The sequence below is a fragment of the Strongylocentrotus purpuratus genome, unplaced genomic scaffold (assembly GCF_000002235.5).
Source record: "Strongylocentrotus purpuratus isolate Spur 01 unplaced genomic scaffold, Spur_5.0 spur5_scaffold_6, whole genome shotgun sequence".
Taxonomy (NCBI): domain Eukaryota; kingdom Metazoa; phylum Echinodermata; class Echinoidea; order Camarodonta; family Strongylocentrotidae; genus Strongylocentrotus; species Strongylocentrotus purpuratus.
Genome location: NW_022145612.1, coordinates 43,160,719 through 43,449,076, shown reverse-complemented (window position 1 = coordinate 43,449,076; position 288,358 = coordinate 43,160,719). Strand labels below are relative to the sequence as shown.

Below are 288,358 nucleotides of genomic sequence, written 5' to 3'. Positions count from 1 at the left end.
ATCATGTTGTAAAATAAATCATGCGATAGCCAATAAAGCAATATAGCAGAAAGCAGTAGATTATATCAAATCGAAGAACTGCTCATTTGAAATAGCAAAACAATTATTAATAACTTAATGTTATTCGAAATGTAAGTACGATCTTCAAAATGTTGATGTTGTCAAGATTACATAATGAATCGTCAAATGTTACCGTTTCAGAATACACTCAAAAACTTTTGGTCAAGAAAAAGAAATCTCACGTACAGTACATGCAAAATATATGGCAACGATTAGCTATTCTGCCATTTATTCCCCGTGTATGCTCTCTTTCTCTTTCTCTCCCCATCTCTCTTTCTTCCTCTCGTTCCCTGAAAAACGTAGCTGAAGAAATGTCGCCATCCGAAAAGATTGGCAGTATCAGTGGTGTCTTTTATCAGCAGTCTGTATCAGGGTATTGGCACGTGATAATAACATATTGAACGTGGAAGAATAGGCAATAGTCGCAGGTGTTACACTAAGCTCACTGAGCGCTACAATGAACATTTTTCAAGCTAGGCCTATGTGATTACTGATCTACAAAGAAAAACAAAAACAATCTCATTCCCGCTCACAAATACACACTTACCAATATGCACGCACGTCTTGCCATTAAATGATGTAGACTTTAATTTGTTTATGAAAAGACCATTATAACATCTGTAATATAAACCACAACTCTTATTTAAAGAGTTATTCAAAAAAATGAAATGTGATAAAACCAAAGCGGATTACGAAAGTCCCTTTTTTAACCACACATTAAAATATGTATGATATAAAAATGATGCCATCTTTCCGTTATCTTAAATAATACATAGATATAAAAAGACTACTTTAAAAAACGGACGTTGAAAAAGAAACATCCAGCTCGTTGGGTTTCCATACAGGTTAACTTCTACATTCTTAGAATATATGCACTTTAATCTTAATGAGCTGAAATTATTGTTGTGAAATAGTAGAGACTGCTGTATGAAAACAGTTATTCTCTGTAAGTGTTTATACTTCAATGCAGGATGGATGCTCATATTATTCACGACTGGGAGTGAGTGCACTTATCTGTGGCAAATCTACATGTAACTTGTTCACTAGCTGTATATTAAAGTACAGTGCATATATCGCACGAAAAGTCACACCACTTTTGATATGGTGGTCGTTACTTTCACAACACGAATAATTATAGGAACCGCATGTTGGATTTTGTTCGTATCCCTTTTTTTGTTAATCCCAAACCTGGAACTTTTAAAAACATTTCCATACTGTAAGAAAAAAAAGCTTTGCTTCATGAAAAAAAATGTTAATTTGAGATAATGATACGTCAAATGAGATACTATCCTCAAAGAAGGAAATATAAGTCTGTCTATTTCCTTCTCAAACTACCAATCATAAAAGAGAAAGAAATGGATATAGCCCGAAGAAATATGACAATGTTGTAAAGCGAATATAAAGAATATAATGGGACGAGGGGTTAATCCCTGCCTTACCGGAAATTAATACAGAAACACTGATGGATACAAATTTTATGCCGGGAAGTTATTTCCGTCTCCTTTACATTTTGTCGTGCTTCTTGTTGTTTATCCCTAGGATTTTTGAAAATCTGTATTATCAGATAGTTTTTAAACAAAAGTATACTGATGCGAGTGTTAACAGAGTCGCACCGAAATACCACATCGCCATGTAATCTAGTATTTGTGCGCTGAAATTTGAAAACAATCATGTTTACGTTCTAACTGGTACACATTTTCAAGCTAGATGGCGTTTAAAGTAGTTACCTGAAGGAAATTCACGGTAACTGATAACTATGAACAAATTATATATGGATGGACAGATTTTCTTTTGAAAAACACGCATAAAAGGCATATAGATATCATGGAACGGCGTATAATGCTTTGTGGCTCGCTGTGTCTCGCATGTGACGTCACGAATCTTGACGCTCTACGGAGGACCGCTGAAGGCAGAAAAAATCTGGATCTCAAAAATAACATTTTGAGAGATGATTACTGCGGACCCCAAACATATTTTGAAGAGGGAAGTTGTTATATTTGATCAGTAAGGCTTCCCCTTCGCAATGATATCAATGTTGCATCAACTGCAAACACTTTTGATTCTTCGGGTGACTACTTTAAGTAATATCTTTTCGATGTATGGTGAATAATATCATAATAATTGGGCTTGATAATGATCTGCTTGATTATTTACTACCGGGGTTTAATATCATGTAGGTCCCTTATAATAATAATAATATTTCGCTATTATATAGCACTTAATACATCAACGATGTCTTTAAGCGCTTTACAAATATATTACTAGGTATAGCACACCAAAAATTAAGTACAACAAACTCATGTTATTTGATGATTGCAAATGATCAAGCTTTATGAAAGCTTCAAAAAACAAAAAAAGAAAGAATTGAAATCGGTCAATGCGTTATGATTTTATACCATTTTTTGGATATCGCAAAATTACCGAAAAACCTGCCAGAAATGGTCAAATTGGCAAAAATAGCAAAATTCGACAAAGTGGACAACTTAATTCATCACTTTCTTGGACACAAATAATAAATTAATTTATCAGACACTAAAATATCATCTTTGTGGTAAAAAATACAAAAAAGAAAATTCATATATCTATTACCGTTTTGAAAAAAGAAGCAAACAAAATAAGTCTTTTTGCCCTTTTTTACGAATCTGCAGAAGATATGAAAAAGTTGTGAAAATAACTAAGTCCGTCTAATTAATATGCGCATATGTAATCAAATCAAAACCGAACATGATACATCAATGAAACCTATGTATATCAGACAGGTATGGAAATATATTTTTTCTTAAGAAAAAAAAAGTTATGAATATTCATCAAATATGCAAATTAGGTCATTTCAGCTAATTTTATATATATGGGAAAGTCAAACTGTTCATTTTGTTGGCATTTTTTAAAAATCATATATTTATAGATCATATTTACACCAAACATTAACATTAAATTCCAAATACTTTTGCAATGCCAATAAAATATGGCGATGGAAATTACTTGGATCACCGTTACAGCTATTTCCTCATATGTTTCACAAATTATTCAGAAAAACCGAACAAATGATAAGAATTTGCAGACTTTCAGGTACATCACAGTATAGTTTTTTTTTAAATGTCAGATTTGAGGATTTATGACGATTTTCCGATTAACCATTCAATTCAACTGGCCATAACATTCTACAGGGACTGAATTTCAGAGAAAAAGAAAGTTTGGTGACCCCAGTACACTTGTGGCTACCTTGAGTGTAAATAATAAATTGATTTAATCAGTGAAACACATGAGGATATTGCATTTTTGTAGGGGAGTTTTATACATTGAGGTGCATTTGCACCACGCAGAATAACAGTCAATGGGCGATCAGCGGACCATGTCACACATGGCTGAAAAGACTATATTCTAATTAATAATTTAACATATTTTCCACATGCCTATAACAATGAAACTACACAGAAGTGTAGTTAAATGTATGCCTGAAAGATATGTGAAATAAAAAATTAAAAATATTGTTCATTTAAAAAAAAAAAAATGTACGAAAATTGCTATTTCTACCAACTGACTGCTGTTGTGTGGGTGTATGTGCATGGGGCAGACTGTGTGCACAGGCAGTGTGATCACCCTAATATTACTACCCCGGTCATCGGATCCAGACTTGCCCGCACACAATTCATGCACGTTCTCCACTCCCTGGGGAGCATTCCAGCCAGGCGTCATAGAACAGTCGCTCACAATGCTGAGCAAACTACATTTACTTCCGCATCCTATACCGGGTACCCATTTAACACCTGGGTGGAGAGTGGAAAATGTAGATTAACGTCTTGCCAAAAGACGTTAGTGTCGGCCTGGGATTTGAAACACGTACCTTGTGATCTGCAGTCGGGTGACCTATCAACTAGACCACAATACATTTGCTCTGAGATGGCACATTTTTGAACGTACCAAACGTAAGGGAAACCACTTTCACCCCCTGAATTCGATGGGTGGTGACACTGACAACGCGGTGGTCTTGATGTTGATAATTATTTTTCTACGACGTGCGAGTTGACCCCAATCCCGCTGCAGATGAGCAGCAGTAAAACAGGATTTATCTTTATTACCGACAGTAAGTTTTGCCATGCAGCTGAGTCATAGGACCGCAATAATCCACATTCCCTGCACATTATTGGCGTCGCTTATAGCAATCAATTAGCCTTTTTATTGCCTTTATATTGCAGTCGGTTCTATATAGTATTTGCGATTCCTTCCCCGGCGTCTGTACCTCGGAGAGCCCCAATGATGGTTTGGCGGTATAAGGGTGGTGCACTTTTAGGATAAATCACCGAGACCACAGTGGCATAGCAGGTACCAGTTGCAAGTTTCAATCAATCATTCATAATAGGATGGGTCCTTTATGCCACCAATGCTTCCTGCTCTGGCTGCACCCCATTTTCAACACCTGGGGGGCGTTTCATGAAACAATTAGTCGGTGATTTACACCGACTAATATCATTTTCACCGACAATTTAGTCTGCACTGGCTAAACTTGACCAATCAGAGGCCTGGAAAATAGTCGGTGACAATAGAATTGTCGGTGAAAATGATATTAGTCGGTGAAAACAACCGACTAATTGTTTCATGAAACGCCCCCTGGTGCGTTATGATATCTAACCATGTTTCTTAATGTGGGGATGTTTGTTATAGCGACACGTGGTTTGTCTCTGTGTTCACTCTACCATCGATGAGCGCCCCACGTACCCCCTTTCGCGTCTCTCTTTTACCAAATAGCTCTTAGTTGGATGAATGATCGAGGGAATTATGATTCCTATATCTCAGCGAGATCCCCTTGAGTTCGCTGCACTATTCCTAATTAACGGTTAGGAAAGAGGAATGCTACTCTCTTTCAACATCGTGAACAGGAACAAATGTTTTTTTTTTGTATTCAAATAAGGAGAACTCAAGGGGTAGCTTACATAATTTGATAAAGAATGTGAATATATGAACTGCTGGAACAAGCGATAAGTTATTTCACTGCACGAAATGTAGCCAACCCGCGAACCGTAATAGGTATCAACAAGAATTATGAATTTACGCGTTTACGATTGAAATGTAAAAGAATAAAATACAATCTTATCGCACTACTAAAACTCATGAAACATTGTAATGACAACAATGCAATCTTTATTCTACGACTACTATTAAAAAGAATACGCACACACACTCGCAACGCACACGCACGCACACAGACGCCCAACTATACATTCTCACTTATCGCGCCCACCAAACATACAATAGGGTTTGGGCTTTAATGTTCCCTTGGACATTCTTTTTTTTTTAAATTTTGAAACCAGGAATAGGATTTTTGGTTCGAGGTCTTATTAAGTGTCATCTTCAAGGAATTAAGTGATCAATTGAACTTTTAACAGTGACTTATCGACTGGGTCATATGCGTTCGAGTCATTACCACTGATGTATCGAAGTCACTTTTTTCATTACATCCATGCATTGGACATCAAGCCTTCGCACCTTATTTTTTAGAGGAAACTCAAAATGCCTACTCCTGAGGAATTTCCCTGCAGAGCTATCATATTACCATCCCATACAATAAATCTGTGCATGTACTCTTCCCCAGACGACTCCATTCGATCGCGTAATTCGGCGCAGAGATTTGGTCACGTGATTTCGCGATGTCGAAAAACTCCCTCAGCGCCAAAATGAAGACTTGAAATCTCACATATTACAATAGCGAATGTGGATATCCTCACACCAAACTAATCAAAGAGTTAACTTGGGTAAAGATTTAAAGGGGAAAAGGTCGGGGGGGGGGTGGTTTGAGAGAAATATCATGGATTTGGAAGAAACCAGAGCTGGTATGACTTGTAATGAATGTGAGCAATCTACATCATGAGAAACGGTTTGGAAGAAATGAGTGACAGGGTCTGTGAACTCGTCTTCGAAACCCACACAACATCACGGAGCAGACGTTACGTGACATTCATAAAGAATGTGAAATTGTCGGAATGAGACGTATTTTCGCAAAAAGTGCCCAATCTGTGACGGTATTTCTCATCATTCCATTTCTTACTTGATATCTCATCAAAAAGCATGATGGAAAGTTACTTCCACACTATTTTTTTAAATCGTTTTTGATCAAGTTCGTTGTCGCCTTTGCTTCATCGATTGCTAAATTGTCAAAAAGAAATCGGAATGTTTATAACTGTTTGTGAATTGACTTGTGTGATTTTTCATTGAAAATATCGCACATTCATCTGCAAATGAGTACTTCTCGACAAAGAAAAAAAAAATCTGTCCCGGCTCTCGAATGAAGGGTAGGACAGGTACATCGATTTTTGTGATGTCATAATGCATCTTGGTGAAGGATGACATAGATCCTCTTTCATTAATATCTTACGAGCAACTCAATTTAGACCAGACTGTGTAGCCTTGTCCCACTTTTCATTCTCTATCATGACTGATGACATGCTGCATTTACTCACTAAGAACATTATTCGAACAGTTTTCACCTAGCATCTTCAGAAGAAAGACACCTAGGTGAGGTAAACTAGTCATGCCGATTTCGCTTAGAATAAATTTTCGCTTAGAATATAAAAGCATCTAGGGAAGGAAGTAATTATTCTAACAAAATGCAATTTAATTCTAGTATATGTGAACATGATGTTGCTACATGTATAACAGAGAGAGAAAGAGAGAGAGAGAGAGAGAGAGAGTAAAAAATAAAAGTCTTTGAATACCAAACAGATGAATTATGATGTAATGTATTCATAAATTACAACTTTATCTCAGGAGATGTAATTGTAGTATAGGAACGTTAATGTGTTACGTAATTGTGGATTAAACAAATGATGACAGACAATGGTAAAAAAGAAAAAAGGAGATATTAGTCGTTAAAGTAGAATATTCACCTATAGCAATACAAGTATGTAATCATAGTAGCAACAACATTAGTAGCAGTATTAGTATTAGTAGTAGCGGTACTTGAAGTGGTAGTAATAGTAGAAGAAGCAGTAGTCATTGTCATTATTGTCGTCGGCGTCGTAGTATTTGTAGTCATCTTCGCTTGGCTCTAAGCTGAAAAAGTGAGAAGAGAAACACGAAGCAGTGGCTTAAATAAAAAAAAACCTAGTTTAATTTGAAGAAAATCCTTTTGATTTGTTTTTGGTATATTATGTGACCCTGTCTTCCTAACCATTACAAGTGTGAACAAAAAACATATTCCTGCCAAAGAAAATTTCCCAAATCTTCACGGTCTTCATCCATGGTTTACTGATCCTTTCAGATACGATTACGCAAATCTCCCATAGCTATTTCCGTAGTCTGGTCTCAATCTTTGGAAAGACAAGAAGCCACAATGACCTTTCACTTCTTATAATTTGTAAGTTTAGGTTATGAGTATTAATACCCCCGACGCCCCTTGAGAATCCTCTCATTCACCGATAGTGAACTTAATCTTTTTTTCACTGTGCCGCCAATTTGTGAGCTAATTCGTCGAAGCTCGCGACTAATTTTTACCACGACTCCTTCAGAATGTTGATTCTTTCAGATTACGCTCGACCATTTATTTGCGAGTTTGTTCAATAAGTCAGTAAGTGGATTTAGAGGCTGCCTCGGATAATTAAGTATCCTATGGAATTTCATACGATTGTATTTAATGAAATTCATACAAAAAACCTTGAGTAAGTGTCAAACCTATCTGTGCCTGAATTAATTGATGTAGATAAAAAAATTTATAATCAACTAAATAATCAGATGAAATTCTCTGATAATTCGCTAAATTATTCAAAGTACAAATTGGGGATTACCCATTTATTGCGCAATTTTAGTTGAGAATTGAAAATTTATAAAGACCAAACCTTTCTCAGTAAAATAAATGAAATTCCACGTCAATATCCTTCATGTTTTAACAACTTCATAACATGGCCTGGGGAAACGGCTGCAAAGCTCACGTAAAGCTCAAATACCGTGGTGTATATAAACGATGAGCGTTTCAGTCGAAGCGTTTTTATTAGAATATAGACAATGTTAAAATGTGTTCAAAAAGTTATATTGTGCACACGCACGTACATACTCTCTGAGACTCTTTGAACCCCTTTGAAAATCACACTCTGTTGAAAGGGCTCATCCACCAATGTGTTGGAAAGAATAGATGCATAAATATATAAATAAACTCTCATAGTATTATGATCTTTCTGTTAATTCTATTTATTTATACGACTTACACATTAGCAACACGACTGTACATAACACATAATGTCTCATAGTTTCGACATATTTGTCATTAATGTGTCCCGCTTCAAAGAATTACATCAATCCAAAGAATTACAAAAACATAACATAACGCACCGGTAAAGTCCCATTAAAGAATACAACAAAAAACCACAAGGACATCCCTCCTCAACTCTTCGCCTAAAAAAATGGTTGCTCTTCTACCCCTCTGCAATTATGGCTACGTCATCTGTGTTATAATGGATGTTGCAGTTCCAGCAGATTGCACGCGTTATTTCAGGCTGTCATCACCCGTGTAATGGTGATCATCAACCTTCTTGCTGTAGCAGTGCTCCGATCTGTTGATACAAACCTGCGAGCTGATTGATGATAATTCGAGTTATTAGAATGATGACTGAAATTAAAGATACAGGCAATCACCACTAAAATATATCCAGGGCAATGCATTCGTTGTTATCCTTTGCTGCATGGTCCCATAATCAAAATGAGGCAGAACTATAAGAGAAGACGACATATACTACCCTTCTTAAAATCTATGACGATCTGACTAATCAATATTTAAGAGAGAACATAAAGTTAACAGAGCCCAATTAATAGGAAGTTTCAGATTGATCTCGTTTTTTTTCTGATTTACTTTAATTAGTGTTTGGTATTATGACGTAAGATGTTTGATCGTATTACGAATAAATGGAATGTTGCTGCATGGATTCTTTTTTTGATGAATGTTGTAAATCTATTTTTGTAACATAGCTATAGAAATCACATCTTTAAATATGCTGAGGCCGCATCTTCTATCATCAAGTGGTGATAACCTTGTTTGCTTGAGTTATCTGAGAGATGAGGACTAGAAATCCTTTACGCATCATTACACTTTACAAGGGTTTCCTCAAATTCTCAATACTTCTGGCTTGAAGGGGGAAAGGAAAAAAAGAAAAGCGACGTACAACATAGTGGTGGAAATAGATAGATACATGTAGATAAATAGAGAGAGAGAGATAGAGAGAAAGAGAGAAAGGGAGAGATAGAGAGAGAAAGATAGGAAGAGAGAGAGAGTGTGGGTGTGTGTGTGTGCAATTTTTATAGGGGAGAAGGAATTTTGTTCTCGATCATTTTTTTTCTCGATCGTAATTTATGAATAATTGTGTATGAATTAAATCATTTGATTTATGATGTATTATTATGATGAAAAAAAATTGTATTTTGAAGAATAATTTGAACTGTTTTGATATGGCATGAAATCGTTGTTCAAATTCCGGAGAAATAAAGAGGAAAAAAGAAGGGCAATCGTCTTAAGTAAGGTCATACATAATCTGAGTGCTGGGCTTTCCATACAGTTAATAACAATTAGGTGAAAAGCAAAAGGATAAGCAAAAAGGAAATACAGGAAATCGATAGGAACAAATTTTGAAGGGAAAAAGAAAATGTCCAAAAACACGAGAGCAAAATTAAAAGCATAGAAGGCGTTTTTGCCAAAGAGCTGCGAAACCCGATAGTTTGTCTTGACGAGCACTCAGAGGCCCTACCAAGAAATAGAATATCAAAACCAAGGACAAAAACTCTACTGAGCATCTTGGTTTTATTGTCTTTGTAGCCATATTTAAAAAAGCATCCTGGTTTAAATGAAAGTTCGTATTTGAGTCGGGTCCTCCCAGCGGTATTTGATGGTATGGTGTGCGTGAAATCATCATGAATTTTTAGAAAACACCCAGTGACTCTTTTTCCTTGTGTGTCTCAGGATGATGTGTTCACATCTTGCTTAGATTAGGAATACGAGAAGACGAGTTATTGTACTAGCGCTATGCAAAATTTGTGTAATATTTTATAAAAACATGGTAATATATCCACCAACACATCCTATGTCACCATCTTTTATAAATCATATCATACCAGTTGTGGCCCTTTAAGAAATTCACAATTTAAAGAGAAGATTGAGTTCTGGGAAGAGGTGAACAATAATTTGTAAGCGTTATCATTTTATTATGCAAGCGTGGAAGAACATCAGACAAAAAACGTTCCCTGAAAAGCATGGATTTTCAAATGCCTTAACATTCTGAATATGGCATGTAACATGATACAAATCGGGACGTAGTTCCATATACATCTTTCTGTGTACAGTGCTTGTAACTTTACCAAGACTGGGTCAAATTCTTATAATTTTGATGATTCTAGAACCTTGCAGTACACACCAATAATTATGTGCTAGATGATCAACCTTTTCTGATCGATTCCACAACGTTTCTTTCACAATGCAATCGCATGATCAGAACTCAACTTTATATTGAATTATACATTTCGTCATTCACCATGTTCAAACAATAGGCAATTTTGTTTTGATGCGATTGATTTAAAACTGGGAAATGAAACAACAATATTCACATGATTGGAAATACATTGCGTTATGAGTTTGTACTCCCGCATTGAGAAAGCCAGAATGTTTCGTCATTGGATGAAATATTGTTGGAGCTGAATGCACTGTAAAACAAATACCATGGCAACGTTACATTTAGGATTTAACTGTCCTTGAACATGAAGAATGATAATTATGAGGATCTTTGGTATTTAATATGAGCTCATGTTGACTTTGCTGTGAATCAAGGGAGCCAGGTGATTGAGTAGCTATGAGTACCTGGCATGCAGTAGATGACAGGTTCGAATTCCACTAGTTCCAACTTTTTTTCTGACTTGTGATTTTCGTTACGGATCGGTCATACGATCTTAAACATAGGGAGAAAAAAACCCCTACCTTTTTTGTTATTGGTTACCAATGATATATGATACGATTATACAAAAATGTACGGGGCAGGAAAGAGCAAACAAAGGTAAATAAAAGACTTAGAATTACGTCGGGGTTTATGACAGTTTTCAAAGTGACTTTGTGAAGGCTTATCGTGCAGTCTTCCACCTCGTTAAGAAAACATGAGCAACCTCTCCCACATACTTTTCTGCATGGTTCGTGAGCTCATGTTCCTAGACGGTGGAAGTGGATGTTGTCTGTCTTTGGGGGAATAAACAACAAGAGGGAATTGTATCTAAAACAGGAACATCATGGCTCGATGACATTTACTCTTAAAAAGCTACCGGAGTGAAAAAAAGTGATGCGTGCAAATGTTGGGCAGCAACATAGCGACCACGACGCCGGACCACGAAAACCTATCTCTTCTAAACCTAATTTATGCCGGTTGCGCTCTAGTTCATCCATGACTTACTCAACCGTTATCGATGCTTTGCTGCCAGTTTTGAGTCTCAGTCGAAAGTCTTGTGTCCAACCATCCGCACTTCTCAACATCAGGCGCCATCATTGTACCAACTTTTTAGGCGCCATCAAACGGAGACAAAATACAAAATACCGAAAACCAGCCATAAAGAATAAAAGGATTTATCCGTTGTTGACTTGCTATCTATTCTAATGTGAAGAGGAATAACAATTCAATCTCCAAATTCCGATCTCCGTTTAATCTCCGATAATCTTTCGATGTGTATGTTAAATATTTCGTGAAACTTTTAAATCAATAAGCTGTGACTTTGCTACTGTTTATTTATGTATCCCGAAGTTCATCAAATACTTAAATCTTACAAAACTATTGGCGAATAAAGTCAGTTATCCCAACACAGTAACGTCATTATCGACCGTACCTTCAAGCAGAGAACTATGATTTATTTATATCGTCTTTGATTTTATATAAGGAAACCAAAGTTGCTCACAAAATGTAAATACTCGATTGAAGGAATTATACTCTTGCTAAGTTTGATAAAATGAAGATTATATTTCATCTGATAACTTCTCTTACTTAAAAAACATCAATCATTGAATATTTCAAGGAATTCATATTTCACCGATTGGGTTCCTATTCTAAAGAGAAAGGTAAAGAACAAGCCTCAGAAGTGTTATTTTATGCTCAAAATCATAGTATCCATCACGTTCATTACGTTTTTCTTTTCTCCCTGAGAAACAAAACTCTTTAGCGAGTGGGAAAGGGATGTTTGGCGTGATTTCATGTAACTGACACAAGAAGTAATCTTTTGATGAAAACTTTCGATTTCCATCCATTCTTGTGTACACCTTCAGGCGATTCTCCAATGCCTTGCACAGTTAAGTTGAATAAACGCTGATTTATCACTACTTCCTTGAACTCCTTGATAATAAAAAGGGTAGAATATATTACTTCATAGCGAGATATCATGTTCCAAAGCAAATCACATTTGCAATCGTAATCGAAACCGGTCTCATTTCCTTCGAAGAAACAAAAGCTTCCTGAAGCCTTCATTTTTTTTCTCGTAAAAGATACACGGTGAAGCGAAAGACAGATGGTGTTTTTACAAATAACAATTATCAACCTGAAGCCTGATACGTAACTTAAAATATGGATATCTTTGAGGAACATACTTAGCCAGTTCCTCCATACTTAGCCAATCCCATACTCGAATAATAGAGATGTAGAGTCTATTCTCTATTTCTATATTCATATTCTGGTTAGCGTTGAAATCATAGACGTCCGATTGTGAGTGACGGAGTGTGTAATCCATAGGTCGTCATTAAGGGAGTGTTTGGAGCTTATGTAGACAAAGTAAACATTATTCTAGACGCGAAGGCGCTTCCCAGTATTCCAGACATCGATGCCATAGGACCAGCTTCCATCCAATACACTATCCATTAAGATTATTGATCAGATGACGGATCAACTCTGAACATTGTTTGAAAGTCACGCGTGACGAATCAAGCTCTTTATGAGTATATAGGAATGAGTCCTTGATTCGGTGCTTCGGCATGCTTTGTGGTCATGATCGGAAATTAAACAATCAGTTCACAAAGCAACCAGCCGTATGAATAAAATATATATTAAAAATTCATCCCGTCGGATTTGGAGCGTAGTATTCCGATATTTAGTCTTCAGTTTATTTATATAGGTTTGGTTCATGATGCATGTTTTGATTAAGTTAATTGCATTTTTGTCCTGAATTATAACCTACTCACTGAAATTAACCACACAAATTGTAGGCCATTTCCTTTTAGCCGAAATATTCATGTATTAGTGTTAACCTTGAATAAACTTGGAATGATATTTCCTGTTAAAGTGATGTTTTAAATGTAGTTTATGTAGTGAAAATAATGTTTTAACCAAGGTGGGTGACTTAAATAAACTGGAGAAAGCAGGTAGATCGTCTGACTGATTGGTTGTTTATTGTTCATGCATGCTAAGACAGCAAGTGTATGGTTGCAAGCAAGCTCCAGGGGACCTACGGATTCAATTCCTATCCGGGAGCTACACGAGGGAAGGTGAAGGCCCTTACTGAGGGCCACGATAGCTAGCTGTCTTTTACTCAAAACCAGGTCACCCCGTTTCGACGTCATTTTTTCAGTGCTTCTTAAAGAACATATGCGTTGAAAATATGAAACCAAAATGAAGGGAGCTTGAATTATTGAAACAAATATTCTATATTCATGTCCATTAATTCAGTCATGACATTGAACCACTGCTGCTTTTTTTCTTGCCTAGTGGCAAACAATTTAAGCAAAAATTCAGAGACAAAGATTTAATAAGCACGGCACTCCGAAACAAACGAAGCATCACAAAATCGAAGCACGATCCCCGACGACGATCCGTTCGACTTGCCTCATTATACCCGAGATCTTGAACCGAACGACATCATTCGCTTAAAGGCGACACTCTGGTTCAATCATTTTTATTTTTTTAAATCTTAAAACGACGACGATAAGCCACACGGTTGCGGTTTATTCCATGAGGGAAAGTGAATAATACATATACTACAGTAACTTGGGTAATAGTTCTTCTGGAATAGCTTACAATTAATATGGAATACATTTATTCGAAGGAATGCTAAATTAGTGTATGGAATATAATTTTGTGTGTATTTCGAGGTTGATATTACTTGCAAAAGTACCAAATTTTCATAAATAGTAAGTGTAATGAAGGTGTCAGATAACGGTAATGAAAAGTAAATATCCCTTAACTACTTTTTTACACTCTATATCTAATGTAATGATGAATTTTATTAAATAAAGGAGATATCCATATGAAACGAACATGCCTCTTCAATCTAATTTCGAGGAGAATATGTATGGATTAAAAAACCGCCAGCCTTTGTAACGTAGTTACTGCTTTTTAATTTTGTCAAGATTGTCTGCGGAAAAGAGACGAACTTTAACCTTCTGAGATTGGTTTTACGCACCACTTACTCCGGCAGAAACAATGAAATTGAGCAAACCACTAACACCCACCTCTAGAATTCAGTTAACCTTTAAAAATAAGCAACAAACTGGAGTCTCATAGACCAGAAGAATCCTCATCCAAAAGCAGGGTCTTCCTTTCCCTTCTGTTATTGCAACAGAAATCTAATTTAGCTAACATTTTTGATTGAGGTTCGTAAAAATAGTTTACGCGTGGAAAATATTGGATGTGACACACGGGATTATGATATGTATCAACTGTCCCGAAGGATAAACACACTAGAGATGCAACCGGGATGCACTTATTTTCATAGGGCGAGTCGACTTCACAAACTTAGGAGAAAGAGAAATCAGTTGTTGCTTTTTCTTTCTAATCCGCTCGAACGAACAATGCTATTAGCAGTAAACGAGCCGTGAAGAGCACAGATTTTCCACTTCTCTATCGTTTTGCTTAGAGAATCTCTTGCCATTGTATTATTTGAAGTTAGATACCATAACCCATTTTTCTTCTTCATTTAGATAGAATAGATGAAATATTGAGAGTAATCGTATTCATCACAGTCCTCTTAAGTATGTCATGGATTATCTCAGTGCACATTATTGATATATCTATTAAAATCAAGAAAGTTTGAAGCCAAACAAAAAATTAGAATTAGAATTGTTAAAAATCTTGACGCGATTTTCCTTGTGATATACATTAATATTTCTATCCGTATGTTACATGCAAGAACAACATAATAAAAGCATGGCCTGAAAAATACGCCAATTTATATACAAATGTTATGTCTCTAAATTAAGTACAGCCAAAGACACATCGTAGTTAAGTACTCTCTTATAATGCAAGTGCCTAGATTTCCATGAAAGATAAATAATTTCAGCTATTGAAATGATATCATAACGTTTAGTAATTATGTATGTGACTAATGCTTTACGTTAACATACCTGACTAGAAATATATCATTAACCGAATTTCTTTTTTTTTCTTCTTTTTATTTCATGCTACTTCCCTGGACCTCCATTACCATTCCACAAACATCAGGTAAGAATTTTAAACTTTAATTCATGTTTTTGTTTGTGTTTTGCTTGCTTAGCTTATACGTTAATTCATGTAAATTCCTCTTCAGGTCTCTGATATCAATCGAATGGATATTTTCCCATTCGAAGCGGTCCTGAAACAACAACTTTTCGTATTTATACATCAACAAAATCGTTGACTAAATACAAAGAGCTCTCGATGACACCAATTTAACGGAATTTTTTGTTGGATAAGATAGGCTATCTCCAATAGGAAAGCGAAATTATTTGCTTTCATCAACCTCTTTCATTTCATGTAGTGTAAATTCTTGTCACTCAAAATACAGATGAAATAAATGAATTAATATCTTCCCGCCATCACCCATACCTGCACCTTCGCGCACATACACCATCCATTTATTTGATAGTTATACCGTCTGTACTGTAGGACGCCTTTCTAATGCTTGTATTGTTGCACACAAGACGTCACCACGCTTATGTCATCATGTTTGCGTTATTACGCTCGTGTCGTTACGCTTGTGGTATAACGCTTGTGTCATTACACCCGTGTCATTACGCGTGTATCATTACCCTGCGCTAATGAAGTCGGGGAAGGCCAGTAACTCATACGTCAGTAACGCAAAGATTGTACAGTATAAATATTCGAATAATCCTTTACGATGAAATGACCCTCACACGATGCGTCAAAGACCACACAAATCCTTGGCGCAGCCTGCATGAACAAAATAACGCCTCGTGATAAAATTTGTGAAACAAGTAACTCGGTTCTGAAAAGTGGTAAAAATAGGAAGTCTTTCGTCATATTTAGTCTTTTGTGATCTTTGTGAATTCGTCTTCTGATATCGTGTCAGATGCCATATTTTATATTTGTTTCCGTTATGTATCGTGAAGTGATGTGTTGCGTTTATTTTGTAAAACATAATCGTATCGTGTTGTGTTCGTGCATGTCATCACCTCTCTTTGTACCGAGCCCAGTCAGCTTGTTTAACTGATCATATCATCTTCTTTCATCGTACTTTGTCACCATCACATCAACTATGACACATTATGCCATGTCTCTGGAATCAACATTTACATGCTTTGGCACCTCCGCTTCACGCCTTGGTGGTCTGAACGTCGTCAGCAATGCTTGAATGTTAACGCGTAAAACCCGCTGTCGCTAAATAGCTGAATCACTGCAGCTGACAGATGAGTAAAGTGTTTCACCAGCCAGGTTTTCTATATTGATTACACGTGGAACGAGTCAGTGTACCGGAATCAAGAGCAAATCTCGGGAAACCACGTTCTAAAACCTTAAAGCTAATCTTGAGCTCTAGTATGCCGGGGATCCTATGTCGAGAGAACATGGCTATAATTCATTCTGGATTGTGTATCCTGCCTGTTGATAGATTCTGTGAACCAGTAACATAAGAACAAACCCGGAACAAACTCACAAAAACTTACTGGAAATCATCTTCATTAAAAACCACAACTCTCATTTGCACATAGTGACATGTGTTAAGCAAAGGGTGTCAGGTCTACTCGATTTTCTTATATTTCTATGCTCATTACGCTGAACTTATACATTTTCTACCAAATTCGTTCGGCACATGTCATTTATTTGTAATCTTGAACATTCAGTGTAAATTTTATTGGATTCTGTGACAATTTATTTTCTATCTTTACCCGAACTCACGCTTATCTTTAACTTCACACACATCACAATCCCCTTAGATATTTTCCCAAAACGTCAGTGCATTGACACAGGGCGTCAGCCATTTTCTGATTGAATACGTTATTACGATCACAGATGACTTCGTATATCGATGGCTGGTAAACATCAGGCCACGGCTGAGAAACGTTGAGTTTAGACAGACGAGCCTGCATGCTTGCTTTCAGAAAAGATGTTAATATTTCAGACGCATCCTGAGCCGGTCGTCTGATTCTTTTTACACATCTCATTCAATTCGTTTTTCTCCTTCACGTCAAACATATCATTTCGCTGCAGGTGATATCCATTCATTTCTGGCTTTACCTTTTCCACTGGGAAGGCTTGCCCCACGTGTATTCTAAGCGGCTTCATCTACTAGAGCAACAAGCCCGACAGCTATATTTTATGCAGCAGCTATTTTCGTTTAATCGCTCTTTTTCTGCTTCTGTGCCCTTTTTGAACACGTCGAAATTTGAACAGATGTAGGTCTGCTTGGGAATATTGTGACGTTTTACACGAAAATTTTCGAATAGCTTCAAGCTGATGACAATAAATGTCGTACTCAAGATCGAAATCCTTTTGAAAGGAGAAAATAATGATAAGGGAATAAAAGAGGTAACATGGATTTTTACAACGAAAATGACTATGATGAAAGCATTCGCAGCTATGAGGGGGAAATATAAGAACAATTTAGTTCTTATGTAGCCTCAAGTGATACCGTAAACAGATTTAATGGCATTGATAATTTTATGAATGAGCTTCTTTCAAGAAAGCTATCCAAATTTGAAGTATGAATATGCGAACATAAAGGCAAATATAGTATAAAAAGGGAAATCTAAAACTGCATGGTGTAAAAACATATTCATGTACGTTTACTGTTATCATTCGTCCAAATAAACCACCATTTGTATTAATCCATAGGCCTACCGTGTTCTCGTTAGCTGCACTTTTGAAATGGTATTAACTGCTCAGAGTAATAAATTCAGAATTATCTATTTAAATAATTTTCCATTATTCAACACCTTATGTCAATCACTTCATACTTTTTCCCTTCGTTATAATCCATGTCAAATTGGTCCTCCAATATAGGATACGTTAACAAAAAAAACTTATTAATTCCATTAATAATCACTCATTTAACATTACTGTAAACAAACACACACACAAAAAAAAAATCGATTTATCATGACATGAAGTTGAATATATGTATTATGTTGATATTCAAAGAGTCCGTGTATCTCTAAAATTAGGATGGGTAACGGGGAATACTTATTCCTCCGTCATGGCCTACTTCCAAACGTTCAATCTGGTTGTAAAACGTGCTCATACTTCGTCGTCGCATCTTTTCCACATCGAGAAGGCGGTCTGTGTGAGAGGAAATATGAACTGTTAAAGATAAATGTCACGGAATGTTCTCTAAACTTGCAATTTTTCTACTCAAATATCTCAGATCCGTGCTCATTAGAAGCACGACAAATCATAATGTCACGGTGGAGTTTTTTCTTCTTTCGGTAAACAGGAGCGGGACTGACGGTTGTTTGATGGTGATTTACCAAAGCGTTGATCGTAAGAGATGAGGAAGTAAAAGAATACGGGGTCCCAGTCGGATAGCAAAGGATACTAGTCCATCAGCAAGAACCCAAGGTGTTCTAATTGTATTTGCACGATGGCAAATATATTCGAGCAAGCTGTAACTCGAGCCCCTTGTAGACCACCGTAAATTTGCGGAGATACAGCTTGCCTCGCAGTCTATCACGATGAACTTTTGTGCAGACACGGTGGAGGAAAATACTGGCTAAATATTGGGCTAAGGGAGTGCTACCTTTGAAAGAAGACAACCTTTAGAAATACCGTATTTTTTGTCCTCCCTCCTGTCCTGTCATCTCATTTCTTCGATTATGGATCAAAATCTTATTTTGTCATCTTTACAGATGGGGGATGACATTTACTCAAACCACTGTCAATAAAGTTTTGCCTAACTGGACAGGCCGACCCCGCGGTAGAAAATGAAATAAAAAGAGAAATATATACAAACTCTTACTACAAGCAGGTATTATTCTATTGGATAGCTGTAGTGGATCAAATTTTTTGAAAACCTTAGATTTGTGTTCAAAGTGACAATAAATGTTTTATGTATGTCCCGAAATTTGTTTTATGGGAAAATACCCATATTTACATATGCTTTTGCAAGAAAATAATTCATAGGTATTTATATAGGCCTAAAAAACATAGATAATATTTACAACAATTGAAATAAAAGTCATAGAGAGTTCTCTTCTTCACTATGACCGGTTTCAATGTTTAGTTCTTCAGATAGTGAATTCAAAATTATATTTACAAACAAAATATATACAAATAATGCGTACGAGCGCATTTCGCTAAAATTGTGCGTTGCTTAGTAACATAATTATCGTATTATATTGTTATATTGTTATATCATAGATCGAGAATTTAAACTTACAAATGACAAACAAGTGCAATAAATCATACTAAATATAATATCGATGAGAATTCTTTGTTACGATTAAAGTCATATCATATATTTCGCAAACACGAGAAGAATTAAAGAAGTAAAAAAAAATTCTCTACTCAGCATGCTTTTCGATAAAATTCTTAATCTTTTAACTGCCTTGCGTATATCTATTTCGAATTTTAATATGCAATAATTATTTCAACTTCCAGGATATCTTTGAGTCAAAGTCAGCAGACTTTAGAGCTGACATACTTTGCTACGAGTATAACTTTCAGGGACTATCGAAGTTTAATTGTATTTTACGTATCTTAACAAATCTCTAAGTACTTTTAATTTCTTCTTCCTTCTTTTCTGTTGATCAAAGGTATGGGCAGTATATTTTGTTTCTTCTAACCAGGGTAGAATAATTGGTTTATGAACAATGTATACGTTTATGATTTTATAGAAAGGGGATATTTTTCACTTCGAAGTGGTCCTGAAATAATAGACTCTCTTACTTCAGGGCAATGCAAATCATTTAAGTTGGGACCTTTCTGTTTAAGAAGGCTGCAATGCTATTAAGTGGTAATCTATATCATACAATTCTCTTTTCAGGACTAGAGGGACTCTATTAGAGGGTATCAATTATTGGTGAAATGTAAGCTTTTGGGGCAATATAATTTGATTTCTCGATGCCGAATGTAACCCGATTCCCGGCCGAAAACAGGAAGAGATGAAATTCAGGTGGGCCGAAATCCAATAATTGCCGGAAAGCGACCAGCACACGTTTCATAACGATACCCTATGCGAGATCGATAGGGGTTTGCCTAGGATGGTGGGATCTCGGCAAACCTCACAGTCAGTCTCACTTTCAAGCAGAAATCAATTCATACGGCGCTTAGCAGAGATTAAAGTCGTTTCTCCGCCATAGTTCCGCACCATTTTAACCCCATGATAATGCCGACACACCAATTTGAGCTACACGGGGAAAACCTGTTCGCAGCTCTTCTTACCCTCGATAACTAGCACGCCCTCCAGCGTAATGGTGCAACCGATGCATGAAGCTCACTTTTTAAGGGCTTTTAGTTCGCACTGGAAATGGAAAATGAAATTAGAAACTGATGGATCTTTCTTCTAAACACAACTTTTGTTTTAAGCTTTTAATGTTTGTATACGCTCAAGGACTTACAAAACAATGATTGCTGCTTTTTAGTAGATGTAATGCGATATTCAATGCAAAACAGATGCCACTAAAAAGACTTTACTTGTCTGAAGTAAACAATACAAGCGAAAGAAGGTTTGCAATTAACTTGTCTTGTTATAAAGAAGATGTTGTGCTTATGTTGTGCTTTGTAGTAGATGGAGTATGATTTTCAATGCAACATTGATGACACTAAAAGGACTTTACTTGTCTGAAGTAACCAATACAAGCGAAAGAAGACTCGCAATTATCATTCTTTTTATAAAAGAAAAATGTTGTGCTTTATTGTAGATGGAATATGATTTTTAATGCAAAACAGATGGCATTAAAACGACTTTACTTGTTTGAACTCAGCAATACAAGCAAAAGAGGGCTTGCAATTAATTTGTTTGTTGTAGATGATAAAGATTACTATCGTGGTGTGGGAAAACACAGTGTAACCGTATAATCTGATTTCCTATATTTGCTATACAGCAGTATCTTTGTTGTAAGTAAGTCATTACTTTTTCGAGGACTATTTGAATAAACAAATTATGAAGAATACCACCCCAAACAGGAAATTACATTAATATCACATAAATGTAGTTATAACTGCAGCGCTAGGGCAAGATCGAGGAAATTACACGAATGTTGCCAACACGATGGGTTGCAAAAAAGAAAAATGTGCCTCGTTGCGTACTCAAAATTATTATACCATGAACAACGTCTCATGTTCTTATTATGTAAAAATATTCACTAAAAGAATACTTTAATGGTCACTTTCATCAGTAAATGTAATATTAAGATAGAAGACGTATATTATCTGAAGAAATATTGCATTTTAAAGATGCAAATCATTAATGTAAAATTATTCTAATTGATTGAAGATTATATTACAAATTTCGCTAGCTATGACATATTACGTTGGAAAAGGTTTTCTGGATCTAAGGTTTTCGGGCATTGTATCAATATCTCTATACATATTCTATCTTTTAACGTGTTTAACAACAAAACATATCAGCACAAAAATTCCGTGCCAGTTAAACTTATTTTCCTCAGTTGAGGTCTCTTGCTCATATCCTTCTACTGATTTACTCGTATAATATGATATATAATATCCACAACAGAGAGCAACATTCCCACCAAAACAGATTGGATATAAAAAGAATGTTTTCAACAAAACGACTGAGCGGGGAAAAAAATATAGGCCACCATAAATCAAAATAGACAGTTGTAAATTCATCGAAATACAAAACGAGGTACCGCTTTAAAGGGATCGTTTAACAAGGTTAAATCTGAGATACACGGCCCTACGTGTTAACAGTGTCTGTGATATGGTGTAATATTGAAGCTCTAAAAAAATTGCGCTTCAAAATGATTAAGAAGTGCCTCAAAAAAGTAAAAATCTTTGAGTGACCGGTTTTACTATACTCGTTTCCCCCAATAGACTGTAGTGTTATGAAAACCGTCAGGCGAACGGTTTTCAAAATTTGTAATTCCAATCATAAATATCAAGATAATCAGACAGGCGATCGGCTTGTAAAAGTCATGGGGTTCCTGACTGATCTAAAGGTTTATAATTATCATTGCATCATGAGCTAAATCCAGAATTTTTTGTCAGAATCTGAGACAAAGTTACCGGATCCCTTTAACATGACCTTTTGTATCGAGATCAAGATCATAAAGTTGTTACGAGATCATTTATTTAGTTTACTGTGAACATGAATTATTGAAAAGCCAGGGAATTTTTTTTTTCTTGGTATGTCAAAATACGTGGCTATTAAGGAACCGGCCCAAAATGATAAATTGTGCATTCGAACATACATGTAGGACACTTGGTTACGATTGTAGAAGTCCCTCATTTTAACGGGCCTTTAAAGAATATTCAGAGCAATAACTTTCATTCTCAAGTCATGTGAGACAGGTTAAATTTGCCACGGGAGAGCTGGTAATATTCCACGACCGATGCGATGATCCTTGACAGTTTATTTTACAGAGTAAACAAAATATAAAAAAACATCCTTTTTGCTTCATTTCTTCTGTTCACATTTCTATTTCTCTTCGGGCAATCATGAACTCAAAGTACATCCTCTCAATCTGGGATTTAAAAAAAAAAATGAAGGTTCGTTTGATTTTTTTTGTTTTTGTTTAACCAGGAAGCTGTAATGACATTCGGCTTTCTGGTTTAACCATGGAACTAAGAAAAGATTGAGTGAGTAACAAAAATGATTTTATTTTTAGACGTCCTTCATGAGGCGGCGGAAAAGGATTGAGTTCATACATCCGTGTAAAATGACTCCAATTCGTGGAGAATAGAGCGACAGAGCCAGGATGAGCCCGTCCGTCAAAATGTTGACAAGAAAGAATTCAGCCGCAATTAGCTTTCCGGATTCTTAAGAGCACTTTGTGGATTTATGGGGATATAATTGTGATGATTCGGCGGGGAATTCGGAGGGACGTGCCTAGAAAACATCGAACGTACCCATCGAATTTTAGAATGGTAAGGGCTTCCGAACTGCATGAGTATATCATCAGAAATATACATTGGGATCCCGCATAACATAACTTATGAACAAGTAAGATTCTCTATTTGTTGATGTGGGGACAGTATAGGTGTTTTTTGACAAAGCAAAGAATGGAAATTATCCTTAGATTTAAATCTCGCTACAAAGCTTTCTTCTGAGATTTACTGCGATAAACCCACTCATGAATATGAAAAGTAGCGACTTAAGAAAAGCTTTGAAACACTTTTAGGGGAGTAGAAGCCACTGACGTGATGGATTTAAGAGGATCTCCGAGTTATTGTAATGAAAATGAAAACATTATGGTTTGATATTACAAGAGTAGTTCTACTTAAGTTGTAATAGAAAATGTGAATGCTGTAGTGATTTCCTTCCTTGTCAAAAGGACCAAAATGTTGAAGAAATTAAGAAATTCTGTACTGAAGACCGCGATAGATGTCTAACTGCTTATTATCAAACAATGATTTTCTATTCAAATCATTCAATATGTTCTGATCATTATGTACATCCATTATTCATTAACATTCAATGGCAGACATTAGGAAGAAAATCTTGACATGTCAACACCCTAAATAAAAAAGACTGCTTATTATCATTCTATTGTTTTTTTAACAATAAATTCATTCAATAATTTGTTCTGATCGTTATCCATAATTCATGACTGCTCAATGACAGACATTGGGAAGAAAATTCTAGCCATGTCAACGCCCAGAATAAATGCGCAGGATTTAGTTTGGCGCCTGTACTTTTTTACCCAGGCAGATCAATAAGAACTAAACCAGATTTGCAATTATCATTCTCTCTCGGAAAAACTATCTTTAGTTGGTAATCGATTAGTCTGCTACTTAGTTACACCATTTTGTTACTTAATGCTTAAAGACAGGAATTGTTATCGATGCGCACTCGCGACGGTTTGAGGAAATTAATAACTTGCAAAAAGAGCACAAAATAACACAAGGAAAATAAAGACCAAGAAAGGGATATGAAAAAGAACAGCATGATACCATCAACAGGTTCATGAAAATACAGTAATACAAAAGGTCTGCAGTCAGGGATAGCTGTATAAATAGAACTTTAAACAAATTTTCTCAACAGCCACAAGATTTTGGTAAGATAATCAAATAATCGTCGAAAAGGGTATATCTAGGATTCTTACAAGGGGCTCCAATCTAGGAATACTCGAAGAAAGATGACAAACGTTTCGAAGAGAAAGCATAAAACCCCGTACTTTTTATCTAGATTAAAAGATTGTAATATTGGCGATATTTGGTGTTGTAAAGTGTATGTGAGTTTCCCACATTAATTTATTATGCATCCTTTTGTATAAGATCTGTCATAATTCTGACTGACCTGTAACAGTATGCAGTATACGTCATCACAGTGTAATACCTGGTGAATATGCAGAAGAAAGAGAGAGAGAGAGAGAGAGAGAGATGGAGAGAGAGAGAGAGCGAGAGAGAAGAGGAGAGAGAGAGAGAGAGAGTTACACAAATAAAACGCGTTAAGACACAGATCATCTCCAAAAATGCAATATTCTTAATGTGTTTGTTTGAATAACGATATAGAAACACGCTGAGCTCTATATCCGGAGATTGACTTCACGTTTTACACATATTATATACAGCTCGAAAACGTCACGTATTGGTGCGACTCCTGATTGAATTAATCCCTTGGATATATCTTGAAATGTAAATGAAATACAGAGCATGACGCAGGGTAAGCCAGGGACCAAGACCGTAAATCGGAGAGCAGCATTTCGTGCCAGAAGTGAATGTTTGTAGGTCACTAGAAATGAGAGGTGAAGGAAGGAAGAGAGGAACTTACTACATACACAGAATTCCTGGGATGGGTTGCAAATCCCCGATTTCGTTTATTATTTCCGAGATGATGCTTTATTGGTGCCCCCATCATACATTGCGCTATGTAAATGTTATATTAGTACATGAATGATAATACAGTGAACATCTGTCATTAACGGATTTGTTTGGGCCCAATACGATGATAACGAGAATGAAGCAGGATTTTATCATTCGAACTTGAGCGCAGCACAAAGCAAGATGCTCTATGGTGCCCTTTGCATTCGAAGGTACAGCGGGTGATAATTTTAATATGAACCGTATTTTGATGTAAAGAACGGGGTACAGTGTATCGATGTGATACATCAATATAGACTAGTATCGAAATGTAAAGAATAAGTCAAGCATAGGATCATTTTAATCAAATCGTGTTTGAATGAAGAAAGGTTGACGATATTGTTAGAAGCACAAACAGCGTAATGATGTTATTGAAAGGAGTAAATGATAGGGGCGGGAATAATTACGACGTTAATAGGCCTTCAAGAAGAAGGAGCGGTTGATAATTATTGGGATACAATGGGAAACTGGAGGAAATAGGGAATGTATGGAAGCTAAGAGAGTGAGAGAGACATAGAGAGAGAGAGAGGGAGAGGGAGAGAGAGAGAGACAGAGACAGAGAAGGGGAGACAGAGACAGAGCATGCATATTGAAACAGAAAGAGATATCGTTAGATGTATAGCATGGAATGGAGAAAGAGGGGAAGAGAAAGAGGGGAAAAAAGGGAGAGAGGGAGAGAGAGAGAGAGAGAGAGAGAGAGAGAGAGAGAAAATGGTGTGTGAGTGGGGGAGAGGAATAATGTGAGGAGGCACGTAATCCTGAGCATCAAACGAGATGTTTGAGTGATACTATCCTGTCTCTTTAAACAAAATGTTATCGTTTCTTTTATTTTTATTCTCTTCAGGATGTATAGGCAGGCGCGTACACAGGGGGGGGGGGGGGGGGGGGGGGGGGGGTTAAACCCCCCATTTGGTATTTTTATGTGTGTTACCCCCCCCCCCCTTTGGATTTTTTTTTTTTTTTAATTATTTTTTTTAAGTATTAAAAAAAAAAAAAAATTATTCCCATGGCTGACCTAAAAAGGTGACCTTACCCCCCCCCCCCCAACGGAGCCAAATGTCAAATTTTCAAATTTCGAGACCAAAAAAAAAAAAAAAGTGTCTTCTTACCCCCCCCCCCCCCCCCCCCCCCCCCCGCTTATTCAGCGGCTGGCTGAGTCGTTGCGAAATTTTCGGCCCGATTTATAAATGTTAACCCCCCCCCCCCCCCTTAAAAAAAATCCTGCGTACGCGCCTGTGTATAGGATGTTTTTTTTTCTTCTGGTCATTTTAGTACTTTTAGTCATATTTCTTTTTGTTGTCTTTTGTGTTCGAAGTGATCTTTAAATATCCTTGTTAAAAGGTTAATAAAGTCTTCATTTCTTCAGGAATCTAGATATTGTGAAAATGACTGTCGTGCCAAGCTTAGTGCACTTATTGAGGAGGCGTCTCTGCAATTATCAAAGAATCTTTTGCTTGTTTAGAAATCGGTCGATATACTTTATCGAGGGATATCGAAGGTTGGAGAGACAGGTGATAATATGTACCGATTAGAAATCATAAAATATGAAAAGGGAGAAAATTATGACCCAATGAGCTGGAAAAAAGTATGACTGGCATGTACATAATAGAGCGTACTTAAATCGAGGCTCCTCCAGGATATTGTCAGATAGAAGTAAAATAGAGAGAGAGAAAGAGATGGAGAGAGAGAAAGATGGAGATAGAGTGAGAGAGAGAGAGAGAGAGAGAGAGAAAGAGAAGAGAGAAAGAGAAAGAGAGAGAGAGAGAGAGAGAGGGGGAGATAATAAATTGAACACGGAGGAGGAGAGAGGATCGTCGACGCATCCGCAGACAGAATATGACAAACAAAAACAACTTTGAAGCAACTGTTTTCTTGGAGTCCTTTCAAACAAAGTGGTGATTGGACCGAAAGCCATGATCCCCCCCCCCCAGCTACCAACAACAAGCAATGTACCTGGCCGCAAGTTATACCCCTCCTGAATCCATGTCCGACTTTAAAGCAAATATATGGTGCATGAAGAAGAGGAAGCGATTAAAAGGTGATGAATGTTAAAAGTGGAAGAAAACGTCATGCTTGGTACGCCGCAACGCTCCCACGATGCATAATACAAAATTAAGAACACAGTAACCAAAGCATGTAATACATGCAAGTGTAACGCTGGTGGAGCATAACCACCATTTCCTACCGCGATGCAACCACTTTAAAATGGTTCAAGGCTGATCAACAAAATATAGACTTTTGTGTAAGAGAAGACTTGTAGAAACGATTCAATCATTTTGAACACAAAAGTCAAAATTAGCAGTTATTTGAAGTTTCTGAATTGTATTTCATGACAAAGAAAAAAAAGTCAGAAATAAAACTTAATTGTCCAACTTTTGACGATCTTACTGAGATATGAACTTCATGAAGGTGAAATGTATAGTATGTAAATAAACGCATAATGGGTAAAGCTTTAAAATGAAAAACCCTCTGGATAATCAGTATTAGCCGCGTCATTTTTTTTCGTACGCAAGCGAGCCCAGATTGAAACAGAAAAATGCCCTTATCTTTAAAAAAAAGATACCTTACAGTTTTGAGGCCCGGATAAGACGGTTTGGCCAGCACGCAACCTTTGATTATACAACATACCTCAAGATATTTGTGTTTATACTTGTGAACATTTTCTGACTTATCAGAAGAAGTTGTCTTGAACTTATGATTTATATGATAGTTTTTTTTACTTTCGATCCTAACATTTTTGAAGCACATTAATTAAATCTATTATGTTTTAAGTTAAATTGGCGGCATTTGGCTCGCTTAAGTTCGACCCATTTTATAGATACAAACTCTTTGTTTGAATATTGAACAATTCGTATTAATGTAACATGTTTTAGATGGCTACATTACTAAATAAATCGAGCCCCCCCCCCTCTTTATCTGTAACGCAAGGAAAGGAAAACCGACCAGAATTATATTTAAAAAAAATAACCTGCAAACTCGTAGAAAGCACTGATCTGTACGGGAACAAAAATCTCCGTACAGATCAGTGGTGGCAAGAAAACAGGATTTGTTGTAACACGAACTTGACCGACAGATGGCGCTGTGCAATTCTTATTTTCTGCCGCTTTGATGTCTTCATGGACAGCACAATTTATCATTTTTCAACCACATACATAACTGAATAACAAAACGTCATTCAAATCTTAGCACTTTATATCAAGTGTAGAAAGAAAAATGATAACAAACTTTATAAATAAAATCGTGTATTGAATCTTTGTATTAATTACGAATTTAATATGATTCGTAATCAGTTAAAAATGAGTTAGATAACGACTTACTTGCTCTCGTTCTTGTTAAGTTGTAGTTATGAATAAGAAAGTTAAGATCAAAGCTCCAAGAATAGACTGAAATTAGAAAGAGGTTGAAATGATATTCGTGTGGTTGCCTAAATAATTGTATTCTTAGAGTATTTGTTCGTCTCCTCTGTGCACGATGCGTAAGTTATGGATGTCAGCGTTATTGTATGCCGTAAACGTAAACTAGTCTGTCTTTAACATGAGATGATAAATAATTTACAGACGTTTGCCCTTTGAGATATTGAGCTATGATCATATTCGTTGAGAGATGGCGCTATAACACTTTACAGTCTGGTAAACACTGAGCTTTGCTTCCAAAAGTTAGCGTCTAGCTCCTTTAAACTGTAAACCGAAAATCCATCCTGCTTTACTCCATTTTGTTTAACTAAACTAATCAAAAAAATCTTGTCGTTATGTTTTGTTCTTATACTTGATGGCAAGCCGTGTTCTCTTTTATAATTTTGTTGTCTTTTTGTTGAGGGATTAAAAGATAAAGGTAACTATCCATTGATCCGGTCGTATTGGCCTGTTACACCGGCAGAAGGTATATAATTTCGCCTTTTTAACAGCTTTTGATGAACCCCAAAAAGTTCGCCTCATTTCCTTTTATAACATTATCTTACCTATTGCACAATATCACATGATGAAACAACATTTGTATGTAAATCCGTATTGTGATCCCACATCATGGATAGGATCAAATCCTACCTTCTTGGTAAGATTAAGCCAACCGCACCTGGAATGTAATATATTCAGGTATTTCATTTGTTTTGATTTGAAATTAATGTCAGAATGTTGCTGATTTCTTTATCGATCTCATTTTTACATAATTTTATATAAAAAACATAACATCTTCTTATGACCATTTCAAGCGTTTTTAGACTTATACTGTAGATTTCATAGGCCCGGTATGGTAACACTTTTCATTGAAGCTCATTCATCCTTTTGTATTTTGTTGTATGTCTTTACTCGGGGTGCAAATTCTCTAAACGCGAGAGTAAACGAGTTCAGAATGCTCCCTTATAAAACCATTTAAGTTACTATAAACAACGAAATTTTTCTCTGTCTAACCATTGGGTTTAAATCATTTTAAAATAGCTCAATAAGGCCTTCCACCTGCTCGAGTGCAAAAATATACAACAAAAATGTGATTTACAACATAAAATTGATATATTACATGCAAATTGAAAGATAGGAGGTTCGAATATGATATGTATACAATATAGCTGTACTAAATCCTGAAAAAATGAGAGTTGGAGAGAGAGAGAGAGAGAGAGAGAGAGAAAGCAGAAGAGGAATACTGCAAGGATAACCACAGGAAACGTGACAGATTTGTCTTTAGTTCGTCATTACAATGTCATTACGGAGGTAGAATAAATTGCAGAAAATGGCATATTTTTGTTTCGCTGTGAGCGGTTTTTACAAACTAAATCCTCTTTTTTCATTATGATAATCATGTTGCCACTGTTCCGCTAATAATTCCTTTCCTTAACAATGCAAGAAAGCTGTACCTTGTGTTTTAAATCCCCTCCCTCTTTCCATTAGGCTTTTGATGATTGAAGAAAATTTGCATTTTTATGAAAATTTGATCCGTTTAGCCTTTCTTTGCTTTCATACATGTAGCTCGAACGTCATGTCATCTTTTTGGCTCGGGTATCATCTCTACAGGTGCATTTTTTAAACTTTTGATTTTTTTCCGATCGTTTTTTTTTAAATATATAGACTACCGTAAATGTCACATTGTTTCTTCATCCTTAAAGAGGTGTACAGGGAAAGTAAATTACTGAAAGTTGCATCGACGCAAAACAATTGAATCATGAAAAGCTCGGGCTATAACCACATACTTTCAAGATTCGAATGCCTTTCTTGAAGACAATTATACAGACGGTCATCTCGAATTTGTTTATACGCAAAAAACATTCTTCTCTAAAGTTTATTATAACACCCGTTCATAGTGTTGAAATGCGTATTTTTAATTATCTGTATATATTGTTTTGTAAAAGAAGTAGTTTCATATATTAATGCTATTGTTTTAAGACAGGCCCAAAGTTTATCAATGCTTTCATCTTATTATTATTATCATTTAAAAAAATACATTATGATTATTAACTAGGAACATTATTATTATGGTATGTGATTTAACATGACACTGAATAAATGTAATACCTACCAATAAATATAATGTTATGGAGTCTGTTGAAAAATAGATCACAGATGAAAAATATGTTTATCTTTATTTTAGAAAAAATAATCACCTCATGTTTGATTTTCTTGAGCAATTTCCGTTCTGTTGTTATGAGCAACCAGTCTAGGGCTAACGACCAACACGAATCAATTATAAGATCCTTGGTAAACGCCAGGCGCTCTTTCTGACCAATCGCCTGCTTAATGATGAGAAAACATTGAAAACAGGCCAGAGGTAATGAGCAAAAACCTTCTTATAAGATGGTGCTTCCTTGGGTAGAGTACGTACCCTTGGTCAATAACATATTAATTGCGTTAAAACAACACCTGAGACGATCAACATCTTACTTTTGATAACAAGCCTTTTATTTATTATAAAAAATGCACTGTAATGAAGATAGATGCCAAAAGGGTATTGTTTTTGTAAACTGAACAATTGGATTGAAGAAAGTAAAGTAAAAGCACCAATGGACTGTTTTGAGGCTATATTGATTTTTCGAAAACAATTTGTTAATAGTTATGGCTATTTTTATAACGCGGTTACCAGAAGGGGTTAGAAAATAATTAATCTTCAAAGTTACTGTTAGCAGGCACACTTTTTTTGTAGATAATTTGATACAACCTTTTTGAAAAAGCTCTTCAGATGTTTTCCAGCAAAGTTCATCTTCATTAGTTTTTACTTGATAATGTTCAATTAGAGCTTAACCGTCCAACCGTGGACATCTCAGAGTGAATTGATGACAGGCTACGAATAATAGTGAACGGGCGCCATCTCTTGATTCAACAACGGGATTCTATATTTCTCAGAAGGGTAGAATTGAGTAGTTCATCCGCTTACATTGCATTTCGGTGTGGCAGGAGAAAGATAGTGTGAAAATCATTTAAAATGGAATTATTATACTACGTAAAATCTATGAACGAAATGATATTCCTATTTGATAGCAATATTCTTCCCTATCTACATAGCATACATGTTGTTGCTATGTCAGACAGGTTTCTTGTTATTAACATAATGTAGTAAAGTTTATGACATGATATTTGAAAACATGTTGTAAAGAGGATTGTTTAGTATATTCACCTATTTTGCAAAAAATGCAATGCCTTTCGACCTAAATTTTGCTTTTCATAGTTCAAATCTAACTTGCATTGGGATAAATCTTACAATTCTTTTAAACAAAATGAGCAACCAACTTATGCTCTAAACAAGGAGTTTTAGACAACATTTTTAACTCAGATAACAGCAGCTAAAAAAATCGATTAAAAAAATCGATACAAATGAAATACATTTAACTAGATGCAGTCAAAGAAGTGATCTAGTTTCACTCGGCTTATCATTCAAGATACCATTACTATTCAATCAGCAAACAAATGTAGATGTGATCCGTACATGTAGTCAATTACATAATTCATGTTTGCATGCCCGCGGTGGCCTGAGGGATGTTAGGCGCTTGTTTATTCGATCCACGAAGCAACAGCCGGAGGTCTGCTAATGTGACATGGAATGTTTATTAATTAAGATACAGCCATGCCTGTCAACCACGGATGCGTGTGGCCGGAATGTGCTCACAACACAGACATATCATGTTCCCTTTGCTATTTTTCTTTCATTCTCTAAATTAAAAACATGCTCATGTTTCTGAACGTCTGCGAAGAAATGTGGGCTAAATATATAGTTTGTGTTTCCTTTACTTGGCAATCTAGAATAGGGGAATGCTTCATTCCATGTACTAAATAAATTACGTTGAAACATGATGGCGGAAACTAGGAACGGGTAGGTGTTATCTAAACCGATATACACTAGCTGACAGGCAAAGAGTAATCTTGTTGTTCAAACCTTGATGGCAGAATGCATCGACTCTGACATCTTCTTGTCAAAGTACTTGCGTACATTCGATATCAAGTTTAGTTTGTCCGACCACAGATGGAGAGGGAATAACTGGTTGAGACCAGGCTGGTTATTTGTTTCATCATTTATATAAGTGATATCTATCGCGCTATTCGTCATCGTGTTGGTTTGAGGTGCCCTACTGGTCATCAATAATAGCACGCGGTTTAGCAAATCGATGACCGTATACTTGCTACCCAATCTGCAAACCAGAGGCATATCCAAACTTTTGTCCCCCCACATTTTGTCATATTAACCACTCAAGATTGAGTGTGTGTGTGTGTGTGTGTGTGTGTGTGTGGGGGGGGGGTGGTAGTAAAAACGTCACTACATCAAATACTGATATTCTTGAGTTACGGTAAACACAATAGTATTCCGATATCGTAAATACAAACAAAGCATGAAACCCAATACAAAAACGACTAACTTCTAAAAGAGCATGTACGAAGATACACAATGTGGGGGCAAACAATTCGGTGTGTATCTAGTTTGTGATTGATCATTTATCCTTCTCATTTTAATTATCTGAATAATTCACGAAATGTTACGCTCCTGTATCAGTTGACTCAATTAGCCTAACACGGTTTTCTGCAAAGTTCATTCGGCATGTAATATTTGCAACAATATCTTTGATTCCGCCAGGGATACATATTCTTCTCGTTACCCGAAGGCATGATTACTGGGGCCTCTTGTTCTCGAAATCCTATAAATACGTTTGAAAGGTTGAGGTATGAATGTTTATCCTCATATTCACTAGGGCACTTACCCCCCCCCCCTTCTTCACCCATGTAGCAACAAGTAGTGGCTACGCCATCGCCTTGCATGGTGAACGGATGCGTTATCTAGGGGAGCTTCTTTCTCCGACCATGACGGTGTCGAATATCAACTACGGATGTTCAAAGGTTACACCGGTTGAATGGAAACAGAGAGAAGAATAGAGATATAGGTTGGGAGGGAGATAGGAGAGAGAGAGGGAGAGGGATAGACAGAGAGGAAAAAGGATAGAGAGTGAGAGAGAGAGAGAGAGAGAGAGAGAGAGAGAGAGAGAGGGGGGGGGGGGGGGGTTAGGGGGAAAGAGAAGACGAAAGGAGGGGTTGGGGGCTGGAAAGAAAATATGATTTATTTTTTTTACCTTCCATTTTTTTAAAAACCATGCTTTTATTTTCATATGGTTTTTCTAAAATCTAGCACCAGCGATTACTCAACTTAAAAAGTTCGCAAAATGTTGCATCTAGGTACGAATGGGTATGCCTCTTAATTATAATTGAAAAGCAATTAATATATAAAACCTTAATCATCATTAGCGATCGTTGCTTTTAGCACTAATGACCACATGATTTCAATTAAAAACGCTGCGGTAAATCAACTACCATCATCATAATTCCTCTTGTCATTATATTAACGAAGAAGTTATATACAATAGACATCGTTAGTTGTATTCAAGTTTAAGTTCAAGTTTTATTTATAATATATAAATTTTACAATAACACACATTACGAATATGACATGAAGATAACAAGTTGACAGAATATAGCGTTACAATAGAAAGGTGAGGTGACCTTGGTTGAAAGCCAGGCTTGTGGAATTAAGGTCCGTCATGAGTAGCTATGCCCTTAATGAACAAACTCGCCGGATAAGAGTACTGCATACATTAAAATGCTTACAAACTAATAACTAAAGAACTGAGAAAAATATGGTTTATGCGTGGATTAGTACTCTCATGAATATACGCATCGAGCAAGTATAAATGGTATCATAATCATGAAAGGTTCATCCACCAATCTGTTTTCAAAGCATGTTGATGGGGGGGGGGGGGGGGGGGGCGAAGGGGTCCCTACTTGTAGACTCTGAATATAGACTGCATGTCTCATTATGAATAAATATATCATGTTTTGACTTTCCGAAGAAGTTCCTCATCACCCGCCCCTGTTGTCCGCCCCGCCTTTTGTGTTCTCTTCCTCTCTCTCTCTCTCTCTCTCTCTCTCTCTCTCTCTCTCTCTCTCTCTCTCTCTAATTCCCTACCTCCCCTTCTCTCTCCCTCTTCCCTTCCTATTTTTTCCGTGTACTCACAGTCCGGCCGTCATACCCCACCCCCTGTCGACTATAACGCCCATGATTTCCCCTCAATACTATTTTCTTGGGTGAAGATTACGTATTTCAGAGCATATCCTTGGCAGCTTAAAACCAGCAATTTTGCAAATGGATCCGGAGTTTGTTTCATGTTTGTTTATTTCCTCATCCAAGCCTCACAATACTATTTTCTGAATCAAAAGCAAAGTAATAACGTCGAAATAAGTAGGCCAAAACAAATCCCATCATTGGACTAATGGGCCAAATGTTGTTGTTTTAGTAAGAGATGGTGGGATAACTTGGTCAAATATCTCATATTTTTATGCCTTGCTTGACAGTAAAGGTCAACATGCTTAACCTAACAGTGCAATCGCTTATCAGAGGTCATGACAAGCGTCACTGGTCAGCCAGCACGGGTTTGGTTTATTCGATGTCTCTTTCTTTCTGCTCCGTTGGCAGTTTAAACATTGATGGATTTTAAAAATGAATATGAAAAAACAAACAAACACGTATTTGTATTCGAGAATATAGTCGAGGGACTGCGACTTTACTTTGAAAGAGACTGGAGAGGGACGTGGGAACAAGATAGACAGACACGTTAAAATTGACAGGCGGATATGATAGAGAAGAGGGAGAGAGAAGGGGGAGAGAGAAGAGAGAGAGATACAGAGAGAGAGGGAGAGAGAGAGAAATACAGAGAGAGAGAGAAATACAGAGAGAGAGAGAGAGAGAGAGAGAGAGATAGAGAGAGAGAGAGAGAGAGAGGGGGGGGGGAGAGAGCTACAATAGTACAGGGAGTATAAATACTGTATTTGATAGGTTACGTGTACTTCGGCAATAAATCAAACAGAACTAACAGCTTGCCTCTTTCCGTTCATCACTTATGCATTCATTGTAACATGTCTGACAATTTCAGATATATAAAGTTCATCATGTATTAACAAAAGGAATAACAAACAAAATGAAGACAGAAAATGCATATATATATATATATATATATATATATATATATATGTAGAGGGGCCCGAGAAAGAGGTATTCAACGGATATTGGTACACAATTTGGTATTCATAGGAAATGGCCTATGCAATTTCAGTGGATAAAAAAGAGCGTTATAAAAAAATAAATTGCTCCTTATAGTACTATAGCACGGATGTGACGACCATTATCTTGAGATTGGTGCATTCGAAAAGCACTTGATGTGTTGAAAACATTGCCCTTGAATAATATATGAGTTACGTCTATTTTTATGATGGATGTTTTAGAGGTTTGTGCCTCAAATTTGTTGTTATCTTTGAGATATCACCAAGACGATGTTAATTCTGCTTTAAAAGGGGGTGAAAATCATCTAACGACGATGGAAAACGCCATAAAAACCAACAAGAACATGCATGTTAAATTTAATAGTGCTGCATATATACTGAAATTCAAATACGTTATTATTGTTTTAGATATAGTATCTCAACATTCACATTATATTGCTTTATCTATTTCATGTCACCTGTGAGTGTTAAGTATATACTTTGTGGGTGACATTTAATGGAGTCATGGTTTTGCATGCCTGAACTTCAATACTTAATTGATTGTTTCTAAAAATATCTACAAAATCTTATGGCTAGGGATCTCGTAAATCTCCACGTGCAGACACGTGGAATAATCTTCCAAGGGACATTACACACTGTGGCACTTTGCCCAATCTTTTTTCTTCAACTCCTGAAGTTGAACACTTTTTTTTTCGATTACGATGTTTTATCCGGAATTCCTTTTTTTAATGATTCTTTTGAAGAAAAAAAATCTTTATTCCCTTTCTCCCATGCATTATTAGGGAAATGATGATTATTGTCATCGTTATTATCATTTTATTGAAATGTTGAATTAAACAAAAAAGGTTTATTAATATTTGTCTCGTAATTTCAACAAAGCATTAAACAACAGGGTCTGCTTGTATAACGTAGCATTATTATCTAGGACACCACCAGTTTATCTTTGATTCTCCGTTGTATAATGACAAATCATAAGTTCAAACTTTGGATACAGAGGATTGGCGTTCGGTAATGATAAAAATTAAATGAGCACATCTCAATAGTATTGTAATGTGCAGCATTTGAAGAAAACCATTGAAAAATAGCGATTCAATTACACGACTGATTACCTACTTACCTCAAGACAACTCGATCAACCTAAGTGAGATGTAATTTCAAGATTTAATTGATATACGCTTCCCCCCTCGGGTAAGTGTCACAAGTCATAATTCATTCAGGACGACCTATAGGCTATTCGGCTATAGTTAAGATAAAAAGCAGGTAAAATATGATTGTGCTCGACTTGTAAGTGCTGTAATGATTCGGCAGAAAAATGCGTCATTTTATATTAAAGACGTCAAACGTTTTTTTTAATGTAATAAGAGAGCTTTCTCGAGCAGGTGAAGTTCTATCGCCTTCATTCGGTACTTATCTCCTGATCATATCTGATATATGAGGCTTATTAACCTTATACGTTGCCCAGAATAAACCTCGTTCTCGTCTCTTGAGCTGATGAGACCGAGACTCCGGCCATGGAAGAAGAGGCTACTTGTTTACGCATCCTCTGGCAGAGGATGGGAGCAGTGTATCTTTGCCGTTCATCTCGACCTCACCCACCATACGCCGATAATTATTCCATATGATAGTCTCATAGCTGTTGTCCAAAGAGTAACATGACCACAAGCAGCAGCCAGCTCATGAGCGGCGATGAGAAGTGTGTAATGGCTTCATTTTCATCACAGCCAGAGGGTGAGGGGGAAACCCTAATTATTCATGTCTCTGCATAATCTGTGACAATACACTATCAATAACCCCTCGCGACACACGGCAAAGATCATCTCACCAAACACGGTAGTCATATCTTAAACTTAGGTTTGAATTCGTTGCTAGGTTAGTAATATGTCTTTTTAATACAGATAACTACTACAAGAACTTTCAATGTATGCGGAAAGCAGATGAAACAAAGGTTATTTCAAATCTTGACCGTGACCAGGAATAGCCTTTTTTTAAATCAAGATGAAAAAAGCCGGCAGAAATTTCCCTCTGCGTATCCTCTAGTCTCCCAAGACCTACCTAACGATGTCAACGCCTTTTACTCCACACGAATAAACCTAATATGTTATCATCTAGGAATTGGTGAGGAGGAATTGAGCGGTTATGGTGGCCGTGTCATAAGCTCACTTCTATTATGTATGCGTTCCCATGAAACGCTTGTCCTATGCTCGATAGGCTCCCCTAAGGCTTTGAGAGCTGAATCTCTGCCACGGCCATCGGACCTCTCAAACCCAAGCAACGTGCGGCCCATTTACATTTTTATTATCAATTCTGCGTGCGAACAGAAATTGTGGAGAAAAAAAAAATTTCTTTGACATTTATTGGTCCTTCCTTTAATTTCTCCGCCGCAGGTTTTTGAATTCGTTCGAACGTGACTCATTAAACGCCGACAAGATTGTTTAAGTCGTCTTTGATTGCGGGAGAGCAAATACAATTATGCATGATATATGAATATAACAACGATGTGACACAACTTTCATGTAGCTGAAAACATGGTTGTGTCAAATTGGTTGTTTTAAATTAAAAAACTAAAAGAACAGATCATTGCCCCTTTTCAGATTTTTTTTGTTGTTGAAATTTTCTTTGACACTTCGACATTCTACCCCGTGTACCCTTCAACATTTCTCTCTCTCTCTCTCTCTTTCTCTCTCTCTCCCATTTATCTCCTTCCCCTCTCTCTCCGCATTTTCTCTCTCTCTCCCTCCCTCCCGTATCTTCTCCCCTCTCTTTCATTTTTTGCACATCAAAACTAAGCTTCTGATTCTCGTTCATTGTGAAAGAAACATGCTACATAACTATTTAATATCTAAAAACCAAGGATAAAGAAACTACTCTGCGACGTAATGATGTGTCGGAGAAGCACAATATCATTGATTTAAAAGAAAGGGAAGGTGTCTTGTGGAATTAATGAGTGGTCGGAGAAGACACTACCACCTGATGCTACTTAAATAACACGCTGGATAGACAGTCATTTATCAACCACACAAGAAATGCATTCTGACAATGGGCAAAATAAATACTCTCTCAAGAGCACACCAATCTCCTATAGATGAAAGCAAACGACTGTTTTTCCCTCCTTCTATTCAGCCCATTTAGCGTTCCACGAAACCTTTATCAATTTCGACACCTTCTTCGCGATAATCCACATCATCAACAATGATTCATTACTGGATGCTGATACTCCTTTTATACTATTTCGCATTAGAGAAGCATGTGAGAAAATCAACACTATCATGGAAACGAATTGGATCCGTAGAACCGTTTCATGTACTGATTTGGCGGACTGCTTTAAACACGGTGGTCCGACCCGGATAAAATTGAACATTGATACGTCAGTCATACCCCCAAACAGACTTAAGACCGAGTCAAAACCAACTGATTTTGGGTCATAGAGGGTAATGTAAATGTTTGTTCGGTCTTTTTTTTTGGTCTCGTCGGTGTGACTGAGGTCTGAACCCCTATCATCATCTCCTGTTAATTACGTTCCTCGCTGATATTAAAGGGATAGTTGAGTTCTGTTGCAGAGGGCGCTACACAAAATAATTTTGTGTGAGATAATGAAAAACTGAGTTTCAAAATTGAAAGAACATAATATTTAAATGACAAAGTCATCTTTGTTTGATCAAAATCGGTTCAGAGGCGGCTGAAATATAACGATTTCTAATACTTGTGTACCACCACAAATATTAGATATTTTGAAAAATTTGAAAAAACCGTTGAAAAAAACGAAATTACACCTTTTACGTCGTATTTTAGCCAATGCCGATTTTTTTGATGGCATTTTCGTGTTGCTTATATTACGCACAACCAGCTGGCCTATGTATTGTTATTTTTAATTAAATAATTAATTAACGGTCACCGTGTTTTTTTGAAAGTGGAGCTGAATTGGTATGCTCGTATTGGCTAAATTTCACACAATTTGGGGTCTAAAATTACCTTCATAGCAATTTTAGGTTCTAAAAGAGCACTAGAAATGTTATAGATAAGAATAAGAGCAATAACCATGCAATTTGAAGGCATTTGCAGTCTGAAAACAGAACTCAACTTTCCCTGTAACCAATCAGTCTGGATCAAAAGCCTCCTATTCCCATAATCATGAAACATGCATTCGTGGCTAACAGATGAATACCAAAATCTGGAGAAAAACATCACAACATTTATATATGTATAGAAGGATTTGTGAGCAGTGAATTTATAAAAGAATTGACCCATATTTTAATTATCATTTATTCATATCGCAGCAGTTCGTTCAGTGAAGATTAAATAAAAAAGGAAAAAGTGAATCCTGCTGTACCTTGACATTTGTAACTGGAGATGCTCTTAAAGCTGTTTTGACTTGGAAAAAACACAAGGATGAACGGATTCCTTTCCCTGGGGCTAGTAGGACAAAAATATCATTCCGGGGTTATGAATATTAGACAAATATCATATAATCTATCATGTGCTGCAGTAAGGCTTCGTATTTCAGACGTATAATGTGATGAATATAATGAGTAGAATATTTGAAATGTAATACTGATCTACATTTTGATTGGGGATTTGACCGCACACGGTAAGTATTTTACCTGTATTTCACTTCACGACCCAGGTGTGTTAAATGGGTTCCTGTCAATGGTAAGATATTAATAATTGCAGGGCTACTTTCATTAGCAATATTATTATTGTTATTAATATTACTATTATTTTTAGTATTATTATTATTATCAACACTATTATCATTATTATTATTATAGTTGTTATTATCATCATCATCATCATCATCATCATTAATATTTTTATTATTATCATCATCATTATTCTTCAGTCTACTAATACGCGATTGTTTCAGTAGCAAGCATCCACCCAAAATAAAATCTACCATTATTAATATTTCGATGATAATGCCACTATTATGTCACGAAGTATCAGATTATGCAGTAAGAGGAATGAAAATAGGAGGATTAATGGAAAAAGTGGAAATACAACGAAAATCTCGTCTTACATTAGATTTTCTTTCCTTTCAATAAACCACAATAGGCTTATGGTGTTCTCAGATGAGGATTACCTTAAAAGCAAATTAAAGAATTCAGCTTTATAGTATCAAATGGAAGTAGAAATACAATTGAAGTGGGAAGACGCGAGTAAGTCGGTGATGCACACGTGGATAACTTGAGTCCGGAACTCTTAGCAAACTTTGGCAGATTAGTTGCCCATGAATTCTGAAAGATGTTTGTCCAAATAAAAGAAATATTATTTTGCATGGAAAGACTATTATAGAAGGCTTTATATATCAACATAATTATCCGTGGATGGATGATTAACAAAGCTGCAATAAAAATAGCTTGGTTTTACAAACGAAACCTTGCCGATGCCCATTATCAGATAAACAGATAAACAGGGCATACCTTGATAATTAAATCGTTTTCATTTACATAATATTTGTTGAAACTTTCATCAAGTCTTGCATAAAATTGGTAGATACAGTAGTACATCGTCCAGTAATAACAAGTGACCACAGATCATTTACTGCCATCGTTCAAATATTTGGAGCCATCCAATACCCATCGATATGGCTATATTCAACGACAGCAAGCATATTGTTTACGTTATCATGCTGTGTCTTAAATTGCCTCCATGCACGAATCTTGCGTTCCTTTCATCCTATCTTTAATACGAAGATCGTTCACAGTCACAAGACTCCTACAACCACTATATCTAATATACCAGTCCAAACAAAAATCTTCAAGTATCTAGATTTAATTTAGCATTCTTGCTTACTTTACTTTACTGTGATTTTTAAGCTACAAATGATTATCGAGGTAAAAAGTTCGCGGAAGATTCCTCTGGTATATTCTGCTTATGATGCTCTTTCTTATATTCAATATCTCGAGACTTGCGGGAGACAGAGCCACTTATAGTTTTGAAAGCATTCGTTTATGAAAAAATCTCATACCGATTGGTTTGTAACGGGGATGGGTGACTTTCAGCTTTCGGTAATGGAGGGGGTCACATAGTTGTCGATTCCAATGGATTTCATTTGCACATATGAAAGTCAATTCGTGGGAATTGGGGATGAGGGTCCAACTTATCTTCTACCTTAAAAAAGTGCGAAACAAATTGGTTCTTTCAAAATGAAAAAAATGAAATGAAAAAAGAAATAATATGGGTTTTGTTACTGTCTTGAAAAGGCAAGTGAGTAGGAGAAGGGAATAATTGAAAAATAAAAGCATTATATGTAGGGAGAGAAAGAATTGAAAAAGGGAGAGAAGGGAGAGAGGGCAGATGAGCTAGAAAGGGCATGAAGATGACTGGAAGATGTTGATACACTGCAACTATCCAGTGTAACTTATGCACGGTTTAAGTTATACTTATAATGATACAACAAACTTAAGCGACACAATAACCTGAACTAATTATGTTGATTATGTATGGGATATCCATTGAAAACCTGAACTTTGACGGGAGGGAATTTGAAGAAACGTCGTTTGCGTCTGATTTAATGGGATCGGAAAAACTCAAGTTGGTTACATCCTCCTCAATATTCAGGATGCATCGCACGACATGTGTGAAAGACAAAACCGCATCAAGTGGAAAATGGTTTTTAGATTGGGTTTCCTCCCTGTTACCACATTGTACTTCTAATGGCGGATGATGGAGGGTAGATGAGGTTGATGATCTTTGGTAGATATGAATGAATAGAGGATTTATTTCTCCTGCTCTGCACATGGAAAGGAGGAGATGCAGAATCGCATCTTGTCGTCTGCTATTGCTGCATGCATGCTTCAGACCGTGAATGATTGTGGCTGAATTGGCATGGCAGCTAAATAGTCAGTTTGATTATAAGGTTGTTTCTACTACGATGTTATCGAACAAGTGCTTGGCTCGTGTGACGTATTCATGGACTTAAGATCATAGGCAAAATCTGACTATCGATTCTTATATATTTATACAAACAAACCATCATCTGTAATACAAAATTCCTTTGATGTCATGAAAAAAACGTCATTATCTTGCAGAAGAAAGTTTTAAAACTTGAAAGACTTTACTTCCTTCAGCTTGTGCAGAATGGCTACTCAATATCTTCCAAAAAAGTTACTGACTTCTAATAACAATATTCTAGAACTCTCGATATACATAGAACACGTCTTAAGGTTATAATTTCTTTGTTTTTTAATCAGCAGGGTATTCTATTCCATCTCCACCACACCACACCATCACCCTTCCTCTGCACCTCCTTCCTTACAGCAGTACTTCCGATGGTGTTTGGCAGCACCTTGAAAGTAAACCGCGAATCAGCCGAATGAACGAAATTAAGCTACTACTTTTTTTTCCCTCTTCCTTTCCATGTTTGTTTTGCGAGTCCACATGCAGGAGCAGCTGGGTTGGTGAGAGAGTCTGTAAATGAAAGCTGGTGTACGGTATCGCAGAAGTGCTTTCTGGATACAATGTAAGGTGTCACGGAATCATGTTGCCGAAACGGTGTGCAGCCTAAATATAGATCCATTGATGTGCACAGTTGATAGAGTGCGTGGGATGTTTCGGTGATTGCTTAAAAATAAACATTGTAAAAATCGCAAACTACTCGATTGGTAAGCTGATACAACTCCAATATACCAATTTGACTGGTAGTCGAGTCATATTCGATATTCTCCTATTGCCTTGTGTTTATGTAAGCGCGTATACACGCCCTTGAACAAACTATTTCCCTTTCGCGACATGCCTTTGAAACGAGGATGAACGAAATGAAACTTGACTTCAAGGTTGACGTATGGCCCTACGCTGTCAAAAATAAGAATACCATTGAATCTAACTGAATATTGGTTAACGTTGTATATATTAATCATACCGTAGGCATGGTAGGGTCTGTGTTATTCATGTATTTCAACCCGCAATTTTAACGATATTGGAATCCAGGATTAATTTGTTTCAATCGTCATTTCAATGATATTAATCTAGAATGTTAGGACACGCATAGCTGCATCCGGCGAGAATCATAAAGGGGACATGTAATATTCATGTTACCGATAGGCCTCTATGGTACATCACAATGGCTGAATGGGTCAAAGGAATTCAACGAGACAAGGATTGATAACTTATCAGGTTATATAATTAACGAGAAGACACTCTGATACAGGGCCTCTAACACTTGCATAGATTGATTCGACTGGAGAAGACGGTTCAGCTGTGTGCCTTGGTATTTGATATGTCCCCTTGCCAGACAGTCACATTTCATTATACATTACAATGATTACATCATGTTTATGTCGAATGAGATAACGATAGCCGTGTTCACTTTGTTATGACGTGAATACAAAAAAATATGATTATAATGGGAAGAAAGACAAACCGGCCTGTGAGGGCGTACGCGATCTTAGTTATTGGTCATGTTTGATGCAAATCGCTGGTATTTTTTCTTTTCTTTACAGCATGTAAAAGTAAATATTGATCTGAATAATATCCTTTTAAAGGCTAAAGCCACGTGTATACTTTGACACTCCTGTCACTTTGTACCTTTAACATGCACTTAGTCCACTTGAGCGAAATGTCATGCCCATGCTTTACGCTCAGTAAGGCAGTATTAGCATGCTTGTGTAAACGCTTTATGACAGCTTTTTCTTTGTCAATTCATCTGCCTGGCCGGGCCGCGCAACGGAGTTCGAGCTAATGTTAAAATTTTAGTTTGTTGTCGTTTACTAAATCAATAAATCAATATCAATCACACATACACGCTGCACAGAGCGACGAGAGGCCCTTTTTTAATAAATCGTGATATATTCATTAAGACGGAGAAGCTGTTATTCGGGGGCCACTCTGGCACCACTTTCCATCATTCCAACGCCAGTAATGAATAAAATAATATCGGAGATGAGTATCTCGTTGTTCGCACAGCTCAGTGTGAATTACCTAGGCAAACAGTCCACACAGAGACACGGGGTAAGACACTCACCCTTTCTAATGGCATGCGAAAGCAAATGGTGCACACATGGTTAGGTTTCTACTTCCAGAACCAGGCGTGTCAACATAACGGATTAAATGTAATTACCCTGAGGGAAGATTAAAAGAAGAAGATGAAGAAATCCTGTTCCATCCAGCTAAGAGGATAAAATCAAAAGGTGTTTGGCTTTATAACATTTCTCCGGAGAAAGTACAAATAATTTGCTGATGCCGTGGGCAAAGAATCCGCACTGTAAATTTGGTTGGGCATGATACCCATCCAATCGCATCCTCGTTATCTGCTATTGCATGTTAAGTTTTACTTCATCTTTGGAATTTGAGAAGGGTTGAGAACAGATCCAGTCGAAAACGATTGCACGCAGTCTACTCATTATGATCCTTTTAAGGGGCAATTTAGTATGAACATTTAATCCAAAGGGTATATGATAACGTGATGCTTCCGTGTCAGTACTTAAATTTAATATCCAGGGAACATAATTGTGGGTTTGGAGTCATACCAATGTTTTGACATGAATGTTTTATATAGTTATCAGTGAACCTTAGACAATCAGTAGTCTACATTAATTAAGTACAAATGTACTCGATTGATTTTTTCCTTTCAGATGCAATCATATTTACCAATATTTAGCCGTAGGGCCTACTGTATAAAGAGAGAGAGAGAGAGAGAGAGAGAGAGAGAGAGAGAGAGAGAGAGGGGGGGGGGGTGCTGCCTGAAATATCACTTTCAAGTAGATTTGATTCAAAGACAAGTGAGCGACGAGCGACCGACGCCGATTTCTCCCGTAAAAATTAGGCGATGATTAATTTAGCCGATCGAGAAAAAAATCTTCTTGCCTGAGGATAAACTGTTGTGCGATGAATCTGGCTTTACAACGTGCATGTCATTCAATCGAGCAACAGATTGTAAACAAGTATGAGATAGAGGAAAAAAGGCAACAGAAAAGTATGAAATCTTCACTTCTCTTTATTCGAGCTTTCATTTTATGAAAATGCACGTAGCTAGCTATTAGCTGCATCGTGGATATAAATAATTCATGTTTCGATTGGTTATTATAATTCTTCCCTTTCACTTTTCAAAACGAATCTCTTATCAATCATAACTGGGCTTGGTTGAAACAAATGAATATTATGCCAAGTAAAACAATGCGGTTCGTTTCGTACGATTTTAACATCCATCAGACATTCACCGGACATAAATGTCTATGATCATTGATTAGGGTTCTGCTAATGGAGCGAAATAGAGAGGGTGCTTCCAACTGATTGGAAAAACAGTGTCTATGCGTTGGGGGGGGGGGGGGTTCCCCTTCAATAAAATGTCAACAGTGCTCGATATTTCGAAGATAAGAATCTTCTATAGGAATGGGCTGAATTGAGTTTGTATCAATCGATGTCATGGAGGCATTTGATACATCAATAGAGAAGGAATGCATACAATGTATGGCTTTTATGTTGCATTGCCCCGTGTGTACAAACTGCGTCGCGTGATATCCAAGGGGACACAAACCCAGGCGCCATTTACGCGGTGACTCTTACTGTGTAAATATCCTGCACCATACAAAGGCCCACTGAAGGCACAAACATTGGTTCAATACCCCAAAGCATTGTCAATACATCTTAATTAAAATGCCAATATAGAGTACGAAAGGACAGGATGATCCTAAATACATGTATTCAGGTTTCTTCCCAGCATACCTAACGGTAAATGTTTAGTTTGTAATCTCTTTCTCCGATCCAAAGTGACGATGTTTGCAAACGAGCATTGTAGCTTGATATTAATATGACTTTGTTCAAATGGCTATGCACGCGTACGAGTAATATGAATAGAACACTGCATTGCACAGGTAACAACTTTTTTGTCTTTGATGTCATTTGTATGAACGGCTTCCCACCACTTCCATCTATCTCCCCCATCCTTTCCGACACCGTCTTTCCCCTAGAGTGAAGTCAACTCAAATAGACATTTCTCTGAAAAACCCGCGGACAAATTGATGGCACACGTTACTACAAATGAAGACAAATGCCTTCAATATACGAGTGCGTGTAAAAATGTCCATTTCGTTTCCATAATTATCTCGTTATGAAAAATAGCCCCGTTAAGATCCCCTCAGCGCGAGTGTCATGGACGAGGTTTCCCCATAAAGTGACACACTACAGCCTCGATCCTTCAATATCAGCTTGTGGAAAAGAGAGAGAGAGAGAGAGAGAGAGAGAGAGAGATAACGGGAGAGATTGGACGGTGCGTTCGTGTACGTTCCATCTTGCATATCATTATTCGTGCACTTCGTTTGTTTCATATGGGGGCGCGGGGGGGGGGGGGACTTGGCAAGCGAGAACGGAGTCATGTCAAATAAGATGATCATTAGGGTAAAGTACAAGGTATAGTGACAACATTCCATCAGGGCTTTATTGCGGAGCCCATGGAGAATTTGGGGTCAAATGTCAAGTTTGTCTGCAAATATTGCTCACAGATTCAATATCAGAGAGTCAATAAAAAAAAAATAACGGATCAGATCGGCTCCAAAATTATGGTTGTCATATTTGCTTCGACGGTCACTTCTTATTGCCCTCATGGCAGTTTATGATACTTTAGACTACTTATGATTCTTTCCATAGGTCTATCGAAGGCTGGGAAAATCAAACTTAAAAAACTGTGTAATGTTTGTCACTTCCTGACACAGGTATAAATGGAAATAGTACGTAGGGCATTCGGAAACATTAATAAGCTGATATATATTCTTAGATTCATTAGCCGCTTATGTTTGATAATTTCGAAAGGATGAAAGAAAGTGTCCAGGTATTCGCATGAATTTTCATCAGTTAATAACACCTTATAACCGGAAGCAGCAAATTGAGATTGTCACTGCCACCCTTACTAGGAATAAATCCGTCTGGACATATGAGTTAGTGTAATTTCGATGCCCCCTCTAATGAATGTACGAGATAATGCATTCAATGCGTGCACGCCTCACTTGGCGAATGGTGTTTGCTATACAGATGAAGCCCTGGATTCACAGATTGGTATTAACATGGATTAAATGAGATCTGTGGAATGAAAAGTGTTCTCTTCTGTAATAAACATTTAATTTACGCATATTTAGAGTGGTAGCGCACCCGCATTGTGCAATTAGTCCAAGTTTGGCGGCCTGCTATATTGCCTTGCAATTCGTGTGCCTTGTCTATCGGTACAGTTGACGTTCGCTCAGCTCTCCCCCGATCATTTGTCATCGGGGCAACCGCTCGAACGGACGCATTTCCCGTGGTCACGCTATACCTGTGTCGCTCATCATTTTGTTTCTATCTCTGCGGACACTACTTTCGGAACTATCATGGGGCTTTTAAAAGGATTTAGCAGGCCTGGATTTAGGATGGGCAATATCCGATGTTTTGTGCACTTTTGTATCACATTTGTTTCAGTGTTTGATGTTATAAGCTGTGCAGTTCCTTCGGATCGGAAAATGACATGGGGTGTGATGTTACCTAATTATTTCTTACCGACTGTACCTGCCGGTAACACCCCTTGGCTACCTCCGGGACGCCATTACCCTTATCACCTGCAGATGATGATGCCTGCCTTGAGAATAGCCCTTGAGAAGGCTGAAGATCAGTATCTTCAGGGCTGGAATATAACTTTGCAAGTGGAAGACAGTTTGTGTGATTCTGCCAACACTCAGTTCATGGCAGCCGATATGAAGGTGGATTCTAAAGTACATGTTTACATCGGACCAGTTTGTGAGACTGCCATCATCCCGGTGCAGAGGTTTGCTAAACGGTGGAATATACCCCTTATCACAGTGGGAGCACAATCAGTCAACTTTTTTCAGAGGGAGTGCATCACAAAGTTTATGCCCCCTCATTATTATGCGGGAAGGATTGTGTTGGAGGTATGGAGTACATTCGGGTGGCAGAGAGGGGTATTCTTATATCATTTCAACGATAAGGGTTCGCAGGACCCTTTGTACATGGCTGGGGCGACTTATAGTTCCCTCAAAAATGCTGGTCTTAATATGACCCACGAACGTTTCGATGAGTTCTCTAATATGGACTATGCGGAGCTGATGGAGAGAGTGGTCATACCAGAAACATCAGGTGAGTACCCCACCGTTGAAACAGAATCTAAAAACAAGGCAATAATTCAGATAACAATCATATTTAGATATAATATATATTCTCAGGGAAGGGGTCGTCGAATTTACCGTTTGTTTTACAAGCCTGAATAAGCATACGACAGGCATCACAGAGTGACTTGTGATCGCATCACAGGTAGAGATCTTGTATACATAAGTTTAATTACCAATTATCGCGATTAACATAAGCTGCCATTATCAAACTTTGGACTAAATTACACTGTGCTATTAGATACGGCTCGTTATCTTTACCACGGCTCTGGATATTCGCCCAAATTACCGAGTAACTGCAATCATACACGGTCGGGACTTGTGACCTTCCTGTAGACTCTTATTTGATTAAACAGACTTGAAGTGATCCCCATTGAATAAATGACCGGTACTAATAGCTATACCACCATTTGTTGAAGCATACGTAATGACACGAAAGGCCAGTATCAACTTCCTAAAGCCATCCAGACAAAATGCATTGCCATGGTGAAGTGAAATTTGAAACGTTGCTATAGCAAATCAAAAGCAATATTGTGATATTTTGATCAGCACCGTTTTCTTAAAGGTTCAAATAGGCTTTATTTGCTGGCAAAATACTATTATTTGGACATTGATACCAGCACCTTCTGTTATTTTGTCTATGTAAACACGCCAGGTTTCCGATTACTGGCATTCGGACACTTCCTTGACTGTATTAAGAAACAATGAAACACGATATGGTTTTGAATTTGAGAGTAAGACAAGATATGCGTTGACGCCGATATGCTACAAGGAGAAGGACGGATATGACTGTGCATGCATGGGAAGCATCGATACAGGATCAGCGCACATAATCGGATTCGACAACCAACTACTGAAGAAGACGAAGAACTTTATTCAAAAACGCGGCTGGTATTTTGTTAAGGGGAGACAGGGACGTACAGTGATACTTTGGAAGATTTTGTTAAACCATAATTTGCTGTAAATGGAGTCTTCATTACCAAGCCGCTCTCCTGTTCTCCCCTCTCACGTTACGCATTTATGCATAATGCCGCATATGTCGAGAACCGCCCATGATATACACAGTATGTAAAGGAGATGGGAAGTATTGACTAAAACGACGAAGAAGAGTGAAAATTGGAGGAACAGAGTACGAATGATTTGAGGAAGAAAGAGAAGAAGTGAAGCGTTAACAAAGTAGGACAATGAGAAGACATACGAATGTTGATCTTAGTATCCTAACTGTGCAGGCGAATTTAGGACGTAAACACTGTCTTGTCTATGGCTTTTCAAGGAAGGTCATCACTTTACACCAATAGAACATTAAATATCGACTTATCCCTTCGACTTACCACATATAACAATACAACAATACAATTTACGACTCTCCGACCACCACTGCTTTTATATGATGAGTGGGGTGATATAATTATATGATAAGGAGTAGGATAGCTAGAGGTGTACTAATACATATTGATTGAAGGAATCTAACTTACTGAACGTTATTACTTCTTCCGAAGAACAGAAAATCATGCTTCATTGACAATTTTACGGTTAGTTGTTAGCTTTATTTTTCACAGCAGCACAATGAATCTGGTTCTTTTTTGTTATTTTTAACGCTCCGTCCTCTCTATACAACAATCGATTTCGGGATCGAGCAAGACAGACGGGACGTTTCGTAGGTAAAAGTGTACAAAAGGTCATCCTTCAGTAATAATAAAAGGCGTGAATATCAACATGCGTGTACGAACGGTGGACATAATAGACAGCAACATTCATAATATGATTTAAAACGTAAGGAAAACATGTGGACATGTTGTTAGTTAGGACATTACCCGCTGGTCTGCGATCTATGATATACCATTACAGTAAAGATATCGAGGGTGCTATCAGTTACATGCATATACTCGCTTCTTTATCAATGTGATTGAATAAACGTTTTCTCTTCTCGCACTTTCCCTCGTCCATCTTTTCTCCACAACATTTTCCTCTCATTTGCTGGGTTTGTCCACGGGTAGAAAATACCGTGGACGAGAGAGTCACTTGAGCCGGGAATTCTGTAGGGACGTGAACTGAGACACGTCATGCTCAGGTCTGCGTAACATGAGCCACAACCACACCATCTTTTGCAATTCAGAAGTGAAAATGAAACGAAAAGAGAGAGAGAGAGAGAGAGAGAGAGAGATGTGAAAAATGCTTAATACTGGTAGGTAGGTTGAGAGATAGATATATATATATATATATATATATATATATATATATATATATATATATATATATATATAATATATACAAGTCTCATAGGGATTTTAAGCCCTTTTTAATCGGAAGACACTTAGCTGTCATGAAATGGATCTTCCAGGTTAATTAAGACGTAATTAAATATATTGGTGTAAAGAAACAACGTCGTGTTGGCGATTAATTGCACGCAACAGGAACGATTGAACTATGAAATTGGAACGAAAAGCCAGGATGATGAGATATACGTGTACTCCGTGTGTCAAAGACTGAGTGTATGGTTACTACTGGGAAATCACAACGATATCTTTTCCAGTACACTGTCTATTTCAACATGTGTATTTCCGTCAACTTTGTTGTACAAGACAGGACACAGGTCATTTTGTTAAGGAAACATTAATAGCTTTGAGTGGGGATATCAAAACAAGCAATACATCCATTTCGGATGTCAACATGCGGGTTGTTGGTGGATTGTTGCGAGGACAGATGATCTAATGTACCATCGTTTTTAAAAAAAAAAGAATATGGATGACTGCGGAATATAATGTGTACATTCACATGCATGGCATAACAGATTAATACATGAACTGATATTAAACCTCGAAAGGTGTGTGTCACAAGCAATGTGAGGATGAATGCATTCGTTGTAACGTAGAGGCGTGTGGCGTACTTGGTTACAGAAAACATTTTATGCGAATGATATATCTCAATCACAATTATCCGCCTGATCCTCCTCCTCCTCCTGCTCTTCATCCTAACTGTCCTCGTCGTGATCATCATCATGATATAGGGATGATTTTCCATTACTCAAGATTGGAATACAAACCCACTTCCTGGTGCAAGAGCACAGACCTGCCAAACTAGGAAAGTAAACAACACTATTGTGATGCCTGTGTTGACAAATCAAGTCTCTTTGAAAGCAGCTCGCTGGACTGAGCAGATTCAAATTGATTTTGGTCAAAAGAGAGAGCAAACGGGTATTGGTGCTCTATACAATGTTTCGAGAACCCTTATGGGTATTACAGGCCTTCTGATCCGTGTTTAGACTGACATGGAAGGGTTCTTGAGAAGGAAATTCGTTTGGGAAAGCGAAAACAGCAAAATCGACCACGAGGAATTCACAAATGAAAATCATACGATGGACGTCGGGTTGCAATATGTCAGTTGCATTCGGTGCATTTTATTAACTTGGTTTAGGAATCTAATGGTGAAGATAAGCAAATGAGGCATCGGAAGTAAAGAGGTGATTTTGATTACTCTGTAAGGAGTCGTTGGGTAGGTTCATCGTGTAATGAAACGTAATAAGACTCTGTTCCCGCAATGAAAGGATAATGAGAAATGAAAGACGAGCTCCCACTCAATACATTACCAAACATGGACACAAAACGTCTTAGGTATACTACCATTGTACCCAACGTGCGAAAACTGGGCGATCGTCGTAAATTGCTGTGACAAATGAAATATTAATTCTAAATTCTACGGTAATATGATTCTTTCCGCGAGCTGGAAGGAAAGATAATAATACAAGAGCGATTACATGTCATGGTAGTTTGTGAAGGCTAAGATGTGTGCAATGAAGGATGATATTCAAAGGATATTAATACAATTGCGATTTGATGTCAAGGCGGTTTGTAAAGGCATGCTAGTGTACAGTAGGTGGGATTTGAAAGGTTATTGCTGTATTTTGTGAATATTGGAGAGAGGTGGGAGGAACTAGCTATGGAGAGGAGGAAATAAGGATAGTGGTAGAAAGAAAGATAGTGAGAGGTAGACAGAGATAGAGAGAGAGAGAAAGAAAATGAGAGAAAAGGAAATAGAGAGAGAGAGAGAGAGAAAGAGAAAGAAAGAGAGAGAAAGGGTAAGAATGACAGGTGGCTATGAAAACCAACTATAGTGAACTTCAAAGCTCTTCATCACTGCTTTGTCCGCGTTTTAATAAAAGCAAAATGCCGATAGCAATGTTTGAATTAGTCACGAAAAATCTGACCCGAATTCTCCGTATGTATCCTCGTTTGTCACAAGCCAATGATATGAATGCCGTGATATGAAGTCAGAAAACGGAACGAGGCTAAATTCTTCATCATTTTTAGCACGAATGAACAAACACCGTGCTTCTTCGGATTAGAATTTCATGGCCAATTTAATGACTAGAAATTGAGAAGGTATCACTTTATCTTCAATGGTTCAGTGAATATTATTGTCATGATTTCTTGGCAGTAGCATTTCCTAATTTCTCTCCGTTTCTGTAAAGGCAGTTGAAGAGCGTAGCATTGCACACAACCGCATACTCGATCACCTACCTCTGAGCTATTGCCAATCTAGTCCCATGCCTCTACACGTATCAGAACGATTTGTGAACACTCGCTCATCGGATTCAGTTACACCGAGTGTGTTTTGTCCTTTCCACTTATCAAATCAAATGTTGATTCCGATAAATTTTGATTTGATGATTTGGCAGAAATAAGAATGAACAAGTTCATGTGTAAAGAATGATAATCAGAAAATAATACGTTTATGCTATACGTTTATATTTTTTCGGATTCGGATAGATTTTTCCCCCATTACATGGGGTGGTGCGTGTGTGTGTGTACGTCTTGGCGTTGGCGTTTCGCCACTTTCATATGAGGAAGGGCGACCACTCTCGGTGGCTTTTGGTACAACCCCTTAGATGATTTGGAATATTGATGAGGTTGTTGAGAGGCTGGAGTCGACGCAAAGAAAGCAAACGAAAGTGGATATATACCCCAGGATAAAAAACATCTGCGGTATATATTACCCTACCTGTATCGCCTATATTGCAACCCCCGTGTCTCAGAATTGTCAACATTCCGCTGCCGACCCACTTGAGAATGGCTCTATATATCCCAGTTTGTTCAGGCTACTGAATATAGCCGATGGTCAGTGCATGATCCCATCGACTCTATCTCTCTTGACAACATTTCTTACGATTTCCTGAAGAAATGAAATAATTTCATTATTTCAGATATACAACATTATTACATCATTAATTACCCCCCCCCCCTCCTCTCCCCCAAAAATAAGAAGAAGAAAGAAACGGACAACGGAATACGCGATGGTGGACGGCACATCAAGAGGAAAATTGTCCACTTATCATGAAGCTTTTAAACCTCTATTCTCAGACAGGGATAAACGTTCTAAAATCGATATCTGTGCCTAAGAGAGACAAGATGGTGAGAAAAAAAGAAAACGGACAAGATAGAGAGAGAGAGAGATAGCAAGAGAAGGAGAGAGAGAGAGAGAGAGAGAGAGAAGAGAACAAAATCAAGGGGGATGAATGAATGAGTGAAACATAAGTAGCATCAATGGTATTTCACATGTAGACCATTGGGTCGATGTTAAAAGCCCATTTCTACGGCAATCTAAGAGTGTTTGCCCAACCTTGCGCGGTTGCGCCCCTCTGTTACTCCAGCAAAATTTAATCGGTGACAAATTAAGCGAATAAATAGTACGAAACCTCTGGCGTGAAGGCAAGTATTAAGGTATTGATTATCAATTAGTCATGCTAATGGCATTGGAACACCGGCCAATCTGAGTGTAATCAGTGCGTGATGCCTTCGCAATTATACATTTATACTCATGTTGTAGCCTAATCCTAATACCTAATAATTATGTCACAAAAAGTGCATTCATCGTTGTGTCGCATTCCAGGAACAGCCTCGTTCATTAATGTTCGAGATGAGTTTACATTATAAATTAATACTTAAACGTACCAGCATTTTCCCTGCACATCAAATTTTAATATGTTTACATTACAAATATAATTATAAACTCATATGTACCTGCCTTTTCCCTGCAAATAAAATGTTATTATATAATTTTAATTCAAGGATATTTCCTAGCACCATTCGTTTGATATTTTTGAATTCATCGTTGTGTCCCATTCCTGGAACAGCCTCGTTCATTTAGTGTACGAGATGAGTTAACATTAAAATGAATACTCAAATGTACCAGCATTTTCCCTGCACATGAAATTTTAATATGTTTACATTCCAAAATTACTTCATATTAAGCTAATCATCCATGCAAAAAAGTTTAACACAGCTGTGAATTTGATTATAGTATTAAAGACGGGTGGTTTAAATAATAGCCTACATATACATTTACATATTTGATGTAATTCATTTTTTGGTCTCCTTAAATCGTAGAGTTTTGCTTTCTGTTGAAAAGATACAGGGTCTCTGAACCCATGATGTCATTTGTCAACTTCTGGATTATAGACAACATTAAAAAGGTGGATTACTTACAAATTTACTCTGTAAAAAATGGCATGCAGGAACTTACCCCCCAAAACAGAAAAATATAAGTAGTTGAGACAGTGATCAGGGATCCTTTTAACATCCCGATTTGTTACTCAAAGATGGAAATAAATTTGCAGCAACTTAAAGGGCTGTGAGTCATCAAGCGTAATTTATTTTGTTTTCATTTTGTTTAAATTTGATTATTGAACTAACCCCAACGAAATATGTTTAGGACCATTGGTGTGTCTTTTTCCTTTATTAGGATGAACATTATTATGCACACATGTATAATTACCATTGTTTTCTATAGAAGTTAATTTTCGTAAGGCAAAATACATTTTTACTATGGTAGAGGAGGTGTTAAAACCCATAGACCAACGACTAATAATTACAATGCTAATTGTCTTTCCCTTAAAACAATGATGCGCCTTTAAATTCAGTATACACATTTTTGTCCTTTTTATTTGAATGAAACACAAGTAGATGAATCGATGAATATTTCGTATGGAAATTACTGAAATAGAATAATGACCAGTACTCCATCTTTGCTTATGTTTTTTGGTTTCCTTGTGAAGCATTCCAACACGACTAGCTGGCTAGGGAGGGTTATTACCTTGATCTCAGTAGACTATGCGATCAATTTGAAAGTCATTTTGACCCCAGGTATACTCAAATCCATCCCAAATTCCCTTTCTAATGACAGCATTGATCCCTTTCAAATCCCTTCTCTGACCCAACCGCCTTTCCAATGACCCCGGATGAATTTGTCTTCTTTTATTTCTCCTTCAAAATGTGACAAGAAAATACATTCCAATAGCGACGGGATGAATTCATTGACAGAAGCTCATCCTTGGCCTTTCATCTATGTTTCCCTATTTTTCAACAATATTTTTCAATTTATTTCCAAATATAGACTCAGAGTGGTTCACATCCTAGACTGACAAAAATGTTGATTATCAGGCCTTTGAACCCTGCCCCAGTCCTACTCCGCAAATCATCCTCGTGGCGAATCATAAAATGAACAGGGTATTTCTTTGATAAGCTGTTGGAGCTCCGCCATTACAGCCGTATCTTGTCATATCTCATTTTATCCCAGAGCATCACAAAATTGTGAACCGAATGCACTCCCGAAACTCAAACCATAAAGTCGGTGCTTCATCATTCAACATGCCTTCGTCACAGTGATGATAATAGTGATAATACAAAAAAATGGTAATGAAAATAATAATAATAGAAATACATACAAATAAAACTATTAATCATATTATGACACTGGTAGAAGAAAGAGGAATGCATTATTTATTTCAGTTTAAAGTCTAAATTCAACATTGACATCAAGTTGAAAGCAGCAAATCGGATTTCGGATTTGTAAAAGTTGCCTGTTTCCCACTGAATTGATGATTTTACAACAACACAACAAAGAAAATCCCTCTAAAACGGGAATCCCAAGTGACATGTTAAGATAAATAAGGCCATTGTAACCATGGTGATTTGATGTCTGAAAAATCTTTCCCTTGCCGATACACAGGGAATTATTGAAATAACGAACTTTTCTGCATTTTAGTGCTTATCATTTTGTATATTAGAAGACATAATATGCGAGTATGCTAATGGTATCCCTTATGAGCACAGCACCGAGGAAACGTGGGACTAAAAGATAAACTTGAGTACTGGTAATGCGATTGCATTGTGAAAGAAAAGGTGTGGAATGGATTAGAAAAGTTGATCATATAGCATGTAAATAATGGTGTATAATGCAAGGTTCTGGAGTCATCAAAATCATCATAAATTTGGCAGAGTCTTGGTAAAGTAACAATCACTTACACAGAAAGATGTATATGGGACAACACAAATGGTGTCGGGGCTAGTACTACCCTGATTTCCTTATCTTTCTATGCTCATTACTCAGCCAGTATACATTTTCTTCCAAAATTGTTTGGCACATGACATTTATTTGTAATCTTGAACATTCAGTGTAAGTTTCGTTAGATTCTGTGAGAATTCATTTTCTTTTTTTACCAGAACTCAAGTTTATCTTTAATAGGAGAGAAATAGACATTCATTTACAACGAATCCTAGAGTTGTTCTTACTTATGACACCACTGGTCAAAGTCGAATGGCAAGCCTGCCAATTTGAAATGTGCATATATTTAATGATCCGATCTTTTAAACACTCCATAGTATTCATCCAGATCTATCATATTTTCACCAGCCTAATTTTCTGACCTTTTAATGCTTTTGACCTCTCCATTTTGCTCAAAAAGATACATTTCCATTTGATATAATATATCAGTGTTGCATGTATCACAGAATGTTTCAGCTTTTTGAGAGAGGGACACATGTCATAAACAATCGATATTTATACTTTGATTGAAGACCCCATTTTTTAAAATCTGTATCAATATTTGTATTTTATGCTTCCTAAAAAGTATCGATGATTGAGGATTATTTTAATTTTGTATTACTTTCCTGCCATTCATGGTATGTCCCTTTAACTTCTTGTTGTCACCATTTTTTGTAATTTTCTTTCCCCTTTAGAAGCACTTCTTGTCCGGATTGCAATTTTCATATCAGCTTACAACCACAACATATTTCACATCTCTTCCTTGGTTTATGTCCCGTATGTATCGTATGTATATTGTATTTTGATGAAAATATAACGAATGTCGCATAATAATCACACCGACAAAGGTGTATTTTTATTCATATTTTATTTCGCCCCCCCCCCCCCATATCTTATTTGGAACAAAACGTTTCAAAATTGAGAAAAAGTTCAAATTTCGTCACATTCGATCTCGTTCGAAGATAGGAAGCCCTTGTATTTGTTAATGGAAAACAAGTCAATATCGTCCCATTTTCTCCGGAGGTTCTTCCATATTGATGGCTCTAAAGCTGTGTTCGATATTGGAGATTTAGAGTGAATCAGAAAAAAGAAGACTTTCCATATAGATGAAAGGATATGATATACGTGATGTACAAAAGAGAACGCCGGTAAAATGTATGCGCTCTTTATACTTCCTATATTTTGAGAAAATTCCATTATCAATCATGCATCGGATTACTGAGACAAGTCTTGGGTAATACGAGAGAGAGAGAGAGAGAGAGAGAGAGAGAGAGAAAGAGAGAGAGGGGGGTAGGGCGAGAGAAGGGGGGACAGATGGAGAGGGGAGTGAGTGAGTGACAGAGAGAGAGAAAGAGAGAGAGAGAGAGAGAGCGAGAGAGGGAGAGAAAGAGAGAGAGAGAGAGATTGGGGGGGGGGGTAGATGGTAGAGAGAAAGAGACGGGGAAATAATGAATTAATGAATACAAAAACAATACATTATTAATGTTATTGATTACCTCTTTTTATAGTTCTCGACACCTTGGTCGAATATGTGGTTATATAATTATTATTATTCATTTGTTAAATTTCCGCCGTCATTTTCCTCAATTATCACCACTACCACTCAATCACGATTCTTATTTCAGAGAACAAATTTTTACAAATACAACTATTTATTTTCTTGTCGGTCCGATGAAACTTGCCACTTATTATTCATTCTAGTGTGGTAAGTGTGGTGATGGGGAAGATCATGTATCAAATATTATGTATTAAATTTGTGAGAGAACAATGGTGATAACCAACTCCCTTTCTGGTTTCGTAATGATGAACAATGTAATACTGCAATCAAATTATTTTATCAGTGATACTTGTATATGGTTAATGATTTTTGTTCGTCGTCAAGTAATTGGTGAGGGAAAGAATAATTTTGTGATGAATTCCCTTCCACAAGGTAACAAAACCATACTAAAGATAATGGCGATTGGTTCCGCAAAGGAAAGGTTTAAGGAAAAAATTGCTGATGATGAAAGCGATGTGTCACGATTTTAATCTTACGAGATGTCATGATTTATATACCTTACGCAAATTTAAGGTCTTCTTCTTGGTAATTTTGGTCATTAAATGATGAAAGAAAATTAATGTTTGCTTTCGACTGCTTGTCCACATGTCTAACGTCATCACATGCTTGTTCCGACCCCACATCGGATAATGTGGTGTTAGTAACTGAAGATCCAAACAGATTACTGATGGCATTTATCACCTCAACCATGGACTTCATCACTGCCTCTGCTAATGGAAGTAAACCGATGAAGCTTAAAGATGTTATAATCAAATTACATTGCTTCTGAAGAGAGTGTCGTCAATCTAGTCACTCTTGAATTACGTTGAGAGAATGACAGTTCAAAGAAAGTATTCTTAAAAAGTATCTTGTAGAGTGGACATTACTTAAAACAGACGCACACACATACATTTATGTTGCTGTACTTGTCCGGTCATGCCATCAGGTACATGTAGGAAGCAAACCGCCAAACCGGCTCCACTCTTACTCCAACCGACCAATGCACGGCCTTTGATGGCAACGTAATTTCCTTGATCGGTCTGTTGTTGCCGGTTTGGTGTCGGTCTCGTCGGTGTGATTCGGGTATCAAACTGGCATTAAACCGACTGATAAAAAAGTGAAGGAAAAACATGCTCATTCGGATTATATATATATTTATTAAAGGTTTATTGATGTGACTGACGTATCTCTTATGATTTTAGTTTAATAGAATCGAAAGTACCTTCAATTCAAAGGCATTTTCAAATTGTCAAAATATATATATTATATAAATATATTTAGGAGCCCTCCGTTACCAATTTTCATTATAAATTGACATTAATGACATATGAAATGAATCAATTTTTAATAAATGAATCAATGTAGAATCTACTTTATTTCATGAGGCTGAAAGCATATCTCTCATTCTTCATCTCAGCTGTTGACAAGGTTAATTTGGTAGATACCTTGTAAACACGACACAGACATCATAAAATCATTAAGTCTAAAAATAATAAAAGAAAGAAAAAAAAGAAGAGTACATTAGTTCGATGATATCATGTTTAGACATGTTTCTCATTTTTAAAAGGTCACACGATATTACTCTCAAACAGGTATTATACACATCATAAATAACTGACATACCTTGTCTACATAAAATTGGCCCCCAGCAAAGCTACCCATTAACGTGGAGTAGTGTCTGACGTAACTGTTTTATGGGGAAGTATATATCATAGACTGTAGATCTTTAGATGTTCTTGGAGGGGGTTGGGTGGGGAGGGGGTCCTGCGTTATGTGTTGAAAGGAGGGTGTCCAGTAGTCTAGTAGTGATGATTTAGGACGAATATAGCAAACGGATAAACCAAAATAATGAGAATTTCTTGCAAACATATTGTGAAGTCCATGGCGGACCAGTTTCTTATGTCGACAGATTGACAGATTTCCCTTGGTATACCAGAATCATTGGTGATGAACTATTTCAACTGATATGTAAAACATCATCTGAATGTATTGACGCTACAGTGTAGACCCTAGTATTTGTTGTTATGTCGAGTAAACTACTGGCCAAGCTTGAACGGAAAAGACGACGAAGGCCCAAGGGCCTTTTGTGAGATGACATATAAATCCCATGTTTGTTCGAGGTGGTTCCGAAGGGAAAGTCCCAGAAACAATGAGCTTTTTATATATTTATGAGGAAATCCAGCCTCTAAATGTTTTCAGAATGTATCGTAAAGTTATATTTGGCTGTTTTATTGAGGTGAGATATCAAGGCTCAAGTACATTTTGAATAAATAAACAACAGTAGACACCCATGGGGCGAAACCTACTTGTAGAACAAAATCAGAACTTTTAGGAATATTTGAAGTGACAAATCAATCCTCTGTATGCCTCAAAATCACACCTTGCATGATTGTATCAGTCTCAGCAGGGGCCTAAAGTTCTTTTCAGAATCATGGGGAGAGTACCCAGGAACTTTTGAGATTTTATCATCTTTAGGGGTTAGAAATCAAGCTTCAAACATATTTAAACAGAAAAAAACAACGACAAATGGATGAGGGCGGGTCTGGCGATCTCTAACCTTAATAGCATTTTAGAAGACACAAGCACCGCTTTATAATTATATTGAAATTAACGGATTAGGAGTCTCCTGACACGAGAACAGAAAATAGCTGAAATCTCGTAGGATTTGATTAAAACAAACACATGTGACAGGTTCGTTTGTGCTTGCTTTCGGGCCAACAGTTATTGCGTGACAGTCAAGCATTGAGAGAACCCAGCGAAGATCTCAGAAGAGAAAAAAAGGAAAACCGCAGCAGAACCCCAAACAATTCAGGAGATGGCACGCGATTACAAACTAAATACTGCCATCTGTGGTCCGAATTTTTTACTGTGTTTTTCTTGTATCCAATGTTAAAACATTACTGAGCTACAGTAGTTGGTGATTGCTTTTTATAGATTGTGTTCTGGCGTTTGAATAAGAAGCTGTCTTCCCTCTCCCAATTTTCTCTCCTCTTTACTTTTGTAATGATAAAATTAAAAATTAATTTATTCATATTTTGTCATATTTCTTTTTTGATAGAATTAACAAAGATTTTATGTAAAATGCTATTTGAATTTTGTGCGTCAAATTGAAGATCCTATTAAAATTAACATCGTATTTTAGATCCTTCGCTGGTATTGCATTTTACTTTACTTTATATTGGTACTATTTTACTTCAATTTTCATATTAACTTCATGAGTTTTATTCCACTATTTAAAGCGAAAGTGGCGCATGCAAACACCTGAAAACGTCAACTTAATAAATGCTAGTATTTCTTCTACACTAACACAAGACTTGTATCAAACAATCGATACAGGAAAAGTGCATTTATACACCCACATCCTTCACTGCGCAAACATGCAAGTATATCGACGTTTTTATTTAACTTATAAGGAATTATTCATTTGTATATTTTATTGAGCAACTGTCACTGCAAGAACTCAAAATATTTTGTTTTGACATTTAAAAACACGTTAATCAAGCGTAGACGGTATTTTACCTTTCCCGTGATTTGCGATTAAATCTTAATGCTAGAGTTCATGTATTCAAACTGATATTTATTCACGTGAACAAAATGACAGAATATTTCTTAACGTTATCGCCTTAACCTGTGGTTTTATATTTTCCGTCATGAAAATGTCTTGAACGCCATACAGGTAGCTGCATACTGTAATGCAATTTGTCGTTTGCCTCTCTTTTACTCTTGTCTGCAATGGGTGGAAAATGTCCTCGGTTGACATGTCAAAAATCATACTGCAATCCCTTCGCCTATTTTCCGCATCCCGCCTTTAGCGAGGTAATAGTATTAGAAGTTGAAATAGACGTCTAAACTTCCTGTCATATCAACTTAAAGCTTAAAGGGATAGTTGAGTTCTGTTTTCAGACCGCAAATGCCTTCAAAGTGCATGGTTATTGTTCTTATTCTTATCTATGACATTTCTAGTGCCCTTTTAGAACCTAAAGTTGCTATGAAGGTAATTTTAGACCCCAAAATGTGTGTAATTTAGCATACCAATATTCAGCTTCACTTTAAAAAAAAACACGGTGACCGTTAATTAATTATTTAATTAAAAATAACAATACATGGGCCGGCTTGTGCGTAATATAAGCAACACGAAAATGCCAACAAAAAACCAACATCGGCATTGGATGAAATACGACGTAAAAGGCGTTATTTCGTTTTTTTTTCAACGGTTTTTTCAAATTTTTCAAAATATCTAGTACTTGTGCTGGTACACAAGTATTAAAAATCATTATATTTCAGCCGTCTCTGAACCGATTTTGATCAAAGATGATTTTGTCATTTCAATATTATGTTCTTTCAAATTTGACACTCAGTTTTTCATTATCTCACAAAAAAAAACATTTGTGTAGCGCCCTCTGCAACAGAACTCAACTATCCCTTTAATACTATTTAGTTCAAATATCGTAATAAATTGGCCAGAATTATGTTTTGTTAGAAGAGTGGTGAATATTTTGTGAGCGAAACACCAAATAATAACGATTTTGAGCATTGTTGTGTGAATTATGAATTTAAATTCTATATAATATTGTACACAATATGTTATTGTTATAATACTACTCCTGCTTGTTTTATTTTGTTGGTGTTATATTCATTAACTGTATATTGTCAAACAGGCTACATCTTCAACAAGCTCCTGCCCATAGCAATCAAAAAGGTTGTCTATTATAAAACATCAGCAATCTGGGCAATTTAAAGAGAAGGTTGAGTTCTGGGAAGAGGTAAAAAGATAAGTTGTGAGCGTTATCATTGTTATTATGCAAGGGTGGAAGAACATCACATTAAACATGTTCCCTGAAAAGCATGGCTCTAGAAATGCCTTCATATTCTAAATATGACATGAACATCGTAAAAATCGGGGGGTAGGTTTTTTTTCGCCATGTGCTCGTGTAGTCCCATATACATCATTCTGTGTACAGTGCTTGTAACTTTGCCAAGATTTGGCCACATTTCTTATCATTTTGATGATTCCAGAACCTTGCAATACACACGAATACTTTTATACTAGATGATCAACCTTTTCTGATAGATTCCACACCGTTTCTTTCACAATGCAATCACATGACCAGAACTCAACTTTATCTTTAAAGAACGGATCACGGGAGGGGCGCAATAATGATTTAAGTATAGCTATGTAATGTCAGCTTCAGGAGATTTTTACAGAAAAGAAGATTTCATTTTTGTATAATATTATACTCATTAATTTAGATGGAAAATGCGGAATCCCATTAATGCAGCCTCGAAACCACGCCGGGCCCCATTGCGCGGGGTTGATTCTAAATGTTAAAATGAATTTTTAACTCGCCATATTTAACGAGTCTCTGCCTTATTTCCCCTGTGCTCAAATTGAGTAAATAGAATCATGGTTGCATTTGACAGTAAGTGTGAGGGCTGCATCTAAGATGTCAATTTAGAAATTATTCAAGAGAAACATGAATTCGATACAAATTCATCGGAGAAGACAAAGGTAGGAGCATATCATTTCTTTTCAATATTAGGTGAGACTTCTTCTGACTCCTGTTTTTTTTCTTCGTAAAGATGAAACATAGAATGCAACGTTATGAGCGAGATTTCTTAACAAAAAGGATTTTTGAAATCATGCTGATATTTCACATTCTCCGGTGAAAACTTGCTTTGAAATATCCGTGATCCTTCTTCATCTGTCTCGACAAGTTTTAAAAGAGAAATTCTGTCGCGATTAATCAATTCATTTCGAAAACGAAATTGAGATTGAATTAAATATAAATGGAGCCAAGGGAATTTGACAGCTGGATTAAATTTGATTAGGGTTCATTCATTTATCTGAATAAACGGAATCATCTTCACTGCCAGCAACATTGACTACCATCATGTACAATGTACCCGATAACACTGCAACCCCACTAGGGTTTTACTTCGTCGCTCTATTATTCATCTCTATACCCATCTTAAGAATAACAGATTTGATATAATCCAAGCACTTTAATAGATAGTCGGTGTGTGACAACATTATAAAGAAAAGGTCGAGACAGACATTCGGGATGCAATTGTTGGATTTTATACGATTTTTATAAACAGAAAAGACAACAAAGGATAACAACATACCAACAACAAATTTAGTATGCGGAATATGCCCTTTTTTTTTATTTCAGTTTACCTGCCCAAGACCTCAAGTTATTCTGATGGGAATGAGCTATGTTTATTAAAGAGACATAGATTACATAGAAAAAAAGTCAAAGCTAGATTATCAGAAGAGCTAGGGAGAGATCAAATGAGTGAAGAAGCAATGAATGAATAATTTTCATTACTAAGGGATTACATTTTCTAAATCTGCACCTACCTGTATAGTGATTGAATACAACATGAATGATACAAAGTGAGTGGCAGCAGCTGCTTATGGTGTGGTTATCCCGGCTTATGTGGTTTTCGAATACCATACTCTCAGAAATCCCTCTCAATGTTGCAATCTTACAACATGCAAACGATGGGGTTGACACATCGGATAACGTAGAGAGAAAAAGAGGTAGAGAGAGAGAGAGAGAGAGAGGGTAGAGTAGGAAAAGAGATATATTGATGGGAGAGAAAGAGAAAGAGAGAGAGAGAGAGAGAATCATAGAGACTGGGAAAACGGAGATATTCAGAGAGACAGAGGGAGGACGGGGGAGAGATAGATAAAGAGAGAGAGAGAGAAAGAAAGAAAGAGAGAGAAAGAAAGAAATATAGATTGAGAGAGATGGGGGAAAGGAAGTTGGGAGAGGAAGTTGGGAAAAATAGAGGGAAAAGATAGAGAGGGAGAGGGAGAGGGAGAGAAGGTGGTAACGGGTAAACATAGATGAAGATAAATCTAATGCTGTTTGAGTTGTTTTTTGTTTTCACCATAAAATGACAGTTTCAATGTAAATATACATTAGGATATGCATGCGTCATATTCAACGTGTTATCTTCAGGCAATACTGGAGAAGGGGACGAGCTTGTTGAGTACCCATCTGGGGTTTATCGTTCTATCACTTTATTCCTTTCCCGGACCACGAAACAAATTATAGTAAATGTGCTAACATCGCATTATTGCCGTTCCATGCTCTATACTGTGCAGTTTTTACCCCGCTCTAAAATAATCCATTAGAAAGAAATTTCATCAGTATTGTTTTATCAAGCTCATATGTAAAAATATTAAAATTATAAAAGTAAAATCTATTTCAGACAGTTCATTGATTGTACCCGGGATGTCTTCAAAAAGCAGACGGGATGGTGACAAGAAGCTGGTCCAATAATGTTTGACAAAATGAAATCGTATCAGGACCAAGAACAAGTTGTTGCTGCTTTATTGCCTTTGACTGATAGCTATTTATAACACTTACATAAATATGCGTTCTATCCCCATTAACTGAAGACTGACATTTGTGTCACGTTATTCACCATTTCAAATTATTGAACTAGCCATACGACGTGGGCGTACATTTATTTTTCTTTTACCGTGTGTAGTGCGGTGCTAGAAGTGACTCTTCAAGTAGGAAAGCTAGAACGAATTATAACCCCAATAAACCATTGCCCTTTAGCTAGCTAATTTCAACACGTGGGTCGCCTGTTCAAGTCAATGTTACACTAGGCATCAGAGTATTCTGAGGAAATGTTTGTGTCAATTCTGTGTTTGGATGTTTTTTCTCTTGGGGTAGTCTATATTTTTCTTTAATCTATTCAGCTGCTCATTGCTTCTACATAATATATATTCTGACAACTGGACCAGTAGCTTTTTTAATCAAGGCCGACAAACAGACAAAGAAGGTAATGCGGGATTAGCTTTGGTTACGCCGTATCATAAAACACTCTCACACAACACATCCAGCCAATACAAGTTATACCAGATATAGATCACCCTAACGTAACAAAAGATTGCGAGAGCGCATTTGCCCCTCCCCGATTGTGCACCCTTTCCGGCGTATTTTCGAGTTTGTTTGTACATATTCATATACTGTACATTTATTTGTTTGTACGTATATTATATAAAATAAATACTGGTATTAAATGCGCGATTGTATCTTTTAGCGACGAGTGTTAAAACTATAAAGTATAAGACAATGGCGATGCTTCAAATCGAAAACAATAATATTAATGTATGAAGAAGGCGTGATTGATTGATGATGAGAACATTTCCGGAAGGATAAAGGTGCCAATTATGATGCAGGAAATTCAATGTCGTCTCAAATATCTATGAATACTGTATCATCTAATTAAGAACAACATAAAAATAATGAAAGGATACAAGTCATCATCTGATTTTTTCAGCCACTAAGCAATTCCATGTAGGTGGTTTTTGGTGGATTTTCATGAGTGTTTGAAATGCTCTCTTGCCCATCTTTTGCCATTGGCCAACGTATTAACCGGAACATTGTATGATTATCTTCCTTGATTGCTAAACTAATAACCTTACCGCAATCACCAACATTGGCATCATCATAATACCGTATTATTGAAGTTGCCACAGTCTACATAATGTCATCTATATACAGATATCCTCTTTTCCAATGGATCTCATCTGTCTTTTATATTTCTTCGAAGATACCAATTTACATAACCATGATAAGGCTCAATCTTACGATCCGTTAATTCCAATATCCATTAATATATATATCCATGGCCTACAGAAAATCAACGCGATATCAAAAAGAAGCGCAATTTGCCCGGAAGATAAAGACCATAAATCTTCTACATCCACCAAATAAATGACGTGAACGTAATAGGATGAAGAAGCATACGAAGATTCATACAACGATCATAACGATACAATAACAGTATCAAGGATATCACACTCCTGTTATTAAGGGAAGGGAAGTACACTCTGACATTGAGTTATTTGTCTGTTTACGGACCACTGAAAGTTTAAGAGGATCCGACAGAAAATAAGCAAGTTATGTATTCCTACTGTTGTAATCAATGCAACGTTTACTCTGGTTCTATCATTTTGTATTGATTTTTAAAAATTGAATTAAAACCAACTTTGTATCATGTTGGACTTACCTTTAAAGTAGTTCAAGTAGTGACCTTCTCAATAAATTTTAAGCATTAAGGAATATAACCTACGGGTGACAATTTATGGAGATGAGAAAAGTATAATAACGTTCACTATCACTCAAGACCATTCATTATTTACGCTTCGCTCTCTCTCCCTCTCTATCTCCCCTCTCTCTCTCTCCCTATCTCTTCCGCTCGTTCTCCCTCTTTCCTGCTCTCTCTGTTTCTGTCCCTCTCTATTTCTCATTTCCGGTAATTCTCTTCTTTCTATTTGTATCCTCCCTTCCTATCCATTTCTGCTAGTTGTATTTTCTCTCGATATCGATCAGTGTCTGATATACAAGACTTATTTCGAGCTCATCTGTTGGTTGTGCTGGGAGTTAAGTTGTTATACGCCCTCATGTGCCTGGCTTGCTACAATCCAATCTACTTTTCCACTATTAAACCTTTCTGTGAACGGGGGAGATCATTTATTTCAATGTCACACGAGACATTTCTCTGCAATACTGCTTCACATGTTTTGATTTTATCCACATTGTATTTTATCTGAAGGAAAAGGAATACACGATGATGGAATTGAAGGCTTTGATTTTTCCTTGGCTCCTTGTTGATATCAAGCTTTTCGTCTTTTTTGTTGTCCTGTTAAACGTGAATCTATCTGTTTCTAGATCTCTACCACCGGATGAGCCTATTAACATTGCTATTATGTTACCGAGGTATCCTTTACCGTCTACCCGAGGTTCGAAGCCCTGGTTGGTCGCTGGAAGACATTACCCTTATCACCTTCAGATGGTGGTGCCAGCTATGCGTATTGCTCTGGAAAAAGTCAAGAATACGACACTCGTCGTTCCTAATAACATAAGCTTGATTGTCGACGATACTGAATGCTGGTTGAACACTGCCCAATTCGCCGCTATTGATATGATGTATATCCACAAAGTGATGGCCTTCTTTGGACCGGTGTGCGAGTACGCCTTGGCCCCGGTTGGTAGATTCTCGACCAGATGGAATCTACCCCTCATCACAGCTGGAGGGCAAGCATCAGGTTATGATGACTTTGACCAGTATAAACTGATCACCAACCTAAAGCCACCACACCGTAAACTTGCCCACTTCGTGGCCGCCCTATGGAAGATCTATGAGTGGAAGAGAGGGGTAATAGTCTTCCACGACGGTGACGCCCACATCAAGGATGAAGTCTTTATGGCTGGTGGTGTGTATGACATGTTGGAGAAGGCCAGTGGGGGAGGGTACGGGTTGAACTTGACGTTTCAACCTTTTAATGAATTCGACTACAGTGATGAGAGATACGTCGAACTGTTAGAGAGGGATGTGACGCCTTATACCCGCGGTGAGTATAGTAATCGATATGTTCTGTCTGACCGGTTACTAAGTATAAAGCCGTCGTAGACCACACTTTATCAATCCTCTCTTCTTTGGCAACAGTTATGATAACATGTTGATGCGAAACATTACAAAATATGACAAATTACATTCCGTTGTTTACGTTTCTGTGTCTCGTGTTTCAATTAGCCATATTCTACCGCAATGACACCCGATATTCTTGGCGTCATGGATAATACGATATGGGATATGAGTTCTTTATTAACGCGTACTCTGGAAAATAAACAGCGCGGGAAATATACCCATACCTTCTCAATCTTGCAAAAATACATTGAGTGAAAAACGCTGTGAAACCTTTTCTTGTGTCCACAAACCCTAATATTGCGTCCGTATAGCTGGAGGAAACAATAATATAAAAAAGTCAGAGAAACTCAATCATCTCGATTACTACGAATCCTTTCGAGAAATCTAGCATCGGAGTAAAGGCTCGTTTTTAATGAATATAAATGAAGTCGTTTGGGTATTACCATGATGAATATTTCAAGTATATCCGCAATCATGGGAGACTAACGAAAAACATTATTTCCATAACCACATCCATAATATTCTTTCTTTCCATCGTCACATTAGATGATGCTCATCAATTCCAAGAAATAAAAAAATAGGCCAATATATTTTGATTCTGATCACTATCAATTCGTTTTGCTACATGAGTATTTTATCTCTACTTTGTTGTACCAAGAATGTATAATCTCCCTCTCTTTCTCTCTCGTTATTTGAGGTTCATTCCAATTCCTTTTTTCTATCTCTATCTGAAAAACGGGCACATTTTATACGGTGCGATCCTGCTGAGATTCTCTACGATGCTTTGCGATAACCTACGACGTAGCTCGTAATTAAAGTAAAATGAAATTATCTAAAATCTCCATGCCCGACACAACTTTGCTGCAAGAATTCCCGGATATTTACGAAACTCTGCAGAGAAAATAAGGCTACAAACACATGCCAGTTGGTCCCCAAGCCCAAGACGTCAAAAATCATATCTGATTAAGAAATTCCCTTCAAAAAAAAAAACCAAGCAAACAAACGAACAAATAGAAGCGCACGATCACTCACGCAAAATAAATCCACGCGCATACACACGCGCGCACACCCGCACACACACCACCACACACGCACACAAAAATACAAACAAAATCGGATGGTATGCGGAATCCCGGCCTCGCTCACATCCTACCTGACCGACATCCTTCTTTCTTTCTTCATTCTGTACCACCTGTGCTTTCTTTCTCTCATCTTTCTCTCATTATTCCTCGTTCAATTTGAGTGTTTTTTTCGTTTTCTAACCACAACCCATCTTTTCGATGAAACTTACTTGTTAACATCTCCCCTTTCCTCACCTCTGCCTCTCTTTGTCTCGTATTTTGCTTCCTCTCTAGCTCCCGCATTTTCTTCCATTCTCCATTCTTCACTGCTCTTCCCCTCTCTGTCTCCGTCTCTCTCTGTCTCTCCTTCTCTCTCTCTCTCTCTCTTTCGCTATTCCTTCCCCTGACACGTTTTGTTTTCAAACTAAGTCCCGTTCAATATTAACTCAGTCTTTAAACGTTCCTGTAATTGGCAAAGCAATAAATTTGACCATGACTTGGAGGTGAAAACAGTCATTTACAGCACTTACCAAGCAGGAGGGAAGACAAATGAAACAAAACCTTGCACCTAAAACATCGTTAGAGTATCATGATATTAAAAGGAGAGTCACGTTTGTTACTTTTAAAAGAGCAACGACAGCGTGCATTTTTTCTTGAACTGAACGTGAATGTACATTGAACAGGTATGAGAAGCGTGAAACAAAAAATACACGGAATCATGCGTTTGGGATTTAGTTCCCTCCAGGTCGTGACCGCGCATTTGTGACAGTCCTGTGCCATTTAAAAGAAATACCCCGGAGTGAGAAGAAGTTCTGCCCAGGAAAGACAGAAATCAGCAGGGAGACCCAGAAATCCACCGTGCCTCGGTACTTAACCGAGTAAATATTATATTTAGTTTAGTTAAACGTTTGCATTTCTCTTGAAGGCACTAGAAGGGAATCAAGACGAAGAGGTCAATATTATGAACAGGATATAAGCATGTTTAACCAATTTTCCTTCCTAACAGGGACGTCATCTGGAATCTCTAAGCCGATATTTTCTTCTTGGACTGGGCACAAGAGTCGGGTTAAGGGAGCTTCCATTTGTCATGAATTATGAATCATGATTTATGTGTGGTAGTTTACAGCCTTGCCAGCGGTGCTTTCTGCCATGAAAATAAATTCATAAATTCTTGGAATAATGTACTGTTAAAGGTGAACTCTTGTGGATAAATGTCATACCCGTGGAAAAAATACTTACACGTAAATCCTAAATCGCGCTCTACGGATGTGTTCTAGAGTGACCAAAAGATCAGCACCAACAATTATGTTCTCGGAAACGAACGGCTACTCGCTGACTTTAAAATGTGCTCGCCAACATCAATGTTGAAACCTCATTTTGAATGAAGAAGACATCAATGTTTTAAGCTCCCTTTCCTGTGAAATCAGATTAGAAATTATTACATTACCATAGAATGTACATTGTTATTCATTAAATGAAAACGCTAAAGCAAAATCAAAATCGATGAACGAGTTCTTCCATTTTTTTTCTCCCCGATTAATTATATAGATGAATGGCAGTACCACAAAATACTGAAATCGCATATACATGTAGGTTGTGCAGGTATAGCCTAGTACTTAACTTTAACAGTTATATATTATTTGAATTTGAAATTAAATTTATTTCCATTAGCACAATATACAGAATTTGACATAATAACATTCAAAATAAAAAGAAAATATGAAAGTGTAAATCATTGTAGAAATGGAAATGATGCATACATAAAAGCCAGTAAGGCTTGACAATTGAATACTCCAGGCACGCAAGTAATAATCACATAGGCTGCTTAAAAAATGCATTGCATTCTGATATGAGAGATTTGGTCTTAAAATAAATTGTGTATTATAAAGAGAGAGAAAACATTTCTTATAAATTGTATTAATAATATTATGATATAATACTATATGGAGTAAATCAATATTAATTCGTATGCATTGAAGAACATGGTAAACGAATGAAGGGAAGGGGGTTTATACCACTTAACAAAAGGGAGAAAAGGAAAGTATAAAGTTGAGAGGTAAGGGCAAGAAGAAGTGTTTTGTGAATAAATTAACCTCTGTGGCTCTTAATGCAGCCGTAAGTTAACAGCGGTACAAAAGCATTAACTTATCTATATCCATGATTCTAAATCACCTTGGCATTTTCGAATAAGACGCAGAACAATGAAGGCAGGATAATAAAAACGAGCGTTGTTCATTAGTTAAATTACCCATTGACGAACCCCTTAATGTATTATTCTATTCTGATCTCTGCAGTAAGATACACAATCTGTAAGGAGAGCTAAACATTGGATGCATATCCATGGGGATACGGGGACACGATTAACATAAAGGGTATTTATTTCCTCCAAAGACCTCGTACAAATAGCAGAGTTGAGTTGATTAATTTGAGGTGCAGCGAGATTTGATATGAGACATTTCTTTTCTACCCGATTTTTTTTTTTACAAAGCACGTAATATGAACTGCATATTTTGCGTATCCGTTCATGACCTTTTGAAAATATTGTAGTCTAGGTGAATAAATTTATCATAGCCTGTTTTAGTTTGATTTTGAAATCAAACGTGTCTGGAAAGGGAGAGGGCAGATAATTATTTGTTTTAATTGTATTATAGTATTCATATTCATAGGAAATATGTCAACATGTTCGCGAGGTTGATTGTTTTTTTTAATAAAGTTACGTATTTCACGTTGACACTGTTCATTGAATAAAATAAATTTGACAATGATTAATTTATTTAGATATATTAAAGAGAACTGAAAGGAGTTTTTTTAAATTAGATGAAATTATAGGCACGACCAGATATTTGATTAGATTATGATATCTACGATGTGTTTGTATCGTTAATATTGTTATTATTCGTATGTTGTTCAAAAGGTTATAATCTCTAATTTCCTGTACATTCATGATTCTAAAAAAGTCAAGTAGGACAACATTCTTACAAATTGATATTTCGGGCGTTTAACAAACCCGAGCACAAGCTTGATTTCATAAAAGGCAAAATTCCCTGTAAACATCATGTAATATGGCCCTCTACGACACATTCTCTTCCAATCCCTTAGCAGCCAACTCGCAGATGCTCTTTGTCACAAATTTGATCATCGCCTTATACTTGTCATTTCCTCCTGTCGTTATTTGGATCAGATCGCAAAGAAGACTTGATCTACATACTGGCTTGCAGTCATAAAGCAATCTTTTAGATTCTTTTCTAAAAATCAGCATTGAAGGTCAAATGAACCATGATTTTTTTTTTAAATTGGCAAGTTTGTCCCCCCCCCCTCCTTTAACCTCGACGCAGGCTTCTTATATAGATGATTATACTATCCTGTGTTTAATGATATAGTACATATTGTGCTGTGCTATTTTATTGAAGGTGTTTTTTGCTGTATGTTTTCGGAACATTTTCTATTTTATGTTTTTATTCCAGAAGAAAAGTTTCATGAGATGAGGAAGAAAGAATTGATCAGGAAAGAATGAAACCTGAAAAAGTAATTTAAGATGAGAAAAAGGAAGTCTAGATTAAAACAAAAATACAATTCATGGGGAATGCTCTACTTCTGCGTTTTATAATGTATTATTAAAATTGTGCCTGGGCTTCGTATCGCTACTTCGATTGATTATTCGTTTGTTATGCAAACATTTGATATTTGCGAGTACAAAGGAAACGGGCAAGGATAGAGCTGATATTTCATGGGATGCTCGTAATGACGCCCTGAGTTACGAGCAGCTATGTTACTATGGCAACCAAGATTTCCTGAAAAACGTGAAGTCCAATGTGGGTTCCTTGACTACCTTTATCCTTTCAATTATTCAATAAGCTGCCAAATAATGCGCTTCTCAGATTTCCTCCGTTTTGATCATCAGTGTCTGGTTTCACGGCCCATTCTCATTTTTCTTCTGCTTCATCCCACATCCAATCACATCTTTCAAATCACCGTTTTTGACAGCAGGGGAGGGATTGAAGCACAATCTACGTCCCATTACAGTCAAGCCAGATTCTTCACACAAAAAATGAGAAAAGAGTTACTCAAATTTTACTCATGAATGTTCAGAGAAAATTGGCTGCTCTTCAATCTTGTCTCGCCCAATGCGGCCAATCTTCCATGTATTAAGGAGAATAATTACCTAGCGAGAAAGTGAACGGTTTTTTTTCTCTCCATGATACGGAAATAAAAGAAAATCATGCCTCTACATGCATACATGAATGAAACTGAGTGATTATTCTTTCATTGTTAGCTTTTTACATTTTCCATGTGTAAGATTATGCATACAATCACATTCATTTCGTCTACATAATGTATGTAAATCATATCAACTCTAAATGCTTATCCGTATACAAGTAGAGGAGACATGAAATTCCTATCAATGCATTTTCCAATTTCACTTTCATCTAATAACGATATTGCTGCACTCTGTGCGAGAGAATGTCGATGCACGTTGTTGTTGTCGTTGTTGTAGTTGTTTCGCTTGATATAACGTTCAGCGTCTAATCAACATAGATTACGAATGAGATTGATATTCTGTTTTGGTAAACGGGAGAGGGGAACTCACGTGCAGGTATAGGCATTTCGTGGATGTAAAAGTAACACGGATTTCACCGTGAGTTTATAATTATCTTTTGTTTGGTGATTGGTTAAAAACCAACTGCGGATGAAAAATTATCTATGAAATGTGGCTGTATTGTGATTAATATTCACCCGATGTTCAAGCAGTTGAATTAAAGATAAATCAAGTGAATGAGAAAGTGAGATAAAATAAATCGTAACTGAGCAACAGGCAAAGAGAGAAAAAAAGGGCTAATCTAACCATCTCCTTTTAGTAATATCAGGAGGCAGTTTGAACTAGAATGCCAAGGATCACCTGTGAGATTTGGAGATTACGAAACTTCGTTAAGAATGAAGTTCCTTGCAAATAGTGTGATTCCAACTTGCATCCCTGCCAATGAAGAGAACCGAGAGCGTGCAGCGTCGGGTTCCATGACGGGTTTCATGACGGAGTTGAACCGTGCTATTTCTCTTGTCGAGTCACGTGCCGAGATCGAGTGATGGCGGTACTCATCTTACGAGGACGGGCCCGGTAACGACTACCGCGTCGTGCATGATGATGAAGGGAGAGCATTCCTAAGCGTCCCCATGATGCCTTTATCAATACGGCACCAGTGGCCACCTTGTGGGTATTGGGTCCGTGATTGTGCTTGCTAAGAACTTTGAGAGTGTCATTAATGTCACTCAAAATACTCCTGATATCAACTGTAAACAGTTCTTAATCGGGGGCAATGTTCTTTTTTCTAGAAAGAATAGGTCAACCTTTCCTCTTTTGGATCCGAGGGATGATATCCCAAGGAACAAAATGTCAGTGCTGCCAATCTCTCTGGCAAGATAAAAAAAATATGTGGGTTCTATGTTCTTTTCATGCAGAAATATATGTAGTGAAAAAAAAAAAAAAATATTTTACCTTTATATAACTCTATCTGCTACTGGTGATTTCATTCTTATTTCAGATGAATTTAGGAGAACAGTGTGGGGATTAGAAATACAGATGAAGTAACAAAATTTGCCTGTACGTTATGAATTCTTAATTTTTTTTTAACGGGCTCTTTGATTTGAAAGCGCATAATAAGCGGAACATAACGAAAACATATAATTGCATTGCACCTTATTTTATGATCATGCACAGTTAAGTTTGAAAAAGAGAAATTCAAAGATAAAACGACAAATTTCTACTACAAGGCAAATCATCTTGGGAATGAGACAGTGTTCAATTTTACCAAATGTCTCAGAATTATGGCTTATTGCGCCCTCTAGGAAGATAAGGAGTGGAGTAAAGTCCCCTGAAGAAAGGCAACAGCAAAATTGGCGCCGTAAAAATTAAACATTGTCCACATCGCTTACTGAACTTTTATATAATCTACTTAGCATTAACTGGGATAATTCTTGAGCGGAAATTACATTTGATTCCCAAATGGTCCTGCTCGGAAGTGTTGTATCATTAGCGTTGAGACTTCATGCATTAACTAACTTTTGATATTCCAGATGTGAATTAGAGCGTCCAATTTTGCTTTTATTTGGTAGGATTCTTTTTATACATACATGTAGGGTAATTAACGTATCTATCATCCCAAAAATACACAATTCACACCATCCAAAACAGCAGCAGTATTAACGAGCAAGGCACGTCTTGTTCGTAGAATCAATTTATTAATCTTTTACGCCTTCAAATGTCAACCAAAGGGCCTAAGAGACGGAATTGAAACATGAATGTAATGGCAATTCGTTTTGAAAATTCCATATTAGCTTTGTTGATATGTTAAGAACGTGTACGAGATTGCTTAGCTACCGATATAATCCACTTAGTATTAACTGGGATAATTCTTGAGAGGAAATTACATTGGTATTCCCAATGGTCCTGCTTGGAAGTGTTGTATCATTAGCGTTGAGACTTCGTGCATTAACTAACTTTATTCCAGATGTGAATTAGAACGTTCAATTCATTGTTTTTATGTGAATGGATTCCCCTTTATATACATAAGGTAATTAAAGCATCTATCATAACTTTACTTACCAAGTGAGGATATATATAGATGCAAAAATACACAATACACACCATCTACAACATCAGCAGTATTAACGAGCAAGGCACGTCTTGTTCGTAGAATTATTTAATTATTCTTTTACGCCTTTAATGTCAGCCAAAGAACCACGAGGCGTAACTGAAACATAAATGTAATATTTAAAAGGCCATTCGTTTAAAGGTACTATGTCCCATTTGCAGGCCAAAAAAAAAGTTAAATTCCAACTGCATTTGAAAGATAATACTTATTTAGAACTTCCCTAAAAAAGGTGGGGCTTGAAAATGTCTTCAAGTGGGAAAATAATGACTATTAGTTGCCAAATCGACTTTAGGGCTATAGAGCCCAAAAGTAATAGTCTTGATTTTCAGACAATAGTACCGAATGGTCATACGTTTTATGCTGCGCAAAGATCCAATCAGTTTAATCTTGGCCATCACAAGAAGTGGGTTATTGATGTAGACAAATGCTCATGTACCCTTTACAACTCTTTTCATGTATGTTATTACCAAAGAAGAAAAAAGTCAGTCAGTCACTCAATAGTGTCTGACAGTGAAGTCTAGCAAGTAAACGGGTTTCCTTGCATAATTTGAAAATGAAGACACTGCTAACGTTTAAATTTCACAGATAGGACATACATGACATATTCATAATTCCTGCAAAGTTCTACAGAATTTGAGGTTGGCTGCAAAAGGGACATAGTACCTTTAAGGCAATTCGTTTTGGGAATTTCATATAAGCTTTATTGATATGTTCAGAACGAGTACGGGATTACTTATCTACAGATTAAATGATGATACGATATCCAAAATAACCGCAATATGAATTAAATCTTTAATGATTGACTAACTAACTCGTCCCATTTCTCTCCAATTAATCTCTCCCAATTCTTTGAATCACTTCCAATTCACCTGTGAGTTTATATTTCACTGCCGATGTGATGACATGTTTATTCATTCTTTAAATAGTACGGTATAAAACAATCACCTAATCATAACGCTTCGATCGAGTCATGGCAGTTAAAAGACACTGCAGCGGCATCCATCAACCTTCTTATATTTCTGATGGCTAGGTTCATCCTTCGCTCATCCCTGGTCGACGGTGATGACAATCAAGAAGCACATTCATTATTTGTTTGTCTTTTTTTTCACCGAACGGGAACAAGCCAAACCATGTCGTTCTCAATGAAAGCTTTTCTCTGTAAATAGGTTGATATGTGTAAAAACCATCCCTAGAGTCTTCTTTGAACGCCACATTCGCTGTTGCCACGAGGCCTTGGGGAAGCAGAGACATAATACAAAATTTAGTACGTTCAATGAAAATGAATGACGAAGCATGAGAATGGATGAGACGGGGGACGAGAGGGAGAGAGAGAGAGAGAGAGAGAGAAAGAGAGAGAGTGTGTGATTCAGAGTGTGAGCGAGGATAGAGAGAGAAAGAGGAAGAGGGAGTGAGAGAAAGAGAAATAGGGTGTGTGTGTGTGTGTGTGCGAGAGAGTCAGGAAACTAAAAGAGAGGGTGTGCGTGTGTATGTGTGTGTAAGAGAGAGAGAGAGAGAGAGAGAGAGAGAGAGAGAGTAAGAGAAGGGCATGAAAGGGGGGGGGGGGGAAGGAGATGAGAATCTTTTATTACTGAAAAAACTCACAATTTTAAGATGTATATATTAATAGAATGAAATATTTTCAAAACTCTATCAATCGAAATGTATTTTCTGGAACATAAAACTAGCGTCCCCCAAAAAAAACAAATTATCAGTTAAGATACACGATTCCTTCTTATACATGTAATTCGGATGTTGGTTAATTTGTGATAATGCGTTCCTTTCACCGGTATTATGTATGAGCACGAATAATTTTATGATATAGAATATAAGCAGTATGTTTGTGTCATTCGAATCATCTCGCTAATTAAGTATTATAGTTTGGGCTGCTGATCACTTGGAGCAAATGATTAGATATTAGGAAAAATGGTTTGTATGTTAGACCAATGTTGACACCCACAGGCTTCTAAATACCACTTTATATGCACAAATAAACACCTCGTGTACTTTTAGCTTCATTTCTGAGTGACGTCACCGGGTGTACTGTACTTTGACATGAAGCATAGCTTCTCCTAGTTTATTTCCCGCCATTGTGATGTAGGTAGATGATAAAACCAGGGCTAGTGCACCAGCCTAATGAGCAAACCAGCGTTTAAGAGATTTTTTGTTAACCCTCTTTAGTGTTTATAATATCCCCGCTCTGAAAATGTGCTATCATTGGCCTTCATAACTATACCATGCATTGCAAGACATTTTACCAAGTTACCAAGATAGAACTAGAATGAAATACATAATTCTTATTTTACGACCGAAGGTCTGGGATGGCGTGAAATTTTGCGCTTGGGTCTTACGGCCTATCGGTATGCAAGTTGATGTCATGAAAACGTGTTGCGTTTAACACGTAATCAGTCAATTCTGAACTGCTGTATTCCCCACTGATTATTAGTTTATTCTGTGGACGCTCATCTTGCGATCTGTCAAGTGTCCCTGACTCCCTGTCCGTAGCTTGTGTGTACCGAGTGATATACATCCTGCACTCTTTTTGTGAACTTTCTGAAATTATTTACGATTTTTTTTCTTCTTCAAAGTAACTCGGTAACATTGCCTTAGATTCTGAAACCAATTACCTGGATTTAGCTCATGCTGCAATCATAGTTATAGACCGTTAGGTAAGTTAGGAATCCCATGACTTTTACAAGCCGATCGCCTGTCTAATTATCATGATATTAATGATCGGAAATCAAAATCAAATTTTGCGTTTTCCTAACGGTTTTTATAACACTACAGCCTATTGGGGAAAATGAGTATGGTAAAACCGGTCACTCAAAGATTTTTACTTTTTGGAGGGACTTAATGATCATTTTGAAGCGCAATTTGTTTAGGGCTTCAATATAACACCATATTCACAGACACTGATAACACGTAGGGCCATGCATCTCAGATTGAACATTGTTATACGATGCCTTTATTGAAAATACTCACTTCAAATGTTAAAGTTTAACCAAAGAGCAAGTGCTGCACGTCCTCTCTCCCTCTAATAGGGAATGTTGTTTAAAGTGATTGCAGTATATGAAATGACGGAGAACATTCATTCATTAGGAGACTTTTGCCAACCTGTTTCAAGGTGGGCACAGTATGGCGAATACTGCTTTGTTGGGCAAGCACAAAACAAAAGAATATACGCCATGTTGTGACCGACCGAAACCAAGTTGGCCAAACTCTGTGTATAGATGGCTCTGGGACTGGGAGAACTGTGAAAGAGGCACTATATAACGATATAGACATATTGGTATGATCTTGTATTTGACACAACAGGGCTTATGTAACAGCATTATGAAAATAAATGTCTACATAATCAAGGATAATAATGTATTAATAGTTTTATTGTGGAAAGGGTGACGTAACGTTCGTGTGTAAGTCATGGAAGTAGATAGATGCCTTTCTTGAGAAGGGTATCTATGCCTTACTTCAATCGTTGTGGTACTGACTAGCGGCAAGACAATCGACACGGGAATACTATCAAATGATAGATCAATAAAACTAGAGTACATTATAGAGGAAGTAAATGCAATCACGGTGTTTGAAAAGCAAGTCCCTCGCTTTAATGAATCTTCTCTTGTGAGATTCAAATTAGATTATTGCGTTCTATTTAATCCAGGGGAGGTTCCTTTAGGGAGCAATCAAGAGGACTCCTGCAAAGAAATAAAGCTTTACTTACATGATCAATCACACAACCCAAATCGTCATTGTGAACTGAATTACACTGAATGAGCACATTGGGGCAAGGGGAACACCGATGGCTACGTCACAAACCTCTCGCACGACGACTGCTTTTGTTTGTTCCCTTTTGAAATGATTAGTATCCTTCTGTTTATTAGTGCGACACCCAGCTACGTACATCAAAATACATGACACAGACATATTTTGCAACTAGGTGACATGATTAAATCGATAATTATAATCATGAAACGATGAATGCGGCTTTAAATTTTGTGAGAAACATGTCAACATCTAATGTAGATCGAAATTTGGGCGTCTTTCTAATTTTAGCGATATAATGGAACTACACTGTCCAATCTATCGAGTTTACAAGTACTTTGCGAGTTCGGTCATGCCGATACGGCCATTGATTCCGATCCATTTGATATGCAAACAAATCGTCTCTTGAAATATTTTGTGTGCTTTTGTATATTTCCTGAAAACAAACAAAGAGGGATAGGTCTTTTCAAGAGATACTTTTGCTCTCTAAACATTTTACTGTCAATCTCTTCAAACTGTGATTATGTGGTTTTATAAAGTCCTGATAATTTTAACAAAATAAACAAATTTCGTCTTTACTTACGCGCTTTTCACCGGGTTTTAAGAGAAGTCTCACCCCCATTGTACTTTCCGAGGTCAGACTTTGTCCTTTAAAGCTACAGGGTGGTTCTAAACCTAAGAGTTGATACAATGACCTTATCAAAGAAACAGCGTGTTAGAAATGTTTCTAAACGGGATCAAAGAAACAAATTTCTCTATAATCATATTAATGCCTTTTTAAGACGATGTGAATCGAAACGAGGTTGAGGAAAGGATAAAAACTGGATTTTTGAAAAGAGGAGTGAATTGAAAAGAGAGTTGTTAGAGTGATGGAATTAGAACAGTCTTAAGTCATGAAAAGTGCGCGTGTTCATGGTCTCATGTAATACGTTGAAGATGTGTAATGAATGGAAAGATTCAAATTTCACGTCAGTGACAAAATGAATGTTAAGCTACTTTGTAGTATATCGTTTATATCACATATAAAGAAGGAGAAAGAGGTTATTGAAGTTAATCGTCAACGCATGGCATTTTTCTTGGTCTCTTTTCATTATTCTTGAATAGAACTTTGCAAGTGAGTGTAAGACAGAGAATCAATCCGTCGGCTCCCAATGAATATTGACATTCCCATTGAAACCTCTCATAAAAGGAGTGGAGAGAGAGGAAGTAATATATCGCAACTTAATGGTATGAAGGCAATACGTGTTGGTCATTAAAGAAGACTTATTCTGAACATTTCGAGCGATGAAAACTCAGCTGGTCGCTCTTAAGAGCATTAAAAGTCACAATTATAGATGCTTCAACGCCTTACATTGAACGATGCAAACAAAAAACCAACACCCTTTTCCAGCTCGATTCCACCATGTATGTATTTTCTTACGTTTTCACGACCAGTGCCGTTTTCTTAGATACCTTCTTTTTTAATTGCTTGTCCCTTTCAACATTTCATTTTCTTATATCATGTACATTTGCATCTCAAAACGGGTCGATTTCATTGGAGCATGTAGTATTATTCTGATCTCTCTTTTCCTAATATTTGAAGCATTAAAGTAATTGGTATCCCCTTCATTAGATTAGGATACTTCTGAGATCCAGTTATTGTCTATATTATGAAAAGGAGGTTATTATTGGTCTATCCATACGGATACGATAATCGTAGTAGAAAATAGTTGTTTACTTGATAAAAGTGATGATACTTCTTGTGGCAACATTCGCATTTCCATGATGATTTATGCACATTTTGAAAAAGAAGGTAAATTCTTAACAGGGCTCCGTCTTACAAAGAGTTGATACTAATCACAACTTATTTGCGATTGATATCAATCGCAACTATGTACATGTGAGATGGAAGACCGTAGACTTGCGATGGATTGGAGGACTTGCGATTGAATTGGATCAATCGCAACTCTTTGTAAGACGGGGCCCAGATGTGTAAGACATATTGTGACGCTGCCTTTTCATTCGACACACATCAATCACGCGCATATTTTAAGAACCGTTTCAAAACCATCGACGTTAGTTTAAACATTCATCGATTGCTCTCTCTGAAGCAGAGTCAATTACAAAATTACATTTTCCACCCAACATACCCGCTACTTCACGTATTCGAGACGTGGGAATAATGGATTGGGCACTCACCTGGAATTGATTCTCTATTGATCATGGAGAACAGGCTACGTCCTTTAAATTTAATTAAAGTATGAAATATCCATTCAAACTTCAAACAAAAGAATCTTATATATGTATCAAGTTCAACTGAGCTAAACAGCTTCAAGACAAGGCCAGTACATGTCAAGAAACTGTTAACCTAAAACGCTTCTCTGGATTCTAGGGCGGTCGGTAATTCTCTCTTCTTCAAAACCCACCACCAATATTTTATTGTTGATAATATGATTATAACATCAATGATTCATCATAAAGTATTTAAGACAGTTTAGACTTATATTCCATTACCCGGTGCTCGATAATCGAATCATCACTCTCTGTGCTCGTTAGCAAATTGATTTGCGGCAGTAAAACCCATCTTCTGCAGAAGAAGAGCGTCAAGTACCAAGGTTGCAATAATTACATTTTTTAATCAGATAATGACCGCATTTCCTCGACAGCACTTCTATAAAACAGTCTCATGATTTATTTTGTCATGTAGCGTTAGGCTATTCCATTTCGTTGAACTTCACTAAAACAAACGGGATGCTTTCTTAAGTAACATTGTGTTTGTGTGAGAGGGGGGGGGGGTAATTATACGAGTATACGGGAACCTTCTAAATGGAAGGCTAATATTTGAAGTAAACTATATTCATGCTTGCTTAGTCTATTTTTAAACTTGAAGGATGGCGCGTATCATAGCCCGTGACATTCGTTTATAGAATTACTAGCTCCAATTAACAGCGCAAACATTTCCAACATATTTGTCTTTACGCACATCAATCAAGTGGCGACAGAACAGCAAAGCGATATACACCCTCGCTCTTCCTGGCGTCTCTAGACTAGACACACACGAGGTTGATGTATGATGTAGAATCAAATAGGGAATAACAATATGTAAGATATGTTGGGCCATGGATTAAGCATTTACTTGGCCTTCTCAAAATACCAGTCAGTGCTCATCCACTTCATGGTCCACATGGTCCATTCTACGTGAATTTAAAACCGGCGCTGGGCTTAAGCTTGGTACAAAGTCGATTTTACCAAAGGGATTTATACCGAGGTCTAAGATTTCCATTCGTCTGGCATGACTTTAGTCCTTGCGTAGAGTTTATATCTGAATTTAGAAAATACGGCGCCATTCGTTAAGCAACATCAGCAACATCGTTAAGTAGAAAGGAGTTACGGGCTTGAAATGTCAAAACGACTGTAAATTGCGACCGAGAACTCGGTAGAAAGTGAAAGGAAATGTTAACTCTTTCGTCAACATGTCTGAAGTATGGCAAATATGTATCTGTATTTTTAAGAGGTAGGCACACATTGTTGAAGTTAATGAAATAGGTGAACTCGTGTTTCCAGTCAAGTCGGGGCTGTTGATGAATCTTTGCTCTAAGACAACGATGCCGTTTACTATCCTAGTAGATCTACAGAATGAACATCATGAATCATTAAGTGGGGGCATAATGGGGCACAAAGTAACGGAGGATAATTTTTTTTTTAAAGACGAATAATAAGGGCGTGATGTTATCACCCACATGTCCTACCACATCTTACCACGTCAGAAGGTGTGAGCGTCTCCTATGTGTCCATGGGATTTCATAAGTTCATTTATTTTCCAAAACTTTAGAAATACATAATAGTTCTGCTTTTATGTCTCTAAGCGCTTTACAGATATACTATTACCCAGGTCATTGGATTCAATACTAGCCCACTCACAATGTATGCACAATCTCCACTCCCTGGGGAGCAATCCAGCCAGGCGTTACTTGACGCTCAAAAATTGTTTGACGAACAATGACGGTCGCATCCTACCGGTTACCCATTTAACACCTGGGTGGAGAGTAGCAAAGTGCAGAATAATATCTTGCCAAAGGATACTAGTGCCGTGTCGGGACTCGAACCCTCGACCTTCGCATCTCCGGTCAAGCACCTTAAACCACTCGACCATGAGTACAAATGACTTTAAAGCCTATGAGGAGTCAGAGGAATATGAAAATAATCGAGGGTAGACACCTATCTAGCAGTTGAACGAACTGAATTTTACATGCATCACTGAGAAGCAAATGAAGTCATGATTTGTTAATGATTCTCAAACGTTTTGGTAGAGGGTAGATTGGTAGAGGGGAACGAAGCGTGTATGGTGTGTTGCAAACGTGTTATACCAAGAGAATATCAGGGTCTCAGGAGAGGATAAAACGCCTACAATGTGTTTTTGAATGCATTTCGAATCTCACGCAAAATATGATTCTATCTCTTACACAAAATTAATATTAGATATTTGCTCATATTATATCTGCACGAAGAGCTCAGTTATTGAATAAAACAACGCAATGATATTTACACATGGCATTTTCAGGAAAAGGAAAGAAATAAAAAAAATATTTTCAAAGTGATTAAATATAACGCAATACTGGGAAGTCATCAATAATATTCTTGAAATACTGAAACCCTCTTTAGTGGCTATTCATAAATACTTCATTATATAAATATTTAATTATAACCAATGCTAGAGAGAAATAATTAAAATGATATACGGCTCAAATGGGATATCACACGATTAATTTTCAGCGTACTTGAACTTTAGACATGCTTCCTGTTTCGTGAAACCCTAGTTAAAAGAGCTTACATCCTGGTCCCACAACCCGATGGAGACATTTAAAATATTTGTTTATCACTGTTTATGATACCAAGTTAACCAACTGAAACCAACGCCATATTTTATATTTCTCACAAAATCACATGTTATGGATGATGTTGGCATTACTTCCTCAAACACGTTTATAACATGCACCTGGAAAACCAATTAAAAAAGGGCATATTTCTGTTTTAAGACTGGATAACAATGGTCTTATGTGTGATGTCCCTTTAAAATGCTCATTTTAAATCATTTTAATCAAGCAGGTTAACTAAATTGAGACAAGTGCAAACTCCAAACTCTTATTTTCTCAAAAGGGCTTTAGTTTAGCTATCATGAACACGTGACCGGGCTTCTATTAAAGCTATGTTCTAAAAATTGAAGTGCTTCATCAAAATGACCGAATCACGAAGCTAGGTTGTTTGGTTGGTTGGAAGTTGGTATAAATCATGAATTGATTTACCTACTTGTGAGGAAATATTATTGAAGTTGAGTTATTGTTATTCACAGTCCATAATGATCAACGTTAAGCAGTATCGGTCCATCCATCACTTTATATCACCTGCTCCGGCGTGGGGGCAACGTCCAACGAAAGACATTTCAATCAGGTTTGGTGAGTCCTTCGTCATGGTAATAAAAAAATCACAAAGTAATGCTGAATTCATAAGGACAAAAATCAAAATTGCATCATGCTGTGCTTTGACAGAAAAAAGGAAAAAAATCAGATCAGAAAAGGCTGGGTAATGATCCGGGGATTAAGAATCAGAGCGAGGGAAAAATGTCCCGAATGATAATTATGTGCAAACAATGTGGCGTTGCTTTTGGCTGAAATATGATATCCACTTAGTTTTCATTGTTTTTTCAATCGCTAAAGTCTCCCCGAAATTCAGTTTTATAACCAAAGCTGGTCTCAATTTAACACACCATAGACTTCAACATTCTGTGAAACTTTCAAACGTCTGGTATTTTGATAGTGTCCAAAAGAATGTTAATCTTCCTAGAATCCATGTGCAGTTCCGTACGGACCTATTCCGAGACGCAGGGGATGTATACCTCACATTGGCTTTAGGTTGGGATGGGATTGATGGTAACATGGGCAATTGCTGACGCCATTTTCACTTTCGCTCGACTGTTTTTGTATTTCCCAGTGGCTATGTGGCAAATTCCATCTCGATGGGACTCGATGGGATAGTATCGATTCTATATGGTAATGGGAGTCAAATGATGAATTAGTGTGATTAAAACTATCGCCTACAGCTTGCATTTTCTGTTGTGACCACGGGTTGTGGCTTGATCGTGTTTGTGTATGCATAATCCGAACTGAAAGGTGTATCATTGACATGAATGATGCATAGTCTTCTTTCTTCTCCCTCCCTTTCCTGTCAACAACACTTCCGAAACCGCTTACTGGACAGCAGTATGAATTCATCCCTATCACAACAACGGAATATAATCGCTTTGTATATTGTTTCATGTTATATTTTTATCGTTTTGTGTTTGAGGTTTTGTATATTTGCCTTCGATTGGCTTCTAAGGCATTGAGCACGTTTTCATTTAGTCATGGCCGATTACTGATGCGTATATAATTCGTTTTCCACACACAAAGTTCCCTTTCTGACCTCAGCTTAATTACCCACTTGTGTGTTTTCTCAAGGACAACATACTGTACATGTATCTGTACATCCCTCATCAATGTATTATTTGATATATTTTGAAGAACAGTTATGATTTACAAATATAAAAAAGGGGAAAATAATTTAGTTTTTTAAATAGTTTATAGGCGTAATCTCGATATGAACATAAATTGCTTGCATGATATGTTTGTTTGATATTATTCATAACAAAAGTTGACCTCTGTCGATGACAATATGAAGAAGAGTAATTAATTAAGACCTTCATCAGCTTATGTATTTAGCGAGTGAAATTAATTACCAAATTTTCCTCAGGAATATCGATTACTTGAGGACAAAACTCAATTATTTATTATAATAATGGTTACAGGCCGTTTAGCTGTTATGAAAAAGAAAGTCATATTGCATTTGAATTTGCTTGATCTATGAAGGGTAAATCATTGGCATTTCTAAATTCGATAGAATTTTCGCTCCCTTTTCTCGCTCGCATGTCGCATGTATGGTGTATTTCGATATCTAGCTATACTCTCATCATTAATGATGGCAAAAAAACCCAGATACAATCATTCTTCTTCTAGTAATCTTCAAAGGGCTGTGTAGTCTATCGCGAAGATGAAAGCCATTGTACAGTGTCGTCCTTAACATTGTCAGCTTCTAAAATGACATGCCAAGAAAGCAAGCACCGATGTTAATCAACATTACCCCAATAAAGGAGTAACGGCTATCACCCCCCCCCCTCCTCTCGACTTTCGTGAGGGTTAAAGGGCAAGTTTGCTGATAGGCGAAATTGTGGCCATGGTAGCATAATCGGTAATGGAAATATCCTTATTTTTGGAAACTAGAAAGACAGCTAAAGAGGAAGAGAAGGAGAGAGAGAGAGAGAGAGAGAGAGTGTGTGTGTGTGTGTGTGTGTGAGAGAGAGAGAGAGTGGAGATAGACAAATGCAGACAATCCCTTTCATTCACTATGGAAATTCCAACGCAACTATAAAATTGTAGGTGTATGGACGCGATCGTGTAAAAAAAGATATTGTCTATGTGGGCGTGGGACTGTGTGTGCGCGCGCGTGTGTGTGAAAGTGTGATGGAGAGCAAAAGGGGATGATGATGCAGTATAGTATGAACATATTGATGTACATAATCTAGGATGATCATAGCACTTCTCGTTCGCATTTCAAACACGCACGATCATCTAGTTCTTGAGATTATTTCAATCATGTATAGTAAAATGAAACCAAGCATACCAATAACCCAATCTAAGAGTAGTTATAGGTCAGCCAGGCCACTGTACTGACATGATGAGCCAATTTACCACTGAGAAGTCGTCTCCAAGTCTTTAACAATCAAATCCTCGTTAACTAGTTATGTGACTTGTGGGTAATTTGCTCGCACCAGGGGCCTGTTTTAACGAGTCTGTTGGTCATTCGCCTGCCTAGAACAGAAGTTGATGGTATCCAGCGAATTAACAAGTAGGCCTACTTCAAAAGGAGGTCTATATTTGAACTGCCGACCTTTCCTTGGAGGTAATATTTATTTTCCATTTCACACAGAAAGGAAAAACGCGTGATTTTGAAGTAGTAAGACACTATTGATAAATGTTTGCACTATCAACAGTATTTTGAATAATTTTTGATTGAGTAAATGATATCGAATTTAACCGAATTAAAGCTAAATCTACCAGTGGTTAACCCAATTTTTCAGAAATCATTTATATAAGATTTCTGTACAAGAAGTTATATAGGTATATTGCGGATAATTGACGTAAATCAGCACAGGAATTGATAATGAACTCAACCACCGTCAAACGACAATGAGATTTTCCTTTAACGTTGATAGTATATCCCATGGGAACATAGCGTTTATATATAGATGACTTCGTGGGTTTTGAAATACTGCAGCCTCGAATGATACACAAAAAGAGCCATTAGGGATTAAAATCATCATATTCCAAGAAAAATGCCCGCATCTTGTAAAGGATGGCAGAACAAGAACCCCCTTCCCATTATGAGATATAATGCAACAGCCTATGATACATATTTCCCTGTCTGCCTACTTATGGCAAACTTACCCTGCCCCCTCCATGATAATCCTGGATCCACTCCTAGATGTTTATGTTTACAATAGTATTTCACCATTCCTCTACACACGTTCTCACTTTTATCCTAAAGATCTTTAGGTAAGAAACTAGATTCCCGCAAATGGATGCAACCCACGACTCCGTTAGGGTAAATCAGCAAACCCTCAAGACATAAGCGATCCTTATTACTGTCAGTGCTTTATCAGCACGGACCAAACATCTACGATTTCAGTGTGTGGGTCAGACCGTCCGTGTAAATGAATATATTTCTGGCGGGGTCATATCAAAATTGCATCATGCATGCACCTTTTGAAACCCGAAACGGCATTAGCATAACAAATTGGTTGTCGAGACACCCGGATGCGAGCTTTCATCATTACGCGACCAAAATCAGCAATTCATTACCTTTATCTCCCTAGCTGCACTTTGCATGCACATGATGCATGTCGGATTGTCATGAAAATATTGACATTGGGTCTGAAATTATGAAAAAATGCTTAGTAAACGCATAAACGATGCTTTGATTGGAAAGCAGTTTTTTCCATTATTCGATCTCATGCCAATCATTCGGGAAGATACGTTTCAAAGAAACTACTCATTGGTAAATATAATGAGTCAATTTAACCACTCTGGGCAGAATAATAAAGCATATTTACATAGAGATTTTTGTATTGATCGTAACTTACTTTCATCCGTATATCCACGCTCACATTCACGTAATTCACTCTTTAATTAAATGAGATACTCGCATTTTTATCAGAACAATGAATGAGACCCAATGCCAATCAAAATGGAACCCACGGAGGAATGAGCTCGTTTAAAATAGCACTGATAATTGCTGAGTGATGGAATGTTTGATTTCGTATTATGAAATCATGAAATGGACTTTGCAACAATGATATTGCAAGATATTTTGTTAACATACCAACCACTTAGCCACTTTTTCTATTAGCAAATATCAACATCTCCGCTAAAATACACGTGGTCTCCATGCTAATGACTTCTCAAGGTTTTTATATTGTCATTGATTTGATCAACCGGAACTGATGCTTTTATTTACCTCATAAACAATGGGAATGTTTTGCTGAAAGGAATTCTATTTCGCCAAAACAATACATCACATTTATGCAACTTTCTTCCACAACAGAAAGCAAATGTTACATCAACATGCTTCTTTCAGGACGAAAGCTAGCGATGAAAAGAAAATTGGTAGAAATTAAGAACGGTGGTCTCTATCGTCAAGGTAACATAATCCTAGCGAAATTGAGGGATTTTGATGCCCTAGAACATGTGATCCGTCGTCTCATTAAAGAGCTTCATTTATCTTATGCTACTTCCAATTTCGCAGAAAATAACATATATCATGACAAACACGATAATTTTGTGTTTGATATCAAAGATAAATAAAAGTCGATATAAAATGTCATACGAAATATATTTTGCTTTTATGTTATGTCAGAAAAGAATCGGATTGTTGAGAAATAAACTCAATAAATACAAAAAAATGTAGTAAATCGTAAGTTTTAAACATTAATTGTCATCTAAACCTGGATTAAACTATTAACACGATGAGAAATGAAGTAAACAAAAATGGAAAAATTTAAACACGACATTATAGGCTTACTTTGATAGAGACGTCCGAATATTCTATATTCCCTTATCATTTGACCCACTCATATGGCCAAAGATGACAGTGGCATTGCCTCACACGTCTTCTATATATCTTCGACCATGAACAAATCAATTCCTTGTATCAATTTTCTTTCAAACCGATACAAAGTAGACCTATGTAATGCACCAGCCGTTATTCTAACCTGATTATTTTTTTCAACACCAAAGACGACCAATTCAGTTTGATAACCAGTAAAAAACACTTAATAACTCCAGTTCTGAAAACAGAAATCTTTCAACTGCTTTTAATCTATTGATCTACACATAAATCTGGGTTATGCTTCGAGAAAGGAAACCAATTTCTGCGCCAAGTGGACCATCCCTAATTAGAGGAAGACAAGACGTTATATCGATGGGGTAGTCTGATGTAGGTTCCAATTCATTAAAACACATATGAAACTTAAAAGTCAGCAACGTGAGTGATTGAAACGGATCAATATCGATTATAAGTCTATCAGCAGCTAGACGTCGTAATATAATGAAGATTGCTATTTAGATCTTGTACATGGCCCAGCTAATACCCTTTCAGCAGTTATAACGCGCTTGCGCATGGCAACAGGTAGCTAGCTGCTAGCTGCTTCCAACATCGCGCTTTTAAACTGACATTTTGGTGTATGTGCCCTCTTTTATCATTCATGTTGAATGTACAAGTTTGGTGTCGGGACGAAACTGATGAATGGGGGCTTGAGCACCAGTTCCATGTCCTCAGCTGAGCGCACCTATACAAATGGAGTTATTAATGCGTATCTAGTAGTATTCATTCAATCTTTAGTGTCTCAATGCGAGTCAGCCGTACTGACCAGGCATACTCGCCCATATACCGCTCAGCTCACACACGGAAAACTCTCGCTCACTCACACATGATAGTCCGTTCTCTTTGCGTCTCTCTCTCTCGCTCGCGCAAACTACGTTTTGGTTTACCGCTGTGTGTTCAGGCACCTGAATATTCCGCCGAGTATATTACTGACTTGTGCCATGGTATTAGCTCACCTGTAATACATTTTCATCGCTCGCTCGATTCATATCAGTTTTTTTTTGTCACGGAATACATGAGCTGTCTCGCATGCGTATGTCACTTCTAGTTAAAGTTTTCTCGCATTCAGAATCCCTTGGTTTACTTGAGGTTGAGTATCGAGGATGTCCGGTAGGTCGGTACGCCGGGTTGGTATCCACTAGCTAACTTCAGCACTTTGTTGACGCTACTTGTCTATCTCACTATTCTGTGTCAATAACGGTGCATGCACAGTGTTGTACGATCCTGTTAGCCCAGACGACCGTAGATGACCAGTGGAATCGCTACCTGTAACTTCTCTTTCTCTTCACATTAAACCTACTCTTTAAATATATCGAAAATGGCCGGAATCCACATCATGCAGTTATGGAGAATATTTCTTCGAAGTGGTTTGCTGATAATGCTACATTCTGTCAGTTTGTTGCAATGTAAGGATCTTACCCCAGGTGAGGATATTAATCTATCTGTAATGCTCCCTGCCTACCCATTACCAAGCATCAAGGGTGAATATCCTTGGCTACCAGAAGGGCGTCTCTTTCCCTATCATCTACAAATGGTCATCCCCGCCATGAGAATTGCTGTCCAAGAAGTGACGGACAGGGAGCTGCTGCCAACTCACAATATTACTCTTCATGTTAATGATACTCATTGCTCTATAAACACGGCCCAGCTTGTATCCGCTGATATTTTCATCGAGCACCGTGTTATGGGCTTCTTCGGGCCCGTTTGTGAATACCCAAACGGTCCCGTCGGCCGTTTCGCGGCCCACTGGAACGTCCCTCAATTAACGACAGGTGCCCAGGCCAGTGGGTACAGTGTCACCCCTTACGATAAAACTCTCACCAATATGATGCCCCCTCATAGTAAAATGGGCGACTTTGTGGGGCAAGTTTTTCAGAAATACGAATGGACAAGAGCGGTGTTTTTGTACCACGACGGAAACAATTACATTCGGGATATGATGTTCATGGCTGGTTCTGTCTTTGGGATCGTCAGAGGAGGATTCAATATGAACGTTACCAATGAAGATTTTGATGAATATGTTCCCAATCTGGATTATGGGGATTTACTACAGCGGACCGCTTCACCGTATGCAAGAGGTGAGTTGTCAAGGGGAATGAGGCATGTCATTATAGACATTAATTAAGTATACATTAGAGTGGTTCGCAGATAATAATTGAGTCTAGTTTTATCCCAAAAGAGAAATAACCTTGCGAAAAAAGTGCGATCAGGGCGCCATATCTACACACGTTCAGCTGTTCAATGTACGTATTGTGGATTCCTTTGTGATTAATAGTTGAATAAAATACTGATCTCCTAAAAACTCAATTGAATGTGAAATTACATAGAAAATTTAAATTTCATGCCAGCTGAACATTCAAATTTCATTAAGTGCCATCTGATGATGGAGAAAAAGTAAATTGCTACTAATTTGGCAATAGTCGTGGGAGATTGTTATCAATATTATCACTACCTTGAATATGAGTGTATTGGAACTAGTAGATTGTATGCCTTGAAGTGCAGTCGAACATACGTTAATGTACTTAATGTGTATCAGAGTATCGTGTACTTGATCGGCGCTTGTTTTGAGGGCAAACGGGAGGAAATAATTGTTTAAACACATCGAGTACGCTTCTTCGCTTGTTGCGATAATGTAAACGAACCGTCCAAGGCTGATGCATACATGTACATGCATATTTACATATTGACATATTGACTTACATGCCAGCCAAGGCTTACGCATAAAGACCGGGGCTTTGGCCATCCCTTAATCGATTTATCTGCATTTAATTATCCGACCGAGAACAAGATATTCTGTTTTTCGACCAGAAATTCGATTCGGTTCACACTCTTGGTTCCTGTGACAAAAACGAAGAAAGAAAGGAGAAAATGTAAGGGGGTAAATATTACGATACCAGACAAGTCATTACTTGCTTTTGGAAGGTTTGAATCATATCTCTTAACACAAACATGAAACTTAAGGGGATCATATTGGCAGGTGACTAACTTAGTCAAATATTAAAAGCAGGGAAACAAATACTGAATCAGATATTTATAGTTGATGCAATTTGGACTATCATGAATGATAAACGGTTGAATAGTAAGCGACTCGAACCCTCCTTGCAAATATCATGCGAGAAGCAGGATTTTCATTTTAATGCAAATTCTATTATTTTTCGAAGAAACATTTGATAAACTATCTACATGTATCTATATAATGATACCAGATATACATTACATATATACTATATTTTAGTGTGAAGCTTTATGGGTTAGCTAGATATATTGATTGCAACACTTTTTTTTACCTGTTCCAGCCTCCGAAAGAGTGTTAGCTGTCTATCGTGGGGCCTCATTCGATACAAGTGATGTAAAAAAATGGCAATCTACGAAACATCAACACGTCTTATATTTCCACTCGAACACACATTCATTCCGCTGCTTTAAACCATCTATGCATGCATCAACAAACTTTTGCCATTGTTTGCAATGTGATTTTGCTACATGATAACGGCTGTCGTCATTTTAAACAAACAATTTCACTAAATTGCATCCCGAATCTTAATAAATGGTAAACTTTATTGCCTACCCCATCGTCAATACTTGTAATTTTATTATTGACTCTGCTCTCAAGATCGCCAGCTGATGTCAATTTAAACTGCCTTGCTAATGAAGAAAACGAGAATCGCCTTCATATTAAGCATGACGTAAAAAAGGTTGACGCCGAAAAACACGACTCGAAATTCCCCTTCCTCTGCCAGCCCTCAATGGTCTGATAAACACGGGAAACCTGTTGGCGAGAATATTTATCAATTTTACTAATGAAATTTCAATATGAAACAATTTTTAAAAATTGTAATTAATTCCCCGAGGCCCACCATCTATTGTCTTGTCAGTGATAAGTACCTCATGCTTGTATTAGCTTAGACCGAGAGATATAAACAGAAAGAATGCTTATTAGGCCTGACTGCCATTACTCTCCTAGGAACAATGCCCCTTAAAATCACATCAAAGTTAATGAGTATCATCTTTTTGATTATCTTTAGAATAGAAAAATGGCTGAATTGAGATTCTGCGTTGAGCTCCATGTGATGAATTGAAGGTGAAGCCAAGTATAATTTGTCACTTCAGCATATTACATTTGTCAATCAAACATGGCTGAAGGTTTTCTTGAGGGAGCTAGCTATCCTACTCCTCATTAAGATGTGCAGTATAATTGCATATTTGGCCTAAAACACACGCGATAACGCATATAAAATGAAGACAAAGGAAAAGACACATTTGAAGGGGAAGAGTGAAGCAGGCTTATTGAGATAAGAAGTTGTCAATAGGAGACAAGATGCTTGGGAGTATCATTTGCTACATTGATGTTCGCGGCTTGGACGGATGAAGGGCACCACGTGAGTGGATAAATGTGACATAGATATCTTATTCGACACTGTTTACAGCTCGCCACATCCTCTTTATACACTTCATGTTCAAAGTGAACGTAATGGACTGGCAAAATCCGATATCCCATTTATTTATCTTGAAATCTAAGACCAACATTTGTTGTCTTCGCAAATTGATGGACGTATCAGTTGATGAAGTATTGGCAGTAGAGCTCACGCCTCACTGAGGACTTTTGATTATTGTAGGAGCTTCCATCCATCGGGATAGGTTGTGGTAAGGTCTTTGATTAGGCCGGAGACGGTGTCGTTGGATTTGAAGGCACGTTCCAGTCTCTGAGGGTAAGGAAGCAGAGAATGAGAAGAGGGATTAGGGAGGAGAGAGGGTAGAAGCGCCACGTCCATCACGATGTCGAAATCCCACGTGGGTCCATCTCGTGAGAACCAGACGATTACGACGTGTGAGAAGATGATTGTTTGGAGTCTCATTCCGACCACCTTCGAGATCACCCGTTAGCAACTTATCTGCCATTTTGAGATGAAAGATGAATCAACAGTATAGAATATTCAAAATAGAGAGAGAAATAATTTCTTCATTCTAAAGCAACAAGATATTAACAAAAAAAGATAAATCATATTCGCAGAAATTAACTTTTAGACTAACAGCATTTAGCAGACAACACAATGGAACATTTAATAAACTAGGAAAAGCAATTTCAGCTAACAATTCTTTGATCGAAATATTGTTATTTCAATAAAGATAAACTGCGTGGGAAATGGAGGATACCTTGTTAAGAAACTAGACCGTGTGGAAATGGAGAATGACATTTTGAAAGACATTAACTTATTTCGTAGGATGCATAGCAGGGGATCCTGATAATCTACTCGGTATTGACTCAGAAAATATGGCGCCTTGATTCCTTTAAAAGGTCTCTGTGTAAATTGCATATCCCTTTCTACTTTGCATATATAAATAGTTTATATCTTGTCTTCGTCTTCAAGTCAGATGGAACCACACGTGCATGCTAAATAAATTGCTGCGGGGAAGAGATGAAGCTTACCTAAGAAAGCTATTTTTTTGCAGTTTGCTCTTGATTGATTTGTACACATACTCGAACTAGTAGACTACCATTTTGTCGAAATCCGAAAAATATAATTGTATTGAAGACATGTTTTTTCTTTCTGTTATAACAAGTCTTTGGTTGTTGCAATCGCCAGACTGATGAGAAGTAATTCGGGACAGAGATTCGCTACCAGAACTAATAGCTCATTAAAAAACCTAATCGCCATTAACGTTATTGGAGACAATCTAATTATCCTTTGTATAATGTCTGGACTGGCCGTGAATACATATTCCCCGTGGATCATTATTTGCAGAGTTTATTGAAGTAATGATAATCAAATTTTAGAGAGAATAGGATGAGGTGAATCTCCATTGTGTCTGGTGTATAGTGGATTAATTGTACGTTATACTAATTTTATGGATATTTTAATGCTAACAATCATAGTAATGATGTTACCTAAATAAACATTGAGTATTCAGGCGTACATAACGCTGCTGAATATCCTTCATTTGATAATTTCTTTAATCTCTTTCGTCTGACATGGCTGTCTCCCTTAACATTCCACTGGTCGGGTCAGAATCGAAATCAATTTTTATTCAAGAACGCTGAGGTCAAGTTCGGAACTACTAATTTGATGTGTTTACGGTTGAAAAAGACACGAAACAATTATGATTTAATTCCGATCATCCATATATGCACGAACTCGTCACATTACAGGTTTAATAACGGTGTAAGTTGTCCAGAAAGAGGCATGACTTTTAGAGTGGAAAGTCGAGTTTCAGACCCGCATTTTGTACTGCATTTGTATTATGGTTACTTGACAGAACACAGTCGTTGAATATCACCCATCAATCCCGACTATGAGAGGAACGAGATGCAATAATTAATGTAATGTAGAATGCTAATTGGATGTTAGTTGCGTCGGTACATCCTAGCCTTGAATCCCAATAAAGCAATAAGTAGAAGGAAGTCCAAGTATGTAAGCTATTGGTTGGCTTGTTAGGTAGCAATAAACGTCAATCAAACGTCTTGAATGGCAACAGGTTCGTCGCAAACAAGTGCATCTTTTGTTTCCAACTCGACCATCTCGTTCCGAGAAACGTTATCCGGGAAATATGATTAGAATCGAGTTCAGCGAGTCTTAATCAACGCTTCGACACCTGCAAGAGCAAAAGATGGTGAATTATAGGAAGAGAGAAAAATAGAATAAAGAAGAAAGAGTGATTAGAAGGAGAAGAGAGAAAGAGAGAATAGAAGAGGAGGTGAGGAAGAAAGAGAGAGAGAGAGATATATATTATGTTGGAAGATGGGAGAGAATACAAGGACACGCCGTCTTATCAATACAGAGAAGGAATAGTCTGACCAGAACAACGTATGATTTCGTGCCAAAGATTCCGGGGTTTTAATTTCAAGCGAATTGCATCGGAGATGATAACGTAATCAAATCAATACCCCATTTGGTAGACATGGCATAGAGGGAATGGAATCGCGTCGTAATCGCCATGTTTCTCAAAAGCCGCTCACTGATTCAACCATACAAAATGCATTTTCATAAACATAATAAATCAGCCTTTGCCCCTCTCACATCTCTGTTTGAGTTTTGTTCTCTCTGGATCATAGGAATTAAGTTTTCAGAGATTCTTTGATACCAAACAATGTCTAACTTTGCCACCATTTAATCTAATGAAATATTTCAGAGGCTTGATTAAAACATTCAAGAAATGACGTCTGCTTTTAACTACACGTATTTGAAACTGACAAATGTGGTATCATTCATTGATACAGCATGATAAGAAATTCAGGGTCTGGACGCATATGTCTTCGCTTCATGTTGCTAAATTTAGCGGACATTTTGACACTGATTGATCAGTTTACATCTACAGTAGATGTGTGGTCCTTCCAGCTACATTCCAACCAGAATGCTTACATCCTAGTCAAATTGCCCCGCGCAACTTCTATTCCTGTATCTAATGAGAGAAATTCAATACAATCTAGTTGAACAGTCAAGTGCTACTAAATGCTGCTTCTCTAGTCTAATGTTTTCCAAGTCCACTTCCAAGTGCATTCGCCTCCCCCCTCTTGGAGGGGTTATACTAATGAGACTGTTAAGTCCCGATTCACCTATATTACATGATAAGTGGACGGTACTCGTGTTTCAATTCCTAGGCTGGAGCAACACCAACCTGAGCCCGCCGCAGCTCAAATCAAAACAAGATTATCCCCGAAGCCATTTTTGAAGTATAATGTATTTGGAACCATTCGAGCGAGCATTCACGTTGAGCTTTTACTCGTGCATGGCATACTATTAAAGAGACCTGTAGAAAATGTAGAAAGTGAAGGTATTTAAATGCAGGGTGGGAATTCTAATGTGACTGGTTAAACAACAACATGCCGGTACTAACGACTCGTTAATAGGGACTTTTAGATTTGTGTGGACTGATACGTGTGACGTCCATTCAAGGCAGTGCGTTAGAAGGACGTCGATCGTAGCAATCCACGTTGTCGTTCGGCAAATCTAAAAGTCCTTATTGCTATTAGAAGTAGGGCAATCAGTCCTCTGAAACCTACGGGTAGTTGCCTTATGATTATAGAAACCACCTTAATTTGTCATGACAAGCACTTTAAACGACAGGCGGTGCTTTTGACATTTGACAAGCTTTATATTACAAAATCCTTTTAATTTTACGACGGATGGGACTATTATTTCGATTAGATATGGTTGCTTTTATACTCCGTTCTTAGGATAGCGTGTGTATTGGTTTTCATTTTTGTTAGTCGTCTACAGGTATTTATAGAAAATGTTGATTCTTTTTTAAGCGATTTGTGCTAAAAGCCTAAAATTATGGAATTTCGGGAACTATGCCAAAATATCAGGCAAAAGCGTTTGGTTCAGCCAGATTAGATAACTCTTTAAAAACAACGGGTTAACATATTTGCCTTAAAAACAAGTTAATGGTGATTTGGGCATTTTACGATTATGGGTTTTTCGAAACGAATTCAGTGAAACAAATAATTCATGAGACACCATTTATTTTCAAAAAAGTAAATGGTAATATTATGCCTGCAATTTTCCAAAGTGCATTTCAAGCAGTTTGTATAGATTTGGACATAATGCAACCGCTTTTATTTTGTACTCAATAAAAAAGGGAATTATAACCCTAACCGATTACATTAAAGGCGATAAATTGTATATTTGTTATATTAGCATGTTATTATCACAAGAACATTATTCCTGAATTGCAGGAAGAAACACTGTAAACAAATTTTGGCCAGCAGACTTATTCTACTTGTCGTTATCTGAATCAGACGTTAGACCAGACACTTTTGAAATAACAAGATAAAGAGTTGCAAAATAGCTTTGACCCAGATATTCTATAATAATCCATAATGATCTATAGACAGTGTTTCGTATGGACATTACCCCCTATATGGCACCATGGGTAGTATTACACCCATTATTGAATGTGGACATAGTCCCCTGCTAGAGTGACATCATCATTTCATTTCTCTCATGTCATATAAAGCGTGTTGCGTTAGGAATTGAACACGTCACGTATAGGCTGTTTGAATTGGTGTGAAAACAAAGCAAGTCCATCCCTGCTATCCACCTCCTTTCGATCGATTTTCTATCCTCGTCCTTCCTTCCACGTGAGACGCCGCCTTCTTCCCATTCTATTTCTACCCGGCGATTAAGTTTACTATACAATGATAAAACGTTACACGCGCAGTAGGCATGGACAATGGAGTCCCGGCGTTATACGCAGCATTGAAAGGGAATTACTTCGAAATCGACATTAAGAGTCTTAATAAGTCTGGGCCTGATTGGTTGGAACAGGTTTATAGTGCTTCAAAACACGAAATATAAAACGGAGCTTAAAATGGATAGCCTTGTCTACAAGGTGGTACATGTATACTGAATACGGTTCTTTTTTTCTTTTTTAAGCCGCTGCGTCGTGTGGCAGCCTCGAAAAGGCACTTATTACGTAATATTTCGCCACATAATAATACAACTTGTCTTGTGTGGGCAAAGTCCTCTTTAAATAATTAAATGTTTACTGTGATACCCAGTCTGAACCCACAAACTTAGTACGCAAATAGGTTGATATGTTTTTATAGCGTTGTCATATGATGCAATTAAAATCGGAATGCCTTGGTAATATAAAGAGCTAACATTTACCCATTACCTGTTGATAACAGTTTATAAAACCCGTTTATTGTGATAATACTGTTAGGATTTAATTCCTCATGTGCTGTTTTTTAATGTCTATTTGGCAAATAGACTATGTATTGACATAAACGTATTTCTTGTTATATATTACATGCTGCATAATTACTAAGCTAATAGACCCCATATGCAGAGTGATAAATATTCCATTGTGCTATAGATATATTTCAATATATCATAAATGCCTCTTACACAAAGTTGTTTTTCACAATTTGAAGGCTTGAGAGAGGCTTAATAAATTGATGGTAGAATCTATCCTTAGAGGTGCTCTCATTTATACCAGGAGAATCAAATAATTCACCTTATCTGATGTCGCCTCGGAAAGAGAAACGCAAACAAATATTCTTCGTCGCTTTCTCTTTCGTCGCGATTGCAAATTAAAAAATGGTAGATTAAATAATACAGCAAAACTTCTTTGAAATACAGAAATCTCTTACACTGCAATAGTTTATTGCCATTATATGAAATATGATAAGTTACAGAGAGAATACAAAGAATAAGACGATGTTTAAACAAATCTCACACTTAATCTAATAACTAGGTAAACATTCGAACGCTAGCTAGGCATTGCAAGAAACATCCGTCATGTCAAATATTGTATTCCATTCTTGTATTGCTTACACAGTTTTTCCTTTCACTTTATCAATCGTAATTCGATATGGAATCTAATATTTGTGGCAATATTTTGTATGTTAGTCGTTTTTGCGCTCTTCCGGAATGAATAAGGTTAAAGGGTGACAATTTATCAGGTGAACTATAGGCGACCTGAGTTGGATTTCATATGAAAACAAAAACACACAATAACTCTCTGGGAGTTTGATTTGATGTTCCTTTGAGTGCAATAAAATGTCGAAACAAAGACAGAAATACACAGAGCAACAGAATAAGAACGATTGCAAACATTGACATGCCCTGTATATTAAATGTCTGTTTGAGTTATTATTTTATGTTTAAAACGATACAGGGTGTATTGGTGTTTTTATGTTGTTTTCGCGCTTGGCACAGTTGGTTCTTTGCACGTAGGCTTTGTGTTCGTTTCCCTTCCGTGATGGCGATTGATTTCTTTTGAATGTTATATGATTATGACTTTATTAGCCACGAAAGAATCTCACACAAGCTTATTTTAATATTTTACCTTTTTAACCACATTTAATTTTGAGTCTTGTCGGCCCCAAAGCTTGTCTGAGCCTTGTCTACCTTAGAACCAACCAATATTGGCAAATGATAGGGAAGCCATACAGAGATGATACTTGCGATGGTATCTGGGACGAAATATCTAGTATCTAAAACAAAAATCCACTTAGCGAAAATCCATATTGATTCTCTCTTACAGAATTTGTACACACATCTATAATGAACGTCTTGACGACCCATCAACTTGTAAATTGCGATATCCCTTTGAAGTATGGTTGAGGCATTATTAGCTTTCCAAAGGGCTTGTGAACAAAGGCTATTCATGAGGCAACCCCGTCACTTTGGATGCTGAGTCTATACGAACAATGTGAATGTGTATCCTCTGTGGAAATGTTTGCCTAGTAGACTTTGACACCGCAAATCAAAAGATCATCTGTTTTGTTCATTAGCGTCAAATTTGGTCAAAATCCACACTTGTTCTGTAATCTTACCTTTTGGGGTTAAGTAATGTTGTGAAGGACCCTACATGGGATTAAACGTTTGGTATTATTATTATTATTATTATTAAACCGATATCTTCGAGGACAATGACATGTTAAGAGGGGAGGAAAGCAACTACTATAACATCAGCAAAACAAATTGTGAAATATAAATTACCTGGGGGAAATAAAACCCATCAGGAATTCCTGGAAAGAGAAAAAAAAATTTGGTGTTCTAATGCACCTTTGAGATTTAACTGGATCGCTTTCTAATTTAGAACGCTGATCTTCCTCAGCCAGTGGCACGCGATTTATCATGCAGATTTCATAATCGAAGTTAAAATAAAAAAAGTTGAGTTGCAACCCGACGGACTATTCTGTAAAAGATGGATAGAGCTTCAAAACGACGCCTCGGCCTTTTCCTTCTTCCTTTTTTTCGACTTCGAGCAATTTTCTCTTTTTTCCAAGAGTCTAATGCCTAATCAATCTTTTGATCGATCGCTTTAACATTTGCCATAGATTACACAAGATTGCATACTGTCACGGAGTATTAGCAAGTGTAACCCTAGCACGTCTCAGTAATCCTTATGTGTTGGAAAAATACAAATCTTATGTTAAATGTAATAGTCTCACTTTGCTCAAGTATATCTTTAAAACAAAACAGATTCAAGATTCTGTAGCATTTTCGTGAGGCCCGATAGGCATCTTTTATAAGCATTTATATTGGATATTTCTGCGAAACATGTAAATGGCATTTCAATTAAGCAAAATATCATTGTAGCTGGGATGAAATGGGTATGCTAGACTGGATAGAAGTGTTATGGACACATAAAGTAGGAACAAGAAAGATGAAGAGGATGGGATTTATTCCACTGGCATTCCTTACAGACATCGAATGAAACGTCCCTGGAGTAGGAGATTTATGCCTTTGTGTAACCCAACCTTTTTCTCGGTTTCCACTCCCTTCGTGCCCCGTCATTCCTCCCTATCTATCACTTCTCAGCGGTGCAATTTCGAAAAACGATATCTGTCGTCAACTTACCGCGGAATCTCTCTGGAAAGCCATCTTCAGGAAAACATAAGGAAATGAATTAAAACGAGATACTCATGGTCTTCTGTATTCTGCACGGTCATCCTTAAATCCGGTCGTTGCCGATTTGTCTCCTAACCATGCTAACTTGATTTATCCCATTCCATTTGGCACCTAGGAGAGCTCCCCTCCGGAGTATCAATGTCACACTCCGTGCCTGGAGTTTATTGTCTTATTACCGGTAAGATCTCTAAAGGTTGGAACCATATGATTTGTCGTTATGACAAACAATTACGTAAAACTAATGATTGATATATGATCTCTATCTATAGTGCACTTAAGAAACAAATACCCTAACCGTGATGTGAACGTAGGAGGAAGGTTAAAGTCATAATCATAAGCATGACCTCCAGTTATGTAATACACTCAGGAGGGTGTGGATGAGACATGCTCTATCTCTTGCAGCTTCTGAAATATTAATATTTTTCTAATGACACAGACATGTTGTACATAGCCTACTGGTAGTTTGCATACCATGGTTTATTACCCCGACTCATGTGTGACTGATTAAGGCCACGGTAATAATTGGCAAATATACGATCACGAAGACTTTCAAGAAATCACCTTAAAGGCAATTGTAATAGCCTACCGTATTGTCTTCATAAATCACGTTCGGATGACGAAATATTGTCAATGTCATGATCGCACATTTGAATCGATGACGCAGAAGACTATTAAAATTTTATTTCTTAAAGTATCAACGATTGTGTAATTAATAGCACTTTTGAGGTGCAGAGATTTGAATTTCATTATGTGTTTTACATATTTTTTTACAAACATGCAATTTCTCTTTCTTTTATAACCGTGCAGTTATGAGTTATTTATTCAAATGGTTAGAGTTCAATTAATAGGTAACACATATCGACACAACCATCGCCATCGATGCCGTCTTCGTCATGATGATGGAGACGGCATCATGATCCAACATAATTATACACCCAATGTCTACTCACCTCCCATACGCACAAGTAATGAGTTAATCATTAATCAGGATCAACTCTCAGTAGTGGTACTACTGCCAATACCACTATCATTATTTTATGTTAGTTGCCTGCTCAAGTATCGGCGTTCAACGCAGAAGAGAAGAAAACAAATATAATATAGTATGGAAATTATTCTTCAGCATTAGGTTTGGTTATCATGGGAAATGTAGAAACTTCCTGTATCTACTTCATTTGAACGGCTTTGCTTATTTCATTTCATTTTTAATACAAGTAATGGTTTAGATTTGCTTTCACTCTCCCCCTGACTATTACTCTCTCTATCTCTCTCTCTCCCTCTCTTTCTTTCTTTTTCTCACCGCCTCTCTTTATCTATCTATCTATCTATACATCTCTCTTTCTTTCTCTTGTGGCTCGTTCAGTAATCCCTCGCTCTATTCATTTGTTCATATGCCGTGAGTTTTGTATTATCAAATACATATTTCCTACAAACCAAATTACGTTAATCAATAACTCATTTGCTAGAAAATCGAAACACCACTCAAGGTGGCTATCATTTTATAAAAGCCATACGTCATATTTTTTTCTTCTTCCTATTTTTGCCTCACATTCACAATAAGAAAGTGGATTATTCCACCGCGCTTTATAAGTCTTCCTTCGTATTCACATGTTTGTTATTTTTAACGAATATTGTTTTGCGTTGTTCATTTAAAATTAAATCATTTATGCCTGTATTCAAAACATTTACATGATTTACAGAATATTTATTAACCAATTCGATAAGCGTACTTTTATCATAATTGCAATGATCTTCATATTGTATATCATTTTGGTATGGTGATCTTAATGTTAATATTTTTCTATCCATCCATAAAAGACGAACTTAAAGTGATGTGCCCCCCAAAAATTTCTGGTTCTTCTTTACCGTGTTTTTGATTTATTACGCATTCTGTCTGTTTGACAAAACCTGTCCCTATAATTATTTTAAAGATATATATATTTGTCTTCTGTCTGTGCTCTTGAACTCGGAGTTTTGTGAGGAGGGACCCAGATTCTTTTGGAGAATTGGAGAATGGCAGGTGGCATCTATAGCCTCTATTCGCTTACCCAATTGGACACCCTTACGATCTAGTCGGGCAGAAAATTAAGTTTCAGCGCCACCAGACGCCAAATACAAGAGACATAATGATGAGAAACTTGATCAAAGTTGGCTCCCCCATATTGAGAATCGCTCAATAAAAGAATGATAACTGACCAAATTTATTCTGGGATTTTCAAATGACGAATGCATCATGCATGCAGGGTAATGACTCCTGTCGTCTCTGTGCCAGTGGATGGTATTAAAAAAACCACAGTACTTTTTGGTAGTTCAAAAGAATAATAACATTTATTTAGATGTAAGAGTAAAAATGGTAAAAGAAGTCTTATAGTCACGTAATTATTTGAAAACCACAGGATACAAAGTAATAATTTAGCAATTAAGCTTCCCGATGTTAAGCTATCAAACAGCTCACCCGAAATGTGCTATCCAGTTAAATTTTAAATGACATTTTATGGCAAAAACAGAATGTGGTTGTCAGATGCGTTTTAATTAATACGATGAAAGATGATAACTCGGTTGAAGAAATATTCGTACTCAGAAAGTGCTCCTGTAGGAGAAAATTTCCTTAATTTCTAAACGTCCTGCAACATAATAATCAGAAACCATTGCCCTGTGGCTGTAGCCAAGACTTTATTTGTGGCCCTCTCTTCCATCATCATCATCATCATCATCATCATCATCATCATCATCATCTTCATCATCTTCATCATCATCTTCATCATCTTCATCATCTTCATCATCTTCATCATCTTCATCATCTTCATCATCATCATCATCATCATCATCATCATCTTCATCATCTTCATCATCTTCATCATCATCATCATCATCATCATCATCATCATCATCATCATCTTCATCATCTTCATCATCTTCATCATAATTTTTAAGGTTTTCATGGAGCTGATGGGAGATGGTTTCTTAAAGTTATAGGAAGTAGAGCATGACAGTAAAGGAAAAGAAGAGACAACAAAAGAGTCGAGATACGAAATCTTTCCCCTAAAATTTTCCTCTCCATTTTCTCTTGTCCTGCGTGAAATCTCTTAATTTATTGAAGCTGTTGAAGGGCTTTGTTCGGACACGGTTCTACAAGTCATCCGCCTGTAATCATGCAAAGCCGTTTCCGATTTCACGAGCTTTAGAGCTCGATACTTCCGAACATTCAATTCTGATGTGTGGATGTGAAGCAAAAGTCGATGAGTTCGGCCAATAAATTCTCACCCTGAAAATTATTCGGCGGTTGGTTGTTTTCAAGAGATCAGTTGGTGAGGAATGGCGGTATCAGGTAGCTGGGAGTGATGTGAAGAAAAGCTGTTCCTTTTCCCACCGAGCACCGATCACTCCCGGAGGCCACCAAGTTCAAGATGTGTGTAAAGCCATGGATACTCTCAGGTGTTGATAGTCCTGCCTTTATGCTAACGACTCTGCCCTTTTTATTCCTGTATTGCGCAATCGAACTGATTAGAATACGCCTAATGTGCACATAATTGAATATTTAGTCTCATATCATCTTAATTTCATTTTCATGTTGAAAATCCCAAGATGGGAATGGTCCCTTGGTAGGACTTCTTCCTCGCGCCGGATGAAGCCAATCTGAATACAAAACTGTGTAAGTTATACAATTTCATGAAAAGGCGTCGCATTCAATCATTCATGACGTCTTGCATGTCATTCTGAGATAGACAAGGAACGTTGGATTGTTCTTTTTGGTTATCTTTTCTCGGGATGCGTAGCATGATTGCGTTTCAAATGTTATGCGTGAAGTCTTCTCAAATACTGCTTGCTAGATTTGTCATTCGAGTTTTTGATGGAAAGAGACATTTATGGGACGATTTTCCTTTCGAAAATGTTCGTATGTGCATGTTAACGATAATAGCATTGAAGGGGTGGGGTAGGGGGGAGGGGACTGCCAAGAAAGGTATCTTGTTGTAAGTAAAGTGCGTTAAGGTGAAATAAGGCCAGATGTCATGGCTAAACGAAGGTCTACCTTTCAGATTATGCTACACAGCCATGTCTTCTTTACAAATGAATAGCGTGATGAGCTAAGAGAAAATTCGATAGCTTTAAAAAACTTCCTACTTCAAACTTCAAGTTTTCGTTGGGAAATATGGGAGTGCACCTTAAAGGGTAAACATGGCCTCATGCAGACTTCCGCACATTCACTCAAATCCTTTGAACTCTCAGAGACATTCGATTGAGACATGTGACTACATGGCTTAATCATCATCCGACTTGAAAAGGGACGCGACGGCCAAGTTCTCTGGGCGATGTAAACATGATTTCGAAGTCGTGATTGACACGAGTCGCCCCGTATTGATCTGTGGAGGATGTCGAGGTTGAGACGATGTGGGTACCGAAGGTCGTTGAATGCGAACGTTTCATTAACGATCTTCACGATTCTCTGAACATGAATGTCGAGATTCCGACATTGCAGCTGTTGCACTTTACCCTTTCGTATATATAACGTCCTTTTTAGAGAATGGCGTGCCCCTTGTATTGCGCATGTAGCCTGATAAGTTTGTGGAATGAATTAGGCTAACAATGGATTTCATCTCCGTAGGAAATTTAGCCCGAGTTTGCTGGTTTTCCGCTATTAGATGGAACACAAGAAGATCGATGTGAGAGGCATGCTCATTTTATAGTACGGTTCCAAGTTCCAAGCTATTTACTTCGTGTTCTACTACCGAGGTTGCCGGAAATTGGATGTAGAGAGCGTGGCAGTTTGAAAACCGTATGATCTTCATGTATAAATGGCATAGACGATAAGAGCTGTGATTTCCAGTAAGAAATTGACAATAACTTCCCAAATTATAAAAATCAAAATTCGGTGTGATGATATGTTTACAGAAAAGTACTAAATACACATTTTTCACGTAAACTTGAGTTAAAAGAATAATCCCAAATTGTGATGTCTCTCCAGACGATAAACCCTCCATTTTAGATTGTACTCTCTCCACCGCGACTGAAAAAGTTCTTTCATCACCTCAAAATGTAGTGATGCTTTTACATAATGAACTCCAAAGATATGCATTCACATAGTCTTTTATTTATTCTCACTAGCCACAACCATTAGTTGCGTCTGACATTGAAACAAAATGTCACTCTCCGCGTTTTGTAGTCAGATCTCCCCACCGCCAGCCGTAGAGCTAGAGAGAAGGCTGTTTGAAGAAGCTATTTGATGATGAATTATGTAAATGGATGGCATTAGGGCCTAGTTGGATACGGCTATAGGATTGTATCGTGACGTCCATTATCTATCCGTTGCTATGGTTTCGGGAATACTCGATACGATATTGGATGCGTCGAATTCCGCTTATTTAAGATATGATGGGAAGGGATTGATTTCAATGTTTGGTTGAAGTATTGATTTGATGGTTTGTCGAGTGGAACAGCCTAACAAAAAAGCAAACAGTGGAAAAGATTATTTCAATTGAGATTTCACAACCTCCCTTTGTCTATTTGCTACCCATGTATATTTTGTAGAATCGGAGAGATTTCCTTCCGCATCCATCTCTTTCCAAATCATTTGCGAAAGGAAAGGAGACCTTCCATTTGGGCATGAATTTGTAAATCGACCACTGTATTTGTTTCTTACTTTGTATAATTAATGTATTATGGATTTTATTTTTCTGTCTCGCTCCCATTTAGTATGTACAGAGGTTGATACTCAAGAGTAACGAAATAAACCAAGTATTCGTGCCGCCATGTGTACATGCATATAGACATCGGGCATTCTGATTAGTGTAAAGGATTTAAAGTGATCTAGTATTGCATATATGCCCGACTATCTTAAACTTTTTCTCATAAATGCACTTTTTACAAATTAAAATGTATTTTCATTTTTCTGAATCGCAAAGGCAATCACTTTTCCCTATAAGAATTTTCCATTTAAAATTGGGGTCGATATTGCAATAGCGGGAGAGAAGACGAAGTTTCTGAAACTGCATTGGCCTTATATTCTAGAGAACTAGTAGACAACAATCGACACCCTCATGAATATTCACAATCGTCTAAACCTATGCTGAAGTCAGCTTTCTTAAGATGCACGCCTACTTGATATACAAGGAACATCCATTGCCTATTTGATATACAAGGAACATCCATTAACCCGGATCATGGAGTTGGAAAACATTTCATAATCAGCTTTGACTTTCATACCTGGAAGTGACAACTCCTCTGCATTTTGGTTGCTTTGGGCGTTGAGACACTCCATGAATAAGTTATACGTTTACATAGGGGATATTAGACACACATGGTTGCATGGTCTTACGACATGAAAGGCAAGAAACATCATCCAGTATGGAAATAAAACGCGTTTTTATAAACCATGTGCCAATAGCCAATGCCTTGGACTGATCAGACTAGTTGCTCCGAGGTCTGTGTAATCTGAAGAGACGCGTGAAGACCAGAGTAAACTCGAATGATACGACCAAGACGGGGGGATTCGAAAAGCAATGTTTGCCCAAGTCTTGAGGGTTACACATGAAGCATCCTGAGAGATGACAGGGAGGCAAACTACTCCAGGAGATAAGCGAGACCTTGGAGGCAAAAGAGGTGATCTTCAGAAAAAGAACTTTTTTAAAAAGCGCATTTACTTTGGCATGATAAGCATTTAGAGAACCGTCATCGACCTGGAGAACACTATCAATCATTAGTAACTGTCAGAATTAGATAAGAGCAATAAGGATGAGTTTTGATTGTCTAGTCTCTGTCTACTTGTTTGTTTATTGCTTAAAGCTCAGTAATATCACCATCTTCTTCGTTTTCAGAAGTATGTACTGTACGTGTACATGTATATCGAGGAAAATTTAAGGCTTTCTTTAAATACCACAGGGTGCTAGATGACAGAGGAGTATTTTTTGTCTTTGCCTAAATATTTCCAACACCATCTCAAAGACACGTGTCTGTTTTGTAAACGTAACCAAAGTCACGTAAATATCCTAATATATAGTGCTAAATTTCCAGCATTCCCGGAGCAAGTTGATATATGGTATTGATAGGAAGGATGTCTACTACTACTAGTTGCAACTAGTCAGGGTCCTCCTTGCTCATTAGACAGATTGCCTTGAATGGGGGAACATGAATCACTTCCTTTTGAGTATAAGAACATTACAACTTACATTGATCAAAATTCATCATAACAAACTGACTGCTCATTCATAAAATTGTGCAATTTAGCAAATGAATCAGCCATGAATTGAGGATTTAATATGCATCGTAAAGCTCTCCTAGTTAAAGGGAAATCAGCCCAAATACATCCTAGTTCTCCCTGTATGAATCGCTGGTTCGAACATGATTTTTTAAGATTCCATGCCGTTTTTGTTTCTTTACCATCGTTTTTCTTGTTATTATTATGCGTCCATTAATGGACTTTGACAAATGGGATATAGGAATCGAAGTTTAAATCCTTGGAAGAAGTGATGAACTTCTTGATACTCTTTTACCCCCGTACTGAATCTTCTCAATGGGTAAACGTACTCCATATTTTCATTACATTGTTACTGTTCATTAGACACCCTTTCCTTTCCAAAGGGAAGATTCGATTTCAGATTAGAGTGACTAAGATGAGTAACAAGCGCACTTTTCTGGTCTTTTCCCCCTCCCCCAAGATGCAGACTTAAGGGCAAATGTACACATGGATTCACTTTATGCCTCTTTTCGCTTCTTCGCTAATACATCTCACACTCGTCTTCCCCTCTTAGAATTGTCAGTCTCAGGGCGAATACACTTTTTTGCGATGGAAGGTTCATAGGCGAAGTGGCAACACGGTACCTTTACAAATATATAGCTGTCAACCAGGAAACGTGACCAATGATGATAAGTAGATTGACCACGCTTTTTGATTATTGAAAAAATGATGAGAGAGGATGCGAAAATGAAAGAGTCTCCAGTCCCTTGGGGCATTATAGGTGTGATAAATTTGCATTTTTCAGTATATTGCTTCATCTGATACTCAAAATATTGCAAATTCCGAGCAATGTGAAGCCCTTTTCCTTCCTCTTTCTTACTTTGATCAATCGCTTTTGAAAGTTCAGCCCATAATGTCAATGAAATAAAATATACAATTTCAGTAATGAGTTTTAGATCAGTTTAAAACTGGCCCAGATGAATTCAAATTCCAAGCTTCATGTCAAATAAAATTAACTCCAATCATGAGATTGTGTATCTCCCAAAACATTGAGATCTCTTTGGAAATGAAGTGGGAAGTAACTTAATGTAACAAAAAATATATTAAAAATAAATCTTTCAATAGAATCGTGTCGGACAAAAAATTGCTCAAACCGTTTTTGTATTGTCGCAAAGCCCGAAAATGGGAAATCAAATTTTTGATATGAATATTCAAATAATTTACATAGATTGATGCGTTGATTGCTCGTATTTTCTTTATTTTTTTCAACGTACGGAAACTCGATTCCTGAAGATATCCATTCGAAACAAAAAGCTATTACAGAGGGTTATTGAAAAGTGCTCACTGCCTTTCAACCTTACGATAATCAAACGGGGAGGGGCGTGGTAGGTGATGGTTTCTGGAATAGTGATGATAAAGACATCTTGTGTTTATTTTTACATCACTCATCTAGTCTTTTACATTCCGCCCAAATGCTGCCATGATGTAAATATTGTGGTCAGGGAAATTCCTTTCAAGGCGATTTTATTTTGGGGGTTAATATGAGCATGGAGCTACTACCATGACGAGTATGTCCATGAGATAAAGACGTATACATGTATTATATGGAGGCTTATAAAATGATGACACTCATTTTTTACCAATGATAAAGTTCACTGAAAATACTTACCATAGCATACGAATCCCATCTTTCTCTAAATCGCTTTTAACGTAAAGATCAAGCAAGATACATACAATACGATCGCCACTCATCACCGATGAAAGACAAACACATAAGGAAATTCTTTGTTCTCTATGATATTTTGGAAGATTTGAAATGATATTGACTTCAGATGCGGAATTCATCTGCTAATACATGTAGGCAACGTGCACATCCTGGAGTCTGCTTTGTTCGGCACAAACCTGAAATTGCATTTTATTTCCGCATCAGTTGTAAGGAAAGTGCACGGATTCTTAAAGGAATATATCCCACTTATGTTTCCATGTATACCATGAATCCATGGACGATTCGTTTTGACAGGCAACAGTTGGTCACTACTTCCATGACCATGTTCCCCGCAACTTGATATCTTTATCCTAGAACTGTTCCTCCAAGCGAGGGGTAATGCAGAATTGACGTTGACAGGATTGTGGGTATTCGTGGTCGATATCTGGGCTAAAAAGTAGGTTACTTTAAAGGTAGTGTATCCCTTTTGCAGCTTTGCAGGACTTATGAATATGTCACGTTTGTCCTATCTGTGAAATTTAAATATTAGCAGTGTCCTACTATTCAAATTATGCAAGGAAACCCGTTTACTTTCTAGACTTCACTGTCAGACACTATCGAGTGACTGACTGACTGACTTCTTTTTTTCTTTGGTATTAACATACATAAAATGAGCTGTAAAGGGTTCAATGAGCATTTGTCTATATCACTAACCCACTACTTGTAATGGCCAAAATTAAACTGATTTAATCTTTGCGCAGCACAAAACGTATGACCATTCGGTATAGGGTCTGAAAATCAGACTATTATATAAAAGGACTGCGATCCCCAAATTCGATTCGACAACTAATGGTCGTTATTTACAAGCCCTTTCGTTTTAAGGGAAGTTCTAAATAAGTATTATCTATCAAAAGCCGTTGGAATTTAACCTTGTCATTTTTGGGGCCTGAAAATGGGACATAGTACCTTTAAGGTGCAATGCAACACTGGGACCGCGTTGTGTGTAGTTGCCATGCGTCTTCAAATACTGAAATCTTTATTTTGAAGAGATATGCGTTCTCCCTTTATTTACGTAAGCTAACTATATTTCGATTACAGCAGCATGTAGCATATGTTGGTCGCCAACGTGCGTGTGTGGGGGTATATGTGGGTGTGTGTAGGGAGTATACATGTATGGATTTACCTGAGTATAAACTGCCCTAGCGAAGCTAGCACGTGCTATCGCTTTCAATTCTAACGGGAAATCAGGGATTGATCACACAGTGTGAAGTCCAAATTCGGAAGGAGACTTGGGCAATCACCTGCTCAACCACTTTGACGCAAAACATGCCACGTTCTCCTCGACACTCGTACTCGGGTTCCCTTTCTCAAGCGAGACACTGACAGTCAGTACCAGATACTGTCGTTCCATTCGTATCGAGGTTACGCCGGGAGGATTGCCATCCCATACAATCGAACCAACAAGGTCGGAGCCATATATACACTGCGTTATGTAGAGGGTAAACTTGATTTAGAAACACGATCACTTGTTTTCCGTCAAGCTCGCTGAGCATACTTAAGATCACTCACATTGGAAATGTTGATGCTCGAAAGGAAAATATTGAGAAGCAATTTAGATGAGTAGTTTATATTGGTAAGCATGTGAGGAAGGTGAGGGGCGGATAAAAGTAATTGGAAACGGTGTGGGAAAATCATGATAAATTGTTGTTATCGTACTGTCACATCTGTGTATATTGGATATCTTCTAAATTTCGAACCGAGCTCCGAAGCTTGATAGAGAACTCAACACGGAGGTTTTCCTTGCTCACACATCTTGCATTGTATTCTCTCTAAAAGATACAAAAACGAAACAATCTGACATAGATGTTCTGACAAAACTAATTTTTTTCTTAAGGAACACTATATTTTCTTGGAAGAATTCATTTTTCAATCTTATCTTCGAAAGTTACATACAGTATCTATCTAAAATGTCCAACCGAATTTTCAAACGGAAAATGTTAAAAACAACGTTACAGAGAAACCTGAAATGAAGTTGTTGATAAATGAATATGATATCGATTTTGTTGGTAACATATATCCTGTTATTCGCTTATATGTCCTTAAAAATGAGATGTCTGAATATGCAGAATGGTGTTTTCCAAAAATAGCTGTTTTCATAAACACCATCACATACGCAAGACACGTAGTTCAACTGTAACAAGGATAGATGGCTGCTTTGTTTCAAATAACATATATCACGGTTATCTATGATTTGTAGCCTCCAAATGGGGGCACGGGGCCACGGAGTTGAAAATGGAAAATAAGTCTTCGTTGAGTCAGGAGCAGGCAGATATATGAGATAACTTGTACACTTCTTGCGCAAGCACGTATTGGCACTTGACCCAAAGTTATGAATGATAGTGACTTCACATCCTCCAAAAAGTGGGACAACCCCATATCGAATGAATAATTTTCCGTTCAACTTTCGAGTGGCACTTTAAATTTATGGTGTTTTTACCAAATTAAATGACCGCACAATTATTTCTCAGTATTACCAATATGTCTCTGTGGAATTTTCTCAATACAAATTATTTTTTTGCAGGTATGTTATTAGCTTAACACGTCGTGTGATGACGACATATCTGCATGCAACTGGAATTAATTTGAAAATATAGATACCTTTCAACAAGCCCTTTTGTCGAGACACTTTTGAGGGACCCAGGCAGACAATATATTAAATGGAATCGCTACCCTTTTCTAATTAAAGATCATTGGTATTGTCTTTTGTTGGTGAGGCATATACATGTAGCCTTTGAAGAATGCGATAAGTCGATACCGTAAGACTAGACGGCCGATGAAAGTCTGTTACACCCTTGTCTACCTTTGAGGAATGCAGTGTGCACAATTATGTTTATTGTGCATGCCACAATACAGATTAATTATAATGGACGTTAATAGTCGACACGAATGACGGGTATGCTGTGGTTCGTTGGTCTAAAACAATAGCGTCTTGGGGTTCAGAAGAGCACCAACTTAGGATACACTTTTGTGAGAACTTGTTTTATACACCTCAACGCCGAACGTCTGGCATTACCACACCTACCAGGCTAGTATCTGGTTCAAGTACTGATCACGCACCTACCTTGAGCAGGTGATATAATGGCGTTTAAAAATGCGCTGTACTTTGGGAAGTCAGCCAACAGAAGTAATGTGATCTTTCGATTAGAAACGAGCGAAAGTTATACAGGCACGTAGGCTCCAATTGCCACTTGTTTGAAGGTTTAAAAGTAGCCTTGAATTCTAGTTACGACGAATAACTAAATTTTTATATCAACCTGCAAGTTTATATTGTCTGCAAAACGGCAAATATATGCATTACAAGGATATGGCTATAAAAACATTAATAAAACTATAGGTAAGCAGGAGGAAAATCTTAGTTCTTTTAGTGATGCAATAAAGGAATATACAGTTCCTTACATGGCAATGAGCTTTTAATGGTATGATGTTTTTATTCTTCTGCGGGTGTTTCATTGTCATTTTCTCTCCTTATGTTTATTATGCTGGTACAGGGAACCCTATTTGTTGTATTAGAATGAGATCGCCCACATTCTCTCAAAATGTAGTTCTGCTACCAGAACCCATCATGTCATTTATGACCAAGTACATCTTACCTCTATTGTTATAATGTAAAGATATCACCCCATCTGTTTATACTTTTTAAAACGCCTTTACACATTCTCTTCTATAGATACCACTGCAAGTAGCCTTTCTGTCTTCTTGCCCTTCTCCATCTCCCAGCTCACCCCCTTTCATTTGTTCATCCTCATCACTTTTACATTACTTTCTATCCTTCCTTCCCTCCTCCCACGCTCTCACATAATTACTTGGGACACAATATATTATTCATATTTATACCGATCGCTTCGACATACTCCTGACAAATTTGCAACTTTTTTCCCCGCCTTGATTTCTCAATCACGATCGATTTTCTGGTTAGACCTTTGCTTAAAAACAAAATCAAGCGCATGTTGCAGCTAGATTCATGGCGTACACATTGATTCAATTAATGCGATAATCTAATTTTGGCGCCAGTTTGTCTGTCGTATCCTTGAACTTTCCGGTCCATCTTTGGCTTATGTTTAGCTCGTTGACTCTCAGAATCGGACAAGAGACGGACTTAAAATTACAAGCCCATACAGCGATAAAGGTGTAGAAGCTGCAGTAATGGAACAATGTAGAAACTTGGAATAAATTCGAAGACATAAAATGCACATGAAAGGAGGAAAACATATCTGAAATCTTGACAAATATGGCGAATATCGCAATAATTCGTCTCTTTAATTTAAATGTAAATTGTGGTATTAATATTTCCAAACTACATCAAGGACCTGCAATATCACAGATGGAACGTCGCGAGCTTTGTTTTAATGGAATATTATAATGAAATAGCTTACCAATCTGGACAAAATACGGGACATTTTTTTTTATCCGTGTCAGTTATAATTCACGTGTAACAGTAGTCAAGGAGACATATTTTGTTTTTATAAGGTCTTCTTTAAGATCTACTTTTTCAGGAAAAAATTGCCAGTGGGACCCGGCGCTTTTTTTGCCTTCTTCAAAGTAGCACGCAGGGATTCAATTTTCCATGTGGGGCAATTTGTAGGCGAGAGGATGCGGTGTATACACCAACTTCCGTGGGTTTGCCGCTATTTCTCTTGTCAATAATACTGATACGCCAAGCACGAACCAAGGTATACGCTTACCCACCTACATGTAACATCTGTGTACTTTGCATCTCTCATAGAAGCAAATAGAAATGCAGAAGAGAGATCGAGATAGGGGAGAATAGGAGAGAATAAAAAATGGCCATGTCAATTTTACGTGAAATATGAAATTTCATGTCGGCTCCGTGCTTGGTGGTTCGGCTGATTTGTGCATTTTGGGACGTGGTATGCACTCAACTGCAGCTGGAATATATTTCGAATATTTGCGTCCATAATGTTTCCTTTTAGGCATAGCGCGGTGCCATACCGTCTTTGTAGAGACGGTGAAAGACGGTTATCGATTAACTGATCTAATTAATCTTACTGAAGAATAGATAATAGCTTCTGAAAGCGGAAAGTGGACTAGCCGCCTTTGAATAATCCTAATATTTAGGCTGCTCTCTCCCTCAAACCGTCCCGATACCCCCTTATTATAGCTCATGCCATCCTTAAATGTGGTTATGCACGAGGTGTGTACAGCTTGTACAAAACACACACACACACACACACACACACACACACAGGCGCACACACACACATACACACGCACACATACACGCACACATACACACACACACACACTCACTCACATATAGGTAAAAGCGAACGAAAACATGAAAAATACATGTTCTAGTGAGCTCAGGAGAGCAGATAGTCACGTAGTCTGAGAATTATCTCCAATTTGCTGCCAAACTACAATTCATTATTTTCATAACGTAAAGCGTTCATGGTAATAGGCTCGGGTATCCTCTATCGGGTTTTTTTCTCGGTCGTACGCCTTACACATCATCCATAAAGAACAGTGTCGCTCGGAGCACGACCCTGCTTTCTAGAAGTGGGTTATTACAACTATAATCTTCGTGGCAGTGCATGTTAAAACCCAGCTCCCATATTTGGACGATTTTTTGAATGATCCTTAACTCCTTTAGATGATGGATCATAATGTAATTTTTCAATACCTTCTTAATGTTTAATAAAGATTCATTTGTGCATTAGATATCAGGATGTTAATACTTTTCCCCATGCAGTTTATGCAGTTTTGTTTAGCAAAAAACACCCGGAATGTTTTAAAATCTACAAGTTATCAGGCTGTACGAAACCAAAAGCCTCCTTACAGTATTACACCTAACGTCATGCCTAAGTTTGATGTTATCCGTGAAAAAAACCTCACATTTGGTAAACGGTACGTTATGGTTAACGCAATTTGAATAATCTACCCTGAAACTCTTCAGATTATATTTCGAACTGGATGGCCAGTGATTTAGGAAAATTAGGCATATAATTTAGATGTTAATGGATGAAGAAAAAAAGGGCATTATTCAATTTATTTTAAGAGTGATCTAAACAATGAACATCATGCAACCTGGTAGCTGTCAGACATGTCTATATTAAACTTCGCTCTTATCAACCTGGTTGATTGCTCTTTTCGTCGGTGGCTTTGTTGAAAGTAGAATATCTCACTGGATGACTCCATCAATGCTGCGATATGACACGCGCAGGACATGCATGTATATTATTCTTGGGCTTTTTAAAGATGACAAAACAACTACAGTGATTCACCCCCGTGACCTTTGCGATTCTCGTCATCGGTGTGGAATTTACGATCCAAAAGGGAAGATTTCTCTTACTCGATTGTCGTATGTTATTGTCGACCTCGATCGCGAACAAAGTATCATCGAAGGCGGTGCGATTTATATGTCGGCAGCCTGTCTGATATCTCTTCGTTATATATTTATGGAGAATGATTTTAGCACCATGACACATGTGGTGATGTAAATGGTTCATTTTGTCTAAAATCTGTTTTCCACAGTTGACTGAATGTTAATTTGTAATAAAATTGACATTTAAAGGCAGTGCAGGATTCGAATCGGTGAAAAGTAGATTTCATACTCAATGTTAGGATATTTGTTGTCTTCACATGTTTGATTAGCATGAGGTAAGAGGCTTCGTTGATTCAAATGTTATGATAAATAGTGTTTGTATCGAGTGACGAAATGGCCATCTATATATCTGGGCTCCATTTTTACAAAACTTGTCATCAGTGTCAAATGACAGTTGTTGTTATAAGCTACTGAAATCCTAGCTTCTGATTGGTTATCAGCAGACTTGTCACTGATTTTTGTCATTGAAAAAAAAAGGCTTTGTGAAACGGGTCCCAGATGTCCATACCCTTGGGTTACAATATGATGGATCTTGAGACAACACCTTTCTTCTTCAGCTTTTCTTAGATAGCTGATTAATAGACATTCCTCACCACAAACAGCTAATATAATAAATTGCCAAATATATACAGAACTGAAAAGAGCTAGAAATTGGCGACTGTCAATTCTAAAAGCGCACCGTACGTAAACTCAACACAATAGGACTTTTGTTCCTTAATGATGTAGCATGTTGTTTTGAATGAGGACATGCTTTTATATGACTTCAATGGAAAAGATTTTGTACTTATCGTCGTAATGTTTTTCTAAAGGTAAAGAAAGAGGAAAAAACACACACAAAAGAACAAGCTCTTATCAAGGACACGAAAACACATGGGAACATGCTGCATTGGTCTTATTGGCAAGATTTCAACAAAATGCCGAGAGAAAACTAATCATCCCTTGGTGTAGAAGGGAATTCCTTTCTCAGCCTCTTCATACCATGCTTACCGCAGATCATTTTTGTTATTGTGATTCAGCCGAGAGGAGAACCCATGGGCTTCCTCGTTTCAAAACCATCGACTTTGTTCTCTTTAACTGGGGTATATATTCTAACGGCACGGAAGGATTTCAACCTCGTTTTGGCATTGGAACATTGGAGCTATATTATGGCGCTGAGATAAAAGCAATAAACATTGGCGATTTCATAAAAAAAATTGCATGTAAATACGAGGTTGATAACATAATGGTGCGCTGATTTGAAATAAAAATGCGTGGCAGGCGGACTACTTGAGTGAGACTTCATCATGAAACAACCAAATTATTTAAGGTCTCCGAGGACCTTTGAGACGAGCATACCTCACTTTCCCTCAACAACAACCCATCAAGAAAATGACTAGAAGAGATATGATGAGAATGTCTTGCATTATAAGGACGTGTCGTTTGATTGCACATATAGTACTTCCACTGTATCGGTTTATATTGAAATCCCTTGCGAACTGAAATCTTGTATGGAAACTGTAAACATTATCACTTTTTACAAGCGTACATGGACAATTCCGTCTCAGCTTTCCACCATTTTCTTGTCTTTGCACAACCCCACTTTTTCTCTTTCTCTCTCTATCTCTCTTTCCCTCTCCTGCTTAATATTCCCCTATACCTTTCGTTTGATTGTGGACATCATATTAATTTAACATTTAACATAAACTATTTTCGACAATTTGATCCTGATCACTTTTCCGGTGCATTTTTGTTTAATCCTCAATCTTATTTATTGAATAGTTAGGTACCTCACATACTCGACCAAGCTCGCAGTTTCTTATGAAACATACTTTACCTCTAGTGAGGTTCTCTAAACTAATTGCCAACATAAATGTCAAATCACACGACATAAGACCAATGTGTTTCCTACGATTGCCATGACACCATCGGTTGCCTAATGAATTGTATTTGTGTATGATGTTATTCATCCTTGTAACCTGGACAAACAAAATTGCAAAGAAAAAATTTCATTATTCATTCGGTGTTGTATTATTCACCATGACCAAACAGGCACAATATACCAGAACGATTGGAAAAGTATAGATGTGCCACGGGCCTTGGGTTTGTAGGTATAGCGCCATTCAAAGCCAACTGAAGTATTGTGTTGTTTTGTAAGAAATCAGATGGCATATTAATGTGATTGTATTCAAAACTGGTATACTATTTTCGTTTCTATTGTAAATCGTCCTTTAATCGCTGAACCTTTACAGTTTCGGGATTTTTTCCCTCCAAATTCGTGTTGCAACCCTTTGTTGGTTAGTAGACTAGAAAATCACAAGTCAAACACAAATTTATTGTTGCCCAGATATAATGAAATCATTTTGGGGGGCATGATTTTTGTATGTAATACTTCGGAACCTTGCAGGTAGCATAGGGAAGATGATGGAGTATTCTAGTCACGTCAACTCCCATATGGTGAAAGGAGAAGAACAAGGATCTCCATTCAATCACTTCCTCGCGACAAGAAACACAATGACCAAATATCGGATTTTCTTTTTTGTCACGTTTGATGTCACGGTTTTGTTCTTTATTTAGACGAAATCATTGCATTCATCAGTGCTACTTCTTTGACTCGAAGATACAAGAAAATACAAGACAAAATATCTGGATCATCTTTAGCTTCTAATAATCTCACGCATTCTCGTGCCAAGCAAGTAGGACATGATGAGATTTGGGAAAAAGCATGTTTACTTGTCGTCGGAAAGTTATGATGACGAGTCCCCTAGAATGTTAACTTCTTATACTTAACCTCCCCAAATGATTACTTGTCGAGATCAGATATCTTTTTCCATTTCTTCTTGTCCCAAGAAAGTTGGCCAAGCGAGATTCAGGATTAAATCGTTTTGCACTCCGTCCCAATCATTTCAGCATGGCTTCCCCATGGCATCAGCAAGCTTGGTACCCCAAACTCTGTTTCCAAATAACACATGTAATTCTTGTGATAAGAATGGAATGAGATAGAGGAAAACGGAGGGATGGACAAGAGAAATCGGAAGAAGAAAGAGTGGAAGAAAGACCCTCATATTTAATCTTAGTTGTCGAAAATTGCATGCATTGTAATATACCGTGTGAATTTTATTGAAAATATGTGTATCTTTGAAAAAAAAAGATTTTCGTAATATGCGCGCGATATCATGGGATTGTGTGGGTGCATGGGTGCGTGTGTAAAGAAAGAAACGGGGTGAAGCAAAGAAATACGGGAAAGCGAAAGAGAGACAGACAAAAATTGAGAGAGAGAGAGAGAGAGAGAATTTGAGAGAGACGTAGACAGTCATCATAAGCACAATTTTCTTGTCTATATCCATGGTAACAATTTCTATTAATGATATACAGATTATTTTTAAGCGTCTTTATTTCTTCCTTTCATCGACAAGGTTGCTAGCATCATCGTATAATATGTTGTGTTCTCTACATAAGATGTAAAACTGAGTCGTGCCTTATGAGATTTATGGCGGCCATGCTCTACCCGCACATTGTTTGAGAGGTTAGACTTTGACATTGAGGACAAGCGACCTCGGACAATCATGAAGTCAAATGTACTATTAATGAGATATTCTTCTTGAAATCGTTCTAATTTATGATCAGTGCATACGGGCAGGATTTTGTGTACAATGATGGCATTGTATTGTATAGGGTATCAACTTTAATTCACTTCATTCTAAAAATAAAGAGTAACGATGTACGTCAAGAGGTCCTTTTTCATGTCTATCAGAATCTTTGGAATCTTTTCCCATTTAACAGTACAGAAGATAAAAGTAAACAGGACTTGTTTGTCTCACTATAATGCATGCTTTAAAACTTGTCGATTACGTTTAATATTCAGATAAGCATGATTAGTTAAGTCGGTATTTGTTGTCCTCGAACATTAAAGGCACGATAGCAAAAACTTTTGAGAAATGAACCCAAGGACAATTGCCCTACTCTTGTCATGATTATACATTTCACAATGTTAAATGGTGTAGATTTGTAGAAACTATATATGGATTGCGTAATATGTCATTGCAATATTCTCACATTTCAGTAGGTGATATGAACAATGCTATTGCAATCGCCTTAGGGTGGTTTTTGTGTGAAGTCTTTGCAAAAGCACTGGGGCATTGATGCAACGTCAAATATGGAGAAAGAACGCAACCCTTCTATTCAGAGGAAACTGGTACGTGCAGGTTGTATGCACGTATTTACATCTTGTTGAAGGGGTCATAAGAAATCGGTAATATATCGTCGGGACATGTGTTTATATATTCTCTCGCCATTGCCATACCACAATTGCAGACGGAGTGCTATCAATAAAAGCTAAGAGTGACACGCGATAATGCTATCTCGTATTCCACGCTTCCCGGTGTAGTGTATTTTTTTCAAAATGAATACGAGTATTTAGAGATTCGGAGGTCGTTCGGCGTCACACGACTCACCTCAGATACATGGTTTATTTAGACGTCATCATGTTTTTGTTTGGAAGAATGAATGTAGGATGGTTGACGTCCATGCAATATCTGAAGCTGTCTTCGGTAGATGTGGAACTCCTCTCCACTAACTATAGGCTATTAAATAACTAGTGACGTTCACGTTTGAATTGAGCTCTGGTTAAACATTAAACGCCACTAATACTAAATTTATGAATTATGTAGGCTACACATTTAAGTTGAATTGAATTCCACGAGTTTCACAGAAAATTATCCAATCAACGGGTTTTTTCAACATTATAAAATAACATTTTGATAAGTTGCAATAAGATACAATAATATTTCATGAAGATGAAAATTAAAATGTTTGTAAAGTGAGAGAAAAATATAGGGTTGAGATGAAGTGTCAGAAAGCTGTTGTTATGGATCTCTCAGCAATGGTTCATTTTGAGTCGGGTGATGGAATTAAAGATTAAGGACCTGAGGAACGAAAGTCATATGAAATAAGTGTCAAGAGATGGAATATGAAAAATAACAAGGACGAGCTGTCAACAACATTATTCAATTTGTTCCAGTTTAACCCGAAAATGATATGTTCTGTATTTTCGGTTGGCTAGCCTCCCGCGGGCAGTCCCTGCCATATTATTTTTTTCTCGTAACAGTTTCTTACTGATTGATACAAAAATCAATTGGGTAACAATAACACAATTTTGAAGGAGCGGTTCCTTCGCCTTCACCCTTGAGTTAGAAATCGACATGAAGTTGGCCTCAGGCAAATGATTACAAATCGAAAAACCTCCGCGTGCAGATGTTTCTCAAGAGCTCCCGGGAGAAAGAGAGTCCGGGGGAAAACATGGACAAAAAAGGAGGCGGCATCGGGTCGTAATAACCTGATCATTATTTCATTAAACAGTTCTTGAATAATATATTAGTATTATTGCGATTATATTTTTTTACCAGTGTTTCACTTTCGCATTACAATCGCATTATTCTGAAAGAAAGAAAGAAAAATGGTAGTCATCGTAGACGTTGACCATAGAAAACAGTGGTTGTACTTGTTGCTTTATCCATTCTTGCTTAAAATTCCGAACCTAAAATTCATTATCATTTTAACTTATACGCAAACATTGACACCATCCATACCAACCTGTACATTAAAGGTAAAGACCAGTAGTGGAAACGCCCCAATTTCAAAAAATGAAATGGAAGCTCTCATTACCAATCATGTGAAAGAACATGTTTTGACAAATACATGATGATAAAAAATTTGCCGGGAAGCCGCCTACCAATTCAAATATTTGGTAAACTTGTTTCTCTCATGGTTTGTGAGAGATATAGGGTAGTCCCATATACATCTTTCTGTGTATAGTGCTTGTAACTTTACAAAGAATGGGCCAAATTTCTTATCATTTTGATGATTCCAGAACCTTGCAGATGCTAGATGCTAGATGATCAACCTTTTCTGATCGATTCCACAACGTTTATTTCACAATCTAATCGCATGACCATAACTGGTCTTTACCTTTAAGTGTAACAAGTTGAGAAAAATGAGGTCGAATTAATGCTAACTACATTAACATATTCTGAGAATTGGTTATCGGGTAAACAGATTTGATCTGCTCCACTACAACTGCGAGTCTTAAAGCTAAAAAGAAACACTAGATGTCTTAAACGGAATCAGTCCATGAAGATTCACTTGCTCATCCCTCGAGGAAGAAACCATTATAGTCTAACCATTGCCATTGTCATGGTTACATATTCTCTCTTTATTCAAGGACATCAAGCGTGCTTCTCAGTGCTGCTCCGGGACTCTTACCACAATTTTAGCTATAAAAATAACCTCCTTTGCTTTGATGACATTTTTTATTTTTATTTTGTTGGTTAGAGGAAGTCGCAAATGGCGCACTTAGAGCTAGATCATCACTCCTTCAGATTGCAGGAGATGGAGGCCTTATCGGATTTTGATGACGACCTAATGCTTTCAGATATATGAATATTCCACCCTTGGGCATTTTACCATTTTGCCAAAACAATTTTGAGATATTTACAGGCACAAGTAAGATTGTAAGAAATAGCTTCGTTCCTGTAAATTGGAGCGCTTGCTTTTAATATGCAAAAAGTGAATCCTTGATGCAAAATCATGTTCAATACATTTTTTTCAGAATCTTCGTAAGAATACCTGAGGCAGTAATCATCTCTATTTCTACCAGATTTCCTACTTTCATTCATTCGTGAGGCAATCTCCTACCGTCAATACACCAATGGCAGGCACTTCTCTAGAATTACAATCCCGCATATTCTCACAAGTTGTCATCAACATTAAACCAAGAAGTTAGTAAAGTGCCAAAACGAATGTGTTCCAAGGGAACAAGTGTGTTACTTGACGTTTTCAGTCACCTACCCCCTTCGGAGTTCCATGTGAGTTATTAACCGAGCCCATCGTCAAGAAAAACAAGTTGAAGAACTAAGTTTTTACAAGTCGATGCGAGGTATTTTCATATAAAGACAGGACATAGTCATGGCTGCAGGCTTGCATGGCAAATCCTCTTGATCTTTTTCAAATACTCGTCGTTGATGGCCTCAAGATTAGATATTTATTCATATCCCAAGACATTGTTTCCGTGACACGCAATAAGGAAAAACACACCTGTCGCCACATGAGGAAACAAGAGGGACAATCACAATAGCAACAATAATTATTAAAAGTGCCTTAAACACTTTTGCATAATAAGCTCGGGAATAATTTGGGTAATAGCTTGGATAGGACTACAAGCGACAAGTGAGATGATTAATCAAATTGCCTCGCGTCCTTGTCTCCATGACGAGCTTTTTATTAGGCAATGGACCCTAATGTTTTATGTTTCAACTCACGTGCCATTACTTTAGTGTCACGTTTTCGGTTTGTTAGTCCTTGTAATCATCCAATCGTCTCTTTATCGCAATATTTCAAGAACTTTTTGAGCAATTAACATTGAAATCGATACCAGTATTCATCACAACCATCGAGGAGATGAACTGATAAAACGTATTTGCTTTACAAGGTCAACCTTTAATGTTGCTTAATTCCAGATATATGAACATGCATGACAATATATGTTTCGTACAATATTGTTCTGTTTTGCTTTTTTGTTGTTTTGTTTATTTTAGTTTTGTTTTGTTTTGTTTTGCATTGTTTTGTTTTACTTCGTTTCGTTTTGTTTGATGTTAAGATTTTAATTCCATTTTCTGATTATATTCCGGAAATGATTGATCATATTAATTTAATGTCGGAATTACCAAATTCTTCACTCCTTCATAATACAGACAAGTCTTTCTGTCAGGCTTTCTGCAATGAATGCCCCACAAGATCGGCCCCTTCAGCTCGAAGATCTTTAAATTTGTCGACCCCATTATCCATCAAAAATTCTTAATTTGAACTTGACCCCCACCCCCTCTTTTCCCACTGGACCTTTTTGGTTCAGTACCGTAACCCCCGAAACGTTAAATTACACGGTTATAGAGAATTGAAAATTATTACTTTATTTTTTATGAAAACTGTACCGCCCTTAGGGGGAAATATCCCAGGACCCAAAAGTCAAGATCAAGAACTACATCTATATCTTATGCCTGGTTTGAATACCAATGTGGATTTCTCCAAGTACCATGCATGGTGCCCATCATAAATATACTTGTCTTCACCATTTGTCTGTACAGAGCGACGAGTCTAATCCTATAAGGAAGGGTTGTTATTCCAAACAAGTTTCTTGGCTTTGCGTGAAGTAAAATCAAGTCGAAGATCACAGACTGGTATCGAGACACTCCGACAGTCCTTTAATCAAGATGTCAGTCTTATTCTCGTCCCTAATGAGAATCAAACTTATTTGATATATGCTGCATGTCAACATCCTTCGCTCCCAGAGAGCATTGAAAGGCTCTTGAAACGGGAAGGGTTGGTTGTAATCTGACCTATACGCCCGGCTTGGAGAATATCGCCGTTATAATTAGATGTCTATCAGCGCCATTTTGATGGATTCTCATGTATTACATCATATTCAGTTTTAGCTATCGTCTGACATGACATTGAAATATTGGCGGTAAAAATGGCAGATTCCTTCGGGAAATGTTTGGTAGTCGTACGGCGTATCGGAGTTAATCTTGATTTATCGTCTGTTACCATGACCCTGGCGTGAGGAAAGAAGAACACATCGACAAAAAAGGAGAAGAGTTCGAACAACTGTTTTTGGCGGGACTGAGAATTTAACCATGCTACTTCTAATCCTACGGTACACGGCTGTGGCTACTAGGATGTAACATGTCACTCATGATCAGGCTAATTGGATTGTAACGTTTCGTCGCTGACAGTTGGGCTAGGTTGCGGTATGGTGGCTAGGACGTTCGCAGCTTTGTCAGCGTTAAAGCGATTGGGTATCGTTGTCTCAGATTCTAAAGAAAATCCGTGATTTAGCTCATGCTGCAATCATAATTATAAACCTTTAGGTCAGTCAGGAATCTCATGACTTTTACAAGCCGATCGCCTGGCTGATGATCAAGATATTTATGATTGGAATTTGAAATTTCAAAAAACGTTTTTCCCCTGGTTTTTATTACACCACAGTCTAATTGGGAAAATGAGTATGGTAAAACCGGTCACTCAAGATTTTTTACTTTTTTGAGGTACTTCATGATCATTTTGAAGCGCGATTTTTGTACGGCTTCAATGTTACACCATATCACAGACACTCATAACACGTAGGGCCATGCATATCATATTTGTAAAACTGGAAACGTTGTTAAACAATACCTTTAACAATACTTACCGATACGATTAAACAATTCCCCTTCACAAGTTATCAAGAAATACGCGGTATCATAAAAACAAGTTTTAAATTATTTCCCATACAAAAGTAAGAAATTTATTAAACTCAAGTAGTTGTCTGACAAGTATTAATTGATGCATAGCTCTGGTATCTGGCGATTTAAGGTCCTCGACAAACTGAACAAGTTTGTTTACTCCAACGTCATATGGGAAAAACAATTATCAAAAGCTTGGTGTCTGTGGAAGACTAAAGAAGGGTTATTTCTTAAGACATTCAAACAAATGCCCTATTAGGAATAATGCACGCTTAGGATGACCTGTTTGTAGGCCATTTTGTTTTTCTTCCGTGAGTCTACTAGAGTCGATGGATTTCACTATAACTTGTAACTGTCTGACAGAGAAGACACGCAAGATTGTAACATGGTTTTCTTCACAGAAATCGTTTTTAACGATAAATTCATTTGGTAGCGGACGATACATAGTACATTGTTCATTTACGAACGTCATTTGTCATATCGATTTAAATTAATACAGTCATGTCTATTATAATGTAGGTTGAAGGTACCAGATGGAGTAGCTTGGATTCATAATGGTATGCATGCATGTGATCGATCGAAACAGTCTGACAGTGAGGCACTAAATTATAACCACTGCATTTTACCCCTTACAGTTTACTATAAAAGTCTACCAGGACTATGTTCCCCCTCCTCTCCCCTCCCTCCTCCCTCTCTCTCTCTCTTAGTCGGACACTCTCACTCTCTCGTTTTATATCCACTTATCTGATTGTTTACTTCTACAATATACAGGTTTAATTTACTTAGATGGAGAAAGCATATGTAATTCTGGATAAGATCTAACTGACAAAACATGATCATTTGATAAGATGGTATCTCAGGAATAAAAAGAAAGAAAGAAAACGATGCCAAGCAATAGTAGCTTGATGATGAAGAACAGTTGAAATGAACTATATAATGAAGATTATATTCATATTTTGTTATACATTTACGATTCTCTGTACTTTGCACGTAGATGAATTAATATTAACGTGTTTCCAAATATTAGAAATTTAATAAAACCAATTTTTACCATATACAGTGTGTAGAATAACTGCCACATATAATCTGTAAGATATAACTACAGTAAGCATACTTTTTGACTTATCGATTTCTTAAATTTTTGCATTCAGTTTTTCATGCACTCTGCAGATGTCTGCATTCTCATCGTCCCCCTTGACACAGCAACCTTTCAAAACTATTTGATATGTGCATTATTCGATCAATTCTGGCCAGAGTGCCCTGAGAGAACCAGCTATATTCATCGATTTTTAGTTTTCCCGTGTCATTTTGATTACGTATTTGTTTGCGAGGCTTTTGTTTCTTCGTCATGGCCATCGACTAACTTTAAGAAGGTAGGACTGAGACTTATACATTTCCTGCACTAGTAGGATGTCGTAAGTTTTTGATAACTTTTATTATGGTTTTTTGTACGGATTAAAACATTTGGGTTACTTTAAAACCCCATAAAACATAAGTTGTTCTACTCATGTTTTGAATGAGTGTCCCTTGATGTTCAGTTTTTGAAGCCGTCTTCAGCAGATGTGGAGTACCTCCCTATGTAGGCTAAGTATCGCACGTTAAGAGCTCAGGGGAGTGTTTCACAAAGACTAAGATCGACTTTAAGTTGGACTTAACTATGGCAGGCAGTTCAAGCCACTGTTTGCTCTAATCATTCATTGGCATTGGTCTCACAAGGGACGTAAAAATCATGGTCACAAATCTACAGAATTTACATTTTTTGATAATTCATTATTAAAGATAAAAAAATATCCAAATGGTGAGATCAACCAGTGGCATGAATGACCTGCCATAGTTAAGTCCAACTTAAAGTCGATCTTGGCCTTTAAGAAACACCCTCAGAACGGGTTATTCTAAGTTGTAGTACTAAATATATGGTGTCGCCCATTGACTCCGCGCATAACCTAGATTCGGTTAAATCTGCTCTTAAAACGTGGCAAATAGGGAGGGTAACGGTTTACCATAAATTATGTAATCATTGTTTTCATATTATTGTCTTGTACGTAGATCATCCACTGCCCAATAACATTATGCCAAGCACTTATTTCGAGACTGGCATTCACTTCAAACTGTCATGTTTATATTTATATCTACTGACATATAGTTCTACATATTACAGGAGAACTACTTTGAAGTCAACGTGTTGTGAAAGGGCACGTATGTATAATGTTTACACACGTCTACTCCATAATGTAGCAGGACATTCCCTTTTCTGCACGTAAAGTGTCAGAGAAGAACACCTTTAATGAGTTGATTTGACTTTCAAAAAAACTAATGGATGTCCTTCCATTTTAGCTATTATACACTGCTACTCTCTATTCCACTACACTGCGAAAAATCGAGCGTTGTAGAAGAAAGTCGGGATTTGGGTGCCCCTGCACGCTTTTGGTACATGGGGCTCTTCCTTTAATCTTCATATAGATATTCGACCAAGCGACGCTCCGTGTGCTAATGGCTATATCGACCTGTTTGTGATTTCTGATCTAGGGGAGGGTGGTGAGAGATGAGAAAATGTCATTCCGATCATGATTTTTTTTTGAAGCATGGCAAAATATTATTTCCCGTTCTCCTTTTCGGTATGTGTCATTGTGCCTGGGAGTCATTCACACTAAGTCATCGATATTTCTTACTGACTACCAGCCTTCAAGTGGTCTCTCTCTCTCTCTCTCTCTCTCTCTCCTTTACTCTCTTTTTCTGTCTCTCTGTCTATCTTTCTTTATACTTTTTTGTTATCGTTCTGTGTGCGTAGATGCCTAGAAAACTGACATGCACGTTTACCATGGTGTGTACGCGCGGGGGATATTACCATAGTGATGAGGATGATTATGAAGATGACGATGATGAATAATGATGCTGATCATAAAAATAAAATACTATTAATAATAATAATAGTAGTAGTAATGATAATGAAAACAATACAAATAATAACAATATCAATCACAACTGTTATCATCTGTTCATTATTTAACCGGGAAAGCTGCATTTCGATCGAATTTTAAATGTTTTGTGCGCTTGATGAAACGTATATATAGCGCAAGGGCAATGGCTTTTGATTCGATTATCCATCTATCCTGGCATACGTGGTTAATCTTTGAAAAGAATATCCTTTTCAGATCTAGTTTGATTCTTCCGAATAATGGGAGAATCGATATCAAAATTATTCCCGTAATTTTCACAAATTCACGAAAACTATTTGTTAATTCAGGTCGAAGTCATATCAGATGCTTTAGGATGCTGTTATTGTTATATACCTACTCACCGATGTAAGGCTTTCTTTTCATCGTGGAGTATTGAGCGTTTATAATTTGTAATCGATCGAAGTAAACTACGCGGTTTTCCATTTGTAAAGAACTCTTTTCCCCATGACTCCATCCAAACTAGGATACCATTGAATGCATTATATTATCATCAAATGCACAGCGTTTTTTCAGATTTCTTTACCTGACAATAACCTGGTTTAAATTGACTCGTAATATGATATAGCGACACTCGTTTCTCAAAAGGTAAATTGCATTAGAAACATTAAGATTTGCTTTTGAGGACTATCAGAAACATGGGATAAAGGCATGAATACGAAGCCCAATGTAGTTACCTATCAAAGAGTACTAGCATGCCCGTTTAGGTATGCCCTTTCATATGCCTTTGATACAATTATGATGCTCTATGAAAAGAGTCTTGCAACACGCTCGTCTTTATATTCAATGTAACGTTCATAAATGCAATGATAAATCGCATCAGTGAAGCTTCGATTTATTGCAGTATATAATGCTGCAAAAATTTTATTAGCGAATTCTCTTGAAGTATTAAATTATTGTTTGAACAAGAAACACACTTTCCATTTTATATGATCCTTTGCAAGGAATAGACTTTTAGATTTATGAAGAAATGTAACGTGAATAAATAGTAAGAATGTTCTTCGTGTAGAAAGAGTCTAAGGGGAACCGAGCATTTTAAAACGTGGCTTGAATTGAACCCTATGCGATTCGAGAATGTCAGTACACATTAAGTGAGAATCAACCTAATGTGCAAGTCAGCTTTAGTACATAATTTGTTCATCAGTCTTCAGGTTATCTATTGTTTCAGTTTCCACCCCGTCTGATAAAATAATTTCCCTCTTTTGAAAATGGCGACGTACGACCGCTATTTTTAATCACACACTGGAGACGCCATCTTTCGTCACCGCGTTGCTGGCAATCGTTTATCAAGCCCATCTTCGCTCCAATGGCGTGAATCTTTCCCCTAGATTCATCTCCACATTCCGTCTTCTTCATCAATGAAGACACAGGAATAGACATTGCTTCCCGACCCATTCTCCTCGGGGTCCAGACGGTTTTAATTGAATCGAAACAAGATGATGGATGCTGTAATTGTTCCGCAAGTGATGTCATTTTCGGGGGTATATACCCATTGGGAATACCATTCAATTCGGTTGTGCTTTCTCATTTTAGTAGATCATGAAGCTTTTAAATGCAGAGGCTTCCGGACGTCAAGGGTACCACTTTTTTCGATTTGCCTCACTTTAAAATTTGCCATGCCTCTCTTCTGCCAATGAAAGGAAACGTAGTTTAAAATAGGACTAAATTTACAAGATAGAAAAACAAATCTATGATGCCACGTATTTCTAAAGAAAATGACTCGTTGAATTAATTTATTTGAATTGGCATGGTCTAAATATAAACGAAATGTATTGTGCCTTTCATCTTCGAACCATGTTTTAATTCCATATATTTCCATTGTGACGTAATGAAAGGGCAATAGTTTTGACATACGAAGTGTACTTTCTGCATTTAAACTTGAATGTGATTCTTTATATCTTGAACTTGATAGGTTAAAACATGAAGTCGAACGTTACTATGGTATACAATTCATACGAAAAAAGTTGGGTTTATAATCTGCCAACTAAACAACGCAGTTACGTAGGTGGCTAATGTTACAAAAGCAAAAGCTTATAACTATAAATGTTTTATTTCAGATGGAAATGCAACTTCTAGTTTGTATTTCAGGTCTTTTTTCTCCTTCAAATTATGTGCTACATTAATACTCAACTGATCGTTTAAGAGGCCATTTAGATTATAATCATAAACTTTGTAATATGACGTAACAATGTTCACTAGATTGCACGTGTCTTTTGTTTTTTTTGTACGACATCGTACATAAGGAGTTCACTAAAAGCGATAAGCCTAACAAAAACTGAGCGATTATGGTTTTACTGTACATGTTCATGCTTCTACTTTCATGTCGGGCTCCATTTACTTAGAGAACGTCGAATTTTTCCTGTGTACATAAAACAAGTAGCCGTGAGCACTTTATTGTATGCATTACCGGGGCCACGTGGTACAGGATAGGAAAATAAGGAAAAGTATAGAGACACATCTGGTTTGTCAATAATGAAATCGTATTTGTCCTTCGTTGTCACCTCCCAACATCATCCTCACCGCTCTACCTAACGCCATTATGCCATGTACCATCTATCTCTCTATCTATATCCTCTTTCCTAGACCTAAGTCACTTGTCGCCATGCAAAATCTGAAATTTAATTGTCACTATTTTTTTAAAACCTCAACTCTCACACTACTCTCTCGCTCCTACCCCCTCTCTCTTTCTCTCTCTCTCTCTCTATCTCTCTCTTTCCCTCACTCTGTCGTTTGCCGTCTTTCTCAGTCTCCCACCCTCTCTTGCTCTTTCCATCAGCCTTTTTTCTGTCTCTCTTTGTCTGTATCCTCTCCCTCTGTTTCTTTTCGTCTCCCCAAATTCCCCGCACATTGTACCAGTAAACACCTTTGCGCGCATCCCACATATCTCTACGAATTCGGTTTGTTTGCTTAACATATTTCAGCCCCCCATATTCTCAAGTTTCGTCTCCAATGTCTTTCTAAACCTTCTCTCCATCAGTCTAGCGGGAGAATGAAGAATTCTGATCATCCATCGAGTTTTTCTTAAGCCCCGAGACGTCGAACTTTGTGATCTTCAAGTCGTCTCCCTGGGAGAAAATATCAACATTCAGTGGAGCGTGAAGAGAGAAGTTGCCTCTCCCTCTAACCCTTTCTGACTCCTTCATGCTCATTAAAGCGTGAGGATGGATCATTACTGCACGCGAGATGATCAACAACTCCTCTTTGGAACAAAATGACGTGTTTACAATTTCAAACACGCAAATGCAATTATATCTGAGCTCATTTTGCCTTCTATCCAAGTGTTTAGGCCTAGGGACTTTCTTGCCTTTCTGAATTTGTTTAAAGATGTGCCCCATCTTTTTCCTTGGGGTGCGGGCGGATTAAGAGAGGCGTGTAAATGGATGGGATTCACACAAGTCAAGTCAAAATTCATCTCTCTATATTTGAAAAGGGTAGAGGGAAAGGAATCCACGTAAGACTTAGTTTGCTACTACTCCGGTTACTACACATCTTATTTAGATCAGACTGGCACCACTGAAACTAATTCCGCCCTTCCATTATCTCATCGAGCCTAGATTGTTTTCCTAAGAGTGTGCATGCGAGCCATTCCAAAAAGTGAGCCAAAGAAGAATCGATATGTAGAAAACAGCAGGACAAACAAGCCTCCATTCCCTATATTGCGAATAAAGCCTAACGTAAGGTGATATCCATTTAGGAAGTCATAAGAGTCGAGCCTACAGCAAAGCGAACCGGAGTGGTGCGGAGACACTCTAACAGGAGGCATTGATAGTTCGGACTCTATGTAACGTCATGATTCAGAAAGGTCTATTATCCGAAAATCTGAAACCTTCTTGGGTTCTGAAGGCAGACTTTGATCGTGAGCGTGCTATGATCCAATTCAACGGCCTATGGAGGTCCATTAGCTTGATGTATCGACAGGGATTAGACGTATTACAGGCGAGAGTAACAAGATTGATCCACTCAAAATCAAGCCACAGACAGTTCAGGAATACGATTATCACTCCCTACGTCTCTACTTCAAAGAGCTTACATTGGTAGAATCCATGACGGTAATCTAGATCGCAGAAGATGCAGAGGTTTGCCAACACCTGCGCTATGATACTTTTATTCAAGGACCTCTTGATATAATTCGATTAATTTCACAAAGAGCAGTATGAACTGAGACGCCACAAATGATGATTAAAGACAGAGACAACAATGGCGTTTTCATTAACTTACCGCAATAAGGTTACCTTTCGTAGTATTATTGGGGAGTACATTAGGTAGATTGGAAGTTTAAAGAACAACGAATTATTGTTACCTTTGCTTTCATAGTCTTTTTTCTGTCTCAGTTATACACATCCTTTCCCGCCCCTAAACTCCTCTAAGAAAATGCATGGTACCTCAGTTGGGAAAAAGACTGTCATCAAATCTCCTATGAATTTTACATGATATTAGCGGAATAATTTGAGAGTTAATATTCCATGCCTCGTATAATATGTCAAACGTGTACTTATAGGATGATGGCTAGTTGGAGATTTGAAATTATAAATATGCCCCACGAAAAGCGAATTCTGATGAGCCTCTTACTATGTATACGTGTAGAATGAATAAACAAATAAAACGGTATTTCCAATGTTATACTTTGCGAGAAAGACCAAATCTTGTTTTTGAACTTTTTATATACATCAACAACAAATAACAAGATAAAAAATGAATAACAAGCAGTAAACGAGGAATTGATATCCTTCGGTATTTGTTATCAAGGACTTATTATTCCTAATTATATGTCTTACCTGGAAATAAAAACAACTTATTAACAAAAACACAGACACCGCAATAAAAAAGCAAATTCGGATTCGTTTTTTTAAAGTAAATATTACATTTAGAAACAGGTTACATTTAATATCTAGAATCCTCTCCCTTTATTGGGACTGATGTAGACTAAAGGTGAATAAGTTTTCTTGGCATTTCCAAATGATCTACTAAAAGAGATTTGTTGCATCCGTCAGGGGATGTACTTGCATAAGGGGGTAGTGAATTAATTAACATGAATTCGCCATTTTAGACGTTTGAGTGATTTTAGCTGAGGGCAAAGAAGATTGATTTTTTATTGCATTTTGTATTTCCCATACTTTTATGTTAAATGGAAACTCTTAACGGAGCAGAAATTCAAAGTCGGTAAATCCCTACTTTGCATTTCAATGACTGTATAGCATTTGCATCAAAGCGGACGGCATGTCTGATATTTTTGGACAAACCTCTCGCGTTATTCACAAATCATACGATAACATTTTGTGTACATGTGTGTGCGTGAGTGCGCGTGTGCGTGTGTGTGTGCGTGTGTAAGTGCGTGTGTGTTTTGAGTGCGCGATTGCAGACAGTTTTTTTTACCCTCTCAAATTCATGATGGTCAAGGCAGGATGAAGAACTCTTACAAGGCTAGGTGGTATACACCTGTAATTGAGCACGTTGCTTTTATCGGTCATCCTCGTATATGCGCTGACAATTCCATCCTATTACCGCATCTATTTATCATACTCCGAGGAGTAATTGGGTTGCCTCGCCTTATGTTTATTTTTTATATAACCTTCGATTTATGTCAGATGAAAGTTGTCTTGCAGTTATTTTTAGACCCTTGGAAAGCATGGCAAAAAACCCAGCAGTTATGAAAGGTTATTTTAATACAATATAATGGAATTTTTAAGGGTTATGATTTCGCTGTCAAACTGAATGTTTCCATTTACAAAATAACGGACAATATCAGAATCATCTCGGTTCTTCCTTTATTCTGATTTGTTTTTCGACTAGTCTTAATCGGTTGGAAATGGATTTACTTCCCAAGGTAATTATCGTTATTGCTACTGGAATGGTGTCTCATCTTTAGTCTAATGCAGTTGCATTAGATAATTAAATATAGTGTTGCAGTTCCTTTTTTTCCATTTCTGAATCCTTCTTTTCTATTTCTAAAATTACAGCCATCAGCATGTGCTGACCTACCATAAATACACAAAAAAATTAGAGGAAAGAGAGAGAGAGAGAGAGAGAGAGAGGGGGGGGGGGGGGAGAAAGGGGGGGGGGGTGGAACAGTGATCACCACAATGTATGATTTTTTACCTTTATGTAAATTGGTCTTTTTAAGCGACTTACATAAAGTTTTATTGTAGAAATACATACCTTAAGCTACAGTCCCATATACGTCCCGGACCGTCCCGGACCATCCCGGACCCCATCCGGGGTGATCCGGGATTCGGTCCGTGTTGACACCGTGTTGGCACCGGGGTGGTCCTGGATGGTCCTGGATGGTCCTGGATGGTCCTGGATGGTCCTGGGCGGTCCGGGAGTCGACCCCGGATGTTTTTGACGGTCAAAAACTGCCGGGGTGGTCCGGGACGGTCCGGGACAAAAGTTTGATCCGGGGTGATCCGTGTAGCCACCGTGCTGGGTCCGGGGTCATCCGTAGTGGCGCCGGGGCGGTCCGTGTTGATCCGTGGCAGTCCGGGAGTGAGTTATTGACCGCCCAGGACCATCCAGGACCATCCAGGACCATCCAGGATCATCCAGGACCACCCCGGTGCCAACACGGTGTCAACACGGACCGAATCCCGGATCACCCCGGATGGGGTCCGGGATGGTCCGGGACGGTCCGGGACGTATATGGGACTGTAGCTTTTAAAGCATCACAAAACATCCCGGACCATCCCGGATCACCCCAGACCATGGTCCGGGATGGTCCGGAGTGGTCCGTGCTCGTCCGTGCTGGTCCGGCTTTATATGGGACTGGGGCTTTAAGCTTTGGGGAAACATATATTGAAAGAGGTGGTAAGCAAAAATCTCTTTATCCTTTTTTAGGCAATAATTTGTATAATACAATCCTTTGTATTAATCTAAAATCTGTTTTAATACATTTCATAGTTAGACAAAGGCTTATACAAATAAGTTTACCTTAGTTCGAATTTTCTACTTGAAAAAGAAAGATAATCGTTACACCGTGAATACCATTCCAGATTGTAATTGTACAAAGCTTTTCCAGTTTGTTTTCGCCCAAAATATGCGGTTCATATTTCGTCAGTATGCAGCTAAGAGCAGACTGGCCTGAGAAATCCTTTTTGACTTACAAATATGCATGGCATTTACAAGGATATTCACCATCTAATTCCATACATAATTTTATACGGAATAGGTATGATGACGCGAGTAAGCCGTTTTGCTTTGCTTGTCTTGTCGTTTCGATCAGTTGCTTCTTGTCACACGCTATACCTTTCTTGTCTCCTCTTCCCCCTCTACTGCCCCTCTCAACAGCTGTGTGAAAGTCAAATATGTGTTAGATCCAGATCGAAGCTTGACTGATGAGTGTCTCATACAAATCTGAATCGATTGGAATGTAGAGGGTAAAATGAAAAAAAAAAGAAGAGGAAATAGATAAAAATCCAAGCCTGCCTCATTCTAGAGTTCTATTTTTCGTGGCGTGATTAATGTGTTTGCGGCTCGTGGCGAATTTGTTCATGTTCGTTCTGCTAGAGGAGCGTGATCCACACATATTGAGCATATTTTTAGGTTCATGTTTATTGAAAATGCTTCACCGTCCCCTTATATTGTCATAGATCTGTAGATAGATCTTTGCTTCTAAACGCTGCATATATTTTCTTGCCGTCTTGTGGGCTAGCTTAACTTTCATGAATCTGCGCTCGCATTCTAAATAGCATCGTGTTGTTGTTTTATTCACAACTTATCTTTTATAAGGTATTATATTTCCGTTAAATCTGCGATTACGTGCGTAATAGCATGGTGTGGTTGTTTTAATCCAAAGTGTTATCTTTTAGAAGGTATTATATTTCATGATCATCTGGCTTGGCCGTACCTTGTTTCTCACAAGATTGAAGAGACACGCTCAATCACGACACAGTAAACGACACCTCTCCATTGTTCCCCAAGTTTCCAATTTCATGAAGTATTGATGGCAATAGATCTTAGTCGACAGCTAGAATATGGGTATTGTCTATATTAAGACTACAGATATTGCACCGAGTTCTGATGTTACAAAAGTCCTTTGTGTTTTTATAAGGAAAGCTGTCTTGTTTTATGTCATTAACAGGTTTTGGAGCGTTATGCAAGCAAGATTGATGTGCGTGGTACGTGTATTATCATAACCACCATAATGTGCCATTTGCAGAACATGTTCCTCCGTATCAAACTGAAAAAAAATCAAGCCAACACCATAACTCTTTAAAAATGTATTTACCTCTTCTACCACTTAGGGACATGAGAAATCACTTTGCTCCACCGCATATATCACGGGTATAATTACAATCCAATCATAGATCTCATAGATAATTTAAGGTGTGGTTAATGAATTGTATAAGCAGGCATGACGGCATGTGCGATAATCACACCAATGCACTTACCAACGGAATTAATGGGAAATAATCATTATCAATCACGACAAAGATGATTGCAATAATCAAACTCTGTTTTATGGAGCTCATAATCATCACTCAATGGGTTATCGTGTTAGTGTTACCCCAGCTCTAGCTCTGGGTCATGTATTCTTTGACATGATTCATTTCAAGTGAATTTAGAAGAGAGAGAGAGAGAGAGAGAGAGAGAAAACACTAGAAACAACAAATACAAAAAACTAAGCAAAGCATATATGAGCTTTTATACTTATGACATGTTGGAGTTAAATTGTTGGTATAATCCTAGACAGAAATAACCATCTAGTATGGGTCTTTCTTTGATAAAACTTGCATTTGTCAACCTTCCCCATACAATGTAATAGAGGCGGTCAGAGGAGCCAGATGTAATATCAGCGGAACAACCGTCGATATCAGAGACCGAAGCTTTCGGTCTATAGTATCATCCCTGCATTTCCCCCAAACAATGATGGCTTGAAGTAGTCTAACTTAACTGAGAATAAAGATTGTAAGTGATAGTTTTGAAATATCTTGAGATAACAACATGCAGATAGGTTGACGTTGCTGCTGGCCATCAGGGATAAACTTCTCAAATGCCTCTGAAAATAGACGGCTGTTTTGTGGAGATGTGATTATGTTATGCTTGTAACATTAATCACATGCTACAGGATATCAAGTGGGGTGTTCCGGACTTGTGATCAATTTCCTGCCTTTTCATTCGATTCTTATTCTTTCTTTCTCTGTCTTGTTTCCCTTTTCAATATTACGGAAGCATTTGTGCTGTAAAACCACAGCCTCAAATGTTCAAATTTGTATGAGAAGAATCCAACAGGCGACTACATCAATTCACGTTGCCACTTTCGCCGAGTTTCGATCTTGCTAGGGCTTTAGTCGGAGAATGAATTAATGGGATATCTACATTTCATCATTTTCCTAATTTTCTCTTGTCGCCATACCTTCAAATCTGGAGCAAAATTGATTGGATTTGAGGTATTGAAGATTCCAGTAAACGTATCTTGGGATCCCATTTGTCGATGTAAATAGAGGAAATCTGAGAGTTTTGCTGCGTATAACATGAAAATAGTGCGTAGGCCTTTGGTGGGTGGGATTATAGCGCACTAATCCGCAATCCAAGTCTAGCCTCGATCCATGCATTTTATCGCAGCCGCCATTGGAGAATTGTGAGGATTTCGTTCTTCTGAATCTTCTGAAATCGAAGTCAGCAGGGCGGCATGTCGCTAACTTGTATGACAGGTGATACATGCTAAAGCGTGCTACTAAAGTTCTCAACAGTTGGGGCTAAGACAAACTGCTGGTCGAGAGCTGGTCGTTCATGATTGCCTAAACCAAAACGAAATGAAAACAGAAGAAGAAGAAAATGTGTAAAAACGTTTCAGTATTGTATATTGGACGTGAAACCGTGAAAGGTTTAATTTATATATATATATATATATATATATATATAAGCGAGTTGAAATGGTAATACACAAGCTGGCATTATAAAATCATGGCTACAGGCACGGAAGGGCAAAGCATTTCATCCCACTCAATTATCTAGTCGTGAGTAAAGATGGAGCAAAAAGAGTTGACCATTTCGCTTGAATAAGCTAATAACATGTGACTTATCCCAGAGGCACTTACTTTATGAGATATAATAGGAGACGCCAGAGCTTATTGTGTTATTATACAAAACGTCATTAAGTAATGACGTTTTTGTTTAGCACCCCAGTGGCTTTCCCCGCTGTGTATTCCGCCTTGTTATCTTTATATTAGATTCCTTCAATTGCAATTCTCTGCTGTGTGTTCACGACCATAAAAAAAGTGTCAGCCCCTACCCCGACAACAAAAACTCTTCATTTACTTTTTGTGAGCAGGTTAAATGTATACTACTCTTGTAATGCGACTATGTAATTATCTGTATTGAACAGCGAATCTGCGATAAACTCAAAGCAACCCCTTAATATACTGGTTTGCATCTGCTGTTGTTAACGTTCGTGTATTCAGTCATGCAGGATATTGAGAGTCAGTGTATAGTTGAAAGATGTTTTAGCTTTAAATTTGTGATTCGAACTCCCTTTTAATTTTCTGATGATCCGTGATTAAAACAAATTGTATTCAAGAGACAATATTTAAGAAAAAAAATCTTTAAAATATAGTTGATAAGGATAACACAACAAAGTCACTTACAAGAACAAAACAACAGATTCACTTGAAATTTACAAGCCGATAGAAAATTCCACAGCAGTGACGCAGCGTATCAGGTGCCGTGTACACCTCCCAGATATGTTTATTAAATTAATGTTTTAATGGGAAGAAGGATGGCATAAAAACTGACCTCTTGATATATTCTGAAGATTATATTAGTACCAAGGATATCACCAAGCTGGCGCCGGTCCCACATGTTATAAAGATATCTTTTGTTCTTATACTTGTACAATACCCGTGTGATACAGCGGCGTTCTTTAATAACTGACCCTTCCGCTAATTGAACTACTGGACACGTTTGATGGAGTGGGAATGTAATAACGACATCCCTTCGTACTGTCTTCAATAAATAAGGATGACATTGATACTATCGAGTAACTCAGACTCTCGCCCTACATCGACGGAAATGAAAACAAAAATGATTTTCATAACTGATTCAATATTTATTTTTTATCAGCACCAACAAAATAATAGTTCGATTCGAAGAAAACCGGGACGGTTAAACAACAACAAAAAACGGTAATTTAATTTGACGAAGAAATCTCGTGTCGATTTCTGTAATGCCATCTCCGGAACCTCTCCAACCAATCTCGTTTCTTTACCATCCATACTCTTTCCCTGCAGTCTTTACATGTTTTCTGACGGTTGGTGAATGCTAAAATTGAAGCTTCATACCATAAGAACTTGTCCTTCTTCTTCTTTCTGCTATAGGGAAGGTGGGATGTATGCGTCCGTCTTAGAAAAATAGCAACATAAGTATGATTGATGGCAACAACAAAAAAGGGAAATGACAACATGCCTCGCGATCAATAATAACCGACATTTTAAGACATGTATGAATATTTTCAATTTCATCATTACGTCTAGTTGATATTATTTGGTAATATCATATTACCTTATAATGTCTCTTTCATCAAATTATGGTAATCCTCTCGCAGTCGAAGCCATGCACAAGGAGTGGACTGATCGGAGAGTCATTGCTCTCTGTTTGGACTATTGGTGTGTATCTCATTTTGAAAATGAGAGACGCAATAGGAAATACTCATTTTAGTTTATTGCTAGGACAGGTGGTAATATTTCTTATTTTGTATTGATCGCTCATATGATAAAGAATCTCTGCTCGGTTACATTTTCAGGCACAGTATTTCTGTGATATTTTATTTTGGTTCCCAACCCAAACAATGGCGTAGCCAGCACAACGATAGGTCCAGCATATGCCCCTTTCCCTTCCCTCTTCTGTGACAGAAAAGGAGCATCAGGATCTATGGCACGCAGGTAGACAGAGTGACTCCCTCCACCCTTGTTTGGGGAAGAATCTGCCTCCTTTTTTATCAGTTCTTTGTAACGCCACTCCAAAATCTTTTACATAAATGTCAACATAAGAATTAATTGTTCCTTTCTTTTGTCTTTTTCCCCCTTTTTACAGTCGTCATCATCTGTGCATCCGGTGACGCTGTTCGCAAGCTAATGTTGGCAGCCCACCGACTGGGTATGACCGATGGCTCCTACGCTTTCTTCAACATTGTCCTCTTCGACAGCTCATACTTTGGTAACATTGGATGGGAGCGTGGTGATGCTGACGATGAGAACGCGAAGGCGGCCTACCGTGCGCTCATGACCTTCACACTCCACAAGAAAAAGTCTCCCGTATTCGAGGAATTCGCCCTGGATGTGAAGGAGAGGGCGCTAAAAGAGTTCAACTTCAGCTACGATGCGATAGGCGAGGAGGTAAGGATCATACAAATTGAGAGGAAATATATTCTGTCACTTATTTTCGTTCTATCTTTATGTATTTACAGTGGTATTGTTGATTAATGCAGTTCTTGAGCCCCCGGCTCAGCAAAGAATTAGTGAATTCGGGATGGATTGAATCAAAAAACCACTAATAAACCATCCAACCACCCAACGAACCACACGATTGCGATACGCGCGCACACACCCTCGCAAACTATTTGGGGTAAAATGAAAACTACTAGCGATTTGCGATTTGCAGGGAATTGATACAATGATTACTACTGGATAAAAATGAACATGTACCTCTTAAACAACAAAGTGAGAAATTATAATTTTTTTTGAGACTTAGGGAATAGAAGAAGTATGCCTCAAAATTATCCCTGATATATCGGTTGATCCGCGTAAAGGAAAGTCAAAATAAATTGCTCCTCAACCCCAACCACGCCTTTGTCGATAACAGCACTACGTTTACGCTTTCCCAAGATTACACTCGTTTTTTTTTTGGAGACATTTCGCCCTTCATTTTTGTGATCAACCTCTAAATGGGTATTTCATTGAACACGAAATTGCTCGAGGATCTCATTATTTTGGCTAATCATGTCTCTAATATCTTTGTGACGTATTCCTTTCTGCGCATGCTGATTTCAGCGCCTTTGGCCTGACTTTAGCCAGTTCTTATAAATTTGACATTGTAAATAATACGTGCGCAGCATTTAAAGCCCGTCTGCAGTAGTTTAGCCAGGGGGTTAGACCTCCCTGCAAGGTCACTGACAGGTGGTTATCTCATCAAATCAGCTCTCAATTAAAATAAGAAAAAGGGGATCGTGGGGGACCAATGGTCACCGATTAGGCACTGTTTGCTGTAAAGGGGGCGCAAGTAGCTATAAGTAGTGCAGTGGGGTTTTAAAGGCAGTTGAAGGGAGAGGTATCAACTTTGATGACATAACCTTTAAAGGAGGAAGAAATACGACACGTCCACACGCAGACGCCAGGATATTTAGATCCAGCAGACCAATGGCATTATACTTCAACTCGTCGCCAAGCCATATAATCCTCCTGGGAAATACAACACGATGGATTTAGTCAAAAAGTAAATCCCTGTCACCAAAGGTGAATAATCCTCCAGAAAAGAAGGTGGATAGAAATCATCATTATAAGTCTTGTCATTTTATATAGGAAAGTGAAAGAAAATCTTACTCTTAAAAGCTTACATCAAAGTTTTTTTGTCTTTGATTTTCTTTTTCGTAAGGTAACAGTGAGCCAAGAAAGCGCCAATATGTTATACAAGGAGCTTTTCCATGATACGTAGAGAACATTATTTTGTCTTTGTACAGCAAAATAAGTTTTACTTCTTTAAAAATAAAATCTTTTGAAAACATGTAATTGCTTCCTCTCCACCGATAATTACGTCGTTACATTACAAAGTTTTGGCTTTAGCACATTGTTTTATAAGGTTGTCCACAACATGGGTCTCTCTGCACTGTAACCATTTAAGACAAAACTAACGAGACAATTTCCAAAATGTGTAGGAAGAGTTTAGTTCCAAAATTGTTTCCAATATCATGCTGACAGTAAATGAAGACCAGTCAGACTGGCAATAAACTTAAAATATATTCAAATCGATATAGATTTAAAATAGATATCAAAAATAAAATAAAAAAGTCTGAAATGGTGAGTTTTTATGCATGCAGTCATTTGAGTGCTTACTAACTTACATATGCACCTTTCATCCATATTACTAAAAATACCTTTAATTAGAGGGTTCAATTTCTCTCTTCAATTCGTCCATAAAATTTAGTTAATCAACAATATTTTTGAGAAGGTACTATTAGGATCACCAATTCCAGCTACTTGATTTGGACATTTATGTAAAATGGAAATTACCTTTATTATAGATGCCTAGCCGTGGAGTATTGTATGTAATAATCTCTTTGGTTTGTCGGAAAGGGGAGTGGTACATTCGGGGGGGGGGGAGGCCTTGTGAAATGGTATCCTGGTTGGTATACATTCATTTAACATTTTATTTTATGACAATACGAGTTATTTGTTTGGGGCTTTTTATTAATTTGTGTATTGGGCAGTGTTTGGCACGACGATACTCTTGTCGACCTATTATTACCAGGTTTAAAATTCCCTCGAGATAGCTATGGGGAGTAAGTGTAATTATTTGAAGAAAACTTTCACTCTCTCTTTTTTTTCTTCCAAAGGGCTTGTTTGCTTTTAAATGTCATTGGAATCTGAGAATAGTCACGCATCTGGCTTTACCGCAATCCAACATATAATTTTCCATGCATTATTCCGACTCGGCTTATGCCACGGTGGCGAGAAATTCGAAGATACAACATTGTTGTTGCTTTTTTCGGATTGCGCGGTCGACTGTGGTCGACTGTGCTTTCAGTGACAGAAAAGTCAATCATATTGATTTCAGGTATAATATTCTGCCTTTTTTGTATCAAAATTGAAATTGTGGCATTGGGAAATATGGCGAAGCAGGAAATAAAAGTAAACATTAAGACGGCGAATGAGAAAGAAGAGGAGTACGGATAATTCCTAAAAACCACATAAAAAAAAATCAAACATAATAAACAAATGCACTAAGGAGGAGGTGCAGACTCTCCGGGGAATTCAGATCCAATTACTGAAATAAAATGACTACATTTCAATCCCCTCCTTCTTCTGAATGCCAGCTTTTCTTACAGATTGAAGTTGGCACAACAAGTATCATTTTCTTTTGTAACGATTATAGGATTGTCCAACATGACGAACACTTCAAGACGGCTTTTTTTGGTAATCATCAACTGATATTTTTGTTAATATGAGAGGTGAGAATGCGAGATGAAAATAAATAGAAAGGGAAATAAGAGGAGGGAAGGGAAAGGGCAGAAAAAGTTGAGCGATAAAATGAAATGACGAAAAGAAGGAGTAAAGAATTGGTATAAAAAGAGAAATTTCATCAAAAAGGAAAACAGGAATAAAGTTAAAGAATGAAGGTATATAAGAAGGGGAACATAATAGTGAAGATTAGAATTTTAAAAAGATGTTTTCATTTATAAAAATCATTATACACATTCTGGAAATTATCACACAATATTGTAAAACAATGAGCATATGAATTATGTAAATAATCTAGATTAACTTTAAGGGATGGTGCAAATTGCTCGTATTTGTTGGACACTTTAAGAGTACACTTTAAACTATGATACTAAAGCGTTGCGTGATGGCCTTCACGTCGATGACAATTTTAAGGCGTTTTCCGGGAAATCAGTTAAAGGGAAAACGGAGGGGGAAAAATGAAGGTAAGATTAGGAACATAATACGCAAGATCAGAAATTTAAGAGTTTGAGAGAAGAGATGAAAAAAAAGGTCTTAAAAAAAAAAAGAAAGGAAGTGAGAAACAAGGAAAAGGAAGAGAGATAAAAAAAAATAACGTTATGCGCATTATTGTATCCAAAGGTATATAGGCAATTAACTCAGTGATGTGCGTTTGGGTGTAAGGGTGGGGAGAATGTGTTCGCACGCCAACCCGGAGTATGTTTCCATTTCTTGTCCCCTTGTTCCGATGCTCAGAATGGTCTGGCTTTAACAGATAAATAAAAAAATGTTACTAAATAAACGTCAACTCAACATGTACATTACGTTTTCCATGAATTGTCCATAAACAATAGAAAATATAAGATCATTAAGAATATGACAAAACGCTAATTGGACACAAATCTGTCCAGATAATGATCCATGTCCAACCGATAGCCCATTCTTTGCCCCGATGTGCTAGCTTAATGAAGTCCTTAATATTTATATCCTGGTTTGCAGCATAAACATGTCTAAAATGCCATGGGCAAACTTTTGGAGGAAAAGTTTTATTTTTTGTAGTCTGGAAAGTTTAACGGTTTTGGGTATCCTATCAACTTGTTTTGTCTGTCTGCCGAAGAACTGAAAGCCATTAGAAAAACTAGCCGACGGCGGTGGTGACTTTTTTCAGGACGCGCAACGCTGGATAATACACCATTAAGAGAGCATTTAACTGGTAACAGTATCCCTTTGATTTCCATACATTTTAACTAACAACCAGTATGTTCGAAAATTATATATCTTTTATTTTCAAATGGTCTTGTAGTAAACCATGTTAGTCATATGTTTGTGCTTTCTTGGTGTATCTACAATTACTAAGACAATTTATATTCTTTACAGTCGACACTGATCTTTTAATCAAAAATGTTGATTTCTACAAGCCGTAATTCGGCAGCATGAAATCAAGTGAGCGAATTTAAGTCGCTACTATTCTTTTAGACTTTATTTTGTATGCGTTTAACCTTTAGACTATAACTTTATATATTAAGAATTAGTGTCTAGAATCCAGGAGCCATTAGTTGAATTTTGATCTGTGACATGACTTTCTCGTAAACTACTACAAATCCTTCGAACCAGTACACACTTTGGAAATTATCAGACAATATTGTAAAACAATGAGCATATAAAGTATATAAATGATTTGAATTATCGTAAAGTGATTGTGCCATTTTTTTGTATTTGTTAGATAATTTAAAAGTTAACTCTGAACTATAAGAAGCGCTGCATGGTGGCCTGCACGTCGATGGCGTATTTAAGGCGCTTTCCTGGACCAACAAGACAAGATAACTGGATTTTTTTTTTGAATGCCTGACAGAAACTGTATCTTGGTGTTCCCTAATGTTGATTATACCTTCTCAATTGTACACATTAATTGTCTCCAGATAATTTATGTTAGGTGTCCGGGATCTTGGAATAATTCAAATCATTCTGATATACTCTAGTATAATATATATCTATATTACCTTTAAGGAGAAGATACACTATGCCCTTTTTGTAGTATGAGGTACCCGTTTTGGGGCTTAGCATCCACTTAACCAAATTTATAATATAGTCTAATCTTGCCCGCAAAGTCACGTTCCGGAGTTCTGGAAATGAATTGCAAATTTTGTGGGAAACCACACACGAGATGAAAAACGGAGTGGTATGGTTCTATATATGCAGACAGGGTAAATCTTTTGCAGAAGACACACTCTCGCTCATAATCCTCACTTCCATCAAATTCTACGTAGATGCAGAAGAAATGTTTGGATTTTATTTTTTTTAGTCGGAGAGAGGAGAAATGGCGCGCAAAATTTTGTGTGGACTCTGAAATCCATAGCACTTTGCATAATCCCATCACTATACCGCTTTCGGAGAGATGATTATCATTTAAATGGGTTTTTGTAAATTTTATTCCTCTCAGTTACTCCTTCTTATGGAGGAAAGATGCTTGTTCAGATAGTGTTTTATAAAATCGCAATTCGTATTTTATTTCAAGGAGTAAAAGACCCATCATTTTGCAAAAGGGACATGCATAATTTTGGTGCATACTGTAACAAATACAATCGAATTTTATGATCAGCGCAAGAATTGCGTGTATATTCGTAAAAAACAATGATAAATCGCATTTTATAATCATGGAGTCACTGAACGAACGCTCATCTACCAATAATAAAGATTGTTGAAAACTTCGAATAATTCAACAAAATAATACAGAATGTTATAAGGAATTCAATTAACGCTTTAATCGATACATCTGGCATAATCAAATGATGAAAAAAAAACTTTTACCATTGAAATAAGTTAAATAATGATTTAGAAATGTGATGTTGTTTTACTAAGAAATGAAGACAATTATGTGTTATCAGATTTTACAGACCATTTGAATCCATGTTTGTCTTTTTCATGCAATACGATTAATGACGGAAACAATAAACAAAAGTTGCATTCAGTCCATTTTCGATCGTTTTGAGGTATCTGCAATACATGCTTTTACAGGATATGCCAACATGATGACTAGAGACCAGTTCATGGTTAGTTCATGTCCCAAATGATCCCTAATGTCCGCATTATCTTCAAACACGAAGAGGTCCCAATTTGAACATATTTAAATAACCACTAGCGATGGAGGTGCTACATAAATAGCCTTTGTTTCCCCTTTTCAAAGAATACTTCCACCTGTGTGTCATGGAGTCCACTGCTTGTGCATAAATGAATAATGATTACATAATTTTCATGAGCACGTATCCAGTATTTTGTCTCTCTTGTCTCTTTTGTATTTCACAATTTGGTCTGCAATGACCTTTTATCTGCTCATGCTCGGACTGCAACTATGAACTGGCTTATGAAAGTGTGGAATAATGGTAAAATACGAAAAGCCGACCAGACAATGAAGTTTCTGATGATTAACTATAGGTGGCGCTGTGGTAGTTTAATTTGCTCGTCCGTAGAGCCGTTGACTGAGTTCTCCAGCATGCACCGACCTAGCACAGATGAGAGAAGTAGAAAGAGAGAGAGAGAGAGAGAGAGAGAGTCAGAAAACAACCCATCTCCATCTCGTATCAATAGTGCAGTATTCATTCCTCATCTCCAGCCGAGAGTTCCGGGATGTTTTCCCCTTTGTTTCCTCCAACTACATCCATCCTACGCAAAAAAAATAAAAAAGAAGGACAAAAACACTGCGGGAGAACCGCTGTGAATTTTGCCTGCCTGAGATGAAATGGCTCGTTTGGTATCGGTTACAGACTAATCGAATGGCGTCGGAAGCATGGTATTCTTTTCTTGATTGTTTTTATTCATAGCATCGGCTTTTCGTTACTATGGTAGTCTTTGGCGACAGGCTTTATGATCGCCAGAACTTGTTGGTGAGCCAAAATCGAAGCTTGATTAAGTTTCATGAAGAAAAAAAAACGAGGATTCTGTTGTTCTGCTGAAATTCATTAATTCTTATGTATTTATTGAATAGTTAATATACGGTAGTGGGGAACGTGAAGATTTTAAGTTTAGGTTATGATAGCATGTTAGGGGCGAAAAAGCGTGGATATACATAAATGAATACAACTATAGCTTACCAAATACTCTAAAATAACACCTGCACAACAGTTCGACTTAATTTCCTGTCTAATGACGTAGTAAAGGAATACAATCCATGCTTTGTAATGTAATATTATTTTGAAAGGGACAAAATCAATGCAAAAAGATAAAATTGTAAGAAAATAATGCAATTGTATTATTTAGAAGGGGAAATTACTCAATCTAATTGTATTTGTATATCATTTTGCACCTACGAAACGGATGACATGTCTGGGTACGGCTAAAAGTTCATGGAAGAAAATGCCAATATACGTTAAGGCTCTACCTTTTTTCCCTCAAGCTAATAGGTGGATGCGAAATGGATGGATTTAATCAATCCAAATGGTCGAATTGACGGGAACATCTCGGCCTGAATGTATATGACTTGGTGTCGAAGTGACTGATGGTCCAGGCAGGCAGGGAAAGACATCCATGTTAGGATGCTGACAAATTCAGAATCTAATTCACGTCACAGGATGGAGTCCCAAGGTGATGGATTGTCTCGTGTTAAATGAGAACTCCTTTTGAATAGATTGCCTATTTGTTCTTCAGTTACGCGTTTCAATTGCAATTTGTGTCCCAGGCTCGAATTCGCCTCTCGTCCGCCTGTATAGTGCAATGATCGGACTATATAGCGCGGCCTGCTATCATTTTCCCCTTTCCTTTTTGGATTTTCGCTATTTTTCTCCGCAGAAAACGCAAGAAAGTTTAACCTATATGTTAGTAGGCTGTGGTAATAAATAATACAAAATACGCAATGTTTTAACACCAGAAACTAGATATGAAGTGATAACGAGAAAGATGAAATAATTGAAATGTGTTGCCACCGGTCATAATTTTCGTGAAATATATAGAACTGTCTTAGGAAATTGGAATACAAAATGTTCGATTGTGTCTTCCAATTTTCGTATAATTGTGTCAAGCTATGTTTTTTTTGTCGAAATTGTATTCGTTAGATAGCCCTGAGGTAAGCCTTTAAGATACTTATAAGACAGACAACTTAATAGTTATAATGACTACACAATAATATATCGACAACCATGGAATGTGTGTACTATTTCACACATCGACCGCTAGGTGCACATAGACAAATTTATAAAACAATATTGAACTAGTTTTATCACAATTTCTTGTTTTTGCTACGACATCTTTTCCTTTAAGATGCTGCTGATATAATGAATAACCAGCATTGATTATCATGACTAGTTTCATTACAATTTATCATTTCTGCTACGACGTGTTTTCCTTTGAGATGCTGTTAATACAATTAGCAACCAGCATCAATTATCATGACCAGTTTCATAACGATTTATCGTTTTTAGTACGACATCTTTTCGATACTGCCAATACAATTAATAGCAAGCATTGATTATCATGACTAGTTTCATTACAATTTATCATTTTGCTACGACATCTTTTTTTTAAGATACTGCCAATACAATTAATAGCAAGCATTGATTATCATGACTAGTTTCATTACAATTTATCGTTTTGCAACGACGTACTTACCTTTAAGATACTGCTAATTCAATTATTAACCAGCATTGATTATCATGACAGTTGAGAAGCGACCTAAACGCTGTTCCGTCGTTGTTTCTCAAATGAAACCGAGCCATTGGCCAAATTGCCAACCTCTAGTCATGCCCGTTCTCCTCCACCAGAATGGGGCTTTTAAATGATCGATAAACCATTGACGGACGTGCCTCTTTTTCTTTTTTAAGGACGCGAATGCGACTATCTAGATTCAAGTGCAATTTATCTCTGTTCCATTAACGACGAGGGTTCCGCCTCCTACAGACTTTGTTTTATGGGTCAATAGACCTTAATTCTTCCCTTAAATGGGTATTCATGATAGATTTTAGGGGTACCTTTTGCCCCATTTCAGGATAGGGGAGAAACTATTCTCAGAGAGTTAAACTGCACGACTACTTGCGTTTAAACGCTGGCCGTAACATTTTACAGTCGCTCTGCCTATAGTAATTTTGATGTACCAAACAAGTTGATCCACAGGTATATCATTTCTCAGCATTATGACCGGTCATTTCTTAACGATTCGCCGTGACGTCAACATGCATTGCACCGGGGGGTCATTTCCAAAACATCAATACCCATCCTATTTTGATTTACAAGGGTTTCCAAACTAATGGATGACCACAAACAGCGGACAAATAAAATATATTTTGGGACATTTAAAAAAAAGAGAAGAATATAAATCAAATCGCATTCTTGTATGGAATGCTGGGAAAGGAATCGCAGTATATTGCCTTCCTCGATCTGCCGGACATAAATCGAGTGGTCATTCGATGGATTTCAATTGGACTTTGCTATCAAGTGATTTAAACTAGGGCGTATGGCGAGTTGGTAAATTGAAGCAAGAGAACCGTGTGTTGACTCAATTGATGTCCAATCATTTGTAAGGGAACCATCAAAAGCAGTTGATCATTGAAAATGTATAGAAAAAATAGATGGAGGGGGGTGGGGTTGGAGATATAGTTGAGGCGATCTGGTTCATGAGATCTAACAAATACGTCAAAGTGAAATCCAATCTCGATCCAAATCTGCTTTTTGAAGAAAAGCGGAAAAATCAGAGCAACTATAATTGGTCAGTTGTTGAACGTTTGAATAAAATGTGATCTAGAATTGTGTCGAAATATGAGATCGCTACGTCTTGAAAATCAAAAGTGACGAATTGGTAATGTCATGATTGCTCCTTTTAATACAGAAAATGACTACAAAATATGCTTTTATTTATTTGATTGTCTGAGCAGGATATGTTCATAATGGGGGACACTTAACAACATGATATCCATAATTCATCTTGGGTATAGCCCCGAAGAAAAAGGTTACTTAGGGGAGAAACGGAAATTCATAGTATTTAATGTACATGACATAATAAGGAGAGTCACGTGTCCCCTACGGTGTCATGGTCGAATGATGAAGCTGCCAATTTGAGATTTATTAGAATTGATCATCTTAGCTTTCAACCATTCACAGGTTTGATGTTATTTGTGCAATCTTTAACAGGATCACTTGTCTGTCTTGCCTCCTTCATCACACTCCAACCTATTACATTTACAATAATGGTAACTTGACTCTGTCAAATATTATTTAAGTCGTCCAAAATTATCCTTATAAATAACATTTTATGGGGAAAACAATGATTTATCATTTACTGTGTTGCCAGGCAATTGTGTCATGAAAATTGTATATATGGCCTACTTTGAAACAAAAATAATAATGATTGTCGTAGTACGAGTGACTGATCAATAGAAGCCTCTAATTTATGGTGCTTTTTTAATGTTATACAACAGCAGGGTGGTTAACCTCATTGACCTTTACGACCTGAATAAAACTGTTATCTTTGTACATACACACTAAGAAAAAATGGTGCAACTATGCACCTTTAGGGGTTCAAACCGATGCAACAATAGCAGCACCTTTAGGGGTTAAATCCTGCACCCTTTTTAAAGGTGCAATCCTGCACCCTTTAAAAGGGTGCCAGATTGAACCTTTTAGGGGACATGTTAGTACCCTTTATGGTTCAATCCTGCACCTTTAGGGGTGCAAACCGATGCAACAATAGCAGCACCTTTAGGCGTTAAATCCTGCACCCTTTAAGGAGGGTGCCAGATTGCACCTTTTAGGAGACATGTTAGTACCTTTAATGGTTCAATCCTGCTCCTTTAGGGGTGCATACCGATGCAAAGGCAGCACCTTTAGGGGTTCAGTCCTGCACCCTTTAAAATGTGCAATCCTTCTTCCATACTCGAGGAATACTCGTGATATTTGCTCGTACACAAATACATATTAAACATGCATGTTGTTTATTGGTTAGTAATCATATAATCAATGTATATATTGCTAAAACGTGAATGTAATTGTAACATGATCAGACAAAATAATATATTTGTTTAATGATTGCCGAAGGAAAATTCAAATCACAAAACTGATGCGCATTGTCATAATTTGTTTAACAAATCATGATTGATGTATTTTTTATGTGAACACGTGTAAAGTCATCATGAATATGCATGCAATATGCAAACTTTTATTTTGCACCCTTTTTGGTCGATAGGGTTCATTTTTGTGGGAAGGGTGCAAAATCTTATTTTGCACCCTTTTTTGAACCCCTTTTCCTTCAAAAGGGTTCATTTTAACGTAAAGGGTGCAAACTCTTATTTTGCACCCTTTTTTGCACCCTTTTTTCTTAGAGTGTAATGTATAATGTGTGGATCACTCTTTTTCGTAGACTTGTCGGAATGTAATCATAATATTGTTAAGTTTCGGAACATGGGTTAATTGGTCAAATATCTGGGTTTTTTTTCATGTACGATCTACCATTTTCGAAATGATTTATAAATGTATGTACTCGAATACATCCTAGAATTGTCTTACTCGTTGACACTTTCCCGGCATACTTTTCAATTAAGCATTCTGATTTATGTATCCATTCGTGTTGTGAGAGTTAGACAGATCTTTAAAAAAAAAAAAGAGGATAAATCATGAATTTTATTTGTAATGGCCCATAACATGATCCAACCTTAACGTATTTTAAAAATATTTTTTTTGTATAATTATTTTTAGTAGTAGCATGAGGATTACCTTCTACACGCATGCGCTTTTGGAATTAAATGCAGTGCACAAGAAGTTATACTAAAGCACAGAGAGAGAAAAACAATATCTGTAAAGTGCTTAGAGACGGTATTCTGTATCAAGCGCTATATAAATCCAGATTATTATTATAAAACGATCTTTGCAGGTATTTTAATGATCATTACGATGCCATTGCAGGGAGCATGAAAACAAAGCCGGTGATAAATAAGTGTGTACTTGATCTTTCTAATGAATTTAATGTCCTTGTAGTATTCGAAGTGACAGGCTGGACAAATTTATATGAATGTTTTGACCCGATGAATCTCGAATAATTCCTCGTGTCAGCACTCATCCTGACAAGATAAGAAAAATAAATCTCACACAGAGTCGACCGTGGACCTGCATCGTACGGTCGTATTTCCGCGTTTGATACGTCGAAAATGAAATATTCAGATCCCGGAACGTTAATGTATCTATAAATTTCCACTTTGATGACATCTTTAATGTGCCTCGCAAAAAATTCCAGTAAATAAATTGCTCATTTTGATTTTTGTTTTTTGCCTCGTGCGTCTCGCTAAGCGGAATTGATGATACATTAAACATTGATGTATCTATCTGCTTTAAAAGTCGATTCGAATTGACAAGACATCATGCTTGATAGGTCACATGTAACTATGTTGGCTTAACTAAGATCAATTATGCTTGCATGAGCAGAGAAGACATGACTAATGATACGAGAAGCACGGCATCTTATTCACAAACTAGGGTATACAGCTCTTCGCATGTGATACTGATTGTGCTATGTTTGGAAATCAGGAAGTATATTATCTCGTTATTTACAAATATATTACGTTACCTTACACGCAAGTCTCAACTAGCCAATAACACACACAGTAGCAAATAATTTGCTTTAGGTGTAATAGGAGATTCCTTATTGTTTAATTAGAGTTATCCTCGTATACAGGCCACGTAAAACAGATCACACTCTTGATACCAAGTTTCATCTATAAGTTATTATTCGTCTCCCTCTGTCCACTCTTCTTGCCTCTAAACAAAACAAAAGAAGTATGGTTACGGTATCACCATGATGATTTGCAAAAGACAATGAATTCTTGGGAAGTTCCAGGGTGATCGATTTCCATCCTTGTTTTTGTTTACTAATTAAACGTAGTGTTGGTATTTTGTCACTGTGTGTGAATATAAATAAGAGCTGTTCTAGTGCATGATGTTAATTGAATATATATAGCGACACAACGTCATCATGCAGACTACTCGACTGCACTGCGATCGAAACGCGTTCTCTTGCTTCATCTACGATGTGATATGATATGGAGCGCGATCAATACACGAAATCGCGGCTAGTTGGGGAATCAATCGATTGCTGCTTCGACTTGTGCACGTCCGACTGGTCAACTACATAAACAATCGACCATCTCGCTTTGAAATCATAGAGGCTTGCTCGATTTAACAAATGAAATGAAGAAGCGAACGTTGGTCTCTGAAAATAAAGACAGAGTGTGAAATGGATTTGTGGCGCCTGACTTGTCCTATAGATACACTCCGACAAAGTGATTATGAAGATGACCCAGTATGATTATAATGCATTGAGAAATGGAATCAGAGTGTATGCGTATACATTTTGTCTTTTTTGCCTAACATCTAGAGCCCTAGGATGTAACAGTGAGAGAAACTTCCTGCATTAAAGGAAGCTACAGCACCGGATGAGGATACCAACCTATCGCTTGCGAGCTGTGTTTAAGTAATGAACACACTCACAGCCTATATTCAAACCCACACCCACTTAATGATGATGATGATGATGATAATGATGATCTGATGATGATGATGATAATGATGATGACGACGACGATGATGATGATGATGATGATGATGACGATGATGATGATGACGACGATGATGATGATGATGATGATGATGATGACCTGATGATAATAATAATGATGATAATTATTAGTTGGTGCATGTTTTTCGTTAACCTGACTGCTAATATATATACTGAATTATGCTGGTAGATGAAATTACCTAACAAATACCAATAGCAAATCGATTTGGCTTCGGGCCCGGGGCATGTCGATTTAATACACGACCACTGTCTGCTGTACCACTGAGCCATCACTTCGCATCACCATTATCATGCCTTAAGCATCCGTGGTAAGAAATCAAAATTAAGATAGAAATACATGATATCTGAAGAAGACGACTTTGTCAAATCATATCTAAATATCGTGGCATTCATTTCAAATGAGACAAATGGCCGGCTGACAGGAAATGTGTTACAAGGGTTCTAAACGGAAAAACTGTATGAGCATTCTCTCAGCTGGAGGCTATATATTTCGTGCTTTGAAATCAGGGGAAATCTGTTACACAAGGAAACTGGAAGTAGGTCACGTTTGTCATTACGCATCCATTATTTCATTTCTCTCGAGGAATGTCTGTAAAGTTTGTGGACATCCATTTCGATCGCCTTGTTTCGTCTCTCTCCTCCATCTCCGCTCGGGCTCCCCTGCGTTGCTCCCTCATCGATGGCCCATCTGCGCCACCTAGCGTTCGAAAAAGCAGAGGGATGCTCTTTCTTGGGGTCGGTGTGCATGGACAGGAGGTTGGGGGGGGGGGGGGGTAGGTGGATTGCTTTTGCGCGTTGAGTCTGGTAGGAAGCTTGGACTGGGGTCGAAGTTGGGGGTGGGGGAGTTAGAAAAAGGCATACAGGTCAATTGTTTTCTTTGTGGTCTGAGTATGGTAGACAGGTGAAATACTGGATGATAATTGGACCTATACAACCATTTACTCCCCCTCTCTCTCTCTCTCTCTCCCTCTCTCTCTTTCTCTCTTTCTCCCTCTCTCTTTCTATTCCTCTCTTCTTCTTCCACGTCCATTCGTTTGTTGTTACATCTGTATCCCCCGTCATCGCTAATACTTTCTTATACCCACAACCCTCATCTCTCTCTCACATTATTTTTTTCTGAGACTCTCCCTCTCCTTCACCCTCTTTCTCTCTATCTCTGTATCCCTTTTTCTTCCTTTCTCCCTCCCTTTCTCACCTTCCTATTCTTATTCCATCCTCCCCTAACTCTCTACCTCTCTCCCTCTTTCTTCTCTACCTCTCTCTTCTATAGGCTACTACTTCCACTTTGTTTTAGTAGTAATCCTGGTATATTTAGCCATCATAATAATTCCTTGGAGATATGTTGCCCATTTCCCCTCGCCGTATATTCCTTGCGTGATCTGCTTGCATGTGAGCCTGTGCTATTGATTTATGGGTAGCTACTGGGACCGAAGCCTCCGCGTCTTGCTTTGTGTGCCCAATGTATGAACAGATAAGGACCACACAACACATCTTCCATAGCCTCACGTTTACACAGTACATCCACTGAATACAGCACAGCCAGACAAAAAAAAAATGTTCAGATTGGATATAGATAGAAGGGTATCTAAGGTAGTGATAACCAGACAAATCGAAAACCGGGAATAGAACATCTGCTTCTGATGGCAGCTGATATAGTTGAATCGATTTATGTTTCATATTTCGCATTAAGATTTCGTCAATACAACCCTGATAATGTAACATCATTGATATCGTTATTCAGAAGATAGATTGCAAATGGATTATTGCTACAAAATTATCTTATATCAGTAGTTTGTTGATGGTGGTTTTACAAATAGATATCAAGATATGAATGTATTGTATAATGTGATCAATTATTTTTCCTCGTCATATTTGTCACAGCACCTGTTGATGCTGAATTTATATTTGAAATATTCGATATTCATAACCAATAAGAAACAAGCAAATTCACGCTGTATCAGAACTCAAACAAACTCTTTTTCCTTGATAGTGTTCTAAATTATGACTACATTGTATTTTGTATCATTTTTCAGGTGAACAGCTTTGTAGGAGCATTCCACGACGCCGTGCTCCTGTACGCCATCGCTCTGAACGAAACCCTTGCCGATCCAGACGCTGACCCACGAGATGGCGCCCTCATCACGAGGCGTATGTGGAACAGGACGTTCGAAGGTTAGTAGGCCAGTGGGCGAGGTGATTACTAGCAAAATTTGTAATGGCGTGACGACTACGAAGTCCTTTTTGAAAATAAATTGAAACGATGCGGGACGAATTGGAATTACATTGGAGACGGACCTAGTCGCAGGTTCAGTTTTCTGTGATTCTGAATGATTTCAGCCTCTTACGACTTTCGATGATTTACGTTTACAGACTCAGTGTAAATAGTTCTAGCTGTGTAGGCCCTCTGGTATAAGCCACCGCCAGGTACCGCTACTGATATCCCAGTCCTATTAAACGAGACTTATACCAGACAGACAGACGACAGATCAAATCGCCAAGAATTACTCGGTTTGGAATCGGTTTGAAAACTGTTTGGCGGTTTGACTCACGTAAATGATTCCTATTCGGGGCCCATTGCAATATTTAATAAGCCTATAATCTCTGCATTTTCCGATAAAGGTCGTGAGATTGAACGTTGCATAGTCAAAACAGTACGAATCGCTTTTCATCAAGCAATGTTACAAGCTCCGATAAAAAGATTCGATATAGCCCAGTTTTTTTTAATGATGTCAAGGTCACCTGAAGATGTGTTTATAGTAAGGTCATGTGCTACGTAGGTCAAAGTAAATCAATACTGATGAAAACTAAACAAAATAAGGCCCGTATGTACATCATGAATTACAAATAATGTGCTATTTGATCATAGATACCTGATACGACTGCATTAGTTATCGAGGCAGGTGGCGTTTAGAGTTACATTTTATTGATTTCAGACATACGTACTGATATTTTGCGGACATTGATATGAACTCAGATTGCGTTAGCACTATGAGTGAAACCAAAAACAAATCAAGGACCCTTGATCAGAGCCATCTATACACATGTGTATAGACGGCTATGCCCTTGATTAGTGTCCCTTAAAGGGACACTACCCTTGATGAACCAATAGCGCCCTCTATTTGTAGCGCAATCTATACCAAACTGTTGCGTTTCAGAAATGGGGAAAAAAGAGATAACAACTTGGTAGTAGTAATTTCACGTGAAGTTATAGTTTCTTTGATACTTGCCAATTGACACGAATGATCCAGAAGATTTAATGCATTTCACCGTGTGTACAATCAAAGAAAGGCCTATTAATTCCTCCCTAAAGTGAAGGTGTAGGAGAACGAAACGTTTAGAGGCCGTGGTGATGTTGGGATTATTTCCCTACCGAACTGCCTCCACCCTCTTGGTCTTTTGAATTTCCCATTTTTAGGCAGTTCTCTCCTCAAATTGATAGCCTAAAGAATTCGATGGAGAGAATGAGAAGATTTTGCTGAATTAAACACTGAATAATCCCTTTCTACAGGAACTAAGAAAAGATAAAACATTATCAATCTGTATACGTATGGATACTTCAATACAACGCTTTGACCTGATACTAAATGTACGCATAATTATTTTGGCCATCCACATCACACCGAAATTTAGGCCATGACAATTATTGTAGCCTATAAATGCGAAGAAAAGAGTTAAATATACCTATGTGCTAACACATTCTAAGGTAAATAATTATCAAATTCATCAATGAAACTGTAAAGTTGATAGATAGTTCAGGACACAAACAGCCAAGGCACGACATAACGTACAAGTTTAATTTAGCTTGGAGTCGATCGAAGACTTAACCAGGTGCAGTTAGTTAGACTTTGAATATCAAGTACAAAGCTAAGCCAAAGGCTCCATATTAATGTCAAAACATTGCACAGTTCAGGCTGCGGGCTGCGATCTAATTATTTCTGAAAGAACATAGTTACCACTATTATTATCCAGATAGGCTTAGATGTGCCCGATTTAGAGATCAGAAAATCAATGTCTGTGATTTAACGTCACCTGTCTTCTACAGTATATTCAGCTCTTATTAAAATTGCATGCCTAGTGGATATAGGCTACCTTGAAGACAAGAACGCAGGTATTGGTAAACAAAATCCCAGCGCAATCATCTTGAACGAGATCTTTTCAAATGTCATTTTTATTTTTTTTAACTTAAAAAACGTTGCATTTTTCTTCTTTTTCAGGAATATCTGGTGATATATCGATTGATGAGAATGGAGATCGCGATTCCGACTACTCGCTTTTAGAAATGACCGACATCGAGAACGGGACATTTGAGGTAGGCATATTATTATTGATTTCTGTCAGTGCTCCACTGTATTAATTGCATTCCATATATTCTCAAGTGTTTTATTAGGCATGCAGCAACTAGATGTCAATTTTTAATGGTTTAGGGGTAAAGTAAAATATATTTTACCATTTTTGTAAGCGGTAGGTCAGTGCATAATATAATGATTTAGCTGGAAAATGAGAATTTGAAAACAAAAACAGATAATCGACATAAAGTTGGAAATTTCGGTGTATACATAGCTATCAAAATGAAGAGAAAGAAGGTCAGAGACGGATGAATGAAAATAGTGAAATAGAGGGAGAGAGAGGAGAGAGAGAGAGAGAGAGAGAGGGGGGGGGGGGGGGTGCCAGGGACAGCCAGCCGGCCAGATACACAGTGCAACAGATAGAGAGACAAACAAATTCCCTGACAGACAGACAGACAGACCGACAGACCGACAAATAGAGAACTAGGGCGATAGAGGAAGAGAGCAGATACGTGCAAATACACGTAATGATTAGAACAATATGAAGCAGAGACACAAAGCTGGACGAAGAAAGAACAGGAAAAATATATGCTAAGTACCATTACAATACATGTACTCTAAAAAAACCAAACCATTAATCAAATAAATCCTTTCCATCTGTATCACCTGACGGCTCATACATCATCCTCATCAACTAAATTCAGTTATAAAAGTGGCGGTCACAAATTACATGCTTGTAAAATGGACTCTGTTGCAGGTGGTTTTACCATGTTCACACTCGTTAATCATATTTGCCGGACAAGCAAGTCCGATGTTTGTCTTGTAAATTTGGTTCGAGTTGGCGAGAAAAGCCTCAGAATTCAATTTGGTTCTGTAATCGCATTCTTCCTGTCAGCATTTCATCATGTTATCGTCTTTTTCTTCCTTTTTCCCTCCTCAAACCTCTTCTTTCTATACATTATTCTCAACACGCTCCTTCCCTCTATATGTGTGTATGTGTGCATGTGCGTGTATGTTTGTCGGTCTCTCTCCTTCTCTCTTTGTGTCTGTATGGTGCCTCTCTCTCTCTCTCTCTCTCTCTCTCTCTCTCTCTCTCTTCTCTCTCTCGTTTTGCCTCCCTCTCCCCCCTCTCTCTCTCCTTCTCTCTCTCCGTACCGCCTCTGCCTGTCCATCTGTCTGGATGTCTTTCTCTCTTTCTCTCTCTCTACGGAAAGCTATACTTCCTTTCTGATTTATCATCTCCCCCTTCTCTCTCTCTCTCTCTCTCTCTCTCTCTCTCTCTCTCTCTCTCCCCTCTCTCTCTCTCTCTCTCTCTCTCTCTCTCTCCATCCATCAGTACCCCTTGGCTTTTAACTTCGGAGTAAATCAACCACCTTGCACCAAGGCGCATCATTTCATGGAACAGCTCCCTCTTGCGATTGCATGATGCTGATCTCTATCTTTGTTTTCGATCCACTCTGTTCAATCACATACCTCTACAGTACTACGAAGATAGAAAAACTAAATTTCTTAAGATTCCTCCTTGCGAGTCGATGTTTTTTGTTGTTGGTACGGGTGAAATTGAGGTGGTATAATAAATGATTGTATTGTTACAATCAGATTATTTATAATGATTAATATGATCACAGAAACTCAGGCATGCACCCCAAACCAATTCGACTTTTTTCTGTTATTGCTTCTTTTGATTCTGTATAAGGAAAATATCCTTCATGTAGCCTTCAAAATTTAATAATAATCTGTTTATTACAAAAAATTATGGATGAACAATTATAGCTTTCCAACATTTGTCAGTTTCCAGATCGAGGCTGTACTGACTATTATGACTTCAGTGCACAATGTACGTGCAAATGGCTAATTGTATTTTCCTAGTGAGACAGCCGAATGTATGTTTACATAAAAAAAACGTATTGAAATTTAATACCGTATAGTGTTTTCATATCTAGTTAAGATGACAGCGAAACATTACCTTTCTAATGCATCCATCAATACCTAACCAATATGCAAAGAAAGCCGTGCGGGTTGAATGTCGCCTCCATCTCGTGTGAAAAATGTAAACGTGTAATGACAGCTAAGTCATAACACACGTCCCATAGTGGTATAGCCAATTGGTATTTGACATGAAAGAAAAACATTTCCATATTGTGTTTTCTTTTCCCCGGCGGTCTTTCATTTCAATCATCCGCCTGACGGGGTCTGATTGGCCGTGTTAATTAATATTTAAACACTATTCATGACAAAAGAGTGTAGAGGAAGCTGGACGCGGGGACACTGATATGAGATGTTTAAGAGAGTGTGAGGAATAAATGGAGAAAGAGAGAAGAAGACAGTTTGGGGTTAACAACTCATATGGAATACTTTGATAGGGAGAAAAAAGAGAAATAAATAGAGAACGATAAACAAATAGTTTAACGGAGTTTAACGATTAAAAAAAAGAGACAAACAAATAGATATAGATAGATTGATGCAGGTCTGTAGATATTAAGGAGGGATTGAGAGAGATAATGGAAAGATAGACATAAATAAATAGGTATATCAATGTGATGGATTGATAGATGGACTGAAATATAGATAAATAAAGATATAGATATATAGAATCATAGACATGTTAATAGGTTAATAGGTAGGTAGATAGATAGATAGATTAATAGATAGATTAATAGATATATAGGTAAATAAATAGATGGGAGATAATATATATGTATTATATAAAAAGATAGATAGATCAACAGAAATTATGAGGGAGGAGAATAATCAAATTAATTTGTGTTGCCCATTTTTCACTTCAATGACTTTTTATTATACTATAAACACATTAGAAATGGGCACAATCTCCCACATTATTATATCATGGCAAAATTTAGAAATAGGCCACGCATCGCCCGGGAAAAAGAGAGGATAATTCAATTTCATCATGATAGCACACATAATTGAATTCCCGCTTGGTTCTCCAACGTTCGTGAAAGAATGAACGCGGAGCCTGGAGGAAATCATCCTAATGTTAGAATCAGACAAGCTCCCTAGAGAAAGAAAACCATACCCCTACCCCCCCCCCCTCCTCCTCCTCTCCTCCCCTTTCCGTGAAGCCTTAGGGTGGAGCCAGATTGCTATAGAAACGTTAGGTTTCCAATAATAGCAGTGGAATGTTTTCTTCCTCCCCTTATCAACACCATGATGATAATAGACGTACGAGTCTAGCCCGTTAGCAACGTGAAATGGATAGCAGTGTGATTGAAACGTAAGAGGTTATACCTTTGCAAATTGTTGTTCGATCATTCTCCTCTTTCCGAAATGATGATGGGATGCCAGGGACCGAGATGAACCTTGGGTCGATTTGTTCCCAGGGTAACGCTGTTTTACCGTGATCGGTAACAAGATGATTGAAGTGAAATAATAATTCTATAAACCACATAGAATTTAAAAACAGAATTTCGGATAGTGCAAGACACACATCACCTTTGCATTTTTAAAACCATATTGGGATTGGACGTATCACTTTTGATATCAACTATGAATTGGTCTATGATTGCAGCTTTTTCAATTTACGTAATTTGTTATCGAGTCTCTGGCTTTCATAGATCGTATAGTATATCACACAAAACCAGTAGGTTATGTTAGAGGAAACTCGTTAACATCTCGCTCGTTTGAAATGACTATTATTTTTTTCTCTAACCAGTATCGTTTGCATACGAACTAAAACATATTTTGAATTGATGATTTTAAAAGTTGTTAAGATGCACCTGGAAACATATGAGGCCTTTATCACGGGTAAACAAGAACGTGGCTATTTTTTTTTTAAGGGAATAGTTTGGCATCTAATCGCTCACACTATTCCCAGTTGTCGCGTTTCTGATCCTAATCATGATCCTGATCCTACAAAAACCACATTGTTAATCAAATTGTCAAGCCGTTAACATATGAAGTGCTTTCAACCCATTCTGAAAGGAGAAACGGCCATATCATGCATGTCTTGGCACAAAAGATCTAATCCTGACTTCAAATTACCACGGCACTAATGGGGAACACGAATGTTCCATGAACGAGACAATAAGCTGATTTATTATCATGACCGAAAGGTATAACGACTTCATACAAATCAGTCTGATTTATAACAAAACAAATAAGAAGTTGGTCGTTTTAAAGCACACCAACCCGTCAAAGTCTTAAGTGTCCCCCTTAATGATATAGATGTGGGGAGGGGGCGGGGGCTGTAAGGCCGATGTCAGAGAACTATCGCGCCGAACTAAATATTGATAACATTTGTCAATGTTCTTACGATGGCAGTCGATAATCGTTTTTATGAAGACATTAAAGTAGTCATCTGCATGCCTTGATAAGACAAGCATTTTTACGGTAAGATACCAACCCATCTCAAGACGAATACTTAAACATGAATCAGTCTTTGTTTCTTTTCGCAGGAAAGATGAGAAGACGTATATTACCTTTATCAATATTCTTAAAGCTCCATTTTCCTTTAAATAAAAAAGCAATTTCCAATTAGATATAAATGGATGCTCTTAATATCTTTTTGAGGTATTAATTGAGGTAATTCCTTTTATCTTTTCTCTAAAGCTATAATAGAATAATTATATGCAGCAAATTTGAGCGACTTTAATAATACTTACACAAATCATAGTCTTATGTCGGCATTTTAAAACATCTGGGGACCTGCTATTTTTGTATCAGCAAACATTGAATTCATATCTTATTTTATTGGGGGGGGGGGGGGCGGTTAGGAGAGTCAGCAATAATGCTCACCCTCCCCAGGAATGGTTTAGTAACGCCCCAGTACGTTTGATCTCAAACGATACATATATGTATGCACTGTTCAAAAGTAGGGTACCATACCAACACCTGTGCTATGAGTGATATGTTTACCGTATTGAATTCCTAACCATCGTTTATGGACGGGGCTGGCATGTGATTAAGTTAAGCGTGTGACATTGTTGCATTAGGAGAATACGATGGGCTAAGTCGTCTCACAGACGTGTTTCTGCAAGGCCACTGTTAGGGTAGACTGAATTGACAGACTTGCATTCAGGCCTAACAGCATGGACATGAAAGGGGGTGTGTGAATTGGATTCCTCTCCGTGATAGCAAAAACATTCCCTACGTCTCTCCTATTTCATCCACTGTCTGTGTCACAATGACTGAAGTTCATGCACTGCGTGTACTAAAACAAAAACAACCTTAGAAGATGATTTGTCAAGAAATACCTTATTGAATAAAATGACGATATTTCTAAATGACGCTCTGCACACTGCTACTTTGGCTGTTTTTATGATTAGATGCAAATCATAGATTAAGCTGTTGATACCAATGAAATGAATGAAATGTGATAACTTCGTGCCAATACATGTACATATCTTTTTACATATTTTAATGGATAGAAAGATAAGGGTTCTTATTGAGTATGCGAGTGTGTGTGTGTGTGGGGGGGAGGGGGGGAGGGGGTTGTGTAAGAGAGAGAGAGAGAGAGAGAGAGAGAGAAAGAGAAAGAGAGATAGGGAGAGAGAGAAAGAGAGAGAGAGGGGAGCAGACAGAATACTGCTTTAGGGGCAGAGAGACAAAGAGACAGATGTGCAAGAGAGAGAGAGAGAGAGAGAGAGAGAGAAGAACGAAAGAGAGAGATAGGGTCAAGATGGTAATAAGGAGGGCAAATAGACAGAAAGATCATTGGTGCCTTGTTGCCTGATGGAAATATACGACGCAGATGGCGCTACTCCTCAAAACGTTACCATCTACCGTAGATCTGTGTTTCTGAAAGTAGAAAGCAGCAATCAACATGCATCTTATGTGATGTACTGACATTCTGAGAACAAATCAAAATCATCATGGAACCTCAATTAAAGTAATCCTCCACCATCGAATACTATCTTATTACTAGTGGGCTGTAGTTTGAATTCCACATGTTACAAATATAGAGGTTATAGTAGGAGAAATTGTGCTAATATAAAATTCTCGTTGCTGTGTTTACGGGCCTAATTGTATGAAGCAGTCAGCAGTTCGATTAATCCCGATTAGGAAAGTCATTATGTGGCACAGACAAACAAATATAGACAGTGCTTGACTGCATTTTAGCAGTCAGTGTTTGCTTTTTATTTTGGTTGTTATTCACGGGTTTCTCCAACCGTGTTTCCAGATCAGACAGACCTGTATGCCGTACAAACTGTTCATCCCCAACTACAAAATGACCCGGGGGAGTTCTGGGTGGCTTCTGGCAGGCGTGCCGTTACCCCATGCATTGGCACGTACACTGCCAGTCTGCGCAGGGGTACAGGTAGAACTAACAAATCGTTAGAAATGCCTGCCTGCCCCGTCGACACGGCGGCTGAGGCTGGCTGCGAGACACTGGAGACTGGCAGCCAAGCCTTTTAAAGTTCTTGTTTACATTCATTCACATGCACCTGAGTAAGCCAAAATTGGTAGATTAGCCTCTAACCCTAACTGCCATTTTAGTTTGGTTGGAAGACACGAACCTGCCTCTTCTTCCATCTCCATCTTAATGCGATGGTGTCACCTCTGGTTTACACATTCCCTTCTCGATTCAACAGCTCATGTACTTTCGCATGCACGTCCCTTCGCGTGCGCCCTGAACCCAACATTGTAAACTGATCGGTGAGATCGGGAACGAAATACCTTTCTCCCGGGTGCGAGACGAATACGAAGTGCACTTTCAGGGAGGGTTCACTAAAGACAATGATTGAGTCGATATTGAGTGATATAGAGTATTTACCTTCCTAAATTGCACGGGATCTCTCGGTTAAATACGTGGTAGGAAAGGAGAGCGAAGGGAGCGGTGATATCAAATGGAGGGGACGGGCGGTGGGTTGCGAGCAAACATTGACTAGACCGTGGGCCTGGTTCGTCCAAGTCTTATCTTCCAAACAGCCCCGCTCATTTATTACCTCCCCTCACCAATTAAGGATTTATCCATTCAGTCAACATTTAATCGATGCCGTGTGACTAACCGGGCTTCAATGGGAAGTTTTTATTGGCCTTGTTAAATTGTCCTACATTGAGATATTTTTACCAACTTAATGATGCTAGTTGGTAATTAATTTAGGTCATAAATTACGGACGATCAATCGCCGTTTAATAGTGTGGCAGCTAATTGGCAATATAGGGGCGAATTTGGCGTCTTTTGAAACGGGAATGGCAAACATCCTTTGCACTCTCAATCAGTCTGTGTAGTGCAGTGACTGATTCCATTTTGACATCAGATAGAAATCCTTTGTATCTATCTCAAAATAAGTCATCTAGATCTAACAATTTGAAAGATTTTAAGCTGTATCTATTAAAATTGCCTACATTAACTAATAAAGTTGTTTTGGTCATTACGTCAGACACGTAATGTGTAAGATATAAATAGAAGAGTAAGAGAGCGAGATACTCCCTTTTGCACATACATGTAATAGTGTCGGGCCTACTCACCCAGATTTCCTTATCTTTCTGTGCTCATTACTCAGCCCTTAAACATTTTTCTACCAAAATTGTTCGACACATGTCATTTATTTGTAATTTTGAACATTCAGTGTAAGTTTCGTTGGATTCTGTGAGAGTTCTTTTTTTTAATTTTTTTATTTACCAGAACTCAAGTTTATCTTTCAGATGGCTACAGTCATGCTTCTTTTCTAGTGACACCTATGGTCCATTTATGCACTGACCTATGCACCTCTTCGAGTGCTCTATTATTGATGGTAGAATAAAGCGCAATTATTGAGTGGGTCCCAGGGGAGGGCCCGGCCTGCCTGGCATGCCCGTGTAGCCAAGCGGAAGGAAGTCAATCCTCTAATTGATATGTGCTACGCGAGCAAAATGGCGTCATAGCAAAAAAAAATAGGAGGGTATACAGCTTAATACGGCTCAACCTTCATGAGGGAAAGATGAAATCATGCGGGAAAGAGACAGCCCGATTTGCTTGAGAGGGAGCTGTCATTAAAAGAGGAGAAGAAAGCTGGAGTCATGCTTTGGGGTCGGTAGAACTCTGTCGTCACCTTGGGCTGAAATCGCCCGTAAAGTGGCTATCCAGATAATCTCTCCTAAATTTCATTTTCCAACTCGTGTAACAATAGTAACAGCGATTCACACGGAGTGAAAATTGGGTTGAATGGTGTGTTAGGGAATGTAACCTTATACGTTTTGGTGATAACATCATCACCATCTTTACTTTCAAGTTATCTCCCATCATTCTTTTTTTCGAAATTCTTTGATATCATCTAAGCCGACTCTCTCTGAGCGATTTCTGTCGTCACCTTGAAGTGGGAATTTAGCAAAACGTTACGTTCGACATATTCCGTGCACTCTGTCTCTGATAATAAACAGCAATCAGTATGATCGATGCTAACATATAAAGCAATGAAAAGTGTCTGATAAATATTTGGAGCCTATGATGATAAAATCATTAGCTTTAATTTCAGACTATCTGTTGTTTGCAACATTCTCGATTATTTATCTCACAATAAAGTTCCTTCTTGGATGTCAAACATGTCAAAAATGAATTTAAAAAAAAAAGTAAAATCGGTCAGCGTGTATTTTGTTGGACGCCACGAGCTTCACCCCCCCCCCCCTCCCTCCCGAATTATACAAGATTATTATGAAATATCTGAGAAGGAAGCGCACTTGTGAATGGGACGATGTTAACTAAATCACGTGACCTTTGCTGAGGGATATGTATAATATTGATGAGAAAAATCACCTCAGTTCTTCCCTTAGGGGCTTCCATGACTTGATGCTACACGGCCCTTCTTGTTGTCAGCAAGTGATGTGTTGCCTCTGCACGAAGTTCATCTCGATCTTGGCGGGAAATGATACAATTTTAATAAGTCGTCTGCGTGGCAGGGCGATTAGACAATCTCTGTTGAACCGTGTAGGGATTTTTCCTAATGACCTTCACCCCGCATTAAAGTTTGTTATGAAAAACATAATCTTGTTGAGTTGGAAGTAAGTGGGATAATAGTGTCTTCTATAATAAATGACCACGCATTTTTCTCATTTAGACTTGGTGGTGACACGCCAATATATAAAGCGAGGAGAGGTTATGTGACTGTTGTCACTAAAAATGAAATCAAGATTGAGGCCATCTAAGTTCACTTGAAATTGAAGTGTGGTGGATTCATGCTCACAGCGATCCCTTATCCATTTTCTTGAAACAATTTTCTCGTGAACACTTTTACTACTTTCCCCAGCCTCCATTCGTATAATGCAAGAGGGATGTATAACGAGATACAAATTTGCCTGAGATAAAAGTCTTAGTAAAGCTCTCATGATTAATACACGAGATTTATTTTTGTACAAAGCATTCGCAAAACCCCGAATCCTATTTTTATTCGTAATAAAACTTTTCAATTCCCCATGCATCATTATTATTACTATCTTGCATGGGTGAGGGATATTTTTTGTCGTGTATTTCATTCATATCGAAATTTTCCCTGGCCTGGAGGAGTACGTCATTTCTGTAGAGACTAATGAATGGTGACAAGACGAGCCGAGGGCAGAAGGGAATGTTTTTTGTATTGATGAAGAGGTTTAGAAAAATCGAAACAAACACTGACTGAAATGAAAGTCGAACGAAGCTTGCCCGCGAGTGGCCGCAGGGGGGCTCTCTTCCCATTTGCAATACGAGACAAAACACAGAAGGAGATGAGAGCTCTCAGGAGCAAACCCACTGCTAGATATTTGCAGTCATCCTCTTTATACAGGCCTTTTCTTTCAATTATGTACAAAGTGCATATTTGATTCCAAGAAATGTTATTCAGCATCATTTCTACTCTCTTGTTTTTACTGATTGCATAAACTTTTTTTTCGGTGCACAGACTTGTCTAGCGGGAATCGAATTGTGCGATAATGATGTTCAAGACTGTCATTGCTTTTTATAATCTATTTAAATATACAAGCCCTCTTTTAAATGAAGAACTCGTGACACATTTCTGAAGAATTCGATTTGTCCTTTTATGCATGTATTTTCAACAATGTGCTTGACCTGATTCATTCGGCATTAACCCTTATTCCATTCGGGCGCGGTATTTTTGCTGATCTTTACATTTTTGCGCAGTAAATTTCGAATTGAATGTGCGTCATTACAGACGTCATGAGGTATTTGACAAGTTCTACATGATATTTTGCTATTGAAATTTCAAAATGTAGCCACATCGATATCAGCAAAACTTTCTTGGAAGGAAGAGAGAAAGAATCAGATTTCCCGGTCGTTATCAATAAGCTCCTCATCTTCTGATCTTCATTAATCCAAGACGGCAAAAAAGCGAATAAATAGATGCAAGCTATAGATGTCAGGAGGCGCAGTCAAAAGAGGGGTGTGTATTGAAGGAGAAAGGAAGGAGAGGAAGAAATGTATATATAGTCAGGACTATCTCGTATAATATTTACTGAGTTAACACAACGCCATGCAATAAGCCGGCTCCCGAGAAGAAAGCTCAGTTCACTCGATATTGCTCAGCTTCCTGTGTCAAATCTGTTGCATCTCTCTCTCGGTGGCTACAATGAAAGAAGTAATTCTTCATGGACTTGTGTGTGCCATGTACGTTCAGATCGGGTCTTCTGTTTTCTCCTTTCAGTTGTTTGTAAGCTGCAGCTATATTGGGTGACACATCATCTATGATATTAGTGCATAGAGTTCGCGGGAGAGAGAGACGGAGAGAGAGAAAGACTTAGTTTATACAACAAAACATATCACGGTGTATCTTATCTGTTCAGTTTACCGCATGCGCCTTATTTTAAATAACATTGCAATCATGACAATGGTTTTGCAATGAAAAGAAAGTTGTATCTTTGTGACAGTCATGTCAAGTAGACGAACATTGTTATGTGTGTTTTTGATAAAGCTGCGTTATGGAATATCGGTTATGACCATTATTATCTAGCCCGAATATCATTACCCATTTCAATTCTGCTATTACATTTTAGATAGGAAAGACCCACAGAGATGTATGTTAAAACAAAAACACACTCTTTTGAATGGCTCAAAAACGTATTGATCATGAGTAAATACTCATGGCGCAGTATAAGGATTATAGAAAAACAACAAGAAAAAATTACACTTTTTGTATTGTAAACTTGAACAAAAAAATGGACGCATTTTCTTAGCTCGTTTACCGTTATCATTCATAATGTATGTTCCAACAGATGCATATACGAGTAAACTTTATTTCAGGGTTTATTGCAAATACAACCAAATGTTCCGATACTAGAATAAATGATAACTTTTAGTCCCTTCTGAGACTTAGTTCATTGTTCACATGTCGATTAAATAATTCATAATTTAGTCGTCGTCTGTTGAAATGGGAATCTATATACCTAAACCGTTCTCCTTATGGAGACCCAAATATGGTGCGTGCTGTCTTTTAGCACGCTTATCAAGCCCATTTGTCACGCACGTTTCGACTTTCTACCCTTGGAGCTGCATAATTGATGATGTGAAAAAAAATCAAATAAAGAGAAGAGAGTGCATGCGTCGAGGCTAACTAGCCTCCTTTTTTTGTTACCATATAGTTCAGGTAAGACACGTGTTACCCTCGGGCCATTCAACGGGTGCTGGTGTATCGTCTGTATGAAGACTGCCAGTATGGTCAGGGGCACTTATCAAATTCAGTTTCTTGTATTCTTACAGAGAAATGATACACTCAGCTAGAAAGCTGTTTTGAGGTCCTTTTGTTCGTGAAGTAAACTGAATTGTATTCCTCCCACTCCTCGCGGTATATCGTTGTACACTGTAAATCCGTTGTGTAATATATTTTTTTTACACAACTCAACACAGCCCTTGTGTAAAAAGTAAATCACCAAACTGTTGTGTAAAGTCGTAACACACGAATCTGCAGTGTATTGATAGTGAGAGTGAATGGCTTTTTGTTGCCATTATGATGACTTTTGAGCAGTACGATTGACTCTGTTTTGCTTTATAAAAGGCTCTATATCAAGAGGACATCTGTATGATCAAAGCATATTCTAACTACGAAAAATAGAAAGAGGGGACGAGCGAAAAATCAACGGCCCTTTAAATGCTTTTAATGAAAGGAGGACTACATTTATGAGATTAAAACTCAGAAAAAGGGAAATTTTGCCGTACTTGTCAACTAAATAGGGCTTAAACTTAGCGTAGCTAATCGGTTCGTCTCTATCAAGACCCTTTTAGACCTTTAGCCGACGTGAACTTGATATAAATAGCGTTTTCGCGCCAAGAACACTTATTGTGATCCAATTATTAGATCGCTTAACGCAATTATGTGTTTATGAATGGGCGCGCAATTGAATTAGATGGCGAGCCCTTCACTTCATCATTGACCAGCTTGAGAAGATATCAGCATGGCCTGTAAGCACGTGACAAATTCATGTCGTCATCAGCTTAACTCATCCAGGTTGTTTACTCCTGATTTACCGGTTGCCGTGGAAAAGAGACGGCAAGAATGTAGTCCGGTTAAGTGCAGATTGTAAATCATTTTGCAAACTCACGTTGAATTATAGTATCTAGGTTTAACGAGACACGTCTGCCCAGATGCCCACGTCATCTTAGATTAAAAGGCTCATGATTCTGTCTTATGTATTATCATAGGGATTACGTGGAGATTACATGGAAGTCCTGATTGAATACGAGAATAATCCTATTATTTGAAGTTCTAGTAATGTTCTTAATGTTCTTAACAAACAAAGAGATACATTTTCCATGAGCTCGCGGGAAACTTACCGTTATCATCTAACAGTGACTACAATTAGTCAATAGTACGGGAAGGTCCACATTAATCAACAGTAAGGGAAGGTCTACATAAGTCAATAGTAAGGCAATCATTAAAATGATATATCATTCTCAAAACTAGTGACATTTTCATTTAAGCAAATTAATTAATGTACTTTTTCAACTATCTCGGACAATATTTTTGTTTCTTCTACGACACCTCTCGTATAATCACATTATACAAATTTTATTTTCGCTTTTATGGCGACACACAAGCATAAAAGATGCATGTTAGAAATAAACTATGGACAGGCTGCGAGCTTGATCGTTAAGATGATGATGCATTGAGGTTCACGTGTAGATCATGTTAGGATCTCGCATCTGTGCCAAGAAGGGCTTTCATGAAGCGCACACACATGATCATAAATCAGAAAATAAACATTACCGTCAGACATATTTTAAAGCATGCAACCCATCAATGTCGCGAGGCAGGCCGTTTTATGAATAGCCCAACATGTCGGAACATCTGTTTTTATCTCCGGCTTTTGACGACTCGAAGTGTGGATAAACAGACGGACAACATGACAGATAACCTAAAGGAAGAAGAGGGGAATGGGGAGAGAGAGAAAGAAAATGATAGAATTATGATGATCCAGAGATTGATCTGGTTTGATATATAGAGTACAAGTTATATAAATACTGAATGTTTGAAATAAACTTTATATTTTAACTCGTTAGGTGCCGAAAGCTTACTACGGTTAATGGTGGTTGTGATGTGTTGGCATTATAAGGGTTAATTCGTTTTTTCTTTTCTATTATTTATGAATGAAATAAGAGAAATAACTTGAATGAGTATTACTATATCTCGCGCAAAAGAGACTCACATAAAGAGACACGTTAGATAGAAGGAGAGGGAGGGGGCCATATTATCACGTCCAAGAAATGTTACTTTTGTATGAGTTTCTTTAAAAAACATAATATTCCTCAGTAATATTGCAGTGATTATCTTTAATGATGTCTATATTTCAGCAAGTTTGTATTGATGCAAACATATATGTACGATGAAATACAGGCCTATCGCCATCCCCATCCCCAATACGTGTTAGTATGCGAATGTACAGGAGACGGCACCTACCTCTGAGTGATTGCCACTTGTTAGTACGTTCAGAACACACACCACGCGTGCACCGGCTTTCTACGCAGAACAGCGTCTACTGCAGATATGAACTTAGTCACTCTGTTTAGTCTAAAATGTTTTGAGGCTTTTACGGATGCTAATTTTTTTTAAATCTTTGAATTATCTTTCTCAAATAATATTGGTGATGGGTTTTTCCTGACAATACTTAACAATGGGTGTTGTCATTATTCTTATCATTATTTTTAAAATATTCATTTTTCCTTAAATATCTGTATATTTTGGCCAGAGTTGCTTCGAATTCGATATGTTGTCTGGAATTCATAACCGTAATGTGCGACACGTCTCCAGAGTCCAGGTGATATTTGAATACTTTTCGAACCAACATCAGTGTAAATAGCAGAATCTATGTGAATATTGGCTATGTCTGTATGCACTGGACGAGGGGACTGAGGAATGGTCGGTTGTGTATAGCCGGGCAGCTTACAGATTGAATGTTGAATTTATTCAACGGGGATTCAATCTGATGTTTTTGTGTGGTCTTGTCAGATCGCCCGAATACGATCACTTATAATCGAATTCAGGCGAAACTACACAAGGTGTGAGGACTGTCAGTCATTGAATAAGAAAGTGGTTTTATTAGGTCACCTCTTCCTGGATATTCTCAAAAGAGAGATAGAGAGGAAGAGGAGGAAGAGAGAGAGAGGGGAAGGGGAAGAGAGTGGCAGATTAAGGTGAAAGAGAGCGTTTGGTACGATCGACACGGGTTTTGTTTTGGGGGTGGGCTATGTAAACAGCTGAATATCCCACATGCGCTGAGTTTAGAGGCAGCTGAGAAGGCTTCTTTCATCGGTTTCCTGTCTCGTCGTACCTCGAGATGGAAGGGGTTGGTGTGGGTGTGTGTGAACATCCTCAGAGCTATACATGCCTCTACACACGAAGGATAGCGTGGAGTAATGCATGGAGGCAGGAATGTAATGGATAGAATGATGAGCATCGTCTAAGGGAGTAACATATATATAGGAAGGAAGGAAGGGGAGGGAGGGGAGACTGAAGGCGGGGGTGGGGAGAGGGAAGGAAATTAGGGATGATGAGAAGTGGAAGATGGGCTTGGCTACGGAATGGCGCGACTTGTACTTGGAGAAGGAATGGATAGTTGAAGTGAAGAGATGCAGTCAACAATCGACAACACGTTCTTACAAATGTATGAAGAAGAAAAAAGAAGAAAGTTGGGAAAAGAACTAAGAGAAAGGGGTGGAATTTGGAGAGAGATTAGAATGGGATAGAAAGAAAGACCAGACGCGAAGAGACGGTTCAGAAAAAGACAATTTTTGAAGTAGAAGGCTAAAAACGCATCGAAAATAATCAATCCTTTGAAAATCATATTCAAAACAATGGGAGCCAAGAAAGAATTACCCGTGCTTCTCTTACCGCATACAGCCTAGCTGATACTGACGCTGCCTGTGACAGTATCGTTAGAATGTCTTGTCTCTTAAACTCTTGAACCCACCTCGCGTCAAGGCCAGGAATAATGAGCAGACATAGCGATGGTAATACTGGATAAAGCAGGTGGTTGAAGGGGCCTTCATGAAATAAAAGTAAAAAAGACAATTTGCCTCTAGGCTCCCGTATCATTCTTACTTTCTTAGAAGAAGAAGAAGGAAAAAGTCGCACAGTGCAGTACAAAATAATGCACCATCTTTGTATCGTTGTAAACTTTCCCTGTCCTTTATACTCTCTGCTTTGTCACCCCTTCATATTTCATCTTTCTCTCTTTTTTGAGAGCGGCCGGGCAAGCCTTGGACCTGGGATATGGTGGAAGATGACCGCATGAGTGAGTGACTGAATGGATGGATGAGCCATAGGGGACCACGTTAACCGTTCCCTGGAGGTGTTTGGTGAGGATGTGAAGGAGACCACTTCTGGTTGCCCCGCTCACAATCCATTCCGCCATACCCTCCTGAGTCTTCACATGGCCCTTTCCATAAAATACTCTCGACTGCGGGACTTGCATACACAAACTCAGCTGCCCTCAGCTAGCTCACATGCTATCGAATCTATGTCGGGGTAAAGCACGTGGGGGGGGGGGGGGGGGAGAGAGAGAGAGAGAGAGAGAGAGAGAGAGAGAGAGAGAGAGAGAGAAATGGGAAGGTCAAGAATAAAATCACTGCTCTGTTCCATCATGTAACCAAAATGTTTAAGAAGATAATGCTGAACAATATGTAGGGGAAACGCACGTTAATTACCACTTATTACAACAAAAATGAAGAATACCGTGACGGTCGGGAAATAATAAGATCAGGAAAAAGCAAGCGACTGATAACAATCACTTTGTCTACTATGATTTGTTAAAAGATTCGTAAATGCATTTGAATAATTATGCAAGAGTGTTCATTAGAGCTTCCTTAATTCCTTAGAAATTCAAATGGAACAGACACCCAACTTTGTCAATGACATGCCTTTCCCTCCGTCATTTCTTAGATGACTAGGCACTGATTGAGCTCCTTAAAGTACAGTTTCTTACAAATCTCTCACATTCCACTGGTTTTATTTGGATATAGCAGGATATCGTCCTTGAAGTTATGTGAAATCAGAGGTATGGTGCGTGAAGAAAAACATTAAACCAGGCATGATCAAACATAATCTACATTCATGGATCATTACGAGTGTCTGTTAAGAACATTACAGACCCGGAACATTATGTATATACGAACGTAGAAGGCAATCGAGAAGAAGGGAACTCACTCCTCCCTTCCCCTTCTTTAGTTATGATGTTTTCCACAGCAGAATAGCGGACATGATTGTGTATCAGTATGACATGAGCTTTTTCAATTATTTTGCTAGCATACACCACCAACAATAAAGGAAATACCATGAATAAGCCTAAGATGGGGAAGGTGGAAGATAAACGGGGCTAGGTTTCCGATTAAAAAAAAGTAATGAGCTTGAACATGATGATATTACTTGGAATCTCAGCTGTATAGAATGCCCCGTTTATATCATTCAACATTAAATTTGAATATGTTATTTCCACTTCGGATCTAAAACATGAATGCGGTGTACATTTATTTGGCTGCATTATGTGAGAACTCTCTCTCTGTTCGCCCTAATTAGTTTCCCATACCATACCCATTCTGTGTATATACGAATCATGTGTCGATATTATTAATAGTTTTTCGATTAGCAGCCGTGTCTGGCCATACCCCCATCGCAATTACAAGTTTGTACATCGGCATCAATTGACTTTTATCGTCCATCCACTGTAACAAATCGTTCAATGCAGTGTTTGGTACCAATCGAGTTCTTAATGACATACAATTACCAGCACTATAGATTAGTGAACACTCCAATTGAATTAAATTCATTTACGTAACGCCACACAGGCGGATATCATCGTGTTAATCAGCCTTGCTGGTTTGCCCATTGTTTCATTATTATTCGTCATATACCGGTTAAGATTGTAGGTTATTCGCTTGACCTGATGGCTCGGGGAATGCTTTACTGGACATTGGGATTTTTAAATGCTTTTTAGTTAATGGTGTTTATGTTGTAGGGCGCCTGGTTGGGCTATTGATAAATCGATATCAAGGCTTGTTACTTTACGAAGGACGAAATCACGGGTGCCACCCCTCTCGTCGCCTCAGAAGAGAGCAGAAAAAGTTCATTGAACGGTAGAATGATGGGGGTGGGAGGGAGGGGATGTGGCGAGAATGTGGTCGCTTTGTATCGATGGGTATACCCCTGATTTAAGACACTGATGGATTCATGGTGCTATAGGGTCATGATTACTCTTAAATTCACTTAAACGTCTTGAGCGGAAGAGCAAAGTACAGTCCACCTTCTTCAGCGATACCATGAATACCCTTAACCCGGTTATTAAGTGACAAATATGTTTTAACCTCATTCGTTTCTCCGATTTGTTCGTATTGTAGCCAAACACACCATCTCAACCTATTTGGATTAGTATGAGATGTCTTAAACAGTGTGTGGGTTTTCGGTTAGCCTTCGTTGCATTACACTGTAGTTTCTCGTTATTATGCATGGATTGAAGGTTGTGTAAAATGCAAGTAGGGCACGCTGTATTAAAATGCGCCTCCGATTTTACGATTTGATGAAGTTGACAAAGAGAAAAACAAGGGAAATAGATTAGCATATGTAGTGTGTCTTAGAAGCAAAATCAGAGAAGGAGGAAAAACGGCAAGGATGAGAGAGAGAGAGTGAGAGAGAGAGAGAGAGAGATGAGGGAAAGGAGATGATGCCTGCAAGCTATGAATTATTATGCTAATTTGAGCTGGAGAAAAAATATGATAAGAATAACTGTAGGAGCATAATCTAGCTTGTTCAACGCGAAGAAGATATCGACCGGCGTACACTGCTGTATTGATCCCTATGCATTATGTGTCGTCTATGTCAATGTATGGTTGTAACTATAATCGCGGACCTGTATATTTATTCATGAATGAATATTATCTATCCCATGTTTTTACTGTAAACATGTTTCGTATGTTTGGCTGGGTGTCGATAAGAAATGTAGTTAGACCTCAAGGAAACATTGTCCTTGAAACGTGAGACGACCTCTGATCTCATCCTAGCCTTTCTTCTTCGATCTAGTCAAATGTGACTTAAAGAAAGAATGAACCTCTCTTCCGCATTGTTCAACTTGACATGACACGCATCATCGATATACAATGTAATGTATACCGACACAAACATTATTTGCATGTAACTTTACTTGCAGAATAAAAACACGGTACTGAACCGTGTCAGGCGGAAGCAAAGCCCGCATGAATTATTCTTTCCGCTCCTAAAAGCAAGCATATGTTCCCTGGACCATATGCAACACAATTTTGTGGGAAAGCTTTTAATGAAGGACAAATCACTTAATGGTTTCAGTATAGATTTTGCTGTTCACTTCGGAGACGAGAAAGCCCCCCAAGTCGAAGATTTGACTTTTCTCCGATTCCGCATCCCGGCTTGCAATCACGAGTTAGATTCTAGTCTGACGCATAATATGCTTTTCGTTCACGTCTTATTGACCCTCTGGGGATAATCCTCTCGAATATAAAACATGATGAGAGGAAGAGGATGACGGTTACCTCGTTCCGTCGCGTCTTAGCTCTTCATGAGATCAAAGCTTGGTGCATGGAAAAGGAAAACAAGAAGAAACGATATGATGCTGAAAGGTTGAGTTGGGAGTAGCAAGTCGTGTTTGATTAGATATGTCATTCTCAGTGATATGCTTCGTGCATTGAAACCATACACGTCTCCCAACCTTCTTGAAATTAAATTATCTAAATGCTAGCACGTGCGTGGCTTTCCAACCCCCCCCTAATCACCCTGTTTCGATCTCCAATCCGAATGCAAAGAATAATGTTTTACGATGGATGATTGAACTTGAGTGTTTTTCAATAAACTCTAGTTATCCAGAGTACTATCAGCTATCCAGAGTGATATTCAGATTTAAAGGGATCGTTTAACAATGTTAAATCTGAGATACACGGCCCTACGTGTTATCAGTGTCTGTGATATGGTGTAATATTGAAGCCCTAAAAAAATTGCGCTTCAAAATGATCAAGAAGTGCCTCAAAAAAGTAAAAATCTTTGAGTGACCGGTTTTACCATACTCGTTTTCCCCAATTCAATCATAAATATTTTGATAATCAGACAGACAGGCGATCGGCTTGTAAAAGTCATGAGGTTCCTGACTGACCTAAAGGTTTATAATTATCATTGCATCATGAGCTAAATCCAGAATTTTGTTTCAGAATGTGAGACAAAGTTACTGGATCCCTTTAATACTACATACCTCTTATTATTCAACACGTTGCTTGGATGTGCATGCATTTGTTTACCGTTCTTTCGGTTGCAAAGTTTTTAACAGCGCACTTCTAATTTACATCGTGTTCACCCACTGTGATAGAGTGTTTCTCTTTTCTTCAAAACATGCTTTGTTTTCTGTTTATTACCAATTCAATATACAGAAGGTTTTTTTGTGACATGTGCAAATGTCATGCTTGTGAACTGAATAAGGAGAACCCATTTAGAAATTAAGGTAATCAAGTAGCTTATAGGTAGGGAATAGATGAATATCTGGAATTGTTAAGAGAGGGAGAGGAAGAAATGGAAGGTGGTGAGCATTAGAAGGAGAATGTGAGGAAAGGCAAGAAGGAAGCAAAAAGATGCAGAAGGGGTGAAGCACACACAAAAAAGAAGAAAAGAAGTGCACCCACTCTACTCTTACAGTATACAGGTTTAACCATCGTAGAGATAAACCTCCCCTGTGAATTCTGACCATAACATGGTTTGTAATCGATTCATCACTTGAAATCTCCCTAGTTCGCTCTTTACAACAAAATGTTATAAGATGAGCAACTTTATTTTCTCAAATTTTTCACAAATTAAAAATTGTTCTTTCACAGTGGTAAAATCGAAAGTTAATATAAATAATCAATAAAATAATATTAACGTAATTTGTTACTGAAAATCTAAGTCGAATTGCAACAAACTAAATTGTTTAAAGAAAATAAAGAACTGCCGACCCCAAGACATGTTTTACTTTACATATTGCAATATCAAATATACTAATGCAGATTGAATGTATGTTGTATTCAAAGTCAGGATATCTATTGGATAATGTTATGGGGATTAGTTGTAATAAGAAGTTGAGGGTGGGATAATGGCACGTAGAAGGATCCTAACGAGGCAGAAGGAATTAATGAAGGGTAAAACGCCGTTGACAGGAAAGTATCATATCACCATTATCTAATATCGCGCGTGATTAGCGGAGGGAAGAGACGCGAGTGCTTCATTAGTAAGGTTAAGAATGGTTGAAGGTGAATTCTATCTAGTTAGACTATTACATCCAAGGTCAACATGACCATGATGTAAAAGGTTACATTATGGGCCCTAATTCCCAAAGCACATAGGGGGGGGAGATTAACTGGTATATACCACCACTTCTAGAACAACCTGCATGCCAACTAATCCGGGAGTTTTAAATCACTTAATTCGGTCCATTATAATCTACGTGTGTCTAGGTACCCTTTATATTATATACGTATATATATATATATATATATATATATATATATATATATACATACTTATGTCTATATTCATATATTATGTATGCGTGTGTGTGCGTGTGTGTGTGTGTGTGTGTGTGTGTGCGCGCGCGCGCTTATGTGCTTTGTGTTTACTTTTGGTGTACCACAGTACAAATGTATTCAATATGATCCATTTGATACTTTCCGGGCAACTTTAGTTACCTGGCTATATATTCTGTAATTGTGCCGTTGATGTTAGTAACATTATGTGCCTGTGTAATTTTTCAACCATAAAAATTGGTGTACAAAGCTTGAAAATAGTGAGATGTGGATTTTTTTTTCTCTTGGGAAGGACCATTAATCGAAGTTGAGAAGAAAGTCTGATTATAACTATATCATTACGCTCCCCTAGTCCACAGGTCATGACAATTTTTGTCTGGTGCCAAAAAACCTTTCCTTTTTTATTTCGTTTTGTTATCAAACTTCATCGTAATCATCTTCGTCGACATCATTACTGCTATTATCATCGTCATTTCTGCTGTTATAATTGAAATATTGATATACATGTTGTTATCGATGTATTGGTGGTGTTATGACACATAATATACCTGTATAAATGACAGTGAAGAGAAGTTTTAAAACAAAGACTCTAAAAGTAAACATAATACCCGAGCCAATATACACCTTTTTTCTAGAATGGTTTCGCACTCTCCTTGGTCCTCTTTCTTTCAAACACAATTTGCCCTGAAAACCATCTTTTATCCTATGTTTATCTTTGTTTTGACTCTTATTTGTTTCTATTGCCGAATGTTTATTGACCTACAACTTGAAAGCGGATACAAAAAAAGCAATATAAAAGTTGAAACGAATCCTAGCCCCGCTTGCTAAATCTACAATTAGATTTTCACCACGTGCTACTGACACTCCATCCCTCAGCCTAGTTTAGCTCTCCTTCTGATTGAGTAATCGCCCTTGCATCTACTGCTGTTACAATAATTGCAAATGCCACTCAGGCATTCTCATTCTAGATTATTGCCCAACGCCAAACTCCAGATTCTTCTAATATTGTAGAGCAAGCGAAACAAAAAGAAGCGCTGTTCCGTGACCTTAATATATGAACGGACATTGCCACGGGGCTTGAGAAAAGACCAAGTGAAACTGAGACTGAGCGTAGCATCATAGGCTGGATATCGCCTACATTGTCAAAAGATACACTGTGGTGTGGGCGTTTATGTGGGTGTGGGTGAGTCTGAGATGCATTTTCCCGCCAAAAAAAGATCTGTGACACTAATTTGACGATCGTTTTCATATGGATGAATTTAGATTTTGCATTTTGATTAACCACGTTTGATCGCTCGTATGTTTGTACCGACTGCATGCATCCCTTGGTTTTGTTCGGGCAAAGTGTAATAAACCTACCGTGGTGCAAAATGTATACAGTGTTTTTCAACATATACATTTCTCGCGCAATTCAAATTTTACACCATGACGTAGTTGACTCGGCGATACAAATATGTTTCCGGGTTAAATAGCTCTCCAGGATTAAGTATCGCCTGGAAACATGATTCTTGAATTCCAACAACGCTACTAGTCGATGAATTAAAAGAAAGAGATTAATTGGACTTTTTTCACGTCTTATACCTCAAAACCATGACAACAGCTGTTAAATCGGTGCAAACATTTCAATATCAAGATCCTCTCTCTCACAATAAGAAAAACAGACACATTCTTCTGGAATCCTTCCTTTACTTTCCATGCATATAGAGCTCATTGTATACTACTGTACAAGTCACCCCTTTTTTGAAGTGCCACTTCAATAAATTGTGATACCTTTATATTAAACATCCAAATTTGATGTTCATTTCTTCCCTGCCCTTCTCTAACTCTCCCTTTCATCTACTTCATATTTTTCATCTTGAATTCATTATCTTTGCCATTAAATTCTGCCGTCGTCCCTACACACCAGCAAACAAAGACAATGTACATTTGGGAATATAAAAGCAAATTATGATAAGATGACTCGTTTCTAAGAAGACCGAAATTTGTTCGTATCACCATGTGGTCACGTCCATTTATTATAAATTCAGTTTGCCCTAAAGCACAGGGTCTGGTCGGTTTGCTAATGCATCGTCAGGATCCGGTTTACCAGCAGTCTCGGGACTGGACAGCAAACCGATAGAAAGTTAGATCGAGAGAGAGGGAGAGAGAGAGAGAGAGAGAGAGAGAGAGAGAGAGAAGGGGAGGGAGAAAGAGAGAGAGAAAAAAATATAAATATAAAAAATAGAGAGAGAGAAAGATAGAAATATATAGATAGGAAAAATAGAGAGAGAAAGAAAGAGAGAGAGAGAAAGAGACTGAGACAGAGAGAAAGAGAGGTAGACAGACACAGAGGGAGAGAGAGAGTAAGAAAGATAGAGTAAGACTAGCAACAACAGTGAAAACGAGACATACAGACAAACATCCAGATACAGTAAACAGGAAGAGATTATGGAGAGGGGAATTTAGAGAGAGAGTGATTGGAATAATATAGAGTTACAATCACGGGAGACATTTCATAACAATAATTGGTGGGAAAAGAATACAAAGAACTCAGAAAAGGTGATTAGGAAAAGTGAAATGTGACTAGTCTACCTGTCAACAACAACATCCATTTCGGAATAATACTGCTATCTTTTGCTAACACACTTTAATATCAGTCTCACGTTTATTTTGTCAATACTGGTTTCCAATTTGGATCTGCGTGTAGTTAATTACATCACGTGTATTCACCTCACTAATAGCTCAAAATTGAAAAAAAAATGTCGTCAACATAATTATACTGTCTAAACATTATCGTTACCGAGTCTAACAACAAAAGAGAGCACAGTTCCCAAATATCATAACAAATGTCAATTTTGTTGTAGATTTATACATGTATTTTGAGCGTCTCTGGTGGTTCACCTTAATACACCCACGTTTTAACTGCTTGAACGTCTTTGTGATTAATGCAGATTTTTTTTTAAATGGCGATAAACAAGAGGTGGGAGGAAATCAAAGATCCTAAACCATTGCCCCACCCATACCATTCCATGTGATAGGTAGATCGGCAGAAGGGTAACATAATTATGGCGCCTTTAAAATATTTGTTTTAAATGGGCAGTTTGGGCACGTATTGTGGAATTTTGCGGTTTTCAAACAGTTCACTCCCCTACTCTCTACTTCTCATATTTCTGGAAACGACTATACAGTTAAAATTTTGAGAAACTATGTGTAAGCTTTTATTTCTCACATTGCACCCCTCCCGCATTTTACCCTTTTACCAGTTGACCCCCCCCCCCTCATCGCACCCCTTATTACCATTGTGCCGCCGCAAATGCTCCTGCCATTTTAGCAAGCAACCAATCAAAATCAAGACTATAAATTGATTTTCCAAAGTTTCTCATGCCCTGGTCATCGACCTCACTTTATTTCTACTACCGTCAGATTGATTATTCCTTAATGATTAACCGATCTGACTTCCCCCCCCCCATCTCTCTCTCTTTCTCCCTTGCCATTTCTTTGTATTTGTCTTTAAATCCAATCCTTACTATATGTCCCCTTTTTCTTACCCGTTTTTATTTAGAAGGATCTTACCCTAGCCTCTATTTTCTGATTAACTCAGACCAATCGTGTTATAATTGTAATGCATGCGGTACGTCAAACACATTAACGCACACCCAACGAGTACCACTACGCGCCCAAATGAAAATTATTTTCTTCTTTTGGGACACACGTGACATCTAGGTCGCTCTAATTGGGTCAATGACTTCGAGAATCTGGAAAATTGGCGACGCCTCGCCGCCATTTTGAATGAGTCGGGAGTGATTGGGAGAAAGAAAGACGTCATGAGCTTCGGGCTCATCATACTGAAAGAATGATAGATATGGGTTCCTTTCGATGCTCAGGCAAGCAGTTCATGTCTCTATTCATTCTTATCATAGCAGAACTCGGCTACATCAAAACGTGGCCGCTTTTATTTCGCAAAATGGCTTTTAGATTGAAATAACCTCTTGCATGTTCAACATTCAGAACTGTTTTCAGCATCCGAGACAGTCTATTTGTTACACTCGATCTCGTCACCACATAGTGATTTGAAATGAGAGATCTTTTTCTTGATCCTGTTGACTATTCTAGTCGCCTTCCATGGTTTAATCGCGTTTCGGTAATCAGAATGTAGGCTAAACACATTAGCTCTTGTAATGTCGGGCAAAACGGTGCAAGCGTGGTCGTCAGGGGCTATTAACCTTTAGCTCGTGTTTATGGAGGGAATATGCAATGAGACCTTAATATATGTTGCAACAGGGCTATTGTCTGCCTGTAATTAAGGAGCTAGATCGTAAAGCGCGTTGCGATAATTTGTTATAATTCAAAGATCCAATTTCCACTTTTTGTTTTATAATGTTATATGGAGATACTGCTAAGAGCACATGTAATTCTATAAAACAGCGTTCTGTCCACAAACTTGTCTTCCATATATCAGGAGCGTTATTTAATATTTTGTTTGTGTTGGATAATTTTCAAAGGAAGAATACTACCGTGGTAGATGGAAACAAAATAATATGGCCAACCTGAACATCCCACCCCCCCCCCACAAAACACACCAAAAAAACAAAGACTACAAAGGAGTTTTTAAAGCTACAATCCACTCCGATGAAACTTTGATGAGACCAGTGCATTTGAGGGCCACATATAGACATTATCATAGATCCCAAAGGATGCCAGCAGATCTTTTTTCAAATATTGAATCCATCAATGTCAATACCTTACCCTAGATTTGAATTGGTTCGAACTTTATCCATCACAGCGGCACAATGTGATGCGTCCAAACCAGTGCCACCAAATAACTTGGAGCTTCCTCCACACGGGTGCCGGAAAACAAAATTGGCGCCACTGCAAGTATCATTATGTACGCATTGATCCTCATTCAATAGAAAAACGATCGTATCTTTTATCACTGAGGTAGAATCATGACGCGTTCTTTTTTTTAATCCCTGGAAATGTGTTCTCTCTCTCTCTCTCTCTCTTAATCTTGCTCACTCCGTGGATCGTATTCCATCTTATAATTCCGTGACACAACAGTGCGTTTAGATTGCAAAAGAAAAAGTGGACCAGGGTTTCTTTCAGATCATTTTAGATTATGTATGATTGTTCCAGACTTTGTGTCGCAACAATTTTCATCATGAAATTGTTTTCATGAGTTTATATCTCGATCTTTTATGACCTATTAACAAAAAGAAAAGTAGGATATGTATATAAAAGTTTAAGCTTTTGGCAGAGTTTTGTTCTACAGTTCCCTTTATGGATACATGAGACCATTATTACTTGATAGAAACACCCTACATGTTTATCTGCTAAGCACGAAGTACGGCTTTCGACCGGTCGTGATATAGGAGCACGGGTGAACGCCCTACCAGTTCTCTGCAGACGATCTATTTTATTTGTCTCATATAAGTTCATTTTTCTCAATCAAAGCAAATGACATAACCTTTCTGCAAATAGTTTGAAATCCTTATTCGAACGCATTGTATTGAGCCCTTTAAAATGAGAAGATGAATATATAGCCTCAAGCCTAAAATGTAGAGTATGTTTGTCATGTGCCATGGATCTTGCAAATGTATTTTCTGTATTGATATGATTAGGGCAGAAACATGTTAAACCAATTACCGCATGATGTTTGAAATTTTTGTAAAAGAATTTTATAAAAGAATTAAAGTGCTGTGATACGGTTAAATTATTAATTTGTTTCTTTAAACTCTTCATTGATTACAGGTCGTAGGGATATACTATGGAGCCAAGAGACTATATGAACCGGTCCCTGGGAAGACGATTGATTGGCCTGGCACCGTGATTCCACCAGATACACCCAAATGTGGATTTGAAAATGAGTTGTGCCCGGCAACAGACAACAGTAAGTCAAAACCTTCAATCAAATCACTGGGCGTTCTGGGACGGGTTTTGACTTCCAGTTTGATATCCTCACTGTCTAGGTTGACACAATTTTAGAAAAGATTACGATGACATTCCATACCCCTAAATCGATTTGCATGCAGATAGGAGGTGAACCTTTTCCGAAATACCCGAATGATAAACTCGGTCAGCCTCGGAATGAAAGCATCAATTTTATATGGGTCAGAGTATCTATACGGAATGGCGGATTGAGGGGTACATAACCGGTCCATGCCCCCTTTCTAAATCGAAATCCTGCATATCTGAGTAAGCATATATCATGTACCCCTTATTGTGTTTTTGTTCCCTCATTTCCTAACTTTTCACACTTTTCTTGTCTTTGATCATCTCATGTCTACAGTACCTCATATTACCATCATTAAAGCCCCTCTAAAGCGTTGGGAGCCCCACATTTGCCATAAGCTGGATGACAACATTTCACTTTGATTCTATAGTGATGTGAAAGAGGATGGCATTAAACACATTTCTGCAAAGATTTTTCCCCTAAAAAAGCGTGTTTAAAGTCAAATATGGATAAAAGAATACAAAATTTGGGTTTTCTGTTGTACGCAGAAAACCAAATTCTTTTGATCTTTCCTCAATATTTGTCTTCAAACAAATTTGTTTGGAAAATGTTTGCAGTAGTATGTCTTAAAGACAACCTCGTTCAAACAAGTTTGACATTCATGTGTATTAATAATTTATTTAAAAAAATTGTCAAAGAAAGGAACTAGGCTCGACTAGCACTTGTTCTAACTTCTAGTTCGCATTAACAACTTCACCTTAATATTAGTTACACACATATTTACGTGTAAAGGTTTATATCTTTTGTACATTTAATAGTATGCAGAGCTATGTCTAAATATCGTTTTATAACCATTACTGTTGGATGTTCAATCGACATTACTCTTATGTTATGTTTACATGTATCTAATGTTTGATTGCATGATTGTTCATAATATAATGCACTGCCATTATTGTGATGTGTTGTTGTAAATAAATTCAAATACAAATTCAAATTCAACAAAGAGTCGCATTACTAGTCGCTCCATTCTGACTGGGGAAGATAAGAATTTGGCAAAATAATCGCCGTATTGACCAACATTAACGAATGATTACATCATTATACAATTTAAGTGAAATGTTGCCATCGAATTTGTGGGGCTCCAAACACTTTAGAGGGGCTTCAATAAACTTGCCTGTAGAAATCCAATTTGCTATTCTTGCTCAACCATGCTGTTTATGCTGGAACGTGAAGAATGCAGTTACATCATGGCTTTCCGTTTAAAGGTCTCTCGAGCTTACCATTCAATCTAAACATGATGGAGAAACTTTATTCCCCAATCCTTCCGATGGTCAGCACGATAATTATGTGGGTCATCTTTTGCAAATCCTTCCCGAATCCACAGATTGGGAGTTAGTAATACAGATTTATTTTTAATTTGTTGCAGTTAATTGTTACAGTACAATTGTAAAACAAGTTCACCGATTGTATTTTCTAAAAATTAGTCAGGGTTAGATTAGGGTTTGTTTAAGTTTTTTAAAAGAACCCAAATCTGATGCTCCAAAGACCTCATAATAAAAATAATTTAAGGGCAATCACCCATGGCATTGTGTAATATGTGATCATCATTATTCACATAGAGAAAGTTTCATGTTCAGTAATGTAGTTTTAATTCGATTATAATTTTCAATCAAAACTGATTCTCTCCGGGGCCTTATCTGATGTTCTTAACGATTAATGGAAAGGTTCATCATCATAATGTGCGATGATTAATGTTGGTTCTTACCGAGGTTTGGCAGGCACGCCATTGATTTCCTCCGGGACCTCATCAGTATATGAAAGATTTCAGAGCGAAACTTCATCGACCTACTAGCCTCAATTAAGATATACAATCATCTCGGCTCAGTGGTGGATGACAATTAATGGTCCAAAACTGTCGAATCGACAGGTGTAACACTACAGAACACTAAACATCCACGTTTCATCCACGTAATTAATATTTTTGAGGAAAAAAGAAAATTCAGAAGTAATTTAGCGCTGGTTGCTCACTTTTCATCATGAGCGTAATCAGCAGCATGAACCGTTGATATTGCACTGATGGCTTCCATAATGTTCCTAATTGATTAACGTGGTTCAAATCAACCAAAGTTTGTTACCAATATCCGACGGTGCCTGGAATGAAAAAGCATCTAACTCATCCGTTCAAATTATTGCCATTTTTATTTCCCTGGCGGCTTACAATGTTCGTACACTCATTAATTCATTTTGAGGACTGAAACGAGATACTAACAACTTTGCCCTTGAAAAAAAAGTAATACCTGAATACTGTTTCGTTGGTTTTGTTTGTTTATTTTTGATACATGAACTCTTTGTTCAAGCATTTTTGTCTAATTTGTATCTACTTTTTCATTATATAATTTCACCAACACTCTAAAAGTTTGTGAGTGGATACTTGTGGCTAAGCCACATAATATCATCGAAAGCCTGCAAATTATTTCCTTCACTTATCAAATATTAATGAATGCTGGTTTTGTTATAAATGTTAAGGCTACAAAAACGCATATCTATTGGACAATATTTCAGTTGCAGCGTCCAAAAACAGCGAAAAAGCAATCAATTTAAGAGTAACGTTATTGTTACATTCATATTTATACATAAAATGGATCAACCGTCACATATCACAAAAACAATTCTTGCAATGAAGAATGTAATAAATCATGAATATTTTGTTTTGCCTCAGTTCAATCATAGGAAATGTATTTTTATTTTTTTCTATAGAGGTAAGATTATGTTTTAGTAGAATTCCGTTTTTTTCTTTTAGACTCTGTAATTTTGATACACAACCTTCGTGATTGCTATATTGTTTGTACCTTTGTATAACTGACTAATCTTCATGTTTGTGTTCCATCGTTTCATTCAGGTCCTATGACTCTATGGATCATGGGAGCGATGGCCATCATCATTCTAAGTGCTGTTGTCATTATCCTCTTTGTATTGCGGTAAGTTGAAGAGAACCTCCACACCCTACTGAGACAGACTTTAACAAAAAAGGGAAAATGAAGTGTGTTTCATTACAGTAAGAGAGACATAATGGATTGGTAGTGATCTGTCTAGCCGCACTGTTTCCCCATGAATGGAAACGACTCATCGGCTGCTCAGCCTGATGTGAATTCCCGTAATAACCATAATAGCTTGGGATGACGACATGTTTGTGTTTGCTTAGTATTAGAATGTGAGTGCGTACGACGTGACAGTCTCACTCCTGCCTTTACCTTAATGGCATTGCTTCCCGAATAGGCGGGCAAAGGCGATTCAGCTCAGCTTGGTGAACACTTCTCTCATGTTAATATTTTCGAGGGGTTTAATTTTGCACTTTTGCAATTACAGTACCAGGCGAGAATACGATGGTTGCCTGAACATTGGTGGACCCTGGGCGTATCAAAGATATTGAAACCATAAACATCTAAATGCAAATAAATCTGTGTAGTACCCCACTCACTCACACCGCCAGGCAAACTTTGAACTGAACGATCACATACAAAACCTTTGCCATCCTGGCTGATGTAATTAAGTTTAGGTTCAGTATATCATGTGTCTCTTGTTAACTCGTATGTGTGACTCGGATAACAACATTCGAACTCCAAAAACAATTCCTTTGACAGCTTTACAAAACAATGTGACCACGTTATACATGTCAAATGGTATTAAGACATAATTTGACATGTGGGGTTCATCTTACATCTTTACCTTTCACAACAAATCATTTCACACAACATAAATATTTTCACCCCAGAAAACTGGTACATTTCTCAACCTTTTTCGTTTTTAGGATGCACATCGTTACATAAGGCTGTCAGGAATGACAATAGCATTACAAAAACTTGACGACCATGTAAATTTGGCATTCTAATCACGGTCCTAGCTCCCGGTTCTTCTTTCCTTTATACTCCTGGCGGCCTCATTTCGTAGAACAACTTCTTTTTGCTTTTCTTACGGTGGAGGCATACATTTCATTAAATTGTATGGTCCATTGTTATCTCTCTTTAAAACTTCATGGATTAAGTTACTCTGTACTCATGGTGTAATTTCTTTACTTTGCCAACGGCGATGCATAGTCAGATTGGGAAAAAAATAAACTACCGTGACTACGGGAATGAAATATGTAGGGATGTGTCAACCTTTTTCAATTCCTAATACCTGTATTTTCTCTTTTTATTTCGAAACGTACAACCTTATACCCTTTTTACAGGTAGCAAGATAAGTATGGAAACGGATCATGTGGTATCAGTGACCGATTTCTCTTATTGAAAAGAGACCGCTATTATAATATCAATATCAGAATAGAGACGAGGTGGGAACCTTGAAGACTGTAAAATATATCTTTTTATCAATATACGCTCAAGACTTCATGATAATCCTTTTGAGTTTGTTCCTCGCACCCGATCCTCCACCCATTTCTTCTTCTCCACGTTTCTCTTTCCTATCTTTCATATGTATCTCATCTCATTCTCTATCTTTCTAAACATGTTAGTCTCTCTTTCTAGATCTCAAACGCTCTCCATTCTGTTTCTTTCTCTCTCTCTCTCTCTCTCTCTCTCTCTCTTCTTTCTCGATTTATGTATCTGCCTTTCTTTCAAAATATCCTACCTCATCCTTCTTTTTGTATCGCTCGCTCTCTCTCTCTCTCTCTCTCTCTCTCTCTCTCTCTATCTCACCCTCTCTCTTTCTCCTCTTGCGGTTGAGCTATGGAGGCTTAATATATCTAAAAGCGGCCATTGTCAAGCTGGTACACATAAAAATTATTACAAAAAGAAAGAAGAAGAAAAAACAACATTGTAAACTGTTCAATCGTTATACATCTCACCACCCCAATACACTAAATCACCGAAAAGCTAAGAGATGATCATACTACCCATTGTTATTTAATCACCGTCAAAGTCTGGCTGTGAAACGCATTCTGTCTTGAATGATTAACCACGAATGTGTCGGCATCGCTTCTTGATGTAAAAGTGTTACTTCCAATTACCTGGTCCAGCATTTAAAGCCACACCAGAACACGGTGTCATAAAAAAAGCGTAGTCACGTGGATAGAAATTGGTTGAAAAATATACATGTAGTATATGCATTATCATTGCAACAAACATGGGGTCATTTTTGTTTCAGAGAGTGACGAGAGAATGAAATAATCTATACATGTATCATGTGAACTCTTCTCCGTTTCGCTGTTGTCAGTTACTCTTCTTTCTCTGATACATTCAAATGATCATTATGTGGGTCAAGGGTTGTTGTCGGCGCAGTGAAGTTTCACCATCACTAACCGGACTTATCATACAGAGGCTGAACAAAGGGCCTCTGCTTTTATTTTCAAGGGTATACTTAAAACCTGTAAAACACCGCAGAGATTTTGTTGATTTTTGTTTTGTTTGCCTTCACAGATATGATGTGCTATCTCGTACATTTTTTAATGTTTCATCTATTCAATGCCATAATTATGCTCATAGACCTACGCCAACTTCCTTGATTTTTTTCTTTCAATGTTGTCCTATCTTTTTTTATGTGATCAAAGATGCAGAGCCTTCACGTAAAAACGCTTACACCGGACGCTGAACCCAAAACTTAAAATTATACCAAGAAAGTATTTTCTTTCTTCTAAAATTAACTGGTTGCTTTTGGTTAAAACAAAATATCACCAATTATGTTCCCTTTAAGTTAACTGTTTTTTCATGAATAAATTTTTCATATCGTTTCTCAAGATGGGGCCTCAACGTCTTTACAAATAGGCACGATTCATACCTTTAAAAGGCATTCAAACGGTCTAAACGTTTCCAATAATGACATAGCCCCTCTTCCCATAGCATGGTAGTTAATCGACTGATCCTTTAATGCCGAGCCTTTATTCGCTTGCATGAACCTCCCCCATCATCGCCGACCTGGAGCTCGATACCGTGAAACAAACATGCCGCCAAGCTCCTGGGAACGCCCTCTGACAATATCCCGATGTCTGCAGTCAGTCCCAGGACACCAAGGGTTCCCGCCTTCAGCTTCAGTCTGGCCGTATAACAAGATAGAACCTTGCATGGTAGAACGATGAAAAGAGGCTCGACTGAGAAGTCAGTGATGATACCTTGGTGGTAATGATTAGACAACCACCCTCAACAGCAATCACATGCATGGGTTCATGGCGGGTCAACTTCACTCAGATTAGTCTCCATCAAATTTTGAAATTTATGGAGCTATGATAATTTGATTTTGGTCTCGGATGACATTTTATTGCAAATCATCGTATGATATATTAGGATATTTTAGAGAGAGAGAGAGAGAGAGAGAGAGATTTACCTGGAACCGAGAAATCCATTATCTCTTTTGGAATGCCTTTCAGATCATAACGCGACGAATAATCTTATTACGATAAGCTTCGATCAGAGATTATGTCGACTGACCATGTGTTTTTTAATGTTCTTGGGTACTGTTTTTCACCTCCTTCATTGCGTGCTTTTATTTCTCTCTCAAACATTTTTAATAATCGATAGTGATCAAACCTGCCATGCTTTCAGTGCTAACATAAATGCATGGAGAGGCAGAGAGAGAAAAAAACATACATGCACGGATTAACAAATCATATTTCACTACGCTTCGTAACGTTATAAATCATCAGAGTACATTTATTTACACAAGTGTTGAAAAGTAGTACTTGACCATGCTGAACCCCGCACACCGGAAAACTTGACAACGAATCCTCCATAAATCGTGTCGTAAACATCGCAATTCAAATAACATTGCTAATATTTTTTTGCATAACCTGAAATAAAGTGAGAAATTGCCATTTGTCTATTGAGTCCCTATCCTGTGACTAGAGTATTAAAAATGAACACAAACTATAAACAATATACAAAAAATTTAAAAAAAATAAAGAAAAACGCAACTCGTGTGCTCTCTCTCTCTCTCTCTCTCTCTCAAGCAAAGTATGGTATCTTCGAAGCTCTGTTCTAAATTACTATGAAATAAGGATCATTCCATTCTCCTTCCGGTCTAGTCACTTGTTATTAATTTCGTCATTCACTGATGAGAAAGGAGCTTTCAAAGAAATCGACGTGCGGTTGTAATATATTGATGTGACAACTATGTCTTGAGTAGCGAATTCAGTAATTGGTGCCGCAGTCAAGACTTCCACCATGACGACTTTCAAGTCGACTTCGAGGTGATTGCACTCGTAATCGGAAAATGTTCATAATTCAACTCAATAATGCAGATTGGTAATTCCTTGGGAGAGCCCCTCCGTAATGAGAAACTTATGAAAATCTCGAAATGACTCGACTGTAAAAGTATCAAACCAGTCAGGCACGGCGCACGGGTAAAACAAGCAGTCTAAAAATAACTTGAGCGCGAAACACCCCCCCCCCCCCTATCCCCGCTCCGCGTCCCCCCTGTCATTCCCCTCTCTCCCATCTTTAATCCCAATCGCAGAAAGATGGATTAGGAAGAGAGGGAATGCATATAATGCCAGTGAACTGATTAAGAAGGAGAGGTAGATTTAGAAGGTAATCTAATTCGTAATAATGTCATTACAGTGCGGATTGCAGGAGAGCTTAAGAAAGCCAAACAATTACGTGGTAGCCTAAACGTGGATCGGGCCCGTAGAACAGGGGATAACCTACTGATTTCTTCAGACGTCTCTCAGAAGTAGTAATTCTTTTCTCCATGCCCTACTTTCGGACGTGATGTTTGCTTTTCGGCAGGGTTTAAACATAAAAATGAATTGTGTCAGTGATTTTGAATTGAGTCGCACTGACAAACTGATTGAACATGAAGAAAATAATAAAGACATTCTGCTTGTGTGTGACGACAGCCATTCGTTTAGATTCTTTCCATGCACATGACTATTTCATGGCAATGAAGACCCTTTGTCTGATTTCATTAAAAAAAAAATCTTTAACAATTTATTTAGATTCAATGAATACGGCGAGTAAAATGGATTTATGAGGTTCAGACAAAATGCTGCTGCATTACCACATGCATAATCGCGATTATGCCCACCATAGTAAATGAGTTATACCTTTTCCTCTCACGTATTGAGCAAAGTGAGATAGAAGAAGGAAAAATACGTGCAAGAAATGACAAAGTATACACAATTTAAAAGGTAGAAATAGGTATAAAACCCTTTTACCAAATCATCGATCGGAATCGTGAGGTAACAACCTTTTTAGTAGCAAAATAGCACCGAATTTCAATTAAGCGACTTAAGGGTAAGATAAAAACACACTATTGAATTGCCTTTAGAAAAAAAAGTAACGTTCAAATTATGTGATACGTCATTGTCATGTCAATAGATGACCTTAATTAAGGTTGATTTGTATGGTATTTGTTAAGTCTCTGCGATAATTATATCTTAAAGGGATTGGGTAACTTTGTCTCAGATTCTGAAACAAAATCCTGGATTTAGCTCATGCTGCAATGATAATTATAAACCTCTATGTCAGTCAGGAATCCCATGACTTTTACAAGCCGATCGCCTGTCTGATTATCAAGATATTTATGATTGGAAATCGAAATCAAATTTTGCGTTTTCCTAATGGTTTTCATAACACTACATTTTATTGAGGGAAAACGAGTATGGTAAAACCGGTCACTCCAAGATTTTCACTTTTTAGAGGCACTTCTTGATCATAAAGCGCAATTTTTAGGGCTTCAATATCACACCATATCACAGACGCTGATAACACGTAGGGTCGTGCATCTCAGATTTAACATTGTTAAACGATGCCTTTAAGGCCAAAATGTAGATTGCAGATTGTGCAGAGTTTCATGCAGTTTGTCCAAACAACAACACTAACGAGAATACTAAAGGTCAAGTAAATTGACCTACTTTTTCCCCAATTCTTACAGGATTCGTCAATACTTATTTGTTTTTTATTTCTATTTGTAGGAAATACCGGTTGGAGAGAGAGTTGTCTAACATGTCGTGGCGAATACGATGGGAGGACATCAGTTTCAATAACAAAGGAGATAAGATGCGTAAGCTTGGCAGTCGAATGAGTCTTGCTTCGGTAAGTCAAAAAATGATAGAGACCTTCAATGTCAAAAGGGACTAAGTAACAAATTACACGAATGTCACATGTTTCTCGTTAGGAGGAATCAATTAAAAAGTATTTATTACAATATTTGTGATTTTGACGGTGTGAAAATTGAATAGGCTCTTGATGTTAACGACATATCATGCTCTTTAATGTGTCAGGTTTTGGGCAATTTTACCCGGGTATTTTACATTTTTTTGTGTACACGTCACTTGCGGCCGTTTGGCAGAATCGTCATGACCTCTATACCAAAATATAAAAATAACCTTGTCTTATTGTTTAGTATTGAACGAGTTGTCTGTAGCTTTGTTTCATTCCTAAATAAGATCCGACTATGTCTGATTCTTCTGCAGAAAAGAGAAACAGAGAAGAAGAAAGAGAGAGTAGAAATTGCTTTGAATGAACGAGAAATTGGATTATTATTGGCCTTGCCAACGGATATGAATATATTTGTATGTGCTAGCGTATTTGAAAGGGAAGAGAAGGGCACATGGAAATATGCCCCCTTGCCCTCTGATAAATTTTCAACTGCTGCCGATGAATAATATTTTTTTCTTTCTCTAGCTCAATTGTGACGCGTCTTTTGACAATAAAAACTCTTTAGTTTGGTCTATTAAAAAATAAAATCAAGTTTTCCGCTCGATCACCATGTACGCTCATATAACCGCAAACTGTAGTTGCTATCCTCAAGATTAAAAGAATTATGACAGCGAATGGAGTCAAACAAAAGACTACTTAAACAATAGCAGAAACATAGAATATAATGATTTTTATCTAAGAAGTTACATGAATAGAAAAATAAATATTTTCATGAGTTTCGCTTTCATTCGCTCATAGAAACACCATGCACGGAACATTCTTTAATAGGATGAAATGGGGTGTAGACTTTTGTTTTGACTTTTCAAGCTTTTAAACCTTCCATTTAAAGCTGCTCCATTTTCTTCCCTTAAAGGTACTATGTCCCATTTGCAAGCCAAAAAAATGAAAAAGTTAAATTCCAACTGCATTTGAAAGATAAGACTAATTTAGAACTTCCCTAAAAAAGGTGGGGCTTGAAAATGTCTTCAAGTGGGAAAATAACGACTAGTAGTTGTCAAATCTACTTTAGGGCTATAGAGCCCAAAAGTAATAGTCTTGATTTTCAGACAATTGTACCGAATAGTCATACGTTTTGTGCTGCGCAAAGATTCAATCAGTTTAATCTTGGCCATCACAAGAAGTGGGTTATTGATGTAGAAAAATGCTCATGTACCCTTTACAACTCTTTTCATGCATGTTATTACCAAAGAAGAAAAAAAGCCAGTCAGTCACTCAATAGTGTCTGACAGTGAAGTCTAGCAAGTAAACGGGTTTCCTTGCATAATTTGAATATGAGGACACTGCTAACGTTTAAATTTCACAGATAGGACATACATGACAAATTCATAATTCCTGCAAAGTTCTACAGAATTTGAGGTTGGCTGCAAAAGGGACATAGTACCTTTAAAATGATTAATTGGGTGGCTCTCTTTTTTTCTCCCGTTCTCTGCCGCCTCTCTTCAATGTTTCCTGCTCTGAAACTTAGACCTTGGCAGTTAGCATGCAATGTGTAGGAACGTTCATGTATCTCTTTAGGGGATATGAATCATGTTATTACGGATTGTTTTATAACCATAATTATCATCAAGAACTTTTTTCAAGGAGGATATTTGCAATGCAGATTCGTCTACAACACGTGATCGAAAGAATGATCTCGTTTCAAGGATGTTGTAAGAATAGAATACCACTAGCAGTAGTACAGTTATAATAAGTTTATTGGTACAGCCAATCGTATTTTTCGTCGTCGTTAGATGAGCTAGGTGGACTACTATTAGAATTTAAAAACTTCCTTGGCCTTCCATGAGCACAACCATAAGTGCAGTCATCTTATTTTGAATCAGTAATATCTTTGTTAAATATTAATTTTTCAATTTGCTCAACTATAAAAGGACGCCAGTACTTCCAATAAAATTGGCTGTGAAATAACAATGCATAGTCTACTCGGGGTTCTAACGCCGTCCATGGGAGATAAAAAGCACTGGAATCGCCAATCACTTTAAGCCATGAATATTGCATGAGGTTCGTCTGACTGATCTCGGCTTTAATCTTCTAACCTTCCCACCCTACCAGTTGATCGTACATAAAGCGGATTACCCAACACCTATTCATCTTGTCAAGCATGGAGCGACAAGTATTAACAGTTTCGAGCCGTCCATCATACTAGCCTTGGTCACTTCTTGAGAGACTTGGGACTATATAGCATGTTACGGGATATGATCGGAGATAGCTATCTTAGCATGTTTGACCTTTATAGCAAAAGGACTTATTTTCTTGAATTATTCAGTAAACTTAGATTATGTCTAGTATCACTGCCCCTCTACGTAACCCATGGCTGAATCATATACAGTCATGTATGTTCTCTCGATTAAGAATAAAACTTCTCCAAGTTCATGACTTTTATTATCAATGTTTGATGAACGAAAACAAGAAGAAGATCTCTCTCTCTCTCTCTCTTCTACTTTTTTTCTTCTTCTTCTTCTTCTTCTTCTTCTTCTTCTTCTCTATATACTCCTTTTTCCTCCCTCTGTCCTCTTTCTCTTTCTCCCTCTCTCATTCTGTCTCTCTGTATGTTCGTCTTTCTCTCTCTATCTTTCTCTCTTTGTCTCTTTCTCTATCATCTTTCAGAGTTTTTTAGAGATGCCTTTTAGGAATACTCTATACGCTTACGCGATTAGCAATATTTCCTTCTTTCAAATTAAACTTGCCCTGCCCTGTTTGGTCTTTCATTACTGAAACCTTTCTAATGTTCTCAATATTTTTTTTTTATTAATGATATTAAAGCAGATAAAATCAAAATCAAACATTCTTTTCATCAACTTGAAAGCGTATCGTCCGAACGGTATTCGTTATGTGTTATTGGAACGAGTTCCTTTAAACTTAATCAGTGCGCGCTCTGAAAATGGAATTTCTTTCTGGGCACTGCTTTCTTGATTGATCAAAGAGGGGGGTTTTCAAGATCCACGCGCTTCTCGTAATCACTAGAGTATTTCGGCGCCCGCATGACAAACAAAATGATTTCGTCTCATAGAAATATTTTTCCTTTTATCAGAAAGGATTCACTAATGAAAGAAATAAGTAGGACATAACAACCAAAAAGGGAAAGCAATATCACCTCATCATACAGTTTCATTTCGTTTCATTTGCCCACAAGATTTGTCCATTTCCAATTCGTTGGTAGTATTTTCACCTTGATCTCGTTGACGTCTTCGGAAGGAAGGACGGAGGCAGATGTAGAAATACATACTTTCTAGATGCATATTGTTTTGTGTTACCGATCATCTGAGGCCCGTTTCACAAAGCCTTTTCAATGACAAATGACAAAAATCAGTAACAAATCTGCTTATAACCAATCAGAAGCAAGGATTTCAGTAGCTTATAACAAAAACTGTCATTTGTCACTGATGACAAGTTTTGTGAAACATCCCCCTGATATAGTGTTCAAAGTGCCTAGAAAAAAGAAGAAGATAATAATCAAGTGATTTCTTATTGCAACGGTCAGAGGAGGAAAAATTGTCCGATTTTCACCGATAAAACTGGAGAGTTGCTTTTAAAATAAGTTAGTGAAAATCAAGAGAGGAATTTCGGTGTGCCTTTGCTTCAATGCTTGATTCAGTTGATTGTGATGCAGTATTTTTGTTCATAAATTCCTAATTTACTATATAGCGATATTTTTTTTCTTGTTATAAACCGTGAGAAGTGTAATTAGATGTGTGGTGAATTGGCGCAAATGTGTTAAAGCAAGTGAAAAGCCATTATTCCACCGCCAAAAACATAAATGATAAGAAGGAAAGAACAATGCGGAGCTTAATTCCGCACCGCCTTTGAAAAGCATTCTTCCAAAAACAATTTGATAAACGAGACATGAATGGTTTGTGAAAAATAACTTCTTGCATTTCAGTGAGCTGATTTCATTTACAGTCTTAGTTTAATATCGGGTTATTGAAGCACTGAAGCCACCACACTCTTGAAAAATTAACCGCAATTGAATAAGACCGTTTGGTTAATAGCGAGAAAATTTGAAGTATCTTTTGATATTGAGTGAATAATATGAACATTCTCATGCATCGTTTGATAAATAAGTATAATGAAATGATTATGACGGTGATTTTGTTTAGCTGTGATGACAATAACACCCTAGAAAAAGCCGTTATGTATAATCATAACATACACGAGCTACAAATAATGAGCTTTATTGTTACTTAGTTGATATTCGTATTGGGTTTAATGAAGGAAAATAGAATGAAATGAGCGTGTATTGAAAAGAAGATATTTGAGAGGAAGTGGTGTAGATACAACGAGTAAATAGACAAAGCGTGATAATAGATGGAGATAGAGAGAACTGCAGAGAAGTCGAGAAAGATAGATTGGAGGGTAGAGAGAGAGAGAGAGAAGGGAGAAGGAGAGAGAGAGAGAGAGAGAGAGAGAGAGAAAGAAAGAAAGAAAGAGAGACAGAGAAGGTTGGGGAGATATGAAGAAAGAGAAGAGGGAGGCGAAAAATTCCATGTATTTCAGAGCGTCTTTCGAAAGATGGAAATGTGATGTATGTAAGTAAATAGAATAGAGGTGTTAAGGGATAAAGCAGATGTCTAACGGTCCACACGCTATTCTATTCACACCAATCTTATCCACACCAACCCTCCTCCCTTAGAACATTGTCACATCCATTCTGCATCCTTGAACCCGTCATCACCACACGTATAACACAGAGTTACCCCCACCCCATCCCACCCTCACCCTCACCACTCGACCTCATTAGCCAACATTTTGCCACCATGGCCCGTCGTTAATTATCCCTCGAAAAAAAGAGTAATCTGGCCATGCAGAGCTTTTATTTTCAATCCATAAGAAACGTGCCGTGTCGTGCATGGTGATTAAAGTGTTGGGAAGGTAGGAAGCACCTACATGACTTGTATATATATAGCCTTGCGTTTTTAGGTTAATGGCGGTTGATCGGGAAACGGCCAAGAAAAATGGGAGAAAGTGACTGAAAACCTAACATTACTTTGAGACTGACCTTAGCTCTATACCACCCGGTTTATTGATCCCTATAGCAGGAAGTATCACGACCTTAGGGGCCATAGTGGCTTTGTCTTTCCTTTATTGCCCCCTTAGTAAGACAAGAAACCACACCAATGGGGGTTTAACACGCAGAGGAAGTGGACCGTTATCACACGGTGGTCAACAAGGAAAGTGTTATTACTTCAGCTCCCCTCCTCCTCCCTCCCCGAGTACCATTACACTTTCTCTCTCTCCCGATGGACATTTAGGCTTGTGTCGTAGATTTCCCTGGAGGTTATTACGGAAAGAAGTGTGCCTTTGTCAAGATATTACTTTAAAATCGATGTTATTAACGAAAACATAAATTATGTAAAGACTTTAGTCGTCCGCACCCATAAAATTAGAGGTCCTATTTCATAAATTTTTTCCCGCTATGAATAGGTATGTATAAAAGTAGGTTCACATCTCCTCAAGATAAAACTGTCTTTTATTGTATTTTTTAATTAAATTGTATTTATTCATTTGTTTTGTTTTGTTTGTTTCATAACAGCAAGACTCAATGCAACACTAGCTTATTATATGATATAGGTCATAGCTAGCATCCTACATTATTTGTTGAAAGTTGCTGAAATCAAGATTTATTTTTTACAAATTAATGGCAATGCATTTATATGTCCTTATATTCCTGAAATTCCTCATACTATGTTTTTTTCCTCTTTCTATTTCTCTTTTTTCCATTCAAAAACAATTTCGCGAACGCTTTCTTGGTCTGACCCTCATTGCTCGTAAGAGGGCAGACTTTCACTTCTTTGCACGGTACTAAAAGAAGTTATTTGGGATTATTCCGAATCTGTCCTGCTCCTGTTCAGGAGTATATTTCAAATCGCCACTAAATAGCTAGACATATACCAATTTCAATAAAAGGTGTGTATCAATGGACGTGAATCAAATTAAAGCACTCGGAATACTTGTAGCTTACAGTCAAAATGAATTAAAATAACTGACTGTTTTGTTGCTTGTAAAGATTTATTTAAAAGCTCTGAATGTGGTCATCACACCCCACTCTCTCTTTCTCATTTTTTTCTCTCTCTCTCTCTCTCTTTCTAAGAGGTCACACGAATCATTAGGGAATGATATGTTAATGTAAGCTGTTTTTATTTTTTCTATTCGCCTCTCTCTCTCTTTCTCCCCCTCTCTTTCTCTCTCTCTCTCTCTCTCTCTCTCTCTTTCTTTCTTTCCAACCTAAACGCATTGCGACCATGACAAATAAATTAGTATGTCCCTTTCATGTGGACGCTTGTTGTTGTTGTTGTTGTTGTTGTTGAGATGAATGGCGTTTCCATCGTCATTGGATGATTTTCGCACCCCTCATATAAAACTGTTCACGGCTTTGACAGCCTCGTACATTCAGACCTTCCTTGTACGCAGCAATGGCGGTGTAACCTTGAGCATAATCTTTCTCAGGAAAGATTGGACGCATGCATGGCTCTCTAAGTGTGACATATTATTTGGTCTAGTGCGTGTGTCCCTCCAAAAATATTCAGCAAGCGTTTATTTCCGCGAATACAATTGCATATAGATCGGGGAATTAGGGGGCGAGAAAAGGGAGAGGTTTTTTTTTCTCCCACTCTGACGCCAATAATAGGTTGCAATACAAGACTACTACATAATTTCAACATTATTAAATTTGTATTTTGATATTGAATGCCATAAACCACACTTGGTCAGTAAACTGGACCATATAAGAAATTAATGAGTGACAATGATGTTTGGTGAAGGTCAGCGGTATTGTTTTTACTATTGCATACGTTAGGGTAGTTATATTTTTACTTTTGCAAATATATAAACGAAAATGCGTTTCGTTTATAGGGTATATGGAGGGAGGGGAGGGGGGGGGGTATTGAGGTACTACAAATAAATTGTTAAATACATTGTAACGCTGATTATAGTATTTTGTATTTTGTGTTAAAATTGAGGGGAAAACGGACAATTATTATTGTCATTCTTAACATAATCTGCTGGTTTATTATATCCCTCGATATATTGTAGGGATATTCAAAGGAAATTTATCATCAATTTGGTTTTAGATAATCTAGATAAAAAATAAAAGATAAATGAGAACATGCTTTCACAAATGCATGGCCTTGACTAACACTTAGCATTACATGAGGACCGTAGAGTTTGCTTTGGCGTCGATCATTGTTCATGCACTTCATTGCGTGTCACCCCGGTCACCCCCACCCTACAGCGTTCTTCAAAATTGCCCATCGAGACACATGTGGTGTTGTTTTATTTATAAAAATGAGTGCTATTGAAAATAAACGTTTTGTTATTATTGCTCAGACAGGAGCACCAATTTCCTCACCTCCATTTCAAGGGAGGAATTCTGGGATAGAAGGAGGGATGGTAAAGGGAGAGAAAAAAGAGAAAGAGAGAGAGGAGATAGAAAGATGAGGGAGGCGAGATGGAGAGAAGAGGAGGGAGCTGGGGAGAATTCCGTCATATGTACGTGTATAGGGACTCCTGGTAGGCAGGGTGATTCAGGAATTTACCTCTCGCTAGCCAAATATTTTGAAAGCAAAGCTTGATATCGATCGCATCCGCCAACACCGAGGAAGACCACGCGCCAATTATAGCACCATTAAACCCGGCTGAATAGCCGAACATCCATCCACCCACTAACACATTATAAGAGCTTTAAAAATGTGTCACGCGTAGACTCTCTCCATTACACAGTTTTTGTTTATAATCTCATTCTACCATTTTAGCTTAAAAGCTGTCCCCTTTCCTAATAATTATGACGAAGGGCCCCTTCGTGCCGTCTATGTGCTGATGTACTACCCACATTTTGCTCAGCCCCCCTCCCCCTTCAAAGCATTTCAGTTCTACTTGCCACATTTCATCTCAGCTTCGTTTCATAACTGCTTTTTACTTAGCTCGTGTCACTTTCCTTTATTGCAGGCACCAGTGCGAATCTATCATCGTAAATTTATGCTTTTCTATTTTTCCTGTGGGACAACCGAATGCAGCTATTTCCGGTTTGTCTCGTTTAGACGTGCAAAATCCCCAATAAAAAGCATGATAAATTGAAGTGAAAACTTGTAGTTCACACTTCTAATCGAGACGGAGTGTCGTCAACATTATTAAACGTAATATGTAAAGCATGCGATGATGCATTGTTAGTGTCGACTAGAGACATGGGAATTTATTTTTCATGTATTTCCGCCATTTGACAGTATTCAGAATGTATTATTCAGAAAAATTGAGCTTAAATGTGAAAAATCGTTATGACAGGAGTTCAGAATTATAGGTTCATCATTTAATTTGCTTTCAGGGGATATAAATCGTTTGTTTAACAGGCAAATTTTAGGAGGAAAAAACAGCTGAAAAAAAAATCAGCTGAAATCAAAGAAATCTGACTTCAAATCTTGATAGGGAGCCTGCCAAAACTCTACATAAGCTTTTTTTGTTGCCTAACCATTCTGAATTTTCACATGGGAATCTTCCTTCCCTTTATATCTGGCTTCTTCTGAATTGCCTTTCGCCAGGAAATGACGAACTTTACCCCTCTTAAATTGACCTCCGGCATGCTATGTACACTAGAAACTAGCTCGGTTCACCTTGGTGATAGCCACTTTGTATATCTACCGACTTGGATGTTAATGCGCATGACAGGAAGTAAAATGAAGAAGTGTATGACCCACACCATAATGCGTTATATAAGGAGAAGGCAGAAGGGTTAACAGGAAACCAACTACTTTCAAATTGAAATAAACGACTGGAAATAATAAAATCACATCACATCGTAGCTTAGCTGATTGTTTTGGAATTTACTTTTGATCTTCGACGAAGTTCAATGTAGAGTTGACATATGAAATTGTGATTACATGTGAGGCACACCAATTGCTATCTTTGAATTCTTTATCGAGCTTTTATTGGATTTTTTCCCCCGAGGTGTGTACATTGCCTTGCCTATAGGGGCATGAAAAGGGCAATTGATGGACTTTGTCTGCCCTTTCCAGCTCATACTTAGAAAACAATGTATTTTTTTAAAGGGGGGGGGGGGGGGCTGTGAATTTTCCAAAGGTAACTCACCCCAGTTCTTTACTAATGTATCACTAATGAGTTTCTTTTTACACTAAGCGCATTAGCAAATGTGGAATAATATAGCTTTTTAAAATTGGATATTTATGACAGATAATGGCAATTACATTTCAAATTAGTTTTTAATGCAAACATTCTAAATGGGCCATGGTCCAATGATAAAGAATAATCCCTTAATGGAGGTAAGACCCGTACAGAATTGTGGCGATGCTCGTGTGATTGAACTTCTTCCCGATTCATACACACCGTCAATAGGGCTGATGGAGCGTTATAATGTAATAAATCTAAAACAGTCATGTGACATAGCTGCCTTTCAACTGCTAATATAACGAGTCAATCTCTCCCGAGTGGCCAATTGTGTCCTAAATGGTCTGCAAACACATACTGAATTTTATCTCTCCAGAGAGGTAATGAATCGAAATCTGCGATGTTGAAGAAGATTGGGGATTTTATTAATAAGCGCGGCGCCATTTTACCTCAAATAATTGTATCTAAGATAGTGGGGAGAGTAATTGGGGAGTCGTCGTACGGAGACTTGCATCATCCTCATAGACATTACACTATAACCAATGATACGACTAACTGGGTGTGTGGATAATGAACAAAAATGCCATCGGAGTAATCAGATATTAATTACATTTAGAATCGTAATGAAATAATCTACTTCAGCTTCAAAGTCGAAATAAACAACCACCCCTCCACACAAAAAGCATCTCTGAATTTTCACAACTTTAAATTATTTGTGACCACTGGGCGATGTTAATTTTGTAATGATTCGTAAACCAATAAAAATCTTACGTTATGGTATTAAACATGTCGGCGCCACGATCATGCCGATAGAGGAGATAAAAATCAAGTGTTTTTATCAAAATGTGTACTGTGATTTAATGAATACTCTCAATTTAGTTAGATATGGTTTTCTTTACTGTTGAAATCGACTATATGGTTGATGTTATGCCTTGGGCTTCGCACTAAGTTTTTGAATGTGGATCAAGACCTGCCGACAAACAGACGAAAGCCGAGAAAAGGCGAAAAAGCCGAGAAAAGGGAAATTAGGACAGCAAGCAGAAAGTATCCTCCAGTCGAATTCCAGTATGTCGAAGTTCTGCAATATGATATCAAAACATCCGACATGCAAGAAAGTTACAAACAAATTGAATCCTTTTGAATATCAAGATTTGCCGGCAAGATAGGGGAGGGGGCGATGTAATGTGCAGTTGAGCACGAATACCGCCTTTACAGACAGAAATTTTCCATTGCCCGCTATAGCAACGCCCTGTGCGTAGTACATTGCATAAAAATAGAGAAAGTTACCCCTGTAAGATCTTTAAGGGTACGTGGTTGGCATCCTCTCACTATGCGGCTAAAGATAAAAAAAGAGTTCCGGGTCCCAGGGGATGTCATCATCTTAAATCAAGCATCCCCTTCCATTCTCAACCTCTGGTCCAAGCTCCGTGGACTGTAAATATAGAATTCCATTTCTAATGGCTCCTGCGGGACCGGCCCTTGTTCTTGGCGCCACGCACGATTACGTAAAAGAATCGCGGATAGGGATGAAGGGGTGATAAGGATGAGGGATGCGATTGGAAGAGGCAGAAATAGAATATGTTGCATCCATCACTCGTTTCGATCATGAATTGTCATGCTTAACCTGTATTTCGCCTGCATCATGCAGAGAGGGGGGGGGGGGGGGTCAGTAAGCCTTTGTATTGCCATTTTCATCTAATTTTACCTGTCCTGTCCCCCCTCACTCTCTCTCTCTCTCTCTCTCTCTCCGTCTATCTTTCTCTCTCTATTTCTCTCGCCCCTCCACCTTAGTTCCTCTCTCCTTTCTCCCACCCTTTCCCGTCTCTTCAAACACCCCCTCTCCCCTCTCCCTTTCTCTTACCCTTCCCCATCCCTTCCACCCCTCACCCCCCCCCCCTCTATCCCCTACCTCTATCTCTCTCCCCATCTCTCTCTCTCTCTCTCTCTATCTCTTTCTTTCCCCAATGCCCCTTTCTTTGTATCATATTGCAGAGGAATAATTTTCTATAACAATACGGCACTTCCCTTTTTTATACTATTATTTTCAAAACTTTACTTAATATTTTTTAAATATCAAAAAGTAAAAAGTCCTGTCAAAACATCGTAAAGGGGCGCTCGTTATTTTATAACCAGTGCATACACATTCCTATGCGTCCAATGCAATCACATTAAAAAATTGTTTTTAATGATATCAAAATGTATCTCCAATTAGCGGGAGATTTTATCTCGTTATTCATTATTTCCTCTCTTATCCACCCGACAGATCTGTCATTGATAGAGAGTAGTCATAACAATAGAGTCGACTTGTTTGAAGTGGGCAATTACACAATTATTATTGCATTTATGAACATTTGATCATTAATGGACGCCGCCAAAAGTCGATGGCCTAATTGAGATGAGATAACCGCCATGTTTGCATAATGCGTCAGGGTATTATCTCTCTCTCCCTCTTTCTCTCTTTCTCTTTCTCTCTCTCTGTCTCTCTCCCTCCACCCTCTCTCTCTCTCTCTCTCTCTCTCTCTCTCTCTCTCTCTCTTTCTTTCTGTTTCTACCCCCCTCTCTCCCACATCTTTCTCTCTCTTTCATGTATGGTTGGTGAACGTTGAATTCTTTTTAAATTTGGTTTTTGTGAAAGTCTGAAGTTAAGTAGACAGGCTGCTTTCCCTTAACCCTAATCAACCACTACTTCACATTATTGACCCACTTTAAAGTAATTGCTCGATGCAAACACAGGATTTAGAATTACATTTGTCGATGATTGAAAAAGAAATTTGTAGAACTACAGAGCTATCTTTACAAACTTTGACTCAGGAAGAGAACCCCCCCCCCACCCCCTGCTCTTTCATTGGAGTAATTCTAGTCAGATCGTTTGGATGGATAATTATGTATTTATGGAGAGAAGGGTATGGTTAAAAGAAGGTATTTATCTTGGAGAAAGTTGTATATAAACCTAAAACAGTGTATCCGTTAAGCGCTTAGAGACATCATCGATGTATAAAGCGCTATATAAACGCGGAATGTTATAATTAAAACAGTAATGTGCAGTCGGGTTATGATCATCGTGAACAGCTTCATCAACGACATTTTCCGGAACAGAGACGTTAAAAGAGGGAACACAAAAAAGTCCGAACTGTATCGAATTAAAGTGTGATTATGTTCACCTCTGAGAGAATAACAACTTGCCAAAAGCTATCTACTCGAAATCCTTTCAATTAAGATGTTAAAGGAGTTACAAAATAGAGCTAAAAAACACGAGGCAATTAAGACATTATTTTGCCAAGGGACCTTCATTATTAGGTGTCATGATGATAAATACCCTGCTATTTTCAACTAAAAAAAAAAGGTCTTATACAAAGGGCAGGTTGCGGGGGGGGGGGGAGCTTACCCAAATTTTAACATTTACCACGAAGTAATAAATAATCATCTTAAAAGTTTTGCCTAAGAATATGAAAGATACAGTTTGTTTTTCGAGATAGAATTCCATTCGAAATACCTTCTACTTTCAGCACTCTAGACGGCAATCCAGTTGTAAATTATTACTCATCATTAGCAATATGTCTTTACCTCCGATTCTCGTTTTAACGTCTTGTGTTACGGTAAAAAAATACCTCGAATTCCACATCTGGCGTTTGGAAACGCAACCTTGCAATTTATTGTTAGTATGAAGATTCAAGTAGAGACAGACGAGAATTACAATCAATCAAAACAGCGGAAGTTTTCTGGAATGTCATTAATGGTTCATGGATCTGATTACGTTGGTCGAAACCATTCTATGTCAGCCGTCGATAACGAAGCTAATTTGCCATCCAGATCTATTTTCATAAACACAATTGTAAATCTGCCGAGACTCGGAGCAACGTGAAGGCAACAAATTTGTTTTAAATCCCCCCCCCCCCCCCATGGATTACTCCCTTTTCTGCACATTCGCACTGTGGCCCTTCTTTGACACAATAAGGGATTAGACCTAAAGTAGGGTTTCAGCCTCTTGAATCTGTTATTGTCTCAACAAAGTCATAATATAGAGAGATTTTTGAAGAGATCCGAATTGTTTTTTCAACCGACAGCTTGCTAAATTTTCACTTTAATGATACTTACAACGGGCTTACAACAAAGCAAAAAAAATCGAATCTCATCCGTAACACGATCACGATGACTCTCGAGAAAAAAAATCCACCCAAAGCAATTTTAATATAGCCTTGTCCCTTACTGATGTGCGAACATCATAATAAGGTTTGACGTAATCCGAACGTTATTGTTTATGGGATGCAAAATCGGGTATTGAAATTTCCTACTAAGTGGGTTTCTCGAAAATCTTATTGCAAACGTGTTCGTTTTTTAATCCTGCTTCTTCACAGACACATGATTCCCCTAATCCTGCCTAGCAGAGAGATCAAAACCGGTCGGTCATGCACCTATGATTAAACGATTGGTTTGGTGTATAATGTCCTGTAAATTGCCAAGGGACCGGAACATAAAGGAGGCCTGTATGTAGCCTGGAAGGGGTTTTCTGGTTGTACCTGTTTGAGTGGAGCATTCTCAGTGCAACTAATCCTTCACTGATCAGATTGTGCATATGATAATGAAATTCAACCGACAGACAAACCTCACTCTCGTACCATCTACCTCAACCCCAAATGCCCTTCACACATTTGTATTCAAATACCTGGGCAGTATTCGTCTCTCGATGTCGGTGATATTAGTCAAAGTCCTTGTCGTAGTGCTTGTCATGCTTACCGAGGTTTTGATCAAATAGATCGAGGGGGTGGAAGAGTCACGTGACCATGCACGTAATATCGCAAATGCCTGTTAAAGTAGCACTTGTGCTTGAAACTGATTATTTGTTCTTGGTATTCCTCCCAGGCAAGATCATATCGAAATGTCTTTCTCTTTTCCTTTTCACCCCATCTGAAATTATGCCTTGCGTCTTTTTATCTATTTTCATAACACAGTTCTCTGAAGTTGCCTGCCAGGTTTCCCACAATGTTTAGCGCGTGAAAACGTATTTCCGACTCTTGTTTGTTTTGCCTTGTTTTTGTATTTGCCTTTAAGAAGAGCGAGCATTGTGGAGTATCTTATGAACTAGTTTAGTAGTATAAAGGCAATAAATAGAATAACAACAAAAACAACAAATAAATACCGATATAGTAATGCATATAAGATATAAGAATGATTAGGAAATGCTGATAAAAACAATAATGGTAATGACATGCTATATAATGAAAAGATATATTATTAGACCAAACTATATGATCGTCATACAGATTGTATAGATTATCGACTTCTAAAGTGCTATATAGGCACCTTCTAGAGTTCTAACAATAATATTTCAGGAACACAGATTAAAACGGATTATGACTCTCTTGGGGGCTCTCTAAGAGAACTTCATCTAACATACATGCAACGATAGTGTTTGAGCTGTGCTATGGCATCGCGATAAACGGAATCTTTTGACTTTCGTTTCCACCGTATGAGAAGCACTAGATTAATAACATTTTTTAACGTATTTTGGTTATTCCTGGCTTTTGGCCCTTACAATATGTCGTAAGCGGCCTTTTCGGCGATTCTGTGTCAAGTTTGCATTTGTTTGAAGGGGAGAAAGTGGTCCGCTACAAGCCCACTTGTGCTTAAGTCGTTGATGCAGTACAAGGGCGCTTCAGGCTTTTAGATCTTACAAGGATTTCTAGAAGATACAAAAGTAAAGAAAGCAGAAGAAAATACTATACATTCTTAAAGGATCTTATTTAGACGTTGACTGTCCTACGCCATTCAACTTCAAAAGCGCAACGAAATTGCGATTCCTTTTCAAAGATGCTTCCGCTTTAGGCGCGGTGTTTTCAAGCATGGTTACGATTTAGGAAAAGGAAGGAGCAAAGCATTATCAAAGCTCCATTAAACTTCCCGTAGGAAGAATCCCGCACAATATTGTGTCTGACTTTTAGAGGAGAAAATAAAAAATAAGCTCTTAAGTAATCGAATAGATTCATACACTCGTCCATAATTTTGACAATTATTAAAATTGAAATTCACTTGGATGAATTTTATAATAGAAATATCTCGACATCGCCGAAGTAATCGGGACTGGGGTTATCTTGATAATCCTTTGGAGAAAAAAAATGTCTTTCTGGAATAATAATTGTTATGCAAAACTTCAAAGAAATAGCATTTGAAATTATTTTGGCCTCACCCTTCATTTTGAGGAATAACCACGCGCCAACAAAGTGAAAAGGAATATTGTGTTCTGATGAAGGGTTGATTTTTTTTATGGGCGCCTAGGGAGGTGGGAGGGGGTGCTTCCTTGATGTAATCTCGTTTATTTTGTGATGCCTCAGGTGATGAAATTAATATGATTTGATGAAGCAGGAGAAGGAGAAAGAGAATAATATAGAAGTTGAAAATTATACCGGAACATAAGTATACAGTATTATGTTTTGAGAGAGATGAGGTGAAAGAGGGAGGACGATGATGAAATTAAATAATGTAGGAGTATAGACAAACGCAAAAAAGAGATGTGGATAGGAGAGAAAGCTAAAAGACCCGATATTATAAAGGAAATTGTATTTTATGTCACAAATTGGATAGGCAAGAAATAAAAAGATAGTGACGGATTAGAATTAGACGATTATTTGAATAATGTTGATTGAAACAAAAAGAAGAGGCAATGCGAATATGATGGATGAATGGATGAAAAGATGGATGGGTGGATGTAAGGATGGATGTATGGATGAGAAACCCATTTACCGAGCTGTTTTAATGTTAGAATTTAATGTTCCTATATACTACTTGTTGCTTGTGTTTCGCTTTAACGATTAATTCCCTAATGTCTAAAATTTCATCGATTAATTTGTAAATATTTTCCCTATTCTTTTTTGCACATTTCAAAGTTTACCCTGTAAGACCTTTTTTCATGAATTCACATAGTGCAACACGTTATATTGATGTTTACATGTATTTCGCAACCTTTGTGCCCACTCACCCCAGTTTTCTTTCAGCCAAACGACTGAGAATCTTAAGGCTATTTTGAAAAGTGCTTGGCAAGAACTTAAAACCTATACCGTTTAAATCAACAGCCATTCGAACACCACTTAATAGGGGTCAGTTTGCTAATTTGTCTAATAATTCTTTCTCATTTCTCTTTTTCTTCCGCCTCTTGTTTCTCCTCTCTCTCCCAACGCCCCCATTCCTCTCTTTCTTTATCTCTCCCCTCCTTTATCTCTCCCTCCCTCCATCTTCTTCCCTCTCTCTCTCCATCTCTGCCTCCTCTACAGGGGTCAGTCGAGTCGGGTACCAGTGTGTGGGGGAATAACCAGCAGATCTTCACAGTGACCGGATTCTATAAGGTAGGTTGGGTTCATAGACACGCTCCAAACGTTTATAATATATCCTGCTTTAACAATGTGAGTGTCTGCAATGATTGGATTTGAATTCGGGTAAATAGTCCAGGTCATGTCTTTGACGAGCTTCTGGGTGATGGTACTGTAAGACATATCGAACTAGATCATGAACAATGGGACATATTTATCTTTGAAATTAAATTTGTGAAAGTAAATTCGTGTGAAAAACATAATCAGCAGAAGATATGAAACTATTATCCCTAAATATCGAAAGAATAAACAAAATATGACATTGTTATTGTGTAAATCAAGCTGGAATGTAAAATGTTTAAAGTGTCAGAAATACGACATATAGCATTGGACATGCAACAAATGAATGTGTGATGCATTGTAAGAAGGAAGAGGGTCTAAAATATCCTACACATCATTTTAAAAGAACCAGATTCATATTTTCCCAACTTCTGTTGCACTTTTTGCACTATCAAAACGCCAATCTTGCAAGCCGCATAGAACAAACCCTAATCTGATATTAGAAAACAAATTGAGGTCTTTCTCTGTTTTTTCGTCTTAAACGTACGTGACACGCGTCCAGACATGCAATGTTTACTTTATAATGCCACGCATGTGTCCGCCGGCCCGTCAAACAAGCAATGTGTATACTTCCCCAAACCGTTGCTAATTCCCTTGTTTACATGGAAAATTGACTTGCCCGCCACGAAATATGAAGGTTGTCTTAATGAAGACGTTTTAATGAGAATTGGCCGCTGCTTGTGTTTCGCAGTTGTCATCTAACGTGTCGCCTTCGTATCCGCGTCGCTCGTGGCAAACGGCGGAAGGAAGCTTAAATTCATGCGTGCCTGTTAATCATGTCGGCTGTCTGAAGCAATAAAGAAATGCTTAATTGGGTCGAGATATTAGACCGAAACGATTTTACATTCTAGGAATGTAAATACAAATACGAGTGGGCTCTCATGCTGCCCTATGTAAGCGTTCAGTTTATTACATGTATATAAATCTCTCGCTTCATGATGTCTGTCCAATAAAACATGAGTCCGTTGGGTGCAGGTGAATAATTAAGTTATAGGGGTTGTATTTTCACGTTTTCGTCATCATGGTCAGATAGGAAAGCAATTACATGCACTTTACAATAGACGGAACATTCATGCAATTATGAAAATATTTCTTTTCATAATTGTACTCGGCGGCTTAAAATTTTCAAGTTAAGAACAACCATAAAGCCTTATTAACGGCATGATGTCGTTACCCCAATCATTGATGGACATTCTCATAAAACAATATTAATAAGTCTGTACATGTTTAAACTTGTAAAATGAAAATACACGGCGAAATTTCGATCCCAGCGGTTCCATGATTCAAAATGAAAATATAACTATTAGGATTCCTATTTTCTGCATGATTTCTAAAACGATAGTTTCTGCTGGAATGCAATTTTGGTATTAGAAATCATATACTGCATTTTTTGTACCTCGGTTTCTTCTCCCTTTATACTTGCCTTTTGAAATTATAAATATGGGTTACTCTGCCACCATCTATCAAAACTTGATGGTGGAAACCAAACAGAGAAATGACTGAGAACGACCAGATGGTTTAAATTATGTTTACCCAAAACAATGTGCGCAAATGTAGCTATAAGTCCGAAAGTGGTATTAAGTACCTAATACATCAGCTATTACAATTTACAATCCCTCATTCTAGGATTATGAATGAAAAGCAAAATTGTCTCGTCCTTTAATCATTGTTTTTTTTATGTGAATTACAATGTATGAATTAAAGAGAAAAACAGTTTTTAGCTGCAGTTAAAGATTACTCATGCCTTTAATATAAAATAACCACTAATCTTTATTTGTGTTTGTTACAAAAAGTAACGGATGCTATAAAGCAAAGGTGCGTTGGAAGATAATATTTATAAAAAGGATGCTCATGTAGGTTTTATGTGTTCACGTTCCTATTCGACATTTTTCTATTAACCATAGCAGGCAGAAAAGAAAACACATTAGGATGAAACATAGGAACAATTTTTAATTATGTATTTTGAAAGGTGCTAACAAATCGATATCATAAGCATTGTTTCCTTTCATAATGCCTCCTGCCGTTTCATAACTTTCTACTTTTCTGACTAATTTCTAACTTTTGACAAAAATGACGTAAACGGCATGATAAAACAGTAAATGCCATAGTTATGTTCTCGTTATATAAGTCGGTTTTCAAGTGTAAAATAAGCCTTTTGTACAGCACACTCCATTTCATATTTTCTGTGCCAATACCCTTTAAAGAGATTACACGAGTGACTTATCCCTGAAATAGTTTGCCATTTTAGAGAGCAGCGTGATGGATCTGTCACAATTCGTACCGATGTAACATAAATATTCACCGGAGCAGAGTTGTATTCCCCAAATCAGCCAATTCTGCCTGTCTTTTAAAAACGAGACAAAAAAAATCTACATGCATCATTCATCATAATGGCGCAAATCAGAGCCAAGAAAATGACACCAAATCACTCTGGAGTACGCCTAGACCGTCCATATTTGTCCCCCGTGTTTTCATAATTGAAGATAATGGAACTCATTTTCGTTATATATTTTTTTTGTATTTCAATTTTCCGCTCCTTTCTATCATCCTTTTTTCTGACCTAGTATTCGCCTCATCGTCTCTAATATTTTTTCTTGTTGGTTGTTTCGATTTTCTATTTGTGAATGCTACAGGGTAACGTGATTGCAATCAAGCGAGTGAATCGCCAGCGGGTCGAGCTCAACAGGAATGTACTAATGGAAATCAAACACGTGAGTAACTACCAAAATAATACTTTCTTTATTCCAGTCTTTATGACGTTACATATGCATGAATGGCGTGCCATCTTTTTTAGTTTGATGATCCCTGCCTTCTCTATCATCAAAATCAAACCTTTGCTCCTTAGTAATTACCCCCGAAAATTCATCCCGTGGCCATGCATGCCTGCATTGTTCCAAGGGAAACTTTTATATTTAGTGGCAAGCATTTAATAGAACACGAGATGGGGGAGAAAGTGGATGAAAAAAGGGGCAAGAAAAGAAGAGTGGCGCTGGGAATCGATTTAGTGCCTTTGCATTCAGAAGTGATGACTGGTGCTGTGAGTGAAATAAAGTGGAGAAACAATCAGAAACAATAACCTTCCGAACGGCATTCGGGTCTGGCGGCATTCTGACTTCTTAATGCTCCTGCTCTAAATATTTCGATCGTGACTTTTGTCCCCGTGCCCGTTTGGATGCTGAAGGGGGGTCATATGTAATTGGAAACCCGACTGTATCTAGACAGGGGGTGTCAAGCTAGATATACCTCGCTCATTTCTGATTTTTTTTTTTGGTGGGGTGTCGTAGGAGCCTCTGGCAGCCCGAATCGATTACGTCACCCCTAGTCCAAAATCATGGTATGAAGCTGCTTCTCGGTTTTCTTTTAATAATATAAATAGTAAACTTTGACTTGTTTATTAAATGTTCGGAAAAGTTTGGCTGTATAACGTAAGTGTAAATTGATTTAATATATTGATGTCGCAATTATTCACATTCTTACCCGAAAGCAAGCCATGTTATTTTGATGACAAGAATCACTTTCATGAATAACCTTATCATGCACTGTAACACTATACAAACTTTGCAACCATTTCCATGATTAGGCGCGCCCGACATAAGTGGCCTATAAACACAAAAACATCATCCTTCCTAGTACAAAAAATTACTTCCTCCAAATCATTCATGCTCTCAATTTCGTTTGATTAGAATGGCGAGATCGAGGCCGGCGAGTTCTAAATTAGTGCATCTACTAAAGTTAAACTCTGTTTCCAACATGAATGATTTAACCCAACACAGGAATTACCTTCTAACGTGCACCCACGTACATACAAAACAGGCGCATACTTTGTTTTCAATTTTAGCTGAGATAATCACTCTATGCTCTGTTTCCCTGTGTACCTAGAGAATATTTGCCCCTAGGGACCCATTAAATCTCATCAAAGTAGACAGAGGTCTATATAGCAGAATGATTATCCAATACTTATCCTCCATTAAATTCAAGTTAGGTTTGACATGGTCTCAATTCAATCGTTATTCAAAAAGAACATGTTTATAGCCACTGTCTTTAATACGATGCCGAAATCAGAGAGGTCATGGTACATACAGAAAAGTACATGGTCTTATGTTTTATTATTGTCATTATTATTATTATTTCCTGTGGTTATTCCATTCAAAGCATGAAGTTGAATGCTCTAGTTTGCATTTCTGTAATACCCGTTTCGTACGATCCTCAGCAGCATCAGCGCCAACATGTGATTTATTTCGTGTTTAACTCTGATTCTTGTAATCACAAAGAAACACAAGGTTATCATCAATAGATTTTAAATGAGATAATGAATAAATGAAAGAAATGATGTTTACCCGCTTCGCACAAAATCACAAAAGGAGACTCTATGATTTTTAATGAATTGTTAACATTTATGACAGGTTAGCAATTAATTAATGCAATAAGTTGGAAGACTCCGGATTAAGTTTTCGCCCCCCTCCTCCTAAGTTATAATGAATCTGTCTTGTTTGGTAAACGAACAACGGAGATCTACATACCAACAAGTGCTAGTTAAAGGTACTTAGTAACATTGTGATGGTTGATTTCACAAATCTGTTGAATCAGGATGCAAAACACGTAAAATTATGTTTGTATGTATGGATTATCCAACTACGATGCCCCAAATCCGAAATTAATTCACGCAATATGAAGATTTTTAACAAAGTTCAACGGGTTTTCGAACGGGCATCGATGTGCGGCGCTTCTGAATTTAAATTCTCCCAACCATTTTTTGAATTTCCCCAACCGTTTTTCCATGAAAAAAAGACATTAAAACAGGCTATAAAAAAATGTGTCAACACTAAAGCGTCTGGAATGGAATGTAGAGCCATTTTATTGCTTTGTGGGATTTCCATTCACCTAAAATGTCATTAAATTGTAATAATATAGTTGGGAGAATTAAGGAATCGATCGGATCAGTTTTTCCCCATTTGTACCATGAATATTGGTCCGTTTTCGCTCAAATTTTCAGATTATCTTTAATTGTACATCTAGCATTGAAGTCAATGCCTTAGCACCACTATCTCTCATCTGAACAATGTTACAAAGTCCCTTTAATGAAGCCTAATCTATATCTTCTGATTTCGTCTGTTTTGCAAAACGACATGTTTATGCAGATATTTAAAAATTGGAGATCCAGGATTCGAAAAAAGGATTAACAGATTAAATTTATTCATAATGGTCTTTTGGGAAGAGATATCTGCCCCTGTCACAATTTAGCGTACGTTTTTTATCGTCGATATAAAATCTGTTGATTACTTCGAATAATGAAAAGACTATCACGATTTTCAACCTATTAAAAAACAGCTGCATATCTTCTTAAGGTTTATTATTCTTTCAAGTTTCCCAACTCATCCCTAATATTTCGATTGCCAAATTCGCGAATGAAATTGATTTTTGCAGAAAGGCCCTTTGTATACTGCCACGTAGTGGGTCATCCTCGGTAGATCCTTTATCAAAATGATTTTGTGAGGTTTGGATGAACTCAAGTTTCTCGTCTCGGCGAAAATGTCGATATGTTTTGCATCCTTCATGGTGCTTGCCAATGGCCTCAGATATTCACTGAGATTTACAATGCGGTTTAACACGCCAAACACTATTGACAGATAATGATCTTGAGGATAATGCATCGTCTCAAATTGGAAGCGAGGTGGCAATATTCACCTCATTTGTGGTTGACTCATGCCACAGAGTATAGCAAGATTCTCTCTTTCCCATGATGATGTAGAGTCTGGGATATGATGAGAGCAATACTGAGTTGTTTTGGTATATGTTTCGAGCAGAGAGGAAGGGCGAATGGTTTGTTTAGCATATCAAAACCGAGGTGAAATCTTTTGTATATAATTTGACTTGCTCATTAAATCCAAAGCAATATGACTTGACCGTCAACCATTTTGCTTGACCGAGTCAGCTTTATAAGTGGTGAAAAAATAAAGAGCCACGTAGCCTTGTGATTTAAGAAGAATGAAATCGATGAGAAAACGCATGGAGTTTGTTTAGGTTGGTATGTCTCCGATTTTATTCAGCGATACTCCGCACTTTCATTAACTTGCTCCGGTTTTTTTCTTCTTCGTCATCTAAACAGCGCAGACAAGTGCTCTGATTTCGAATAAGACCACCAATCGATAATGACTCGGGTAACCGAAGGCGAGTTTCTGTGTCTCTAGTATCCCAAGTAAATGAGAGATTCTCACCCGTGTTTCTCCGTGACCTCTCATTCTCAGCTCTATAATAATGGAGCGCTCAGAATCTAGAAACAAAAGCAGTCTTGAGGTTTTTCTTTATATAATGAATAATTGTTATCCATAGTTTTTTTTCCTTGTCGAAATGGAGTGACCAGTTGTTAATGTTGAGAAAACTATTGACCGGGTAACACACAAAGCAAGAGAGCAACTGTATTTTCTTTATTGTACATGTTGTATTTTGTTCTGTTAGAATAGCCTTCAGAAGAATCACGAAAGCCAATATTATACACGTGTTGTAAGCTTTCTGTTTTCCTAAAGAATGAACATGGAAAGGGTTGTTTTCATCTTCACTCACATCTAAAGGTAATAAAGTAGGCTAGCAATCAATAAATGTATTATGTTCATATCCTGCGTATATCACTGTCCACAAGATGATGATCTTAGAAGTAGTTTACATTAACATGATTAACCCATATGGAATCATAAATCATCATCGATGTCATACAAACGTCCTTGGTGAATGCGTTCCTTTGCAAAGTCTTTGTTGACACTCCATACCACTGTTTTTTTTTTTCCATGAACCTCATATCTTTCGTAATTATATATCCTATTCACACACATTTTGTGGCTATATACTCTAGATATCTAGGTCCCGAACATGCCAAGGACCCTGTTCAAAGACTCCTTTCCAATGGATGTGACCTTAAGCAACCGGAAACAATACACTACCGCTACCGACAGAGTAACTGTAAAGACAAAGACAATTTAGCATGTTTAGCATTCTGTTTGTCTCTCCTTGTACCGCTCAAGGGACACAATCTATTATTAGGTGTTGTAATATTATCTCCTCTTATATCCTTTCCGCTCTACTACAGGTCCGCGATCTTCAGCATGATCATGTGATCAAGTTCATTGGAGCATGCATCGACGCACCCAACATCAGCATCATGACAGAGTATTGCCCTAAAGGAAGCTTGCAGGTATGTCATCATTCCCTTCTCTGCTTGCCCCATAATCTTTAATTTTAGTGGTGGTTATTCAAGAAAGCATAAATGCTTGATAGTAAGCAACCAGAGGACCGACGGCTTTAGGGGACATACTGTCCCCTAGTAACGGTCAGACTCCCTTTAATGCATTGACCTCTTTCAACGAACCATTATACTGGTTAGGTCTAAAAAGGAGAGCGTAACTTAAACCTATCCGGTCCTAAAAAAAAGACGATAAAATATGGAGAGATGTAATTGCTTGGGCATTTTCAGTTCAGGAAACCCAGTCTCCTAGGACAGTATTGGCTAAGAGAAAACATTACCGTATTGATTTTGTCTCGTAACTCAAATTGAGGTTTTGAAGGGGAAAAGGTAGGTTGTATTTGACGGAAGAGGGAAACTCAGCGGTCTAATGCAAGAGTTTGAAATGAATTCAGTAGGAAAAAATGCAAATGTTAAATGAATAAAGATACTTTACTTTTCAAAACATGTAACACTTGTCACATAAATCTTCAAAAGTGAGGTGAGTACGTCATTGTAGTCGTCTCTTGTGAATCATGATAACATTTTGAATTTCGTGTACTTCACCACATTTTGGGTTCCTTTAAAGGTGGTGTATCCCTTTTGCGGCCAACATCGAATTCTGTAGAATTGTACAGAAATTAAACGTTAGCCGTGTCCTAGTATTATCTTTCAAATGCTGTTGGAATTTAACCTTTCATTTGTTGGCATGCAAATGCGACTTAGTACCTTTAAAAAGTCGGAGTCTTGTAGTGTCTTTTCGAATTGTAACCATTCCTTAAGAACGAGATGTTCTTACATGTCCCCATTAAAGCTCCAAGCCCTTAATGTTCATGTACGTGCCAAATCCGTCATCATAGTTGACATTGCTCTTTTCATTTGCCTCTTGGCTTCATGCAGGTGATGGTTCATAAAGTCATCAAGAAGATTCCTAATATCATCATGAAAAGAGATAAATAGGCAAATTTTCCGGTCCTTTCTGGCAAAATGAATATGCAATATATCATTTGATTGGGTATTCGGGGTATTTCATCATGGTTGATTTTCATCTGAAAAAACTGTATAAGTATGTAGTGGCATGGCATGGGTAACGCTATGGAGGGGGCACAGGTGTCATGAGGAGCACCTGTCGTACTAAGTTGAATAATTTTTCCATATTGTTTTCACTTCTCCTTATTTGTAATAAGTATATATTTGCACTTTCATTGGTCATGAGGGCACGGGGGCATGCCCCCTTCCCTTATATAAACAATGTGTATACGAGTTGAGGAATAGCTAAATGATTACGGAAGTCTTTAAAATATCATGCCCGCATCTATTTGATGTAGCTTCACCTTCTGAACAGACAGAAACGAATCTCAGTCCTACGTTTTACTAATAATTGTAGGTCATGGCCGTGATTGACAGTTTGCATAGGTCGCTGTCATTTGGCACGAATATCCTACGGGCTTTTATTAGTTTGTCTGCAAATGCAGCGACAATGAAGAGACAAATCGAATCCCTAACAAGGTTTTCTCTAACTTGAATTCCGATTTAATCAAATGACCTTCGGCACGCGTCGCGCAATTCCACGCTTTATAGTATCATCTTTCGAAATAAAGAACATTCGTCTAGTCCATTATGTCAGCCACGATTATCTTAGAAGCCTGAAGTGATATGAAATTTATGACTCACGACATTATCACTTTATAGAATGACGGTTTTTCAATAAAAAAATCAGATCTCTGTTTTGCACCTGTGTCTCCAGTTATTGAACCTTACAAGCCTCCGGGAAACAAATTGAATTGTTGCTTAATAAATATCGAATCTCTGAACGCGCTAAGAGCCTAACAAGGAGCATGACTACTGATTATTATGTAGTTTGAATGTTGTCAGAATCATACATATGTTATAATCTCACAGCTTCTGTCAGGTTGACGCAGAGGGCGGGCGGATGGCGGTTGGGGTGTAGAATTACCCTGCATAATTTATGAAGCAAAAAAATGTGCCATTTTTTTTTTTTTTTTTTACTACTAGCTGCTTCTAGCAAGTTTGCTTTTTAACAAAAGCCTCACTTAACATGATGTCTGTTTTTAAGCCATCACAAGGTGCTCTTTTAACCAAGTTAAACCGATAAAGTATACTTCTTTGGGGAACTTGATTTCCATACACCCACCCTAAATATGCTAAATCGATTCTGTTGGGTTTATAAATTATGTATAAGATTTATACTCCTGTAGTTCTCAGGGGTGCATTCATAAGGTTTTCTTAAGGGCTCTTTGTGGGAGTTTAATCTCCTTCGCTATTGCATGCCAAATTAATTTGAAAAGTGGCACAGTTTTACAGTATGACAAAAAGGTTTAAATAAAAAATGAAATGTTTGAATTGTTTAATAATCTTTTTTTCTATTCCAATTGATATTTTTCGCTAACTGTGCTTGATTTACTAGAATAATACTAAAAAAATATATACGTTGAACCGAAAATACACGTTTTTTCTTGACATTACTTCGAAGCTAAACAATTAGATAATATCATACATGAGCGGGAGACATAAAACCCAACATCGTCTTTGAAGACAATTATTCTACAGTCATGGTGGTTGCGGACATCCCAAAAATTGAAGAAAATATGTATAATCTTATGTCTTTAGTGTCTGTTCATGAAATACCTTAGATTTTTTTTATAATCATAGCAAAAGAAGCACAAATCTTGAGAGCTCTGACAAAAAGGAAAGTCAACATAAATGCTCGGAGGGCGAGTATGTCTAAATAAAGCGTCAAGTCAGCCAAGTCATTTATCTTCAAGTAAGGTAACGCAGATAAAACCATTTTCGATGGTGAGATGAAACTGAGGCATATTTACCCTGTGGCCATTTTTGTGTTGGTTTTTTAATCATTGCAAATGATGAGATTATGGCAGGCTCCCGTTCGTATCGCTCTCGACTCTCATGTATCTGTAAATCTGTGGAATACTCGACTGTTTTATTGCACTTTGTTTGATAAGCAACGCATCAAGTCTCCTTCAAGAACGTATCACGTGTTGCTGGAGAAAAGAGTGAAGTGTAGAAAGGGCGAAGCCCCAGGAGTAGTAAGTACTGTATCTTACTACCCCCCTTGGACGCCATTATTACATCGTCTTGTGATAAAGGTTATTGACTGAAGAACGGTGTGCTCTGTCTTATTTGGTTCCAATAGTCTACGAGCAATCGTCCTTTCCTCCAGTCTACTATGCTGCTACGTGCCCCTTCTAGTAGAGAACACTCGCTTGCCAATGTTACCGTAAAAGATCATTACGTACCCGCAGGCTTTATGATCGCATTGCTTTCATTTCCTGTTAAATGAGAGTTTTTATTAAGTTTTCGGGTTCGAATTGGCTGACAAGTGGTCGTAACGTGCCTCAACTCGTCGCTAAGATTGACAGACTCTTCTATAAAAAAAAAAAACCCAACTAAGGGAGCTCGTTTAGTAAATGCAAAATCTCTCCAAGGCACGTTCGAGTGTATACCTGTACTTATGTAGTAAAACGTTTTGTTTCATTAGTGTATTAGTAGCGTTACAATGTATCAACAAATCATGTGAAGCAAACCAAACAACTTGCCCTTTTCATGACATTACATGACATTTCACCAGGATAAAGATTTCCTATTTTCGAAAGGTTTTCATCATTCCACAAACATAGCAAACAAACCCTCCCTTGTTTTTGTACGTTATGCAAATGTAACGACAATCTGTAATGTGAAGCTGATGCTGATCTCACAGAACCCAACACTTAAGTGCTACACTAAAGAAATCAATAAAAGTTGCATCAAATGGGCTATTTAAACCAGGGAGGTAGAATTATGGTCGATAATAGCTGAATTATTCAAAAAGACTGATCACTCGAATGATTTTCAAGTCGTCTAAATATATAGTCGCAGAAAAAAACCCAGCAAGAATCTTTGAAGAGGGCTACAAAATCTGAGTGAGCAATGTGCTTAAAAATCGTCGTAGAACGTTCACTCAAGGGGGACATCCATCCATACGGGGAGAGTTGAATCTAACGGCTTTTCTTCGTCAGCTATTATCAAGGGTATTGTAACTTGCATCCACAAATATAAGAGATAATGCGGAATAACATGATCATTAACAAGGCATTAAATGTAATTTCCAGATTTTATCGTCAGTTATTACCAAGGGTATTGTAGTTTGCATCCACAACTATAATACATGATCATCAACAAGACATCAAATGTAATTTCCATATTTATCTTAAAAAAATACATTTTGAAGTATAAATTTCACATTTACCGAAAAATATTATAGCGTGCAACAAATTCCTTAAAAATATACTGAGTGATTTTCGCACAAACACGGGTGGGGGGGGGGGGGGGGGGTAACTTACTATTATGGAAAAATGTAATGGGAAGAATTTATACAGATCACCTGCTAGCTTGATTACAGGATTTAATGAAACCTCATTGTCATTCAGCATCCATCATCCTCAATCTTGTCAAAATTCTATTTTTATATCCCTCACGCACATACACACACGCACACGCACATGGCACACGGAAAACACAGTACACGCACACACACACCTTACTCTTTCTCTCTCTCTCTCTCTCTCTCTCTCTCTCTCACACACACACACACACATACAATCCTCCATGCTTCTTTCCCTTTTCCTACCGCCTGTCTCTTACTATCACCCACTCACACATACAAGCACACCCACCATCGCACGCACTCACTCTTTCGCTCTCCTCTTTTCCCGTGCCCCTCTCTCTCTCTCTCTCCCTTTCTCTCTCGCATTCCGCTCTCTTCCCTTTTCTCTCTCGCATTCCTCTCTCTTTCTATCTCACCCCTCCATTGTATGTCTCTGTTTAATGTTTCAAATGTGTCATTCTAATCCCTATCTCTCTTAGTTCATGTAGGTCCATGGTCCTACTCTCTTTCAAATATGAATATCTGAAGTATTTGGTGAAATGTCAGCATCGGTAATTTAATGTAATTTCGGTTTGGTTTTTATGGTGCTCGTTCTTATGCGGACATTATCACACAATGGCCTCTGCCATTTGCAGGTGGAATAACCGTACGAGTGCCTTGTAATCCTGTTACTGCGGTATAATATTATCTCTTCCCATGTTAACCAATCCACTTTGAAGATACAACATACTTCACCATTATATATCACCCACCTGTTTCCCATACTATTATGTGGTTGTATTTAATGGTTTATTGGGCAAGACAGTTGATAACGATGAAGTGAATGGTATGAATGGCAGGGGTGACTTTAATGTTGACAAGATAGAAAGTGGAAAGGAACAGAGGCGATGAGAAGAGATCTTATCTCGGAGGAAAAAATTATGAACGAAAACCACGTCATTACCCCGATTCCATAAATGTTCTCTTTTTTGTAATAAATTTACCAGTCCAATTTTATGAAGGGAACATTGATATGTATATAGGCTAAAGAAGATGAAACGAATTTTGTTCCTGATTCACATTGTGTCCTAGTGGTTTATCAGTACCGACTATTATGTTAATATTCAGAGGGTAGTTTTGATGGGTAATATATGAAAGCTGAATGAAAGATGATACCAGCTAAGCTGAGACTGTCATTTAACCCGGATTCAGCAAATCCATTATCATTGCGATTTCTCTTGGGCATCTGTCACTTTTTTTATGTCATCTTTGTCTGGGACAGTTATTGACGGAAAGGTGAGCATAGAGTTAGGAAAACTTGTGCTATAACTGAAAAAGACTTCCATGAGTTGTATTGACCCAGAGGGGAGGGGGATTGCTATGTCATATCGAGAGGGGTGGAGTCAGTCCTTGTCATCCGACAAATTAGTCAAAATGTATATCAAAGTGTACCTGTTCCAAGTAAATAATCGGCATGATCCGCTTTTATCCATGTGAACATGTGTTTGGCTGTGATAAAATAAATTATGTAAGGCAAAGAAAAATGTAGGATCGAATGTTTTCAGGACATGAGTAGGCGTTGGTGCGTCACAGTTCTTAATAAAAGTCATTTGAGATTGGTTTTGAGGCGTATGCAATGGTCTTTAGGAAGAAAAGAAGATGTAACTTTACAGATTATAGTAGGATTTTGGTGATTTGAACCGATGGTCTAGCCCTTGGGCTTTTCACAAAATGACAGAAGTAAACAGGGTTGCCTGATTTGCGATAAGGCGGGTAATTACGTCTTGTAAGAGTTTCCTTGACATAACTTGTAATAAATGCGAGAAAATAGTCTTTGAATGCATCCCAGAGTAAGATCAAACTTCGAATCAGAGGTTTTTACATCACAATTCATCGGAATTGTTATAAAGACTTACTATAAACTTGTTTATAACGATAATTAAGAATATGATCAGATATGATTTGGCCTCCATGAGAAACCTTTCTTTTTATTCGATTTCATTGCAAAATATGCCATAACGATTTAAATGGCGGGCGACAACCAAATGTTACAGTTCACCAAAACACTGTTTGTGGCAATTTAGATAAATGTACACTTCAATGTATTAAGCAAGTGAAAATACACTTTAAGATTATGTACTTTTGTATTCTCCAGATAAACTGCATCACTGTATTATGTTAGGTTCTTTTTCCCTAAATAATTTGTTGCATTTGTGCGTTTATGTTGCGTATTCCAAGCTGAGGGAGAATGCAATTGCATTTTCCGTTTTCCTAATTCCCATATTTATTATTCATTTTCTTCGACAGGATATTCTGGAAAACGACTCAATTGAACTGGACGAGCTCTTCAAGTATTCCCTGATGTACGATATCGTCAAGGTAAGTTTTTGGCGCGATAACTGAAAATTGATGAAGAAGAAATTCATGGCAATCCAGACGAGATATGAAATGAGCCTTATCTCGTCCAGTATCGAGGGAGATCAGCACTTTTCACACAAACATACCAACTCTTGCACAAGATTTTAGCTCCGTTACAGATGCAGGTGTTTAGTGGATTTTTGTGCGGGCAAGGATGTCTGGTGCATTGCAATTGTAGCGATGAAAGGATTGGGCACCACTGAGCGTGTCTACGAATGTGTAAAATAAGTCAGTGTGAACGTTTCCTAATCTTGCCAAGCTATTTCGCTGGCTGGTATTGGATTGTCGTTTGGTCATGCCTCATATACAGATATAGTGTAATGTTTAAAATTATGTCACTTGTGGTAACTTGTGTTCCTTCTCAACACGTCATGTCAAGAGCGAATTGTATCTCTTGGCTCTTATCAGTTTTTCATCTGTAGTCATCCACTCGTGACACATCATTTCATATTGCCCTTGGTGATGTCATGGTTAGCTAGGGTGATTTACCGTTCCTCGTACAATCTAAAATGGGATGTAATAATGAAGGATGCAAGTAAAAGCCTAATTTCAAGAGTAAATCACAAAGATGGTTTGTATATCGCACTTATTATAACCAAGTAGTAGAAAGGATTATTATTGGTAATGGTATTTTATATTACTATTGAACAATAAAATACTTGGATTAGCATTGATCAGCAATGTACAGCAGTGTTCATGTATATGCATAAAGAAATCAATGTGATTTTTAAAAACAAAACTAAATCGCACAAGCGTCTTCACTTGTGTGTGGGGGAGGGGTGGGAGCGTAAACTAATCGTCAATAAATCGAACTGCGGGCACGTCAGGAAAATCACAAGACATCCATAGTTTGGGGAGGGGTACTTCCCCTTTCCTTCTCCGTTTGATGCTACTGGCACATTCTGCCACGTGATCAAATGAGATAGGAAATGAAATCTTTTCTTGTTAATAACCATTGATTTGTTTTTGCACTGGCAAATTTCTTGGAACGTGTTTTGTAATTCTTTTTTCACTTGGTTATTTTCCGGGCCTCTGTATAAAGTGTCGAATCTATTGGGACGGACATTCACTGTTTCTAGCTTTGCAAATTGCCTCTCAAAGTACAATCATACCCAAATTGAAATATTTCCCCAAGGTCGTGACGACCCGGGCTATTTTCATGAGAAGCAAATTGAAAACGCATCTTGGTGCTTTTGGCGTTGATCAATACGAAGGACTTGGACGGTCGACCGGAGATAGATAACGTGTTTTGTCCATTTTCTTCAAAGGGCATATACTCACTACCATTTTGAGTGAAGGGAGATGGTTTGAAGGAGAAGTATGAGAGAGGGAGAAGTTGACTAGCCAAATTTTTCCAATAAATTTTCCTTAAAATTCCCCAACAAACCCCCTCCCAGGTTCTCCGATGTTCAAATTTATCTACAGATTTAATAAAGGGATTTATTTAATTGAATTGAAATTAATCAGTCAGTTATGAAAGAAAAACACCAACAAGAATAGAAAACATAGTTAAAAACCCTCACCCTTTCATTGCCGACATGAGGGTAAGAAACAACACAATTTTAATATACCTTGCGTTTATTTGTTAATCCTGTTTCAGGAACTATATTCTTTTCTTCGTTCGTTAGTCTTTTTTTTATAGAATCTTAAACACATTCACATTTATTGCTACCTTTCAAATGATTTAGAAAATGCATCAAATTGATATTGTATAAGAAAACACCATAATATTTGTTTGGATGTAGTTTTGAGAATGCAGTATTAATAAGTTTTACGTTAAGTCTCTAAGTTTGTCTAGAAAATACTTTGTTTTTGATTTACCGATGATAGTAAATCTGGTTATCACCCATCTCTTTCAGGGCATGCTGTACCTGCATAACAGCGTGATACAAACCCACGGGAACCTGAAATCCTCAAACTGTGTTGTGGACAGCAGATTTGTATTGAAGATCACAGACTTTGGATTGACGTCCTTCAGGGAGCCTGACCATGCTTTCGAGCCGGATGAAGAGGATTCTTACAAATACTATCAAAGTAAGTCCAAGTTTAGGTTCGTGGTTCTATCATTACAGCATTGATTAAAGAGAAGGTTAAGTACTGGTAAAGGTTACACAAATATTATTATTTTCCCCATGCTGAAGAAAATCATAGTGACGATGTTTCGTGTTAAATGTTGTATGTTAAATGTAAGTATAATAGTTTTTAAAAAAATCTATGCCACGTGCTTACGTAGACTGACTTCGCCAAAAATTTGTTTAATAATTATCATTGTTTGTGATTTCCAACAAGACTTAGTCAACTTGATCGAACATTTAGATGAAATTGCCTGATCAGTAATTAACATCATATTTGAAGTTTCAAGTTTTACTTGATTAAAGGGAAAGTCCACCCCCAAAATAAGTTTGTTTCGATAGAGGCAGAATAATAAGAAAATCAGGTGAGTGAAAGTTTGAGCAAATTCTGAATGAAAATAAGAAAGTTATGAATTATTGAAGTTGTGATCAATCAAATACAAATTGGCAACTCTATGACGTATCATGCGAGCTCAACTTCCATTTGTTCAGTACTAAAAAAATCTAAAATCTTCATTTTCCCTCAAGAAAAATTGCAACCATACATGCACCCTAAACATAATAATTGCAAATATGTTTCTATACTCCCCCTGCAAGGAACAAATATATATTCCGTCATCAATAACGAAGAAAACATGATTTTATGGAATATTATGCACAAAGCAAATGAAGGAGAGCTCGTATAATAAGTCACAGAGTTGCCAATTTGTATTTGATTGATCACAACTTCAATAATTCATAACTTTCTTATTTTCATTCAGAATTTGCTCAAACTTTCACTCACCTGATTTTCTTATTATTCTGCCTCTATCGAAACAAACTTATTTTGAGGGTGGACTTTCCCTTTAACCCTACACAACGTTTTCGTCGCATATTTTTATTCTCATTTACTTACCCAATCATAGGCATACCAACTGTTTCACCCCTTCCTCATATCTCCTACTTCATTTCAATTTTAATAATACCCAACATGCTACTTACGTACCACTCCTAATTCCTAAATTCTCTCTCTCTCTCTCTCTCTCTCTCTCTCTCTACATGTTATAACATTTCTACCTGTAGAACATACTACTAATGTATCAAGATTGATTATGAGGATCCAAACAAATATGTTTAACTTCTGATTCCAGAACTTTGTTCATGCCTTTAAAACTGATCAAGATCGTTGAAACAGGATTGACATTGTACTTTATATAACGACGATCCCATAACCCCCCCCCCATCCCATGCATAGCCTATGAAACATATTCATTTTGCTCAAGTAGATTTGGTATGAATTGTGTGATAGAAAATGAATAGACAAAAGTGATATCTGTACATTTCTGATTCATCTGTTGTATTCGCTTTGTTAAAGTTTTAAAAAAATCCCGCTGAATCTCCATTAATCAATGTTTGTCAAACTTTGTTTGAGGCTCACCAATGCAGGAGGAAATGTGATATCTGTTTTCTCGGTGTGCACATTATCCCATTTACGGATTGCTTTCTGTTCGAATGTTCGTAACAACAAAACTAATTGAACTCATCCTATGAACTAGTAGATGTTTAGTTTACACCTCGTTTTTCATTTGTATGGCTGAAAACGTTGTTTTACCAGTAGTGACAGTTGTATAATATCAATGCATAAACACTGTCGGAAACTATAATGCTATACATTTTGGACTGACGTCTTAGTGCAAAGATGTGTCTATGTATATCAGCTCACTCGCTTCGATTTCCTAGAATCTATCTCTCAATTTAACTGGAAATCTATAATGTATACTTTCTCATACAAATCATCGTTTAGCATACGCATTATGAACGTTAAAGGGATAGTTGAGTTCTGTTGCAGAGGGCGCTACACAAAATAATTTTTTTGTGAGATAATGAAAAACTGAGTGTCAAATTTGAAAGAACATAATATTTAAATGACAAAATCATCTTTGTTTGATCAAAATCGGTTCAGAGATGGCTGAAATATACCAATTTCTAATACTTGTGTACCACCACAGATATTAGATATTTTGAAAAATTTGAAAAAACTGTTGAAAAAAACCCGAAAGCCTTTTACGTCGTATTTCAGCTAATGCCGATGTTGGCTTTTTTGTTGGCATTTTTGTATTGCTTATAATACCCACAATTAGCCGGCTCGTGTATTGTTATTTCCAATTCAATAATTAATTAACGGTCACCATGTATTTTTTTAAAGATGAAGTTGAGTTCTGGTCATGCGATTGCATTGTGAAAGAAACAGTGTGGAATCGATCAGAAAAGGTTGATCATCTAGCATATAAGAATTTGTGTGTATTGCAAGGTTCTGGAATCATCAAAATGATAAGAAATTTGGCAAGTCTTGGTAAAGTTACAAACACTGTACACAGAAAGATGTATATGGGACTACACGAACACGTGGTGTAAAAAACCGGCCCCCGATTTTTACGATGTTACATGCATATTTAGAATATGAAGGCATTTAAAGAGCCATGCTTTCAGGGAACGTGTCTTATTTGATGTTCTTCCACACTTGCATAATAAGAATGAGTAACGCTCACAAATTATTTTTCACCTCTTCCCAGAACTCAACCTTCTCTTTAAAGTGGAGCTGAATTGGTATGATCGTATTGGCTAAATTTTACACATTTTGGGGTCTAAAATTACCTTCATAGCAATTTTAGGTTCTAAAAGGGTCATGGATAAGAATAAGAGCCATAACCTTGCACTTTGAAGGCATTTGCGGTCTGAAAACAGAACTCAACTATCCCTTTAAGTCTTGCTAAGGAGTGATTCTGAAATATTGACGTTTGGCGAGTAAGATATTGATCAACATTATGAGGCACCAATTATGCTTCATCTATATATATATTTTGTTCGTAATTTGTTTGTTTTTTTGTTACTTTTTCTACATACGAATCTTTTTCTTCTTCTCAAAACATGTCATTTTTAAAATCCTTGATTAATCATTATTCTTTTCAATATTCTAGGAAATAGATGTATATACATTAAAAAAACGACGGGTTGCTCATTTAGCAAAGACCTATAGTATGATTTGAATTATCATAAAGTCGTTGAATTCCCGGCATGCAACATAAAACCTATCATTTAGTGTTGTGCTGCTGGGAAAAGGTGAGAGAGAGAGAGAAAGAGAGAGAGAGAGAAATGCAATCTTGCTTGATGGAATGATATAGATGGACCCAGCTTTCCGAGACAGATGAAACTTGAAATCATACCAGCATTTCAATCGGTAGTTAATCTTTCTTTCTATTGTATTCGTTATCCATTGGAATCTGGGCGATGAATAATAGATGACATCCCCTGTAGCTTTTGAGATCACGCACCGTATACCCTCGTTTTCTTCGTCCAATCAGTCTTGGAGATTTGGACCGTCAAGCAGGGATTCAAACCCTAAGCCAGCCCTTCAGGCTTGGATGAAAACATTCCCAGGCGAACCTGATGCTTTCTGGTCTACTTTATAGCTTATATCTGGACCACAACCTCCCACCCGACACACCCCATCCTACACCCACACCACCAACACATGATCCTGAATTCTTGATCGTCATCATCATGCCCCCTCCCCCCCCCCCCACATCAGTACTCCTACCATTTCTCTCTCTCTCTCTCTCTCTCTCTCTCTCTCTCCATCGTCTCTTTCTCCTCCTCTTTGTCTACTTCCCCATATCCACCTTTCTCTTTGTCTCTCTTTCTCCCGTCATTTTTTTCTCTCCTCCATCGCGCTTTCTTTTGTCTTCCCTCTCCGTCTCCCTTTCTCTGTTTCCCTCTGAACGCCTTGTTCTGTGTTGTTTATCTTTTCTCTCTCTCTCTCTCTCTCTCTCTCTCTCTCTCTCTCTCTCTCTCTCTCTCTCTCTCTCTCTCTATGGTATCGTATGTCCTTTTTGTATAGAAACTCGCCAAAAAGGGTAGCAATGACCAGCGATTTGTCCTACTTAGATGACCTGAAGATAAATCTTCATGAATGAGCTTTTATAGATTTATTCATCATTTTACCATTTCTAATTCACTCGAATTCAAGAACTGGAGCCAATGGTAGTTACCATTTAACCAATTATAATTCTCATAAGGGCCGAACGATATCCACCACGGAATGCCCTTACCCGTAATGTATCATCTGCAATTTATCAATATTAAAGAATCACCGCAGAATCGTATCTGAAAAGTGCAGTGTGTCAGACATTTTAAATGGAAATTAATGAACATTAGAATTTCACAGTTTGCTCATCACTCATGCAGAATCCAATTCGATTTTAATTCGTGAACATAGTAGACTTGTCAATTGCACACAGTTTACCTAAATCCTGTATATATTATATATCACCGTGCTTTGATTAAGATTATCTAAGCATAAGTTTTGAAATCAATAATAACGATATTATATGAGACCTTGACGGATATAAAATGTATAATAACATACATGCTTAAAATAATGTTCACAGATGTCAGAATCCAATTCGATTTTAATTTGTGAACAGTAGACTTGTCAATTGCACACAATTTACCGAAATTCTTGAGTTATTTTATATCACCATGCTTTGATTAAGATTATCCAAGCATAAGTTTTGTAATCAATAAAAACGATATTACATGTTTATGAGGCCTTGACGGGTTCAAAATGTAAAATAACGTACAGGCTTAAAATAATGTTCACAGATGTCAGAATCAAATTTGATTTTAATTTGTGATGCATAGTAGACTTGTCAGTTGCACACAATTTACCGAGATCCTGTAGTTATTTTATATCACCGTGGTTTGATTAATATTATCCAAGCATAGGTTTTGAAATCAATAATAACGATATTACATGTATCTGAGGCCTTGACAGGTTTAGAATATACAATTAACGTACAGGCTTAAAATAATGTTCACAGATGTCCCCCAAAAGCATTATGTTAACCGTATACTCTCTTTAAGAGAGTCTTGAAAATAGCTACACAAAAGGCGAATGGCAGCGATTTCATCTTGCGTCCTTACATTTCCGGAGGAAAAAGGGAAGAAATTTAAACGCGCAATTTCTTGATTGATTCAGGTGAAGCTATCGAGCCATCTGCTATCGATTAGGCCTACTTTTAGGATCGTTCGTCTGCCTTTAGTTTCTAATGACATGGACGGGGTTTCCATAGATAGTCCCTTCGGACAGAATTATGATCAACCAACCTCCTCCAAATTCTATTTTTTATGAAAAATGTCTAGCAGAAGAAATAGAAATGACCTATTTGCTGGTTTGGTAGAATTAGGCATAATCATGCATGCAGCTAACGTCTGCATTTTCTTCCCTTTTAATGGAGCGGTTTGGACGAACTTTTTTTCTTCTTCCTTCTTTTTCCCATTTCCCCATTGTTTCTTTGCAATCACATCAGATTCTTTCTTTTTCTTGTTCAGCTCTATTAGGCACACAACCTACTTTAAGCTTTCTAATTTCCCCCATTAAACTTTACATAATTGCATTTACCATAGAAATGTTTTATTGCAACAATAATCTCCTGTAGCCTTGTAATATGGACTTGTTCAGTGTCTACCCAACCCCACCCGCAACGACTTTCATGCGTTTTATCATTAACTTTTAAAGTTTCAAAAGGGAATTTCATCCTGCATGCAAAGCATGTCCGGATTTTGAAATGCATTTCACGGTCTGACGTAAATAACAATTTTATGAGGAACTACTAATATACGTTATTATTGAAAAATATTGATAGAGGTACCTTTTCTTCAGAAACGATTTTGCCCAAATTACACATTTCTAAATTTTAGTGTGGCAGGTAATCGCTCAATATTATATGTCACGTATTCTTCATCTTCAATCACAATCGACCACAAGCAAGCGTCACTCATAAGACTCGACAAACAAATGTTGCGCTTTCATGTTTACATTCAACAAGTATGCATAATTATGTTGAAATGATTTTGAAGCAGTCATTGATCGATTGTATAACTGTTCTCGATCAGCAAAACAGTTAAAGGAATACTTTCACATTCCTAATTGATGATGATAAAAAAAGAAAAAAAGAGAAAGAAATCCATTTCGTACAAGAAAAAAAAAACACAAAGCATGTATGAACATTTTCCCTGCTAAAGAGCAATATCAAATCAGTGATAGAATTTCTGACATTTTCTCAAAAACAGGATAATCCCCAGGGCAAGAACTTCACCCAAAGACTTCTTGTCTACCGCAGATCAATCCATCTATTTCACCTTTTGATATTTTGATCTGTATTTCTGCGGTTCTTCTTCGGGTTTAAAAAAAAAATCTTCCTCTGTCTTATTTTGGTGAAGGTTAGAAAACTGCACCTACGTCACCACATGTCATCGAAAAGCGATCACATATCCCAACTAGCAAGAGCAGCTCAGTTTTATTTTAAGGTTATTGTGGCGTTGAAGAAGAGAAGATGGGTTGATTCAGACTTCCTTTTTCCTTGCCTTGCACGAGAAATGCCTTTTCGAAGGAATTGGAAGAGTTATGAAGATGAGAAATAGAATAAAAAACACCCTCTGAGATAGTATATCATGTAAGTGTAACATCTCAGCTGGGGGCAGAGGGTGACAAGAGGCATAATCTATCTCTTTCTCCCTCTCTCTCTTTATACGTCATCACCTTTGTTTCCCTCTCTTTCTTCTTGAACATGAGCAAGCAAGATAAAGTTAACTCTCTATTGAATGATGAGTGCTTCAAGATGACTTGCTTTCACCCTCTCCTCTGGCTCTAACATTACGAGTTTGGGTCCGTGTCATCTTTTGAAAAGCAGATTCAATCTCTCCTCATCCCCATTGATCTCCGTATAATGTTGTACAGATGTCCAACTTGTATAGAGAGTTAATCAATACTTCAGGAAAACCATCGGGATCAGTTATGTCAGCAAGTTTACCACGGGGCATCCTGTGAGAATAAAATAGAAATTAAGTTTAATGTGAATGAACGAAGATCACATTTCAAACGTATTTTGTTCTTGACCTGGACGAATGACAGGAGAGAAAGGTTAAACATAATAATCGATTTGGAACTCCGGAATACCAAGCGGCACGACCTAGATCTACAGTAAATAAATTGACAGCATTGTGCCAGTGACATAGGTTTCATTCACCAATTATATCTCGTGATCCATGAACAAAATATGGAAGAGTTCTTAAAAGCAATCTCTTGTCAGTAAATTTGTTTCTATACTTTCACACCAAGGACGAATCATGCCATTTCATGCCATTTTGGCACAGATTTCTTCGTGTAAAGAATTGAGCGGCTTTTCTTTAGCACTCTCCCAAATGACGACAGAATGTTTTAAAGTTAATGTGGAAATTACAAAATTGTATGATAACAGTCTGAAAGTAAGGGAATTGTTAAATAACTAGTTTTTGTGACCCCTCTACCCCCCCCCCCCCCCCTCCCTCCGTCGAAAAAAGTGCTGACACTAATATATCACAAAATGCTTGCAATTGCTAATGATAAAGAAGCAAATAAGAATTAAGTTTCCCTTTAGAGACATTCAGTGTTTACCTCTGTCGACTTCAGATTTAATCAAGGTGTCCCTGTAATTCGTTCTGGGTAATTAAAACTGGCGCATTATAGAGTACTAGAATAGAGCAACATAATCCTATCAAATCTTTGTCTTCGATGATCACCACTATCCTAAAGTCAGATGATTCGATATGCTATTTTCGCTTCATACTTTAATCAGACATAAGATGGAGGGTAGTATCATCCACACCTAGACCTCTCCTTTTTCTCATCTCTCAAGGATTACAATAAATACCGGTGTCCCTGATCATCATCAACTTTGTCTACTATATTCTTATTTTGCAGGGAGATTATGGACAGCCCCTGAACTTCTTCGCCTGCCGGAGATCCCCTCTGGGGGAACCCAGAAGGGAGATGTCTACAGTTTTGGCATAATCTTACAGGAGATCATGTACAGAGAAGGAGTCTTTTACATCAAGGACGTCGACTTGATGCCCGAAGGTATGTTCAGGACGACGCTAGTCAGACACGTGCCATTCCGATGGCGCAGCTGCCTTATCCTTACGAAAGCGACACAAACAGCATTGTATTTTACAAAGCCACTCTATAGTTACACAATTTTAAATTAGGTTAAATATCTCTGTGGGGAAAAAAAATCAATTTGTACGAATAGGCTTCCTAGACATAATTTCATGGCAGCTCATGGAGCTGTGTATATACTTCTCGCAGTTATGCTTTGTTCCTTCCGATTTGTTATGTCACACTATGTTAATCTCATTTCGAAGAATATACTATACAAGCTAGATTATTGGATCAAGAATATCATAAATATTCATTCATTTTTAGCATATCCACATTTCCATGGTACAATCCATCTTTATTCATAACCTAGAAATTTACCATGCTAATCCCACTTGAATGTAATCTGTGCCGACACAATCATGTTCAGATTGGTTTAGAAAGTCTTAATGTGCAATATCTATGCATGGATTTGAAAATCCTAGATGAAACATTAGTTGTGATAGTGATACTAAACTCGCCAAAGACGGTAAGATATCATCGACACCTCCTATCCGGCATCCCTTTCCAGCTTCTCTCCCTGTGCGCTGTAAAAACAGAGAGACAAAGCACATTCTCATCTCGGTTATATGATAGTTTATATCTTTCAAAATATGAATAAAAAATTATTATTTTGAGAGAGACTGGAGTTTATCCCCCTTCCCGCTGTGACTCTCTTGTGGAAAACCGTTATAATTCGTTTGATTTTTCCTTCATGTTTTCAACAGAGATTGTGAAGAAAGTGGCAAACGGCTACAAGCCTGCATTCAGACCAACCATTGACCGAGTGACGTGCTCTCAAGAGATGATGACCCTCATCACCAACTGTTGGAAGGAAGACTCCACGATAAGACCTGATTACAGTCAACTAAGGGGCACCATGCGCAAGCTCAACAAGTGAGATTTTTAAATTAAAGATAAAATAGCACGATGCATTTATAACCATGCAAAGCCACCAAAAGAACAGGGAAAGTACATAAATTTGTGTAATATTTATTTTCTAATATTTGAAGTAAGGATGTAGATTCTAATGATATTACATTTTGTTTTCCTTGCCTCTTAAACTTTACTTTGTTTCTAAATCCCCAATTACGATAAGAGAATGTAGGCGAAATTTTCTCGTTCTTCCTATCTATATTAGCTTGTATCTTTTGTTTGTGAGATGTTGGTGTCATCGTTTTAGTATATGGGTCACAATAGCTACGAAACGCATCGTGTGAGGGTAGCCTAGAATTCCCTATGTAGTTACACAATCCCTTCGTCAATCTAAATAATTGTCCTAAATTTGGTGATGCGTTTAAACTCCATTCCTGATTAGACCGTAAAACACGTTGAAATGGAAACTGCCATAATCCGATATCATTCGAAAGTGGTAAGCTGCTGAATTGCACCAAAATAAGCTGGCGGTCTCGTGTTTGTGTGATGAACTCTGTGTGCTTTCAGTTCAGACTTTGCGCATAGGGTGTTGTAGTTATCAGTTCAGGTACCATTGATCCAAGACTGTGATGTAACTGTTTTTAAATAAGCCACGGGCAGTCGAATGCATTATCCGAACGTATATGCCAAACACGAGAAAAGAGCTAACATCTACATCTCGATTACTCTAAACTTCAGTCAAATCGTGAATTAACGTTATGAAAGAGTGGAAATGCAGCTCATCATTCATGTACCAATAAACAAATTATAAAACAAAATATTCAAGTTATCATGCCGAATAGTTTTAATACGTGCCAGCAAGGACTTCAATTTCGTTTTATGAACTTTAAAACAGTTGTACACCTATGCACACCTTTCGAGAATTGATAGGTATGTAGAAAGGCTAATATATATACATGATCACCTAATTTGTATATGGTCTTTAAAATGACCAGTCAAACACGTTCATATCAAGCACAAATCCCCACTTCCTAAACTTATACACTGTACAACTTTCCCAGATGAATATGTTCCTTAAGCTGATCACAAATATTCTATTGCAAAAGGAAATGTATTTTTTGAGTTTTTATCATTTCTCGACATAGTCGACCAGTCAAATACTGAGAAATTAGACATATTAATTATTTCTTAAAATCCGTCCGCGTCCTTCTGAGTATCTCCAATTACCACTCCCTGTTTCTTCTCCTGTAGGAACTCTGAGAACAAGGGCCTAGTGGACACGTTACTGTCTCGGATGGAGCAGTACGCTTCCAATCTGGAGAGCTTGGTCCAGGAGAGAACTGAAGCATTCTACGAGGAGAAGAGGAAGGCTGAGGAACTCCTTTACCAGATCCTGCCCAGGTTAGAAATCGGTTCCATATGTTGTATGTATAGCGTTTGTTTGATACGTAGCCAATCATATCCTCTGTAGGGATAGCATAGGACACAAATATGGACATTATGTGGTGTGTCCAAAGAGGCGAAATTTGATGACACTTTAAAAACAGACAGAATAAGAATCCAGTAGTTTATTTCCGTTGATAGGAATACATTGAGCCTATCAGGTGATGGACCCCGTTGTATCAGAGGCACATTTTTTTCTTTAGAAGTCCCTTTTCACCCTTGAGAGGCATGTTAGACGGTATTGAATTTGCACCAGATGCTATTTGGGTGTAATGAAGTTCATATGAGATTCAGCATTCGAAATGGGGTCGTAATATGACTCTGCCCGATGAACTTTCAAAAAAAGAGATAGCTAGAGTATCCACGTTTCTCCACCAAAAATATATTGGTTAATTTATCTAGATCGTCCATTTCAGCAGAAAAGAAGAAAAACTAGTAATTATTATCACTTGCATTGCTTGACCTGACCGTGCTTGATGGTCCGTCTGATGTGTATGTTGTGGTTGGAAGGATGGTGAAAAAAAGGATACACTGCAATCATAGACAAAGTTTCATTGCTATTTCTGGCAGCATGTAAGAAGGTAACTTTAAATTACTTGTATATCTACTTTGTGTAAGTATAATGCAAATCAACAGACACTGACCATCCACACCTTTCTCCTTTCATTAATTTTGTCTTGACATTACAGACCAGTGGCAGAAGAACTGAAGAAAGGTAAACCTGTGACAGCAGAATCATTTGAATGTGTGACTATCTACTTTAGTGACATCGTGGGCTTCACAAAACTATCATCGGCCAGTACACCTCTCGAGGTAGGCATTTTATTCAATCAATTATGGACCACAGCATAGGTTGTAGACATTTTCGCCTTCGGCTTATTCTAGTGACACTGTCAAAGTATTTTATTACGTTAGTTGCGAACCAAAACATCAGCTTATTTCTACTTTTGAAGCCAGAAAGCGTATCCGGGTATCAATTGCTTTAGTTGTGAATAAAAAACGTATTAATCTGTAATCTTCTAGAAACCGAAAAGTTAACGTATTTCATTATTTCTTTGCATCCTAATGATTTTTATTTCTTGACGATTCGTATATCATTGCAGAAGTTGTAAACCGAAAATAATTTGTGGACCTGTTGTCACCGAACGTGATGTCTTTCAAGCTACAAACGTCATTTACATGGCTGAGCCATTATGCTAACGCAGAAAAAATGGGGGAGGGCAATTACCATTGACGCTACTTCACTTAAAAAAAAGGATATTTCGATTTTCCATGTTTACTTCGCTAGAAATGATTGCAAGGCTTGGTAACTAGAACAGGCCGGATGAGAGACTGACTTTGGTAAATATGCCACACGTGTTAGGGTATTGGGAAAGAAGGGGCTGTACGTCATGTTTACTGCTTTTTGAACCGAAAATAAAATGGGGGCCCTATATTTCGTGATCCCTCTAGATCCGGCCCAGAAATCGGATATGGGGAAAACGCTCTCGTTATGTCAGGAATCGGAGCCAAACACATCTTAAATATTTATAGGTATTGATCTGAAAAGTAAGGTATGCAGGTGGGTTTGGTTAATCGATTTGCCTTCCGAACAGTAGTATGTGTAAGGGCATGTTCTCTTTAAACGCTGCTATCATTCATTCATTTAAGTGCTGTTCAGGGGACATGATGAAATGGACTCTGCATAGAAGCTATAAACCCCAAAACAGAACCAGAAAAGGGAAGCCTTTCAGCTGAAATAGGTGTTATTTTTGTTCAATCTATATTTAAACGAATAAACCAAACTAAAACAAACAACATTGTTCATGCGTCTGTTCATTCACAGATATTTGGAACTTTGGATGTGTAAATATTTTGACTGCAAGTTTGAAGATGATTTAACTTCACTTTGTAGAAGCACTTTTGCAGCTGACATTTCACACCCCCCCCCCTGTCTACGATTACTGTAGTTTCATTTGTGAACAGTTTTTGTTTGTTTTGTTTTTTGCACTAAATGAATGGGGGAAAGCATATGGAGACTTGGATTATGTACAGAATGTTCCAAAGAAAAATTGTGAAAACTTTATGTTAAAGCAAATCCTTCAATGCCATTTCATTTCATATATTTCATTGGTTTCTGCATTTCGTGGCGTTGAGGATCTATTTTATATACCCCCTTTAACCAAGATTTTTTTTTGGTCGAATACATTGAATGTTATATCCTTCGTAACGTAAGAGCTAAGAGATGGAATGAGTTCATGACTCCCGTATACCCCTGTTTTCAAACAATCAAATTACCTTCCAGGCAACCTACTTTCCTCTATCCCCATCCTTTTGTTTCCAAGCAGTTTCCTTCACTTCCTATTTTCCCTGGTTTTATCTTGCAGGTGGTTGATCTACTCAATGACTTATACACTTGCTTCGATGCTGTAATTGACAACTTCAACGTCTACAAGGTAGGTGTTTCATTTGTTTTTTTCTCTGAAATAATTTTGTCTACCGGAATCTGATAACGAGTAGGAAAAGCGGCGATTCTGTAATCGATCTATTGTATTGCTTCTGGGCATTTTCTTCACCTAATTGCTATTTAGCGAGTTCACGTAGGCAGGCAGGGTTAGAGGAAAGTGTGTGAGAGGGCTTCAGGTTGGTTGGGGTAGAATTACAGGTGTGTTTGTTGACGGAAATGACGATTATTTTTTAAAGATGCAGGACACTAAAAAAATCGTGTACCTCCAGAGACACTGAGACACGAATTAGGATCAACATGTAATATTCGTAAGGAGATCAGGTTGCCGTGTCAATTTTAGTTTGGGTGAAGATCAAGCCCGAATTATTTGTTATTCTCCGTGCAGAGGGGCATCCTGATTCAATTTGCTGACGCCATATCATATTCGTTCATGTTTTGTAATCTATTCAACCCAAAGGACACAATATGTATCCTGACTATGCATGTTCAAAGACAACCCTGAATGCTTCAGGACCCCTAAATATCTGTTCTTAAAATGGTTTAATTCAATCAACAACAGGCATCAACTTAAGTTGTTTCGCTGATAAAGGTTTAACACAAAGCCTTTCCATTGTTGTTTCCATCAAGATATGTGTTACATTTTTTTGAAATATTAGATCATATTCAATAATATTTAATTTATTTTGATATCTTGACAAGATGCGGTATATATCTTTCATAAAGTAAATTCATACCTTTAATGCCTTTGTTCCTTTGAGCAAATAACATAAATTACTTTAAAAAGTACAGCCTATTAAAAATTAAAAGTGTGCTTGTGGAAATATATTTTGGACATATATCTGGGAATTTCATAATAAGAATCGGCTTTGTCAGTAGCGTTGACTATCTGTTTACCATTCCAACGTTTGGTTGGTTAGGTTTTTTTTTGCTGCTTGTTGGAGAGGTTTCAGCTACCTCGATGGCAAATTTGAACCCCCCCCCCCCCTCTCTTCCAATTGCTACATTCAAAATGGTGTTTACAAATTGCTTATGAATTATCCTCCCTCTGGGCCATGTTATCTTTCTTATTTATAAAGCTTATTGCAAATAATCCAAACAGAAAATAGGTTGATTTATTGTTACTGATTTAATGGTGTACACATAACCGATTATAATAAGGTTGACTGATAACCTTGTTGTGGTGTGCTCATTCATTTACCGATTTGTTTTGTGTAATAACGCAGGTTTCCATGTTAAGTCTGTTTTTATTTAAATGGAGAAATAGTTTGTCAGTTATACGATGATCAATAAAAATCATTTTGCAAGATAAGATAATCTGTGAATCTAATCTGGTTTCCCTCATATATATATATATATATATATATATATATCTCCCTCTCTCTCTCTTTGTCTTCTCTCTTTATAAATTTATAGATTACATGTGTAATACATAATGTATTTTTTCCTCCATCTTAGGTTGAAACGATTGGTGATGCCTACATGTGTGTATCAGGTCTCCCCATCCGTAATGGTGACTTCCATGCCCGAGAAATTGCCCGTATGTCCCTTGCACTCCTCCATGAGATCACCTCATTTAGGATCAGGCATAGACCTGAAGAGAGACTTCGGCTCAGAATCGGAGTTCATACAGGTGGGTAACATTGTTCTCGAGCTCGCTCAAACTTATAGCAGATAGCTGTGCAATATTTCCCTTTTTCCAGAGAGATATATGCATCAAGCAATGCATCTAACCTTTTTGCTTAATATCATATCTCATCAGTTTTCTAACATTATCAACAAGTTGAGTTCTGGGGAGAGGTGAAAAAAAATTTTGAGCATTTTCATTGTTATTATGCAAGTGTGGAAGAACATCAGATAAAGAAAATGTTCCCTGAAAAGTATGGCTCTTCAAATGCCTTCATATTCCAAATAATTATGACATGTAACAGTTTAAAAATTAAAACTTCATTTTTATGCCACATGTTTGTGTAGTCCCATATTACATCTTACAGTGCTTGTTACTTTACCAAGACTGGGCCAAATTTCTTATCATTTTGATGATTCCAGAACCTTGCAGTACACACAAATACTTATAGGCCCTATGCTATCGCTAGATTCCACACCATTTCTTTCACAATGCAATCGTATGACCAGAACTCTAATTTGATCTTTAAACGTGAGTAAAAAAGATGTTAACACAACTTAATTTGCAATCATTTGAAATTCGAAACGTGTGTTCATTTTTTGGAGTTGCGTTTGACACTCTTTATGCAAGGAGCTGCTATAATAATAATCTTAGAAATTGATCTCTTCTCATATTCCAACTCAAAACATTGCCTTCTATATATATATATATATATATCCGGCTTTACCCTAATCACAAATAAATTGCTTCAAGATTTGTCGATTTGGATTCAGTGGTTATATTTCTATGCAGCATCTGTTTGTCTATGCAGGAGAACGTGCTAAGAAGGTAATCACTCAATGAATATCTAATATTATCTTACAGGCCCAGTAGTTGCCGGTGTAGTAGGCCTGAAGATGCCTCGATATTGTCTATTCGGAGATACCGTCAACACAGCATCTAGAATGGAATCGAATGGAGAAGGTATGTGATAAGGAAAAATTGCACAATAATTCTGTTCATCCGTGTTTATTGATTCATGGATTCCAAAATCGATTAATCGTGATGAATCATAAAATCCAAACCAATATAGACTATTAAAAACAGCAGTTCAACAATTTGAATAATACATAAATTGAAAATTAGAGAGTTGCTAGAAGGAAGGTTGGGATGTGACAAGTCCCTTTGGAATGGCTTCCACTAATTGCAATTCTGACGACCATTTTCTTTACCCTTGTCAGCAAATGTGCCTTTTTTTGTTATTGTTGGAAAAAATTTCAGTTGACTTGACAGCATTTTTTCCAACAATCTACTAATCGCTCTTGTCGAGCAACATCCATGATACTGTTGAGAGAGAATTATAAAACCTTGTATTCATTCTGTCTTTCCAGCCATGAAGATCCACCTCAGTAATCAGACGAAGAAGATTCTTGAATTATTCGGCACTTTCATCTTAGAACTAAGAGGAGAAGTCGAAATGAAGGTATGTTTGACTGAGATAATACTCTGGCGACAATTGCTCCGGGTTCAATAGATACACTAATAGTATAGTATACTTAATCCTCACCCTCACCCTCACCAGCACCCGTAACCCTAACCTATGCCCTAGCCCTAACACTAACCCTCGCCTTAACCCTCACCCTAACCCTCACTCTCACCCTGATCTTAACCCTCAACCTCACGCTCACCCACACCCTCACCCTCACCCACACGGTCACCCTTACCCACACCCTCACCCACACCCTCACCCTCACCCTAAAACACACCCTCTCCCTAACCCACACCCTCACCCTCCCCCACCCTCACCCTCACCCAAAACCACACCCTCTCCCTAACCCACACCCTCTCCCTAACCCACACCCTCACCCTCCCCCACCCTCACCCTCACCCAAAACCACACCCTCTCCCTAACCCACACCCTCTCCCTAACCCACACCCTCACCCTAACCCACACCCTCACCCTAAAACACAACCTTACCCTCTCCCTCAGCCTCACCCTCTCCCTTACCCACATCCTCACCCTCCCTTTACCCTAAATTACACCCTCATCCTCTCCCCGATCCTCACCCTCTCCCTCTCCTTCACCCTCAACCTCACCTTCACCCTAAGCCAAAGAAGATATCTGTATAATGTCTGGCCTTGTGCTTTATTGCACCAGATTTTCGTTAATGTATTCAAAAATTTGTTTTCAGTAAATAGTATCAGATTAAAATTGCGATATTAAATGCTAAGAAATAAGCTAAACCTCGTATTTCAATGAAAAAAGTGGCCTTAGGCTTTGTTTTGAATATATAGTGTGTGTTACGAAAAGATATAGTGTTTATGAATAATTCATTTAAATGCAATCAATGAAAGAAAACAAGAAATTCAAAGTGGCACACTGATGTATATCATTATTGGGTTGAGGTGTTTGAGTGCTAAATTATCATGATTGCAAAACTGTTGCTTATCCTTTGACAATTTTCATTTTCTATTGCAGGGCAAAGGAACCCAGACTACTTTCTGGTTGAAAGGGGAGCTGAAGGGACAAAATGGCATCTGTGATCTCAAATACCAGGAGATTACAGTGTGACATCATAGCATGGACCGCTATCCGCGCGCATAATATCTTCCTGTTTAATCCCGCACATATTCTGTCACACATGGGACTGAGCACCCTCCATCCATAGCCAGAACAATCGAAATTTAGTTTTTGAAAATGCTTCCGACGATTTGATCGCTTATTTGTTTCGTGTGAGACTGTGTATACATGTACGAAGAAATTGCCTATGTGTGACTAACATGGATATTTCGTGTATGAATTTATACATAGAAATAACATAAAATGTTTAAGTTTGTTTCTAAAAATAATAGCAGCAATTTCATTTCTTGTGGAATATTGTTGGATTGGATTTTTGTATTACCAGAGAATTTTATAGACATCTCCTCGATTATTTTAGATGACTTCATGACTGATTTGTCATTGATTATTCAATGCGACGCTATAATGAGAAAGAGAATTTTGTATTGTTCTTTAGGCCTGTAATCATGCCTTGGTTTGATTACTATTGTTTGTGAAGATGAACGTTTCTGGGTTTTGTTTTTCAATAGTGATAAACCAGAAAATTGTTTCTAAGCGATCAGGATTCTGTCACCAAAATCAAATACTTTAAAATAAGAAAATCATGAAAATAAAATTAATCACCACACCACACTTACAAATTGAGAATGCTGCATTTAAGTATTATGAAAACCTGTTGACCTTAATTTTTGTCAGATGACTATTAATAAAGGACCTTTCTTTTGCTTTATTGAATCTGTTGTCGGTACTATTATGATAAATGTGTTACATGTAGAATGTGTAAGCCTGTGTTGGTTCAAAGACGTGTGTAGAATGTATTCCGCTTGAATCGTCTTGACAATAAAGTGTTATCTCTTTGCGAAAATATTTGCTTAATTATATAGTAAAAAGTCACACTCTGGTGACCGGCAAAATTTTGAAAGCTTTTCTTTTACATGATATTAGAAAAACAGTCAATTTTTTGTTTTTGTTTTGTATTCACCTGTTAGATTTTTGAAATTAATATTGTGTTTAAATCTTTTTATCCAAATTTATTTGTGATTACTTCATTCTTATTATTCCTGTTAATAAGTTGTCTATCTATCGTCGCGTTGCTCATAAACACGCATGATCACAAAATGATGTGTATAAAGCTTTATTATACTTCTTCTTCTTCTCTCTCTCTCTCTCTCTCCCTCTATCTCTCGATCTCTATCTCTCTCCCTCTACCTCTACCCCTCTCTTTATCTCTCTCCCTCCCTCTCTCTATATATCTGTCTCTCTATCCCTATCCCTATCTCTCTCATAAAAACAATATCTTTGTCTAAGCCTTATTGTGAAAAAAACAAAATGTGTACGATTGCATACACTTTACGGCAGTTTTGACCAAAATGTGTACAATATCAAGTGAGTGCATCGTCATTGATGCCAAATTGTGAATACTGTGTACAAATAATATAGATATTGGACTTTTACTTGTTATTACACGAATGAATAGAATGCATCTGATAGTATAGTAAGCGTATATTGCATTGACTTTAGCTGTGCCATACCGATCGTTGTTCTGTTTTGTATCTTAATTTCCCAGTTGTATGTAATGCTGGGAAACAAATTTTGTCACAACTCACTGCCATTCTCACCACTAGTCCAGTTTCTTTAAACATTATATTACTGGAAACGATCATGAGAATAAGTGGATATTGTGCTTTTATCCCCTCAACTTGTTCAACATAAGGAATCATAAAAGATGAATTACCTTTTAAACTTACATCGTCAATACCATCGCAATTACACATTTTGTTTTCCATCTTTTCAATGTCTCATCAGTCTGTTGATATGAAGCGCTGACGCATTTTTGTTTCTTCGTATAAACCTATCGACCGCGGTATAAGAGGAATTAATGTATCGGTTTGTGCATGCAAGCAAAGTCCTCTTGGATCAAGCTTCAATAGAATTATACAAATAAGAATTCCAATCATTTGCATGTTTTTTGACGTGTTTAAAGAATGGCATACTCTGAGCTATGACTATACAGGCTTTATTTCATGTATATTCCGTCCTCCCTTTTTGTGTTATACAGCTTGGTTATACATTAATATGTTAGTGGTAGTACCATTTTTAACTAACTTATATACATAGATATTTTAGACGACAACGATTCAATTAGCAGAGCTTAGAGATAGATGGTAATAGTTTACGATTTATCATAGTCACGTAGTCCGGAATAAGAATGAAACAATTTATGGTGGACTTTAATATGATTTTTAAGTAATTTCAAAGTACTGCAAAGAAGTTACTTAAATATAAAGATCCATTATTCTATTAGAGTCTAGTATTCACTAAATATTAACATGTTTTCAGTAGGTAACCGTATATCTTTGTATCTTCTCTATTATGAACATCTTTCTTTTAAATGAGGCATGGATGGATAATTCACTTAGCTATAAATGCATCTTGCCGTTACTGCAAAGGAATTAATCTGTATAGTAAATGGTTATGCTACAGCAGACATGACAAATGAAATGAAAGAAAGAGACTTTACCTTCTCATTCTAACTCTGCAGGCTTCTATATATTTTATTTGTAGCTAACGTGGTCTTTTGTAAGGCTGGTAATCTTCATGATGAACAAAATATGGTTTATAAGTATGATACAATAATATTCGCAGCTTTGTGCAATTTGTAAATTGAAAGCCAAATATTGCAAAGTTATCGTGACAATTTTTATACGATGATTATTGTGGCTACCAGCAGATAACGTTGATGGAATAGTCCACATAAGTTAATTGTTTTCTAATCAATAAAATATTGGTACTTGTTACAGGTAATAGCGTTAGATTTGTTACCAAATAATTTTTTCAAAATATTTTTGATGGGGGTAAGTAATTTTGTTTTGGGGAATGGGAGTGGGGGTAGGTGTACATCTACACAGTGGCGGATCCAGGCGGAAATATCAAAGAAAAAAGTGCTAACACCTTTATATATATATATATATATACAAAGAATGTTCAACCCCTCCCGTACACATTTGATAACCCTTCCTCCCCTCTCTTTTGTGTTGCAGTCAAATTCATTTTGGGACCCCCCCCCCCCTCAATTTATTCCTTAAATAATCCTGGATTCGTCAATGTGCAAGGCATTTTCAATTGTGTTTGTATTTTGAGTTCGGTATTGTTTAAAAACATCATCTAAATGTACAGATGAATCATACAAATTTAGTGGTAGAGAATAATCACTGATTTTCTTTTTCCAGGCGATGATGATTTTCATCTTGAAAACTGGTAAAAACAGTCAGTAAAGCAGTGTTTAAGTAGTCATAATCTGTTTTGAATAATGTAGTCGTAGCATTTATCATTACAGTTTTTACATGTAAAAATCGAACTGATATGAGTATAAACGTCCCATATACATATACCACTTGTAAATATGTAATCTTCATATATTAGGGAGGAGTTCTGATATTTATTTGACATTATTATGTGTGTATGTATATGTATATATTTTATATATATATAGATATGATTATGGAATTCGAGTGAAAATAGTTGAGCATTACTGTGAACAAATTTGAATGATATTTCTTTTCTTTCCGTTTCTCGCAGAATCCTTTTCCTTCCGTACTTTCTATCGCAATCAAAATTAGAATCAGTATCTGCAAGATATCCAGATAACATAGTGTAATTATGATTGAAAATTTAGTAGTATCGGTGTCTATTGTAATGAAAAAAGTATTGTTTGCCTGTAATTATGTCCAAACGTTTATGGCAGTACTCTGGATGGATAACTTCCACTTTGATTTCTAAAAGCTTTAAATTGTTAGGTGAGACGAAATGTAAATCGCAGGAGTATATGAAAAGAGGGAAAATGGCAATGTTTAAGTCTCCGCATCTCCTGTAATTAACTCATTCCCCTTGTTTTATACTTGCAATTGTAGTTGTTTTATGTTTCTTTCAGTTTAAGAAATGATTTTATAAATTTGTTTTAGTGGAGTTATAGCAATGGTGCAAATAAAGGTAAAGTACACATGCTTAACCGACACTCGTGTTATGGACAAGTATTCAAATATATACCAACTGGTTTTGGAAAATATTCTTTGTGTGCTTCATTTTGTTTGCTATGTTTTGAAGATCGGTTTGTACGTCCTAAGATAGACATAATTAGGGTTTTCTGTTGTACACAGAAACCTAAATGTTGTATTCTTTCATCAATATTCGGCTTCAAACACATTTGTTTTAAAAATCCGTGCAAAAATGTTTCTTAAATCATTATGATACTATTTAAGTGAAATGTTGCCATCATATTGCTGGGGCTCCCAAAACTGTAAAGGGGCTATAAGAGTAGAAGTGAAATAGTTTCAAAAGGGGATTCACATAAACACATTTTTTGTTGTTGAGCCTGGAGATCTGTACCTCATAAAGGAAGCCATCATTGAGGAGTAAATGTATTTAAATACATTTCTGGAAAGCAACTAAATTCCTAAATGGTATGAGGAAAACTATAAAGACGAAAACAATCTTTTATTTACGAAGAAGTGCTGGCTAATCTTTTCGTAAAATAATTATTTGTTACAAAAACATGTTTATAAGGTACAACTCTTAAAGGCAACCTTATTTGATTTGAATAGCGCAAGAGAGACAGATACAGAGACTGAAGAAAAACAGACGTACTGAGAAAATTTGAGAGAGGGGGAGTCGACAGATACAAAAAAATGGGGAAAAGACTGTTTTGCATGTGTGTTTGATAAATTTCTTAGTAAAATTGTAAAAGAACATGGATGTATTTTGTAAATGAGAGAGTGAGGGCGTGAGGTAGTTGGACCGGAATACAAACAGATAAAGAGAAAAGGGAATCAGGGATAGACATTGAATGAAGAAAGAGAGGAGAGAGAGGGGTGGTCGGGGAGAAAGCTTGTAATCCTAATCGAAACACTCAATAGGGGTGCAGACAACTATATATAGAATTAATTACAGGTTTTATCAATGGCTTTATCAAAATATTTTTTGTACTAGAATCCAAGTAAAGAATGATGGAAACTTGGGACAAATACATAATGATGAGAGAGTAGGGAGTGAAGAATCGAGGTTGTTCTATTTCTCACACACCAAAAGCAACAATCGAACCTATTTCATCTTTTCCCTTTTTAATTGTTTAGGTGGTATTATCTATGTCCCTCGGATCAGGCTTCAGATCAGGGGCGTACGCAGGGGGGGGGTTCAAACCCCCCCTTTGGTATTTTTATGTGTGTAAACCCCCCTAAAAAAACCTAACCCCCCCCCCCCCCTATTTTTTTTTTTAATTTTTTTTATTATTTAAAAAAAATAAATAAAAAAATATATATATATACGCCCACGGCTAACCTAAAAAAGGTGACCTCCCCCCCCCCCCCCCCAACGAAGAAAAATGTCAAATTTTCAAATTTCGAGACCAAAAAAAAAAAAAAAAGTGTCCGCTTAGCCCACAAATTTGATGGCAAAATTCCGCTTAAATTGTATCACAATGTAAAGAGGTTGTCATTTAAGACACACTTCTGCAAAGATTCCCCCCCCCCAAAAAAAAAAAATGTTTGAAGAGAAATATTGATAAAAGAATACATAATTTGGGTTTTCTGTTCAGTGGCGGATACAGGGGGGCGAAACGGCCGCCCCCCCTCCCCCTATTGGCGGCGCAAAAAAAGGAAAAAGAGGAAGAAAGAAGAGAAGAAAAAGAAAGGAGAAGAGAAGAGCAAGGAAAGAAGAGCAAAGAAACAGAGACAGAGAGAGAAAAAAAAAAGGAGAAAAGAAAAAGTAGAAGGGGCCGCTATTTAGAAATATAGCGGAAATAACGTACATATTGGGCTTAGGGATTTTCTAAAATGCATAATTTCAGTATTCAACATTGCAAAATCTCGCTTGGTCGCTACGCCCCGGCCCTCGCCCGATAACACAAAACTATGATATGACGCTCCCGGCCGTGATTTATCCATGGTTGGTGTATTCTGTTTAAATAGATTTTTTTTTTCTTCTTTCATTTCTACTAACCTAAGCGTGTGCTATCTCAATCATGATTGTTTCATTTTTCCTTTAAAGCAGGCGCGTAGCCAAGGGTGGTAGGGGCAGTAAGAGGACGAACAAGGAGCAGACAAAGAAACATTTTTGAAAATACTGGCAAGTCGAGAACGGTACAACGAATCTTTCTCTAATAATTGATGAAAGGTCACAGCTTCCGCGCTTCGCCCCGGGGTGAGGGGGGGGGAAACTTAATTCAGACAAGGATAAAGAGTCGAGAACGATACAACGAATCGTCTTCTTTCTCTAATAATGAATGAAAGGTCAAAGCTTCCGCGCTTGCGCGGGAGGGGGGAAACTGAATTCAGAAAAGGATTAAGGGTCGAGAATGGTACAACGAATCGTCTTCTTTTTCTAATAATTTAATGAAAGGTCAAAGCTTCCGCGCTTGCGCGGGAAGGGGGGAAACTGAAGGATTAAGGGTCGAGAATGGTACAACGAATCCTCTTCTTTTTCTAAATAATTTCATGAAACATCAAAGCTTCAACGCTTTGCGCGTAATAGGGGGGGGGGGCTGCGAGCTGCCCGAATATGAATTTTTGATATTTTTAAATAACACTTTCACAAAATACATATTATGCTCAAATTTTTGCTCGCTCGCTTCGCTCACTAGCATATTGTGAAACCAGAAAATTACTTTTTCGGGCAAGAGGCTATAGGCCCCCCCCCCCCCCCGACGAAAATGTCAACAATGTACCGGTATGGTGATTCTATTATGACCTTGTCAGTATGTTGAGTTGAAAAAACGGTCTGCGCAATTTTCGAATTTCCTGCCCCCCCCCCCCCCAAAGGAAAATCCTAGAGCCGTGCCTTTATACGCAGAACTGAAACCTAAGTTGGGTTTTCTTCCATTATGTGTTCAAACACATTTTTTTTTTTTTTTTTGGGGGGGGGGGATCTTTTCAAAAGTGAGTCTTAAATGACAACCTCTTTACATTATGATACAATGTAAGGGAAATTTTTCCATCCAATTTTTGGGCGAATGTTGAGCTCTTAACACTTTAAAGGGACTGTAATATCAAGATCGGTAGAAAGGGTGATAACGTGTATCGTTGGTTAAAGATAATACAAAGTTTTGGTATGGGGTCATGAATTTCGTTCAAATGAAAATTTTGGAAGCATATGCGATCCTACAATATTCAGTGATCGTTGTCGCGGTTGAAATCGAGTCTAAATTTATAAAATTGTAAATAATAATCTATTCATGTTGTATACTCTCTAAATATCGAGTGATCACGGACGTCACTCCTCTGGAGAGTGAAAATGTAGTGAAAATAGAGTGAACATTCACTCTTTTCTTCTTAGAGAGCACCCTAAAATCAATCGATTTTCACTCCTAAACAATTAGTGATCACGGACGTCACTCCCAAGAAAGTGAAAATAGAGTGAAAATTCACTCTTTTTTTTAAAGAAAGTAGCTCCCTCTCAAGGTCAACATAATTCGTCCTTGTTTTCACGAAGTGACGGTAGTGAGGAAAATCGTAACGCAAAGTGAATGCAATTTTTTTTCACTACCGTCACTTCGTGAAAACAGTATTATAATAAGCTATAAAAACAATGTTTCTTGACTAAAATCGACCGATTTGCTATGCCCGTTTGAAACTTATATATCTCAACTACATATTCTGAGATTTTCATGGTCGCAGCTACCATTGTGTATAGGCGCTATTTAAAATTTACCGGGAGCACCGGTAAATGTTTATATTCAATTTTTCTCGAAAACAGAAGTGTTTTAGGGGCTCAATTTTCTAGTGCTTATAATACACCCACAGGGGCATCCAAATATATCAAAGTTGTAAAGAATCACTATCCACCAATTTTTCAAAATTTCCCAAAACTTTGTATTACCTTTAATAAAGATCATTTTTGTTGTTGCTAATTCGAAAATTCTTGACAACTTCTTTTCGGTTCGTGCTATATTTATACACATAAAAAGTGCCCCGTTTATATACATAGGCATTAAAATGCATGAAAATGGCTTATATACGAAAAATATGCCCCCGTTAAACTGATATTACCTGCCCACACTCCCTTAATTTTATGGGCATCTCCAGACTTATGAATAATTATTTCAAACTCCTAAAATGCCCTCGTCATCTTACCTTGATAAGGCTTAAAACAAAATAGTGGTGGTTATTTTATCTGACATCAAAAAGTGACCCAATTACGTTTTCATCTAAATTTATAATAAAGTTCCCTCATGAAGAATGAAGTATCAACTGTCAATTTATTGGAGAAAACCGTTGTATATGCGATAACCAAAAGGGCGAGGTAATCCTGTTACCGGGAAGAATGCCTTTCTCATTCTACTTTCGCCCGCGTCTTCCACTCAGATTTGAGGAGCTGAAGGCAGCGTTCTAATGTATTTTTCAAAAATCTTTCCACATCTAAGCTCGTCCATTATGATCGATCTCTTGCACTTCTTGTTAAATCGCATAATGCCGAAATAACATGGAATAGGTTATTTATAATTTTTTATTATAACGTATCAAAAATACAACAACCAATATATTTTATTTTCTTGGTACGTCTCACATTTTGGTTATAACTTATAAGAAACTTTTTTTAAATTGAGACCCGATAAACAATAATTTCAAAACAATGATATCAAATGTGACCATGCAGGTACCTAAAAACCACATAAAGAGTCGCATGGTGTGATTTTCAGTTCATAAAGTTCAATAAGGTGTAAATGTGGTCAGTTTGATAAAATTTCGAATTTAGCATTTCCTGAAAGAATATATGTACTTTCTTCTATCTAAATTTTGAAGCACCGAACATTCTAGTACACTAATATATATAGAATTTGTTGCAGTGTTCTGTGTTAGCCTGATTTTGAGATAGTATTAGTAGTATAGTCACAATTTTTGAGACCCGCCTAGCTGCATGACGGCTATTCGTCCCATTTCAATATCTCCCTAACTTTAAAACAGAGTGAGCTTTTACATTGCCATTGATATCTAGACATAATAAAGAACAGGATGTGTATAATTGGTGTGCAAACTCTAAGACAATCTGATCAATTCCTTCACATACATTTTCTATATAGGCCGACGTCTCCCCCGGCTATAATCCCCCTTGCAGGTTATATTTAGCTCTTTTAAATCAAATAAGATTTTTTTTTTTTTTAAATACATTCAATGCGAGGCTATAGCCATCCCCACTTAGATGGCTTGCAAAGCAAATTCTCTCTTTTTGCTTTTTCAAATACAATATATTTATCGGATTATTATTTGAGCGGGGTGGGGGGGGGGGGGGCGGTGGACGGAAAGGGAAGAAAGCGGGGACGAGAAACTAAAAAGTAGGCCTATACTATGTTTGGTCTTGATTATGAAATATTGTATATTGTCATGATTGTAATCTCTATTCCTTACTTCTTTATTTTAATTCATTTTGAAATAAAGTGATAATGGTTTAAAGGTATTACAAAGTTTTGGTAATTTTTTGAAAATTGGCTGGATAGTGATTCTTTACGATGTTGGTATATTTGGATGCCCCTATGGATGTATTATAATCACTAAAATAATTGTTTTCGAGAAAAATTGAATATAAAAATTTACCGGTGCTCCCGGTAAATTTTGATAAATCAAATAGCACCTACGGCCATACGATGGTAGCTGCAACCATGAAAATCTCAGAATATGCAGTTGTGATATATATATTCCAAATGGTAATAGCAAATTGGTATATTTTAGTCAAATAACATTGTTTATAGCTAAATCAATATTTTGACCTTGAGAGGGCGCTATACAACATAAAGTGTTTATTATTTACAATTTCATCACTTTAGGCTCGATTTCAACCGCGGCAACGATCACTGAATATTGTAGGATCGCATATGCTTCCATTATGTTCATTTGAACCAAATTCATGACCCCCTACCAAAACTTTGTATTACCTTTAATAGCTCTCAATACGTGTTTATGTTTCGAGACTAGTCCTGGACTAGTCCAATAACGTAGGCGCGTTATCTTACATCCAAGGCATTTCAAATTATTTTTAATTCTTGACTGATTTGACACAACAATACAACAACAATTTTCATCGGTCTAAGAAGCTTTCCCTCAAAATATTTTATTTCCTAATTGGCAGCATATTTCGTATAAAACATTTTGTTCTGCTATAATTAATCACAAAACTATGCAGTCATTATTCTAGAGTAAAAAATATTAGCTAACGCCTGAACGCATTTCTAGTTAAATACCCGATCATCAACGTGCAAATTACATACTGGGGCCGCTGAATACCCTACGAAATCGTCTTTTATCAAATCAATCGTAAGTGGAAATCTGATTTAACTTCTAAGAATATATTTGAAAAATTCAAACTTTTCATATAAAAGGGATAGTTGTTAGATTTTGGGCAAGCATGTACTCTAGAACTGTACTAATAGCTACTCATGTACTTCACTATCATGACTATTGGTGGTGCACATACCTGTACATGTATATTGAGCCTACGTCAAGAACATTAGAAAAATACAATAAGTCCATAGGCCTCGACCTAGGCATAGTATAGGTCTTGCGTAGTAGATCTACTGCCTGATCTTTCTCGCAAGTTTCTCACTCTTTTACAACATGCCCCTTTGTCGTAGACAGTGTTGCCTATTCTACTCTTCTCTTATCTCTTTCTCCATCTGTTTTTTAGTGGAAATCAGTTATCGAATGCTGCTTGCAGTTGCACAATCTGTTGCACAGCAGAATGAATATGACGATGCAATCAACTGCATATTTTTTTTTTTTTTTGGGAGGGGGGGGAGGATGGGGCGAGTAGCCTGATGGGCTAGGCGGTTATGTCTTTATAATATTAATCAACTATAATACCCTAGACTGATGTAAACAATACCTAAAAATAAAATGCATTCGTATTCACCCGTTCCCACACCTGATCAGAAGGGGCACTGGTCCAAGAATGAGGATGGTCCGCATAAAGGAGGATATCCTCCTCAAAGTGGACAAAATGTGTCCTGAAAAATGAGGATCGTCCTCATTTCCATGGACGTTTTTTCTTTATTTGGCGCTCTGCGGGTTCTTGGTTCCTGATCTGCGCGCTGGTGATGCAAAAAAAGGATTCCGCGTATGCCGTAGGGTAGCGTGCCCAGTATTCGGTCCATTCCCAGTATTCGGTCAGACAGCCGTTTCAAAAGCTGTAACAATTAAAAAAATAATTTATGAGCCATAAAACTTGCCCAAATCAGGCAGCTGAACAACTTTTCTTAACTCTCAAAATTAAATCAGATTTAGGGCCCCGGAAAGATCTCCAACTTAGCTCGAAATTGGTCAGTGTCGCACAACTTTCTGCACTTCCGCGTTCTCTTAAGTTCTCTTAGCACATCGCTAACATGCATAGCCATATGAAGAAGTCTATTGCGAAACAACTACGTGTGCTGTTGCACTGAATTTAGTATGTGTGTGAAGAGGAGCTCATCTGTGTTCGCTCCATCGCAGCGAATTTGCAAATGACGCACTTGCCGATGTGCAAGAGGTATTTATATGATACCCTTGCCATGCGGTATTGCTTGGCAAGTATTCGGTCAACGCATTGACATTCAGTGCTTCATTGCGCAATGGTGTGAAAATAGTGCGCAAATACGCTTCGCTCCATGGCAACGGAGATGCCACGCACAAGTCGCGTGACCGAATTCTATTCGGCTCGACCAAAAAATGATAAAAAATTGGTACCGGAGTGATGGTGATTAGTTACCCTTCCAATCGTTTCTGATGACAATGAGCTAACATGCGTTTTACATGCTGTTTGTGTCTTTGACAGGAGTAACTCGATCTAAAACACATTTCAATATGCCATCAGAAGCAACAGAAGCCGTTGTGCAGCCAGAGGAGAGCAGGAATGATGGTAAGTATCAAAAAATCTTTCTTTCCCTGTCCAGTGAATGAAATAAATAGGGCTGAGAGTATATCCCCTTGGCACTAATAAGACAAGGAGAAAAAAAATACACTTTCACAGAAGGAACCATTATGAAAATATTTCTGTGATTGTCAATTTCGGAATACTTCAGATAAAAACAATACGATACAGGATTTGTTGACTTCAAAGTGGTCTAAATTCACCAGTGTTTACATATGTTCAATCTCATGATGATGTCAGAAAGCACATTGGCTTGCCTATGTTGTTTACAGATCTTATTAAATTAAAGCTGTGTTCACATTTTAAACATTCATTCAACCTGTAATGGGAGAGAATTCATGCATTCCTATTGGTGTAGCAAAGATTCAAAATCTAACAGATTCATAAGGAGTCAGGGGCGACTAGCACAGAAATATTTGAAGAGAAATGATTATAGTGGCAGGTTTTGAAAGGTTGTCTTTGCATATATATTTAAGATGAAGATTAAGATTTGTTCACCTTGATGTATATCCAAGGATTCTGACATCTTAGTGAATCTTAAGGATTGGGTAACTTTGTCTTAGATTCTGAAACAAAATCCTGGATTTAGCTCAGGCTGCAATGATAATTATAAACCTTCAGGTCAGTCAGGAACCTCATGACTTTCACAAGCCGATTGCCTGTCTGATTTTCAAGGTATTTATGATTGGAAATCAAAATCAAATTTTGCGCTTTCCTAACGGTTTCCATAACACTACAGTCTATTGGGGCACCTTGAGGCACTTCTTGATCATTTTGAAGCGCAATTTGTTTAAGGCTTCAATATTACACCATATCACAGACACTGATAACACGTAGGGCCATGTATCTCAGATTTAACATTGCTAAACGATGCCTTTAATTCTATCCAGCCGCCGACTCCTCAGGGTCAGAGACCGACAGCGAGGATTCCACACATGAGATGGATCAGGACGCTCCCGTCTCCTCGGAGCAGGCCGACTTACATGCACAGTTTGGATCAGGAGAGGAGCCAAGCAGCAAGGCAAGGCAGAGCAGGAGTGAGAAGAAAGCAAGGAAGGCAATATCAAAATTGGGTCTCAAGGCTATCGCAGGTCAGCACGACATTTTCAGTTTATAATCCCATTCTGATTTTATATGCATAGATGTCCTCGTGTACAGAGTACGAAGTCTCTACCAGCAACACTGTTCGCCCACATGTAACACTTACCAGTTAGTACTGAAAAAGTCTATGAAGCTGCCTAATGGTAACACCAGCCTTTGCTTTGTCGACAATTGCTCTGGCTTTATATCGCCCAAGGTATAGAGTTTGGTATAATATTGGGTCAAGGGCCGAAGTTGAGAATTTGATTGGGGGTAGGAAATTCAGACAGAGCACTGTCACAGAAGCTAGTGTTGTTCAACTGCCTATAGATTGATGTCTAGTTGTTGCAAGTCTAACACTGTTGTATGTAGCAAACAACAGTCTAATCCTACCACTTGTTTCTGTAAAAATAAAAATCCTTCCTTATCCTGAGTAGCTACAGAAGAAAATCTGCATTAAAACAGATTTGCATGTTAGCATTCTTGTTTTTTTTTTCAAACAACTTTTTCTGTATTAAGTACATATAATTGCTTGATAAAAATTGCTCAGTTTGCAAATCACCTTGTATGAATAGGAATCTATAAAATGTATTTTTGTTTGTTTTATTCAAGTGTCACTGACAACAATCTCTTTTCTCACATCTCTCTATCTTTCTCTTTCTATGATGTGCAGGTGTACAGAGAGTAACGATACGTAAATCAAAAAACATTTTGTTTGTGATCCAAAGGCCGGAGGTCTTCAAAAGTCCCGCTTCAGATACATACATTGTATTTGGTGAGGCAAAGGTCAGTATCTAGGACTCAAGGACTGATTTATCAATTTAAAGGATGAAACTTCTTCTGTTTTCTTTTTGAATTTGCGCTGTCAGATGGATATGTAATCACAATCTTCCAAATGGGAACAGTTATATTCCATGCACTTGTATCTTGTAAAACAGTCTCCGAAGGGGGGAAAAAAGGGTGGGAAAAAAAGAGGATTTGTGTTAAATTAGAGGATTGCTCAGTGGTAGAGCAGTATAGTCGTAACAGGGACGTTCAGTTATTGGAGCCAAGTTGATGTGCCTTGTGCTAAGCTATTAACCCTTACTGTACTGGGGGGGGGGGGCCTGGGAGGCCCCCCCCCCCCCTCGACATTTTCGGAGATTGCACCACAACCGCTTGGAATTTGTCATGACCCTTTTCCCTGAAGTCTTACGCACATTTTGATACCATTTTCGTCGAAATCAGATATACCTGTAAGGTGTTACATAACAATTAGTATGCACATGTCATCAAAAAGTGCTATAATTGCATATATTCATGTACAAGCAGAAATGTGAATACAGGTTTAGATGTATTTCTTCCTAAGTGGGAGATATGAATTGATATCAAATTGTTTTATGTTTCTCAAAGTAACTTGATATATTCCAGAACAAAAGAACATTAGAAATAAAATAATAGATATAATAAGAAATAAAAAAAATAAAAAATTCATAAGAAAATAAATATTTGAAATTTGCATCAAATTTGCATAAATTATCATTATTAATTACATCAAAATAACTATTTTGTGTTAGAAAAGAAGTTTCATATGAATAATGAGTTTGAACGTTCAAAAAGTGGAATCTGACAATTTTTGTTATGATTCTATTTCCCTGTATATTTCCAGATTTGATATTCATGAATGCGTAATTTGCGTATTCATAATTTATGCAAATTAACCTATGCATTTTCAAATATAAAAATAATGAAACCTCATGAATTTGAGATGAAAGAAACATTTATTCAATACATTTTCAAGATTCTTCACAAATCTACAGACAAATTTGTAGAGTTTTCTGTAAAATGCATAAAATTAGCATTTTGTATAATTAATTAGGCTATAACAACAACAATTTGCATATTAGGAAAAAACTAATTATACCATCTTGTTCCTTACGTAAATATCTACAAACATTTTTGGGTTCATTGGACATTCGACGCATGTCCCATGATTGTCCCATGACTCATGCACTGACTATGTCCATTGAACCTTCAGATTGAAGACTTGAGTCAGCAAGCCCAGACACAGGCAGCAGAGCAGTTCAGAGCTCCACAGAAGACACCAGCCGCTTCTGAGAAGGCAGCAGCCAGTGAACAACCCGCAGCAGAAGAAAGTGATGGTGATGATGGAGAGGAGGTAAGTGTTGAACCCATGGTGTGTCAACTGAACTCAACAACCGGGAATAAATATATTTAGATCATATCCATATCCATAGATAACGGTAGATATAATATTATAGAGATATCGACTGCTTTGAGAGGCCTGGCTGTTTTATATGCTCAAGGGAACGCTCAGATCCAGCCATTACCCTGAGGTGCGCTGGATGGGACGGCGCGCCGAGGGGTAATAGCAGGATCTGCTAGTTCCCGAGAGCATATAAAGCAGCCAGACCTTGAATATTAAAGCAGTCGATATGTCTGTTATATGCCGAATTAAAACAAAAATCTACCAAGAATTCTTACCTTATCTTTTTATTGAGTAAAGATTGGTTAAAACATCATGGAAAACCTGAGACACTGTCTGTTAATCTTAACTTGAATAATGACTAAAATTTTCAATCATTTGGGAATCGCAGAAAAAAGCACTGAATGGTGTCCGCGCTCGCACAAAGACAATTTTAACACGTAAACCAATGGGTATCACAGCAAAATTTTACTATTTTCATGGTAACCAGAATTTTGAGGGATCTCACTCTTGGACTATTAACTGTTATTGGCATTTTACGTTTCTTCACGGGAATGGCTAAAATCACGTCTCCAATTTCGACCAATAGAATGGCTGGATTTCTAAAGTGATGTATATAATGCAAAATAGTCCATAGTTATTCCTTGCTTTGGTTGAGGCAGAAAATTATAAATCTGGGTCAGCAAATATTTCAGAAAAATAAAACAATGTTATAAAGTATCTGATGCTTGCAACCTCGTTACTTCAGGGATTGAGAATTTGTCTTGTTCTACCCTCCATTTGTATTCTTAATTCATATTATAGACTTAAATGAAGAACAGTTTTTAGTGATCAAAATCATTGTTAATGAAAAAATTATGGTATCTGTTTTGACAATTCTTATTTACTTTACAACTTAATATTAATTATGAAAATATCTTATGTCGATATGAGTAAGAGTAGTGAATAAAGACCGAGGAGGCTCAAGGGGTCTTCAGTTATATCTGAAAAACAAAACTGATTATTGAATGCTTTGTACTTTTCATGGCAGATTGACGCAAGCAACATTGAACCTAAAGACATTGAATTAGTCATGCAACAAGCAGGTGTGACGCGGAAAAAGGCAGTGGTGGCATTGCAAGACAACAACAATGACATAGTAAATGCAATAATGGTGAGTATTGACTTTAATGAGGAGTATGTCTTGGTTTTATCGAGGGCTGTAGTACCCTTACTATATATCAAGGGTGATTCTGAAAATTAATGAATGTGGGTTTTTTCTTGGGGAAGGGGGGGGGGGTGGTTTGAATTGTTATGTATTATTGGTTATTGACTGGGTGTACAGGCATGTGGATGTAGACTTTAAAACATATTGCAAATGACTGACACTGTAAAGTTGTTGTTGGCCCATTTGACATTGCAATAGCAATAGTTAGCCAGATTATTCGGCAAAATTATGCACATCTTTAATTTTATGTTTTATTGATCAACATCCAACTGTAATAGGAATTTAGATGGAAAGCTTCCAAGAATAACCTTAGAAAGTGATGAAGCTGTGCAAAGCACAAACAAGATCTACGTAAGAGGCCAGGGGCCCGTTTCTCGAAAGTCTAACTTCTTGACTATCCCATTGAAACGTGTGAATTCTATAACACACGTTTCAATGGGACAGTCAAGAAGTTAGACTTATGGCGGTTTCAAGAAAGTTCGCCCCATCCAGTATCTGTGGCTTCAATGTTTAATTGCTTATTTATAAGCCTTCAAAATGGTGAACCTGTCAGAAATATGTGAAAACAAAAATAAGGGTTGGTTTTCTTTATCAAATAATAGAATAAACGTTGAACACTTTTTGATACCTTTCCCAAAGTAAAAAAAATAGTAATCAGCATGACTTTAAGTGTAATTGTTCACCATGTAATACTGTAGATAGCAGTTTATACTCACTGGCTTTCTTTCATTTGTTTTTAACAGAGTCTCACGATGACTTAGCACCGGTGGAACAGTAAGAGGGGAAGATGAGACGTAGGGGGCGCAGTAACCGGAACCTGAAGCACCATGTGTTCCAACATCCATTCTATCCATACAAGATTCCATAGAGTGAAATGATGAAGGGTGTAGGGAGGGCTTGGAGTGGGAGGGGGAGGGATACCCCTGTGGGGGCCATACACTTACCCTGAACACGTCCGTCTCCGCAATCATATCATTCAATTTCAAAGCGATATTCAGATACTTCTCTTGGTGGAAGACGTAATATACAAACTTCTTGTGGAAAAGTATTAGCCAATCATCTTATTGCAGTTCTTTGGTGGATTTACCTTTTGAATGTCCTGAAAATCTGACATGATCAATTAATATTGACAAAATTAGTAATTCAAATGGCCCAAAGCCTCTACAAATCTCTACAGTTAAATTAATAATACATATCTCCATTGAAATGGAACCTGTTTCAAGAACATGTATTCCTAAACCAGACAAATTAAATTGGAATCGTACAAACTTCTTCAGGACTTGGGATAAAATTGGCCCTAATTTTTGATGTACATGTATGTTTTTTCTATTAAAAAATGCCATGGGTATGTAATATACATTGTGAAATTAAGCAGTGAGAATTGTGTTGGAATTAGAATACAAGCCTTACATTTGTTTCTTGAATCATTTATTTCATCATTCAAGTCGGTGTGACATGGGGGTTACAGAATACGGTGCAGTGTTCTACATTTCCAGAAGTAACTAAATACATGTATACCATGCTTTCTTTGCATCATAGACTTGCATTTACTAGTTTATACATTTTATATTTTATTTTATTTGAGAAGAATTACAAAATAAATGTCGGCATTAGGAGAAAAAAACAGTGAAGAGAGAGAGACAGTCTTGAAAGCTCCTACAAAGTATAAATTAACACTTTCCTCATGTCTTTTCCAAAGTAATGAAGCTTCTTGATGACTTTTGTAGAATGTTCCAAATGGAATTCATGGGACTAAGTTTTGTTTTTGAAAAATGACATGTTCTCCTCTAATTACTGGTTAACATTTTTATGCTGCTCTGTGCCAGCAAATATTTCAAATCATTGTCCAAAATCTGTAAGTTATAAATAAGCTGCAGTGGGTGTTTTGAACAAAGTATTACGTTTTTCTAATCTGTCTCATTTACCTATATAGATTTTCATTTTTCTTGTCCCCCCCCCCCCCCCCTCCCCCATAACCCACGGCATATATATGTATGTGTACGATGACCATGTTCTTTTTTTTCTTCTTCTCGTAACTAGACATCCTCTTTAGCTTCCTGGAGAAAAAAAAGTCCAGATGCAGGAGACTTCTGTTACCCATTCATCAATTTCTTTGTATTTATCTATTGATTTATTACTTCTTTTTTATAACAGCATCTGATGTCTCTGGTTTTGAAAACCTTCAGAGAATCTGATTGTGTGATTTAGTACTACATTAAACTCACTGTGGTAAAACAATTAAATGCCTTGTGTTATTTCCTTTGTTATACATTTGTTAGTGACTGAAGCCTTGTAGTCAGATTAGCGACGAAATTTGGGATGACAAAACCCTTCTTTGATTTTTTAAAAAGATAATTTATTGAAAGTTTTTGCATGATACATGTATTCTATTGTGTTTGGTAATTGAGATGCCTGATCAAAATTGATTTAGTAAATGGATGAAGTTACATAGTCAAAAGTTTGAAAATGGGCTACATCCCACAAGACCGGTGGCCTTCTAGCTAATTATTGGAGGACTCTCGTGAGCAATATTTTTGTCATCTCGTGAGCTGTAGGATCTCATCGACTATCGGTATTGTGGATTTTATAAAATAAAAAGCTTTCTATGTCTCAAATGCATTTCTCCCTCTTCATTCCTTAGTTGTTGATTTTGGTCCCATGGCTATTGGTATAGACAGGTAGTTTGCAGTCGTTTGGCTGGATCAATTGACGGAAAAAAGCCTCACTATAATGAAGTCGAATGAAAATGGAATTACATTTTTGTTTTTATAGACAAAAAGGTGTTGGTGAAACAAAATAGTTTTTTAACCGTAATAGTGACACTGGCAGTGGCGAAATGAGCAAAAACATTTTTTTTTTTTTTTTTAGGGAGGGGGGGGGGGGGGGGGGACAACAACAAAATCTGCATCACCCCCACTATTCTATGCAGGCCCCCCTGATCGTTTCTCTAAGTAGGTGTGGGGGGGGGGGGTGGTAGTATTTACGATCAGGTAGAGCATAGTATAAATTGGCATAGGGTCTAGGGGCCAAGACCCGGCGGGGGTCAAGGGGTGGAGCCCTCAGAAGCTCAGGAGTATAGGAATTTAATTACGGTCAGATGAGAATTTTGGTTCCTTATTTGTGACACTGGCAGGACACAAAATGGTATGGGGTGCAGGGGCAGAGCCCCTAGAAGGTCAGGGGTTTTTGTACATTAAATTACCGTCAGATGAGCATATTTTGGTACCTTATTTGTGACACTGGCAGGTCACGAATTGGCGTGGGGACCAGGGGGGGGGGGGCGGAGGCACATGGGCTTTAGGCAATAGATCACGGTCAGATGAGCAACCAGGAGCCCGCCTTAGGGCCATTCGTTACGGTCAGATGAGCATATTTTTGGTACAAGAACACACATTAGTGAGGGGTCCAGGGGACAGAGCCCCCAGTAGCTCAGTGCTTTTATACATTAAATTAGTTCAGATAAGCATATTTTGATACCTTAATTGTGACACTAGCAGGTCACGAACTGGCGTGGGGTTCAGGGGGCGGAAGCTCGGGGGTTTTTGAGCAATAAATTACGGTCAGATGATCATATTTTGATACCTTATTTGTGACACTGGCAGGACACAAATTGGTGTGGGGTCCAGGGGTGGAGCCCCAAGAAGCTCAGGGGTTTTAAGCATTGAATTACCGTCAGATTAGCATCCAGGGGTCCGCCTTAGGGCCCTAGGAGGGGTCCAGGGAGCGGAGCACCCGGAAGCTCGGGGGTTTTAGGCATTTAATCACGGTCAGATGAGCACATTTTGACACCACATTATTTTGTGACCAAGGCAGGTTACTACTCTTTTTTTCTTTCTTAAGGAATTTGCCATTTTCCAACAAACGCAATCGCAATTGCAATCGCAACTGTTTCCCCTTCTTTACACTTATTTTCTTTTCTTCTTCCTCTTTTTTGTTCCCTTTTAGTTCTCCTCTTTCCCTTTCCCTTCCTTCCCTCCTTTTGTTTTTATTGTTTTTTGTATTTGTTTTTGTTTTTGTTTTTTGTTGTTTTTGTTTTTTTTTGGGGGGGGGGGGCAAGGGCCTTTTGCTCACCCACCCCCCCCCCCCGAATTGGCGGGGAAATTGCAACTGATATCCCCATTCTTTTCTTTTCTTCTTCCTCTTTTTTTCCATCCCTTTATCTCCTCTTTTCCTTTTTTCTTTCCCTTTCCTTCCTTCTCTTTTATTTTTTGATGGGGGGGGGGGGGGAGGAGGTAATACCTTTTTTTTTTCCCCCTTTTCTTTTCTTCTTCCTCTTCTTTCTTTTCCTTCTTTTCCTTCTCTCTCTCTCTCTTTTTTTTCCAGGGGGGGGGGGGGCGGGTGGGCTCACCCCTGGATCCGCGCCTGGTCATCATGCATCCAGGTGCCTTAGGGCTCTTTCACGGGGTCCAGAGAGCAGAGCCCCGGGAAGCTCAGGGGTTTTAGGTATTTAATCACGGTCAGATGAGCATCCTAGCCGGGGCCCGCCTTAGGGTCCTTGGTGGGGTCCCACGCTCAGGGGTTTTAGGCATTTAAGTTACAGTCAGTTGAGCATATTTTGATACCTCATTTTTGACACTAGCAGGCCACTCATTCTTTTTTTCTCTTTCTCTTTAAAGAGACTCGGTTAATTACATTGTTGAAGGTTGATTACAAAATTGCGTAATTTCTGTATGAAATGTTACTTATTATCTTCCTTCTAATTGTGTTTACCCTCTAACATGCAAACAATCATGAAAAAATTCTCAAACCACAAAGATATTAATGGTTTTCTAAGAAGGCGTCACTGTGCGACACCCTACAACAGTGATCAACAGTAAATTCTTCCAACCATTTTCGAATTTTACCAACCGTTTCCCGTGAAAATAAGATAAAAGACAGGCTTATAACAATTTTACAACACTTAAATGTCTGGAATGGTATGTTCATTGCTTTACGGTGACGATTTTAATTCACCTAAAATATAATTAAATTGTCATATTAGTGTTGGGAGAATTAAGGTATCGATCAGATCAATTTTTACAAATTTTTATCATAATGGTCTGTTTTCACTCAAACTTTCAGATTATCTTAAATTGTCCACCTAGCACCATTTTCTGGGGCAACTGCCCAACATGATGCCCCCAATCCCCCTCCATCAGTACGCTAGTGTTCAGGGGCTATCATTTAATTCTCACCGCTATATAATAAAAAAACACACACACGCTTTTCCATCCTCGCACAATGTTTCCACGATATGCGTGCAGGCGCGTACTCAGGCAGGGGGGGGGGGGGGAGTGGACCCCTGCCCCAATCACTTCCGGCGCCTATTTTCGTGAACAAATTAAAGAATAGCGCTCACACAGCGCCATTGGTAAAATATACTCCCCAGATCAAGGACGAGAAGCAATGTCAAGAAGGAGTCTGTGTTTGCAGACTAATCATAGAATATCTTGCGCGCGACCTCAATCACGTGACACGAATGACATTTAAACCCTGCGTAAAAAGCTGCGCAGTGTAACGTACAGACAAAGTTTACAGCGTGGGGCTAGGCTAGGCTAGGCTTTTGTGCGTGCAATTGCAATGCGTTGTTGTCTCATAGACTTTTGAACGCACACAAGACCAGAATCGAGGATTTGAACGTCTGACTCTGAGGGACCGGGCTTGTGAAGATTTCTTTGTCTTAGTTTTATTTATTTTGTTATTTTGAAAGATGTCGGAGGAAAATGTAAGTTTACCAATGTCTATCTTGCATTAATATGGTTGATCACTTTAAGTTATAACTTTAAACAAAGACCTGAAGACGGGAAGTTTTTCTTCAGAATCTAGATTAGGAATGTTGAGTCCGATCTGAGCGATGAGGCTTGTGCAGATTTCTTTGTCTTAGTTTTATTTATTTTGTTATTTTGAAAGATGTCGGAGGGAAATTTAAGTTTACAAATGTCTATCTTGTATTAATATGGTTGATCACTTTAAGTTATAACTTTAAACAAAGACCTGAAGACGGCCGACGGGAAGTTTTTCTTTAGAATCTAGGTCTAGTTTAGGAATGTTGAGTCCGATATGAGCGATGAGGCTTGGGCTATGCAGAATTCTTTGTCTTAAGTTAGACTTAGTTTTATTTATTTTTTATTTTGAAAGATGCTGGACTCTGACGGAAATGAAACTGTAAGTTTACAAATGTCTGTCTTGTATCACTATATCCTTAAACACAACCGGAAGTTTGTATTTATCTCGACATAGTTTTGGGAATGTTATGTTAGGAAGGGAATGCCCTCCTGAGACTGAGTGCAGTGAGTCCTGTCATGAAGTTGAAGGTGCATATTTTATAGCCTATACGGAATGTTCATTATTTTGTGGCGTGGTCGACAGGTGAAAAGCTATTCATTGTACTGACAATACTATATTAATGTCTAATATAATAACGATGTAATAATATGATAATAACATGCCCCCCGAAAATGGCAAAAATTTCCAAGATCGGTTGAACTTTTTTAGACCTCTCCCCAGGACGTCAATCAATTACATGATGTATGTGCCCCCCCCCCCCCCCCAAACATCAAACTCTGGCTACGTGCCTGAATAGGCCAATGGGAGCGCGTAAACTCACACGCACTGTACAGCGCTCAACGCGTAAAGTTCTACGTGAGAGGTAAACTAAAAATATTAATGTCTCACAGTTAGTCTTCGAACCTAATTTAATAACAATTAAAATAATATGATAATGACATGACCCCCCCCAAAAAAATTTCCAGGATCGGTTGAACTTTTTTAGACCCCTCGCCAGGGCGTCGATCGATTACATGATGTAATGTATGTGCCCCCCCCCCCCAAACATCAAACTCTAGCTACGTGCCTGGATAGGCCAATGGGAGGCTAATAACGATGGTTGTGTGTCTGGATGCCGAGTCTTTTAAAAAAAAGGCTGTCACTTTTGCCCATTTGCAAGGCTGCTGGCATTGGCCGTAGAAAAGTATGACAAAAATTGGACTAAAAAATGAGAATTATGACATTTTGAAAGTTGTAATCACTATAATAATACGTTTAGGTATGGCTATGGGCTCTTCAAGTCGGCTGAATCTGTAATGTCTTGGTGATACGTGTAGACTATACTGCATGATGGTAGGGTCAACAACTTTTCAATTTGTTCCAATACCCAAAGTGACTAAAATTTGACTTAGATTTTCTAAAATGTATGACTCTAAATATTATATTTTGAGTAATGCCCCAAGGGAGAAGGCACCTGTAAGAAAAAAAATGCCAATTTGAGTTTTGTATCGACTTGGTGATTACCGGTATATATTTTATAAATTCATAATTTTCTTCTTTAATATTGGTACGATCTATTCCAAACTTTTGCCATTCTGTTGATCTTATTTGTCTGCTTTCATACAAATGAACTCATTACAACAAGGGTTGAATTAACCCGAACCTGTTGTTAGACTCATACCATTAACAATTGTCACATGGTATTTTTATTTGTGCAAACAGTATAAAGAGCCAGAACAGGAAAGGAAGCTCTTTCTTGGTGGGCTGAGCTACAACACAAAAGAAGACAACATCAAAGAATATTTTGGCCAGTTTGGAGAAATTGTTGACTGCTGTGTCATCAAAGAGTAAGTAGTTCATGAGCAGAATACGATCTTGCTTTTAAAATCAATGTTCAGTGTATGTCTGTTTTCCCTCTAGATGTACACTGAAGGTCTACCACCTACAGGTACCTAATTCTCTTTTCGACAAGAGAAGAGTGAGAATTTGTTACAATCTGTCATTGTAAAGGAAAATGTACCCTTACTGGCAGCCTTTCAGAAGAGCCAAATGAAAGATGCAACTGTACAAAGGTTATGGTTTTACTATTGCAAGGATGTCCCTTACCCTGTACATGTAGTTGAGCTTACACATGTACACTGTAAATATTAAAGTAATATGCATACATTTTCAAGAGTGAATGATAATTTTTTTTTCTTCTAAGTGTTGGGGCAGTTTTTGTCTAAGGCGCTCTGACCCTACATTAACATGTATTTCTTTCCACTACTATAGATGTAGGTTCAGTTCAGGATTTGTAGGATAAAGTACATGTACAGAGAATTTCTTATGACTAAATGGTAAGCTTGATATGCAAAAGCATGTGCGAAAAAAAGGTGTAGGACAGATGTGTTTTCACTAATTGCAGTATATTACAATAAATTTCACAACACCCTTTCTGTTTGTTCAGCCCCACTTCACTGAAGTCCAAAGGTTTTGGATTTGTCACCTTCGCCAGCCGTAAGGAAGTGAACAAAGTTATGGGAGCAAGGAAAGAGAATCCTCATCGGCTTGACAACAGGGCCGTTGATGTGAGGAGAGCTATGGCAAGGGATGTAAGTTATTCCAACCGTCATTAACAGGATCTACATCTGTATATATCTTGCAGCTAGATTATAGTATTGGAATTCTATAATGTGATGTCCATGGTACGGTCAGCTCTTTGTATTCATTTACAAACTGACATTATGGCCCGAATTCACAAAGGAGGTTTGTCGACAAACCTTGATCTTTGTATGTCATATGACGCGTTTTTTACTAACGTGGTTTGTAAAAACGCGTCAAAACGCGTCACATGACGCATAAAAACCAAGGTTTGTTGAAAACTCCTTTGTGAATTTGGGTCTATAGGTCTGTACACAGACTAATTGATCCATGTCTGAAATCGTAATTACACACACACACACACATATACACTCACTGCTAAGAACTACTAATTTAGATTTTTGTGCAGGTTAGAAGGAAGCCAATCTATTATAGTAATAAAGTCTGACAGAATGTGACATATTTGCTACAGTATACAAATGTAAATGGCATCAATTTGTGGAGTAATCGTGCCGCTATTGATGATTAATATGTCTTGTTTACCAAGGGTAGCCTCATCAGTATTAACACTGTTCTCCATGAGGGCCCGTCCAATCATATTTCTATTAACGCTTATCAGAGGATTTCTGTGCCAAGCTCATCTCTCACACAATTTCACTATTTTATTGACCCATTTAGGAGAAGGGCCCCAAGAATCCCTCCTTCAAGTGCTTTGTGGGTGGTATCCCAAAAGAAACTACGGAGGAAGAGCTGCGTGCGTACTTTAGTCAATTTGGTCAAATTGTTGAGCTGGCGTTGCACCTGAGCAAAGGATTTAGTTTCATCACCTACGATGATACAGACTGTGTAGATCAGATCGTCAGTAAGTAGTTTAGAAATTCTTTGTTACTGTAGATATCAGGGACAAAAATTCTGACAATTTCATTATTTACATGGTGAGCTGTCATGTCATTGTTTAAGTACAAGTTCTCTAAAAGGTTAAAAGCATTTAGAAACAAATCAAAAATTTCTTTCAAAACAACTAATGCTTGATACTCCCCCAATTGTGCGTACAAAATTTAAACAATGAATTTTTGAAATATTTGAATAGCGCCCTTGTAGATTTAGTTCTGTACATATTTGTTGCAATTCTTGATTATATCTCAATTTAGATCTGACAATGAATTAATTTTTTTTAATATTTTGTGTTTTCAGTGAAGAAGTTCCACCATATCAATGGAAAGAAGGTTGAAGGCAAGAAGGCATATTCCAAAGAAGAGATGAGGGATATGAAGATGAGAGAACAACAGCAAGGTACAACCATCATACATTTTTTCTTCAATTAGGGTTTTTTTTTTAAGAGAATGTTTTTTAACTTACTTTCCATTGCCGATTTAGATTTTCAAGGAGTAATATTTTCCGGTTACAATACACATGGACCAGTTTGGTGGGCTAAATAGTAATAGTTATAGTAAAGCTGTGACTGATGTATCTCAAGGAATTAAAGTCGATTATTTCTAGGTTTAGGCATTTAATGCTGTAAACTTCACATTGATTGACGCTGTATGGCTAACTAAATAGTTTGTGATAGTTAATAAGATGCCTGTTATTTGATGATTCAACAAATCTAGTAATTTATCAGGAATGTCCTCTCCCTACTCTACAATGTTAAAGGGATAGTTGAGTTCTGTTTTCAGACCGCAAATGCCTTCAAAGTGCATGGTTATTGCTCTTATTCTTATCTATGACATTTCTAATATTTGGTTTTCATACAGGTGGTGGTTACGGCGGACAAGGAGGCGGCTACAGAGGGGGACAAGGAGGCGGCGGCGGCTATGGAGGAGGAGGATATGGCGGAGGAGGAGGAGGTAAGGGTTTGGATTGAAGTTTGGGACTGGGTTGCTGCAAGGGGAGGATTACAGAGGGAGCAGGTTGGCAGTTATGGAGGAGAGGAAGGATATGGTTGTGCGTGTTGGGTACAGGACAAGATATACATGGTGCTATATTATTTTACATGTAACATGTTTAAATTGTTTATTTGTTTTTATCAGTGGAATCAATATAAATTTGCATAAATTTGTGTTGTGTATTGACTTGCATATTCTTTTACCCAGATTACCAGGGTGGTTATGGTGGTGGAGGAGGAGGTGGCTATAATCAGGGATATGGAGGAGGACAAGGAGGTTACGGAGGTGGTGGCGGATACGGCGGTGGTGGTGGCTACAGTGGCGGCGGCGGTGGTTAGTATTCAGTCCTTAATACTCTTTATCTATCCATCTATTTTGTCTGGGAATTTTTAAAAAATTTGAATCGAAATGGAAATATGATCACCTTAGAGCCTCACTGAATCCCAAAAATGTACCCTGAACAGCATATGATATCAGATGGTATTGGTAAATGGAGAATGAGTATAAGGGTCATTGTTATATCACACGACTTCAAAGTCCATGACTGTCTTGAAATCGGCTGTCCCAGCACCAGTAGTTTGACAAAGTTAGTGGAAGAAAGCTATTCCTTTCTTTCTTGTCCAGGCAATTTCAGTGACTTTGGTTCCAACTATGGAGGGCAGAACTCCAACTATGGACCAGTGAGAGGAGGTGGCGGCGGCAGTGGAGGAGGAGGAGGGCGCAACCAAGGGCCTTATTCAAGTAATAATGGTGATAGAAATCTCTTGATTATCAGTAAAGCACCCTTAAGTAATCAGTTGTAATGATACAAATTTGACTAATCTGAAGGGAAATTATCTTTTTGACTCATTCTCCATGATTGTCCAATAGGCAGTCAATTTGTCGCAGAAGGATGTCTGCCCGAAATGAATTAAGATTAGTGGGAAAGGCAATATATCATTAGAGAATGAGATAGTATTAGATGATTTAGAAAATAAGCAATGATACAGGCAATCAATCGTCATGTCCATTACTGTTAGACTAATGCCCTCGTCACTCTGACAGACCACACCGTTTCAACAGTGGAACTAAACAAAATACCTGAAAGCCTTGAGATTTCTTTGGGGTACCAGAGTTTAGAGTAACTTAGGCAATGCGACTCTGATATGTGAAAAATTGTATTTCATGTATTCCTTGTAATTCTAAATCCTGATTGCTCTCTTACAGGTGGTTCGTACAATGGAGGTGGACAGGGTGGACCCCAGGGCTACGGGGGTGGAGCAGGCGGAGGATACCAAGGCGGTGGTGGTTACGGTGGCGGACAAGGCGGCGGCGGTTACGGTGGAGGCAATAGCGGCTACGGAGGTGGCGGCGGCGGCGGCGGTGGCTATGGAAAGAGATTTTAAGTGGTAAGACAAATACCAGATGCCCCCAGCCAGTCCCTACATTTTATATCTCATTGAGTGAGAGTCTATGCCTGAGATGATGAGACTGGTTAGTCAGTGATGCAGTCATGTTTCCAGTCAATGCAGAACACACAAAGTGCTAATATCAAGCATGAGCAAGTTGTGAAAAAAATATCAAGGGATCCCATATTAGGGAACCATCACAGAATCTTTTTAATTCCCCTGAAATCCCACTTTCATGTTGGAAGGCCATATTTTACTTGGTATAGCCTGAGGGTATCAATGTTTTACCAAGGAGCCTGGATGCACTCACAATCTGCAGGTATACTTTATAGATTGCCTTGATGCAACTACCTCTCCACTCTCCAGGACGTCCAGTCTTTTTTTATTTGCAATGGAGATTACAACAAACTATCCAGCATATCTGATAATATATTCATTACTCTGCTTACTGAAGGTGGTGCCGGAGGCATTATTTTTCTCTAAGTGGGGCGGATTATATCAATTCAATTTAAAAAAATGACCTTGTCCATCCATCCATACTATAGGAAAGGTATGGAAAGAGATTATACAAATGATTTTTTTTCCTCTTCTTTTTGAATTACGAAATTTCATTTGTACGTTTACTAAAATTTAAAAAATGAGGGGGGAGGCCTGCTTTAGGGAATATAATTGGAGGTAAAAATGAAAAATTTGTTTGGTGGTTCTTGGTCATTCTATGTTACTTCAATATAGCCAAAGTTTCCAATCTTGTTTCGATGTTCAGTTGATTTTTGTTGTCCTTGGTGTCTCTTTCTTGTGAATTTATGTATCTGCAATTTGGATCACATGCATTATCTCAATTCTTATCCCTTACCCTTCCTTTCTATCTTGTCCTCAACCTGTTTCTTCTTTCATTCTTTTAATGTTAGAGTATGGATTAATAGATTAATGATAATTTTTTACTTTGTTTTACAAGTATTGTATGGTTTACTATTTATCACAGGTAGACAATTGTATTATATGGTAGCCAGCGAGGATACACCTACTAGATGCCCGGAACAGGAACACACATATTGATAGCTCCCATGTACATAAGTTAGGCTGAAAGAAGAATTCTCGTTAATATATGACTTCACACGAACGATAGTTATCAGCCATTTACAAGCAAGGAACAGGAGCTTACAGTTAGCTTTTTAGAACTCTATCTGCCCTACCACCATCAGTTAAGCAAGACAGGACCACGATCCCCGTTAGCACTGTGCAAGGAACCATAACACTTAGCCGGAAAAACAAGCATACATGTAGATAACGTCAAGACCTTAGAAATGAAGCCTAGATGTAAAGGGATACAACTTCTCTGTACAGCTTCCAAGCATATGATTTACTATAACAATGAAGATAGTCATCTTTTAGTTCTTCTCATTTTCTGTGCTTTCGTTTTAAAGGATGTCAGTAGGTTATATATCCCCTACCGTTGCCAAGTTAGTGTGCAGAGTGTTTTATCTTTCAATGCTTCTCTCTTCGTTTTAAGGGAATGTAATGTAACTCCAGAATTGATCTTTAGGCTGGGAACTCTGGAGGCCATCAGTATAGCAATTTCATTAAAATGTAGTATCAAACAGTCAGCAGATATGATGAATTAACTCAATTAACTCATTAACTTTGTGATGTCATAGAAGAGACATCACAAAGTCAAGATGTAATGCTATATGTTAGTTAGAGCATCTTTCGAAATACATGTACTTATTTCATTTAGCTAGAAGAAAATTCATAGTTCTGTATGGTTTGTCAAGGGAATTAGGAAAATCTTCAAGATAAATGGTCAAAATTGGTCTGTATTTTCCATAAGCTTAATTTTCCATCTCCTTTAGAGTGATGCAGTCTTTTGATCCACATTACAACTAAAGAAAACAAATGACAGCCTAGTGTCAGATGCTTGTAACTTACTTTTTGACAAGGCCTATACTAAGCAATGAGAAGGGGACCTAGCTTCCTATGAAATGCTTGGATCTGTACAGTGTAAATATTGAATTTTCTGTCCCAAAACTGTTGATTAATTGTTAGTGGGTTACTATAACATGTTCATGTACTTCATTTATATAAGGTGATGTTAGTTATCTTGATATGTCCTTTTGATTGAAAAATGGGATTAGCAATTCATCCCCACTTGCCCATTCTGTGATTAATTAATTGACTATTTTAATAACCTTACTAATGTTTTTAATGAATTATCAGTAAAATATTTTACATCATGTATTCAATTTTGAAAGAAAAGAACTCCTGGTATTGTTGTTAATGTATATATATATGTAACAAACATCAATGAACATGGTGATATGAGAGAAAGTTTGAAGCTTTTCAGGAAAGAAGTAATCTTTCTTTTACGGAGGGCCAATTGAAAGCAATGATATTTTTTGATATTTTTTATTTACAGATATCGTTCTATGTCCATATTACTAAGTTACACTTAGATGATCATGTGTTTTAAGTGTGAGTTATTGTGCTAATTAAATGTTTGGTAATTAAAAAAAGTTGGAAAATAGTTTCTCTTTCTAGTTTATAGTCTCATGTCCCAGTTTCTGTAGAATTGGTTAGTAAGGGTTTAATGAATTTCCACAAGTTTTATTGAGGTGGTGGGGGGGGGGGCTGGGGTGAAGAGGAAGCCTGTCTTTTCTCCTTTTCTTCATTGTGATTGAAATGCTAGAGTTATCCATGTTTTAGGTAAAGAGGTCATTTCAAACGTATGAACAAGAGTAATCAAAGCAGAAAAAGCCTTGCGCGAATCCTTTTCCTTTAGTTTTGTTTCAGTTTAAGACGCCAAAGCTGTGTTTAGAAATTTATGACAAAAGTGATCTGAAAAAGAACTAGGACATTTAAGGACTTTCATGTTATTACGTTCATACTGCATTGTAAGGAGAAGGGCATTCCAGGTTGTGTTGTTAACTTTCTGAGATTTTAAACATCTTACTTATCAACCAAGTTATTAACCGACACAATGATAGTAGAACAGTATATCCCATGGATGTTGTCTATGCTTTATGCTCTAAAATATGATGGAAGTAAAAGTATCCCAAAATAATGAAATTGAGAGCTTCGATTGTATGCTCCTGCACACATTTTTTCTCACACAAGTCGATGATGCAACACTTTCTTCTTCTTCTTGTGTCTAAATATAGATGAGTGAGAGTTTGTGAGAGAGGGTTATATATCTTGTTTTCTACCATGCTCTTTCCTTAGCCTCATGCTGAAAGTGATATACATGTTTTCATTCCCATACAGGTTCACTCTTATCTCAATTCTCAATGATTCTACTTCTAGTGTGTATTTGAATTAAGCATACTTTTAGTAGAGGTCAGGGAATTACGTCAATATGCGCCAGATTTTAACTTTCCTGAACTTGGTATTCATACCATCGTATTACGGAAGATACGCATATTCCAAGGGATTACTTTATTAGCAGACAATCGCTTAGTGTAGCAACCAAGTGAAGGATAGCCGTTCTTACCAAGCCAAGAATTTTGAGGTTAAAGTAAATCCTTGTACTTCAGCATCTAAATAGCTTGCAGGAGTTCTTTAGCAAGAAGCAGTCCCTTTTAGTCGCCGTCTCACCTAGCCATCCAGAAGTTAGTCAAGGCATTGTTATGGAAGGATCGTTGTCTAGTGCTACATTTTAAGTTGCATCTCTCGTCAGGCCAGGAATAGTTATTGCCAGGGATTTATTGTAGCAAGAAAGGTACCCCACCACAGGAGGCCGAGCTGTACACATTACATGTGTATATCAAGCCCCTGTAGGTCACAGTTCAGGTTAGTTTTATGTTTATGGTAGTCTAGGTGTACTGCAGACTTTTATGCCAGTAGGTTTCATGCAAATTCTTTTCGATTTGATTGATGTTATGTCAGTAACTTCTGGATAGTATAAATACATGTAGATCAATTTTAATCAGTTACCAGATATCGACTAGTTAGCCGTTCAGTTTGTGCAGTCTTAGTAGTACAGGTGTATGTGCATATATTGTGTTTATTGTGTTCATTACGTCGTGTCCAAATGATACCCCAAGACCTAAACAAAACTGTAAAACCAGGAACATTTTTTTTCTTCAATAATGGCCGAATTTGTGGCGAGAAACGGTGAATTGGTGAACAAGGAGCAAAAAAAAAATCTCCACATAAAACTAAAAGTTCCTGGTTTTGCAGTACCGTTACCATTTGAATGTACATGTATATGCTTTAATTGGTAGTAACTTGCTATCCATTTTCGTTTTGCCTCCTTTTAGGCCATGGTTGGCATGCAGTAGAAAACCTGATGGCCTTGGTAAGCGGATGTGTGCACTGTGCAGAAGATCTTCACAGACAAAGGCTGGTAAGAAAATGACTTGCCCGTAAAACTAAAGAACACATGATCATTTTTCTATACTGTACCTGAAATGTTTGCTCTTTTTAACAACAACAAATTTAAAGAGATATTTTCTTTATGGCTACTCTTGCTTTATTTTGGACAGCTTGATCAGCTGTTTGCTTCAGAGTAGTCTTCAGAACTCTTATGAAAGGAATGTACACTGTAATTTTAGGCTCAATCTGCAAGCTCTCGAGTAATCTGTAGGTGCTGTTTAACATAATCTTGTCTAACATTATCGTGAACATGTTTTGAAGGAGGCATCCATGTAAAAAATATGACATTTATAATTGGGCATAATTTCATATGAACCTTAAAGCAACTCAGTAACATTGTTGAAGGTTGATTAAAAAACTGCGTAATTTTTGTATGAAATGTTACTAATTATATTCCTTCTGCTGTACTCGCCCTCTAACATGCAAAACAATCCTGACAAAATTTCAAACTGCAAAGATATTTATTTTCTTTGAAGGCGTCACTGTGCGACACCCTCTATTCTAACAGTAAATTCGTTTTTCCATGAAAATAAGACAAAAGACAGGCTTTAAAAAAACTTTTAACACTTGAATGTCCGAAATGGTATATAGCTAATTAATTGCTTTGTGACGATTTACATTCACCTAAAATGTAATTAAATCGTAATAATATAGTTGGGAGAATTGAGGAATCGATCAGGTCAGTTTTTCCCAATTTTTATCAGTTATCACTCAAACTTTCAGATTATATTTAATTATACATCTAGCATTGAAGTCACCATCTTAGCACCATTTTCTCCCTTCTGAAAAATGTTACCAAGTCTCTTTAGATGTAGAAACAGAAGGAATGAGGTCCATTCTTTGAAAGGTGATGCTGATTTCACATAGTAACTTGAGTAGGTATACTAAGGAGGCCAGACGTGTCTTTCACCTTGGTTTTGAGCATTGTTATGTCTTCAAGCATGTATAGTTTTTCAGTTCATAAGTTGTATGGTTCTTTTTATTATGTCCTCCTCTCCAGATTCGCCTGTGGTCCAGGAGCCCGCAGGATTACTTTGGGAGGGAGGGGGGGGGGGGGATTCTGGGTCCTAAAGATCCGCCAAGCTCCAGTGCTGAGATGAAGTTAACCTTGGTGTTCCTGTGGGGTCACGCTCTCAAATGACGCTTGGAAGACAAAGACTGAATACATCTATTTATCTATGTCAAGGAAAATATAAGGTCCTCTTTCCGTCCCTGTGAAACAAAAAGTTCAGTCACTGTATGTTAAAAAGAAAGTCCACCCTAATTTTAATTTAGTTTTAAAAGGAGCAGAAAAATGAGAGGGTCACTTCAGTGGAAGTTTTAGCAAAATCCAATAAAAACTAAGAAAGTTATGAATTTTGAAAGTTCAGTTCAATCAAACACGAATTGGCAACTCTGACGTATTTTCAGCGTTCCCTGTACTAAAATCATTTAGAAAATTTAAATTATACATACCCATCCTAAATATAATTACATTTATTTCAAATTTGTTTCTACACAACCCCTGTATGAAACCAATCTATTCCATCATCAACTGATAAAAAGAAGTTTGTGACATTTTTACGGAATCTGATGGCCTGTTGAATCCAATGTTTTCAAGGCGGACAGATTTTTTAATCAATTTGATTAATGATTAATCGCTAGAACCTATAGTGGTTGTATGGCTTTCACCGAACTATTAAAGACAAAACGCAGTGTCCAAATATAAACAATTGCATTGGAATCTGAAATTATTTTGTACTATGGTTTCATCCATAGGTCTCCATGACGCAAACTTAACCAATGCGTCTGGCTTTTAACTGGAAAATATTTGTTGATTTGGACAATGTTACCCCCCCCCCCCTTAATATTGAATCATGTTGGGGGATGAAACTGTATACATGTATTTTATATTTTCGTCTTTGTGAAAATTTATATTTTGATAATAAAATATCTCAAAGTTACAAATTATTTTTCACAGCACCCTGTTTTTTTCCTGATATGCCAGTATTGACTTGGTTGACTTCATTGTGTGAGTGTATTCTATCGGTACTATTTGAATTTTTAAGGGTACTTAATCTCTTCAAATTTTGCATAAATTTTGCATAAACCAGTGTAATCGATGTTTGTCTTGAAGAATGAACGTCTATAATGGCGTTCGATCCAACAAATTGCAGTTTGTCCCTGGGCAGGGTGTGTTCAAACAAATTGAGTTATCCTCTACTGTATGTGCTGGTATGTCGAACATATATCGAAGTTGACGTTCCACTTAAACACAGTTCAAACTGTTTTAGAAGTGAGATTGCCTTTGTAGTGGTGTTTGCTTTTGGGAGAGTCCTTGTTATGCACTTTCTGAAACGTTCCGTGTATGTGAAGTAAGATGTCTCGTGTAGGCCTAAGTCGAGCAGAGTTGAAGGCCATGTATGGAAAGTGTTTGTTACGGATACTGCACAGTTTTGTCATTTTCTTTATTGTCGATGACTAAGAGATTAAGAAGCTCGTTCACAGAAAAGTAAAATGAATGGGAAAAACAAACAAACGAGCAATAACAACAGCTACAAAAAAACTGTTCTGTATCTGCAACCCTTATGAAGAGATGTGCATCAATGGGGGAAAAGGGTATACATAGGACTAGCTAACCAAATAAATACATAAGACAAAATTTGTTGATCAGATTTTTGATAGTTTTATCTAATTACGCTTATGAACCCATTTAGCAAAAGAAGTATGATATCTCACTTTTAATTGAAAGTCATTGGTCATGCTTGCTTCTTTTTTCGAGGTTTTGATAACTCTTGTTCGCTACCAAGTTATCATATAAACTGCAATTTGATGAATTGGTTTCTCTCTCTTCCTCTTCTCTCTATCTCTCTCTTCTCTCTATCTCTCTCTCTCTCTCTCTGTTCTTTTGCTATATAGTTCAAAGTTAACAGTGAATTAATAAATGGTCATGGGGCTGAGGTGAACCCATAGTGATCTATATTATATAGATCTGTATGTATGGATGAATCCCATCGCTCTCGATCTCTCCACCTCTCTCTTTCTCTTTTTTTTTTTCTTCTCCCTCTCTCTCTTTTCCCCCTCTCCTATCTCCCTTTTTCTCCTCTCTCTCCTTCTTTTCCTTTCTATCTCTCTATCCCCTCTTTCTCTCTCTCTCTCTCTCTCTCTCTCGAGCTAGCTTTCGTTAGTTCTCTCTAGGGGAGATTTAATCATACTTCATTATAGAATTCGTGCTACTGCATGAATTATATAAAACCTTACAAAAACCATTTTTTTATTACGTTCAAAATACATTTAATTTTTTTTTTTGGGAACATGCATGGTTTCCCTCCGTTCACGGAGTGGGGGGGGGGGGGGGGGGGGTCATATACGCACGGAAATGTATTTGAATGGATTCATTGTGTACATTCCAACATACTCTTTTGGTGACGGTGATGATTTCTTTTTCGATGATTACAAAGTAAACACGCAGGGCCAATATACAAAAGGGCGCTAGGGAGACCTATTATTAAAAGTCATATCCAATGTACTTGGTTTTTAAAAAGAAAACAAAAACAATGTGCAGAGAAAGAATGAATGTACGTGTGTTCAATATAATGTTCAAACTGGGACCTTCAAATGAAAGCAAATTTAAAAGATTGAGTAAAGCGACACTTTGGAATTTGAGGTGTTGGGATATTTTACTTTTTTTAAAGCCCCTCTTACGTATTGGGAGCCCCCAAAATTTCACTTAAGTTATATTACAATGTGAAAGAGGATGTCATTTAAGCACATTTCTGCAAGGCTTTTCAAAAGAAATGTGTTCGAATTCGAATATTGACGAAAGAATACAAACATTAGGTTTTCAAGTTTAACAAAAAACCAAAATTATGTATTCTTTTATCAAGATTTGTCTTCAAACACATTTTTTGGGGGAAATCTTTGCACAAGTGAGTCTTAATGACACCCCTTTCATATTATGATACAATTTAAGTGAAATTTAACCGTCCATTTTATTTTGGCGATTTTCTTCTTCTTTTTTTTTAAGGGGGAGGGGGGGGGCTGCAACCCCCTCGAGAACCTTTTTAACGTTCCAATATTAAAGCAACTATCAGGTGCCTCATAACATTGGCAGCGAGGTGCCTGATTTTCCTTATAACCATTTAGGCAGTTGGGTGCACAAATATCGACATAATAATTCCAGCAGCTATAGGAGCCCAATTAAACATATTTTTTGTATCGCTGTCTTAAGTATCAATCTGTCTCCATTCATTATGAAGTAACGAAGATATTTCCGCAAATCTTCGCATTTTTCAGTGACCATGAATACAATGATGGAGACAGTATTCCTACAAAAACGTCAACAACAAAAAAATCTCCCACATCCGCCGTCGGCATGGTTCGCTCTCGCTTCGTGTATCCTCTGCAATGTTGGGTTTCCTGGCATTGTCTTACGTGCACGACCAATAAAACCATATTCAGCTGATCAAGTTTACTTTCGTGATGGTTCCATGTTGGGTCTTGAGTAGACGTCAAGAACGTTTGTGTGCACTATGGCAGGTGGGTTATATTGAACTGACGAGTGAGGCGAAGATGAGTCAAATAACTTCATATAAACCAACCATCTAATTAACTTATTGCCATAGCACTAAATGCTGTTATCAGTGCTTCCGCTTTTTACCAAATATTTTATCATATTTATGACATCTCATCAGGATGTCTTTGTCGAGGCATTTTAACTAATGAATTATATATTATTACGTTTCTCATTTCAAAGGCATTCTTATTTTTTAATATTTGAATTGAATAGCATCGAATGTACTGATTCATCTGTCATTGGTACAAGAAAAATCAAGGACATTTCACGACGGATTTACACATAACAATGAAGGGTGCAGTGTGCAAACATAAATTACATAAACCAAACATGAGAAGAAAATATAAACGAGGTTTTAAGAAAGCTATACGATCGGGACCATTGTGTGTGATAAAACATTATATAAGGAGAGAAAAATCAACTCATTACCTCATCCTGATGCCCTCCTAGAATAAATGCGAAGAAATAGAAAACATGTATTATATTTCATTCAGATCACAACCCCGGCCTACCCCTCCCCCCCCCCCCGAATTCTATCGTATCGTCTCACTGTATAACTCTTTGTTTTGATTTGACATGCAATTAGAATGATTTCAACGAAGGTGCTCAAATGAATTTTGCAAAAGTATAAAGAGAGCGAGAGAGACAGAGAGAGAGAGACATAGAGACAGAGAGAAATACAAAAGAAGAGAAGATCGAGGAGAATTTTTTTCTGTAATGTTTCTTATGATGATCAACATAGCAAGTTATAACGTTTTCGTCATTGCCATGGAAAAGTAAAGGCTATTTTCGGGCCGAATAAAACCATGACGTGTAAAATATAAAAATAAACTAAACTGAGACATACGAACATATTGGTAGGTGGTCAGATATTTCGGTGCAATGTAGACTACCAGTAATATTTATTATCATGTATACATTATAACAAAATGTTATCTAACAAAGTTGAGGACTGTGTGTTAATCCATGTAGGGTTGGGCTATTTAAAAGGAAAACGCATGAAGTACACCAAATTGAAAAATTTATATAAATTAATAATTTTAGAAAGAAAGTTTATTTTCTTTTCACCCATTAAATACAAATGTCTATTTTTGAGTAAGGATCGATATAATTTCTGTAGTGTTTGTTATGACGATCAATATGGCCAATACAAAAGCAAAATATTTGTCGTTGCCATGTTATGAAGCCAAGTTTAGGCTATTTTTGGTCCGAATAAAACCCTGACGTAGTAGATGTGAAATAAGGTTTCAGTAGTATCCAAAATTAAAGGCATCGCTTAACAATGTTAAATCTGAGATGCACGGCCCTACGTGTTGCAGTGTCTGTGATATGGTGTAATATTAAAGCCCTTAAAAAACCGCACTTCAAAATTATCAAGAAGTGCCTCAAAAAAGTAAAAATCTTTGAGCGACCGGTTTTTACCATACTCGTTTTCCCCTATAGCCTGTAGTGTTATACCGTATGGCAAACAGTTTTCAAAATTTTGTAATTCCAATCATAAATATCTTGATAATCAGACAGGCGATCGGCTTGTAAAAGTCATGGGGTTCCTGACTGACCTAAAGGTTTATAATTATCATAACAGCATGAGCTAAATCCAGGATTTTGTTTCAGAATCTGAGAAAATTAAGTAACCGGATCCCTTTAACATTTTCCCGGAAAGGTGAAAGAAGTATTTTTTTCTTCAAATAGGACATTCCAAAAAGATAAAATGGGACCTCTGATTTCTTTTCTCTTTTTCGCATTGCGGACACGACTGATTGAAATTTACATGTGTGTTTAAAATAAGACGATACAGATATTTTAATAATGACTTCCAGGCAATTTGAAATTAAACTTTGTACCTCTGATTAATCATTACTACTCTTGTTGTCTAAGAAAAAAAAAAGTATGCATATTTGTTTCAACTTGTTTTCACACACTCCTAGTACAGAATGGAACATATTGAGCTGCAAAGTAAATTCTAGAATGAACGTATATTTTGTTTGAAGCCCCAAATGCAGCAGTAGAGTGAAAGAACACTTTCATTGGAGTAGTCCTCTATCACATTGGCAGATTCAGGGTGGGATTACCACCGGTCGTCACCTCTCCCCTTTGAAACCCCAGTGACATAATAAATTATACCTTCCATACACAAGTTTAAAATATGCGCCCCTTTAGAGCCGATGACCTTTCTTTCTTTGTCGGATACTATAATTTGAGGAATATTTTGCTCCCCTCTTTAACAAAATGCTAGATCCGCCCCTATTTTTAATATTCCCATTCTCTATCTGTACATGATCCCCTGTGATCATTTTGATGTTGAGTTATTCCTAGTCACATGAAATATCTTAGTATTCACCGTCTTCACTCGTAGTGTCAGAGAGGCATATCTGCTGACTGTCTATCATCCAGTGTTTAGTGATATTCAGCTTCCATATTGAGAGATTGAATTCGGTTAGAGGCTCCTTTACATATATCACGATTAGATCCGCTGATGATAGCTGTGCTTGTTGTATGTATTATTCTAAATGTCTAGATTCGAGCGAGCTTTTCACACTTGCCCGGTTCATTGTATCCCAACTAGGCTAGTAACTGTTGTTGTTTGTTTGAAGCATTATCTGATTAATGACTTTGCATAATTATGTAGTAGTAGAAGTGGTTATTTTACCTAACTGCTAAGAAAGCATAAATGCTGATAAGTAAGCAACCAGGGAACCGACGGCTTAAGGTCCTCTCCGAGGGACCAGCATTTAATAGCATATTGCAAAGCTTTGACCATTGTTTTTATCATCATTTATTCTAGAATAATGACCCAAGCATAGCTAGGTGATTGTTTCACACACCTGGGTCGAGAACGACACTTCAATATGGGTAAATCTCCTTGTCCAAGGATTCGAAGCAACGGACGAGGCTCCATAAACCATTCAGGATTATAATTGTCAGGGGCTATCAAAATATGCAACACTCCCTTCATCATTATATACACTGTCGCTCATATAGTTGGATATTTTTTTTAGCCCAATTTATAGAATTATTTTGACAATGATTTATTCCTAATAGATCTAGATATATGTATACATTCTCAGATTTTATTGAATAATAATTTGCCAGTGTTTGTTTTGCGTGACTGCTAAAGCATGTGTATGCTACTATGCTTATCAACTATAGGACCTACACCCTTAAGTCATAAATGACAGTAATGAGGATTAATGCCCCACAAAAGGGCACTAATATGGCACATCGACACGGTTTTGATCCCGGGGCCTCACAGTTACGAGGCCATTGCTTTGCCACTGAACCATGACTGTACGCAGCGGGGGCTAGGGTAGGGGCAGTTCCCACAAATAAAAATAAAAAAAGAAAATGCAATCAATTATCAATAATTCATTGAATTTCCCCCAGGATCCCAACAGAAAAAAATCTTCTGCGTGTCAAAATAATTCCATAACATGGGGTAAAAAAAAAAAAAAATCCAATTATATGAGCGATAGTGTATGTGTTCAAAGTTATCATGACACAGATAATGAAATATAAATGTAGTAAAAAATTAAGTTAATGTGCCGTGATAGAAATTGTATATAATTGTAGTCCAATATCCTGCACAGTTATATCAATGGACAGACTCTAGTCTTAGGACACAATATCTCTGCTCTGGAGACAATTCCCATGATTGTTCTGCTTGATATAGATTACGAGTACCAGTCGGGTCAACCAAGCTTGGACCAATCACTAATCCTTAGATCAAACCTTACATAGAACCCAAATTGCAAACTATGTTAAAGAACAAATAGTCAGAAACAAATATCTGATCATAGCTTGCTAATGCATTGTAAGTTGTGAATAGTTTTGATACCCAAAAAAAAAAGAAATTACGTAAACGAAAGAAATCATGATCTCCTTCACACTTGCATTCTTTCCTTTAACTATTTAAATTCTTCGAATTTTTTGTTATTTCAATATTTTTTATTAAAGTAAAGAATAATGATTACAAAAATCAAAGAGACATTTAAAATCATTTTTTTTAAATATATGGTTCAGATTGGTTGATGAGGCTTCACTTTTCTTTAATGGCAAGGCTCCCTAAACGGAAATGGAACCCCGTTTATATCTAATGAGTAGGAAGAGCTTCCCAAATCGTACTTAAGCAGCTTTTGCCTTTCATAATTTTTATGGTTGCATCATGAATGCCTTTGAATGCGTCATGTGAAAAATACAGTAAAAACAGAACGTTTTATAGTTCTTTTGTGTAGGCAGCTTTCTCTCTCTCTCTCTCCCACTCTTTCTCTTTCTCTATCTATCTATCTACTTCCCCCTCTCTCTCTCTTTCTTTATCTCTCTCACATCCCTACATAAGACCACACACTTATTTTGTTTTTCATTCATTGTCAAAACGATACAATTAATAATTCTTCACAATACAGATTATATCTAATGAGTAGGAAGAGCTTCCCAAATCGTTTGGTTGCATCATGAATGCCTTTGAATGCGTCATGTGAAAAATACAGTAAAAACAGAACATTTTATAGTTCTTTTGTGTAGGCAGCTTTCTCTCTCTCTCTCTCTCTCCCACTCTTTCTCTTTCTCTATCTATCTATCTACTTCCCCCCTCTCTCTCTCTTTCTTTATCTCTCTCACATCCCTACATAAGACCACACAGGCGCGCCGGAAGCAGTTTGGGATTGGGGGGGCAAACATTCCAGGGGGCTCACATTCCAGGGGCAGTGACGTAATGAGAAAAATTGTTCGGAAGGGGGGGGGGGGGGGGAGACGAAAAATCTGCATCACCACCAGTCTTACACGTTACATGCAGGTCCCGCGGAACGTTTTTCAAAGTGGATCAGGTAGATCGTAAATTGGCGTGGGGTCCAGAGCATGAGCCTCGGCAGGGGGTCAAGGGGCTGAGCCCCCGGAAGCTCAGGGGTTTTAGGTATTTAATTACGGTTAGATGAGCATCCAGGGGCCCTCTGTAAGGCAATTGACGTGTTCCAAGGGGGGGGGGGGGGAGCCCCCAGAAGCTCAGAGGTTTAATATTTAACTACGGTCAGATGAGCATCCAGGGGCCGTCTTAGGGCCCTTGGTGTGGTCCAGGGGGCAGAGCCCCCGGAAGCTCAGGGGTTTTAGGTATTTAATTACGGTCAGATGAGCATCCAGGGGCCCGCCTTAGGGCCCTTGGTGGGGTCCAGGGGGCAGAGCCCCCGGAAGCTCAGGGGTTTTAGGTATTTAATTAAGGTCAGATGAGCATCCAGGGGCCGCCTTAGGGCCCCTGGTGGG

At 37.5% G+C, this 288,358-nt stretch overlaps 5 protein-coding genes across 9 annotated transcripts; all 5 read left to right on the top strand.

The window, feature by feature from the left end:
* The first annotated feature begins 47,866 nt into the window (after nt 1–47,866).
* Nucleotides 47,867–51,000, top strand: LOC115919518 (atrial natriuretic peptide receptor 3-like). The gene has a single exon (XM_030973567.1). It carries the CDS (start codon nt 48,052–48,054, stop codon nt 48,940–48,942), a length of 891 nt encoding a protein of 296 aa, XP_030829427.1. The 5' UTR covers nt 47,867–48,051; the 3' UTR covers nt 48,943–51,000.
* A 16,992-nt stretch (nt 51,001–67,992) lies between these two features.
* On the top strand, nt 67,993–70,144 carry LOC105441085 (atrial natriuretic peptide receptor 3-like). The gene has a single exon (XM_011671896.2). The coding sequence runs from the start codon at nt 68,294–68,296 to the stop codon at nt 69,134–69,136; it is 843 nt and encodes a 280-aa protein (XP_011670198.2). The 5' UTR covers nt 67,993–68,293; the 3' UTR covers nt 69,137–70,144.
* A 72,574-nt stretch (nt 70,145–142,718) lies between these two features.
* Nucleotides 142,719–250,270, top strand: LOC576434 (atrial natriuretic peptide receptor 1). Its single transcript, XM_030972422.1, has 20 exons — nt 142,719–143,017; nt 158,414–158,552; nt 160,595–160,689; nt 187,317–187,455; nt 190,418–190,496; nt 196,421–196,541; nt 213,041–213,112; nt 215,830–215,907; nt 220,278–220,382; nt 227,101–227,172; nt 229,071–229,245; nt 237,064–237,219; nt 238,005–238,173; nt 239,404–239,553; nt 240,285–240,408; nt 241,962–242,030; nt 243,497–243,671; nt 244,530–244,628; nt 245,036–245,127; nt 246,124–250,270. Exons 1-20 carry the CDS (start codon nt 142,757–142,759, stop codon nt 246,214–246,216), a joined length of 2,463 nt encoding a protein of 820 aa, XP_030828282.1. The 5' UTR covers nt 142,719–142,756; the 3' UTR covers nt 246,217–250,270.
* Nucleotides 250,271–256,373: 6,103 nt separating this feature from the next.
* LOC576369 (nascent polypeptide-associated complex subunit alpha) lies at nt 256,374–264,826 on the top strand. The gene is made up of 7 exons (XM_776685.5): nt 256,374–256,502; nt 257,995–258,078; nt 258,981–259,181; nt 259,844–259,956; nt 261,188–261,328; nt 262,407–262,529; nt 263,327–264,826. Exons 2-7 carry the CDS (start codon nt 258,024–258,026, stop codon nt 263,342–263,344), a joined length of 651 nt encoding a protein of 216 aa, XP_781778.4. The 5' UTR covers nt 256,374–256,502; nt 257,995–258,023; the 3' UTR covers nt 263,345–264,826.
* A 3,304-nt stretch (nt 264,827–268,130) lies between these two features.
* Nucleotides 268,131–276,703, top strand: LOC575125 (heterogeneous nuclear ribonucleoprotein A3 homolog 2). 5 transcript variants are annotated; one of them, XM_011670607.2, is made up of 11 exons: nt 268,131–268,287; nt 268,701–268,727; nt 270,051–270,175; nt 270,775–270,919; nt 271,587–271,770; nt 272,103–272,201; nt 272,663–272,755; nt 273,002–273,127; nt 273,419–273,544; nt 274,001–274,182; nt 275,165–276,703. In XM_011670607.2, the coding sequence occupies exons 1-10, from the start codon at nt 268,273–268,275 to the stop codon at nt 274,177–274,179; spliced, it is 1,119 nt and encodes a 372-aa protein (XP_011668909.1). In that variant the 5' UTR covers nt 268,131–268,272; the 3' UTR covers nt 274,180–274,182; nt 275,165–276,703. The 5 variants fall into 5 exon arrangements, with proteins under 5 accessions (XP_011668909.1, XP_011668912.1, XP_011668910.1 ...); XM_011670610.2 differs by having other exon boundaries at nt 272,663–272,756; nt 273,000–273,100; XM_011670608.2 differs by having other exon boundaries at nt 272,663–272,756; nt 273,000–273,127; nt 273,419–273,535.
* The last annotated feature ends 11,655 nt before the right edge of the window (nt 276,704–288,358 follow it).

Excerpts from the sequence above, each read along its gene's own strand:
- LOC576434 (XM_030972422.1), top strand. The coding sequence starts at position 142,757 with ATGTTGGCAGCCCACCGACTGGGTATGACCGATGGCTCCTACGCTTTC. Across the intron at positions 220,383-227,100 it reads GCCCTAAAGGAAGCTTGCAG|GATATTCTGGAAAACGACTC; the intron begins GTATGTCATCAT and ends TTTCTTCGACAG. Across the intron at positions 240,409-241,961 it reads CGGCCAGTACACCTCTCGAG|GTGGTTGATCTACTCAATGA; the intron begins GTAGGCATTTTA and ends TTTATCTTGCAG.
- LOC105441085 (XM_011671896.2), top strand. The coding sequence starts at position 68,294 with ATGATGGAATTGAAGGCTTTGATTTTTCCTTGGCTCCTTGTTGATATC.
- LOC115919518 (XM_030973567.1), top strand. The coding sequence starts at position 48,052 with ATGGGGCTTTTAAAAGGATTTAGCAGGCCTGGATTTAGGATGGGCAAT.
- LOC576369 (XM_776685.5), top strand. The coding sequence starts at position 258,024 with ATGCCATCAGAAGCAACAGAAGCCGTTGTGCAGCCAGAGGAGAGCAGG. Across the intron at positions 258,079-258,980 it reads AGAGGAGAGCAGGAATGATG|CCGCCGACTCCTCAGGGTCA; the intron begins GTAAGTATCAAA and ends AATTCTATCCAG. Across the intron at positions 259,957-261,187 it reads TTGTATTTGGTGAGGCAAAG|ATTGAAGACTTGAGTCAGCA; the intron begins GTCAGTATCTAG and ends TTGAACCTTCAG.
- LOC575125 (XM_011670607.2), top strand. Across the intron at positions 272,202-272,662 it reads GATGAGAGAACAACAGCAAG|GTGGTGGTTACGGCGGACAA; the intron begins GTACAACCATCA and ends GTTTTCATACAG. Across the intron at positions 273,545-274,000 it reads GCCTTATTCAAGTAATAATG|GTGGTTCGTACAATGGAGGT; the intron begins GTGATAGAAATC and ends GCTCTCTTACAG.